This window comes from Aulonocara stuartgranti (genome assembly GCF_965226115.1).
Source record: "Aulonocara stuartgranti genome assembly, chromosome: 17".
In the NCBI taxonomy this organism is placed as follows: Eukaryota; Metazoa; Chordata; class Actinopteri; order Cichliformes; family Cichlidae; genus Aulonocara; species Aulonocara stuartgranti.
Genome location: NC_138953.1, coordinates 23,227,813 through 23,474,292, shown reverse-complemented (window position 1 = coordinate 23,474,292; position 246,480 = coordinate 23,227,813). Strand labels below are relative to the sequence as shown.

Genomic DNA, 246,480 nt, shown 5'->3' with positions numbered 1-246,480 from the left:
CACCACTGAACGACACAGGAAATCATTCCTGCCTGTGGCCATCTCCCTGTACAACGCATCCACTTAACACACTGTTTGCTGCTACAACTACACATGTTTCTTTTCCAAATATTTATTTATAAGTGACTTATGTATGTATGTATGTATATATATGTATATATTGTACTATTCTTAGTTAGCGTATTGTCTGTCTTGTCTTAATGTTGGTTTAAAATGGAGCACTGTAACAAAAAATAATTTCCCCCAGGGATCAATAAAGTATTCTGATTCTGATTCTGATTCTGAGAATGGTATATTTGCAGACTGGCCTTTATCAGGATCATCTCCTATTTATGTTGAATTATTATTAATGCAAATATGGAAATCAGCTGGGATAATTCTGGTTTATATACTGCTACACTGCAGGGGAGCTAGATTCACCGTGTTTTGTTTTTGACTCACTCTACCCCCAGCTTACAGGTTTCGAGAACCAAGAGGAATAAAAAGCAGTATGTATATCTACTTAAAGACTAAAATATCACAAAATAGATCATTGTATTTAGAACTATGGCATAAACACATAGTTTAACTCTAAGTTAATATTTTTTCAGAGGTGGAAACAAGCTTCCATAACCCAGAGCTCAATAAGATGAATATTTGTCACTATATGTTTGTAAAAGGTAATTTGTGTTTGAATTGTTAGTAATTCTTTTCTGGATAACATTTTTTATAGGGAGCGACCAACATGAATAGGGACAAAGGATGAAGATGAAGAGGAAAAGAGGAAGATTCAGAAAGGAGAGCGAGTGAGATGGAGGCAGTGGTAACCCCTACAGGGAGCAGCCGAAAAATAAAGGCCCTTAAAGCGGAATAGCGCTTTAACGACACGTGGAACGTCGGACTCTTGTTGGAGACGGACCGGAAGTAGCGTGAGGTTACAGAAGATTCTTGTGAAGTGTTGCACCTGGTAAGTTTATAAGCGGCTCTTTAGTGGCCACTGAGGAGCTCATTTTTGTACAGTTTTGTGACACGGGTTCGTCTCCAGGTGCTCCCCGCTGTAAATCCGCGCTTGGGGAGAAAATCGTTGATTACTGGGGGTTTGTTTCGAGTCTGCATCCTATGGCGGGAGAGCTCTCAAGCCTCGATGCTCCTCTGAGAACCCGGAGCTCTGACTCTGGTGGTCGGTGCTACATAAACTGGGCTAATTTCTCTGCTAGCTTAACTCTGAACTCTCTTTATTGCATATAAAATATGAACTTACTAGTAAAACTCTTTCTAAATCACCGAAACAAACTAGCATTATTAACAAACTAGCATTGAAGAGATGTGGGTTGTTATAAAAATTACTTATGTATTTGTTTCTTCAAAATAAAGTAATAGCAGTTTGCTTCTGAGTAGATCTTATTTATTTATTTATTTATTTTTTGACATTTTTGACTTCGAGCCTTGTAAAAGCAACCCTATAGCTATCTTGAAATGCACCAGGTCACGTTGAGCAGTTACTACAAAGCAAAGGTGTAAAACATAAGGCATGGTGTCTAAAATCGGCCCGGAAAACACAATCCGGCTAAACATTTTAGACTATTAACTGTATGTAAGTTTAGCTGTTTTTCTACTTTTAAAGACTTATGTCATGGCCAGTGGTACTACATTAAAGTAATTAAGTGAAAGCTACAAACTGTATTTGTGTAATATACCGAGTACACAGTGTTAATAAAAAAAATAAATAAACAGACAATATGAGGTAACAAAAACATTTATGTTCTACAATTACAGGACAGTCTGGAACTACCAGGACTTTTTTAGTTGTTGCTAACCTTACAGATTTTTCACAGTTTCACTGGTCTGGCTCACTTCAGAGGTATTATAGTTTTTTGTTTTCTAATTATTTCTCATTTTTATTTCCTTTTGGCTTTTTGTTTTTAATTCTGTTTATTTTGCTGGTTACTAGAGCTGATTTTCTCACTTCATTTTAGCTTTTAATGTTTAAAAATGTTTAGTTTTTTAGTATCAGTATTAGTTTTAGTCTTTTTAGTTATGACTCACAGTCTTGTAGACTTCCAGAGTCTCAATAAACACGTCCATTGAGCCAGAGAAAATTGGAGAAACACAGTAGTTTTTCTCATATTCACATATTGCCGTGACTTCGGTGTATAATATGTTTTAAATGTGCAGCTGCAATGAGTAAGCTTGGAGTTGTGATTTAAACACACTTCTTAATTGGAAACTCTTCTTCAGCTCCATATGAAGTTCCAAAATACACTTTACAGTTAAAGAGAATGCATGAAAATAAAACTAAACAGATAGCATGTAGTCAGCCACATTTAAACATCCTGTTTGTTGTTGCTGATTAAAATAGTTTCTCTCACTCGTGAACGAGTCAGTCAGCATTCCTGCCTTCACCAGCTGAGGACTGAAAGCGGAAGTTAGATGTACAAATGGATGAAATGAGCTTCGTCTGAAGGTTTGTGGGCTCAGAGTAGAGCTGTTGCTCCTCCACATCAAGATGAACCAGCTGAGGTGTTTCGGACAAGTCCAGGTGGTCCAGTTGGCTGCTTTGGGAACGCCTCAGTGTCGCACTAGAAGAAATGAAGAGGAATGTCTGAGCTTCTGCTTAGATCGCTGCCCTCACGACCCAGACATGAATAAGCAGCAGAAGATGGATGGATGGATGGAAGGAAATGCTACTTTGGGAGATATTTTAGTGCAATGATAACATATTTATGTTAACTATAATCTTTTTTTTCTTTCAAGCTTAAGGAAGATATTTGCAGCCCGCACATTATTTCTATTGTGTTTTTCAGATCTGCACTGTATCAGTCTCAGCTGCTGTGTTTGTCTTCAGTCAGAAGAAAGATGCTTAGAAGTGCATCAGCACAGGTGAGGAGGAAATGGTCGGCGCTGGACTATATAAACCGTACCAGATAAAATCAGTATTAGATTTATGATTTGTAGGTATTGTAATTAATAACAGATGGAATGGGGAAAAAAGTAGAAATTGTAAATATATATTTAAAAAAAAAATCTTGTTGCCAACATTTTGAAGTATTTTAACTATTTGGCTGTTCCTTCTCAGATCATCCGGCAGGCGGTGAGGTACAGGAGTACAGACGCCAGCCTCATCCTGGAGAGATGTAAGTGAATTTCTTCTCCAGCTTCTCTTCTCTCTGCTTTGAGGGGTTTCGAATCTTTTTACAGATGTTCAGATGGGTTGAGATCAGAACATCAGGTCGCTGCAGTGTTTTCTCATCATGGAGGACCGGGACTGCGTCTAGTTATTACACATTAATTCAAAGGGGATTTTCATAAACGCTGGGCTAACTGTAATAAATATGCTGTCTGTATCTGTTTCAGCGATAAACCGGGTGCAGCTGTTAGGTCGGGTCGGCCAAGACCCGGTGATGAGACAGGTGGAGGGCCGAAACCCGGTTACCATCTTCTCATTAGCGACCAATGAGATGTGGCGCTCTGGAGAGGGAGAAATGAGCTCATCAGGTAGGAGTGTATAATGTAGTCTTTAGACCCAACAAAAGATCTACTAAAAACTTACAATACACCGCCAACTGATGTTCATACTATTATTCTCATGTGTAAAGAATTAAGGCCAGAATTGGCCCAAGAAAGACTCCAATCAGACCCACTGCACATCTTAAGGAAATGTGAACCAGGGCGGTTACTACAGCAGCATTTATTTATCATGTAGAAAAACTAGAACATACTGTTGACACTGACCTATTTATCTTATATTGATATATCTCATGGATTAAATAGTTAAATTTGAGAGAGAAGGGCATTTTCACTTAAGATCAAAGTGGGCTGTGTGTGTCCCACATTGTAATATGACTTTGACATCTTTGATGTTGATGTGTTGGATTAGTGCTGTTTGTATGTTAGGATCTTTAGGGTAATCTTGGGATAGTGTAGTGATTTAGGTTAGTACATATGCATTTGGTGCATATTGCTTGTTGTTTGAGTCTGTACTTATAAGCTGTGGTTAGCTTAAGGGGAGTCCCGTTTTACAAACATAACAATTTTATATATTATCGTATTTTAATTGTGAATAAACTGAAACGTCCTCCTCTGAAATGTGACATTTCTCAGCTTGATCTTTCAGCTCAGATTTACTAAAGTAACCAACACCCCTCTTTTTATTCTGATTTGGTTCAGTCTGGTTTTACACATTGAAAGCACCAACATTCAACAGGGTTTGTGATGATTTGGTCAGCTTTGTTTCATTTTGCTGTTGCTCAGTCATATTTACGTACTGCACTGCATGATTTTGATCCGTATCTGCAGATCAACGTGAACTGATATTATCTGCTGTTTTTGCTGCTAGATGTTTTTCATATCATGCATTTTCTGCAGGGTGAGGGCTGTTTGCACTTCAAGGTCTCATTTTTCTTTGCCTGCGTCCCTGAATTAAACACGAGCATTTCAGTGTCGGTGTTTCTGTGTTAGTCACTGAGTAGCAGACGCATTCTCTGCATTCTAGCTTAAATTTTGAAGCTAGAGTGAAATAAAAGGTCAAGTGTTCTTTGAAAAGGTTTAAATGCTAAAATAAATATATGTTAAAAATGCACTGATAAAGCTGAGTGAGCTGATGAGAGGGTGCAAATAAAGGAGATATAATAAACTATCTGGATGATGTTTCGGTAACAAGAAGGAAGAAATTATTTAGGAAACTAATAGACTTTAACAAAATAAACGATTAACTGGAGCTTCTATTGAAGGTGGGATATTCATGTTGTTGTGACATCACTGTTTTATCAGTCAAAGTTGGATGCAACTGCTTGCATTTGCCACTAGAGGGCGTCGGCGAACGTTAACAGATTGTTATTCATTACTACTGCTGGATTTCAAGGTTTTGAGTCTAGACAGCTGCTCTTCATGTGCCTCTGCACTGGGCTCAGTCATCATCAGACACTCCAGCCTTTATGGTTCATTCATGATCGTCATTAGAAATCATAAATACAACTGATGAGACGCGTTTCATAGCTCACTGTGATAGAAAAGCTGTGCAGGCAGCCTTTAAAGTGTTTAAATATTAGAATGAATAACACTCCAAATAAGAGGATTGACTGTTTTTCTCATGTTCTCTTGGGCTTAGCTCGGTTTTTAAAGGTATTTCAAGCGCTCTTGTTTCTTTGGAGAGTCTGAATACCAATTAATCTGATTCGCCTGCTGCTGTTTTCTAATTCCAGGTGACATCAGCCAGAAGACGACGTGGCATCGTGTGTCTATATTCAAACCTGGTCTGAGAGACGTGGCGTACCAGTACGTCAAAAAAGGGTAGGACCTGCATGTTTCCTGTACAGGCAGAAGACTTAGCTGTGAATACATGTGTAGATTTACTGCTCTGCTGCAGATGGGAAAGGGGGAATAAAGCTGCATGACTATTTTTACCAGCTCTCTAAATGTTCCCAAACCCAAGCCAATCACAGAGTAATCAGAGTAATCCTATCTGTGTTTATCCACTGTCAGACATGAGTTGGCTTTCTTCTGATTGGCTGCCCCTCATAAACAGAAGGTTTGACCGGTATGTGAGTGGGAATTATGTGAGATGGCCATATGAAGAATACCCACTCCCAGTGACTTGTCTGGCATTGTAGATTTAGAGCTTGCAGTAGTTACTGTAAGAATCAGCATCCACCTTTGTGACAGAGTTAGAGATGGAGGCGAGGCTTAGATGGTTTGGACATGTGCAGAGGAGGGAGAGGGGCTATATCAAGTCAAAGATGCTGACGTTGGAGCTGCCAGGCAGGAACAGGTTGTTCTCACAGCCTCCGTGACAAGTAAACACAACCTGATGTAAAATCACTTGTAGTGCTTCTTTACCTTATAAAGACATGCAGCATTTTATTAGTATTGCAGAGTAAAAACACTCCTCGGTGGGGGGGGGGTCTTTGGTATTTTGAGTAAGAAGTAGTTACTCAGTGACTCCTACGACTTCTGTTTTCAGATATAAAAATATGCTTTTATGGTCTTTTAAAGCTCCAGAATCTCTTCATCACATTAGGAGTTTCAGAATAAAAGAACATTGTGCGAATGAACCATTGTCATTTTCAGGTCGAGGATTCTAGTAGAGGGGAAGCTGGACTACGGCGAATACGTGGACAAGAACCAAGTCAGACGTCAGGCCACCACCATCATCGCAGGTCAGGTCAAACACCCACACAAACACACTCGGGCCTGATTTAGACTTTGCCGGATACTCTTTGCGTCGGCACTGCCGGCATTTATTACTTGTTTTTTACTGTGTGGTGGTGTCTGTGTTTCATATGCAGTAGCAGCCAATAGAAAGACATAAAATGCTGGGACTTTTGCACAGGATTCAGGGTTTTTTTGTTTGTTTGTTAAAGCGTAGATTTCCAGCTGAAGCCTAAATCCAGTGACTCACATCTACTCTGTCAACATGTCACCCCGATGTTCTCCTCTCTGATTCTTTTTGATTCTCTGCAGACAACATCATTTTCCTGAGCGATAACGTGCGAGACAGAACCTGAAGGACCTTCCTCTCCGTCTTCGTCTCCACCAAACACCAAGGCGACTTCTTTTTGTATTTTCTTCTTTATACCAAAATAAGACTCAAGGATGTGAAGTAAAGGAACTGTTTTCACAAGAAGCCGGGAGGACGGACAGGATAAGCTATGATCATCTTTGGCTGCGGCACCACCTGCTGGTGCACATGAAGTCTTTGAGGCTTCAGGAGGAGCAGAAAGAGCTCAGCTGTAGTAAATGTACACCTACTGATTATGACTTAGACGTTACAGATAACTTTAATGTTGTTTAATCCATCCAAGTGTTCTAAACGCTTCTCCTGAATCATAACTCTGAGTTTGGGGACTCTTTGAAAAGTTGTAGCTCTGTTAAGAGCAGCTCTCACTCTGCTCTCACTTACTGTGACTTGTAATGTTATAGATTTTGTTTCCTTGTGCCAGTAAAGACATACTGTCTTTATAAGCTGAAGTTGTTTCATGGTGAGTAAGACAAATTTACCCTGTGAGCCAGTTTCACAGGGACGCCCACAAACCTGTTTCGAAATTTAAATTAAATTCTGCCTGCAAGTTATTTTCCCTCATCGCATCTCCGTCACGCTTTATGCTTGAAATCGTTGAGTTTTCTAGGAAAGATGCAGCAATAATCTTCATTTCAAGTAGCTGCTGCCGAGGTTAACTCACAGGTTAGGTCGTCTTGTATGGCCTAACGTGATCTCCTGCTTCTTAAATGCAGTAAAGCTTTCAGAAAGTCACTGGATTATGTGTAAAATGCATCACCACAAAACAGGTTTGTTTCTCCATGCGCGTGAAATGTTGATGTGTTGCAGATGGTCTTAAAATCAGATTTATGGCAGGTAATCGAATCTCTGTGCCTGTCTCTGAAACTAAACGGCTTCAAAGGGAGGTCTTTTTTTCTCGGAGTTTAATTAAACTGCTTCCTGTCTCTTCCTCAAGCAGAAAGCTGCTGTGTTGGAAGCAAAGTCATCTCAAGTGTTGCAATCTGCGTGCAGTTTGCACATTTTTGTCTTGCTACATGATCAGCCTCAGGAGTGGACGCTTCTGCAAAATAAGATACATCTCTGATGTGGTAGCAGTTTTGTCCCATTTGACCCCATGTTACCTTTTTTTTTCTTCCTTTAAAGAAAAAATTAAAGTATTGTCAGCATTTTTCTTCCAGCTCTGCTCCAGTGAAAAGCAGTTTCACTGGAGGTCAAGGTTCACATGTCTCGCAAATTTCGACTCCTTAAGACTGGTTTTAATTTCTGCTGTTTTCATTATTAACTGCATGAGTCATCTATAGCTATAACCACATTACTATGTGGGGAATTTGACAAATATTATCAGTTACATTTACTCTTGTTTTCTGCTCTGTCACTCTTTTGTCAGTTGCACTTATCTGTTTATCTTCATTTCCTTCCTGCACGGTGACTGAACTGTTCAGAAAGGACATACTAGACGTTTGTTTGTTTGTTTTAATACATATATGTTCCTAAAGATACAATAAACAACATTTGTTTAAAATATTTATTAAATGCACTTAAAATTTACTTTATATTGGGTAAATATACAAAACAAAATGAGAGAAAACGTTTGAAATAAGCTGAAAATGTAATTTTTATAGTTAAGGTATATATTTTTTTCAAATATTGTTTTAAAATGAACTCTTTAAACCCGTGTTTTTGTTTTAACCAGAATAATGTGATTGGCTGTTTCAGTAGCAGCCGGGGTGGGATTAAAACGAGAAGGTATTCTTGGCCTAAAGTAATTGGTCGCACGAGTTTTTGAAGTTCCTGATTGGCTGCGCAGGTTGTCATTGAAAGGCTCTGAGGAGCTTTAAATACAGAAGAGATGTGATTGGTCAGGCGGACGAATGTGGGCGGGCGGTTGAGTTACGGGAGAACCCTGTGGATTCAAGTCCAATCAACCACAGTGATACCGGAAGTAGCTTCGGGTTATTTAAAAAAATAAAAGGTTTTTTGAAAGACAGGATTGACTTTAGTTTGTAACTTTGCTTAGTTTCATTTTCCTTCATAACTCACGGACTAGAAATATACAATTGATATTTTTTCTTTTAATAAGAAAAACACTATAATATTCATTTTCATGCAAGAAGTTAGAAAAAAATATGCGTCATACTTAACCATTAGATCTCAAGCAGCACCAATCTTCAAAACAATCACACTACTCTAATTATTTCTAATATTGTAATTAAAACATTTTTTATTTTATTTTTGTTACATTTTTAAGAGATAGCCTAGGGATAAATTAATTTAAGTTTAAATTTACAATCATCTAAACATTGTGTAATATTTGCATGCTGGAATGACCACACTACATAAAAAACATTCAGAGTTAATAGTTTGTACAATGTTTAAAAAAATATACTGGATTAGAGGAGACACCCTTCACAATTGTAACAGCAACAATTGTGCAGCAGTAGTTTCAGATACATAAATATAATCTTTGAAAATGTTCCAATGAAATGTATGTGTGCAAAGAATTTCTTGATGCATGCTCAATTATCCAGGTAAGTAAATCCCCAAAACGTTCTCAGGAGAGAACGTTTCTCCCACTGAAAACACCGCGGCCTGATGAACAGAAACAACTTTTGGGAAACAGAATTTAACTAAAGTTTTTCCAAAACCCCGAAAGCCATTTGACGTTGTTAGTTTTATATTTAAATGTAAGAAAATTGCTAAGATAATCATGCAATCTTTAAATCTAAGCTGAAGACTTAACCTTTTTTGTTGTTGTGGTGGCGGCTGGATAAGTTGATTATAAAATGTAAAGGCTTTGATGCTATAATAATAGGTTTGTTTGTTGTTTTTTTTAAAGAAACTCTAAATAAGCTTTAGATAATAATTATACAAATGTCTAAACTTGACTATTATTATTATTAATTTATTATTATTATTGTTACAACATGGTACTAGTAGTAGTATTTTTTTTTACATCACAACTAACAAAAGCAAATATTTTTGTATGCAATTAATATCTTTGCATGTATTATCATTATTATCATTATTATTAAAACAATATTGTTGCTGTCGTTGTTGTTAAATTACTGACATTTTGTCTTTGCCAACAACCAGAAAAAAAGCTCTGCAATCACTATTAGGGTTTTTATTTTGAAATTAGAGACCGGAAGCTCCGCTTAGTTAACCTGACTATTTTCAAACTAGTGGCAAAAGTTAATGACGGAGCTTTTACATGTTCTGTTTTTAATATGTTGTGATGTTTGATGCTCTTTATCAGTCGTACTAAAGGCTGAGATTAAGACTTGAGTTTGCTTTGTGTTTTGTTTTTTGTTTTTTTTCCTCCGTCTCGCTGTCTGTGACTCCTCCCACACATTCCTGTGTCTGAGAGGAGGAGGTAAGAAAAGGAAGGGGAGCCTGGTGGAAACACTCTGTGGACCCTGATCCAGAGAGGAGAGATGATAAACAACAACAACAACAACAGCTCTCAGCTTGAATGCGTCTGCTTCAGCCCTCTCCCACATTTATCTCTCTGTATCTGAACCGACTGGACGTGTTTCGACTGTGTTTTTATTTCTTTGCCTTCACTCCAAAAAGTTGTGGAGAACTTTCCGGTGGAGTTTGAGGTTTCCAGCCTGACTGTCTGCACTGCAACAGAGCCCCGCTGTGTTTCTGCTGCTGGAGGAGGAGGGGAAAAAACAACAAGGCCACAGAGAGTCTGTGTGGAGGAAATCATGGAGATCCTGGACAGCAGTGAGCCGTTTCTTCACTGGGACAGGAACCTCAGCGAGCTGTCCGAGGCCGGAGAAATCGATTGTGTGCTCAGCACCACAGTAAGTGATCGATTAGCTGGGGTGTAAGTGATCGATCAGGGGTCTGGTTATAGGCTCTGCAGCTGCTCAGCGGGGGATGATCACCCTTATCTCACTTAGTAGAGAGGAGGGGGGAGGATGTGTGTGTCTGTGTGTGTGTGTGTATAGTACCCTGCTCTCCATTCAGATGTTGAGCCTTGGGGTCCAGGATGCTCCTCTGACTCATTTTTACATTTTTCAAACAAATCAGTCTGCAAGGTTTTACTCAGATGACTCACTAAGACACACATTTAAAGCACTCTACACAAGTATATTTACACTGCTGTGTACTTCTACTCTTTCATACTTCAGAGATGAATAATGTGGACCTCATTACAGGTATCTGGCGGTTTTATTTATAAGCTGCTTTCCTGAAAATCATTATTTATCAAATCAAAGCAATTGCTTTTAAAAAATATATATATATTTCCAGGTCCTCATTTATGTAGTATTTCTTTCTTTAGTATAGATGCACACGCAGATATTTTTAGTACTTTTCTCATTCAGACAACCACACTCGTACACCAGTGGCTTTGGAGCTACCAGTGCTATTCTCAAGAATCCTTCAGCATCTGGAGACTCCGAGCATCGAGCCACCATCCCTGCAACAAGTAGATTTAAATGAGTAATAACTTTAGTTTTAGTGCTTTACTAATGCTGGATTCTTTGGAGCTGGCTCTCTACCTAACAGTATCCTTTAAATATTTATAAAGTGTGTTAAAGTGAGCTGCTGCTTCATGTCCCGTAGATGATAAAACCTGGAGTCGGACCATGAACTCGTTATAGCTGCTGTTATTATATTGGTCAGGTATCTTATTTATAAAAGACATCCATGCAAAGTGGGGATATTTAAAGAATTTATTCACGCGCAGTCAACATTATATCGGCTTCAGTTCTACCACGTTATTTGCTTAAACACAAGCTTCTGCTTTTATGTGCCCACAGAAGGTGTTAGTCACAAACAATGGCGTTGCAGTGCAGAGAAAAGAGCAGCAGACTAAAGTAGAAAAAAGAGAGAAACATGAGTGCTGCGTCTGGCCTCAGTAAGATGAGGCCTGCAGTTATGTAACTTGAAGGGTGTCTCCCAGCTGTGTGACTTCTCGGGGAACACTGTGGGCCAAGAGGCGAGCGAGTGAGATGGAGAAAGCGAGACTGAGAGGTGTTTGTGTGTCAAATCTGCATATTTGTGTGTGTGGAGAAGGAAGGGGGAGCGTCGGCATTTGCAGGGAGAAATCCAGCTCACTTACAGGACGGGAATCAGACACCACAGGCGCCTAATGAGCCTGACTTTTGTTTCCATCCTTTCTAAGGACATTGCATTGACTTAATATTAACTTCTCTGAGCCCTTTCCCCCCCAGCTTTAAGCCACGTTACAAATCTGTAATTTAATCATTTGCATCATGCTGCCTTGCCCGCCCCCTCCCCCCCAAAAGTGAAAGAAGTGGTGTTCCTGCTCTATGTTGTGGCTGTGTGATGAGATTTGAGTGAGTAAAGCAGGCTCACACAAACACAGACAGCCTCCCGCAGACAGGTAAAGACTTGTGTTAAAGCTTCAGAGAGAATTCATGCTGTGAATGAAGGGCCTTTAAACACGACCCGAGGCTACAGTTCCTCTCATGTACCTGCAGACCCGAGAGCTGTAGCTGTGATCTTTGAAAAATGAAAATACAGGAAAATGCAGTAAATTATGCAACCGTTTGCATTTCTGTGAGCCTTCCGATCAAAAACATTTACCAAAAGAAGCAGTTGGTCAGGGGGAGGCCAAAAATGGAGCAAAAGTTGAGTGAAAGTCAGCGTTGGTAACAACCCACCACTGGATGTGTAAAAACAGCCATTGTTTTGCTGAATCATTCACCACCACGACTTCACGATGCGCTTGCAGCTTTTTCCCGCCGTTAGCGGCTTTGAGTATGAGCTAAATCTTTAGAGAAAGATGCATATCATTACCAACTTAATGGAAATATTGGTTCCATTCCATTTGCATGTAAGCATTTCTGATGTATTTCTATTTTGCATACGTTATATCTACTGATTTATATACTGCAGATCACTGGAAAATGCAGGCAATTTGTTCCAGAGGCAAGACCTGCCACTTGACAGCCATCTTGGCAACATGTCTGGGCAGTTATTTCTGCAGCCGCATGGAAATTTATTCAAACTTCATGTACATAATCAGTTAGATCTGATTATAAAGTGCTTTAAAAGTTTGTTAATAAGGTTCATACTTCTTCTACACAGCTCATTTCAGAGTGCCTTCGACAGGTGGTGTAAAATAAGTATTTTGCTAACATGACATCACCTAGCTAGCTGTTAAAGAAATCTTTTTCTTTTTTCCAACCTACGGCATTGCCCCCTGCTGGCCATAGGTCACATTGCGCTTACCTAAACTATATATACTATATATATAGAAGTACTGGGACACCTCCACATTACACCTCCAGGAGCTGCTCAGCCATGGGGGCCGTGAAGCTCCCAGCCTTCAGCTTCTGTGCTGATGTTAACGTCAGAGGAGGTTTGGAGCCCTGCAGTTACTGAGTCAGCAGAGCGTTGGTGACGACCGCACTCTGTGACTTTACGTGGTCTGACGCTTCGTGCTGGAGTTGCTGGTATTCCTGAAACCTTTGTAATAAAAACACCTGGAGTTGATCGTGGAATATCGAGGAACCTCCCAAACTGACGTGTTGCATAATTTTGATGTCGTACCTGTTCCGATGGGACTGAACACACCTGAATTCACAGATTATAAGGTGTGGCTAATTCTACTTTGTTTTGCTACAACAACAAGTACATAAACCAGCCACTGCATGGTGATATACTCGTGCAGCCCCCTTTTTTTGCACCATCGCCTGCTGATTGGCGGAAACTTTGTAATCTCCCACTTTGTGGCTAAAGTTGGTTGAACTTCTCAGACTGAAGACAGCTGAGCAAAAGTCTGAAACTTTTTTGATGTTCATTCAGACGACAAATCAGCGAAATGTGCTCCCTCCAAATCTCCTTAAACCTGTTTCTAAAATCTAGAATAAAAATTAAAAGAACAAATTTTTTATATTTTGTGACTTTTAGCAGAATCAGCCTTACAAATCGGTTAATCTTTAACACTAAACACACTTTTCACTTTAGTTTCTTTGCGGTGAAACTTCACCAACATACACACACAGCCCAGGTTGTGTTAAGAGGCAAGGTGCTCCTGTTAGGTCACTGGACACTATATTTAGTAAGGCATGAATAGCATGTGTGTGTGTGGCAGTGGGGGATGCATGATTGCAGAAACCAACAAGCCTGCAGTGTTTGAATCTCCGGCAGCTTGAGAAGCAGACTGGAGTCTTTGTTCCTCCGTTCAGGTCGTGGGTCGGGTCTCTCTCGCACTTTCTCCCTCCTCCACCCCTGGGGAGGGAGGTTTTTTGCCATTCGCTAGAATTCCTCTCGACGGTGTAAAGCTTCTCCGTCGGTAGCACGTGTCGTTTCCTCCCATGTCATCCCGTCGCTGTTTGAAAGCTTTTATCGTGTTCAGGTTTCTCAGGTTTTTGAACGATAACACCTGCTTGGTTTAAAGGTGGAGGCGCTACTTTTGTTTTTCCTGTTTCTTTTTAGCCTTTTATTTCCACTCACCCGTGAAATTCCTTTAGTGACACTGTAGTAGAGTAACAATACATATTTTAGGCTTGTCTGTCTGTCTGTTTCAAGAAGTTGTTCAAGTCTTGTGCAGTTTTCTGAAAAAACCAGTGTAAATTATTTAGTTATTGAAACATTTTAAAATCTTGTGTATTCATATTTTTACTCTTTAAAAATTGAGTTTTTGAAGAGACGGGTGACTTTTGTACCTGTGGTACCATTTTTTCGTCATGACAATCCACTTGACGCCTTTTACTGCCAGGTGTGGAAAAGAGATCTAGTTTTGCTTCACCTTTCAAATAGTCCAATAATTGTCCTTTTTTAGCTCAATTCTTGGTCACTACCAAATGTTTCTGGTTAGTTGCTAAATTCTGTCTGAACTTGTGTCTTTGTCTGTCTCCGTGGTATTAAGGGAAATTGTGGGTTTTCATTTACGTATTTATTTGTTGTTGAAAGAGACTCAAAGCAACACATGAATAACAAAACCTTATGATAAAAGAAGTTGGAAGTGTTTGCGTGCTTGAGTTAGATCTAGCTAAAACATATAGTTTGGAGTCATTTCACAGAGTATTTCACAGAATATTCAGTAGATTTACACCTGAAAGAGACGTTAGTGACGCTAATCTGTCCTGCTCTAACCTCCTTAATGGTCATTTAATGACTCTTGAGTGTTGTGGGATCATTACTTGTGTTAGACTTGTTTTCTGTCTCACTTTTATCTTATCTCTGCTCCTTTTTCTTGTGAAATACCAGATGTTTTTGTATGTGGAGACGTGAATGAATCACACACTGGGACTGCTGGGCCCAGGCCCAAGGGTCAGGGTGGCCTGGACTAGAGTGTGCGTCCCACGTGATGGTTTTCGTTTTTATTCAAAGGTCACTCCCAAAACAACCACGGTGGCCATTTTCACGCACGCACGCGGTCCTGCCTTGAAGTTGTCTAGACGCATGTCAGAATCAATCGGGTCAGACGTTAAATGCCCTTTGACCTGCCAGCTCTCTAATACAAAGATCCTGAAACATCTGATTAAGCTGATGTGTAAAAAGAGCAGGTAACAGTCTTGTGAGTTTAGGGACATTGTCTAGAGTTTGATGTGAAAGCAGCTACAAAATAATGCAAAGTATTTGTAGAGCATCAGCATGTTCACAGAATCAGAAACTCATGGGAGGAAAGCAGAAAGAAATGCACACTGACCACAGTAGTCAGATGGAACAACCACCAAGAGATAGAAAACCACTGCAAACACACACAAAAAAAAACCCAAGACAGCAAACAGAAACAGAAAAATGGATCCAAAGACTCACTTTGTGTGTGTTTGCCTGTGAGTGCTGCTTGTGTGCAGGAGTGATGGGGTCTGCTCTTTTATTTTCAGTTCTGTATTTTGTGTACGTGAGTATTTTTGCTTGATTCATGTTCACGAATAAGCATTTATCTTAGTGCCGCCACTGTCACACATCCATTTAAGCCAGTTTTCTTCTGATCGACTGCCGAGGTCATATTAGGGATATGCACTCTCACTGATATCATGCTAGAGTCAAGAGTGGACAAAAGAAGGCGTTTAGAGTGGTTTGAAGCCAAATCAACAGTACAAATATGACAGGAAATAAGGAAAAACACGTTAGACCCTCTTAAACAAAGAAGGGAAAACAAATCACTCTTCACACATACACCTGTAGCTAAGACCTGCAGCAAGTGGAGAAGAGACAGAAAGTGACGGTAAGATCATATGTTTGTCAGAGGCTTCAGGAAAAGGAGTCAGGAAGAAACCTCTGATTTAAATTCCATTTCAGAGTCTGGCAGGAAGCCGAGCACATGCTGAACTCGCTGCCCTTGCAGTGAGCACAAGAGACTGACATGCAGGGGGAAAGTGTGCGTTTGCTCCACATACGCGCTACAGCTTTCCTTACATAACACTCAACATACCTACAGATAATCTCTGGGCGCTATCCATGAGCGTAACTCCAGCTGTAACCCAGCACTTTTATGAACACATGTGATGGGCTGGTGGCGGCTCGGCACACTTTTGGGACAGAGGTGTTTTATTCCAGCAGAGGGGGAACAGCTTGACCCGTGTGCTCACACTGCAGAGCCTGTTCTCCGTCGGGGCAGGGCATCCTGCTCGCCGGTGGCCTCGCTCCGTCTCTCTCTGAATGGTCCGAGTGTGTGCTGTAACATGAGTGTCAGAGCGCGGAGAGAGATGCTCATTCAGGGCATAGGGACACACACAAATGCACAAACAAAAGTGCGCACACACACACACACATTCACAGCAGTATTTTATTCTTAGAATCACTGAAGCATAATTTTACAATACAAGGATTCAGATTTAAGCTCGAATTGTTCACGTTGCATGTCACAACCAGGCACGCCTCTTTAGATTTGTTCACCTGTAACTCAAGTCTGTGCTGAAGGAGCATACCTGAGTGTGAGAACAAAGCTCAAAGAAGCTGTTATTAGCGCAGGCGTGGTGCCGGATCTTCAGGTTGTTCGCAGAGGCGACTGTGACTTTCGCACAGGAACAAAATGATGACGCAAAGATCCTGTGACGCAGTCTGATTTATTTACAAACTGAAGCGTGTTTGACAATCCGGTTCCGGGTTATGAATGGAAGTCGTAAGTTTAGATAAATATGCAAACGAGTGCAATAAATTTAAACTGTAGATGCTTGACAGCGCAGAAAGTTTGTAATATCCTTTTGTTAATAGTTCATCTGCACAGGTTTTTAATAATCAATTAATTTCTTATCAAAGGAACCAGAGATGACCCTAGTTTTAAAAACCTGAACATATTCAGTTTACTGTCATTTAAGGAAAAGGAAAACAGCACATCGTCACATCAGAGAAGCTGAAACTGGAGCAACATTTTCACTGCTACTTAAAATGATTAAAACAATTCATCATTTCAGGTTCAGTTTTTACCGTCTGGTCCTGAATTCTGGTTACTGCCTAAACTTGTCTGCTATGCTGGTAATTTGGTAAACCCACACGCTTCCTTAGAGTCAGGTAAATCCCGACAATTAAATAAAATAGCAGATTGAAGGGGCCAAATTCTGTGTTTACTCTTAGTCTGAGTCTGACTTTGACTCTGAATACCTGAACTGGCCAATGACTTCGAGTACCACTGAGACACAGGTTGAGACAAGTAGGACTAATACTAGCAGGTAAACGGGGATGAAATGGATGTGTTTGAATTGGATTTCTGTAAATGTGTATTTGGAAGGCTGAATGTGGGTTTTATTGCTTCCCTCGACTTTGTTTTGAGTCTGTCGCACTTCCTGAATCTCCACAATAACATGATAAGTCAGATTTCACTCAGTGATTAGAAGAAACTGTCTGAATAAAGAACATTTTACTTTAGTGAGTTCATCTGAAAAATCAACTCTTTAGATTTTTCTGGCCCACGCTGCTGCTTATCCAGCTGTGTAGTTTTACTGTAAGTGTCCCAGTTTTGGAGATGGTTGCCTTCTCAATGGTCATGACCCTGTTAACGCCACATAGCCTCAGTTTCTTTTTGGATCTGTTCTCCTGCTACTGAAATACATCTAAGGCTCAGGACTGTCTGATAGGATGCAAATATTTATGGTATCCCTCTTCAGCTGACCTGCTGAAGAGGGATACTATAAAGACCTGCTTTGGGGGACAGTAGAGGGAGAGAAAAAGAGAAGCCACAGACCTGGATGTAAGCAGTTTCATTAAGGAAGTATTTTCTAAGCAACCAGGTCAAAATTCATGAAAAGGACCTTTTTTATTGGTTGTTTGAGCACCACAAGTCAAGCGGACCAATCGCACCAAAAGTATACAGACCAGGAGTGTCAAACCCACGTTAGTTCAAACCTCAGCCTACAAACCTATCATATTTATACAACTGATGAAAAGCAGCCTGAGATCTCTGTAATAAAGTATGTGCAATTTCAGCAATGCAATTATAAAGAAATGCTTTTGTGGTAAGTCAGTTAAGCCAGTCAGTGCAGCTCTTCAGGTTTAAATCCAAATCTAAACTCAGTCTTAACTTACTAAGTAAACTGGCCTTGTTACTGTGGACCTGCTGTAAAAACAGGAGAGTCTCTCATAATCATGAGTTCGTGTATTTATTGGGATACAAAGACAAAATAAACACTTATTTTCTGTTGTGTGGAGGACATTCAACATTTCTGGTCTGCGTTGCACTTTTTTTGCATTCAGTAGTAGTAGTCAGCAAGTGTTTGCAGACAAGTCGGCATCTTCCGTACCAGCTAAAGGTGACCACTAGGAGTGCAACGATACACAAAATTCACGGTTCGATATTTTTTCGATACAAAAAAATGTTCATGCTTTTTTAATTTGTCATTTATTAAAATTATAAATATATATTTTAACTCAAAAGTACAGTTTTTAAATTTAATGTTGCTGAAACAACAAAGTAATAAAAAAAATAAATCTATCTGATCGAGAAATCACTCATCTTTGGAAAAGAGAGTTTATTACAGAGAAATGTCTCTTTCCAAAATAAAAGCTATACTATACGCTTCTTCTGGGCTATATTCTCAGCAGCATATTAAACATATCAGGTCCCCATAAGGAGAATCATGTGCTAACGGCTGTCTAAATGACTCGGGTAAAGTTTGTAGCATGCGTGCTTGTTGTTTTTGTCTGCTTCCACTTGTCTTTGCACTAGGATGATGTAAATATGCAGTCATATTCGTTGTGTTCCCACTAGTGCTGTCAGCATTAATCTGAAATGACGTTAACGCCACAACACGGCAAATCTCCGTTAACGAGCTACCGCGAATCGCCCTGTGCGTGGGGCTGGACGGCGTCAACACGTTAACGAGCTAACTGCGCTAACGCAGTAGTTCCCACCGATGTAATTGACCATTGCGTGGCACATCCGACATACTGTTTTACTTTAGTCCATGACGCGCTTACCTTCAGGGTCATACCTCACATGAAGACCAAAATAGTTCCAAAGGCCAGATCTGAATGAGGGTGGGGGAGGTTCAATTTGTCATGTTGCAATGAGCTTAGCTTCTGTCTTGCTAGCTTGTGCTGCGCTCAGTGGATCTGCGCTCGACAGTGCAGCCTAGGCGGAGTAGTCGAACGCAGATCCACTGAGCTCTCAACACAGACAGCATCGTCAGAAGAAAAGTTGATAAAATAAATTTAAAAATTTGTATTGTTCGATACATATGCGTACCAAACCGAAAGCACTGTATCGAACGGTTCAATATCGATACGAATATCGTTGCACCCCTAGTGACCACGGCAGCCTGCAAGAAGTCTCACCTAGTCGCTACCCGACACCTCCAGCAGCCGGTCGAATACACAACTCTCCCCACGATTGGTGGTTGCCAGGAAGTTGCAGACTAGTCTAAAGGCCTTTGTGAGCAGGATGGTTAAAAAATCCAAAGTTTATTTGTTCCTTCTTTGCATTTTCCAAATCCATCCAGGGAGTAGGATTGAACCCTGGTGGGCCGATTCTTGTCCCTAGACCGTATGTTTGTCACCCCGAACTGACAGACAAGCATGGCTGCAGAGTGATTCAAAGTTTCCTGCTTTAAAACATTTAAATGCACATTTATTTCATGCCGAAGCTGGACTGCACTCACTGAAAAGTTTTTAAAGAATCCGACTGAACTTTTAGGTTTGAATGCTTCTACACTGAGAATAAACTCTCTGACTTTTCACTTTCCTGCATCTCGTTAATCATGTCACTGTTTTGGCCTTTAAAAGTGACAGTGGTCTGCAGATGGTGCACACACACACACACAGAGGATGAGCAACACTTTTTTTTTTCCTTTGTCAAATCTGATGCAACTTTTCTTTTGACTTTGAAAGTGGACTCAGACTTGAGCTTGCTGCAGGCGTGCAGCCATTTGAGAGCAAAGCGAAGGTAGTAATCAGCGTGGGGAGGGATCATTATGGAAAATCCACAGGAGCCTTCGTTCTTTGAGGCAAAGCTAAATTTATCCCTCTGTCTGTATTTCTGTCTCCTTCTACCTTTCTCTCTCTTTTTCTCGCTCCATCCTCTATCTCTCTGCCCCCTCTCCCCTCAGCTTTAGGCACCATAAAAGGTTTTAAATGGCAGTGTGTGGTTAGCAGGGTGTGGGTTCAATGTCCCTCTGAGTACTTTATACACCCAGCCCTTAAATGAGCCTTGAGGCGGTTTTACGTCGAAGCCGCTGTTGGTGAAATACAGATAACTGACCTCTTGTTCTTTACTCTTTAGAAGCATGTTTGGTTTTTTTAATTCTTTAAACGGAAGAGTTTCAGGCGAGTTTTCAGAGCTGCTCTACAGGATTTTGTCCATGTTAGAAACTTTAAATTCGCTGAATAAACAGAACTTCAGTGGCTTTAGCAGCTTGTAGTGAGACTTTGGGATTTTTGCATGAGCTCCACTATTTCATGTATTAAACATCAAAGCGTGTAAAGCCTGTAAACTGGGTATTAAACAGTGTGAGCACCAAGAAACGCTCAGCTTTGATGTTTTTGTTTTTTTAGTAGCTGGTAACCTGCCTTGTGACTCAACAAAAGTCCAATCCAGACCTGTTTAAGATGCTAATCTGTCCATCTGCTGTCGAGTTAGCATTTCACTCCTCTTTCTACCCATTATCCACCACCTTCCTCACCCCCCGTCACTCCTGCTAGACGAGTCAGCTCCTGTTGGAAATGCCAGAAACGTCTCTGCAGCTGTTCCTGACTCGTCTTTCTGTATGTAAAGTGACTTGATCAGTCTGATTTGTTTCCTAACCTTTCATTCTTTCACATATTAATGCATTTCCTCATAATTTTCCATGAATCCCCTCTAAATGGACTATTATGTTTAGCAGTATCGCTGTAATCTGTCTCAAGATGCAGATTCTTTTTCTGCAGAAGTTGTTGAACGCTTTGTTCAACACAAACTTCTGCAGAATTTCCACAGAAAAGCACTCTGCAACATGCCAAATCTGTCAGTCTTTGAGGTTTTCTTTTAGACATTATAAAGTATTACCAAACAAACAGTTGTCGGTTATACAACATGAGTCTGCAAAAGCAGAAAGATATTAAAACCTATCTGAGACTAATTCAAATGCATTTTAGCTTTTTCCACCTCTGAATTAAGTTTGTATTTTCTGTTGTAATCATTTCGAATCCCTAATTCTTTCAAATTGAATATATTCTACATTGCTGGATCTGATGTTTTATCCCATATTTCCCACATTTTTTGGCATTCCCACTCATTGACTCCCAGCCATAATGTAAACTACTGATGAGGACTGCTCCCCTACGACCTCCTGGTCACTTGGGAAAAATGGAGTATTCAATGACCAGTTACTGGGGAGCTGAAGCTGTTGAGGGTGCAGCACCAAAATCCTCATTGTGATCACTTTGGATACTAGCACGATGCTGTAGTTTACATTAAAGTCACCCACATAAACACTTGCTAACTGCTCGTCGAGCTGCACTGAAATTTGAAAACAGTTGTCACAAACTGGAAAGGGAGAGCTTTCACCTTCAAAGTAAAAGTTGTGGTACTTTACCAGCGTGTTTCAGAAGGTAAAACCTTTACTTTGAAGGCCCAAAGTTCTCTGTTTCTGATTTGTGTTGCACTCTTTTTGCTTTCACTACAGCTCGACAAAGGGTTGGTGAGTGTTTGCAGACAAGTTGGCATTTTTCATGCGAACTGCTTGTGACCGCAGCATCTTGCTAGTAACCAAAGCAATCACAAGAAGTTTTTAAGCAGCATCCTGTAACTCTTTGTAACCAGTTTCACTCTAGCAACACAATCCAACCACTTGCCACACACATTTTGCCCTAGCGACCTCTGGAGGGTCACTGACCGGTCTCCATCCCCGTGTTGTCTTTAGGCCTTAAACACACAATTTTTTTGGTTTTACTTCAGTCATTCTTGGTGAGCTTCAGCAGATGTTAGCGACACAGAAAGTTACTGCATGTGAGTGTGAAGTCGCCAGATGTGGCTTCACTTTAGGGTGTGTGCAAACTGCACCAAGCAGCCCGGTTTGTGCTCGTTTTGAAAGTGGAACATAAGCTAAACATTTAGTCCATTTTTAGTTTTAGCACATTACTCAGTGCAAGTGTGGAGAGACTGAGGAGAAAGTATCACAAACTACTGAAGATCCGTATATCTGTCGGGATCCACAGACTCCGTTTATGCATGACATTGAGAAAATTTCATCCTTGTTGTGTTTTCATTACCCAAATATTAGATTTTAGCATCCTCTTTAAACCAGATGTTCTGCTCTTCTGACAGAGCACACCTTTTTTATAACCTGAACCTTTCAATCACATGAGACGCTAACAGGCCCAGTCATCCATGCAGAGTTCACCACATGTGTGCAAGTGGCCTGCATGACTTTTCATTGAAGCATGCGTCTGCTTGGAAAGCATCCACCCCAGGAAAATTTTGCTAACAGGGGAATCAAGATCAGCAACGCCCCCAGGACGGCGCACTATAGGGTGCACAGCAAGACCAGCGCCGGCCCAGATTTTACCCCGAATCCAGCAACAAACCGGATAAACTGAGCTTTAGGAGAGATTATCTTCAAATGAATCCCTAAATCTTCGCACATCAACACAGTGTTGAAGAAGTTTGTGTTGTTGGGAGAAAATCAGAGGCTCGAGAGAGCTGGAAGAACTCAAAGTATGTGTGAGTAAGGGTGAAGGAGTTCAGATGGAGAGGTGTGAGTGTAATGGTCAGTGTTAGCAGTGCAGAGATGGAAAAAGTTAGGAGCGTGCTGACCCAGTTTTTAAGAAGGAAATGCACACAAGATGAGGGCCAGCTGTGCTTGTGTTTAACAGAAACGCTGCCTCCCTGCTGCGTCTGACTAGAGACAGACCACACAATGATTTTATTATCGTACCAATATTTTGACCTGTGGAAAAAAAAAAAAAAAAATATATATATATATATATATATATATATACATGTATTTTTTTGTTTGTTTTTTTTTCTCTTGGGGCTTGGTACCCATTGTCGGGTGGGGGTGATGATATCTCCCCCCCTGACCTGTCGTCCTGGTCAGGGGGACAAGCTGTGAGAGCAGTCCCTTCTTCCAAATGTTGGGACACTGAGCCACTTGTTGTTTCGCTGAGTTTTTAATTTTTGCAAATTTTTTTATAACTAACGTGGAAGCGAACAATGACAGCAAGCGATTGATCACTAAGACTTCGTTATAATGTACTTTTGCTAGCTAAACCTAAACACCGCTCTGAGGCGTAGCCACAACAGTGAAAGTCACAATTTTTGGTCCAGTACTTTAACGTTTAAACTCTGACTATCTCATGAGTCCAAAGTTGTTAGTACGCTGTATTATGGTTTAAAAATTTAAAGTACAGCTTGCTGCTAATCCGGTTGTTCAGTGATGACATGACGAATCCTACTTCCGGGCCTAAAGTAGCCTGTGTTTAATATGGCTTTTGTGTTGTTAACATGTTTAATGTTATGTATTTTCTTCTATTTGATCTCAAAAAGCTCCTAAAACAGTCAGTGATCACTGTTGACCTCCCTCGGCTTTTATTACCGCTAATCATTTATTTAAGCTCAGTTTTTAAAACCTTAGGATGTAACTACAGCCCAGCCCATGCAGCAGTATATGAATGACTAACCTCGTATTGTGGATGGATTATCTCAGTTGTTCTCCTGGCTGAAGTTTGGTCCTTTTACAGCATCCTGCCATGCGATTACATTTGTTCCTGACCACCGAGAACACTCACGTTAACTTTTATCGAGTGGAAAAAAAGTTAGCTTGTTTATATTATGCTAACATAGCTGTGTCGCTAGCGGTCACGTAGCACATCATTATATACCAGCTAGCCCAACTTCAGTAACCCTACAAACCTCACTGCTGTTTAGTTTTCTGTCTTCATTTATGCTGGAAGTGATAGCAGAGCTGTACGTTTTAATTTGTTTCCAAAACCCCGCAGTCAGGACATGCTATATTGTATTTAGATAGAAGCTAGCGAGCTAACTCCCTGCTAACTTCTAACTCCTTTAGATGTCATAAATTCCGTTTTCATGGATGCCTGGATGTTAAACTCAATTGTTACACCTGGTAGAGCAGAACGCTGATCATTTTATTAAAGATGAAAGACTTTAGACAGTTTTTCAACTCTCAGTAATGCCATAGTGATCGTTTGATATATGGACCTGCAGCGGAGTTTAGACCCAGACACGGCTAGTGACGTCAGACTGAACAACCGGATAGGTTTTTCCTCGAAAGCATCAGACCTTACAGTATTAACTGTTTTCACAAAAACAAAAAGTCTTGTATTTTTACTGCAGTTTGTCGCTGTTTTCTTGAAAAGCAATATATTTTTTATTATTAATAAGAAGCTTTTAGCAAAAAATAGTCTGCGTGGAAGATATAAAGCATTTGTCGGGGACTATTTTCAGCTGTGGATTAATACCTAGTGTTTGCTTCAGCAAAGACAGGGTTTTGGCCAACAGCAGAGCTTCATGACACAGAAGAATAAGATGCAGATTATCAGGCAGAATCGGTTCACTGTTGGTCTGTTTATGACATTTGTTCTTCTCATAGGTTCCACTGTAAAAACAGGCTAAATAAATACAGGCTGATATCATTGCCTGCTCTCCGGTGAGGTCATTGTGGAGGGTCGGTGGGGGAAGAGTGGGGGTTGCACAGATGATAGGTCAGTATGACAGGGAAAGAGTGGAAAGTGTGTGTCAGTCTGTGTTTGTGGGAGTTGAAGTTGGAACTTTTTGGGAAGCTGTTAGAGACAGGCAGAGGGGTTGGCGGGGGGAGGGGATGGGTTGGGTTTTACTCGTCAGGGGACCCTGAAACGGTTTTTCCATTTGTCTTCTTGTGGGTCTGTTTGTGCCGCCTCCGTGCTGCACACACGCATTTCCAGTACCATCACTGCATGCTTCAGAGAGCAGCTGACTCACAGCTCTGAACTTTGACTCGGGATGTTTTCCATTCCGGGACCTCAGAGATTCCCATTTTGAACACATTTCCTGTCGCGGCTCCATTTAACTGCTGACATTAAGGCTTTTTTTTTTAAATAATTCAGCTTGAAACATTAATGAGGTCTGAGGCCGCTGTGTTAGACAGGAAATGGATGTTAACCTCTGGAAACCTTTATTTTGAAATGGATCCGCTGCAACTTTTGCAAAGTTCAGATGTTTTTTGTCTTTGTGTTTGTTCATACGTGGGTGGAGGGTAAACAGCGTTGCTGGACTTAATGCCTGCTGTTATTCTCTCTCACATCCTGCTGTTTACATCCGTTAACCGTCTCTCCGCCCTACCATTATGTGTAAAAAGAACAAAGTCTGATATGTGATAATATCACTGCTGATGCTAATGCAGAATGTTTTGTATGCTGGAACAGTTTCTCTAATTTAGGGCACAGAGTCTTCCTTCAGATTCACCCACAGCATCTGATTAGTCTTTGTGACCTCTGAGCAAGTGTAGAGCATAAAATCTGCTTTAGGATTGCTCAAAAGCTGCATTTAATAAATCTTTTTACCAGAAATTACTCAGTCAACTATATCGTAAACCAATTGTTTGGTTATGTAGCCTGTAAAATGTTAAAAGTGCTCATCACACACGAAAATAGAATAAAAAGTAGAGTAAATCCTCTCTTTTCAGAAACTGTTAGTTATTTTTAGGTTGAAACAATTATTTGATCAGAAGAATTGCATGAGCATTTACCCCTTACTACACCTTGGTAGTACCAAGTCAGACCCCTTTTACCTTCAGAGCTGCTTTAATGATTTGTGGCAGGGATTCAACAATGTGCTGGAGACAATCCTCAGAGATTTTGGTCCATGTTGACATGAGAGCATCACACAGTCGCTGCACATCCATGATGTGAATCTCCCGTTCCGCCACATCCCAAAAGTGCTCTGAGATCTGGTGACTGTGGAGGCCATTTGAGTTCAGAGAACTTAGTGTTCAAGAAGCCAGTTTGAGATGGTCTGTGGTTCGTGTTGTGTTATCTTGCTGGAAGCAGCCACTGGAAGATCGATGCACTGTCATAAAGGGAAGGACCAATCTGGTCATTCTCCTCTGACCTCTGGCATTATTCACAGAGAACCGCTCACGGGATATTTTCTACTTTTTCGACCATTTTCAGGAATCCCTAGCGATGTTCATGTGGGAAAACCCCACTAGACCCTCCAGACCAGCCTGCCTGACAACAATTCCAAAACATTCAAAGTCACTGAGTTGCTCTCATGTGATTGGCTGATATTTTTTTTCTGTCCTCACTGCCTACTGGTTGTTTTTTAATCTGTTTCATATACTCTCAATAAGGGATTTCACTGTCAGTCCACCTCTTAGTGCTTTGTTTCACATTCTGCAAGGCCAATGTTAACTCTTTACCTCTTGAAAGCCTACGAGGAGTAATCCCTGAAGCTCATATTTCCAGCCTGCTTCCAAGACAGAGTGAGTGGGTTTGGATCAGTTAGCCAGGGGGATCTCTGCCCCCTCCTACCCTCGTAAAAACCCGGAAACTATTCTAATGGTCGACAAACCATGTCGTTATTGATTCATACTGAGCTGTCAAAACTTGTCATTAAGGGTAGAGTTGAGGTCGTCAGATGTTGTTTTTGTGGGGAGAATGGTTAAAAGCTTTTGTTTACATGCTTAAAAAATCCGGTACAGAGGCTTTTAAAAACTTGTGCTATCCTATAAATTACCATCATGTTTGGGACAGTCCTGCTTCAGAGGCTCAGCGTGTACCTAACCCAAGGCTGGAAGTAAAAAAGGCCCAAAAGCTTTAAGTGGCAGTTCCTGCAGTGCAGACATACAAAAAGTGCTTCTTTCAGCAGTCAGAAGAACTATAAAAAAAGCTGTGCTGCTCAGTGCTGGGCAGTTCGTCAGATTTTAAAAGCTTTGTAATTGATAACAGCCTCCTGTGAATGGAAATAAGCTGATTAGAGCAGTAAGGATGGAAACTGTGAGGTTAGAGGCCAAAAAACCCCAAATAATGAGCCAAAAGGTTTTGTGTTTGAGGGAGGATTAAATTGATAAAGTTTTAAAAATGATAACATCTAGTTCTTTGTTTTAAATGATAATAAATTTAATATTTTAGAGGTTTTGGCATCCTGTAACATTTCTTTCAGTTTTAAGTACCCATGACTGTTTAGAAAAGCTGAAAAAGTTTGAATTTGAATGAAAATAGTCATTATTTGTGCTTCTAATCATCCAGGCATCCTTGACAGCTGCTGGTTTTCTGCCTTCCTCTGTTATTATCCTCTCTTATCCCCTGGTGCACTCGCTGCACCTTTGATTACCAAAAGGGGGGGTGGTTAGCGAATCAAGCTGGGATCGAAGTCAGGAATCTGGGTCAGGGAGTGTCTCTATGTCCTTATCGGTGTGAGAACCGGATCGTGTTTCTCTTGGAATGAAGAGGTTTTTGTCAAACAAGGTCGTTCCTGGCTGAGCTTCACATCTCTTCAAATTCCCTCGTGGCTGTGGTGAGATGGCTGTGTGTTTGTGTGCCTGCGGATGAAGCTTAAACAGCTGGATCTCTGTGAACTTTATCGCTTGTTTTATGTCAAACAGTTTGTTAAAAGTGATGGAAGCTGCATCCTGTGAGTTCTTACGGCTGTCTGGACATGTGGGCTCAGTGCTGGGCTCACCTGCTACTGCCACCTCCCCCCTCAGATAAGATCCAGATAGCCAAACCTCTCCAAGGTCTGTGATTTGTCTTGTTGTGCTAACACAGACAGTATCAATGCCACAGCGCGGACAGATCAAGCCCAGTGCTGCAGAGACAGGTTTAACGTGGTTCCAGACTGATTTATGATCCTGCTAGCCATCACGTTTATCTAATTAAACTAATTTATCTGTTCTGAAAGACATTTGTGTTGGCCTGATCCAGTGCAGTTTGTTTTTGGTTTGATAATAGCATGCAGGGATTTGTCTCAGTCTTCAGGCATCTAGTTGTGTTTGGTGACTCACTAAAATGTAACTGCAGAGAATCATTCCCTGTCTCATTCCCTTTTTTAAATGAGATCTTTCCAGGCTTGTCAGGTGTGACTGCTGTGATTCACATTTTCAGTTGTTAATAGTTTATTTCACTGCAGATTAAACGGCCTTAACCAAACAAATTTGAGCTGATTGGCTCTGAAAGATTCATGATAAACTAATAGGACTCAGTAGTCTAGCCACAACTACCGTATTTACCGTAATCTCTCCAGCAGGAGAATGTAAGGTACCTTGATAATAATGCTGTTGTTTTGACTTTATGCAATACTTCCAGGTGATCTTATGTGCGTTTCAGTTTCCATAGCAAGCATAAAGAAAAAACTCCCTGTTAACAGGAAGAAACCTCCAGCTCTCCAGATCCTCTGAATCTTTTGATGATATTGTGTAATGTAGATAATGAAATAATTGAGGAGCATTATTTTGAAATTGTTCCACAGTTTGTAGACACAGTTTTTGCAGATTGGTGCACGTCTGCTCTTTATAGTACTTTTTGCATTTCTGGCCTTTTGTTCCCAAGTCTCAGCTTTTTTTGAGACATGTCTCTTGAAATTATAAATTTGTCCCAGTTTAATATGTTTTCTGTGTTTAACAGTGAATAATATTTGGGTTTATTAGGGCAGAAGATGATTTCTTTCTATTTTTATTTAAGTTTTAGGAAGTTTCCCACCTTTTTTGGAACTGGGGTTGTAGAAAAGTTTATAAGCTTAGTTTTTTTGGGTGATGAACGAGGGTTACCAGTGGTTACCATCCTTTACTCACTGGACATCGTAAGAGAAATGAAACACACACAATAAAGTTCATACTCATCAAAGGCTTGAACACATTCTACATTTGTCTTTGGTCAAACGTGTACATGAAAGGCAGATTACGAGTGTAAACTTTAAAACATAATAAGCCTTTTAAGCCAAAAAGTTTTCTTTAATAAAATGATGTAAAAAATAAAAGATTTGTAGGGGGCAGTTGGATTTTTTTAGATTAAAAATGGCAGGCGTGCACAAATATTATTCACATCATTATCAGTGTCATGTGTGACAGACTGCTTCTGAGGTCATCGATGAGTGTTTAAAGGTTGTACTTAGTGGAGAGCAATCTCTGCTCTTTGGCTGATAAATGCTGTGCACGTGTGCACACTTTAGCTAAGTGTTAAAACTGCTTGTACACATTGTTATCATTCCAGGGGGGAGTTTCACTCATTGCTAAAGTGCTGTTACCACAGCGGCTGAGGACCAAATATCCAAATATTCAAAGTGTTTTGGGAATTTCACCAGAGGGCCCACATTAGGAGAATCAAACTAGAGGGTGGGGGAACCGGATTTTAAGAGAATTTGAGAGCAAGTGGGGAAAGTGAAGTTAGAGGAGAAAGCTTCGCTTCTCTATCTCTTAAGACATAGCAGGACATGATAACAAAATGATGCGTTAGTCAGATAGAAGATTCCTGCAGATGAAAGTTCAGGTCTTCATTCAACCTTTCGCACTGGTTATCGGTTGATAATTGGACACGTGTTGGTTATTAGTGACAGTAAAGCGACCGGGACAGATAATCGGGATCCACATCAAACTATTGAGTCATTCAGTTGGTGCTGATACACAGACACGTTTACTTTATTAGGCTGTCATCAGCAAAAGTACACACAGCTGAGTCCAGGGCAAGGTACACACACAAACACACTCAGTCAGTCAGCTGGACACACACTAGAGGAGGGGGACGGTGGGGCCTGTGTGGTTTTAGTGTGATTTATAGTTTGTAGGCATCTGGTTTGGGCTTTAAGGGGAGGAGGGGACATCATCAAACTTTCCTCGAGCTTTAGGATCTGCTCATTAAGGGTTAAAACAGATGCACATCGTACTTTACAGAAGAATTACAGACAGGGAAGCACATTCCTCTCCTCCCTCTGTTAAATTAGCTGCTAACCGGTGATCAACACAGATGTCGAGGCTTACCGCTCGCTGTTCTGCCTGGCAACTGGCTAGTGTGCAGTGGACTGGATATTTCTTAAATCCCACTGGTTTTATTTTATTTTCTAACATTTAGATGTAGGGTTGCTGTGGCTCATTTTCAGTTGGTCTTGGAGTCATGTATCAGCCATTACTGGTACTCAGTATTAAATTAATAAGATATATTCCTCATTGTGATGAAGATGCTGGGATTATCGTTTTATGCTTGATTTAAACTTTCTTACGTTTCTAAAAAGCCAAACTGCTTTGCTGTTTAGCTTTCTTTGTGCTATGTTAGCTCTCATGCTAGCAGTTGCTACTGATGCTAGCAGTTGCTACTGAGGTGTAAAGTAGTAACTCAAACCAAAAGCACATAACTGAGCCAAATTTCATATGAGTGAATGCCTATTTAGTACATATTTAGTACATCAGGGAAAAATGTGCTTTTCCCTGATGGTTGGGAAATGGTTGCTGACAAAGATAGAGCTGGGTCAAAAACTTCCTTGTGATTGTTTTAGTCACCAACAAGCTACAATCTCCTGTAGTTTGCACTGAAGACGCCGATTTCTGTAAACACTCGCCAGCTATTTGCCAAATCTTGAAAAAGTGCAACTCAAGATGCAGAATCTCTGCCTTCAAAGTAAAAGTTGCGCCCTTTGAAAGATTCTGGTTGCAGCGGTAAGGCACAACTTTTATTTTGAAGGTGAACTTTTCTCAGTTTCATTCTGCAAGCAGTTGGTGACTGTTTTCAGACAAGTTGCCATCCTCCAAGCAAACTACTAGCAAAGCAATATCAGCAAATTCTACCAACATGTTGCCAAAGAGGAGTACACATTTTCCCTTAGCAACAGGTGGTTGCCAGAGGGTTCGCTGACTGGTCACTAGCCATATGTGAAGTAAACAGCTGTAAAGATATCAGTGTTATGGTCTGTCTCCACAGTGCTGTCTGCGTGCCACTTCTGGTGTAAAGTGAAGAAAGTCTTTAGCCTGTTGGCATTAATCTAACACAGTCACAGTCAATTTGAAACAGCTCAAACTCCAAAGTGTTTATCTAGCTCGTGTGTCCCAGTTTGGTGCTTTGTCTTCACCCCGTTTCCTTTGATGTGATCCTGATATATGAAAAATATTGTGCGGCTGCTGGCTGTGTTGTCTCTCTCTTTGGATGACAGGGAATTTCTGCGGACGGCACTGATGTCTCATCACAGCTCGAGACATTATCTGTCTTCATTTCCGCCTCCACTGACAGATTTCATCGCGACTTCAATTAAAAGATTGCGATCTGCGCCGTCAGCTGAGTCCTCTGCTTGTTTCTGCGTGTTACATTAGAAACATTATTATAAAAAATATGAGGGCAGCCTCTTTATTATCACCCCTGCTCCCTCAGATGAGTCAGTAACCTGCTGATTCTTGCTCTAGTTCTAGTGTAATCTCCCAATTTTCCCATTTTGGCTTCAGCTCTCGTGGTTGTTTCCCAGCTGGAGAGCGTCGGGTTACAGCCAGCCCTAAATTACACCTCTCTGTTGGGATGCAGGGGACAAAGAGGTTTCTGTTGTGCGTGATGAGCTACACCCGGCCAGTGACCTATGCTGCAGCCCAGTCTCACACACAACCATGACCACAAACTCCCACAGCAGAAATGACAGGGAGCTCATAAAGCCTCACTGTGTGCCTTTGGTGTGGTTCTGTTTTCAAGCAGGCGGAGTTGGACCTCTCCCATTTCCTGTTCTCCAGAAAGAGGAGGATATATTTGTTTCTGAGCCTCTATGTTTTTTTATTGATATTTTTTAAACTAAACTTAAGGCAATAAAAGCTGATTATTTATTTATTTATTTTATTTAGTTTGTTTCAGTGTCATTGTGATATTGGGGTGGTATCAGAGGTCCCATAAACCAGACCTTCTCTTGTAAACATGGATTTGCTCCGTATGTAATTACTCCTCCTCCCTGAAAGCTAAAAAAACACACCCACTGTTTTTTTAGGTTTTGTTTTTTTCGGTCCTTATTGTGATTTTAATGCTTTGTCACCCCCCTGTCTCACACAAACACACACACTTTTTTGTAGGAAGCAATATGCTGACATTATGCTAAAATAAACGCAGTCACATGGCTTAAGCTACTATGTTAGATGTGATTATGTTTAAGGTAATGAACCTCGTATCGTCAAAATTCTTAGTATGATAATCCTAAAATCTATACAAATCTAAAATTTGTGTAAAAGTACAAAAATACAGTTTAATTTCTATGTTTTAGGAATCTTGGTTCAGCAGATATAGCCTCACTACAGTTGCTGTGCATCTGCAAGCCACTTTTCAACCCACCTTCAACCCCAGATCTTTCTTTTCATGTTTTTCTGACTCTATCAAAGTCATGTATGTTGTCAGCGATGCCTGCTTTTACACTCTGACTCTCGCTGCTTGCTCGTGGTATACAAGGACAGGGAGGTCCCAGAACAAAGTCATACCGCCAAATATAAATCGCTGTAAATAGAAATGAGGATAGTCTTTGAACTGTAGCGTTATCATTATTATTTATATTTAAAATGACCATTATTACTGTAATTAACACCCAGATCTGTCAGTGTTTTATGTGTTTACTTGTTTAAAATGGTTTAAAGTAATAAGATGCCTCTTGGTAATGCTGCTGCTGCCAGGAGATGCTGGAATGAGGGTAAAGCTGTAAATGTTTGTCTACAGTGCGCACAGTTGTTCATGTTCTCTCTCTCTCTCTCTCTCTCTCTCTCTCTCTCTCACACACACACACACACACACACACACACACACACACACACACACACACAGTAATATATGTTGATATAATGGGTTGTTTCCACTTATATGCGCTGTTCTGGAGGTTAAAATAGAACCCACGGGTGTATAAATGTGTAAATATTTGTCTTCCCTCTTGAATAGATTCACGGTGTGCTGTCGCTGTTTGCATTGCACACACACACACACGCACACACACGCACACACACACGCACACACACAGTGAAATGACCTCTGTATGCTGCCCTATAAGGGCCGTCCTCAAGCCTCTGTGTTTGTGCATGTGGGAGAAAATGCTAGAAGTTAAGCTCTCTCTTTCTCAGACTGTAATCGAAGCCGCATGCTTGGCATTTGGTCGTCCACCTTCCTCCTCTTTCCTCGTTTCCTGCATCTTGATTTCACTCTCTCTTTATCCCTCTTCTCATTCATGTATACATCTTTTTTTGTTGTCTGTTTTGTTGTTTTATAACAGTTTGTCCAAACTATCGGTGTCGTAATAGGTTGTTTTCCTCGTCTTGCTCTTCACGTGTCTCTAATTTAAATGGTTTTCTTCTCTCACACTGGCCAAGTCCCATGTAGCTGAAACTGCAATTGGAAACCTGCTTCTTATTTTGTGTCCCAGCAGAACTTGAAGTTGCATCACAAATGTTTTTGAAGCAGCGAGTTCAAGCGAGGACAGGGCTGGAAAAATGTAGCTTTGAGTTTGAAATGTATGCGATCCCTGAGGGTAACTGTACATCATTTCTGTTTCTTAAAAGAATGATACAATGATATATAAGAGCGATAAAACATCTCAAATAGAAAGTGTAGCAGACAGTAACACCACAAGGAGATAAACATGTACGGAAGTTCATCAGTGACAAAACTGCAGGGGATTTAGGATTTAAAAGTAAGAAAAAGACGTGTTTGTCAAAATAAATCACATGTTTGTACATGCCTGTGTACTCCTAGTGCCAATTCCAGAAAAGAAAAGAGAAACAAGCGTTACCCACGGGAGGCAACACAAGAGGAAAAGAGTTACCCACCTACTCGGGTACTTATGTTTTTTGCCAGTTTCCCCCCCAAACTGAATATGACGAGTTAATAAATCAATCTAAAAAGGACGAAAAACTGCACACATGATAAAAGTAATGGCCTATATTTTTTCATAATCTTTGTAATCTTAATTTCCTCTTAGCAATTTTTATGCATTGAATAAGTGTTTTGCTAACATATATAAATCAGGCCTGCCTGCTTTCATAGCCCGGCTCGATAACTGTGACAGGGGATGGGAGACCTTAAAAAACACAAGATTATTTCCAGATTAAACTGCTTTAAATAGCTTTTATTTATGAGTGAGTGAGTAAGGGTAGAGCGTGGATGAATATCACTGTAAGTGTGCTGCAGAACTGAGGGGAGGAGGGAGCTTTTCCAGCCGAGCTCAGTGCGGAACAAAACAGAGGCACCAAGGGTAGACTATATTCAAACAGACTTACAGTAACTTTATTACCAGTTACTTTATTTTATATTGAATGAAAGTAATGCAGTTTTATCTTATTTCACAATTTAGTTTGGCTGAAACGATAACTGCCTCCATGCCGGCGACTGCTGTAGCAGGACGAATGATGTTTTCTGAATCCTGGCACCGACTCAGAAATGAACGACATTATAACGTTCTGCAAATGTTCTGCAAAAACACTTTAACTACATGGTATAATAACTTCAGAACAGAACATTGTGATTCTATTTCACTTTTGAATCGGTGATATCCACCTTTTAAAGTTTGTGGCTTCTTGGCATCGACGTCCATATTTGAACCCGTGTACACTTCCATTTCTGTTAAATTGCTTCAATTATCCCTTCATACATGTACATGTAGTGTTTCTGGACAGACCGGATATAAACTGGTTGGTGGTTTTTCTAGAAACATTATACAACATTTGTTGTATAATAGCGACTGCAAAGTGAGGACTTCATGGTTTTATCTACTGTTTATTGCTTTAAACTGAGTATGTTTGGGTTTATCTGATAGGATAAGACATCAATGTTCTGTTTTCCTTTGTCTTGGGGACCAAAACTGTTGAACTTGGAGGTCTAGTCTGCATGTTTTCTGCATGCTGAGAGGAGCAGAGGAAGGCCTAATCTCCAGCATACTTTGCTTTGGCTGCCTTTTGTTTATTAAAGTCATAACAGCCAATCACAGGGGGGAGATCTACACATGCTCACCTGCCTAAGAGATAAGGAATGTGATGATGGGGGATCAAAGGCTGGGAGGAAGAGGGCTTGTCTGCAAACTTCTGTATGTGTTTGGTAAATGTGTCACCACACTGAGAATCAAACACACACTGAAAGAGAAGCTGTGATTAGTGGGGGAGAGGTTTGAGTATTTGATTGGCTGCTTTAGTCTTCTCTGAGGGAGAGCTGAGGGAAACCTCAAGGCAAGGTGCCAATAAAGAGTTTAATAGTCTGTAATTACAGACTGACGGTCGTAGGCTCCCGACGATGTGGCTTTATGTAATTATCTGTCTGATTCCTCCTGCATGTCTGTGACAGGAGTTCAAATTAAACATCCTCTGAAAATTCATAGTGCTTTATTTCTCCTCCCTGCAGCACTTCTCCGAGCTGCTGGACGACCTCTCCCAGGATGCTTTGCTGGGTCAGCTGCTCAGCGACCCCTTCCTCTCCGGGGGGAGAGACTCGGTGGAGTCCATGGAGGAAGACGACGACGCCGACCTGTCCCCGTCTTCCCCTCTTCCGCCCCACATCACCGCTGAGCACAGCTACTCGCTGTGCGGTGACAGCCGACCCCAGTCACCCCTGTCACACCTGACCGGAGAGCACGGCAGCGAAGCAGGTGAGATGCCAACACAAAGATTGTGACTTTAAAGGACAACCAATCAAAAGCACCGGGGTGCTTGTCCTCAAGCTCACAGTGATTATTAATCACAGCTGTTGGTTTTAAAGACTTTTTATTTTTTGATACAAATCCTATCGCTGGGATTAAAAGTGTAGTTAAAATGAACTTCACTGGGAGAAAGTGGAGTCTCGCTGGTCTGGCCCACTTAAATTCAAAATATGTGGCTCGTGATGTAAAATCCCTGCTTTGATTCTCACGTCATCACACTGAGAATCAGACCAGAATCAGAAGAAGAAAGAATAAAAGACAGAAAACAGTCAAACAGCATCTTACCACTAAATCTGCTTTATCAAGGCTTTTATAGCTTTTATTGTGAAAGGACTTTAAACAAAAGTTAAAACTCAAAAGTTAAGATTGCTAATGAAGCATTAATGCTCTATAAACCAGTATTTGTTACCCGTTACCGTAATATTTATGGAGCTGCTCTGCTACTGTTGTTGGTAAGTGTTGGTATTATTGTGTGCAGTGGTAGATAAACCTTAATCTAATCTAATCTCATTGGTAAAGAGCACTAACAGGAGCACGCTTTGCCTCCTCTGCAGCTGAGTCCGATGGCGATTCAGCCGAGTGGCCTATGGAGCAGGAGGAAGCCATTGAGAGCCTCCTGTGTGAGACTCCCTCCCTGCTCCCCACGCTCTCCCTCTCTCTGGCCACCAGTGAGGGGTCCCAAACGTCCGAGGGTTCGGCCCTGGCCCCTGCTGCCACCTCGGTTCAGGTCACAGTGAACCAGAGCAAAGTCATCAAGGTGAGAAACGATGGTTAAATCAGATATTTGTGCTCTTTTCTTCTTCTTTTTAATGTTTGTAACATTTTAACACCTCCTGTTTGTCTTTTCCTCTGTTTGAAGATAAAGGAGGAGAAAATCAGCCCTAAAATTAAACTGGAGCCTCATGAAGTGGACCAGTTCCTCAATCTCTCACCAAAAGGTCAGTTCTTTCCTCTCCTCTCTTTCCACTTGCTGCACTTCTGTAATGGTGTGCTACGAGGACCCCTGCTGGTGATTTGTTTAAATACCTCACAGCTGAGTTTGAAAACCCCTGAGCATCAAAAATGGTTTCTAAATTTAAATTTTTATAATTTTTCTCTGTTTTCTCTGAGACTGAATGAATAGCTAACAATCCAGCCGCTGTGTTTTAGGTCTGGAGTCTCTACAGATGCCTCCCACTCCCCCGAGTTCCCACAGCAGTGACTCAGAGGGCAGCCAAAGCCCCGTTCACGCCCTGCCTGGCCTCTCCTGCCCCACATCCCCCACCAGCCCCCCTCCATCCCAGGCTGGCCTGAAGGTGTCACCACGAGGTGCTTCGTCCTCCCTCTCCAACTCGCCTCTGCTCACCGCTCCTCATGTAAGATTAAAGGAAATTTTAAAAGCCCATCAAACCTCAAAGAGAGCAGAATAGCAGAGTAACGTGTTTCCAGCTGATGTAATTAAAATAACTGGGTTTTTTTGCATAATTTTCCTGCTGTTTTTGCTCTGCAATCCATGAATATTACTGGACTTTCCACCTTTTCCACTCCTTTCACATCCCTTCTACAACCTAATGTATATGTGCAGACTATCGTGCCAAAAAAGAAGTTATAGTGTAAAATTCACAAGCATTTTTTAGACACCCTCCCTCTTTACAAAGTTGTAAACAATGTTTACGTTTATTTGTTGTTTCCTGTAGAAACTGCAGGGTTCTGGGCCGCTGATCCTGACCGAGGAAGAGCGCCGCACGCTGGTGGCCGAAGGTTACCCTGTTCCCAACAAACTCCCGCTCACCAAAGCTGAGGAGAAGGCACTTAAGAAGATCCGCAGGAAGATCAAGAACAAGGTGCCGATGTAGAGCACAGTTCGTATTTTGGATGATCTGAGCAAGCATCCGTGATCATCCGTAAAGAGTCTAAAAGACTAGGAATATGTTTACTGCAAGTTAGAACAAAATAGTTAACAAAAACAAGAAAATATTTGTCATGTCAGGCGAATTTCTGATTTTTCTACTTTTTCTGATTCTGTTTCCTTCACCATCTCTCAGATTTCAGCTCAAGAGAGTCGCAGGAAGAAGAAGGAGTACATGGATGCTCTGGAGAAGAAGTAAGTCCTTCTTTTTTCCTCTTTCATGTGAAAAACAATGTCAGGATCACTACAAATAGCAAACAGCTATTAATGCTGCATAAACTTTAGTGTCCCCTTTTAGAAAAAATGCTAGGTCATCTAAAGTATCCACATTCAAACATCATCAGGGTGAATCTCGGCATTACCGAGGTGTGCAGAGTGAAAGCAGCTGTTCTTAAACTACAAATAAATCACGCTAGAGTCAGAACAGGGAGAAAGTGGTGCTGATGAATGAACGGCGTTCAGTCACTGACCCTGCAGTACTGCTGTCTGACCACAGGGTGGAGACCTGCTCCAACGAAAACAGCGAGCTGCGCAGGAAAGTGGAGACTCTGGAGTGTACAAACAAGTAAGAGCAGCACACACGGACTCACAGTCTTAACCTCGTATAGGATTGATTTAATGCACAGTAACGGACCCATTTTAGATCCTTAACTTCTGAAACTACATAAAAATATAAAATTACCACATAGAAGTTAATTATTTCCTGCAAGATGCTTTTAAATTGCCCCTATTGGTCAAACATCAAATTCTCCCTCCTCTTTTGGCCTAAGGTAGGTAAGTAAACTGTCTTCACGAAGCACTTCCAGCAGTTCCAACGAGGAATTTTTCTGAATTAGAGAACGCGAGCACAAAAACAAAAGGATAACTGAGGTGGTAGTCCAGTTATTTGGGCTCTTTACAGATTCAGCCTCTGTCAGTGGCGACACAGATGAGTGAGCGACAGAGGCGATGACAAGTGTGTCATAAAGACTCTGGGATGGTGACAATCAAAACACCAGGAAAGTCATGAGGGAGGACGGGTTCACACCTAAAAATGTCCCTCCCTGGGCGCATGCTGGATTTAACACATCCTTGGGGATTTGGCTTTTTTTCCCTCTCCCTCTGTCTTTGTGAATCTCTAAAGGCATCTGTTTTTATATCACGCAGTGCAGCTGAGAAAAGCACGGAGAATGAGTGGGGAAACACTGACTCGCTTTTATTATTTGCAAATAGAGCTGAATCAAAAGCTCCCCGTGGATGTGTTCAGCTGCAATTTTGCATCCATGCATAATCATGAGGCTATTTTAATGTGAAATGCTCACCCTGCATCAGATAGACAGCGCTGTTTGCTCTCGTTATGCATGGATGAACCGTGCGTGCACCCACTGAGTGCACTGTGTTAAGTATAGCTGCCTGGAACACAGCTGTTCTGGGGCTTGTTTTGCACTCAGTGGTTAAAGTGGGCTTTGCTGTCAGTGTCAAAAACTTAATGAACCAGTTGCATGCGTGGTGTGTGTGTGTTTTTTATTCTGGGACACCTGGACAGCCAGCTTATGTTGTCGTTAAGCTCAGTTCCTTATTTAATGAAGCAAACGAGAAAGAAAAATTTCAGAAAAATGTTTGACTTGTGCAAAAATAAACAGCAGATTCTTCACTAAAGTGCAAATTCTGGATTTTACAATAAGGATGCTGATGTAATTTACTGCGATATCATTCACATTAACATGCAGAATGTGTGGGCGCACAATTCAATGAGTTTGCATAACTTTTATAGACTGTATATAAAAGATGGAAGCCACCATGAAGTCACCCAGTGGGTTTGTACTCTGTATTTTGAAGCTTGCCACCTTGTTGTTTTCAGTGCCATTAAGGCAATTCTTTCAAAAAAGCTCAAACAACACAAACAAAGAAGAGTGGTACAGTTAAGCAACTCCGATTAGCAAATATGAGGCCCGGTACACAACTACAGCTCCCCCTATCTGTCAATCACAGCAGCCAATATCTGGATAAATAATATTTATAAAATAAAAACACCACCATGCACTTATGGTGGGGGTAATGAATGGGGATGGGGGTGGGGGAGGGAGACTATCAATCGAACCCCAAATTGTAAAACATGCTTATTACTACTGTAAAATGGACATTTTAACATGTAAGTCTATGGGATCTGACTCACTTTGGAAGTCGGCCTCAAGTGGCCAGATGAGGAACTGCAGCTTTCTGATGCTTCCACAGTGGCTTCATTTTTCAGTCCTGGAGATGGCAGTACAGAAGAGTCTGCAAACCTGTTCAGATTACAACAATGTTTTTTTGTTTTTCTAAACAAAACAGAACAAATCAGCACACACATAACAACTAACAATGTCTTTGCATGTTAAAAAATTAATAAAGAAACAAAAGTTTAAAAAAAATATGGAGAAAGGTTGTTCAATGAATAGACATTGTGTGTCTGAAATGATAAGCTGATCCTTTCTCCCCTGAGAAATTAAATTTTAAGCTTTATTTTAAAAATATCTCATGGATCGTGTCATGTCAGTGCGTTCTAAGCTGTTTGCTTTCATTTCACACTTACATTCAGTTACACTTACACTGAGTGTAGAGACAGAAACAGCTGACAAAAAACATCAAGGTAGGAAATTTAAAAATAATCATAGAAAACCAACAGATTTAAAGGATCGAGGTTAACTGGGTTAGCCGTGTCAGGTATTATGTTGTGTGTTTTTAGCTCTATTGTTGGTTTCTGGTCACGAGTTCTAGCTTAGACACATTGTGTAGTTGTTTTTTTTGTTTTTTTTGTATAGCTAACCCTCTTAGCACTTTGTAAAGAGAGGCTTTAGAAACTGGGCTCATACTTTGGTGTCCCGTGGTGCGAACGCCGTTTCCAGCACTTTGACAAAACTGAGAAAATGTTCGAGGCAGTCTTCAGTGTTGACACACAGATCACAGACCCACAAACAACTCTAAGCCAGGAGTCGGTGTGTTTTGTGGTCACCGAGTTCAAAAATGAGTCGGAAGAAATGTAAAGTGAGGCAGGTGTTTTATTGTGCTAAGCTGTAATGGTTTGCACTGTCTTTACGCGATACATTAAATGCAGATTGTCTATATGGTGAAAAAAGCATGCACGATGCACTCAGGTGTGTGTGTGTAACCTCTGTGTGTGTGTGTGTGTTTCTCCACAGGTCTCTCCTGCAGCAGCTGCAGTCTCTCAAGGCAGCCGTGGCAGGAAAAGTTTCCAAGTCCTGCAGGATGGTTGGCACCCAGACATCATCATGCTTAATGGTACGTGTGTGTGTGTGTGTGTGTGTGTGTGTGTGTGTGTGTGTGTGTGTGTGTGTGTGTATTAACAGAGATTGTGCTGATGAAACATTGATTAAAATATTGAATTAGAAACATCTGCTCCCATCGTTCATTAGCAGCGTAGCATTATGTGTGATTCATAATTTATTTGCCTCTCCCTCCCCTCTCTCCACCCTTCTTCTTCTTCTTCTCTTTGTGTTTGTCTCTCTGTAGGTGGTTGTGTTGTGTTTCGCGCTGTTTTCGGGGAGTTTTTATCCCAGCAGCTTTACGCCACGCTCCACCATCACTGAAACGGGCCTCGCTTCCAAACAGCTGGATGTCAAAGAGTCCTACACAGCTACAGGTAGTCACACTCACCAACCCGCACTCTATACACATGTTTAATACACCTTACTCAGCGTAGTTACAGCGTGATTTAGCCTAATCACATGCCTAACGTAAATGCAAAAATATAGTATTGTTGGGACGGTTAAATATTAATGTAAATATGAGAGGAAAGTATGAATATATTGTACTTGACATAGTCGGGTTTTCTGCATGAAAACAAAATAAAACTGAACAAAACAGCAAAATATGAACACAAATAAATACCCCAGATGTTTTTCAAAGATGTTTGCTAAACAGCTTTTTGCTGGCAGGGCAGATAGATGACCTCAGATGAACTTTAGAAAAGTTGATGGCATTTTGTGTTCCTGACTTTTTCCTGCTTCCATCAAAAACATACAATTGTACATTTGTCCAACGGCTCTCAGAGGCAGAGTATCACCATGGTTACGCTGATACTTTGATTACACAGAAATGTTTGCATTTTCCGTATGAAGCCGTATATTCATGCGTGTGGAGCTGAGACGAGTGTGGACACACACCCACAGTTCGAGTCACCTTTCCTGGTCATTTCAGCTTAAGTGACCTGCCCTGCTGTTTCCATTGTAATGAATCATTAGTTCCCAGCTATTAAACTTTGGTGGTCCATTATAACATTGCTGCTAATCAGATGCCTCCTACAGCTACAGAGACTGATTAGTGGCGTTGACCTTTCACTGCATCCTCTCTGCTTCCTCCCACATGCACGCACTTTTTCTTTTGTAAGAGAAACCAGATATAATTTTCTTAACAATCAATTTCAGTTTCCTCTCCCATCCTGCCCACATGCACACACACTCACACACACAAACCCACAGGCTGCACAGTCTTTTCACCAGGCAGACAATAACATGTGGTGCTACACAGTTATAAAGTGTGTGTGGGCTGGTGTGTGAGTGAGTGTGGAACTAAAAATGATTTTCCTGACACCACACAGTCATACTTTCTCCTCACAAAAATTAGGCACTAATAAGCACTTATCCCCAACTTTTAGTTAAGTCGAGGAGTCTGTTATCGACTTTCGAAGACGAACAGCCGCACCTCCTCGGCCTGGGTGGTGAATATCCCGACCAATGGGAGGACACGCCAGCCGTCGTGATGGCAGCGTGGCGCCGCTCAGAGCAGCAGAAACTCGGGGTTGAGCCCACCAGGATGGAAACACACCCACCTTTCAGGAATAAAAGCAACGACACACAGACGTCAAAAAACCTGCTCCTTCACCTGCACAGGTAAACACACAGCACGATGAGGAGTACTCGGATGATGATGATGATGATGATGATGGTACTGGGAGTAAACAGAATACCTGAACTCGATCAAAAGAAAGAGTTCACCCACTTTAACTTTCTCGATAAGATTAAAACCTCACTTTTCTCACAGATTTACCATAGATACAATTTTAATTATGATGCTCGTGAAAACGCAGATAACCATGACCTGTAATAACTAACACTACCTCCTCTGAGCACACTGGGAGTCTTGTTTTAATCACAAATCTTACTCCTCTGCATTTAACCCATTCACCCAGTGAAGCAGTGGGCAGCCATAGCGCCCGAGGAGCAGTGTGTAGGGACGGTACCTTGCTCAGGGGTACCTCAGGGTAGCCGATCAGTGGAGTCGAAGCCCGACCTTCCGATCATGGGGCAACCACTCTACCTACTGAGCTATCCCTGCCCTAAGCACATTGAGTTTAGGTAGAATGAAAGTGCTATATAAGTTAAAATTAACATCAGCCTCTATATCCAGGCAGGTTAGCACAGCCAAACATCGATCCGCCCACCATTATTCAACAGTCTGACATAAAGCCAGGTCATTAGTCCTCAGCTGCTAACCCAGTTTTGGTTCATTAAATATATTTAGGTTGGGTTTTGGTTATTGTAGTTTTGTTTACTAATCTTAGTTTAGTGGAGAAGTCTGAATCCAGCGGCGCGGTTGTGTTGTGTGGCCTTCGTCTCCGCGCTGTTTATAACCCAGTCAGACACCTCAGGTCATCAGGTGCAGATCTTTTCAGTGTTCGTAGAATCAGACCCAAGTGTGCTGAGGGGGCCTTCAGTGACTGTGGTCCTGTTCTTTGGAACAAGCTGCCTGCTGACCTGAGATCAATCATCTGTGCTGACATTCAAAAACAGACTCGGAGCCTTTCTGCTCACAAAGACCTACACTGTATGTTTGGATGGTTAAGCGTTTGCTGAGGTGCAGCAGAGTTTTGGCGTCTTATATGTTGGCTTCCTTTGAGCCTGACACAGAGAAGACTTTATTGTAGTGAACTGAATCTCATCCAGTTGTTCTGTGTCTCTCAGGTCTCTGGAGCAGAGGACGAACGAGAGCAGAAGTAAAGTGATAGAGCTGGAGAGAACAGTCAACGAGACTTCCTGAGATTTAAATTCACACCAAAAAAAACCCCAATCCTTCCTCCTTTACTCCCCACGATGACCTTTGACCCCTCTCTGGAGCATGGTTCAGTGTCCTGGAGCAAACCTCATATAGAAGCTTCCACTGCTGATATTTTAAGGTCATTCTTTTTAATGCCATCTCTGCTTAATCAGATACACTGTAATGGTAGGAATAAAAAAAGAGTAGAGGGGCACTGGTTGCCTTAATTTCTGAACTAAAGTTGCACTGAATAGTTTTTCACGAGTCAACTTACCAGTTGTAGTTGTTTTAATTGATCCGGCTCGAGACACTGTGTTTAAAAATCACACTTAGAGAATTTCAAAGAGAGTGTGGCATTTATTCGAGGGGTAATTATATTAAAATATGACATGTGAGGCTTTTTACAGGACACTGATGAGAACCGTTTATATTTATAGACGCTTTTGTTGATGTTTTTTTTTTCAAAATTTATTGCTCTTTATTGCTATTAAATGTTTTTATTTCATTCCAGTAATGCGTACAGCCCATTTTTATACTTGTTTGTGTTCATACTGTGTTTTGTCTTTTTATTTTTATTGTACTCTTTTTATATATTCTTTTTTTTTTTTCTTTTCAAGGGCCTAGCTTGGGGTTCCTGCACTCGTGTAACATTTTTGACTGGGTTAAAACAATATATTCAATCTACACTCACATTCTTTCTATTTCCTCAAGGAAATACTGACTGAAATGTTCAAACCCAACCTGAAGTGGGTTATTCTCGTTCATATTTGGCACGTGGGGACCCCGTTAGCTGGTCTTCGGTTCTTTTTGTACGACAGTCACCGTGTGCCAGTCAGAAGCTGATATTTGAGACGTGGTTTCCTGCAAAATTATTTTATTTTTGTTCCTTTATAGGTCACGTTTGCCCATTTGACCTCAAAATGCAAAGAGCTAACTGAGATGATTGATACCACTGTCATACCTGCATGATTAATATTGAGCTTGAGCTAAGCTAACTGCTTCTTATTTACTGTTTAGACACTGCTGGCCTCATTCTGGCGCTGAGCATTGTCTAGTGAGGTTTTAGCATACTTCGAAAAGTTTAGCTCATCTGAAAGTGGCTATGAATGGTATCGATCTCATCAGACTCTTGGTGTAAAATCAGATTGGAATAGAAAAAAACAACAGCATGTGATTGGACATTTAAGTTGAAACCACGGATTCAGTTTCTGTATCATGTTTTTTTGTTTTTATCTTAAATCCTGCAACACTTTTGCCTTGCACACTTTAGCTGTCAGCTCCAGGAGTCTTTTACAGCTATTTTACAGCATTTGCCAAAAATATTTCTTTCGAGAAATGGGGAAAAAAAAGTTTATATTTTTGTAAATATGAGTTGTTAATAAATGAGAACGTCTAAATGTGTCTGGGATCTGTAGTTTGTGAACCAATCCATTATTCATTCTGACTCTATTTTGGGCTCTGTGCTGTTGATAAATTATGAACGTAAGACGTCTTAGCCGCAGGCTTTGTCCTGACTTTCTGTTTAGCTTAATTCCAGATCACAGTGACTTTAAAGTGTCTTAACTGTCCACCTCAAGTGTGTTACACATAGGTTTTAAATGTCTGAGCTTTGCTGCCGTCAGCTGTATGATACCAATCAGTAACAGAAGCTTTTTAAATTAAAGTTAACCCCAGAACCCGTGGTAATTTACAGCTCAGGATTAAAAACAACAGTTTTTGACCAAATCTACAGACTGTAAAGCCAAAATATGCATTTGAAGCTTTGTCAATATCAAGAAATGGATTTGTCAGCTTTCAATGACGCTCTTTACACATTTCTCACTGCCAGAACAGAAAGATCATCAGAGACTCGAGATGAGCACACTGCCCTTTTGTTACGCCAGAAAACTTTTTTCCAAATAAAATTGAATTTCCTCGCTGCTTCTGTGTAAAACCAGCCTTTCTGTCTTTATGCTTTCAAACAAATAAAGTATTTTCCTTAGTAAAAGCATAATATTCACGAGTTTGTGTGTTCATTTGTTCGTTCTTTTTCAGTCTCTCATGTCGACGGTGTCATTCCTTTAAGTCAAGAGTCATTGTGTTTTACCTCTCTTGCAGAAAGTGTGCTGTGATAAGTGTTTGCATGGTATAAATATTCTGTACCACCTCAACCAGTTTGATCACAGCCGTATTACCGAATCTAGAACCAGACTAACGTATTGGTTGACTGATGCTGATGCTAATTCTGGGCTATTGCCAGTAACTTACTCAGTATTTACTGTATGCTGTACAATATTTACTGATTTAATGAAGTTGACTTATAAAACACAAAGTAATGAATGGATGTGGTAATTAAGAAAAGGTATCATCACTTATTTAGCTCCATAGTGAGTTGCACAAAGATACAGTTTTAGTAAGTTTTTTCTGTCCACCACCAGGAATTTTCAATTAAATAATCAAGATTTGAATAAAGTGCAGACATTCCGTTTTAATTCAATCTGAACCAAATATTTTACATTCATTGTTTAGGAATGACAATTATTTTTATACACAGTCATATCAAACGCTGAAAAATAATTGAACAGTTGACTGTCAAGCAGTTTAATGACCAGGTGAGGCCTGTCCCCCTGTTATTTCATGACAAATGAAAGATTTGTTCCATTTGAAGCTATTTCAAAGTGTTGCATTTGCATTTTATGGCTTTTGATTGTTATATTTTAAACATGAGGTCCAACAAGATGTCAGTGCACATGAAGGAGCCTGAAGGAGTAGCCAAACAATCAAGCAGCAATCTGGTTCATTCAAAACAACTGGGCATCTCAGCAACAGCAAAAGACAACAGAAGAAAAGTGCACGATGCAAGAAATATTTATGGTTAAGGAAACTAACTTTACAAATCAATATAACCAAGTCAGAAACACGCTCAAGGAGGTAGGTGTGAGCGTTTACAACAAGGTGCAAACCACTGGTTAGACTCAAGAACAAGAAGGTCAGACTTTAAAAGAAACCATCTACAAGAGCTGGAAAAAACCCAATAAAAGCATCCTTTGAACAGATGAAGCTAAGATGAACGTGTAGCAGAATGATGGGTGGAGAAAAGCTCGTGATCTGAAGCACATCATCTGTCAAACATGGCGGAGTGTATATGGATGCCAGCGAAGATAGGTTGTTAGAGTTTATTGATGATGCGATAGCTGATAGCAGCAACATCTTGAACTGTGGGGTGTACAGGGCTGTACTCGCTGCTCAAATTCAGTCAAACCCTGCAAACCGATTGGCTGCAGTTTCACAGTGCAAATGGACAATGACCTGAAGCAAACTGCAAAAACAACCCAAGAGTTTCACGGGGCAAAGAAATGAGATATTCTTCAACTGACAAATTAGTGACCTGACCTCAAACCAGCAGAGCAGCTTTTCAGTTAGTGAAGATAAAACTGAAGGCTGATCGACCCACAAACAAGCAGCAGCTTGTCTGCGGGTCAATTTAGCCTTGTCCTAAAACCTCTGTAGCCGACTACATGAAGAATTCTGGCTTATGTACCAATATGGATATTTCACTCTCTAAAAGTCTCTAAAAGTCTCAAAAAGTCGAAATCAGTTTGGCACAATCTGGAAAAAAACCCCACAAATATTTTTAAAAAGTATAAATCCAGATATTTAAATGTATAAAATCAAGGGCTTTACTCTATTAAGTAAAGGTTATTCGTTTAAAATGAACTTGATCAACACAGATCCATGAAGGTCTGTGGGAAAAGACATTCATTTAATGCTAAAGCTTAAAACAGCCTTTAATTTTTAAATTTTAATTTTTATGTTTGCTAATTCCTGTGAATTATTTTCTCACTCAGTAAAGATGCAGTGCTAATAAAACCCAAACTGTCACAGCTATGACTGCACAAATGAGCTTTTGTTGTTTGTTTCCATTAATCTTTTGCGGTCATTTGTTTGTATTTAAAAAAAAAACAGCATAAACTGTAGGTTATGTAATATCAATATCTTTGCAAGCTCCTTTGACTACATTAAAGACATTAAAACTAAGCTGGTGACCATAATTTCTTGCTAATGTCAAAGCTTCAAAGTGTGTTTTGATTTACGTTAGACACAAACTCTATTAGGACACAAATGAGCCTCGTGGTTAACACGCTGGCCAATAGGGGAGATTTTATCTTCTCCATCATGACAAAGATCCTGAAATAGATTAGCGGCAGTGTCTCATAATGAGTAGTGCGAATTGCTCTGACAGTCCCAAGACAATACGCAGTCCCACAGCCTCATTCCATTCTAGTCTCACAGCAACGCAGCCACAATGAATCCCACTAAACACTCCACCAACGGTGAATCATGCTGCCATAAAACCAATATAAACATCAGAGCAGACTCAGAAATACGGTATCTGATGAAACGCTAGTGGCAGAGAGTTAGTGCAAACTACAAGGAGCTGCGGTCTGATTTCACACTTTGATTCAGTATTGCAGAAGTTTCCAGCCGCTCTACTCGTTAATTATGGATGAAAATCCTTTCATCGGGGCTCACAGAGAAAGCTGCTGCATTGTTTTTGCCTTCAAGTCCTGATGGGAGAACGCTCATCAAGTTTAAAAGTGAATTTCACTCCTGGAGTGTTGCGTGAAAGCCAAACCCTGCACAGAGGGGAAAACCCCCAAACAAGTGATCAACATTACAACCACTGACAATGATAGCAGCTCTCGGTAACACCGGTCATCTGTTGGGATACCTTAGGCCCTGACATTCATGCTGAGGTTAATTTTATACGTACCCACCCACCTTGGCATTGTTGCACACAAAGCACACCTATACATAGCAGCGGCATTCTCCCAGGAGGACAGTGCACTAAACCCCAAAACCTCTCAGGGCATTCATCTCGACTCAAACTCCCCAGATACCAATCCAACTGAGCATTCACAGGATGCAGTGGAACAAACTCCACGACCCGTCTGGCCCAAAGGATCTGTTGTTACTGTGCCTCAAGACACGCCCGGATTTCCGTGTCCAGGCCTTCACAATAATAGGCAGGTTCTTTTAATATGCAGATTAGTATGTCAAAACTCTGAGTCCTAATTATCAGGTACTATGTAAATCAGCATTTATTGATACCTTTGGTCATGTTTCTTTAAGTTCTGCTTTTTATTATTAAATTTATGGAGTTTTAGATGCCTGTTTGGGTGGTTTTCTATTCTAATGCTCGTTTCTTTGGCCTTTATTTAACTTCAGTTTCTATTTGAGTTTATTTCTTGTGTGTTCAGTTCCTTCAGTGTTTCCCTCTCTCTCATCTTTACTTGTCTCATACTTACCTCCTTGTCTCACAAGTGGCTGTGGCTCAGGTGGTAGAGTTATCATCAACAAATTAGAAGGTTCCTCGATTCCTGACTCCTCGGCCCATGTACTGAGACATCCTTCTGCTAGGTGACGAATCTGTATGACTGTTAGAAACCACTCAAGCATGGATAAAAGCACTGTGTGGAAATGAAACTTGAAGCAGAAAGGTGCTAGACCATTTACTGTTTCTTACTTCCTGTAAGGTATTAGGAACATGCATCTGTATCACGACTCCCTCGGTTAATTCTCATTTTACTTTGAAGGGTTTTTTTGTCTTGTCTTGGTAGCCGGGAATCGGTCTGCCAGGACCTCCGCTCTTGGCTGCCACCCGACTCACGATGCACCCGACCCCTACGGTGCCTCCTGTGGGTGCTGGGCCTGCAGGAAGATGGGCCCATGTCCCTTTTTCGGGCTGTGCCCGACGGTGGGGCGTTGGGAATGAGAATCAGCACCTCCAAATGTGAGGCCATGGTCCTCAGCCGGAAAAGGGTGGAGTGCCCATTCTGGGTCAGGGACGAGACGCTGCCCCAAGTGGAGGAGTTTAAGTATCTCGGGGTCTTGTTCACAAGTGATGGGAGAAGGGAGCGGGAGATCGACAGACGGATTGGTGCAGCGGCTGCAGTGATGCGGACGCTGTACTGGTCTGTTGTGGTGAAGAGGGAGCTGAGTGTAAAAAGGAAGCTCTCAATTTACCAGTCGATCTACGCCCCTACCCTTACCTATGGTCACGAGCTTTGGGTAGTGACTGAAAGAACGAGATCGCGGATACAAGCGGCAGAAATGGGTTTCCTCCGAAGGGTGGCTGGCCTCTCCCTTAGAGATAGGGTGAGAAGTTCAGCCATTCGGGATGGGCTCAGAGTAGAGCCGCTGCTCCTCCACATCGAAAGGAGCCAGTTGAGGTGGTTCGGGCATTTGATAAGGATGCCTCCTGGGCGCTTCCTGGGTGAGGTTTTCCGGGCATGTCCCACCGGGAGGAGGCCCCGGGGCAGACCCAGGACACACTGGAGAGATTATATCTCTCGGCTGGCCTGGGAACGCCTTGGTGTTCCCCTGGATAAACTGGAGGAGGTGGCTGGGGAGAGGGAGGTCTGGGCTTCTCTGCTTGGGCTGCTGCCCCCGCGACCCGGCCCCGGATAAGTGGAAGAAAATGGATGGATGGAGGTTTTGTTTGTTATTGTCATCACCTGTCTGATCAGGCCATTCATTTTAAGCAGCATGGTTTCAGAAGGTACAGGTATGGAGATGTTAGTGGATCAGTCCCAGGCTCTTCCATTATGCATCCAGGCACCAGAGTCATGTATAAAGTTTGTGTAACTAGATGAATGACGCTCACAGAATCAATTGAGTCAGTGCTATAGACTGTATGCAAAATGGAAATAGCTACTGTGACATCACTCATTGAATTTGAAACTAGCACTTTATTAGTTCCAGTGTAAATATTTTGAACTCAAGGTGGAGAGCATGGAATGCTAAGTTATTGGCTAAATCCTGCGAACTTTGTTAGCAAGCTTCATTCATAAACTGTACGTTTGCAACAGGCAGACAGACCTACATAATAATTGTTGCTTAGTAACAAGCACCAACACCACCATTATGCTACAGCTGCCCATGACACATGCCAATCAAACTCACCCACTGAACTGTTTTTATGGAGGAGATTGGGGATTGACTCACTTTAGGAGAACCTCATTTGAGGAGATGCAGTAATTGGTGCTTGTGCACAGGTCAAAATGTACAGTTACTGAATCACAGTGATGTCATGCATGTTAAAATGGTAAAAAGTATGTGAATATGCTGACTCGTGTTGTGATATAGTTTTGATGGAGGCAATTTTTGGCTCTAGAACTGCAGACTGACAGTTTCTGTTGCTGAAAACGAGACATCCCACAAACCTGACCGTCCTGACTGGATTTAGCAGGATTTAGCTTCTTCTGTTTTCTTTAAAGTTTAGTGCAGCACTGATTTATGCGTTTCACACAGCAGCATTCATTTCTAAGGATTTCCCTGGAAATCAGACAGACACAGTCCAGAGAAACAGACTCACTGCTGACTGAACTCGATCGGTAAACAAGCCACTTTTGTAGTTTCTCATTTATCAACTGAGGGTTTTGTTTGAAAGACATATCTGCAGCCAAAGAGCTGGAGGTACCGAGAACACCGCTCAAAGGTCTCGATACGAGTATTTAAAACTAGAAGTCTTACACATATATACTGGATTTGTGAGGTATATTTTCTTTTGTTATTAGTCTGCACTCTGGTATTGTAGACATTATAAAGACATTATAAAGTTTAAAAAAAATCTGCTCACACAGAGATTCTTCCATGAAATGAGATTTCTGGCCACCTCAGAAACCGGGTATTAGGGTAAAAGACTAACTGAACAAGTAATGGCTGGTTGAGTCGTGATAGCTGGCGCTCAAGTCTCGCTGTTTCATCCGATAAAGTGAATGGTTAGAAGTGATTTCAACCTGATCTCAAACTTGGTACTTTTGGTACTTGGTATCAAAGTTCAGGAGACCTTTTATCCAATATGACAGAGTCTGTGGAACTCTTTTTGACATTTTCTCTAGTGAATTCAGTTCATTAATTTTATTTCTGTCTGATCATAGCAAAACAAGCAGTATTTTCCAAAAACAATGAAAAATACTAATAGATAAATAAAATAAACAACTAAATAAAAAATAACCCCGTTATATTTCAGACAGAAAGGGTTCAGGGAAAAGCAATTGCTTATATGTTGCTGTTTTTTTTAAAAGAAAATATAAAATAGCTATTAAATGCAATTTGGCAGGTCAAAAATTATATATAAAAGATTGGATTTATAAAGCGCTTTAAATTACAATTCCACTATTCATTCACACACTGGTGGAGGCAGCTACAGTTGTAGCCACAGCTGGGGCAGACTGACAGAAGCGAGGCTGCCATATCGCGCCATCGGCCCCTCTGAAGTGTATTGCCCAAGGACACAACAACCAAGACAGACAGAGCTGGGGATCGAATCGGCAACCTTCTGGTCACAAGCTAAGCTCCCAACCCCCTGAACCATGATCACCCAAGATTTATATAAATCTTAACTAATACTAGTGTGTTTAAGTTTCAGCATAATTCAGTTTGCCCATTTGTGCCCATCACTGGTTATTTTTTGGGTTACCATTAAGCAGTTATTTGTTCTTTTTAATTTTTGTAAGGCTTTTTGGACAGTATGGCTGCAGTATTGTAGATAAAATTAGTAACTCTTATATGATTAGACTAATGTTAATGAAGCTTATTACCTGTAGTCATTAGTTTAGCTGTACAGTCATGTGGCTTGCATATCAATTACTGGTCCGTGCCACCTGTGGTTAATAGTGCTATTAGTTTTCGTGTAGTGTTCATTGGTCTTTCATCTTCTTGTCTCTTCCTTAGGTTGACAGCCTATTATGCACTAAGCGAACACTATAACAGTATGAACCGGAGAGATCAGGTTTATATACAGTGACAGATTTTTTTTTTCATGCACACATGAAAAAAAGGTTGTTTAAACTCAGCAGTAATTTCCCTGATGGTCCGGTGCAGTGGAGTGAAAAGGGACAGATGTGGCCTGATGTTTCACAGGGAGACTGACAGCAACGTGTAGGAAGCAAAGAAGCATGATGAAGAGGGAAGGGCAGCATGTTGACATCATGGAATGTGTGTATGTGTGTGACTAGACTGAGCATGAGATACTAGCAGTCTGAACGTGTTGATGCATGTATGCTTACGCTCTGGCCTACTTTCTCACTGATGATGCTGCAGAAAAGAGAGCAGCAGGAGGAGAGGGAGTATCCCACAATGCCACGCTGCTCACCCCATGATCCATGTGGATGGATAAAGGACGGATGGATGGATAGATGTCGGAGTCAGCCAAGATCTGCACACACTGAACGTGTTTACTGTCACCGCCCTCACATTAGCTCGCGCTTTTGCAGTTTTTAAACCTGTGTCATATCGCAAACAATAAAACACATAACTTCCGTGTGAGTATTTCGAAATAAATGTTTTGTTTTTTAAATTAATTGGTTAGTTGTGGCTATGAGGAACCTCGTGGAAGCCATTTAATACCAAATATGTACTTAACGTTTCAATGGATTTGATGTTAAAGAAGAAACTGTAAATAAATCACTAATATTAGTTATAATATAGTAGTTTTAAAGATTTTGAGCTTTAAAAACAATTATGTCATCTGAAATTTTAAATCTGCCTTTAACTTGTGGTAAAAAAATGCATGGGAATATGGAGCTTCTTAATGTGTAAAAAAGTATAAGTGCAGGGATTGATTCTAAATCATAATTATAATTTGTGCAAGAACTCACATTTAAAAAAAAAAAAAAATCAGAATATTTTTGTGTTTGTCATTTGTTGTAAAATGTACTTATTAGGTATTTTCGGGCTTATTTAAGGGGACACTGGTCCAAAATTAAAAAAGTAGGAGAAGAAAGCGAAAGGAAACCTAGTTTAAACCTCTAATTAAAAAAAAAGGCGGGCACAAAACTATAGTAAAAAAAAAAACAAACAAGCAAAAAACCTTACTGCTCTATGTATAAATAACTATTTTATGACATAAAAAGACGATGGTTAATTTTTTAATGAATTATTATAATATTATTTTTTAAAATATCAAATGTCACATAAAAATGTTTCGTTTAAAAAAAGTTTGGGGGCTTTTATTTTGAAGACAAGTTTTCCCACTTCCTACCTGGCGTGCGTAGCTTGACGTAGCTCACTGCCAGTTGGTCAGGGGGGCTCGTGAGTGCAGTTCGTTCTGCTGTCCAGGCGGCTGCGCGTGCTGCCGTGCTCGGCTGCAGTATATAAAGGCGGTCAGCGGTCAAAGCCCACACAGCCGCTCTCAGCGTTACGTTTTTTTTTTAAAATTTATTATCACGCCGGAGTAGTTAGACTCTCCTTTTCACCGCCGGCATCCGCGTCCTCTCAGTACCCGGAGGAGAGGGGGTCCAGCGCGGCGTGACACCGCGAGGAGCGACCAGCATGGACCCCCAAGCGAAGGATCGCACCAGCCCGGCGGCGGGGGGCTTAAGCGGGCGCCCGGCCTCTCTCGGAGCTGACGGGGGTGACTCGGAGTCCGGAGCCGGCTCGGAGGAGGCTGCCGTGGGCTGCTGCAGCGACACGTTCAGTAGCCTGCCTGACATGGAGCAAGAGACTCTGGAGGAGAAATTAAGGGGACTGGCGTTCAGAAAACAGACGTCGTATCGGTGAGTGGGATAGCTGGGAGGATGCTGGGGAAGGATACTGGTTCGAGAAGGATATGTTTGTGCATTTATTATGTCTTTGCGCCTATACTTCACTCTCCTCGTGCTTAAGTTACACGTTAAAGGCTAAAGCTGCTGCAAGAATTACACCCATGCTAGCTAAATCTTGTAAACATAAACACACACTGAGTGGTGCATACTTCAGCTCATAGCTGAAAAGCTAAATTCTCACATGTCATAGTTATGATAACCCTGCCTTGTCCCAGGCTGTGCTCACCATGCTGCTGTTGACAGCCCCAGCACTGATATGCGCACAAAAGCCAGGGCATTTTAGCCCCATCAGTGAGGGATAAAAACAATTTTACATACACAACAATGTGTGCATGTCCCTGTGGTGCTGGAACAGTGTGGAGGAGGGGGAGGGAGTGAAGCTGTATTGATTTGTGGTGTGTGTTTGCGTGCGTGTGTGCGTGCGTGCGTGCGTGAATGCCAGCAGCATCCTGACACCCCAGTGTGACTGGCAGCTGCAGTTGATAGTGAAAACTGGCCAGATCCCAAGTCCACACGTTCACACAGTCTATCTGTCTGTCTTTCTGTCTAGGCTTTGTGTTTATGTGTCTGCTGGAAATGATCTGTAGTTGGGGGTCAAATCAATCATTTCAGCTTGTTTGTGTTCGACTAACTTGTTTGTGTCTGATTTGGGGCAGTGTGATAAAGTGAAGTATAATTTTTACCATCAGCACTATTAAATCTTTGCTTGGGAAAATTGATAAGAAAGGGTCACGACCTCTAATCTGGTGACTCTGTGCTCGTATGTACTGATTTGTGTCATGAAATTAATATTTTTCACTTTCAGATGTCGATGGCGTTCACATTTTGAATGTGGGAGGGTTTGCAGGAGAGGTTGAGTGAGTCATTTTGCAACTTGCACTGTCGACCTCACTTTGACTCGTAGATTTTAATCATCAAGTAAAAATGACTCTGTTTAGGGATTAAAAACTACTTGGTTAGATTGAAGGTCACAAAACAGCTTGGTCAATAAAACCTACTTTGATCAGTTAAGGGAATAAAATCTACTCTGATTAGAAAAATATCATGTTTTTGGGTGAAAACACACCGATTGCCACTTCTTTTTCTTGGTTTCCATGGTGAGACATCCCCTCCTATTGAAATTCATTCATTTTAAAGTTGTAAATCACATTTGGTCTTCGTCAACACAAAGAATAAAAACTGTAAATTAAAAATTATGGCTGCATTTGATAAATTATTTCTTTTTAAACCTGGGTGGAGGGTGGGGTGGGGGTGCAGGATAATTACTGTAAGCCTTTTATTGCCCCAGTAATTAATGACCCAGTCAGATTAAATATTCCCCATGTAAACACATTACAGTTGAATAAACCATTCCTTTTTTTTTTTTTTGAGGAATGCAATTCATCTCATTTTAAAAAGTGCTGGTACATTATAATAATCCTATTACAATCCATTCGACAGATGATAATTACCCATTTTTTGTTGTTGTTGTTTGGAGTGTGCATGATCTTTTTAAACAGTGTAAGGCAAAGACAACAGAGACTCACAACTCCTTTGTGTTTATTGTGTCATCATTTACGGAGTCTCTGTTCCGAGGGGAAACCATCTTTGGTTAAGTGAGGTTTCCAGGAGATTGTGTTTCCTGGGGAGTGCCGCAGCTGGCTTGCCTTTTTCCAATTTTATGACTGCAGGAGTAGTTTGTTGTGATAAAAGTGTTGCCTCAGTAGAAAATGCAGCAGTAAACCGGAGCATTGATGGGTTTGGTACACTGAACATATCAAACCCTCGTCTGCTTTATGGACTCCGGAGGAAAGGATGACGTCATGTGAAGAATCGTGTTCAGCCAGCAGAAGTCTTAGTTGGCAGAAGTTGTGTTATTATTATGTGATAGTCAAGGAAGTGGTGGTGTTTGATTATTTGCTCGACATGGATCCATTTTATTGCACTTAACTGAGTCAAATATAGCGAGTCAAATGTTCATAAGTAGTACTTTTTTAAAAAAATGGTGTTTCTCCAGACATTTTGTGCCTGTGAGGAAGAGTCAGTATTTGAGATTTATTGTTCTGTAAAACAGTTCAGAGCTTGATCGGAACTATTTTAAGTCACACTTTTGGCTTCCAGTGATTATGAAAACAATTACCCCATGGTAACCAATGGTTGCGAGGGAAAGATTGGTTGGGGAGTGTTTGCGGGAGGTTGCTTGCTCTCGCTGGGTGAAAGTGGTGCACCCAAAACCTTCTTACGGTTGCTTTGGTTGCTCCTAGATAGCAGTGATTAACTTTTACTTTGAAGGTTTCCCTTTTTCGTCGCCGATTTTTTTTGGTTTCACTACTGCAGTTAGTGAGGGTTTACAGATGCAGTGGTGTCTTCTGTGGAAACTAAAGGTGAATGTGATAATCTGATTGCGACTAAAGAAAGCTCAGGGAGGTTTTTGATGTTATCACCATTTTTTTTGGACCAGTTTAACCTAGCAACAACTGGTCAGAGAATAAACGTTTCCCCTAGGGACCAGCAGTTTCTGACTCTTCTCTAGGCCCGTGTAATTGACCAACTTGCTCGCTGTTAGGTTCAGCTCTAGCTGAGATGACTTCGATAGGTAAAACCCAGCAGTTTCCATAGAAGAACCTGTGGAAGAACTACTACCGGTACTTGCTGCTTTTTGTCTCCAGATCTCTCAGGACCCATTGAACTGGCCTGCTTTAAGTGATGCACAGCAGCTGGCTGTTGTCTTGGCAAAGGTGATAAGATCCCAACAATTTAAATGTGAGACAGTTTAGTTTAGTAAATACACAATTTTCCATAGCCTGTGAGTAATTCTGATCATAATTTTTGCCAAAAATAAGGAGTTCCTACTCTCATTAAGTAATGACCTGTGGTCTGCCATACTACACCAAAATAAGGTGGTGTAGTCCAAGGAGCTGGCGATTGTTTAATTTAAAAATGCAACATTTTTTTACGTAAAAAGAAATGGGAACAATTTAACTGTGTTTTTATTAGGTTGTTAGGCATTAGTTACCCTGTTTTCATCTGGTTAATATACTAATACAGTTAGTTTATACAACAGGAACAACTGACGAGTACTTGTAAGGTTATCTTGTGTTTTATAAATGCCGATACCCTTAAAACCTGTCATTCATCAACAGATAGTTGTTGGTGTGAGATGAAATTTTGGCAAGTGTGATTGCTCTTTTATGATGATTATCAGACACTTGGCTCAAACTTGATTGAGTAATGCAACTAGAAACCAGAAGATTTACCCAAACTCTGGCCTAGATATTCTACATATATAGAAATGCAGATTTCTCTGTATAGAGATTAATATATACCGAGTATATTGGAATATTACACCGGAATTGAGAGTAAAAGTTCTGGGAGGAAAGTGGAATGACAAAAGATGAACCAAATAATGACCTTGTCCACCCTGTCCCTTTATAGCTGCTTCCAGTAGCTGTATTCAGTGCTCATAAACTGTAAATGGCCTCACTGGAATCCCTAGTTGGATTATTTTTGTTTGCAAAGCAGAGAATTTGGCTCATGTTACTCAGCCACTGTTTGCTACTGTGCACCGAGTATTTCAGAGAAGAAGAATGTGGAAATGAAATGCCAGATGGTTAGAAAACCTGCCATTTTTTTTCTTTTTCTTTTTCTTTTTTTTAGTTAATGAACAACTTATACTGTGTATATGGTACTCTTTGCTGGAATTTCACTTATTCCCTAGCATGATGTTCTTTTGTCACATCTGAAGTTAGAACAGTTTGTTTCTTTATTGTATTTCTAATCCACCGCAGTATGTCGGTCGTATGTTTGGACTGGAAGAATACAGTCTGGTATATTTAATTACACCAAATAAATCTGCCTTGTTCTATCAACACGACAAAGGCAGATTGGCACGGCGGTTAACGTGGCGTGTCTTGGGTTGTTCGGACCTTTGACCTTATTGGATGAGGCTATGATTAATCTGTGAATTTTCTGCTTCGTGGAATCAGCCATGATGTGCAGGAAATGGAATTAGCCGGTCAGGGGAGATGGTTTGTAAGAAGGTGGTTTACATAGCTTTGAAGTGGCCAATGCCAAGAAGTGAATTACCATATGTGGCAATATGAAAGAGCTGAGAAATTATGCTGTTGAACATCAAAGCCAGCGTGTGTGTGAGTGTATGTGAGGAGCTGTGGTATTGTGTGTTTATGGCAGCATGAGGCACGTGTAACTTATCTGCCAGACATTCGTCACACTTTGTCTGTGTGTGTGTGTGAGTGTGTGTGTGTGTTCCCAGAATGCTGTCCCTCCTTTTATCTATTCTTAGATGTCTCACCCATCTGCCTGCATGACAGCCCTTCCTCTGTCAAAAGACAGCGGCTTTGTGTGTGTCTGTGTAGTCAGCGCACCGGTTGGTTTGTAAGACATTACTTTAATTAGCTAGTCAGTCAGCCGGCTGGACACTCAATCTGTAAGTGAGTCAGTGACATGTTTCTCCAACCACTTCCTGGTTATCTGTGACAGGCAGTTGGTCAGCGTTGCATTTATAGATTTTTTGGATTATCTAGCTGTCAACACAGTTGGCATTAGAGCTCATAAAATTATATAAACCCGCTACAGTTCCCACAACCCATAAAGCAGAGCCTTAGCAGAGCGGCAGTTGTGCTCATAGCAGCAAAATGAGACTCTATCTCCTCTGTCCTGACCTCACAATGACCCCACTCCATCCCTGTGCACTCTTTCTGAAGTCCTAATGCACCCCAAAGCCCATATATACATGCCTACAATATTTGCAGTCTTCCTGGAACACTTTATTAATTATGCCACAACTGACTGATAGCCACATTGAGATTAGATATAAAATATTAATTGCAACTTAGAGCTGCATCATAGTTGAAATACGTAGTGGGAGATATGTATTGTAAGATGATGCCATTAGAGATGCTGGGGTTTTTCCCTGCACCATTAAAGAGGTGTTAGTCAGAGCCAAAGGACAGTAAGGGCAAAATGATTACTAGTTTTTTAATTATGCTTTTATTTATTCATATATAAACTATATATTTTTTCGAGTAGTCTACTCCCAAAGACTAATTCTCAGCCTGGAAAAATCCCTGGATATGTAACCCCTAATTATCCTCTAATGTTTCTGGCCAGCGGCATGTAAATGTTCTGTGTCTGAGGCTCACCAAAGAGCAAACAGAAAAGGCAAACCTGTATTATCTGCACAAGATAGCTATTATGTTATCTGGAATGACAGTTTTAATTTAATTTGTCCTTATTGTAACTTATGAGAACATTTGAGAGAGAACTCACTGATAAATCTGTGAAAAAAGAGCACTAAAGGATAAGATTTACAAATATGAATGGGGGAAAATTGCCTCCGTGTATGCAAACAGTCTCCAGTACAGAAGAACGTCTGTGGTTTTGAAGAGAGGGGGTAAAATGGTACATACACAGATACATTCTGATGCTAAATCAGTGTCTGTGTTCACAAAACAATCTGTGTTTACTTTATTCTGCTGAACTTACAAAGTATCTACGAATTTCGCTCGTCTTTTGGTGGTCTCTGCGTGTTGTTTTTATATTCTTTAAATGACTTTAAAATAAAGTTTAGTATAGATTTGAATTTGTTGAAACTGTACTGGCTGATCTGAAGAGTTTTCATAATATATATATATATATATATATATATATATATATATATATATATATATATTAGGGGTGCAACGATATTCGTATCGATATTGAACCGTTCGATACAGTGCTTTCGGTTCGGTACGCATATGTATCGAACAATACAACATTTGTAATTTATTTTATCAATTTTCCTTCTGACGATGCTGTCTGTGTTGAGCGCTCAGTGAATCTGTGTTCGACTACTCCGCCTAGGCTGCACTGTCGAGCGCAGATCCACTGAGCGCTCAACACAGACAGCATAGTCAGGAGGAAGAGCACAGGGCAAGCTAGCGAGACAGAAGTTAAGCTCTCAGCAACATGGACCTCCCCCACTCTCATTCAGATCTGGCGTTTGGAATTATTTTGGTTTTCATGTGACGTATGACCCTGAAGGTAAGCGAGTCATGCACTAAAGTAAAACAGTATGTTGGATGTGCCATGCAATGCTCAATTACATGGGTGTGAACTAGTGTGTTAGCGCAGTTAGCTCGTTAACGTGTTGGCCGTCTAGCCCCATGCACGGAGCGATCGGCGGTAGCTCGTTAACGGAGATTTGCCGTGTTGTGGCGTTAAGGTCATTTCAACGAGATTAACCTGAAAGCACTAGTGGGAACACAACGAATATGACTGCACATTTACGCCGACATCATCCTAGTGCAAAGACAAAAACAACAAGCATGCTACTAACTTTAGCCGAGTCATTTAGACAGCTGTTAGCACATGATTCTCCTTATGCTGCTGAGAATATAGCCCAGAAGAAGCGGATAGTATAGCTTTTATTTTGGAAAGAGCCATTTCTCTGTAATAAACTCTCTTTTCCAAAGATGAGTGATTCCTCAATCAGATACAGGGCTCGCAATATCGCTAGCCCGACGTCCCGGAGCTAGCGATTTTTTCAGTCGGGCTACCAAAATCTATCTCTTCCCTGCCCGTCGGGCTATTGTAGGAAAAATATATGTCAATGCTTTTGCATTCTTTCAGAAATGTAGCTGGGTAATTATGTCATTGGCATCGGTGAGCCACTGTCAATATGTGACATATTGAAGTCGCGTTTGAATTTGCGCTTGTTTTTTTGCTTTCACTTTGCAATCGTGCGAACTGTGTATAGAGAGCGACAGTACTGATCTGTGAGTGATGATAATTTGTGCACCAATTCCTCTGACATTGTCTTATTAATCGTTAGCTTACTATGCAAACATGACAAGTGAAATCTCCTGCAGCAAGCTTAAACATATGACAAGTGAAATCTCCTGCAGCAAGCTTAAACATGTGAGAGGTTGATCGCGCAGAGAATCGCTGAGCTTATGTGAGTGCGCGTGTAAAAGCAGCAGGAGAAGTTATGACAAATCAGACTATAAGGCAAAAAGAAAGTGCAGCTTTATGGTTTCATGGACAAAATAATTTCTGTGGCTGCGATATGATGAGCTAAATAACCAGGGCTGCACATAAGTGGTCCGCAGGTGCGCATTCGCTGTCAAAATAAAAAACACGCACAAGGGTTAGGGTTAAATTTAAAAACTGTACTTTTGAGTTAAAATATATATTTATAATTTTAATAAATGACAAATTAAAAAGGCATGAACATTTTTTTTGTATCGAAAAAATATCGAACCGTGACACCAAAGTATCGAACCGAACCGTGAATTTTGTGTATCGTTGCACCCCTAAAAAAAAAAAAATATATATATATATATATATATATATATATATATATATATATATATATATATATATATATATATATATATATATATATATATATATATAAAATAAAAGTCTGATGTGCCTGCCTTGTGCTGCATTTTTGGTATGATTATATTCAGCTGATTAAAGGAGTAGGCAGTTGAAAAATTCTATAAAAACAAGTCTTCAGGGTGCCACTGTAGCTCACCTGGTTGATTGGGGAACCCATGGGGGCAGGGGGCCCTGGGGTCGAGTCCACCCTGGACCATTTCCTGCATATCATTCCCTCGCACTCTCTTCCTGTGTTTCTGTCTGCTCTCTACCATTCTGTTAAAAAAAATCAAGGCTAAAAATACCCCCAGAATCTACTGTTTGTATCCCAGCTGTCAAATGCTTCCCCTGGCACCTTCTTTGACTCCAGGATGTCATCGCTAACAAGAAGCCGACAACGCTGAATCACACATTATTTGACAACCACCTAAGACTTCGAGTCTGTAGCTGATGAACCAGCTATCTGGCCGTGATCTCTGACTTTGCAGGCAAAGAAAATGCCAGCGTGACCTGTTTGCCCCGAAGCAAAAATACAAAGAAACAAACACTCTGTTTCATCACCCCAGCTTTACCGTGTGGTGAGATTTTTACCGCCGCCTTTGTGGGAATTGTTGCTGAAACAAACCGCCACAGGACAGGATGTTGCAACGCTATCCTTCCGCTATTTACGGCCCGCTTTACAAACGGCATATCACAATAAGTGCATGTCTGCAGTCCAGGATATACTCCGGGTTTCACGTCCACTGGCTGACTGCGAGGTGGTGTATGAGAGGGATGGAGAGAAAAGGCTGGCGAGGCACACACAAATGCAGGAGGAGAGAGGAAAAAAACATAAAAAGATACGAGTGTATCTCATGTTGCTACTGCTGTGTACCACCTGCGGGGGTAAACAGTGATCAAAGGCCTTTCATCATCTGATACTGCCAGAATATAAAACTCTATTCAGCCTTCAATTAGGACAGAATACAGAGGGGAGAGGGGGAAAGGAGGGGTAAAAAATGGCTATAGAGGGGAAGAGAAATGGGCAAATGTTTGATACAGAGTCAGAGGTATATATGAAAGAGGAGGAAGCAGGAAAAAGAGAGAATTAGTGGCAGTGGCATATTATAGGACAATTATTTTATTACCCAGTGGAGAAGTGACATTAGGCGGAGTAATAAAAGTTAACTCGCTCTTAAAATAAAACAAGCCCGGTGACTTGAATGAAGCTGTCTTCTGGTGTAAGAGTAAGGCATTTAAGGTCCCTGATATATTTATAACCAGCGGAGCTCCTGCTGCTGCTTATGTGCTGAAATCTTGGTTTCTTCCTTCAAGCTTTAAATTCTGTTATCATTAACCTGTCATTCTTTTTAAATTAAACTTAAAAAAAAGATGTGAGTTTGCAGTAGAAAAAGCATGTTTGATTTTCCAAATGTACTTACCCGGAGCTCCTGAAGGCACTCGTGAATTTTTAACTTTCTGATTTTTGTGTCTGCAGTTGTTTTCTATGGACGATGCACACGGTCAGCAGCCTGAAACGGCCTAAAGGAAAGAGATATTTATGAGTTAGAAACCTTTAATGTCATTCTACTTACAGTAATTGTAAAACAGAGCAATACATCCCAGTGCAGTTCAATAGCATTGGCTTTCTCTGGGGAAATTAAATGGGAAAGGCCAAAACAGAAGAAATACCTTGCATGCAGTAAGGGCGGCATTTAATAAGCTACAAAACACATGGGCACACATAATTTTTAATGACATTTTTACAATTTAATGCATTCAGGAAAAGGAAAACTGTTTTGTCAAATTTTGACAGGAATGTAGATGTTATTAATTTTGCTGTTATGTCCTTAATTTATCTACCTACAAGTCTCACTGAGAGACGATCAGACATCAAAAATTAATGTTTTGGTGACGCTTTAGTGTGTTACTCTGGAAAAATGTCGGCCTGTTTTGGCTGGTTTTTCACTTTAGTGTTGGTTTAGTAATGGTTCTCAAAATATGGCGTGTGGACAGTAAGAAGAAAAACTATAAAACTATAATTACTATACGTATCAAAACATCCAAAGGAGATGATGCTTTTGGGTTGACCTTCACTTTTAGATCAGTTTCTATTCTGAATGATTGCTAAAAATTCTGGAGTATGGTGCATGAACCATTTTTGTGCAGAAAATGAACTCGAAATTACTCTTACATGATCCGCACTGTATGAGTGCTTCTGACGTTAGTGAGCCTTTGACTCTCCTGAGGTTTCCATTTTTAGTTTTAGTGAAATGGTCTCAGCAAGTGCTATGTGGGTGTAACAGCAGAAGGACCTATTATTTTATATGTAATACAGTGGGGCAAAAAAGTATTTAGTCAGCCACCGATTGTGCAAGTTCCCCCACCTAAAATGATGACAGAGGTCAGTAATTTGCACCAGAGGTACACTTCAACTGTGAGAGACAGAATGTGAAAAAAAAATCCATGAATCCACATGGTAGGATTTTTAAAGAATTTATTCGTAAATTAGGGTGGAAAATAAGTATTTGGTCAATAACAAAAATACAACTCAATACTTTGTAACATAACCTTTGTTGGCAGTAACAGAGGTCAAACGTTTACTATAGGTCTTTACCAGGTTTGCACACACAGTAGCTGGTATTTTGGCCCATTCCTCCATGCAGATCTTCTCGAGAGCAGTGATGTTTTGGGGCTGTCGCCGAGCAACACGGACTTTCAACTCCCGCCACAGATTTTCTATGGGGTTGAGGTCTGGAGACTGGCTAGGCCACTCCAGGACTTTCAAATGCTTCTTACGGAGCCACTCCTTTGTTGCCCGGGCGGTGTGTTTTGGATCATTGTCATGTTGGAAGACCCAGCCTCGTTTCATCTTCAAAGTTCTCACTGATGGAAGGAGGTTTTGGCTCAAAATCTCACGATACATGGCCCCATTCATTCTGTCCTTAACACGGATCAGTCGTCCTGTCCCCTTGGCAGAAAAACAGCCCCATAGCATGATGTTTCCACCCCCATGCTTCACAGTAGGTATGGTGTTCTTGGGATGCAACTCAGTATTCTTCGTCCTCCAAACACGACGAGTTGAGTTTATACCAAAAAGTTCTACTTTGGTTTCATCTGACCACATGACATTCTCCCAATCCTCTGCTGTATCATCCATGTGCTCTCTGGCAAACTTCAGACGGGCCTGGACATGCACTGGCTTCAGCAGCGGAACACGTCTGGCACTGCGGGATTTGATTCCCTGCCGTTGTAGTGTGTTACTGATGGTGACCTTTGTTACTTTGGTCCCAGCTCTCTGCAGGTCATTCACCAGGTCCCCCCGTGTGGTTCTGGGATCTTTGCTCACCGTTCTCATGATCATTTTGACCCCACGGGATGAGATCTTGCGTGGAGCCCCAGATCGAGGGAGATTATCAGTGATCTTGTATGTCTTCCATTTTCTGATGATTGCTCCCACAGTTGATTTTTTCACACCAAGCTGCTTGCGTATTGTAGATTCACTCTTCCCAGTCTGGTGCAGGTCTGCAATACTTTTCCTGGTGTCCTTTGAAAGCTCTTTGGTCTTGGCCATGGCGGAGTTTGGAGTCTGACTGTTTGAGGCTGTGGACAGGTGTCTTTTATACAGATGAGTTCAAACAAGTGCCATTCATACAGGTAACGAGTGGGGGACAGAAAAAGCTTCTTACAGAAGACGTTACAGGTCTGTGAGAGCCAGAGATTTTCCTTGTTTGAGGTGACCAAATACTTATTTTCCACCCTAATTTACGAATAAATTCTTTACAAATCCTACCATGTGGATTCATGGATTTTTTTTTCACATTCTGTCTCTCACAGTTGAAGTGTACCTCTGGTGCAAATTACTGACCTCTGTCATCATTTTGAGTGGGGGAACTTGCACAATCGGTGGCTGACTAAATACTTTTTTGCCCCACTGTATATATGTCCGTGTTTGCTAATACAGCACACTTCTCCTTCTGCGTTACCTCTCATGGCTAAAGTGAATGACAGACAAGATCAATAAGAAATAAATAAAGAAATGTAAAACAACGGTAGCCACTGTGATGTCGCCTGCTTTTGAAGACATCTCCATTGTAACTTTTGGAAAGTAGACATCATCAGCGGGAGGTAGATCTGAGAAGCCAATGAACGCTGCATGCTTATTGGCTTGTAGCCCATTAGTCATCTCTGGTAAAGCATATTCCTGTTTATTGTCATTATGATCACAAGTGGTAACCTTGACCTACAAAGTAAACATTATGTTGCACTCAGTAAGACTTGGAACTGGTACTTGAAGACATAAAGTCAGCAGGAAAGTGTTTAGTAAAAGGTAGAGCTCAACTGAGGCAAATGCTGTTTTCCCATAGAAGGGTTGGTGTGACAGAAGAGGATGCTAGGGACAGCCTGAGATGGGAGTATAAATATCCAGGATCTGTATCCAAAGTTTGCCAGACTGATCTTGATCTGTGTGAAATAGTTTAGGATGAAACCAAATGAACACATCTATTTAACAAAAAAAAAAAAAAAAAAAAAATCAGGAAGGAGAACAGAGCTCATCTGATAGGCCTGTGTGGGTTAGCCTAACAATAAAGGTTTGGGATCACTGCTCTATAGCGTAAAGCAAGAAAGACCTGATCCCGAATGTTCTATACAACCAGTGTAGGAGCTGGTTTTGTAGTGCAGTATGTGTTAAATTCAGTGGAACGTTTGGCTCAGAGTCCAGGCAGCTTAAAGACACTCATGCATTTTTAAGCAGACGATCACAGCACCAATTGTTGATGAAATACAAGGCTCAGTGACACAATTTTCCCTCTCTCCTCTCATCCTCACAACGGATGAACAGATATACATGCATATTTATGATTTCTCCTCTTGTTAGGAAGCAGAGGAGGAGGGAGAGTAAGCTGTAAGGTAGACGAGATAATTCAAAAAAACAGAAGAACATATAGGATTTTTGTAAGATTAAACCAGTCTCAGTGCTATGAAGCTGCAGTTTTCTTTTAATCCACAGTCCTGATTTCTCAAAGTTGATTATATAATTCATTTGGGGGGTAAAAAGACATTTTATGGGACTGAACACTTCGAGTGTGAGGCATGAAGTGTTCAAGACATAGTTAAAGCTATTTGTATGTCCAAGGCACCTGAACCCAAAATTTTGAATGTAAGATTAAATACTGACGCCATTATGCCATTTCCAGGCATTATACTTTTTCAAACTCTTCCTGGGGATTTTAAGGGGTCAGCTTTGTATTTGGTCAGTGTAGATGGCACAGCTTCGTCATGCTAAATTTGGAGGCTTTTCAGTTTTTGTTGAAGGGCGTGTCTGTGGCCCAATGGGCAACAGCAAATGACATGTTGCACTTACAGCTTCAAGCTGGTTGACTGAAGCCATCTAAAAGTTGGTCAGGAAAGTCAAAAGGGAGTTGGTGTTACTTTATTTTGAAAACCGTGAGCTTTTACCAAATGTGTGACCATGGCGGCATGGAGAATTCGATGTTTTGCAATGGAAAACAAAATTGAACTCAAACACCCAAACTTCTCGTTTGATGAGAGCTACAGAGCAACACAAGCACAATAAGATAATTTTGTATACTGGTACTGGTATACTGGTAATGGTGTTAGCCTAACCTGTGGATGGACTACATCAAAGGTTAGGCTGTTCATACAGATTGAGCACAGAAGTCAAGGAAGAGTCAAAGGCACCTTCACAAGATAAAGGGGGGAGAGATAGGGAAATGCTTGTGAGACTATAATGATATCATTACATCAAGAATCCAAACTCAATAATATTATATAAAAAAACAAAAAAACCCTCATCGCCAGACTAACCACAAAGTCAAAATAGGAGCCAAAACTCAATAATATCAAGCAAGAACCCAAAAATATTCTTTCTTTTTTAGCCATCTCTCTCCTGATTGGCTGCTACTCGCAAACAGAAAGGTTGAACAGAAAGTGGGAGGGGCTAGAAGAGCGTAATTGGAGTATTTGAAGTAGAAATAGCCTGAAATAATTTATTTATTAATTTTTCTTAAGCACAAATTCTGTGCCGAAGGGATTCTGCTTCATTTTCCAGAATAATGAGTGTGTTTATGTTAGTGTATGTTATTCATCGTGATGTGTAGGGTTTCTCTGCTCACTGACTCAGTCTCCTTTTATTTCTATACATATTATAGACGGTGTTATTCGGAGGTGTTGGTACAACCTTCGCTACCTTCACTGAGTAATGCTGTTCTAGTTGTCTGGTGGTGTGTTTGTGTGTGCTTATGCATATCAATCATTTTCTTGCTAAGAGGAAGAAGAAGAGTGATGACATCTTTTTTTGGAACAGTGGGATTTCTGGCTTATCTCGCTCTCTTTTCCTAGCCTTTTCAGGAGTGTTTGAGAGTGACTGGGTGTCTCTATGTGTGTGTGTGTTGGGGGTTATTTTGCCCATAATGCAGTGTGCCGAGGCATTAAGGGGGATTGGCTGACAGGAGCCGCTCCTTATTAGTCGTCTGCCTGGCTGTAAGAGGCTTTTCCCACTTGGAAACGGGGCTGAAAAAAAGAGGGCAAAAGGCGAAACAGACGAAAAAAAGGGAAGTAGATCTTCTTAGTGTACTAGAGAAGAGAAACCATGACGTGTTGCAAGATTAGTCAATTAACTTCCTTCCCTCACTAGGTGATTGTGACAGGAGTTTTCTGCGACAGTTAGTGTGACGTGTGTAGCCTGTTGTGACCTGCTATTTGTTAAAAATGACTACCCACACTGATCATCAGAGAAGTAGTCTCTCATCTATCATGCCGCAAATGATGTAGTAGAAGAAATTGTGTCCTTTATGGCCACAGAAAGTGGCCTGATGATAATACAGTATAATGAGCAAAAAAGCAACAACATGGTAAGTAAATCAACAAAGGCAGGTCTGAAAACTGACTGGTGATGGCTGACCACATCAATGCAAGCAGAATGACTCCTAAATACACTGAATTCGCTGTAATGGAATGAAAGTCTGATGTGATTTAAAATAAAAGAAGAGGACAGCTTTCCCAACCTCTCTTCCGTGCCACTTTATGTAATTTATGTAGTGTAGCTGTCTGTTTACATTCCACAGATGTAGAGAGGCACAGCGTTGGACCTGCTTGTACATTTTGTCAAGAAATAACCACCATAAATTACACCTTCAGTTTCTGAAAATGTGTTTTGACATACTTAAACTTCCTTAGGTAGCTGTTAGTATAAGGTTTGAAACCCCTTTTCCATTAAGACTGCCTTAATACTTCATGGCATTGAATCAACAAGTTAATGGAAACTTTCCTAGCATTTGCTCCATATCGACATGATAGCATCGCAAAATTGCTGCAGATTTGCCCATGCACGTTTTGGATTGAGATCTGGTGATTGTGGTGGAAATTAGAGTAGAGTGAACTCATTGTCAGGTTCAAAAAATCAGTTTCAGATGATTTGAGCTTTGTGACATGATGTGCTATCCTGCTGGAAGGAGCCATTAGAAAATGGGCACACTGTGCTCATGAAGGAATGGATATGATCAGCAACAAATTTCAGGTACATTGTGGTTTTTAATGAATGCTTAGTTGGTAATAAGAGTCCCAAAGACTAGAAAATGTCCCCCACATCATTGGAGCGCCACAACCAGCCTGAACCACTGATACAAGGCAGGATGGATCCCTGCTTTCATGACATCATTTTCATTTTGGTAAGCCTGTAAGCATCCAGTGTAGCCCATCTGCTTCAAAGTTTGACATGTTATGCATTAAGACATGTGGGGTTGAAATGGTACTGAGGGGCCAGAAATGTGCAGAAACTGTCCCCCGCACCACTATACCACCACCAGCAGCAAGAACTGTTAATACAAGGCTAATCGATTCAACATTTGTCCAGTTTGGTAAACCCATGTGAAACCTTAGCCTCAACTTCCTGTTCTTAGCTCATAGGGGTGGTACTCTGGTGGCCTTCTGCTGCTGTAGCCCATCTACTTCAGTTTGACATATTGTGCATTCAGAGATGCTCTTCTGCATACCTTGGTTGTAGCGAGTGGTTGTTGTTGCCTTCCCATCAGCTTAAAGCACTCTAAACTTTTCAGACCTCTGGTACCAACAAGACATTTTCAAATATTTTCTCTTTTTTTAGACCATTATTTGTTGTTTATCTGTTTTACATGATCTGTCTATGGCTTTAATAGATTATTTTAAATACCTATAGGTAGATACCAGAAAGATGATTACATTCATCTGGATAAAGTACGTTCAGTGAGATACAAGCGGAATCAATTTTCTGTGATTACCTGGATGATTGAGCATGCATCAAGACTTATTGGTACATAGATATGCAGGTAATTACACCTAATGTCCACCTTCAAAAATAACTTGCAGTCTACACACTTATCTCACTTTTCTTAGATGAAATGCACACAATGATTAACATACTGTAGAGAAAAGCACTCAGAGTCCTTTATTTTTAAGTAAATTTGTGTGAATAAATTTCTCTTTCACTAATGTTGGATGGAAATAAAGAGAAAATCATTTTCATCACTCAACCCATTTTGTCATCAAAACACTTAACAGGCCATGACAGTTGTAGCTGCTGGGCTTTTATGTTTGTGACACTGATTGCTTTTGACTAGCTAATGAATTAATTATGACAGCCGAGGTCTTGCTTTGATCTATCAACTTATTACTAAATTTACACTAAAACTGGTTTGTTTGCACTGTTGGCATTCACCATTTAAAACAACCAAAGGTGCTCAGGATGGATCAGCATACATCTACATACCAACCATGTATGAATGTGGATAGACTGCTGGTTGAACGATTAGTTGCATAGACAGCTGACTGACTCGAATTACAAGCTGTTTAGCTGTTAGTGAGTGTTGTGAAATAGGCCGCACCTTATTAACCTTGATGCAGAAACCTTAATTTTGTCAGTAAAAGGTATTTTATGACCCAGGAGGTGAGCTGGAAGATTTCCGGTTGGCGTGTTTCTCAGCTTTCCTGTTTGCCTGGATATAAGTTTGATTGTCTTGATTTGTCATATCAAATTGCATATTACCACCTTGCAATCACTTGGCGATGATCAGTTTTTTGCTATTATGTTCATGTTCATGTTTTGTTTTTTTTAAGTTTTCCTTATAGTTTAGTTTTTTTCCTTCTTTTTCCTCAGTCGAAGTGCCAAGAGTGGTGAGCCTAAACTAAACATGCCATGAAAACTTTGCAAACCTCTAACTTGTCATAGAGAACTGTCATGTCTGCAGCATGATAAGTGCATGTGGGCCATCATACTTCTGCTTTTGTTTTTTTGTTCTTTTGGCCACCCACTTCAACCGCGACATACAGCTATATTACACCCAAAGAACACCATCTTTTGATAGCAGTGTCCCCATTTCTTTAATTGATTTATTTATTTTAAGCTGATGGGCGAACAGGTTTACGTGATAGTCCCCTGACAGTCGACTGAGATACCCTGCTACGTTGCAGTGTTTCTGTCAGTTGTCGAAACCGAGGTAGAAAAGTAAGCATTACCAAGAGTGAGTAAAGTCAATTTGAGTACTACAGTACATCAATACAGAGGGCTATCTATAGCCATGTTTCCCTGGTATGTAATTGTACTTTGAAAGTAGCACCTCCTCTCTCTCTTCCAACAAGCCCATCTGTCTTGATAATGAACCTGTGGAGTTCACTGCTGAGGTGACACAGACTCCATCACTGCAACTCCGGCCTTTCTTCCTCTGTGTCTCACTCCTGTCATATCACAATGAGCTTTATCACCTAATAGGTTTGCACATACACAAATTATTTATCTTGTTTTTTGTGAATGACAATGATAAACTTAGGAGAAAATAAAGTAAAATTACAACCCGTGAGAACCCAATGGAAAACCAAAACAATACAGAAACATCTATTATAAGAATATGATATAAAGTATATAAAGAATATATAAAAATGGTCTGTTTTTAAAACAAAGGAGGTGTAACATGCACTAATGTAACACATGCACAGCTGTGGTGACCTCAGCTCTGGCTGTATTAAAGGGTGTCATGATGCTAGTTTTGCTTCCCCTTGTCTCGTTGGTCTGATTGTGTTCAGCTGTCTTCCCTGGTGTTCCCCATCTCCCTGATTACGTGGTATGTACATAATGTCTGAATCTGCCTTTATTTTTTGTTGTGTTGTTCCTCAAGGTTGTTCCCTTCCTCACACTATTGTTTTTTTTCCTCCTACGTTGATTTGAAGGTTGCAGCTGAAAATTCCAGCTAGACTTTGTATTTTTAATATCCCTAATATAACATGGTTACACTTAGACCCGGTCAGTGGAGAGTTGGAATGACGGCATTCACAATTAATTTCCTTGTGCACAAGCTCCTCGCTCTTATTTTGAAAGTTTTGCTAGTCCCAGCCCTTCCTGCTTCATTTTACGCACTTACTGGCTTGCCCAGATTCACATTGGATTGAGTGGACTACTGGTGTCAGTAGTCCACTCAATCCAGAAGCCATCATTGGTGGAGAACTGGTTCATCTGTCGAGACATCAAGTAGAACCTGGACTATCTCTGCTATGTCTAAATCTGTGGAAACGCTGGGTTCCTTAAAATCAGTTTTGGAAGATTATCTAAGCGGCCTAAGTGGTCAATGAAGAAAACATTCAGTTGGCACATTTTTGTGTAGATACATGAATATAAGAATTGCAGTTTCTTCTAATACCATACTTTCATTAGTCTTTTTTTCCATACTATTTTTACTACTTTTTCCAAAAAGAAATTGGATGGTTTATATTTTCTGCATGGCTGTAAATCCTGGAATAGATTTCAGTATCTAGGGTTTACTCACAGGCATTTTCTGCCAGGTAGATTGCTCGGCTAAAGAACCGACAAAAGGGCATTTCATTTTTTTGATTTATTTTCATTGCTTTATTGTCTGGCCTAATCATCTTTCAGAGGTATCTCAGAGGTTTTGATGGATGAGAGAGATCTGCGGCTCTGCTGCCAAATGCCTGTGCTGACTAATTTGGTGAAGCCCACAGCCAGCTGCTCCATCAGGGGCCGATGCTCGGGAAGGGGATTTATGCTTTACTCTGTCTGGTTCACATGCCGCCAGGCGTGCTTTTCTTTTTGTAATTCTGGACCTTTAGGGTGTGCACACCGCTTCCTGTTACGCACTCTGCCATGACCGCAAACACGTACATCCTACATGGATTAAAAAACCTTTTGGAAGAGTCTTGTATTTGTGTTTTTGTGTGTGTGTGTGTGTGTGTGTGTGTGTGTGTGTGTGTGTGTGTGTGTGTGTGCAGGTAGGATTACCGAGCACTGATCATCTCCCAGCACTCAGAAAGAGGAGTCCTCATTTAAAGTCAAAGCTTGCTCTTGCTCACACACACACACACACACACACACGCACACACACACACACACACACGCACAGAAAACACGCACACACACACACACACACACGCACAGAAAACACACACACACACACACACACACGCACAGAAAACACACACACACACACACACACACGCACAGAAAACACACACACACAATACCCAGCAGACCTCAGCTGCACAGACACACTATAATTAGTGAGACAGCTTCTTTATCTCACTCTCTCGTTCTGTGTGTGTGTGTGTGTGTGTGTTTCCCTCTGTGTTTGTTAATTGCTCAGGTTAGATTAGAGTTATTAGTAAATGATTAATTTTATTAGGCAGATGTAGCCTGACATTACAGAGACAGTGCATCGACCTTTTTGTGAATCTCCCACTGTACTGTGAAGTGCAGCAGAAATGTTCCCAGTTTTCCCGTGTTTGTTCGTTCTTTTCTTCTTTGTTTCTTTCTCTGATTCTTGTACTCTTTGCCATCTTTCTCTGTGCGTGTCTATTCTAAGCGTTAAAGGTCAGATACAGATGCACAGTGTGAATCTGGTGCCACCCCCACATTACATGCTCGCTCTCACACACATGTAACACACAGGCACGCACATACAGGCTCACTGACAGACTGTGTAATTATGTAGGTGTCAGGGGAAGATGTGAGGGAGAGAGGGAGCCCGGGTGAGGAGAGGGTCGTATCACTCAGGTTCTGGCTCTTCATGACATTTATTAATTGATTGCAGAGTAGGATATACCTAGTGTCATCACTGCTGCTCAGATCTGTGTATGACTGGGTGCTGTTTGCAGAAATTATGTTAAAATATGTCTATAGATAAGATTTAACATTTTTCCAGTTTCATTATTAGTTTTGCTTCTTCTTCATCGACTTTGTTATTGATTCCTTATCAGTTTTCTGTGGGGGCCTGTGCAGATTATTGTTACAGAGTATTTAGGAGCTCCACCTCAGGTGAATCGGGTATCAGTTGTTAATTATTTTGCAATTTGCAAATGCCAAAAAACCCACCATTGTTGAAAGAATGTTGTTATATTGGAGGCATATGATTCCAGCAGAGTGGAAAATTGGCACCAAAATGTTGTTTCAAACATGACGTGACATAACAAACATGATTAGAATGTTTTTTGTTTGATATCATGTTGCTATTGAAATAAAACAATATGTTATTTATTTAGTTATTTTAATCTAGCCTAGAAAAAAAAAACATCCTTGAGGTTGCGTAGGAGTTTGTCCAAACACTCTACATGTCGTTTGGTAAACCTGGAGAGGGCATGCAGTCGTGTCCCATGGGGTTTCCATGTGGGGGTTGCTACAGGAGTATGGGGTAGCTGGCCAGTTGCAGTCTGTGTAATCGTAGTGATTACTTAGTTCACACTGCAAAAATGAGTCAGACTCACTCCTGGTGGGTCCTGCCCTTTGACATCGATTCTGTTTACAGCTTTTACAGGGACAATTTCTCAGCACAGCCAAGTAGCACAGGCTCTCTGCTTTGGCCTCGGGATGATTTGGATTGAGTTTTCACTTCCAAGTCTGAGAGCGTGCCTTGCCCATTCCCGGAGTTGCTGCTCTTCGGGTCTCGTTCATGAGTGGTGTGTGGAGCAGGAGATGGGATCTTTTCTTTTCTTCTCTTTTCTTTTTTTTTTTACACCCACATTTTTGCCTCATAATGTTACTTTATTTAACTTTACACAAAAGCAATTAAAAACAAATATAATTTTTACCTTACTCATGTATTTTGGTGTCCTATTATAGGCTGCTGAAAAAACAGAATTAAATACTCTTGTCTTCCAGTAAGTACACAAAGACATTTTTAGAAATCTTTTTTTTTGATTTGGGGTGATTTTTTTCTTTTACTTTACAATTGGTCATCAGTATGGTAATTTTAAACAAAACCACTCTTCACTTGTATGACTCAGTTATGTTGAGGTGCTTTCCCAGTTCGATATCCATCTAGTGCCGTGTGTGGTTGTTTGTGTTACAGTGCAGACAGACTGATTTAAAAAAAAAAAAAAAAAAATCCCAGTAAGGCCAGTTGTTCCTAGTTCTGCTGCTTTTTTCTTCCCTACTGCTCTGTTTAGAAAGCTGTGCTATTAACCTGAGCAGACATGGTTTTACTTATTTACATCAATTTGCATGTCCCATTGACTTTGTGTGCATGCGTCCTGTTTAAAGTTAGCTTTGCATTCAGTCTGAACACGCCTTTGGAAGAGCTGACGTTCTCCAAGTTTCTACAACTCCGTTTTTCGAACCTGCCCAAACATGCTGTCTCGTATAAAGCTGACTCTCAGCACTTTGCTTTAGAAATAGTTGGCATGATAAATGTGCAAACTGAGTGACAAGTGAGAAATCCAGTCATTGCCCTGTCATGGTGTTTTTAAAGAAGTGTGATCACTGTGTGATCTAATATGTGACAAAATTGTTCATTTTGTTTTTTGTTATATGAAATCAATATCATAGTTTATTTATTTCACCGCGTTCTCAGAAATTGGCAGTGAACGGCTTCACCTGCAGGGTGTTTATGTGGTATTGACTTCATGTATTGAGTACAGCATTCATACCCTGCCTTGTTTGGTACATAAGTGAAACAAATACAGCATGTCGCTCATTAAAAATGTGTTTTGTGGTTAATGTTGTTTCATAAGCCATGTTTGCAATCCACCTCAGTTCACTTTGTGTCACTCACAGAACAGACTTGGTGTGATTTGGACCACCTGCCTCTTGAAAGTACTCATAATTTCAGCGTATTTGTGGGTCTTTAGGGCATGAAGCTTTAACACTTTTGGAAGCCCTCGTGTGGTATGCCCTCTACATTTTTGACATTAATAAAATCCTATTTCCTCTTTCGCTCTTACTGGGAAATCCAGAAAATCTCTGCTTTTTCCAAGCCAATGAGTAAGAGACCACTCTCTGTATCTGTGTGTGTGTTTCAGCAGTATGTTGAGTTGACACTCCACCACTATGACTGTTAGTAGCTAGTTCACAGACAATAAGAAGTGCTCTCACTTTCTTTCTATCCTTCCCACTTATAGAAACAGAGTGGGTTTTCTGAGTGGGAGTTTTTGGAAAAGATACACTGCTGACTCTGCTGAACAAAGAGAGAGAGATGCTGCTGGCTGAAGCAGCTCAAAAATACCAGTAGTACAGTAAAAATTTACATTTTGTGCATTTTGATATTTCCTCTACTCAGATTTTAGAATAAAAATATTCTGGCTAGATATGTTACTTGGACCTCAGTCAAACAGGCCTGAAGACCAGTTGGAGAACCTCAAACAGCCTTTGAGGAACACACTCTCCTTGTTAGCCATCTTGTTTGAAAGGTCACCAAAGTGGGTGGTTCGATCTCCAGCTCCTGAAGTCCATTGGGTGAGATGGTTAAACGACCCCTCACCCCAACCGGTCACAGTATATGGTTGCCACTCTCTGAGCCTGGTTCTGCTGGAGATTTCTTCCTGTTAAATGGGAGTTTTTCCTTCCTGCTGTTGCCAAGTGCTTGTTCATAGGGGGTCATCTGATTGCTGGAGTGTTCTCTGTATTATTGTAGGGTCTATACCTTACAATATAAAGTGCCTTATGATGACTGTTGTTGTGATTTGGCAACAAATAAATAATCTTGAATTCACATTAAAAGCTTCTCTGGTGGTAATTAAAAATATTGTGTGGATGGATGAACGTGGCTTTCAGTATTCAGTTAGAGCAGAAAAGGTCTGTTAATGTACCAGCCCATTACCTGCTGTAGTCATCATAGGCGTTGTTAAAACCAATTCCAGCCCTGCCTGTGACTTCTTTGACACGGTGTCAGTTTGGAGTCCAGTAAATATAAATGCTAATTAAGCTTGCATTCACTATTTGGTTTTGGCTCCTGCTGCCAAAAGTCATAGATCAGTGTTGAGAGGTTAATGAAGCAGAGCTTTTCTCCTCATAAGAGTAACACTGGCAATTGTCCAACCAATGAGAATTCATTTAGATGCATATTTTCAAGAAACCATCAAAAAGATTGAATCTGATGTGCATTCAAAACAAAAAGTGCAAGTGATTTCACAAAATAAATAGGAGAGAGGATGGAGTAACGCCGTGCGCTGAGAGGTGGATGAGGTTGCGGTGGGGTAGGAGAGAGAGGTAATGTGTGAAGGAGAGATGTTGATCGTGAGGAGGAGGAGAGAAGCCAAGGCCTTTGGGCAAAGCCAAGACCGCCCACAGATGCTCTCTCCTTCACTCCTCTCTCTTCTCTCACACTTCATCCCTTTCACTTCTCTCTCCATGTGTCCTCTTGTCCTGTCTCTCATCTCCAGCCTCTCTCCACTTCACACTCACTTTCTCCTCCCTTTCCTCTCTAATCCGACTTGTCCTCCCTCTCACTCTCTCACACCCCCAGCGGAGAAATAATGTAGGCCAGCGTAAGGGTGAAGTGAAGGGAAAGCATGCGTAATCAGAACTTCACCTTTGCCAGAGAACATCACGTGTGTTCTGTCTTAAAGTCATTGGAAACTTTTTCATAATATTTCCCCAATTTGGTACTCTGCTTTTACAGATGTGCCAGGGAAGCAGATTAACACCAACCAGATTTTAGGCCATTTCTCAGACCATAAGAAAGAAATTGCATTATTGTAATAAAGTTGAACAGCCTTTTCCTCAGACCATTATAAAATAGTCTTTAAACCCTTGCGAGCACTTTGAAGCAGACTTTGTTTCATTTTTATCCCAGGAAGTCACCGGTGGATTGAGATCTATCAGCGTGGAGCGTAGTGGTTTCTGTATTCAGGGACGCAGAGGCTCAGGAACTCCAGGGAACAAAACATAACAAAACAAGACAATTATTCTGACTTTGGAGCTAAATTCTTTAGCTTGGCAGTGAAAGTTAATTGGCTTTCCAGTGTTGCAGTATGATAAGTGTTGATGAAAGCCTTGAAAGTGCAGGCTGGAAAAAATACACAAGTCATGTAGAATATGTGAATTGGTGCAAAGACAAAAGGATTGAAAAAGGGCACACATAATGGAGAGGGTAAAATTGACATGCGTGTCATTGTGAGAGAGGGAGAGAGAGGCGATGCTTATAAATAGAGGGAGGAAGGTCAGAGGGAAAAGAGTCAGGCTTCCTGTATCCAGCCTCATAACCGGACACAGACACGGACAAAACACACAATAAAAATGTGACGTCAGTGTTTTACATGACCTCAGCATCATCAGTTACATTTTATGATGATTTAATATCATAAATTATTTTTAAAAATATGCAACTATTGTCATCTTTTCCTCCCAGCTGGTCTTCTTTTATCTTCTGCTCATTTTTCAAGAATTAACCTTGAGCATTTAAAAAGTCGGGATGTACAAAAGTTTGGTTATCAGAGTTACATGTGATTAGATTTCTCCTTTCTCTTTACCAGTAGTACAAACCCATTTGAAGCCATATAAATACATAATTCCAGACTTGATAAACTTGATTAGATAAGACTTAATGAATCCTTTGTCTTTAAAGTACATATCTGTGCTCCCTAGCTAGCATGCTTGTGCTGTTTCAACATCTGCTTCTTCTATGAAACTGTTTGCTTTGCATGTAATTCTCACATGCAGTTTTTTTTGTAGCACGCCTCATTATCTGTGTGTGTGTGTGTGTGTGTGTGTGTGTGTGTGTGTGTGTGTGTATTTCTTGGTCCCCACACTGCTGTGGCGTTTACAAAACAGCGTTGTTGGCCAGAAGTGCCTGCTTGTTAACTTTGTGTGTTTTACTGTGTATGTGTGAAGACAGTGATCTAATAAGAGTTGATGGTGTACCCGACTGCAGCTGCTCTCACACACCCACTCCCTGTCAGAGACACACGGAGAAGAGAAAGTAGACTGCAATTAAATATATAATAGATATTCAAATAGATAAGAAATACCCCAGCTTCAATACATGAGTCAATACATGAACAGCTCATGAGGAGACATAGTAGTATGGCAAAAGTGCAGTACGGTGCTAAATTCACCTCTCAAAACTGGTGCAGTGATTTATTCAGACGTGCAATGAATCATGGGAATGCAGTTTATAAGGCAAAAACAGAGCTTTTACAGTTCCAACAGGTTCCACATTTTTGGTATGACCATGTTTATTCTTTAACATAGCAACTTTCTTAGCTCTTCTGTAATTTCTTTATTAAGTATTCTTCAGGAATAATTCTTCAGTCTTCTTGAAGATTCTGAGCTCTGGGGAGTGTGTTTTTCTATCCAGGTATGTTTTTACTGCATTGGCAGAGTGTTTGGTAGGGCTGCTCGATTATGGCAAAAATGATAATCACGATTATTTTCACTGAAATTGAGATCTCGATTATTTGACGATATTTATTTAACCCTTTAAGACCTACTATAGAACCAAGTCCGCCAGAGATTATATTATTTTTTTTACATGTTGTAGTGCCATTTGTTGGGAGCATTTCAAGTTGCTATACAACTGTTATAGCCCATATTTTAATAATATGTATGCATTAAGTCCATAGTAACTACATTAATTGCAAAAAAGTACAATAAACTACAAAAAAATAGAAAATCGTTTTTGTTTTTTTTACATATATTTCTACTTGGAGAAATTTAAGAGGTTTATCCCTCAAAACTTTAAATACAAAAAAGTTGCACAAAATAGTTTACAACAACAGGAAACTTATTTTGAGTGTCTTCATAGTTTTATTTTGGAGATACACCAATTTTTATACACTGCAGGAAAAACAAAAAAAACAATCCTATGACGCAAATTTGCAAAGAAAACAGCAGGTGCATCAAAATAAACTATTTCCAGCAGTGAAGTTTGAGTTCTAAGCATCCCAGCAACTATTCAGAAAAGTCAAACATGACCAGTATAGGCTTTTAAGGCCTACAAGTAAAAAACTACATTTCCGCGAAAATGACGTCACTTCCGGTTTCGGTCAGGAAATGGCGGACATGCGATAGTTCGCGCTGACGTCTGTTTCACTGTGGGAAGTGTTACGAACAGCTGATCAGATCGGCAAAGCGTGTTTCTGGAATATTATGTTTTTGTTCCTGCAAGCGCTTTTTATGCAATTTTTGCAAAGCTTTATGCGGAAGGAAACCGTGACCGAGGACAAGCTGATGGCATAAGATGTAAGTACAACTCCTCCGGTTTCATATGCAAAACAAATTATTGCGCTAGCTTACACGGTTCAGGTTCTACAGGGATTTAAAAATAGTTACACAACACGGAGCGTGCTGCTCTGACCGGCTTTAAAGGGTTAACAATGACTTTAAAATATAATATAAAATAGTGTGCAACACCACTGAAGTTTTTTTTACCTCTCTTTTCAACCAACGGCAGTCACTCTTCTCTCCAAATAACTTCTGCTTAGCTTTCCGAGCTTCCCTCGGGTCCTCTTAATCAGCGGTCTCCAACCTTTTTTGCGCCACGGACCGGTTTATGCCCGACAATATTTTCACGGACCGGCCTTTAAGGTGTCGCGGATAAATGAGGGAGGGGCTAATAATCGGCTCAGTCATTTTTAATGATCGTTGAAAGCCCAGATCGTAATCGTGATTAAAATTCGATTAATTGAGCAGCCCTAGTGTTTGGGATCATTGTCATGCTGAAAACTTAAGCTGTTTCCAATCTGATCCCTTCCAGATGGTTTTGCATGGTGAATCTGAATATGTTGCCACTTTTCTGCGTTTGTAATTCCACCAATTCTGAAAACCACCAACAGCACTGGGCGAACCACAATCCCCATCACCAAGCCTTCACCGTGTTTCACAGATGGCTGTAGACACTCTTATATCTCTCCCCTGATCTCCTCCGTACACAGTGATGACCAGAAACTTCAAGTTTTGATTCATCACTCAATCAGACCTGTTGCTACTGATTTTCAGCCCAGTTTTTCTGTAATCTGACATACCTCAGCCTTTTCATCCAGTTTCTCTTCCTTAAGAATGAACGCTTTAGTGAACAATAGACATATATTTATACATGGTGTTGTTATATAGTTTGTCCAGCACAGAGACCCCTTCAAGTTTTCCTTTCAGTATAGCTCAGATTTTCCTGTATTCCCCTAAATTATGCCCCCTAAATCCCATACTTGGTCACTTTAATTAAAACCACTAAACTCCTGAATTGTTTCAGTCAGGGTCACTTTGTTTGTATTTTGAAGGATGTGCATGACAGTTGTTCTGTTATGACAGCTAAATTTTCCATCTGTGGGTGTGTGAATCTCACCAAAGCAACTTTCTCATTAGCAAAATTCAGCATACAGTACTTGAGATGCAGCAACCTGCTATTAACTGTCTACATTCACAGGTTACTTTTTTTTTTTTTCATCTTATTTGTTACTATCTTACTTTTATTAGAGTCAGTCTGCCAACAGACAGGAAATGGTAATCAAAAAGGAGTTTCATTTCTTTTTTTTCTCCACTTTTTGAGCAGAACCAAGATCTTCAGTATAAAATAAAGTGTTCTGTGCAGATAAAGGTAAATGTAATTATTGGGTCAGATTAGGAATTAAAGTGTTAAAGGACCTGAGTAGGAATCAGGACTCTGGACTGCAAGTGCATCAATCTGAAATTTAATAATCACTTGTTGGGCACCTGTTTTACCCAACAGACCTGTGAGTTGTCACAGCAGGAAAATCACAGCTGAAACACATTTTCTGTTTCCAACAAATCTATGCCAGTGAGGCAGCTTGAACAATACTTTGACCTCGAAACCTTCTCGACAAAATAGCTCATTTTTTTTGTGTGTGCTTATAAATGATGATGACACATTTTACGGCAGAAAGTGACAGCTCTGCTGTAGCGTATTTTTGTATAACTTGTGGAAAGGGCCCAAAGACAAAGAACAGAGTTTTTTTTCAATAATAAGAACTATTCAATAATTTGATCTGGGATTGTGGTACCTCTACTTTAAGATGTTTTTTTTTTTTTAGTCACTACGTAACAATAAACATGTTTATATGGACACAAGTAACTGGGTTCAAAGCTTATTTATATGAAGCATATACTTTATAAAAATAAGGTCATCAAAAGATTCTTGCCAAATCACACTCATTCGATCAAAAGAGCAGGAGGAAAGTAAAATCTGTGGCAGCAAGGCAACGATTAAAAGACAGAAAACACAATTTGTTCTTCAGCGTCATGATCAGGTTACTTTGGTCCATTTAAACAGTGAACAGTTTAATCCAAGTTTTAATCAGACGAAAGATTTTTTCCCCCATGTAAACACAGACGATATCTTAATGAAAGCTTATGTAAGTTTGCCTTTATATTATATTATTTAATCTTAATATAATAATAAAGATCACACATTGCCCCCCCTGCTGAGTGACGTTTAAGCAGCGAGGCTTAAGAAGTGCAAAGTCGCGTTATGCCCTTGTTTAAAAATCACACCAGCATATCCTCCTGTTTTCTTTCCCTCTGAGATCATCATGGATCAGTGTAGCTGCTTCACAACCACACATTACTGTAAAAGACTCCAGAAGTCAGGGTGTGAACTCGTTGTTTTTCATGCACAGACATGTCCGTGCTGCAGTTGTCAGTTATCTGTGCAGATGTGGGGTAAAGCTATAGCTTTGGGTAAATCCCAAATCTGCACTGTTTATTCACTAAATGCTGCATTAATGCTGAGCAGCATTGGAGATGTTACCTACGAGCTACTTCTGCTAACACAGTAATGTGAAAAAGTCTACTGTAGTTTCTGCCGTCGCTAATTTCTCTTTATTAACGACACGACTTATGTGCGCCAAAGATTTCTCACCAGGCTAAATCTGATGAAAGTCACTCCAATTCTGAACCGTTTCCCTCAGTGTGTCCTTTTTAACTGCTTGCAACCTTCAGTTTTGCTTCAAGGGCATCTAAATGAGTGACACTGAAGTTATTTACGATTCTGTTCTGATGATCAAAGCACAAAGCTAGTTTTCTTTCACTCATTTCCTGTTTTTCTGCTACAAAAAATGTGCATGGCAACTTTAGGGACATAATTGTGACGCCCACTCTAAGCTGGTCTATAGAATCCAGTTGTTTTTAATGTTATTAGTTACACCTGTTATTTTCCTGTTGAAAAAATATCTGCCATGGAATATAGCTGCAGTACAAAAGGAGGGAAAACCCTGGTGTCTCGTTGTTTAAATGAACCAGTTGTGAATCTGTGACATCTCAAGAGGCCCTGATAGCAAAACTACCATGTCAGAATCTGTCTGGTTTGACTGGTCCAGGGCATGCTCTGTCACAATCCAGATCCCGAACATTGTGCAATCTGATCCTGGAATGAGTGTGCCATTCTGTGCCAACAGGGCTGATTCATGGCAATCACGGTCCACAGGTGCACCGTGCGTTTCATTCGGCAGATAATCAATGCAGCTCAGCGGGGCGGAGTGACAGCTGGGTGAAATCACTCAGTCTGGTGGCTCCTTTTCTTCCACTGCTTGGCGACTACACACTCGAGCAAGTTATCTGCAGCTACGTTTGCCTTTAGCGTTTCTCAGCTGCTGCCGAGTGCTGAAAGGGATTTGCGGGGAGCGATGTAACGCACGGTGGAGGCACAGACAAACGGACAGACGGAGAGGAAGGCAGACAGACACAGAGAGGAATGCTGCATGCTCGGATAAAACTGGGAAGGAAGTCTGAGTGGGGTTTCTATGACAACCACACACTTCACCCCGCTTTGCACACATGTACACACACACACACAGACACACCAGACCGGCTAAGGCATGGAGAGTAAAGGAAATGTTTGTGTGTGATTATTGTGGAGTGTGTGCAGAGAAGTAATTGTTGTGTGTTGTTTGACAGTAAGTAACCACACAAGTATATGCTACAGTGTTAATCTGACCGTGAGTGTATGTGTGTTTCTTGTGTGTTGATTTCTTCCTGCTATTGTCGGCTGGTGTATGTGTGCAGTCACGTTCCTGTGTGTTTTTGTGTGTATTTTTATGTGCAAAGGGTCAGACTGAGACTGAAATAAGAAGCTGCATATTGTTGTCGATTTTACATAGCTCGCTATCTGCTTCAGTTTTCCTGTTTTATGGTAGCTCAAGATTGAGTTGTGGGCTTTGGGGACACACCAATATAACTTTTTCAGTTCTAAACCTAATACCATTAGCTTGGCTTTGAGTATCTGCTGATACACAGCATCATTCCAGTGAAAGTATTAATTGAATAAGCTGTAATCCATCCACCCGTCCTTCCAAAGTCAGGTTGGGCTGTCAGCAGGCTAGAGCTGGGCGATATGAGATTTTTTCATATCACGATATGTTTTTTTCATTTCAGGCGATAACGATATATATCACGATATAAGCCAAATAACTATATTTGTAAGATTTAAATGTGCCGTTGCTCACAAGTAAAATGTGAAATAATCAGCAGCTTGTTTTGATTTAAATATTTATTTCCCATAATAAGTTCAACAGGGTAGATGTACTTAAGGAACATGAGACTTTTTCAGATAAATAAAGGCAAATATTGCAAACTACACAAAAGGCAGCCGCTAAAGCGTTTAAGTTTCAAAATAGAACAAACGAAACAGACTAAATTGTCAATTCCACTTAGAAACAAAATATTAATTCTAAAAATAAATCTTAGTTTGTTTTACAGAAGAACAGACAAAACTGACTAACTTTTGTCAATATCAAATAAACTGAGAACTAAAAGGAAATTCTCAATCTCTCCTTGTTGTATAGCTTAGCTTTTCAAACAGTTTTAACAGTTACTTTAGTCTGACAAAAGCCGAATGACGAATTAGCGCTTCCAGTCAGAGACTGAGGCTACGTCCACACGTACACGGGTATTTTTGAAAACGGAGATTTTCCGTTTTCGTTTAAAAAAATAATCCCGTCCACACATAAAGGCAGAAATGAAGGAAAACGCTGCTATGAACATGCCAAAGCAGCAGGTGGCGCTAGATTCCTAACCGTGCAGAAATGTTGGCCAATCAGAAGTCTAGAAGCCTTGGTGGGAAAAAGTAAACAAAGCTGGGGCATAGAAGCAGAACCGAGTCGTATGTGTGGACGGACAGTAACTGTGTGTATATGTAAGCATTTAAACACTGCAGAGAGTAGAATTAACAGTAACAGTATTGTAGAAATTCATTTCACCGAAACAATAACGTGGCGCACAGTGTGACGCATGCACCAGTTTATTGTATTTCCAGACTTGCTTTCGGCACAATTTACAGTGCACGCTACTCTGTTTTTTGTCAGACTTGAAATAGCCGAAATACCTTCACACTACGGAACTTCTTTGGCTCTTCCGTTCGACAATCTCTCCGGCATTGGAACCATCATCTGTTTTCTCTTCGGTCACGCTCGGTTGATTTTTCTAGTCGGCACACTCATTTCCTCCATTACGCGCTGGCTCCATTACCCGCTGGCTGCTTCCCAAACAAACACACGTGCGGCTTGGCACTTGTGCTGTACGTAACAAGTCACGCGACGTGACGCTGCGGCTGTGATTGGTTCGGCTCTGCGCTACTTAATTTGGATTGGCTGACCTTTTTTTTTTAAGAGGACAAGAGCGGCGAAGTCTATCGCGATAGTTTAATTTCTCTATCGAGTAAAAGTTATATCGCGATACATATCGTTATCGTTCTATCGCCCAGGTCTACTTTCCACTTCCTCCTGGGGCATCCCAAGGAGTTCCCAGCCCAGATGAGATATATAATTCCTCCAACATCTACCCCTGGGATCTCCTCTCATTAGGCATACCTAGAAAACCTCAAAAGAAAATTGCATCATGTTCAAATCCCTGAACAACCCGAAATGGCTTTACAGTCTAGATTATACTGTGTTGCAAACACGGACGGATGGAGACCTGACACCTGAGCAGTCATTCCTGTTACACTTCTTTGACATCCACTTGAAGTCCGCCGCCCGTGACTGCTTATATTTGCGATCTCCCTCTTTCACTCATCACGCACGGCTCATGACCATCAGTGAAGGTTGGACCATAAATTGAAAGCTTCACTTTCCAGCTCAGTTCTCTCAGCAGTCTTTTATAACATGTGCATAACTGCCAATTACTCTATGAGTTTGCTGGTCTACTGTGGGATCCACCTTTCCAGGAGAAGATCCTAAAATATCTGAACGCCCTCACATCGGGTAACTTCTCTCTCTTCTCCCAGCATAGTGAGAGCAATCCACTGTTTTCAGGCAGGGCCTTTAATGTAATCCTTCTTTTTTATTATTTCCAAGGCAAAATCATAGAGCATAGTAATGCCTCTGAAAGAACTAAAACAAAAACTATTAATAAAAAAACACATTTGTTATTCAGCAAATTTATTTGCACTTGTTTCATTTCAGCTCACTGTGCAAGTTTTTTTTATGCTTTGCTGCCATTGGTGGGCATTTTGGTTTCTCCTTTCTCTGTTCTTTGCTGTGTGAACATTTCCTCATATCAGTAATTGCAAACACGCCTTATGATACCATAAGTGTTAAACAGAACATGCCAGAGGCAGAGAAGCTGACATGGAAAGCTTCATTGACTGACCTTTTCAGCGGTGTCATCTTACTTCGCGTGCAGTTTTTTTTTTAAACTCAAAATCACCTGCAAACAACCAACCAGAACTGGCTGTGTGGGAAGCGTGAAATACAAACTGCTGAGCTTTGCTTTTAGCTTCTTCTGTGCTATGCTATCTCTCACTCTAATAACCTGTGCACTGCTGCTGATGCATGGCTGAGTAATATGGGCTCAAAATGTGGTCATAAATATTTTGTACTTGTAAAAAAGATTTGTATGTGTAAAAACGATTTGTGTGTGCGTAAAAAAGATTTGTGTGTGGACTTAGAAAAAAAAAAACCCTGCAAGTTACAAGTACGGATTTTGACCCTATTTTTCTTCCTTTCATCTGATTGATCAATGTCATGTCAATCACAAATGTAACAATCCAATCAGAGAACAGATGGGTTTGGCTGTCGGAGGGGCGCTTTTTTTGAACTGCAGGTTTTTGAAGGGAATAAATGCCCTTTTACATGCCAACCCAGCGTTTTCCTTCATCACCACGAAGGAAAACAGTCTGTGGTCGTCCGAGTTTGGTGATTTTTGTGTCACAGGTCTACGTGTTTAATATAGGGAATTCCACAGCCTTTTCAACAGCGCTGCGGACCGCGGGGTGGGGGCGGGCAGTGTTTTGGAAATGACAGTCTTCATTACAAAGCTTTCTTCGTTATGAATTAGCATAGATGTTTTTATTGAACATTTGAAGAACCAGCAAAAAAAACAAACTCTTGTAGAGGACATAAAGTCAGAGATAGAAAAGACAAGGAGCAGGTGCATCTAGTACAGGTAGAGCTGCTGCAAAAACCCACAGAGCCCAGCAGCCAGCGCAACAAATTCTGGATCCTTTGCTTTTAGTTAGCAGTTAGCATTAGCAGCACATCCTGCGTCCGATGTGAAAGGACTTTTAAGCTGCGCACTGTGACTCACAGCAATGGTCCTGGGTCAGCCCTGACTTTGTGTTAAACTAATCCTAAAGTAATAATGGTATTTCTAACCACTGATATACCACAACTTTTTCCTTTCAACAGCTACTTAAAGTTAGGGGACCTATAGCTGCTATCGGATATTTATATAGCGATCCTCCAGCTTCAAACTGTATCACCCTTCAAGGACCTGCAGTTCAAAAAAGCGCCCCTCCGACAGCCAAACCCATCTGTTCTCTGATTGGATTGTTACATTTGTGATTGACATGACATTGACCAATCAGATGAAAGGAAGAAAAATAGGGTCAAAATCCGTACTTGTAACTTGCAGGGTTTTTTTTTTCTAAGTCCACACACAAATTCTTTTTACACATACAAATCTTTTTTACGCACACACAAATCTTTTTTACACATACAAATCTTTTTTACACATACAAATCTTTTTTACAAGTACAAAATATTTATGACCACATTTTGAGCCCATAGAGTAACACAGAACAATATAGACTTGTTGAATGCTGTCATGCCACCCGGTCTAGCTTTCTGAGTCACTATTGTACCGATATCTGATGCAAATATGAGACTGGTGCGTTGGTAGCTTCTTCGATGCCACAACACTGCAGCGATTCAGGGGATTTTGAAGGAGTGATTTTTCAGCCACCTCAGTGACTGCAAAGCAAACTGTTATTTAGCAGGAACATGCCCTTACATGTATTTAATTGCTGTTTTAGTGCACAAATATTTTGCACTGAGTTTCTAATTGGATGACCCTGAGTTTTTCTTTTTGCTTGATCCCTCTGCTTCAGCACCTCTCGCTGTGCCAAGGCAGCAGCAACACTGAAATAAATGAGGAGGCTTTATGCCATTTTGTTGGTCTGAATACAGCTTTTCATCATGTCTGCACACATCAGAAGCAGCGCACAACCGAAGATGAAATGGCAGCTTCAGCCCTGGTGTCTATACACAATGTGTTGAGTGTTAGTTACATTGTCTGAGCTAGACCTATAAACCTGCCAGGATGATGGATCAGCTAATATTAGCTGAGAGTAACACCAGTATATTTTTAGTATTTCGGCTATTAGACATTGTAGTTCAGAAATGTCAGAGAGGTTTGAGGTAAATAATAGAGCTGCATTAGCATTAAGTTAGCACTGACAGGTAGATTTTTCAGCTTTACGGTGCATCATTATTCTGAAATCTGAGATATCTGAACATCCTTACACACAGGAAGAGACTGGAAGTGGTGTCGAGACCAGCGATCATTGAATATCGATGAAACTGTGGGACTTGTAGGGACTTCAGTGGAAATAACTTTTAGCTGTGCAGAGTGGGCGCTATCTGAGTTTAACTTTTCTTTTCTTTTTTTCTTTAACTTTACTTTGAGCAATTGAGTTGTGGGTAGAGCTGGGCGATAGAACGATAACGATATGTATCGCGATATAACTTTTACTCGATAGAGAAATTAAGCTATCGCGATAGACCTCGCCGCTCTTGTCCTCTTAAAAAAAAAAAAAAAAAAAAAAAAAAGGTCAGCCAATCCAAATTAAGTAGCGCAGAGCCGAACCAATCACAGCCGCAGCGTCACGTCGCGTGACTTGTTACGTACAGCACAAGTGCCAAGCCGCACGTGTGTTTGTTTGGGAAGCAGCCAGCGGGTAATGGAGCCAGCGCGTAATGGAGGAAATGAGTGTGCCGACTAGAAAAATCAACCGAGCGTGACCGAAGAGAAAACAGATGGTTCCAACGCCGGAGAGATTGTCGAACGGAAGAGCCATAGAAGTTCCGTAGTGTGAAGGTATTTCGGCTATTTCAAGTCTGACAAAAAACAGAGTAGCGTGCACTGTAAATTGTGCCGAAAGCAAGTCTGGAAATACAATAAACTGGTGTATGCGTCACACTGTGCGCCACGTTATTGTTTCGGTGAAATGAATTTCTACAATACTGTTACTGTTAATTCTACTCTCTGCAGTGTTTAAATGCTTACATATACACACAGTTACTGTCCGTCCACACATACGACTCGGTTCTGCTTCTGTGCCCCAGCTTTGTTTACTTTTTCCCACCGAGGCTTCTAGACTTCTGATTGGCCAACATTTCTGCACGGTTAGGAATCTAGCGCCACCTGCTGCTTTGGCATGTTCATAGCAGCGTTTTCCTTCATTTCTGCCTTTATGTGTGGACGGGATTATTTTTTTAAACGAAAACGGAAAATCTCCGTTTTCAAAAATACCCGTGTACGTGTGGACGTAGCCTCAGTCTCTGACTGGAAGCGCTAATTTGTCATTCGGCTTTTGTCAGACTAAAGTAACTGTTAAAACTGTTTGAAAAGCTCAGCTATACAACAAGGAGAGATTGAGAATTTCCTTTTAGTTCTCAGTTTATTTGATATTGACAAAAGTTAGTCAGTTTTGTCTGTTCTTCTGTAAAACAAACTAAGATTTATTTTTAGAATTAATATTTTGTTTCTAAGTGGAATTGACAATTTAGTCTGTTTCGTTTGTTCTATTTTGAAACTTAAACGCTTTAGCGGCTGCCTTTTGTGTAGTTTGCAATATTTGCCTTTATTTATCTGAAAAAGTCTCATGTTCCTTAAGTACATCTACCCTGTTGAACTTATTATGGGAAATAAATATTTAAATAAAAACAAGCTGCTGATTATTTCACATTTTACTTGTGAGCAACGGCACATTTAAATCTTACAAATATAGTTATTTGGCTTATATCGTGATAGATATCGTTATCGCCTGAAATGAAAAAAACATATCGTGATATGAAAAAATCTCATATCGCCCAGCTCTAGTTGTGGGTGATAGTAAACATGGTTACCTATGAAATCTTTTTTTTTTTTTTTTTTTTTTTGCGAGGACCTTTAATCTCATTTTTGAATGTGTATGATTTTCTTTTTTTAATTTTCTTTTTAATTTTATTGTAGCACAGAAATAGGGATGGGCGGTATAAACGGTATACGGTAGAAACGATGTAAATTTGGCCAACGGTAGAGATTTTGACTATAACCCTCTACTGCGATAGCGCATGTTGATGGTGTCATCAAGCTGCGCCTGTTTTGGTCGAAAGCATTGCAGCGGCTGCAAACAACATCATCTGCAAATTATGCCGGGCGACAGTCATAGCAAAGAGACGAAGCAGTTTTGGGATATGGGGAAAGCCAAAAACTGCGCTTCCTCCACTTCCGTACCATTGATTCATTAATGCTGAATTCTCTCGTAGCTGCTCTATTCCCATGTTGTTGCAGTATATTAATGACTAACCTCGTATTGTGGATGGATTATCTCAGTTGTTCTCCTGACTGAAGTTTGGTCCGTTTATAGCATCCTGCTATGCAATTGCATTTGTCCCTAACCACCAGAATCCCTCACGTTAACTTTTATTGAGTGGAAATAAGTTAGCGTTCATCCTCCAGCTTTACTGTGCTAATGTTATGCTAATGTAGCTGTTTGCTAGTGATCACATAGGACTAGGGCTGTTCAATATAACGATATATATCGGATGACGAAATAAAAACGTCTATTGTTTCATTTTACGCTATCGTTTGTTTTGTGGTGTCGCAAAATAAACTGTTTATGGCAATATTTTTTCATCGTTTTGATGGTCACTGTAGTGGCTATATTAAGTTCTCTCTTTCTCTTATATTTAATATAACCACACTGCGGACGGACAAGCGCCTGTTTTTATGCGTTGTGGTTAGCAACAACGACGGTAACACCATCGCGTGTCTGCTTGTTTATGTTCCACTTAAACCTTTCACAATAAAGCTCAAGATCCTGTTGAGACTTTTCAAAATAAACTGAATCACGTGAAAGAGCAGATTATTTACGGATGAGAAGTAAAAAAGAGCCACCAGGTGCTAAAAAATAAACCTTAGACTCAAATGTTAGAACAGGCTTTTCCCTGCAGCACGCTGTGTAACAAATACTCACAAAGAAAACGGCGGCCTTTACAACTTATGTCTAAAAATGTATAGTTTCATGCATCTGTTAAAACACTGGACTCCAGGTACATGACGCGCAGCTGGAAACACTTCCCGCAAGTCGAGCTGCCCGAGATTCACAGAATTTTCAGAAAATGTTACATTTTTGTGATTTATATCGTTATCGGACTATAGAATTCTTATATCGGGATATGAGATTTTGGTCATATCGCACAGCCCTACGTAGGAAATCATTATATACGAGCTAGTCCAACTTCTGTAACCCTACAAACGTCATTGCTGTTTAATTTTCTGTCTTCATTTATGTTGGAAGTGGTAGCAGAGCTGTACGTTTTTATTTTTTCAGAAATCTCTCAGTCAGAACATGCTATATCATGTTTAGGTGGAAACTAGCGAGCTAACTTCCTGCTAACTTCCTGCTAACTTCTAACTCTGTTGAATTTAATAAATTCTGTTTTCATGGATGCCTGGATGTTCAACTGAATTGTTACACCTGGTAAAGCAGCAACACTGATCATTTTATTAAAGATGAAAGAATTTAGACAGTTTGTAACTCTCAGTGATGCCGCAGTGTTTGTTTGACTTTGGGACCTAAAGCAGACGTTTTGGACCCAGATTACTCCGTGAGGCTCCTGGCTACGGCAGCCGTAATGCTCCGCCAATCCATCAAGCGGTGCGGCTTCATAGCTTACCAAAGTCTAAAACATTTTTTTGACAGATTTCTGCGTGCTGTGTATCACATAAAATTGTTTCGAGGTCAGTAAGCACAACCAGAATTCATACATAAGGAACATTGTTGATTTTTGAGAATATTAAAGGATTTTAAGTGTGCCTCATAGTGTGTAAAATATACAGAAGAAAAGAATATATCGCGATATATATCGTTACCGCACATGCTTCAAATTATACCGTGATATGGATTTTAGGCCATATCGCCCAGCCCTACACAGAAACCAAGACACTACACCAGATTACTCTAAGTAGTCAGACTTCTAGCTTAAAAAAAAATAAGAAAGTGCCAAATAATGCAGTTCCTCCAGTGGCCATTCAAGGCTGACTCCAAAAGACAGTCAACTTTTAGATTGCCCAACTTTATGGCAGAAAAAAACATGTTTACAGCCAGACACAAAACCGTTTTGGGTTTCTTTTTCCAGGAAGTACATTTTATATAATTACTCATTTAAGACATATTAAGACTTAAAGTTGTGTCTGATTAGGTGCTGTAACTGCTATGTGTGAGGAGTGAGTGCTTACACAGGTGACTCTAGGTCCTGACCGTGTGCTTGGCTCTATGTAAACAGTTTTGCATGGATGGGGCTTGTAATGTTAGTTTAACATTTTCAAAGTAAAATCCTAGCTTGCATTGGGGGTCAATTATACTACAATACCATCCAAAGAGTGCACTGATTTTTGGATTCAAATTCGTTGACTGTATTTAAAAAAATAGATGTAGCCACAGTAACATGACTCATGAGTGTGTTAGCAGCTGCCATGTTGTTTTTCTTGGTGTAGAAGTAGTCTTATTTGGATGAGAGCGCGGAGTGCTGAGTTATTGGCTAATGTGGGCTAGCTTGCTAGCACATGGCATTCATAAACTTTATGGGTTGCACTGGACGATCAGCTAATTGGCGCAAAGTAGCAGAAGGATAAAGGACATGAATTTAACTCTCCAAAACTAAAGAATAAACCTCCTGCACCACATAGCAAGTCCTTCAGAAAACGCCAACAGCACAAATACAGCAAAATAGATCCAGCTGAATGACTCCTCTTAGTGGAGGTGAAGCCTAGCAGACACCATTAGCCTGCAGCTATTGCTTATTACAGCTAAATTCACCTACTGTAGAGTTGTTATGGAGGCAGAAACCTTCCATAGAGTACCAGACAGGGTTGTTTTTTTGTTTTTCTTTTTTGTAATGGTCTAAATTGTTTGAATCCTCGAGTTCATCTTGCACGCTTGCATGTGGTGATCAACTTTAATCTGTCGGACGCCTTTACCTGAGGCCTGCATTTGTGTGTCTCTGTCACACATACGTGCACACGAGCTGGGCATGCTGTGTCACCAGAGGCAATGTACGAGCTTTTCACAGTGACCCACATAGAGGCAGAGAGTGGAGGAGAGAATAATGGGAGGAAAATTGGGATGAGATTGAAAGGAGAGAGATAAAGAAACAGAAGTGGAGCGACAGCAGAATAGAGCAGGCATTTGTTAGATAGTGAATGAAGGGCAGGCTGGCAGGATTGAGATGTCCTTAACTGTCAGTGTTTGAGCTCAGTTTAAATTATGTTTTTACATCCTTGTGTATTTGTGCGCACATTAAGCCTGTAACGCGAAGCATGTTCACACAGATCATTGTGTACCCGTTTGTGATGAGTTTCACCTCTTTGTTGGGGGTTTATAATAAAAACCAAGTGATGACAGTAAAAGTGATGAAGTTACTGTAAACACTGGCAGTTTGACAAGTTGCGAAAAGACACAATTGGTGTTTGCTTCATTGGCATTCTGCAGCGTCTCTGTGCCATACAGAATGCCACTTTTGCTCATTGTTACTCCACTGTTGAATATTTTGAACTTCATTGTGAAGAATTGTTTATGCATCACGCCATGTAAAAGGGTTAAAGTCTTTCTGATGGTAGGACACTCACTGATATTTCATGGAATGACCCAATGGTATTTCCAGAGTAGGACACTCATTTTTGCTATGCAGCTCTCAGGACTGAAGTTGCTCATAGTTGGATTTGTGTCAGGCCTCACTCAGTCTGCTGTGACACCTTATGCAAGTTTTTCCAAACAACTCAAGTCTCCTGGGCCTCTACACATCTTTGTCAGTACCTACAGGCATCCTGCAATGGAGGCTGTGGGCTTTCGGGGACCAGTGTTTGCCTTTTCAGTTCAGTTCAGCTCAGTTATATTGATATTGCACCAAATCAAAACAAAAGTTGGCTCAATGCACTTTATATTGTGAGGTAAAGACCCTACAAACCCCAACAATAAAACAACCCCATATGAGCAAGCACTTGGTGACAGTGGGAAGGAAAAACTCACTTTTAAACTCAGCCACCTAAGGAAAAGGTTTTGGAAGTGATCAGAATGGTCGCTGGAAGAAGGGAACTTGTTGGATCCAAACTTTTTCCTGATGGGATTGTTTCTGGAACAACATAATTATAGAAAAAATGACTGATCGCCAATCAATGGATAAGACAAGTGTTGCTAGCATTACCATTAGAATAAATAACCTGCAGGAGAGACTTTTCATATGGACACCCATCACCACTTACATCAAACATTTAGATATAGCAAGTTAAAAAAAACAGCTTCTCTTCTTTTCCTTTTTTGTTTTACGAAGCTGCAGTTATGAGCAGAAAAACATTGATTTCTTATTTTTTGCAGCTACAAAGAAAAGCTGTCGGCGTGGCAAATATGAAGCTGTTGGCTTCTTGCTAGCAGCCAGTTCATAGGATTGAATTAATAAATGGATCGGCTTGTTGTCACTAATGCCCGATCGAGCTGTCTGAGTCGAGATCCGAATGATATCTGATCCAATAATGCATTGATTGCGTCCCAATTTGTGAGATTAACACATATTAATCTCTGCTCAGTTCCCTACCTCATGTTTCCCACCACGTCCGCCTTGATTTATACATTTATTTAGCTGTTTTTACATTTTAATTCTAGTTCAAGGAAATTCACTGTAAATTCACAAAGCTTTCAGTAAGTACCTGACTCGATGGCAAAATTGTACTAAATGATGAGCAATACCCATCAGATTTGATTTGTGCAGTTGTGCAGATTTTGTGGAGCCAGACTTCAGTGTCTTTGTTTGGGGAGGTTTGGTTTTTGACATCACAGATAGTTTAGAAAAGCAGCTGTGATGCAATGTTAAACTTACAAAAGCCTGCTGCACACGCACAGAGTGAGAGTCGACCTTTCAGTGAAGCCTTTTTTTTTGGCATTTCAGTTTGGATATTTTGTGTTATATTGTTGCATAACATGGATTAATTTAATTAGCATTACTCGTATTTTTTTTATTGATCTTTTAAAGACGTTTCTGAACTTTTCTTTTTAACCTGCACTCTCAAGAGTTAAGTTCTGTCAGTATACAAATAAAGCAGGTTGGTCTTCTTGGCCTTTAAATCCCCACATCGGTCTAACTCTGAGCTGCACGAACACTCAGTTCAACTCTCCTTTCCTTATGAGAGTGATGTGTGTGTGTGTGCACGTGCATATCTAAGCATGAGCTCATGCATTTGTGTGTCTGCATGTGTTTCTCAAGTTGCCCTTGCCAGGTTACCTCTTATGTAATGTTCCAAAAATAGAGAAGATTCACCTGTGAGGGCAGTAAGGAGGGAAAGGAGACAGGCAGGAAAATAAGAGAAAAGAAAAGTGTTTAAACACCCTTCCAACAACTTTTTGCCTATATCGTTAAATGATATATTGGTTATTTTGAAATATTAGCAGTCCTGTGAAAAAAAACACTTATGCTGTCAGAATTACCGATTTTATCTGTTCTTTTTTTGTTTTGTTTTGTTTGCAGAAGTGGTGCAATGAATAAAAAAGGGAAACCTTGATTGCTTATCCTTAGAGCAGGCTTTACTGAAAAGATGATGAAGTAAAGTAAACTTTAGATGAGTTGTTTATTGTGATTGTGTGGCTTTAAAGTGAAGTACATGTAATAGAAAGACAGCAGCTACAGACATTTTGGTAGAAGGTCTGACTTTAAAGCTAGCTGCTCTTGTAAAATCTTAGACAGAATAGAGGTTTCTGGCACAACCTTTACTAATCCAAGGTGCACAGAGAGAAGGATAAAGTCTGAAAAAGTTTCTGCTTGTAGTATATAAGACCGGGGTTAGGTTTAAAGAAAGGCGATTACTCAAAAGAAATAAAAAGATACTAACTCAAAGTATTAAATGGTCTGAGTGGAGGTTGAGCGGAGAGCTGGAGCTGAACCCAGTCTCTCTGTTACACACAGTTACAAACTGGCTGGTCAGATTTGTTTTTTTCTTTTTCATTTGGCAGCAACCTTTGCACAGTGAATTTTCAGTTTCTTAAGGCTTTTAGTCCAGCAGCTACCGATCAGATAAACAAATCCTGGTTTTGTTATCTTCCATAATGCTGTGTGAATTCTTTATTTGCCTCTTCATTAGGTTGTATTATCCTTTTCTGTTGTCTGTGTTGTTGTCTGTGCATGTGAGGATGGATGACTCGCGTAATGCAAACCGCAAGTAAGCTGAACCTCATGAGTAAGTGTTTGGCGGTAGTGGGAAGGAAGCACTCAATTCTAACAGGAAGAGATCTGTTAAAACTCCATCTTAACAAACTTAGGGCGGGGCAGCCATCTGCTGTGACCAGCTGGGGGTTAGGGGACAGTGAGAAGATAAAGAGCATAAACAAGTCCAACAGAAAGGGGTAGAGAAAAATGTATGACGCGTAAATACTTTAATGTGATGCTTGACTGATTGGTTTGCTTTGAATTACTTTCTGAAGACACTCTGGTGCTGGTTATCCTCATCTATGTGCTTGAAAGTTTGTTGATGTAGAAAAAAGAGGCAGAGGCTAAAGGAGAGCAGAGGATCCAGTGTCATAGTTCATCGGATACCACTGCTCTCACACTCGCTGGTGCGTCTTTGTAAGAAATTTAAATTCACTACATTAATTTGCTTCATGAACTTTATCTCCTCTACTTTGGCTGTTTGTGGTTACATCATAACTTAATAGTAACTCGATCAAAACGCACACATCCTGCCTGTCACACACACACACACACACACACACACACACACACACACACACACGGTCATTGTCACATAGTACAGAGCTCAGATGTCTGGTGTCAGGTCTCTCTTACCCGTCACGTTGATTGGCATAATTACCCGAGCCGTGCTGTGAGTGTGTAAGGAAACAACTTCTGGGTGATTCAGTCTGCACTGGGATGTTTTTCTCTGTTATCTTGGAAAGCATTAGTTACAGAGTAAGTGAGAAAACCTTTCAGCATAATAATGATAAATATTGAAACCCACGCAAAGGCAGGAAGGAGAAGGAGGGGGGAAAAGTGCGCTGGTTCCATCGAATTTTTGGCTACAGGTGAGTGGAGCCACTGAGATGTTTGAAGTTCTGCCTGTAGCTTCATCTGAACAATGTGAACAGCTTTTCATTCTTTTAGCACTGTAATATAGCACTGCAGACATACAGGTAATTTTACAGTAGCTCACAGTGAATGTAGTTAGTGACTGGAGTTTAATGGCAAGTCAACTATAAAAATACCATAGTACCAGTCAAAAGTGTGGGCACACTCAGTCATAGTGGGGTATTTCTGTATTTTTTAACTGTAAATAGTCACAACAACAAAACATCAGCTGAATTCTTCAATGACCTACAGTAAAATGAGCTTTCTTTGTTTTTGTGGGCCTAACTTATATTGATGCTGAATAATAGTTTGGCATAAATCATGAACAGCCCAATGAGAGGAGAACTATAAAATCACTTACGCTCTTGTGAGTTTTACTTGTTCAGGACAAATTTTAATTGTTTAATTGTAATATCATTTTAAAATAATATAAATATATATATATATATTTAATTAAACTCCTGTTGGATAATGAGAAACGTTCAGTGTGGTAAGTATACAGGAAATCTTTGTGATACTGTACCTGTTGATTCTACACAAAAACTTCACGTTTATAGAGAAAACAACAATATAACAATAAACCACTCGCTCAAAGTATTATTATGTAAAGCTTATAAAATAAACAATGTGATTGTGTAGATTAACGTACACTGTAAAAGTAGGCTGTAAAATAACGGTTGAGAGCTGTTCATCTTTAACATTTCACTTGGAACTACATCTAAGCAACGACTCAAGTGTAATGTGTCTCGTTTCCACATATACAGTTAATGTTTTTAAGAAAATGTTTCAAGTTGTGAAATTAGTGGAAATAATTGGCTCCTCAGTTGTTTCTCAGTATTAACAATTTATTTGTCAGTTTCTGTCGGGTTTGTGTTTAAAATGCAGATCTTACTCATAAGTATGAAACTGTTCTTAAAAATAAACTTCTTGGTATTCATATATAACAGGAACAAAGCTGAAAATAATAACATTTCTTAAACCAACCACTGGCAACTCCTTTTTTGGAAATGGCATATTCATTGCTTCTCTTGAAACAAAAATAATGCCGGTTTCTTTTGGTTAAAATAAAAGACTGGACTGTGGTAGAAATGTTAAGCTGTGCAACTTACTACTAATATCAGTGTTATTATCATTAATTAAGCCTTTATATTGTTTCAGTCTAAGTAATACAGAAAGAATCTGCAGTAGCTGCTTGCAAAACTATATTCCAACATCAGTGGGAGTTGATTGAGTCAGACAAATCAATTTTGACATTGGTTATTTTGGTTTGGAAGTCCCTCTTTGTGTGCAGTGCCGTAAGGTAATTTTAAATCACTGTAAATCACAATAAAGGGACTTTCTGGTTAAATAAAAGTATTAACAAAAGTCCCTTTATTATAAAGGGAAACCTGGTCAGGGTAGCATCCATACAAAGTGTAAACCTTACAAAAATGCAAAGTAAACCTAAAATACATCATCTACATCGCGGGTGGGGGAACTCGAGGCCTCAAGGGTCAGTGTCCTGCAGCCATATAAATCAGCTGTGTTGCATCAAGGACACATCTAAAACCTGCAGGACACCGGCCCTTGAGGCCTTGAGTTCCCCCACCCCTGATCTATATAATAAACAATATATAAATATTCACCACAGAAGTGGCATCTCATAAAAATATTCACATCCCCTTTACAGGATTCAGTGTGATGATTTTAAAGTAAGCAATCAATATATAAGTAAGTTTAACTTTGGTCTTTCTGCAAGTTAATCCATGTCTGAGGTGCAAACTAACCTTGGATTATGGCCAGTACCTGTTTGTTATACAAAAACAATCTGTTATGTATTATATATTCACATCTAATCTAGACAGTGATGTGACATTTTCAGCTTCTGGCCTTTCACAAGATAACCCCTTACAGAACATCACTGTATAAAAGGCTTATGACATGACTGGAAAATCTTAACATTTAGGATTGGCACAATTAGTTAAATAAATGAAGCATATTTATTCATTTTTCTACACAATCTAATAAGTGGTTGCTCTCAGTAAAAGTAAACCTTTACATTTGGATTTCTCTCCAATTATACTCAGTCTGTGCAAAGAAACTGACTTCAGAGTAAACCCACACTAGTGCAGTTGTCTCTTTTGTTAACCAGCTTCTCCCACGTAATCACAACATCTTCTGGAGTCCGAAGATGTTAAGCCCGATTCCTCCCACTTGCAGCTGCCTTTTTATTTTTGTGCCTATTACTTTTGTTCTCACTTTAGCTTTGATCATGAGCAGTGTTGCACAGGCACGACTTGCCTCTGTGGCCACACAGTGATTTTCAGAAACTGGTTAAATGACTGCAGCTATGGAGGAAAATTAACCATTGTAGGCTTGTACATCATCCGTACCACCCACCTCGAGAATCATATCTTCTTCCCACCTTAATCACTGGAATAGTGAAAAAACTACATAAACAGTTCCTGCTGTAGTAACTGTTGATCCCTCGGTGGATGCAAAGGATCCGTATTTAGAAAACATTTGGCGAATTACATCATCCTCAGTGTGTGGGCTGTGTATTGAAGACGGTATATGTGTATGACTTTGTGTCCACATTCACACTGTCATCCCACATAGGGTGATGGGGTGTCTGTCTAATTAACTGCATTTACTGTAAAGTTGCTGAAACACGCTCCTCACACACACACACACACACACAACACGCAGATTCTCCACCAATACAATTACTGGATGAGCTGCCGATGCTCCCGCTGTGCCGTTGTCGTGGCAACGCCGACAACCCACCTCTACAGGAAGAGGAGGAGGAGGCTGGAAATAAGGAGATGAGACAAGAAGGGAGGATGAGAAATGAGGAGGAGGAGGGGGGCAGAGGATGACAGCAGCGTGAGGGAGAGGAGGAGCGAAGCAGTGGGAGGAGAATGGAGGAAGATTAGAGGGGGAGGTATGAGAGAAGTGAAGGTGATGTGCACAATGACAAAGCAGAGCGAGAGAGAGGAAGGAGGAGGAGGAGGACTGAAGAAGAGTGATGTGTTCAGAAAAAAGAGGAGAGATGGTGAAGGGGAAAAATGAGTGAAAAGGAAAGGAAGAAGAGAGGAAGAGTAGGTGGTGTTAGAACTGGAATGAGATTTTTCCAAGTTTTTAGAAGTGACGTCCAAAATTAAAGTTTGATATCTCCACTGGAAGCTACTAAGGACGGGCACTGGGCAAAAATATAATTTTATATTGACTGATAATTTTACAGCTTTTCTTCCTTTGTTAAACTTGCAAAGTCATGAGCATAAAAGATGTGCGTGCTTTAAACCTGCATTCTTATGCCCAAAAGCTTCTGTATTATAGAGGTGTGTGGGGAAAACAGCCTGTGTCCATGACATCAGCAACACTTTGCTGATGAGTTTATAGGTTCAGTCAAAATTTTAGGGTCACATTGAATAGGAAAGGTTTAAATGTTAGAAAGGAGGATTATTATTGTGATCGATAACTTATTGTTTGCATCAAGGCGTTTTGTGTTGTAAGGTAAAGACCCTTCAATAATACAGAGACAACTCCTCGTTCAGATATCATGACCCAGTATGAGAAAGCACTTGGCGAAAGTAGGAAGAAAATAATAAATAATAATAAAATTAAGTAGATTTCTTTGAGGTACTTTAAGTAGAATCATATCCATTATATTGGGACTTTCATGGTGTAGGTAGAGATGTTTTTAATTTGTCTACTGCTGGGTAGCTTTTGGTGTAATAATACAGGATCATTTTCTACTGGTGCTTCAAAGTGAAGAGGGTGAAAACCGTCCAAGTGCAATAAAACTATGTTAGAAGTTCTGCAGGTCAGGGTGAACCGTGCAGTGAATTGCTCTGTTGATTTTTGTCTTTACTTTAGACACTTCCTGTTTTTGGATTTGCAGTGTTGAGGAGTCGTTCCTGTTTATTTAACTGCTTTTGAGGAAGATTTATTTTCAGATTGATGGGCTTCTGCAGACTTTTTCTGGACAAATTTGCTTAAAATAACTCCAAGTCAGGCATGCCGTGTGTGTGTGTGTTTCAGAGACCACTTTCATTTTATGTTTAGATTTTTAGGAGCTAGCTATAATTCCTGTGATCCTGTCTGCTTTTAGTAGATTAGGACTCACTCAAATGTAATGGTGGCCCATGACCTCTGAATAAGAGAGTGATGCTAATGGGCCTTTTTTAAGGGTACTACTACTTCTGTCTGTCTGGCTACAAGCCCCCCCCCCCCCCCAAAAGGAGAAAACAAGACAACAAACCCCTCTCAGGTACACACTTTCATTTCAGGGTCATTTCATTATGAGTAAGAACTCCATGAACAACACACACACACACACACACACACACACACTACTCATAATCAGTTTACAATAATCCTCGGCAGTAAGCGGCAGGGTTAAATGTGTTTGTGTCTCTCTGAAGGATCTGATTTTCCTGGTTTTGGCTGTCATCTGTGATAGCGATACTCGCTAACGTCAGTAACAGCAGCATTTATTAAAGAAAGAGCTCATGGTGCTAGAGTGCTGTGTATTTGAGTTTTGGGTTCCTGTTTTAATGTATTTGCTGTTCTGGAAATTCTTTCAGGAATTTACTTTTCGAGCTTACTTTCATTTTTATCCTCGCTTCTGTTTTTTGGTGTTTCCCTCTGTCTTGTTTTTTTTTCTGTGTCATCTTGTTTAGTGCAGGTCTGTCTACATAAAAAGTATATGTGGCACATCCATCCCAGAAAATGGCTCAATTAAGTAGAAAATCATAGAGTAAAATTAGCAAACAGTACAAGTCTTCAATGTAATAACAGTCCGTTTAAGTACAAATTTGAATAAAATACAACACTTCATGTAAAAAGTTTTATATGAAGGAAGACATGTTAATAATTTTAGTAAAAAGTAACAAAGTTAATTTAAAAACTAAGGTGACATTATAATGGCTCAGTATGCACAGTTTAAAGTAGTGTACAGGGCTGAAATGTTAACTGATGGTCATTTGCTCTCAGATGATGCATTGCATTGCAGAAAGTTGTTGCATTGCTTAGGAAAGATTTCCTTTGTCTGTGTTTCTGGCTCAGAGAAATATGAACACAATTGTCCAAATGTGCAGGTGAACACTACTGTACAAAAGTCTTTATATTTAGTTTCCAAGGAGCCAGACCTTGCAATTTTGTAAAGTGGTCTTGAGGAATAGCACTTTACAGCAAGCAGTGACTGCTTTTTCACTGCTTTTCATTCCACTCCAACCATCTTTGAAAAATGCCAATGTTTGACAGGCATTAAATTATGTAAAATCTTAGTGTTTTGGCATAGTTAGCATAATATTTGTTTTCCCTACAGAGCATAGAAGAGTACTGTTAGATTTTGATGCAATACCATACAGTAAAAGCATACCTGGATAGAAAACCAGACAGTGGAACATAATCAGTCATGGACTGGCCTCCCCAGAACCCAGACCTCAACATTAATGAAGAAGTGTGGGATCATCAAACAGCAACCAACATCCAAATAAGAACTTTTCATTGTCCTTCAGGAAGAAGGACTATTGGAGAACTATTCCTGAAGACTACTTAAGGAAATTACAGGAAATCGGCCTCAGAGTTTCGGCTATGTTGAAGAATAAAGGTGGTTACACAAAATACTGACTTTAAAGTGATTGTACAAACAGTCTTTGCCTTCCGCTGTATTTCCATTCACGGTTGCACTACACCCATTTTCTTCACAAAACATTGAGAAATGAGGGGTGGTGAACACCAGCAATATGTCTGACTTCCAGTTTATTAGAAACCCTGTTTACTCATTTAATAGGTGCAGTAGGTCAAACATGAATCAGCAGAAAATGAAACATTTTTCGTTTTCATTTCTCGTTTCTTGTTGATTTTTAAAATTGGTTTCGGCAAGCATCAAACGCACCATTGTCCCTAAACAAATGTGTGTCCGACCTCAGCAGACAAAATGAAACACAAACTTGTTTAAACCTGATAAATGTTTGCATATTCGCTTTCTGCCTTTCGTTTCACTTCTGAATAAGCAGTTCCAGTAAAACTCTGGGTTTGCTCAGTCTCGCTGCATGTGCTACTTCCTCTAATGGACTTACTGTGTTGCAGTGCCCTCAGAGCTGAGTGGAGAACTTTGTGAGTAACGAGGAGTAAAAGTGTAAAAATGAGGCCTTAAATAACGAGGTCCTTTAATCAGTTAGACTTCGCTGGTATTTGTGTGTGGTCGCTGTTTTATGCGGCATATGTCCGGCCTCCATACGTCCTTTCATTTCCGGTCATCCACAGTGTGCTATTTTTATCTCAGGGGCTGTGAGCACGTGTGTGTGTGTGTGTGTGTGTGTGTGTGTGTGTGTGTGTGTGTGTGTGTGTGTGTGTCAGTCATCAGGTTACAGGGTGTGTAAGTGGACTCCTCTTTGTCCTGGCTGATAATTTTAGACAGAGGGCCACTGAAACTTTCAACAGGGGGTCAGATACTCCTTTTCCACTGACACACACACACACGCATGCACGCACGCATGCACACACCCACACACCTTTGGTAATGCCCATAATTACTAGTTACTATAAACATCTTGTTCATCGCCTCAACTCAGGATTTGTTTTAAATGTTCCTGATCTGCAATAGTTTGTATTCTACTGTAGTATATTTTAATATAATGAATAGTTATAAATAAATAGTTTAATCAGAAATCAAGCAGTGAGTTGTCAGTGTGTAACTTTTTTGCGTTTGAGCTACAAAGCTCTCTTTTTTTCTTTTCTTTTTGCCGTAGCGTTGGAGCACACCCTTTTCCTTTACAGCAGTACTCTTTTGCCCTTTCCTAAAAGCCCAGACTCATATGTGGTTTGGTTCAGGTTTAGCCACAGTGACAGTTCTCTCTCTTCTGTTAGCAGGTAACCACCTGCCAACTGGGTGGGAAATACACATTAAAGCATAAAGTTCAGTAACTACATCACTTTAAGTTAATCTTGTCAAACAAATTTTCTGGCATCTCCATCTCCTTTACTAAACTTCTTGTTCATGCCAAATGATTAACTTCTCTCATTTTTACCAACTTAGTGTGAATTTGAAAGCCCCGGTCATAACACTTTAAAGAGTCCCTTGGTGTGCCTATAAAAAGCCATGCCAAACAGCATTCTGTGGGTGTGGTTTGCAAATAAAGGTGACACTTTGTCTTTATCTTTAATAGACACGTTAAGGTATTCACTGTTGTTCAAACAGGCCGGTTGTCTCGTCTTTTAAAAAGACAAATCCACAGATTTAACTTGAAGGAGAGCACTCATTTCATATTTTCACTTTAATTAATTTATTTTTTTATTTATTTTTTGCTTTCTCTTGCATTGACTGAAGCCAGTGAGACTGCAGAGGTGTCTGCGTAGATCAGCAGTTAATAGATGTAGACAGATGGGCCCTCTCATGTGGGTGACTGTACTGTGTACTTGCAGAAGAAGATAGATGAGCTATGAGATGAAAGAGTCAGGGACAATTGAAGTGGATAAAGATGTACTCGAGTCAGTTTAAGAAAACTGCAACAGGAAGTATAATGGGGCGAGCGTCTGCGAGAGATGACTGCTGACTCATCCTCTGACATAACAGATCTGTCTGCGACTTCTCTCGTCACCCCAAAGTGGCTCTGGCAGTCTCTCCGCCAAGCTGTTCCTGGTTCACCTCAAATATCTCCAGCTGAGCCCGCTTGAAAGCAGCCTCCTAATATGAATAATGTACTAAATTATACTGAAAAGTCCGAGAACTATGAAGTATCTTGACAATGATAACCGTGTGTTTCCTTCCGTTTCTTAGGAAAGCGATTTCCCGCTCAGGCCTCCATTACCTCGGCCCACCTCAGCCCTCGCTTCCTCCTGCGTCCAACGGCCCCACCAAGGAACTACGTACCTGTGTGGACTGGACGGTCAGAAATGCACATGCACATTTATTTTATATAACTGTGAATCTGAACAATGATGACATTTTTTTCCTGGTCCCAGTCTGTGTTGTCCCTATTCTGTCTGGCTGATTCACTTGTCGACATTTGCATTTTTATGCCAACAGATTTGTTAGCAGACTGGTTTCAACAGCCATATGTTCATGTGGAAATGGAAAGCAGTAATTTGATTTTCCTTCCTTTTTTTAATTCCTTACAAGAAAAATGCCGTTCTATCTCAGCGTGGGAAAGAAACTTTTATGTGTCACGACTTTGTGACGCGGTTTATTATTCGACATTTAATAGGTTATATTTAAGAAACATGAATCACGACTCAAAAGCACCAGATTAAAAACACTTTGGGTTTTAAATGTAGTGCTAATGCTTAAGGAAATGTCAACATGAATTGGAAAGTATTGTCAAAAATGCTGTTAAAGAACCCAATAAATGTATTTTTAAAAAGTCCTGTCTTCCTGTCTCCAGTTGCGCCACTCCAAACCTGAGCTTGTGATCTGGTGAAAGCAGGTATTAAAACAATGAATCTGCAATATTCACCAGATTGTGCAGTGTGTGGCACGGCAAGTAAACAATCGTCAAAAACAGTCAAAGATGCATTAAAACAATGATAAAAATAATTGAAGCAGTTTTTTTGATGATACACCAGGATGACAATGTGAATTGAACCTAATCTGAAAGCAAAAAGACCAATGAGACAGTTTTGAATAGTATTACTGAAGCAGGCAGATAATTTTTTTATAATCATGAAATAATTTAAAATCTTTTCCATGTTGTTTTTCTTTCAAATTGTTTATCACCTTCTTTCTTTCAAATCTTCCATTGCCATTTAGTTTTATTTAATAAAATCAGATTACTCTGGGTCCAAGCTGTAAAATCATATGAACCATCTGAAGGTTTTTTTTTCTTTTTACTTACATAAACTCTTTTGTGCAAAAACTTTGCAGACTTGAAACAGATTTTTTTTCTTATGATTATGGTACAATAAAGCCATTCAAAAAAAAAAACATGACAAAGAAAAGAAAATAATAGAGCGTTTTCACACGAGCCTCCAAAATTCAAGAAAAAGACATCAAAGTGCTTCAAACTCAAGAAGAATATGTAAAGGTGAAAAGGTGCATTTCATAGAATTAGTCGTATCTATTGAAAATTTGCCAGCCACATAGAGGCTTTGTGAGGGTACTCTATGTTAATGGATGTCAAACTATGTATACTGAGGTGTCCAAACATGTCATTAAGGATACGGGGGAGGTCGTCATGTGTTGTTTTTATGGGGGAAAGAGTTAAATGGGGTGGACATCTGAAAAAGTTGTGTAAAAATATATTTAAAAAAAACCCCCACCCTCTGTCCTTTAGTGTTAGTACCACTACCTCCATTAGTTATTGGATTTTATTGTATTTTATGTATTTATATATTTGTACTGTGAACCTACTGTCAAAAACAAACTGGTTTATCTGCAGTGATACAAAACATTTCAAAAACACCTTAATTTCTTATGTAATTTCTTTTTTGTTTGTTTTTGTCCATCAAAAACGAACAACATTTACGACTTCCACTTTCCCCATTTTTCACAAAGCCATCCCGCGGGCCGGATCGAAACCTTTTGCGGGCCATTTCTGTCCCACGCTCCATTTGTTTGACAGCCGTGCTCTAAATGATTCATGCATCAATAATGAAAAGCAAATGCAATGTGCTTTATTATTAATAGGAAGGTGTAAGTAGATAAACAGTTGTGGGCTCACATCTGAGATTTCCCTTGGGCTCCGTCTGTAGGGACACTTCCAGCACGTCATTGCTGCCCTTTATCTCTCTGCACGGCTCTCATGCACTCACTCATATATTATCACTGTGCTCAGACACTCATTAATATACACTCAGGGGTCGATTCATTGAGACCTTTAAGGTCTGCTTTTAGGTGCTAATAAGTCCAAAAGGGTTTGTCCATATTCCCAGCAGGGCCAGAACACTGGTAGAAGATGTGTAACAGGAAGTGGAAATTTAAACAAATGTCCATTCAAATTGATTTTCTAGTTTGTCACTAATTATTGTGACTTTATGAAAAAAGTGCTGCACTATGACAATAAAACCCACATTAATTACTTCATAAAAGATGCAGAAACGTCAGAATGTCTGCTCCTCACAGTAAACCCTAGAAAGTTGGTTGAGGTTAAAAAAAATTTAAGTGACTGATTCTTTTTAATTAAATTGTTATTTCAAAGTGCTTTTAAAGATTTTGGGGCATTTGCAGGTAATCCAGTCTTTAAGTGCTGACGTGACGAATCCAAACTACCCTGCATTTAATAAGGCTTTTGTGTTTTTAACATGTTTTAATACTTTGTATCTTGTTCTATTTAATCTCAAAAAGCCCCTAAAAACAGTCAGTGATCACTGTCGGTTTTTCTTACCACTACTCATTTTAAAGCTCAGTTTTTAAAACGTTACCATGTAACTACAGCCCAGCCCATGCAGCAGTATATGAATGACTAACCTCATATTGTGCATGGATTATGTCAGTTGTTCTCCTGACTGAAGTTCGGTCCGTTTACAGCATCCTACCATGCAATTGCACTTGTCCCTGACTAGAGATGGCACGATACCACTTTTTTATGTCCGATACCGATACCGATATCATAAATTTGGATATCTGCCGATACCGATATGAATCCGATATAGTGTTTTTTAATCAACAAAACTGTTTTTTAAAATATCTTGCTGCATTTTGCAAGTCTGCAAGTTCATACTCAAATTTAAAACAACAACTACACTAAAGCTATTCTGTTATACCTGTATACAAAAAAAATATTTCATAGTTCAGCAATACTGATCAATCTAATAAACTTAGACCTACACCATCCTCCCTATTCTGGTATTTTAAAGAGTACTTAGCGTAAATATTAAGCAACCTAACTAACAGGGTTCCAACTCCCAGCAACAACAAAAATAAATAAATAAAGAATAGGGAACCACCCCTCACGCGCCACCTCATGATGCTTAATCGACGTAATCAACCTTAATTTGATGCAGTGTGAAAGAAAATGCACAGAAATCAATTATTTTTCAAGAAATATTAAATAGATTCAACATCTTTCTTCAACAAAATTGCAGACTGCACAGATGGTACCTTCCCAAAGTAAAAAGTACTATAGCTTACTAGGGTATATATATATTAGACTTTATAGTCACTATATACAGTAATTGACTTCTATTCATTTTACATCAAATTAAAACTTTGGGTGTCAGATAATTATTTATTAACAGCTCGACATTTTAAATGAGAATAAGAAAGAAAAGTATGTCTTTGTGCCCCCTTTTCCCAGTTAATGCCATATCGGCCCCCCTGGCTAAACTTTGCTAGATCCGCCCCTGCACAGTTACCAGCCGTCAGCTACGTAGAAAAAGATCCTGGTGTAGAAAGTAATATTAAATAAATTCTAACAACAGCTTATCAAGCTTAAACGTGCTGCTGTTGTTCAGCCGCTGGTTTCCTCTTTCTGGCGCAAAGTGGACCAAAAACAAACAAGAGAGACGGACTCGCGACAGAAAACCCGATCAGCTGATCAGTTTCACGATTGAAGTAGCAGCCGGAGAGCGAGAGGCAGTCGCTTGTTAAGCTTAACACAGGAATGCTTTACAAACATTCAGAGATGGACTTACACACTTGCTTTACTTCTCTCGGGGATAACTTTGTCGGAGATGAAATGCCAGGTTGCTAGCGAAGCTCCAAATGCTATCCAGACCACCGACAGGTCCCGCATGCCACAGCCGCTCTATCACGTGATGCATACTGCTCCGACGTGCTAACGTTCTGAGGTGAGTTACGGCGTGTTGCAAGTTTTGTGAGGTGCTTTCGTGATATTTAATGGATCGGATTACATTTTTTATTTTTCTCCGATATCCGATCCAGTAATTTAGGTCAGTATCGGACCGATACCGATACGTAATATCGGATAGGTCCATCTCTATCCCTGACCACCGGGAATCCTCACGTTAACTTTTATCGAGTGGAAAAAAGTTAGCGTTCATCCTCCAGCTTCACTGTGTTTATTATGCTAACATAGCTGTGTCGCTAGCGATCACGTAGCACATTGTTATATACCAGGTAGCCAAACTTCCTACAAACGTCACTGTTGTTTAGTTTTCTGTCTTCATTTATGTCGGAAGTGATAGCAGAGCTGTACATCTTAATTTGTTTCCGAAACCCCGCAGTCAGGACATGCTATATTGTATTTAGATGGAAGCTAGCGAGCTAACTCCCTGCTAACTTCTAATTCCGTTAAATGTCATAAATTCCGTTTTTATGGATGCCTGGATGTTCAACTGAATTGTTACACCTGGTAGAGCAGCCACACTGATCATGTTATTACAGATGAAGGAATTTAGACAGTTTTTCAACTCTCAGTGATCGCTTGACTTATGGACCTGCAGCGGAGTTTAGGCCCAGACACGGCTAATGACGTCAGACTTAAAGACCAGATATAACAGTTTTTATTGCCTGTTTACTTTCTTCAACTTTTTGCCAGTAACTCTTTATTATAAATAAAATATTGGAATAATAGAATAGAATAGAATAGAATTCAACTTTATTGTCATTGCACATGCACAGGTACAGGGCAACGAAATGCAGTTTGCATTGAATAACACATTACTCTTGATGTAGGACCTTGAAAGGTTAGTGTATGTAGGTCACTGTAAAGTTGTAAGGCTGCAAAATTATATTTTACAATGCGTGTTTATAAGTTTTAAAGAACCTATATTTTTGCCACATTACATTTTGTAGCTCGTTAAATGTACAGGAGACAAAGAGTTTAGATGCGTATTGTGGAAATCTTTCTTCAAGCCTTGCAGATTCTTTGCCCGATTGCTAAAGATATGCCTGCATTGGCTTGGGAAGGAACTGCACTTCCTGTTGGACCATGTTATGCTCTTCTGGCTGTTATGCACATTATTCATAAAATTGAACTTGGATTGAAGTAAATAAGACATAGTGATTTAAATTAAACCCATCTTGCCAGAATCTCTTAGATCCTAACAGAGTAAAAGTGGGACAAAGACTGTTTGTGTGGGCAAAGTGGGACATGTCATGTCTTGCCAGGGGTAGTCTGAAATGTTCACATTGAACTTAAAAATTTTTGATCCATATTTTACAGTTGTAGTGATTTTTATCCAATTATGACATGGATAATGTGTCACTTTACATATTTTGCCCCAGCATAAAAGTTTAAAATAACTCTTGCAAAATAGACAAAAGCAATTTCTCAGAGTATTCTGCTGCTTCATTTCCTTTGTGGTTTTTTCCGTCATATTCAACAAAATCTGCAAAGTTTGTTACTTTCCTTGATGAGTGCTGCATTCGAAAGGAATCTTCTGACTGTAATAAAAACTTTTCCTTCATATTCACTTAGTAAAAAAGTGCATGTCCCACAGTACCAGTCAAAATGTGGGACATTATCTCGAGACAAGGGATAAAAATGCCATGCAGTCCCACATGAAGAGGGATATCTGGTCACCCTAGTCAATCCCCAATGTTATGTTGACATGGAGGGACCCCACGGCAGAGATTTACCCTATTAATTATTATTTTTACTTCCCGGTTTTCTGGGCCAGCTTTTATATTCTCAAAGTCCTACTGAGCTGAGTCATCTTATTACCCTCCCATTTCAGCCAGGCGTTGTCCCAGATAGATATACACATACAAAGCCACATCCAGACCTATACATTATTAAATTCCATATATTTTATGTTTGAAACTAGTGTGAACCAGTAAAAAAAGTAATTATTTACTTTTACTTTGTAAGATAGTTGCCAAGCTGATAAATGAAGTTAAAGTTGTCATATACATACAACATACTGTTATTAGGAAATACAATCAGGGTTTTTCTTATGTTGCAAAAAAATCACAAAAGAGAGAGGAAAGTGCAAAATTAAGATAATTAAACAAATACAAGTTAATTATATAATTAGCAAATGAAACAAAAGGTCTTCCAATCCATTTTTCCATTACTGAATGAATGAGCAAGCAAAACTATTCACATCTGAGCTGAGGGAGCGTGATCACAGCTGTGCAGTAAACCCGGTGACACAATTTTACTCAAACATTCAGCCTGCATGCATTTACCTTGAATGTCTTTGTACGCATATACACTGACATGTATTACTCCATGTAGGAGTGTGTTTGCACATGAATCAGTAGTGTTTAAATTAACATGCACTGTGAAGTTACCCACCTACTCAGCAGTGGCTGTTATGTGCTTGACACACTTGTTGACCTCATTCGCTGCCATGTGCTCATGTCTATATGGTTGCAGTTAAATGTGAGTGAGACAATGTTGACTAATTTTATGATTATTCCCCGCTTATTTTCTCTCTCTTGTCTGCTTCTCCGTAGGAGAACGCAGTGAATGGGGATCACCTGTGGATGGAGACGAGCTGCTCAGGAGAGCTCTGTTATCTTGGAGAGGACACCTGCGTGCTAAAGACAGCTGTGAGTAATCTATAGTCCTTATACAAATCCTATGTTAGCATGTCAGATACAGTGAAAGACTTTTGTTTTTTCTAGAATATGTATATTTATTTCTTTTAAGTAATGGTCTTATGAACATTAAATAACTGGACTAAAAAGAATCCCAAAAAGATTTTGCTCCTTGTAATCAACTCGGTACCCAGATCCTCAAAAAAAGAGAAGCGAACTTCAGAAAAAAGACAATGCAACAAAACATGTATGGTTTAGAACAACTAACTAGTCTGACTGACTTATTGTTAGATTCAAATCCTCTAAAAAACTCCCGAAAGGTCCCGAAATCTTTTCAAGTACATCATCTTCAGGCTTTGGTATATATTTGTATTTTTAAAGGGAGGTTTCATATTTGTCTTATGCACTCATAAGCATTTGGTTTAGGCGTTATTCCCCCTAGACATTTAGCTTTTTGGTATGCAAAAACTGAGACTTATTAATGTTGCTCAGCTTTGTTATTTGTATTTATATTTGTGTCCTTCTGAATACAAACCAAGTAGAAGTAGTTTTGGGTCCCTCTTCGAAAATGATTTTCTCACACATTATTAAGAATTTTATCCTTTAGCAGCATCTGTGAATCATTCAGTGAAACTTTTTGAAACTGAAAATGAAAACTAATGCTAATTAATGCATTTTTAAAAAATCTTTTCAGTTTGAATTGATTTTTAAAAATGGATATAATGGCATCTTAAATTAATTTTATATCATGGCCCACATACAGCCCACTTTGGTCTTAAGTGGGCCAGACCAGAGAAACTCTCCTTTCTGTTATAGTGAAGACATTTAACTACACATTTAGTCCCTTTGATATCTTAATATAAGAAGTAACTTTTTTCTGCATAGTAAAGAAACACTGTGATCAGCGCAACTGTTTGGGTTTAAATTGTCAGAAATAAATGTGCAAAAAATACAGAAAAAGTTCTGGTAGCTCTTTACTCAGATTGTCCCTTAAAGTTTTAGAGTAGTTAATGAAAAAACAGGAAGTTGTCTGTTTATCAATTCATTACGGTTGTGTAGTATGATTAGCTATTGGGGAGGTCTTTATCGTCTACCAGCCGACTCAGTGGCCAGGTCAGTGTTGTGGCTGCTCTCGATATCATTCATCTGATTCACTTGCAAAGTTCAGATGACCTCCAACTCTGCCATCTGGGAGTGCAGCTGGTGACATTTATTGTTTTGGCCTCTGTCATGTTGGTGTTTTGGAGCCAGACGTTACCTTATATTGACCAAAGGTTGATGTGCCAATTTATCAGCTATTGCTAGTTGGCTTGGTTGTGGTCTTGTACACCCCATTTCCCCCCCCCCCCCCCCCACCCCACCCCCCTTAGACTCAACCCTGCGACAGAATGTAAGACGGCTGCCATCAACATTGTGCTAGACTAAGTCAGTAGTTTGTCTGCAAAAATAGACTTTTATTTGAACTTCTGTAGGTTTTCTGTAGGTTTCGCTGTGTACAACAAGCAACTGTCGATGCATGTGTGGAAATGTGACAATTGCAGAGTTAATCAGCCTGAACCAACCATGACCAGAGTCTCTTATATCAGCACCTAATAATGCTGCCCGAAACACATCTGATTCTTAAAAGCTTTTTCATGCAGCAGAGTTTTGTCTCTTTAGTGCAGCTGCAGAATAAAAAGGCCTGTTATTGCTGGTGCTATGTTAATGAGACAAAAACAAAAAGCAAAAACATGATGACTCTAAAATGTGGCATCAGGAGCAGGTAATACAAAATTTCCGTGTAGTACCAGGTTGTGATTTTTAGTGCCACACATGAAACACTCATTGAAACACATCATTTGTGCTTCATTTGCAGAGCAGGTGGTCCCAGTGTTCTGCAAAAGGAGCGTTTCGTATTCTGTTGTAAATGCTAAAACAAAGCATTATTTTAAACAGGATGCCACACTCTGATTCAGGTGAAACATGTCCACAAAGCAGAGAATTAATTACTCCAAAAACAGAGAAGGAAGTGTGTTCTGAAGTGTCGTTGACTACAAGCATGCAGGGCTGCAAAGAAAGAGTCTGAATGAGAGCTGTTGTTGACCTTTTGTCCATCTATTCAGCTCTTACAAGAAAAACAGCACCTGCTATACAGAGCTGAGAAACAGCCTTTAATTCACTACACTAATGTAATGACATCTTTGTACATTTCCACTGATGGAAGGTAATTATAGTGCACGTATAAAAACACATTAAGACGCTGTCAAGATTGAGCTGCAGCAAGAAATAATCTCTCTGTGGTGATTTGTGTTAGATAAATGTCCAAGAGGATATGCCGACCTCAGAGGAATCTGAGATCGCTTTGACAAGTCGTGGCTGACGTAAGTAAACACATTCCTACCTGTTTTCAGCGGGATCAGCTCGATTTAATCTCAGTCATGAAGGAACAACCAGGCTGTTGTGTAAGGCAAATGCTGCAGAAAATACCTCCTCTCTCCTATTACACGCTTAACAAAGAGTGTTTGAAAAGGAAGTAAAGACCTCCATGGCATGCTTCATAATCATGGATTACCATCCACCCATCCATAAATCTGTCCATCCACCCATTCTCCATTCAGTCCATTCAATCCTCTATACCCTGGTATGTTTCTATTGGAATATTCCAGATTGCTGGGAATTCTGAAAGAAAGAGAAATCTGATTACAAATTCTAAACACCTGATTACAGCTAAAAAAAAGTTATGTAAAGTCTCAGTTATAAGTTAGTTTTGATTTACAGATCACAAGTAGCTCTTTAAAATTATATTTGACCAATTAAGATTTGTACAGTTGCACATTTCATAATGTTATTCTCATCATCTCTTTTCTGTTTTGCCTCCTACTCTTCATCGGCCTCCTCCACCACTGCTCTGTCCTCCCTCATCTACACCTCATCCTCCTCTTGAACTCAAGTCGTGGCTCTAAAACAATAAAATGTGCATTAAAATGATGACTTATTCTCCATTTATTCTATTTATTTATCATTGTCAGTCATGCAACACTCCCATCTCCAGACAGCTGACAACAAGTCTGCTATAACCAAAACAGATTATGCCAGCTAAGGCTTGAGTGTCCTAAAATATGTTAAAATGTAGTGTGTACAAAACGGTTTTTATACACCAACAGTCGTAGCATCACGCCAGTTGGCCATGGCTGTTATGGGGTACAGATGGTTAAAGAAATTTTTTCGGAAATGATGGCAAACCTCTTTCTGGGACAAGAAGGGACTATTCCATCAGTGTTGTTTTGCCAATCTTCAAGCTTGGAAATGGTGTGAAAAGAATTTCCACCTTGCGTTACTCTTGTGAATGCATATTGTGTTGGAAAACGACAGATCGTTTTGGGAACCACCTCAGAAACCTCACCCCATCTCTGAGGCTGAGCCCAGACCTAGAAGCTTGTTTGCTGCTTGCATCTCACTCTTTAGTTCGGTACCCACAGCCTGTGGGCAGAGCTGAGGATCAATCAGACAGTAAATTCACATCTTCTCCTAAATGCTCAGCTCTCTATTCAGCAGAACAGACTGGTACAGTGTCCGCCTCACCTCAGACATGGTACTACTGTACTTAGACATGCCGGTTAGTAAACACTCATGAAGTCTTCTTAGTATCCTTCATGTTCTGGGGTTGTTTCTTTTTGATTAATTGGATTGATGTTTTTAGCATCATTTCAGTGAGGACCACCTTACTTAAAGGAATATTGTTATTTTTGTCTACTGAAATCTATATTTGATGGCATGGCTCGGCTCCTGCCTGGGACCTCCTCATTCTCGCTATATTATGATTATTGTCTTGATAGAGCGATGTGGTTGGAGGTGTGATACAAAGCCACAATCTGGCCCACCAACTGTATGCTGGCTGGCATTGAAATCAGCTGATCTACTGGGATTGTGGCTGAGTATGATTCCATTGATAACACATTTAAATGCCTCAGTCCCAATGCTTGTCTCTCTGCTCAGCCATACCTTAAATCCACTCATAGGTAAACTGAATGAGACTGCTGATCTGATTACAGCTCAGCGCTCTTCTGGAAACTTCCCTATCCTGGTCCTGAGTTCAGCAGTGTTAGGCAGGAGTATTTATTCAAGGCTTTAATGCTTTGCCCGACTGGTTTAAAATTTGTAGTGCTTTATAACTACTGGTTATTTGGTGATTGTAAAATGTGTAAAGTAAAATGATGTCATACTTTGTTTCCTTTTCTGTGAAAAACATGCTGTTAAAAGGCTACCGGACATTAATTGTTTTACACAGCTGTTTAAAGTTCCCTGACAATGACCATTAAAAATGTATTTTGTGTGTAATAAATAAAGTTCCTCTGTTTAGAACCTTCATTTTTCTTGGAGTTTTAACTCTTGTGGCATCTTGAAAAAGGATGTCTTGCTTGTCTCAGCATGATAGTTCATGTAAGAAGCTGATCTTGTGGCGGGGCTTTCCAAGCAGAACATTCAGAGCTACTAACCCATGAAAAATGAGGGTGAAACGTTGTTTTTGTTGTTGTTGTTTTTTGGGGGTTTTTTCTTTTCCTTTTGTGTGTGTGTGTGTTCGTGGGAGTAGCTCTGAGTATTGCTCAGTGTGACATTCAAGAGTGAACTCATTGACTGGAGATGAGACCACTCCATTATTAGTTGTCATATTATTACTCATAATGAGTAGTTTGTCTGTTGCAAGAGCAAGGGAAGCACGGCAGTGTTATTTATTGAAGGCAAATCGCACTTTGGCATCTTGAGTGTTTGCTTTTTTTTTTTGTCAGTCACTGTGTGATAAATTACTCTGCGCTTTTAATTCATTCTTTTACCTTAGAGATTTGTTTTTTGTGGGTTTTTGTGTGTGTGTTTGTGTGTTTTTCCCAGCCCCACAGCAGTAAAGATTATTTTCTGGGTCTGGAAATTGAAGCTGAAGCTAAATTACCTTAAACCTGCATTCATTTAAATGGCCAACAGGGGCGACTCTTGTGAAATAATTTTGTCTGTAATTATCTCACTGTAACCAGAACTTCAGTGCTGGTCTCGGTTAGGCCACCTGACCCTCGTAATGTCTTATTTCAAATAACCAGGATACCAAAATTAAGTTTTAAAACCCACGTCTACAAGCCAGTGGGTCTTCCTACGATGAATTCGTCCAAGCCTCATTTGTTTTTTTGTACATTCCTTTCACCATAAAAGTCTATAAACGTTATGCAGCATGTGACTGCTCTAGATAAAATGGCTTAAATGTACGTAAATCAGCTTAAAACAAATTATCTAAATTTCAATTTAGATTTTAGAAATTTCAATGCAGGATAAAATATTTAAATGATTAAATATATTATTACATTCACTGTACATAAACTGTTAAAAGGTAAGGACTGTGGTTGCTGATTTTTTTTTATGTAGTTTGTAATCCATGAATGAAAATGTTAAAAAAAAAACTGAATTAGTTATATAAAACTAATTCAGTTAAAAATATGCACAATTATTTATCAAATTGGTGAAAAATTATTTATTATTATTATTATTTTAGTGGTTCACAAAAAATCGTATGTATTTTATTAGTGATAATGTATATATTAACAACATATGGCTTTTATTCATGATTTTTATGTATTTTTGCATTTTTTTTTTTTAAAGAAAAAGAACATACACAACATTAGAATTTTTTTTTCTTTTAATAGAAAAAAAATTAGCCAATAATCTGAAGTTCTTTGTAGAACCAAGCAAAGATATCAAGGTTTTTTTTTTTGTTTTTTTTTTATGTTGATATTGACATGAAAGTAACATAAAAGACATTTTCTCTAAAGATTGGGTAGTGACACCTATATCTATAGAAGAGTCAGAAATATAAGCTAATGTTCTTAAAATCCTTATTTTTTCCATTTTGAATAATGGCTGGTGAAAAAAATAACAGAAACGGACTCCTCAAGCCTGGAGTGTCACTGTGCTGTTAGTGGTGCTAATAAAAGTCTGCCACTGCTTTTCAAACTGAACTGGAGTAAAGGTAAAATGTTGGGGGACCTTGAGCACATCTTGCCAGTGTGTAACAGCAGGTTGCTGTTAGTGTGTTCTTACACTGCTTGCGTTTGTTTCATTTGCTGTGTGCTGTGTGGATTTTGTGTGTCTTACTCTGCCCTTTGTACTCTCTTTTTAAGAAGTCGGCCCCCAGGAGGAAATGTGCAGCCTGTAAGATTGTTGTTCACACCGGCTGCATGGAGCAACTAGAAAAGGTAACACACACACACACACACACACACACACACACACACACACACACACACACACACACACACACACACACACACACACACAGTATGTGTATGGGTATAGAATAGCCTTTATTGTCATTGTACAGAGTACAACGAAATTGGAGTGCCACTCCCTTGGTGCAAGTTTCAATAATAAATATAAATGTAAAATATAAAAAGTACAAAAAAAACAATCGTAAGTACTCAAACAATAGTATCTACAACATATACAGGATAGCAGCATTAAAATGATGACAGTATGAATAGCAGCATAATATAATGAAAGTGACGGTATGGAATAGGTTCAGTTGTTTTTGTGCTTATTTACTACGGTGATAGCTCTGGGAAAGAAGCTATCCCTGAATCTGTTTGTCCTGGTTTTATGTGACCTGTACCGTCGGCCTGACGGTAATAGTTCAAACAGTTGGTTGCTGGGGTGAGAGTGGTCCTTGATGATATTGCCAGCTCTGCTGAGGTACCGAGAGTTTGCAGTGACCTCCAGGCTGGGCAGAGAGCAGCCAGTGATCTTCTGGGCTGTGTTGATGACCCTCTGCAGTACTTTCCTGTCTGCAGCTCAGCACCCTGCATACCATGTTGTTATGCCGTACGTTAGGATGCTCTCTATGGTGGCTCTGTAAAATGTCACCAGCAGCCTCTCCTCCAGGTTGTTCCTCCTGAGCACTCTCAGAAAGTGGAGACGCTGCTGGGCCTTTTTAACCACCGCTGTAGTATTTGCAGTCCAGGAGAGGTCATCAGATATCTGCACGCCCAGAAACCTCATGGAGCGTACCCTCTCCACACAGCTCCCGTGAATGTAAAGTGGGGCCGGGTCTGCTCTGCCCTTCCTGAAGTCCAAGATAAGTTCTTTAGTTTTCGTGGTGTTCAGTTGGAGGTTGTTAACTGAACACCACTCAGTCAGTCTGTTGACCTCATCTCTGTAGTCCGACTCATCCCCCCTTGAGATGAGTCCAACCACTGTGGTGTCATCCGCGAACTTTATGATGGTGTTTGAGAGATGGGTAGGGGAGCAGTCGGATGTGTAGAGCGTAAACAGGAGGGGACTCAAAACACATCCTTGTGGAGACCCAGTGCTGAGTCAGGTAACCCTGACCATGATTGTAACCCTGTCACTAAAACCACATTTTGAGTCTTAAAAATGCTTTCAGACTTGTAGGGATGGGTATTTTATCCACATAAGGGCTGTTGATCCCCACAAGTATTGCAAACTTCCAATTTTTCTTGTCCCCACAAAGATATGTAACCATAGTACACACACACACACACACACACACACACACACACACACACACACACACAGAGTTTATTGTTCATACTTCATTTTTGTCATAGTTCTCGATCCCTGGTTTATGCTCTTGGGTTCTGAGACTCAAATAAATATAATATTAAATAGCTGTTCCATTATTTCTAAGATCTTTAAATGCCTTTGATAAGATTTGTTATTTTCTTTCCCTATGTAAATTAAATGAAGCCGAGGCATGATAAGAAAACATATATTTTATTTATCCCAAAAGCTACAGCAGCCAAAACATTAAACATAAAAAGTAATAATTAAAGTAATAATTGGTAAAAATTTAAAATAAAATTGAAAAGTTATATAAGAAACTGAATATAGAATCAAAATACCTTACTAATTATTAGCACAAGCACACATGAGACTAAAAACAACTCCAGGTTATACACAGGGTTTAACAGGGTTGTAGTAACCAATGTGCTGCTTATCTTACAGGTATTACCTTCCAAAGGGTTATTGCATGAAGTACTCCATGAAATCGGAAATCTTTCTTGAAATGAGTCTTACACTTGACAAAGCCTCTGGGCAGTTACAAGCACATGAAGGTTGTTTTTAAATCAATGCCGTGAGAGCCGTAACTTAACTTCAGTGGTCACTGAGTCATGAAAAATGTCTGCAAAGTACCTGAGTAAAGTTTAATGACTGTGCCTGAACATTAGGTTAAAAAGCCTTTTCCCCTTCAAGCCATACTTCTACTGTGCATGTAGAAGTCTGACAACATTACTGCTTTATTAACAGATCAATTCAGAGTGGTGATATGTCTCTGCTCATTCTCCAGAGCACTGATTATATGAAATACTTGTCCATATTATGAATTAGTAAGAATGCTACTAGTACTAGCACTACCCCTGTACTTAGCAAGGCAGTATGCTCTCCACCACACAGTTTAAACTGTCATGGACCTCTGCTGTTTACTTGCAACATGACTGGCTAATAAGTTTCCCATTTTGGCTTTTGATTGGCTCTTACTAAATTCTCACATGAACCTTTACAAGAGATAAAACAATAATTCGCCACTGTTTAAAAGTATAAAACATTTAATTGATGCATAAGGTTCAGAAAAGCCTAAATGCAATGTTGAGATGTGAGAATTCGGGCTCTCAGGTGGTTAAAGATGCTCTGATGTAATAAAGTTTACTGTAGCTTACTAATAATTTTTGAAAGGTCTTTATGTCTGTGCATCAAAGTTTCACTGATCTTGGTTTTGTCCTGGCTTCCTCTCCCCACCCCAACCAGTCACAGCAGATGCCTGCACTTTCCTGAGCTTGGTTCTGCCGGATGGTTTTTCCTGTTTAAAGGGAGTTTTTCCTTCCCACTGTCACCAAGTGCTTGCTCACTGGGGTCTGATTGTTGAGGTTTTCTCTGTATTATTGTAGGGTCTTACAATTTAAAGCGCCTTGAGGCAAATGCTGTTGTGATTTGGCACAATAAAATTAAAATGAGTTTTAGCATGAATATATTCCAAACTCTTTCACCCCTAAGTTTAGCCATCTCAGTCAAATACCAAATCCTAACAGTAATTCTAACTAACCCTAAGTCTTAAGGCAGTTGGAAAAGATATATAATTTTTGTGATCATAAATAAAACAAATTCCCAACGGCAGCTACAGATGATTTATGTTAATTTTTAGTCTGAATGAGCGATTCTCGGGAAAACTAAAACCCTAATCTGCCAATTTTGTACAGGCATAATAACACACACACACACACACACACACACACACACACACATTCAGTGAGTGTATCATTATAATTATAGATGTCAGCTTTTCAAAATAGTAGCTTAACGATTGCCTGCATGTGATGCATTTATGGAGCATCTGTAAAAATGTAGCTGTGAAAAACAACCTCCCCAGATGGAAACTACAGCTTATCTCTTTTTTTAGATAAACTTCCGATGTAAGCCGACTTTCAGAGAGGGAGGATCCCGAACCCTGAGAGATGTAAGTGTGTAGCTGCATAAATGTGAGGGAGGAATCGGCTTTTTGTTTGAGGCGTTAAGTGAAAGAAATTGTGTTTCTGTGTTTGCCGGCAGAACATCCTCAGACACCACTGGGTTCACAGACGACGACAAGAGGGGAAATGTAGACAGTGTGGAAAGGTGAGTTTGCACTCAAAAACACATGCAGCTGCACACAGATGTTGTTCCTGTTCATGCAGACTGCCTCTTTGTTTCTGCAGAGTTTTCAGCAGAAGTTCTTCCACAGTAAAGAAATCATCGCCATCAGTTGTTCGTGGTGTAAACAGGCCGTAAGTCCGTTAATTCACGAGTAAATATGATATTTAACCCCACTAAGATGTTATTAGTGGGGAAATACAAGTTGTATTGTGCATTGAAGTGGATTAAATATAAACTTAAGCACTACAGGAAGTTTCTGTACCTATTTCCAAATATATATTAGAGTGACATCATTTGTTATTATTATTATTTCCACATTAACAAGGTCATGTAGACCCCACTCATGAATAGGCTGGTTGTACTGACACATCTGTAATCCCCCCAGTCTCTCATTTCCTGCTGTCTCTACAGCTGATTTTCTAATGTAGCCATACAGTAAAGTAAAGATAATCAATCATTTATGTACCCAATCTGTCTCGAGGCTGGAGGCGGAGAACTGCTAGTGTCACTGAAGGAAAGCACCTTAAAGAAAATGATGCATCACGTCCTTGTTTTTTGAAAATGTGGTTGCATTATTTAAAAATGTTACATGTGTCATGGGCTCAATAGAGTAACTGAACCTATTTAATATTTTTGTATATGGTTACATAAATTCAAAATGTTCCCAGAACAGGGAATATGTCATAGGTTCAGTACTGTAATTGCACCCATTTAATGTCTGTGGCTCCCTTTATTTCCTGCTGTCTCTACAGCTGATTTTCTAATACAGCCACAAAATAAAGCAAACGTTGGGTACATAAATGATCAATAACCCGCCTCAAGGCTGGAGCCAGAGGACTGGTAGTATCACTGAAGCAAAGCACCATTTAATGTCTGTCACACAGAGCAGGGATGTCAAACTCATTTTACATATTGGGCCACATATATCCCACTTTGACCTTATATGGGCCAGATCAGTGAAACTGTCCTTACTGTCAGTGTAAAGAAGTTTAACTACATATTGAATCCTTCACATATCTTAGTATAGGAAAATAGAAGTGCAATTTCAACAGTAGATGCTGTAGTTAATGGAAGAAATCTGTCAGCTATAATTATTATCTTTTTATTTATTCATTACTTACTGCAGATCCTCCATAAAAATATTGAAAATTCTATTGTAGCTAAAAAAAACCCCAAACCTAACCAAAAAAACCCAGGAAGTTCTGTTTTTAAATGTGTATCTATTTCTCAGATTCTCTGGTGTCGCATGAATGGCAATGTCAGTAGGAGATGCTGTAAAACTTCTGAAAATACAATTAAAAGTCCAAAATCGCTGCCTTCCTTCATACTTTCCAAAGCCATCCTTGGACCGAATTGGAGCCTTTGGTGGGCCAGTTCTTGCCCCCGACCCTTATGTTTGACACCACTGAGGTAGCATAAGAGAAGCAAATATTGGCACTCAGGGTGTTTTGTTTTTCTTATAAACAGCTGTGTTAGAGCACCACACACGGACAATAGAATAGAATAGCCTTTATTGTCATTGTACAGAGTACAACGAAATTGGAGTGCCACTCCCTTGGTGCAAGTTTCAATAATAAATATAAATGTAAAATATAAAAAGTACAAAAAAAACAATCGTAAGTACTCAAACAATAGTATGTACAATATATACAGGATAGCAGCATTGGCACAACATGTATGATAGTTTGGATTGCAAGTTTAGCGCATGACACGACCCTGAGGAGTGTTTTTTTGGGCTTTTTTTCCTTGCAGTTCCACAACAAGGTAACATGTTTCATGCTGCACCAGATAGAGGAGCCGTGTTCACTGGGGGCCCACGCCGGTGTCATAGTACCACCGTCCTGGATCATCAAAGTCAGGAAACCACAGGTATGCTCATACCCTCGCCGAGCACCCTCCTCGATCGCTCTGCTGGTTGATAAAGTTCACTGGGTGTCATCTTGTGACAGTAATGAGAAATGATTTTGTCGATCTAAGTTTAAGACTCAAAAAGAAGGCGTGTCACAAGCTCAGTGTGTGCTAATGTGTGTGTGATTTTTGGGGTATGATGAGATGCGAACTGACACGTGTCTGGTCTGTCTGAGGGAACTCTGGGATTGTGTCTCTGTTATCACACACAGACACGCACACACATACTGCATATCTCTGTCGCGTCACATGCTTCATTGCACTTTTAATTACCATCACAGGGGACGTGGTGACAGTGAACTAACCACTGAACTCTGTGTGTGTATCTGTACCTTAGAGCTCCCTAAAGAACTCTGCCAGAAGAAAAAAGCGGACATCTTTCAAACGAAGGACAAGCAAGAAGGGATTAGATGTAAGTGATATTATCAGTTACACTGTCATAATACATTTTTAGCTCATGTTTATCCTTCATGTGATCTCGACTCAAGTAAAAAAAAAACCATTAAACTAAATAAAAGTCGTTGCCGGCTGACTTCAAACTGTGTTTATAAAACATCGACTTCATTTAGGTATGAAATGAAAAATTCTTGCTTTAAATCTGCCTGGATTCTGATGGCCAGCAGGGGGCGACTGCTCTAACTGTGCAAAAAAATTAGATCGAGTAGAGGTATTTGGAGAAGTTACCTTATTTCTTTTCATTTTAAACACACTAAATGTTTTCTTAGTTATTTTTCTTTTATTAGTCTTCACTTGAGCATGATGAAAAAATATTTACAAAAAATATGGAGGAGGAAGTAGAATATAACTGAGGGCATGGCTAACCTGTGATTGACATGTCGGTATTGTATCTGTGCAGAGCTGTTTTTCAGTCATGTCCACACCTCGCTCTCATGCTTAGTTTAAAGAAGAAAAAAAGAACAACACCAAAATTGCCAAATCAAACCAAGCTCTAGGAAGCTATGTCCATCTTTGCTATACAGTCTATTATTGGATTATTAGGGTCATCTGATCTCAAATCATCGCGGGCTTCTGCTCCACCATCTGGAACTGGATCGACCGACTGATTTTCATAAAATACAAAAATTGATATATCAAGCTAAAATTTGTCAGCAGTCATCATATATGCCCAAACTTTGCACCATATTGAATGGATCATGATTTTAACATTTATGTTATGTGAACATTCTAATATTTTGATCTTATTGATCTCTTAGGAGTCTAAATGGCGTCCGTTCATGCTGAAGCCTCTCCCCTCTCCCCTCATGAAGCCCATCTTGGTTTTTGTGAATCCAAAGAGCGGCGGCAACCAGGTGAGCAAATGTCTTTAATCTTCTGTTTTCATCTGTTTGAGACGCCTTCTCTTCTCATTGTTGTTTGGAGATATTGTCGCTGCCTCACCTCGTCTGTCCTCAGCCTGTCTATAATTAATTTTCATTGTGAGGATGTCGGTTCAGACAAAAATTTGGTTTATCAGATGAACTGAGCTGAGCTGTTTTCACACATGAACTCCAAACATTATCGGGAGATTCGGGCGGAAACATCTTCAGAAGTTTCACAAATGTATCACACAACAGGAAACGGTTAGCTTCAGAAGTGTTGGCGCTGCAGGAAATACTCCGTTTTGTTTAGGCGAGCATGCAGGAGGTAGGACACAGCTGTGAATCCACCGGAAGATTACCTGCACAGCTCTCAGATATATGGACAACACGCAGATTTGTACTGGGGAGTTAAACAAGTTAAAGGCTCATTCAGCTGAGGCAGATGTTTGCATCTTACCTGCAACTCCGTCAGGTAAAAGTTCAGGGCTCCACTGCTTACTATAATCTTTTAGACTTCATCAGCAACATCTTCAGAACATAACACTGGGTTTAGTTTAAGATTTGGAGATTCATTTCTCAGATTTTCACAGATTTTTTTTTAATTTGCTTGCTGTTAGTGGCAGCTTTTTAAATATTGTAACATGAAGGAAGCTGAATTTTTTTTCTGCTTTTTCTGTAGGGTGCCAAAGTGTTACAGATGTTTATGTGGATCTTGAATCCTCGTCAAGTCTTCGACCTTTCGCAGGGTGGACTGCGCGAGGCGTGAGTAATCTTCCCTTGGGGAGAGTGCTGGTGTTTCATTACAGCCTACACAGTTAGGCTGAAATCACCCTGAGCTTGACAGTTAGTACCAATTACCTACTTTAAATCTTCATTTCACATCACCCTTATCTCAGTCCACCTCTGAGGGGGGAAAGCCATCTTTTCACTCCTCTTTTATTTAAATCCAAAGCTCACAGGTGAACAATTTTCATAAAATCTGGACCAATTACACCCACTCAACACTAATCAGCAGTCTTTTATTCTATAATATTACCTCTCTGCTTTGTTAGGTTGGAGTTGTATCGCAAAGTGCCAAATCTGAGGATCCTTGCCTGCGGAGGAGATGGCACGGTGACTATACATCTCTAATAGCCACTATTTTCTATTCTAAATTTCTACAACTTACACTTTGCCTTCATGTCTCGCTGTAGGTGGGTTGGATCCTGTCTGCTCTCGATGAGCTGCAGATGAATCCCCAGCCTCCGGTCGCTGTGCTTCCTCTGGGAACAGGAAATGACCTCGCCAGGACGCTCAACTGGGGTGGGGTGAGTTCCTAGCCTTGACTTCTGCTGCAGAGTTGATGGAGAGCAGCAGGGCGCAGCGGTGTGCCCTCTCTGAGTTTATGTGCAAATTTTTTGCACAACATGACTAAATAAATTAGATCTAACGAAGAAAAAGAAGAATAAGAGCAACAACAGCTCTTTCAGCATAAAAAACAAAAACATATTTAAGGGATTTAGAGAAGGGAACATTTGCGTTCTTCATGAGAGAGATGGAAATTTCCTTCTTCAGATTAAACATGACAGGTTTATAGCCATGTTGAGTATGCTCAAATATTAATATGCAGTAAAAATAAATTCTCTATTCCCCACCACCTCGGAGAGCTACAAAATGCCTCACCCACATTCCAGGATGTCTAAAAGAGCTCCCTTCCTCCATATAATCTCCCCCCCTGACCCTTAAGCCCGTTTGACCTCTTCAAAGCACAACTAAGATGACATGCTTGTTGGTGACATCACAGCAGCGTCCTGTAATTATGTTTCCTTTTTAATTTTAATTTTCTGCAGTTTTAAACAACTTTAAACACAACACAGAATCAACCCTCTGACAGCAAAACGGCTCGCTTAGCGCACCCCACCTCACTGGGAAACATCACAGCAGTGACACAGCTGCAGTGGGTGTTGTATTCAGAGCAGGTTTAAGTGTACAGAACAAACTGAGGTACAGAGTTTATAAATCCATAGGTCGAGTTGGCAGTTCACTCAGGGTTTTTCGTGCATAGGAAACAGAAAGGGTTTGGGTTTCCCTCAGGGGAAAATCACTTATACTGTAAGAAAAAACAAACCATTTCCATCATTTTTTTAAAGTAGGGTTTCATTTCCTCAAGCGTAAAATACACTGTTTGTTTTCACATTCCAGAAATAATAGAAAAAAACGCATGGATGTCTTTAAGTAAGGTATCCCAGACTCATCGTTTCAATTATATGTGGACCAGTTGTGCTCACTGAGACTCACACACCAAAATAATAAGCCGCAGTTCATTGCTGCAAATTTTCTGAAATCTCTTTGTTATTATATTGTTTATTGTCTCATAGGGGGTCCAAACAATCGTTTTTTCCCCAGTGAGCTGTAAAAGATCCTCGTCTATTGCACAACAAACACAAAGCAAATATCATGAAGACACAGCTGCTAAAAATGACAAAACAATTTCCAAACTTATACAAAGAAAGTTCTCTATTCATTAAGAAAAGCTTTACTCATTTCATTAAGAAAAACACAGGAAAAATATGACCAAGATTTGTTGAAAGTAAACCAGAAACCCCACCATTTTACTACTTTTAGAGATTTTGATTCCTCCGACTACCGCCCGGAGCACAGAAATGTGAATAAACGTGCTTATATATTTCCTGATATTGTTGCAAGTGCTGATTATCATCCAGCATTGACAGCTGAATTAAACAGTGGGCCACCAGCCCTACAAATAGCAAAAAAAATCCCAAAACAATAAAACCCCTCTGGGGTAAGAAAACGACTCAGTTGACCACAATCTGCAATCTACTGACATCTAGTGGTGAGATTTTACACACTGTAACTTTAAAGATGTCTAGAGGAAATAGTGCAATTAAGTACATTTTTCAGATGTACCTTTTTCACTCTTGAAAATTTACAGTTTACACAAGCTAAATTTATGGTAAAAGACTCGTATGGAGTCTCAAACATAAAGCATATTGTACTATTGTCAAGGTGGAACTTTTTCTAGAAATAGCCTTACAAAAGCTGGAAGTGTGGCATTTGTTGGATTATGAAAGGCGAGCCCTCCTCTGCTGGTTTTGACCTTCCTCTCCCCAAAACTTTCAGAAAGTCTGACAAAAATCTGCAACTTGTTCCTAAAACTCTGATGAAGCACTAAAGTTTGAAGAATCTGCCTCTTGACACACGTTTCAATAACAGCACTGCAGCAGATCTTTTACGAGCACCCACATTCTTCCATGAGACTTTTCATGAGATCAGCTATGTAGGCTTGTAGTGAGGATAATACATCAAATATTTCACGTATGAGTCAAAAGTTAGAGTGAAAAAAATTGATATGTCAGCAATTTTTCTTCACATTTTTCAGATAATTGGCATAAATGTATTAGTAAATTGATAAGAGGTCTTTACAAAAATCTATTTTCTGGCTGACATGCTGCAGTAAAATGACAGCATGCAGTACAGTGGGGCAAAAAAGTATTTAGTCAGCCACCGATTGTGCAAGTTCCCCCACCTAAAATGATGACAGAGGTCAGTAATTTGCACCAGAGGTACACTTCAACTGTGAGAGACAGAATGTGAAAAAAAAAATCCATGAATCCACATGGTAGAATTTGTAAAAAAATTATTTGTAAATCAGGGTGGAAAATAAGTATTTGGTCACCTCAAACAAGGAAAATCTCTGGCTCTCACAGACCTGTAACATCTTCTGTAAGAAGCTTTTCTGTCCCCCACTCGTTACCTGTATGAATGGCACCTGTTTGAACTCATCATCTGTATAAAAGACACCTGTCCACAGCCTCAAACAGTCAGACTCCAAACTCCGCCATGGCCAAGACCAAAGAGCTTTCGAAGGACACCAGGAAAAGTATTGTAGACCTGCACCAGACTGGGAAGAGTGAATCTACAATAGGCAAGCAGCTTGGTGTGAAAAAATCAACTGTGGGAGCAATCATCAGAAAATGGAAGACATACAAGATCACTGATAATCTCCCTCGATCTGGGGCTCCACGCAAGATCTCATCCCGTGGGGTCAAAATGATCATGAGAACGGTGAGCAAAGATCCCAGAACCACACGGGGGGACCTGGTGAATGACCTGCAGAGAGCTGGGACCAAAGTAACAAAGGTCACCATCAGTAACACACTACAACGGCAGGGAATCACATCCCGCAGTGCCAGACGTGTTCCGCTGCTGAAGCCAGTGCATGTCCAGGCCCGTCTGAAGTTTGCCAGAGAGCACATGGATGATACAGCAGAGGATTTGGAGAATGTCATGTGGTCAGATGAAACCAAAGTAGAACTTTTTGGTATAAACTCAACTCGTCGTGTTTGGAGGAAGAAGAATACTGAGTTGCATCCCAAGAACACCATACCTACTGTGAAGCATGGGGGTGGAAACATCATGCTATGGGGCTGTTTTTCTGCCAAGGGGACAGGACGACTGATCCGTGTTAAGGACAGAATAAATGGGGCCATGTATCGTGAGATTTTGAGCCAAAACCTCCTTCCATCAGTGAGAACTTTGAAGATGAAACGAGGCTGGGTCTTCCAACATGACAATGATCCAAAACACACCGCCCGGGCAACAAAGGAGTGGCTCCGTAAGAAGCATTTGAAAGTCCTGGAGTGGCCTAGCCAGTCTCCAGACCTCAACCCCATAGAAAATCTGTGGCGGGAGTTGAAAGTCCGTGTTGCTCGGCGACAGCCCCAAAACATCACTGCTCTCGAGAAGATCTGCATGGAGGAATGGGCCAAAATACCAGCTACTGTGTGTGCAAACCTGGTAAAGACCTATAGTAAACGTTTGACCTCTGTTACTGCCAACAAAGGTTATGTTACAAAGTATTGAGTTGTATTTTTGTTATTGACCAAATACTTATTTTCCACCCTGATTTACGAATAAATTCTTTACAAATCCTACCATGTGGATTCATGGATTTTTTTATTTCACATTCTGTCTCTCACAGTTGAAGTGTACCTCTGGTGCAAATTACTGACCTCTGTCATCATTTTAGGGGGGGGAACTTGCACAATCGGTGGCTGACTAAATACTTTTTTGCCCCACTGTATATGTGACAGTAAGGATGGACCTTGTAGTTCAGTATCACTGAGTGTAATGAACTGTGCCGTCTCAGCCCTGCACCGAGCTGAACGATGAAGCAAGGACACGCGAATGACTTCAGCAGCTCCGGATGGAGCAGCAGTGAAAGCAATGATAAAACATTCCCGATACGTACAGAGATACACGCTTGGAGCGAAGACGGCCCTGAGTGGAAATTCTTATCTGCCATGTGATTAATTAGTCTAATTGCTCTATCCTTTTTGTCCTCTATTTCATCAAGTATTTCTGACTGCAGGCATTTTATCCACTTTGTCTATTTCCATTTCCTCTCCATTCCTCTGAGTTCTCATTTCTTATCCTTTTTTTTAACTGTTGGTGCATCTCCTTTCCTTTCCTTTCCTTTCCTTTCCTTTCCTTTCCTTGCCCTCACTGCTCTTCTCCTTGCTCCATTCCTTGTTCTCACTCTTTCATCCTCTTTTCTTCCTTTGACTTTCCCTTTTGCGCTTTCTTTAGAGTTTTTTTTTTTTTCATTTCCTACCTTTCCTCTTTTTCCCAACTTTCTCCAACTTCTTTTGTTTTCATTTAATTTTTCTTTCATTTTCTGGACCTTCCTTCTTCATCCTGCTGTCTTTCCTTTACTGCTGTTCCCTCTCCTTCTTGCTCCTTTCTTTCTTCTCGCCTCTTTTTCTTTCAGTCTATATTGAAAGATAAATAAAATATATCTATTTCCTGTCCTCTATATTGTCCTTGTCTTTCCATTCTCTACTTTCCTCATATTTTCTTCCCTTTTCATTTATTTTTCCCCCCATTTGCTGGACCTTCCCTCATCATCTTGCTCTCTTCTCATTTAGTTTGCATTAGCTTTCTTTCCATTTCTTTCCACTTTTTTCTCTCCTCCTTCATTCTTCTCTTCTGTTTTGCTCATCTTTCCTCCTATCGCTTGTTTTTCCTTTCCTTTCCTTCCCTTCCCTTCCCTTTCTCTCTCACCCTTATTTCTCCCTCTTCCTGCTATTTTATATTGCTTATGTCTCTTTCCTTCTTCTGTCCTGATCTCTCTCTCATCTCTCTGACACTCAGTTGTGTTACTCACCGCCGTATCTGTTCCACCTCTCGCTGCGTGAGTGTGACTGTCCCTGTGACTTGCTGTTTGAGTGTGAGCTCTCCTGCTGAGTGTGTGTCCTTGTTAGTACTTACATTGCGGGGACATAAATGGTGCGGACTTGTTTTGGACACACAAACGATCGTTTCCTCCATGCAAATGACTTGATTTGAGTGTTAATAACCTGTTGGGTCAAAGGTTAGGTTTTAGATTGTGTAGGTTTTGGTTAAATTAAGTTAATGTAAGTTGAAACCTGACTGTGTGTGTGTCAGCAGCTAAGAGACCCTGCTGATGAGCGCTACTACCATCAGATTGTTTTCTCCTTATATGTGTGTGTGTTGTCTTTTGTCTTGTTTCCTTTATTTGTCCAAAAGGAGGGAGAAAATAAAAGCAAACGAAGACAGAAAACTGTACATGAGAGGGATCGACCTGCGGAGATTGTGAAATCCGTGGACGTGCATCATGTGGTTGTGTTTGATGCTGTTAAAGGTTATGGTTATAGTGGCAGTAATGAAACCTCAATCATCGCTCACTGAAATCCAATCATCGCATGCTGTTCCTGTCTGCTCCTCTCTTTTATTACTTAGTGTGTTTTCTTGCGCGTGGTGTTCTTGTTAGCAAGGAGATGAAAGAGGAATGGAGCGACAAGAAACAGCCTTAGCCTCTTCTTCAGTCTTCCACTGTCCACTTTCTCTCTCGTTCTTCTCTGCATCCCAGTCTGTTTTTAGCTGCTGTGCACATTCCTTAAATGTGATTCTCAAAATTTCTACTCCTTTTTTTTAATATATATATATTTTTTTTTTATTGCCTGAACTCAATGAGTAAAGCTGTGTGTATATCACAGCATTTAGACTGATTTACAAACAGCTAACAAATCCTCCAGAACTGGCAGTTCTTACAACATTCTTACAGTTCTTACAATTATTTGCTATTATTATTATTTATTTATTTTTTTACTAGAAGTTACTCTTACATGGTGTTAACCAAACTCTAGCAGAATTAATTTTTACTGCAATATTTGATTTAGTTTTAGTCATAATTTAGACATCTAAATACTTTTAGTTTTATTCGACTTGTAGTTTTATTATTAAGATTATAGGAGCCAAATTCAAAAGTTGATTCATTGACTAAAGTGAAAAGGTTTGTTATGTCTTTACAGAGCAGAGGTGCTCCACAAGGTTTACAAAGTCTTATTTTGAAATCCTTCCAAGTGTTGTCGTTTTCATGAGAAACAGGGGAGCTGGTTGTACGGATGCCATTTGTCAGGTCTAACCTTCATTCTGATTGGATCATTTCCTAAATCGTCCCGCCTTTCTGCACAACTTAATTAGTTCTGATTGGATCTTATCTCTCTGAATATTTTGTTTATAGTTGTTGATGAAAGTGTCGCTATGTTTCATCAGTTTTCGTCCGTTAGTTTTCGTTTAGTTATTCTCATGTTTTGTGAGGGGGGGAAAAAACTGCGATGAAAATTATTGGTCAGTGAAATTAAGACTGAACCCTAGATGGTTTACCAATGACCCAGTGGGTTTTAAACTATCATGTTTGTATAGGTTCTCAGTCATCCAAGTCATAGTCGTCTTGAGAGATATTTAACCCCTAGTGGGACTTCTCCCCTTTGTTTGTTGACCTGCTACTGATCATGAGAGTTGTCACATGAGCCAAAGTGTGAACAAAGACTAGGGTCTTAAATCATCACCAGGGATTAAGGGTAAACCACTATGTGAGACATTGTGACCTATTGAGGTAACATGAAGCGGGGTGTGAGTGGGGGTTGAAGCACATGGGGAGGGATCTCTAGACTGCATTGCAGGTAGCTGATACCTGGTGTCGTACTGTAAAGTTTTATTTTTAGCTAAATGATATAAAAAAAACCCACTTCCCTGAAAATGGCTCCACAATTTTTCATTCAGCACTGATGGGTCTTTACAGATGTGAAGGTCAACCCCTTCCATATGCTCTAATGCTCTCCCATATTGTCATGAATGCTGGATTCTGCCCTGTTATTAAAGAGGCTGGGCCTCTCTGATAGATCAAGCAGCTCTGAGGTCCTCTTTTTATACCCAGTTAAGTTTCCATTTAACCTAAAAGGTTATCAGATGCTTCACCGGGTCATTTTGTAGCAACCTACACAACCTTTACACAACCTTTCCAGCATTTTATTAATATTCATTGCTAGCATTCAGTTAAAAAGAAAATCTCACTTTATTAAACGTTTGCGTTACAACATGTCATCTTTGTCCTATTTTCACTTACTCAAATAGTTTAGATGTTCTGCAGTGTGTATTTATCCTCACTTTGCACAGATGCATATTAAATGTAACATTAAAACCCTTTTGCACGGATGACTGTGTAGATGTTGGGTAGTTAAATTTGCCTCTGTCTTGTGTTTGCTATCCTCCCTGCAGGGCTACACGGATGAACCAGTGTCCAAGGTTTTGTGTCATGTGGAGGACGGTTCGGTGGTGCAGCTGGACAGGTGGAACCTCTTAGTAGAAAAGAGCTCTGCCCAGCCAGAGGAGGGCACACAGAAGGTCAGTTTGTGCTGGAAGTTAGGATGTGTGCGTTCCATATTAGGTACACTGTTGGAATAAAGATAGGGCAGTTTTGGTGCTTTATTTTTCAGCCTCTGAGGTTTTTGCTTGTTAATATCTATACCGTGGGTTTAAAGAGTTGGGCTTTACCAAAAAGTGTGAATTTGGATGAGTATCAGTAGCTAAATGGTCAGAGTTTATGCTCAAAGAGGATGTGAGCTGTCTATGTGAATAAATTACATTATATTTATGCAAAGAGGCCCACTTCAGTGTTTTTCCTGCATCCTCAGCTGCCCTTGAATGTGTTCAACAACTACTTCAGCCTTGGCTTCGACGCGCACGTCACCCTGGAGTTCCACGAGTCCAGAGGTGTGTGAAAGCTATTTTAATATCAGTCTTTTTTTAAATTTTCACCTTGTGTCAACTCTATTCATGTTCCATTAGGTCCTCCTCTCCCTAGTTAATAGATCATTTTCTGCTTTTGTTAAAAAAAAAGAAGAGAAAGATGAGCAGAATGAAAAATTTACAAAGGATACTGAATCAGATTCACACATTCAGGCATGCACAAATGAGTCAGTCTCTCCGTGTTACTCTGCACCGCTCTGCGTGAGTTTTCACATTTGTAATCCCACGGTCTTTGTCGCATCTTTAATGTATTCTCCTTCTTTCTCTCTGCCTCTCTAATTGTGTCTTTCCAGAGGCCAACCCAGAAAAGTTTAACAGTCGCTTCCGCAACAAGATGTTCTATGCAGGAGTGAGTGTCCCCGATGACTTTCTTTCTGCTCACACATCCACAGACACACAAACCTTTGGAGCCGAAACTCTTCCTCCCAGTCACTGTCTGTCTGACACACAGACACATGTTAGGATGAGCAGGAAGAAGTCTGGTTTAAATAAGCGAGAATGAGGTGCTGCAAAAAAATCACTCAGAGTAAATACACATGGAGGCAAAGAGAATATCTCAGCTGTTTTTCAAAAGAAAGTAAAAGCTACAGAATGTAAAGAAACATCTGCTTTGACTTTATATCCCAAGCCTCTGTACACTGAGCAGATTTCAGGTGAAGTTGAACGAGGACCAGGCTGTACTTTTGAGCAGTACCAGGTTGTGCCACCTGACGGTGCAGGGAGTCAGTCTAGCGTTCACTCTGAGGGCCTTTACACACCAGCACGTAAAATCTGTGCAAATGTTTCATGAATTAAAACATTTTTCAGACTTATCTATTTTTAATGCAGCCATTCACATCGACCGCATACCTTTGCCAGATGATTTTTGGGTAATTTTCCTGTAATCCAGTAATTTTACTGATCTGTAGTGAGCCGAGGTCATAGCACGCTGTTTTGATCTTTGATCTATTGTTAATTAATCCAGCATTTTTCCAACTTCGTGCAGCTCTAGCTTCTGAACCTCCCCGATTGAAATAAAAATTCTTAAACAAGAATTTTTAAATTTGGAGCTATTTGGAATGAGCAAATTCTCTGTGAAGGATGTGAGTTGGAAGGGAGAAGTGATGGGTGGGAGTTGGAGCGGAAGCGTGTCACGGAGTTATCTCTTTTTAATGAGGGAAATGTAATGAACTGTAATTCTGTTTGATTGGGCCCCATTCTCTCTCTCTGTGTGTGTGTGTGTGTGTGTGTGTGTGTGTGTGTGTGTGTGTGTGTGTGTGTGTGTGTGTGTGTGTGTGTGTGTGTGTGTGTGTGTGTGTGTGCAGGCTGCGTTCTCAGATTTCCTCCAGAGGAGCTCCAGGGATTTGTCCAAGCACGTCAGAGTGGTGGTGAGTGTTAACACACTCTCTCCGTCTTCTCTCTCGCTCTCCGCCTGTATCGTTTTCTGTGTCGACATGTTTGGGCAGCAGGTCGGTGATTAAAATCCCGCCCTCTGCTTCTCTTTTAACGGCCGCCGTGCTGAAGTGTCCTTCATTAAAGTCTTACAAGAACCACTGCGCTGCTCATTCACTGACCCTGAACACTGACATCTACCCCAGGGTTAGAGCACCAACAGTTTTTTATTAACATTTCTAATGACGATTTCATTGGTTAATTGAAAAATTCCTTAAAAAAAGAAAAATGCCCAGAGATAAAATGAGCATATTTAAAGGGACAGTTCACCCCATCTCAGGGGTGATCCAGTATGTGGTGCAGAGCAGATTTCTGGTTTGTTGTCTCTCTCTTCATGTTAGCCCTGTGATGGACTGGTGACCTGTCCAGAGTGCGCTGCGCCCTCTGCTCTGTGCTAACTGGAGCAGGCTTGGACGATATCAGCTGTAGGTTCAAGTCAACATTAACATCTACAGAGGAATGCAGGAGAGGGGTACAACAGTATCTACAGCTATCTGTAAAGCATGGCAGAGGCTGTGTCTTGGTTGGGGGCTGTATTTCAGGCAGTAGTGTTGGATATCTTGGAAAATCTTATGGAATTAGGAATGCAGATAAGTACTATCAGATTTTGATCCAGCATGTAATGTCCACCCTGGACAGGCTGGCTTAATTTTTTTAGGTATGACATTGATCCCAAATACAATGTCAATGCAGTAAAATCATTCCTGGATGAAACACACAGTCATGGATTGGCCTCCCCGGAGCTCGGACCTCAACGTTACTGAAGCAGTGTGGGATCATCTACAGGCAGAAAAAACATCCAAAGACGAGCTTTGAATGTCTTTCAAGAAGTCCGGAGAACTATTCCTCAAGACTACTTAAAGAAAGTACAAGAAAGCAGCCCCAGAAAGTTCAGGCTGTGTTGAAGAATAAAGTTGCTTATATGAAATATTGATTTTCGATTGACCTTATATTAGTAATTTGTCAATATTAGCTATTGATATATAGGTATTGTCTCTTGTGATGGCTGATTAACCATAACTAAAAAAGTAAAAAAGAAATGAAAGAAACACCCTTCAGCCTTGTTATGAGTGTTGATGTTGCAAAGTTTGTCCACCAGAGGGCGCCCTGCAAATTTCCTGTTGGGAACTCATATGTGTGAAATAGCACATCTGATTGATTTGACTTGATTTGGTGGTGAACGGTCCCTTTGATTTTTTTTCCCAGTTAACAAACCCTGTAACTATCTTGGACTGAGTAGAACATAACTAAATTACAGGATTGTTTACTGTGTCTTCAGTGTCAGTGATGCCCCGAGAGCAGCATCTGTTGAAATTTCATGCCAGAGCAGCAAAACACAAACAGTTTTTTGATCGTCTCGGAACATTTTCCGACTTCCCTACTCTGATGCTGACTCTCATCCTCAAGCTTCTTGTTTCCTGCTGCTTTGGATAATAAATATATCCCGTCATTCAAAGAAAGAAAGAAAAAAAGACTCAATCGTTTCCTTAAAACAATCTTGGCGCTGCAGTTTTGAACAAATATTAGTAACACAGGAGGAAAAACTGTTTGTTTGGGATTGTTTTCAGCTGCTAATTTGTTGTTGCTGTGAGTATTTATAGCAGCATCAGCAGATTTACAGTGCCCTCGTTCATTGTAATGCAGGAACTTGTTAGAGGTGTTAACGCTGATGTGTTTTATATAGTTTCTGTGAGAATAATGGAGCTGTGTGGCACAGAGGAATGAGCTCAAGCTTCGGATGCGCAGCGCTGAGGCTTTCTGTTGGTTTTGGTCTTTTCCTTGGATTTATTTATAGAAGCATATTGAATTTGACTGGACTTATCCTTTAATTATGCTTTGATTTAGAAACTTTCCTGGTGGAAAATAGATAATTGAATATGAAAAATCTGACCCAGAAATGGTTTGTACATTTAGAAAATGGCACATCTTACGTGGTTGCAGCAATAAATCATTAACGGCATCCTGCAGGGAGCTGAGTGTGGCGTGACCCTTGACCTGATTAATCAGAACGTGGGGGCGGGTTCGACCGAGAGTGAGGACAGTGAAACTGAGAGTAAAAGCTGAGAACGGCGAGCGACGCTTGAAATGACATTTAAAAGCAAAACAAACGTTCTGAGAGTGAAAATAAGTTGTTATACTGCAAATATGTGGCGCACATTCTGTGAAACGTTGGCTCAATGTTTCTCTTTCCATGTGTTTCACAGTGTGATGGCACAGATCTCACTCCCAAGATCCAGGAGCTGAAGTTCCAGTGCATAGTGTTTCTAAACATTCCCAGGTAGGTGATCATGGAGTGGCCACGATGGCGCAAATCGATGGTTCCCAGGAATTTCTTGACCTGAACTTAGTCAGGCACTGTCTAGGTTTCTGAATATTATTGATTAGCTTCATAGCTTCAAATTCAAATTCAAATTCAAATTTTATTTGTCACGTACACAGTCATACACAGTACGATATGTAGTGAAATGCTTGGACAACTGCTCGTGACCTAAAGAAAACAAAAAAGGAAAAGGCTATGAATAAGATAGGAAATAAATATGAAAAATTAAAAAGGGTAAATTTAACTAGGAAGGAATAAAATATAAATTAAGGTTAAAAATGAAATAACTGTACAACACAAATTAGAATGAAGGGTAAATGGCTTCAACACAAAGGGGTGGGGGTGTAATGGTGTGGAGGATTTTTTCCATTCTTTGTGACCCTTATTAGCCTACCCAAGTCTTGTTGCTGACCACGCTGATTCCTACTCATCCTCCGATGGTTGCTTCCAGCAGGATGACACATGGTGTCAAACTGGTTTATTGAACCTGCACACAGATGGACTCCACAGTCCCATCTCAGTCCAACAGAGCACCTTTAGTAGTGGTGGAACAGGAAATTCTCATCATGGATGTGCAGTCCACAAATGTGGAGCAACTGTGTGATGCTATCATGCCAACATGGATGTTTCCAGGACGTTGTTGAGTCTGTGGCATGAAGAATTAAGGCAGCTAAAGCTGTGACATAGATGTGTTGTGTCTTTGAACATCTGTGAGGGGGCGGTACTTATTTTACCGTCACTCAGTGCTGCTGCAGTGTCAGTTCTGTCTCGATGCCTTTTGTGAACCAGACAGATTTGAGAGCTTTTCCTTCCCAGCAGAGGTCTGGCTATTTTCTTTTTTTCGAAGAAATTCACGGCGGACAGACTCCGAGCGTCATCAGTCAGTCATTGGTGAATTTAGTAGCAGTTTTGTGATCTGTGGCTCAGTCAGTCTTTTTGAAAACAGTGTTGCTGTGTTGCTTCTTTGTGAATTTCTTGGTATTTGCTCTGCTAAGAATAAATAAAAACCAAAGAAAAAAAGTTCACTGTTATTGAAAAACGTGTAAATAATGGGGCATCTGTAAGTTTTAATTTCTGTCTAACAATTCAGTGTGTGACAAAGCATGTTAAATAGCATCTAGAAAACTGTGAGACACCACAACTCTCTTGTGACTACCTGACTAATTAAATTCTTGAAGTGGGCTGAAGGTAGAGGCAGGAGGTGTAATTCAGGTTTTATGCTCGCTGAAGCTGTTGACTTCAGTCCTCCCACGCAGCCTGGAGTTAAAATACTCCTCAGTCAATAAAAACAAATTTCATACCTGTTCGGTCAGAGGAAAGTCTGCGCCGTCACTGGAGAAAGATGAATCAGCCAGAAAAGCACCTGATTTGATATTTGAGTTTAACCTTTGCTAAAAAACATCAGCAGTGAGCGTGTCATCAACAGGACGCCACAGGGGGAGCCCAAATGACATTTAAGGTGTTTTTGAGACTCTGTTGTTGCATGATTGTGTTAACACGTGTGCAGATACTGTGCCGGCACCATGCCATGGGGAAACACGGGAGACCATCGAGACTTTGAACCTCAGCGGCATGACGACGGCTGCATCGAGGTTATCGGCTTCACCATGGCCTCGCTGGTAAGAATTTCAAAAAAGAAGCAGCGCAACGAAGAGAAAACCACATCTGAAAACGTCTCTGTTGTCCACTAGGCAGCGCTGCAGGTTGGAGGTCACGGAGAGAGACTTCACCAGTGCAGAGAGGTCATCCTCACTACCTACAAGACTGTACCTGTTCAGGTAATATTAGAGTGACAGTGTAATATAACAACCTCATACCTGCAGGATTCAAAGCAAGAGCAGCTAGAGAATAATCAGAGTATAAGAAAACAACAAACACGTAGAATTCCTCAGAATAAACACAAACTGTTGTAGTAAATGTACAGTTTTATTTAGGAGTGTCTAACATAAGGCCCGGGGGCCAGAATCGACCCAGCAAATACTCCAATCTGGCCCACTGGACAGCTTTGGAAAATGTGAAGAAGTTTTACGGCTTTTCCTTTTGATAAAGACCCTTCACCACCAAAACTGTTTATGCTGCATTAAAGTAATTAAGTAATAGATAAACAATTAAATTTAATATACCTAGTTTAGCTTGTATTAAAAACATTAATTAATAAAAACTTTGAAATTGAAATGGTACGTGACAGCAAACTTTAGGTCCGTGCTTCTAAGACTTCCTCTGGTACAAAAACCTGGATAAAGTTCCCACTTCCCCATCTCACATGTTTAATTGATCAGTAACAATTAAAAACAATTGACTTCAGGTGAAATTAATTTCAGCACAGTCAGTCCTGTTTCCCAGCATGAAGATCAACCTTTTTAAATTCCGTATGTTTCTGGTGATGCACCTCACAGTTTGACAAACCTTTGAGATGACTGACTGATTTTTAATTTTTCTCTCTTAAATATTTGATTCAATTCTTCGTTTAGCTCTGAGTAACTCTGCAGGGGACAATATTTCATTATTCATTCTTTATTTCATTATTATTTAATCATATCTATTAATGATATTTAAAACGTAACTATAGTGCTGGCTGTAATATAAACAGAGAAGCAACAACGTTGAGAAACAAGAAAAGGGTTAAACAGTTTTTCTCAGATGGGTACATGAGAACCTCTCGGGGTAGTGTAGAGTACTGCATTGTTTAAAGTAACAGTCATGCAGAAATGATGAAGTCATTCAGCTGCAGTAAATGCAATGAGAAGTGCGAGTGTATTAAAATTGGCTATATATTTAATTTTATTTGTGATATTTAATGACAAACAGACAAAAGTGAGCCAGATGTTTGTGTGCGGCCTCTTTTCTGCAGTGACTCTGATCAAAAGCTCAGATAGGAGACAGAGATGAGAGCTGTTAAAACCCTCTGTTTGTGATGAGCAGGGGCTCAGTGTGAGATAAAGAAGGATTATTTTGAGCTGAATCGTGCAATGCCGCTCTAGTAGAGTCCGCTATACTGTGCTGCGGTTTGTGAGATTTATTTAACCTGACATTTCTTTTTATCAGGCCAGGTCAAATAAACATTACACAAGCTATTACTAAATTGAAGACGGCTCAAAACATCTCCAAGAGCCCAACCAAACCTTCAAACAATCTGTTTTGGGTAAAATGACCCCAATAATGACCATTTAAAAAAAGAAAAAGAAGGTTGAGCTCATATAAAGTCATCAGGGAAGTGTTTACTGAGGTCACAGAGCAAGTGAGTTGAGGGCCGTTTTCATTTTATAGAAGTGGAGGTCTCTTTCCAAACAAGAGTCACCCTCTGCTGGTCCTTAGAAAGAATGCAGGTTTAAGACGTCCGTCTTTTAAACTGTTTGTGAGTGCAAGTAGCTTCTTGGCTGATTTTCGGATTTATATGCTGCTGATGTAAGCCTAAAAGAAGCAAATACTATGAAGTCATTGGTTTGACTTTTAAAACATGACCTCAGCGTGTCTTTCTGTTCAGGTGGACGGCGAGCCATGCCGACTGGCTCCATCCACTCTCCGCATCTCTCTTCGAAATCAGGCCAACATGGTCCAGAAGAGCAAGAGACGCACCTCTGTGCCCCTGCTCAACGAGTGAGTCACACACACACGTGCGCGCTCGTACAGATGGAGGATCTAGGCCAGCAGCGTTGTAAAAAATCTGAATGAGTCACACAGTCTGTTTAGCAGGAGCTGACATTCACTCGTCAGTCTCCCACATCTCCGTACAGCACGCCAGACCAAGTCAAAGGAGGGACGTGTAATCAAATTAATCCAAACAAGAGCATGGGTGACACGTGACACGTGACACTGGCAGTTTCCTGTGAACAGGAGATGCTTATTGATCTGTTTCAGGAGTGGCAGTGCTGCCTTGTGATTTCCTCCTGCACAAAGAGAATCACGAGACTACTAACCCTCCTCCATCCCCGTAGCACTAATATCTCTTCATGTATATCTCTGTCTTTATCTGTGTGTATTTTAAACCGTGTCAGCTACAGTAACTGTGTGCATGTGAGAGCAGGAAGAATAGAGGGTGATGACTTTCTGTAGCAGAACTTATCGACTGTCTGTACTGCTACTGTGCTATCAATGTTTGTCCACTTACCTCTGGGCTTTTCTCCGTCTGTTCCTCCTGTTCTTCTTCTTCTTCTTCTTCTTCTTCTTTTGTCTTCCTTCATATTCACTTCTTCATTCCTCCAACACACACGCCGGTGTGATCTTTAATTATTTCTTTTCTTTTCTTTACCTTGTCTCCTTCCCCTCCTCTTTTTTTCATTTCCTTTCCCCTCCTCGTCATTTTCTCTTTTTCCACCCCTCATCTCCCCCCGTCATACGTTCCTCCTCTCTTCTGTGTGTGTGTGTGTGTGTGTGTGTGTGTGTGTGTGTGTGTGTGCGTGCGCGTGTGTACGGCCGTAGTATTCAGAAGGTGTGTGCAGCTGATCTGCGCCGCCTCTCTGCTCCCCCCGACTCCTTCTCTGTGTAAGTACCTGAGCCCTCTGTGACCGGATGGATGGATGTTTGTGTCCGTGTGAGTAAATGTGTTGACAGCGTTGTGTCTTTATTGATCCATCAGGCTTTGACCAATATTTGACATGACAAAATCAGCAGTTGGCATCTTCCCAGCTTTTTGTGGTCAGTTATGATGATTTTAATGATAGCAAATTATAAAATATTTGACTTTATTTGTTCATTTAACAGTTTTTATTTGTAGTATTGGAGGTGGTGCTCAGTCAAAGCTTTGGCTACTGAACAAAAGGATGAAGCAGAAAAGCTGCGACCCATTTTAAAATGAGAAAATCCCACGGGCCCCACCCAATCTTAAGTCCTCACCCTAATCATGATACAAGAGAAAGTGATATTTCCTTGAAAGTTGTGTTTAAAAAAAGCCTTAATAGCAATCGCACTGATGAAGAAACGTAAATGTCCAACCAGGCCTTTCAAACATGACACGCTCTTTAACCTGCAAACACTTTAGTACAAACTCACGGGTAATGACCGGTACATTCACCACGAGTGAGCCTCCTGCATGCTGAACTCAGGCAGTACCCTCACCTGAACCAAGCAGAGTATTTCCAGGAGCGAGGAAGAGTCTGACGTGGGCTGTCTCCTGCTGCATGTTTAATGCGAGGAAGGGCAAATCAGGACAAAGTCCCAACATTGAAAGAGGTTCTGCATTAGGATTCCCAACTCATTTAAAGTGGCGCTTTTTGGGTTTTTAGGTGCAGGCACCTCATAGAGAGGAGACGGTTATCCAAGGACACCCTGACTAATGTTCCTCTGTGCTCGTTAGCAGCGGTGGCTAATCAGAAAGACAGCAACCTGTGAGACGTAACAGACAGGAGTCGTAATGTCCTTATTTTATAAGCCTAGATTTTTCCTGTTGGACGTGTTGGCTGTGAGGGTCCATGAACCCCATTTTGAGAACCCCAGATTTGAAATGCTCAAATAGCTGTATTGGTCAAACCCTGCTGTGTCGTGCTGGCTGTTGGTGTTTGTGTTACACAGGCTGGAAGAGAGCGGCAGAGAGAGAAAGAGCGCGTGGCAGCATGCAGATAAAAGCCTGTCCACTCCTCAGTGTGCTTCTGTCTTTTGTCTTAATGTTTCCCTCGCTGTAGTCCCTTTACCTTTACCTGAACCGAGCCTCTCGCTTGACGTCCAGACCCTGTAAAGTGTCTTAATGTTGTGCTCTGAGTAACAAGAGTCATGTAACTGTTGTAATTTCAAACGCTTTCTGTCCCTTTGCAGGTAAGATTATTGAGTTAGAGCTTTTGAGGCTCTGTGGACGTATGATTCTCAAACACCTGTGCAGATGTCTTTTATATGTCAGAGCTCATAGATCTGTTTTCACATGAACGAAAGAAGACAGAGGAGGAATTAAATATCAGGTAAAAGCAGCTGAGCTGAACTCCACTGTGCTGCTTACTGCTGAAATATTTATTCAATTCCAGTGTTTTGGTCTGTCCAGCCTTCGTCAGGTACGTGGGCAGCATCTCAGCATGAGATCACTTTCACTGAAAGTCAGACGGACCAAAACATCGTCAATAATGAAGTGCAGGAGTTCAGCTCAGTTGTTTGTTTGTTTTTACGTAGTTTTCTCCGCTGATCGAGCTGCCACTCATTCAGGTGTGCAGACACTCAGTTATATTTATATTTAAATAAAAGCTCAGATCTGTTTTGCGTTGTGTCCAGTTGTGTCTGTGCGTGCATGTATGCATCTGTATGCCTTTCTCATTGTCTGCTCGGGCATGTCTGATCTGTGCGTGTGTGCATGTACATGCACGTGTGTGTGTGTGCTTTTTCCAGTCCTCACGCAGTTCCAGATCGTCTGCGTCTTCGAGTGAACCGGATCAGCCTCCAGGAGTACGACAGGCTGCAGTATGACAAGGAGCGGCTACGAGACATATGTAAGGCTCTCTGTGTCTCTTAAATTAAAAAAGAAATCAGCTTTAATCTGACTTTTTGTATAAATTGTGGGTCACCAGCTGCAGAATTTTGTAGCTCATTTGTTTTTAGCCAAACCAACTTTATGACACACATATAGCTAGCAGATACCTGCTAACCTGTTTGTTATTGCTAAGAATTCCACTAAGGCTGAATTACATCTTAAGACTAAATTAGCGTAAGTACTGTAAGTCACACTGTTTGTCAAATAAACCATTAAAAATAAATTCCAAAAGGCAGCAACAGGATACACGAAACATAACTTTAAGCTTTACAACGAGCAAATGGATGAGTTTTGGTTATGAAGGAGGAAACTTTCCATACAGGCTGGTTTTGTACCATGACACATGACAAAAAACACATGACAAAAAAAAAATGTTTTAGTGGTTTATAAAGTAACAAACCTTTGACTCATGTGACAGACAAATAAAACTAGTATTTTGGACCCGACTGTGTCCAACATTTACGTTTCTGCAGCCTGGCACCACGTTTTCATATTTAAACATATTTCTGAAGATTTCTAGTGCAGAAAAAAAATTTTCTTAGTGTAGGTGATCAGCTGTGGATACCATGTGTTGATAAATCTTTACTATAATTACCCTAAAGCTCTAACATGTGTCTGTGTTTTGTTTTGTTTTTTCTCAGCCATCCCTGTTGGCATAGTGGTGGTGAGGGGGGACTGTGACCTGGAGACCTGCAGACTTTATATTGACAGATTACAAGAGGCAAGTCTCTAGCTTTACCACCATCATCATTATCACTTTAATTGCCTCCCTTGTTCTCCTTTTCTCCTGTTTCCTCCTCTTCATCATTATTTCATGATCCACGCAGCAGCGTCGCTGCTCCTTTCTCAGTTATTTATAGATGGATGAATGACCGGCACTGCCAGGAACGCAGAGGTGCTCTTTAGCTGTCTGTCTCATGTGACTGAATGTAAAATGTGTAGAAGCTGTTGATGTTTTTTGTGTAAATGCTTCTGGCTCTTTGTTAACCTTGAAACCTGTCTGCTGTGTGCTTGCTAGGATTTACACCAGGCACCATCTACTGGCCACAGAGTGCACTACCAGGTATATGACTTTGGGGTGTCTTTCTGTGAGGGTTGAGAAACACTGAAACATTTGGACAGTCATCTAAGAGTTTAACATTTTTAGGTGGCTGGCAGCCCATAAGCATTTGGCTAAATAATAGCTAAATAATATAAACTAACTTTATCTGTTACAGGCTGGCACCCACTCTCAAATCCTTGTAGTAACCCTTAGAGTGGTAAAATCCCTAAAAACAACAAAAGATATGCACTACATGCTGTCTTATTGTCTTGCTCATCTCTGCCACGCTACAAAACACTCGTAAACAGCACTTTTGTCTTTCTCACGTGTTCTGTCTTTTGCTTCGTCCTTACTCTGATTAATCTCCTGATTGAACCCTGTTACATTCAGTTCATTGTTCAATAAAAAATGGCGACGATCACAACATTTGTCTCTTTGCCTCCAGGATGAAAGCAGAGGTGTCCCCCGGACCAGTTCAACCAGCAGACTGTCTCCCAACTGGAGCTTCTTGGATTGTGAGTGACTGAAACACCTTAAACTGGATCAGAGTCCTTCTAGAAGGATCTCGGTAACATCTTCATGCACCTGTTGTGGCAGTTAATTAAATTAAGTTTAATTTTAGTGGTCCCCAAAACACAAAAACTGCATGTATAGGGTCACCAGCTTGCAGACTTTGACTCAAAGCATTTTAAAACCTTACTTTTTCTTCCCTCCTTGAGAGTTAAATTTCTACTAAGATGCTGTTACAGAATTATTTATGTCTGTAAACCGTACACATAGCTTCTTAAAGCCTTCAACTAGTCACCAAACTAGTCAGTTATCCATCACATCCTTTAGTAAAGTGTCAAACACAGTAATGTATTCAGACTCCAGTCCTGAAAGTAGGGTAAAGTTTATTTATTTTGTGCTTTTTAAGAACAAAGGTCACAAATTCCTTCAAAAGCTGCTTGTATTGGCTCACTTGACACAAGGGGGCGCCACAGCAGGTGATACAACAATTAAGATTATGAGCTCTAAGAGCCGTGCTTAGAGAGTGCTTTGTAGTGAATCAGAAGAGTCGACTCCCATTGAGCGAGAGCCGGTTCCTCACTTAATTTCCTTTCGCTGCTCAGCTCTCACACAGTGGCTCAGCTATGGTCCAATCCCTCCATAATGCGGCCAATCACATGCAAGGATGTAGCATAACATCATTATGTGAAAACAGAGAGGGTGAGAGACGCGACAGTGAAGTGGAGCGTGTGTCTGTCCTCTCAGTAAGTGAGTGAGACAGTAGACAGCGGGGAGGTGGGCTGTGTGAGTGCATCGCAAAAACACATAAATGTGCCTGACACCCGTAAACGAAGCAGCATCTGGCTGCAGTTTAAAGACTTTTTAGTCTCCGTCTCAACTTTGTCTTGGTCTCCACCTGGTCTGTCTTGGTATTATCTTGGTCTTGGTTTAGGCGGTCTTGACTACAAGTCTAGTATTAGTTGATCCCAGGCTGAATGTGTAATGTTTGCTAACTTGCAAAGAATTCCCACAGGGGGGCGTCAAAAGTTTCAAGTTTCAAAAGCCACAAGTAGCACAAAAAAGGTTGATTATTATTGTCTTGGACTTGAGTTATAAACTAAATTTATAACTCGATAAAAATGAAAGTCGTTGAAGCTTTTTCTAAAATCATAAAAGATTATTTGGGTATCATAAAACCCTGCAGAGATTTTGATGAATGCAGCTTTACAGACGTTTTATGTCGCGTAACTGCGTGTTCCTTCTCTGCAGCCACGTCAGCCGACCGCTTCTATCGCATCGACAAGGCTCAGGTATTTTTGACTCTCCTGCTGCTTCAGAATTCACAAAGCTTGTTTCCAGGTGCATTTTCTTCCTCACGTTCCTTCTTTCTTTCCTGGTTCTCTGGGGGTTTGGGGGTTTTGTTTTAGGAGCATCTGCATTTCGTGACAGAAATCTGTCAGGATGAAGTGTTCATCCTGGACCACGAAGCTCCAGTGGTGAGCCAGGGCTCGTCCGCGGGGATGCCTGATCTGGTGGTGGAGCCCACTGCCGGGTAAGTCAGCAGATAGAGGTGACTCACTGAGGTCAGGAGCCTCTTCTGTACGGTGGTCATTCATGCACCTCAATTAAATAAATATATGAATGACATGAACAATTATTAAGCAATGTTTGCATGCGTTTTTACACCTGGTGTGATCAGAAAAACGTAGCAGGTGAGAATTATGTCATATTTTCCCAGATACATATTGAATTAAAAAAAGGAAATTTAGGAGACACCATCTGTTTGTTTGTTTTTTGTTTGTTTGTTTGTTTGTTGTTTGAAGATATCTGAACCAGAAAACTCCATGCACGCACTTTGTGGAGAAGTTTTCTCCCTCCCAAGTGTTTTGGAGTGCAGTGCTCGAGCCTCTAGGATCATCTTCTGTCTTGGTCTTCAGAGCTGTTCAGTCAGTGAGCAGCTGAATGCAGGCAGAGTTTAGCATCTATTCTCTGACCTGCTAATAGAAAAATGGGCAGTGAAGAGTGACTATCCCTTGGAGGTGGATGCTGAGGTGGATGGGTTCAAACGGCAGAACTGACATTGCGTGATGCGAGTGAATCGTGTCATTGTATATGATGCAGCCGGCACGGCCCTGTGCATTTTATCTGCTCCCCTCACCTCTGGACAGAGTAGACAAAAGAAGGATTACAGAGAAAACTATCTCTGAGAAGTTCACGCTCCACATGAACGTTTCGTTTTACCTACTGTGTGATCACCTTTCTTATCCTGGGTATCAAATAGTTTCCATACCTAAAATGCAAATGAGAAAACGTTTATTCATAATGAAGCAGCGAGCGATTTGGGAGAAGCAACGTCTTTCTGCTCCCAGGCGAGGCAGATCCCCCTGATGCATCTGAAAGAGGGCAAGTGACATCACACGTAGCCACCGCAGCGTCACCCCTGCGTTTTAGCTGCCGCCACACTGTTTTCTGTGGAGCCAGAAGTGACCATGTTTAGGTGAAAGGATGGAGCGCATTCATAACTCTTCACAGACACACATCTTTGAATTATTGCTTAGAGGAAGAAGCCCGCTCAGATGGGACATCAAAACTAAAGCAAACGTGTGTTTGAGGCTGAACATCAGATCATTTCTCTTCAACATTTATAATTAACAGATGTGGCCATAACTTTGCACTTGCATCTGCTCAAAGATCACTTCTATCTGATAAGAATATGAAGGTTTCCACGGTTACGTGATACTAACATTGTGTAAGCACTGGAAAAGTGTTATCTACATATCCTATTAACGCTGTCTTTGTTTTCTGTTTGCAGCGCTCCGTTGACATCAGACGAACAAGGTATCACACGCACGCACAGACACACAGTCAGTGTCACAATATTAAAGTTTAACTTTTTAAGGAGCCTGAAAGTAAGAGATTTCTCCAAAAACACAACAGGCAAGGTTAAACTTTGTTGTATAAATTCATTTCTAGTTATTTATATATAACAAAAATACAATAAAAATTTCCTTAAAGTGCTTTATGGAGAGTAAAGTCCAGCAATCAGATGGCAGGCGACTGTGGGAAGGAAAAACTCCCTGGTAACTGGTGTATATTGATGTTTTTTGTTTTGTTTTTTAAACAGAAGCAACGTCTAAGCCAGGCTCATCTTCCTGCTTTGATTCCTTCTGTAATTTTGTCATATTTTAAGGAGTTTTCCAGCCCTCTAATTACTCTCCTGTACTTACCTGGTACAAAAGGGCACATTAAATGTAAAGTGTTTGGCGTGCCTGTAAGTTGTAATATTCAGAGTATGAGGGTAAATATTTGCCTGATTTGATTAAATGTAATGCGGTGAATGTAAACCGTAAACATCAGCTGGTTGTGAGTTGTCAGGTGGAAGTCACGGGTTGACCTTTGATATGACTCATAGATTAGTGCGTGTCTCAACTTTAGAAACTAAAAGTGAAACGCTTCTCGGACAGATACAGTTTCCTCATTTGCTTTTGTTTTCTTTCTGAAAAATAAGACTGAGCAAACTTTTTCCATTTTCATATGGAGATGGGCAGTTTAGGACTTTTCTTTACAGGTTTCTGTCTTTGGTAAATTGATTTGCTTTCTTCAGTGTGTTCACACTTCTGAACACACTGTGGAACGGTGTTTGCGAGGCCTATTTATAGAGTCACATCATCAGTCCATATTCCCGGGACTCCCCAGTTCTCCCAGAGAACCGGTTGTTCCTTGTGCTTCCAGTTCTGCTGCTTTTTTTCTACTTGTGCCAATTTATGATTTTAGAAGCGCCTTGCTTGGACCGAAATGTATTGCTTTTAACACATTTATTTAATTATTTTCCTAAAAGCAGCTCCGACGGTCAGTCGCTGACTATGAAATCCTCATCCGTAAATGCTCCAGACACACATTAAGTGCTGGAGTTTTAGTTTCCGTGAGATTAATGCTGTCATTAAGTGTTTCTAGTTTCTAGTTGGGCTGTTCAGAGCAGCACGATGCCTCGAGACAAGAGGAATATTTCTCCTGTGTGGAAAAAACACCTCAGCCTTCACCTTTGTAAGAAAGTGGAGCAAAGTTAAAATAGAGCCCTGTGGAAAGACTCAGGCTGATGCTCCCTTCAAACAATAGGTCACCTTAATTATCTGTTACTGAGAAAAAGATCCCTGCATTGTTTTTCTGCTGTAAACAGTGTTTGAGCACAGAGACAGCTGCAGAAAAGATGAAGAAAGTGACTGCTTTGTGTTTGTGTGTTCACAGCTCTGCTGACAGCTGCAAGTTCTGGGGACCTCTCCACGGTAATTCACATCTACTCTGTCACGGCCTGAGGATGACCTGTTACTAGCCTGTGTGTTAGCCACTGCAGAATTAGTTTTTGTGGTTTAATGTTGCACAACAGTAAAATTCCCTTTGCCCAGCCGATCAACAAAGACTCAGCAGTTTCTTAAGTCATGAAAAGGTTAAATTATCCATCACTCCAAACACCACAGGATCCTTTTTTTTTAATTACATGCATGCTGTGACTCATACTACAGGCATTCTTACAAAGTTCCCTGTCAGCCATGACAGTAACACCTAATAAAGGGAGGAAATCCCACAGTTTCTTGTTTCTGTCATGTGTACATGTGACGGTTTTTCCCTCTCTTGGTTCTGTATCAGACCAGACATCCTTCATGGGGCAATGAAACTTTGCAAGAAAATGTTTTAAACTGGTTGTGGCCTGGCTCATAGTCCAGGACAGAAATGGAAGGGGCACTATAGCAGATGGTTAATGAGAGGACTTATTCGGATACAGTAAATGAAAGAAAACTAAAAGTGATAGCAGTGGAATGCCCACATCTATGGGTGTATTTTGGCCTTTTATGTCAACAAAAACAGGGGGGAAGAGTTCTGATTTTTGTGGACCAACAACAAATCTGTGTCTTTATTTTTTGTCACCTGTTATTGCTTGCGTCTCACGTCTCCTGTGATTAAGATGTGGGGTGTTGTGACAGATAAACAAAACTAAAAGAAAGACACGCGGGTCCACCGGGATAGGAGCGAGACAGTTGTTAGCTGAAGCTGCTTTACCCTGATTCCCAGACAGTAGGATCATTAACCACTCTTGCGTTACACAGAGAAGGCGTCCTCTCAAGGTAGCAAGTTTAAAAATTATCCTTAGGCACTTTGTCACAAAAAACCCACTTAATTTAATTTCTCTTGAAGAATACCAAAGCTAACATCTTAGTAATCACCTTGTTGTTCTTTGACAAACAACAACAAGGTGATTACCAAAGAGCTGTTAGCTGAATGTGTTTTTGGAAAGTGGAGGATGAAAAAAGAATTGGGGTCTAAAAAGATAAATGAAATAACATATAGAAATAGATTTTCAGTGCTTTTATCAAGAAAGAACAATCAGGTTTTTCTATCAAGAAAGATTTGCTCTTTCTTTGTTCCTGTTTTTAAGAATCCTGGTTGATGTTGAAAATCTTGAAATCGTGTCTTCCTGTCGGCCTCTGCAGCTCTCACAGTGTGTGGATCGAGGCGTCAATTTGTTGGTCCGAGACTCTGGGGGTTGTTCGGCGTTGCATTTAGCTGCTCAGAGCGGACACGCAGACCTGGTCCGCTACATACTGCAGCAAGGTGAGAAAGTGCATGTTAAATAAATATCTGTGTTACTGTAAACGAAAGTCTCCAACAGCCTCCTGGATCTACTTTCAGTCAGTCACAAAACTGAAAGACTCAGGTTGTTTAGGGTTAAAATCCCACAGCTGTGTACAACTCAGTGTCACAACAGCAGTTCTGGATATTCACAATATCCAATGTTCATACTGACACGTTTTAGTATTTCATGAAAACTCTTGTCTTACTTTGAATTTAATTGCAGCAAAATGTCTCCAACAAGTTGGGAAGAGGGCAAAAAAAAGCTGAAAAAGAAACAAGTGGAGGAACATTAACAATGTGATGATTGGGTATAAAAAGAGCTTCTCAGAGAGTAATGAGGTGCAGATTGGTGAACCTGTGCACAAGACCTGCATGTAGAAATTGTGGAACAATTTGAAAAACATGTTCTTGAATGTAAAATTACAAAGATGTCGAATATCGCATCATCTACAGTACAAGATATCATCAGAAGACTGAAAAAAATTGGACAAATCTCTGTGTGCAAAGGCCAAAAATAAATACTGGATGTGAAATGATCCAGAAACACTGAGGCAAAGTGGAAGACTGTTCTGAGGGCAGGAAAACATGGACTAAAGAGGATTTGGACCTTCTGGCTTGTTTAACAGCATTTGTACGTTCAGATCACTGCTCACGCTTCCTGTTTCTCCCTCCTCAGGCTCCAAGGTTCTTCTGGATTTAACAGACACAGAGAAGTACTTTCTGTTTCGTTTTCTCTGAAGGGAAATGTATCATTCATGTGTATTTTATATTTGTTTAAAATTCACACGTAGTGATTGTGTGAGAACCTGAGTGCAGACAACTCAATCCTGTAGTGTAGTGTGGTATAGAACAGTCTGACCACAGTGACGTTACTGCTTTATCTATGATCTTTAGCTTTATATATGAGTTGTATCTGATCACCAGAATGTGTGTGTGTGTGCGTGTGTGTGTGCGCGTCTAGAGGTGACACTGCATTGCACAAAGCAGCATCAGGGAAGCAGCACGCAGTGTGTCGACTACTGGTCGAGGGCGGGGCGTCACTAGAGAAGACCAACTTCCAGGTAAACAGATGTTTAAATGGTAAATGGACTGGTTCTTATATAGCGCTTTTCTACACAACTTTAAACAGCTGCACATACAATTCCCGTAAGTCCCGATGAATCACGCAAATGATTTACAGTGAAAGGTTTTGTGGCTTCCAGGGTGTGTCACTCTCACTGTGAAAAAGGAATCGGCCAGCAGCTGATACCAAAAGCTTAAAGAACAGGAAGTATGGCAATAAAAAAACAGGCTTTACCAAACAGATCAGTGCATCACATCTTTGTCCTGAGGGGAAGTGTGTGATTGTCATTTATATTTTCAGGCAAAGAAGAGGTAAGTCAGTCGATACTGGCTGCAATAAAAGAGGCAAAGTTCCCCAGGACAGTTGTGACCTGAAAACATGTTTAAAGATTAAAAGCTTCTTTAGTTTCTCGCGTTCACTGACTTTCTTTAGGTTTTAGAGGCTTTAAGGGGCATTTTACACCACAGTTATTTTGTTTAAAGCACCAAAAATACCTTAAAAAATCCTTACAAGCAAAAACTTGTTGCAGAATTACTAAAAATGACTTTCGTCAGACTGGGTTAAACAATAAAATGTGGAAAGTCATCTTCTCAGAACCTTGGTAAGACATGTAGTTGCATCTAAACATGCGTCCTCCATGGTTCCATTTAAAGACGGTGATTTATTCTTTAGGCCAGATTAGCCCTCCATTATGCTAACTAGATTAGAGATCTCGCTGTGGGACACCTTCCTCCCTTACCTTCCATTTTTAATCCATCCCTCGGATTCATGCTGCCGCTTTTGTACGTTCCTTTTGGATGAGAGGCACGCTCCAATCTAATCGTCTCTTTCCTTCAGGGGAAGACGCCGGCAGACCAAGCCGATGGAGACGCTGAGCTCGCCGCCTACCTGAGCTCATCGTCTGCAAGCCACGAAGACCTGGAGACGGCCGTGTGATCGCGAACACGCTCGCGCACTCTGTGTCGCTCTGGACTCTGCGCGCTCGACGTGGAGAGGAAAACGTTTGGATTCGACTCTTCGGGCGGAGAAGTTGGAGACGAGCCAGAAGAGATGAACTGCTTCAGCTCGCAGCAGCACTGCAGAGGAGATTTTACTGGTCTACTATTTATTTGTATTTATTTATTCATATTCTATTTATTGGTTGTGCCGATTGAGTGAATGACTGATCGTAGGACTATCAGGATGCAAGTGCAATTGGACCAGCCGTCACACGTCGTGAGTTCACCTGTTTCTCATCTTATAAGGGATTCATGCATATTTTACTCCCTGAGACTTCTGCAGTGGTTTAAAGTGTATAAAGTGTCATTTCAGCGCTCGTAGGAACAGTAAAAGTTTTTGTTTGTCCCTTAAAACTTGTGCCAAAGACATTGCACTAGCGTAATGTCACATCTCGTCCCAAATTTCAGTCATTTTCCCATCATCTGTCACATAGTTTGATTTCCACGCCTTCCCTAAACTTTCTTACTCCCATGTCATTAAATATGCAACGCTAGCGTTTGCAATCACGTGCTGCCCGCTAAGTCACACATCACAAAATAAAACAAACAAAACGAACATATCCTCCCCGGGTGCGCTCGTCCTGAAGTGCTTGTAATGTTTTCCGCTTTCGGCTTCTTGCGAGTCCCGACTCAACGCCACTTCTTATCCTATCAGAGTCGTTGCTTCGCCGTGACTCATAAAAATGACAAAACGCTTGTCAGCTTTCTGACTCTTTCAAGCAGCTGATTACTTCCAGGAACACTCAGTGGACTAAATGTGTCACATTTTCTACAGACAAAACCATGATTCAGAGCTACGTGTACAGATGAGTTTTTAAAAGGTTTTTTAAAATGAGGATCTGCTCTTGCCCACTTTTAACATTTATTTTCATTTTATGTCTGCGTCACTGCATCATTTCTCCAACGTCTTGGCATGTGCTGGAGTCTGAGAGGTTCACAAAGAGATCTTTAAACTAAAGCTGCGATTGAGTTATTCGCATGTTTAAAAATTTATTGTGGCAAACATGATGGAGGGACTTTATGTTCTCCACGGTAGCCACACACACAAAAATACACAAGCTGATATTAGACGAGTGTAAATGTGATAAAGCCAGACAAAGAGCAAAATATCAGTGTTTCTCAGTGGTAGAAGCTACAAGTATTTAGCTCTATTTGCACTGTCAGTAAACCACAACAATTCAAAACATGGACACAGTTTGGCATAGAAAAAAATCAAACCTGCATGAACTGTGAAAGCTTTGAACTTTTCTCACAAACTTCTTTTAACTGCAGCTTTTTCTCCAAGTACAAACAACACACGGAACAAGTGACCGAGTGGGATCATTTATGACTCCAGTCATATCTGTGTATGTGCTGCTGTGACATTTTTATAACCAATTATGACTCGGATTGTATAACATTTAATAGAATTTTAATTAAATATGTCTGTTTTTTAGCATTATAAGCTTTGATTTTACTGGAAATGACCATTTCTAATCACTACATTGTAGAAAGGCATGTACGCTATATGGACCAAACATAAGCTGCTCAGCCATGCAGCTGAAAAACTCTGTTATATTGGGACATTATAGACATAAAAAAACATTATGAAATCAAAAGTGATCCCACCTGGTTTCAGTAGCTAAAATCTCTTGTAGATAACAAAAAGCAGCATTTTTTGGCTCTTTCTGGGATCCCAGAGAGTACAAAAATAACGGAATAATCACAACACGTTTCAGGAACCATGAGCTCATTAGCTGATGGAAAATAAATCACATTTGTGTCATAGAAATGCCTAAAATGTGCCGATCTCTGTCACATTTGTGGATATGTGCTTGTTTTCTTTGTCATATTTCTAATATTTTGCTTGTCTTGGTGAGATAAAGGTGATAAATGTTTTGCTCTGGGAGCCGTTTTGTGAAATTTCTTAGGCGAAACAAAAAAAACCCAAAAAACCCTCATATTTCAGAACAACACGGGACTCCAACTCTTTTTGTGGACAAAATTAGCGCTGAGCCATCAAACCAGTGACCGTACCAAGTGATAGTGAGAGGGGTCCAGTATTAGCCCAGTATGGAAGGAATGACGCTAACCCAAGGTTCCCGTCGTTTGCGTTTGAATTCATTTTTGGACGTTAGACCAGAGTCTGTTTAAAAAATGGGAGATTTAAAGTATTTTCGTTGCAATGTTTCTTTCAAACTAAGATTTTAACTTTTCACAGTTCGATAGTGTGTATCTGGTACTCCAGGTGTGTGCGTGTGTGTGTGTGTGTGTGTGTGTGTGTTTGCAGCATTTGTCTAAGAATAAATTAAAATCTGAGCCATGTTCAATGCAATATGAATAGATTATATCTTCTTGTTTTTGCATTTCTATGTTACTCATTTACATTACATTAATGTTTGTAACACGGTCGAGCATTTAGCACCGAGGAGTATTGAATGTGCGGTTTTGCTTCAGTGCTGGTTAGGAAAATGATTCTTGTTTCGTTCGTTCTTTTCTTTTGAGAGCACATATGTCAGTGGACTGAAATGACCCTGTGAGCTCTGCAGTAACCTGTGCTGATATTTGCAGGACATGATGCTTTCCCAATTATTTAAGGGGACATTGTAAAGAGTCGTGATCAGCCATCATAGAAGTCTGGCTCCCAAAGTCCCAGCTTACGTTTACTGCAGTGGCTTTTCTCCCTTTCCCTCAAAATTCAAACTATTAGTCGCCAACTTGTGTCCTCAGGTCTGCCCTCAGGAGGTTGGTTTGATAGAAGGTTTCCGGTACATCACAGATTGGCTCTGGAGTCCCTTTAGCGTCATAGAAAGCAGATATCCTAATATGGTTATCTCAGGGATGCGTAAATATGTACTGACAGGGTGTTGGTGCTTTGCAAGCACAACTATTCCTGTGCAAAGACAATCCCGCAGAGGCACCTATTTGTAAAATATATGGAAAATTTAAGAGCGGTAAAAACATTTGCAGTAGGAATACAGCTTGGGTCTATTTTCACTGCACTCTTATCAGCCAATCAGATGGATCAGATCTCTCTGCCCTGTTTTACCAAGGGTTAAAACGTATGATGAGTAAAGACTCGTTTATTCCAGAGCTGTGTTGTTTAAACCCTTCGAATGTTCTTAGAATTTCTTGACTGAATCCACACTTTAAACATCCAGAGCCGATGTCTCGCTCTCTTTCTCTGCAGAGGTTTCTTGTTGTAAGATGGCTTCCACAAGCCAGATATCAAACTCGGTGGCCTTCCTCCGAGTTTCAGCAGTTTACACGGACAAAATGTGTGTAAAATAAAACCACAAACTGATCATTTCCAGAAAGTGACTGTGCTCATGTAAGCTACGTTCGTTCTGAGCAGCACACACACACACACACACACACACACACACACACACACACACACACACACTCAAACACACACACAGGCTTATTATCACTCTTTCTATTTAGTAGAAACATGACTTTGAATTAAACTGTGTCTATCATCAGCGTTGGTTATGCATGTCCTTTATTTTCTTACCTCCCTGGGATTCTGTTCTGGTAACGGCATAAAAAAATGGCATTATTGATGTTTAAACTGTTCAATTGTTATCATTTTAAATGATTTATACTAAAGTTTCTTGTAAGGCTGGGCACGTGGTTTTGTTTTGTTTTTTTTTGCTTTTGTATTTTATTTTTCTGCTACTGATGATGATGATGATGGGATTACTTGAAGTTTGTTGTTTTTATTTTGTCATTTGGTAAAAGAAGATGTGACGCTGTTGTCTTGGTGTCTGACCTCATTTCCTGTTTGAGCGGTTGCCGGGGAAATCCCCTCAACACCAGCTGTTACTTGTCAAAACAAGCTGCTTAAATCTCTGACGTAACTACTCTAATGACAAGACCATAAAAGCTATAAAAAGTCTAATCTGTAATGTCAACTGGTCGTCCTGAGGGTGCACCTGGCCTCCTTATCATTGTGTCGCAAAGGGCAGAATTAAATATCAGTGTTTGTGGGATGGAGACTCGTGGAAGGTGATGGGAAGTTGGAAGCAGGAATGTCCTTCACCTGCTGTGTAATTTACTGGCAGGGTAAAATGGTGAATGGACTGATTCCTATACAGCGCTTTTCTACTCTCCTGGAGTACTCAAAGCATTCACCCATACACACCCATTCACATACGCAGTATTATCTATACTTTGAGTGCTTTCTAACTATCATTCATACGCCGATGGATGCATCGGAGAGCAAGTCGGGGTTAGTATCATGCCCAAGGATATTTGGCATGCAAACTGCTGGAGCCAACCTTTCGATCAGCAGCTGACCTGCTCTTCCTCCTGAGCTACAGCCACCCCAATCTGGTTCACCAGATAAACCAGGCAGATGGTGGTTTTGAGGGTAAAACAAATTTATTAAGGAAACAAGCTCTCTGAACTCTCTGGAAGGAGTGTCTATCCCCACTTGTACATCTTAAGCTCCTCCTACCGTGACACCGTGCTTGCTGTTTTATCATTTAACTCATTTCATAAAAAAGAAATCCAATGACCATTTCTAGCACAGTCTCACAGAAACATCCACAACTGTCTGCTGACAACATTCTCCCCTCTGTTTTCCATCTATCTGATATTCTGCAAAACTCTACCATAAACAGTCAAACAGGAAAAAAAATCCCGTTTGATGGTCTGCTCTTCTTTCGCCTGCTTCCTCCAACCCTCTGCGTGGCATTCGCTATATCCAAGAATCTTCTCTAAGGTCTTCCTCTTTTCCTCCTGCCTGGCAGCTCCACCTTCATCCACAGCCTCTCCTCTGCACCATCCCAGCCTTACTTCTCTAACCTTCTCTCCAACCTTATGCCTTCCTGGTGTGTTAATCCTTTCCCTCCTGGACTTTCTCGATAAAAATCTTCAGCTCTTCCATGCAGCATAATGATAACAACTGTGCAATCTAAAGTCTTCAGAGGTCAGGGGTTACCACCGTGACAAGCCTCTTTGATAAAGGAGTCACAGAGAAGCCTGGAGCCTGAGCCTCTGTTTGGATATTAAAAACCAGCCATGTTTAATATGATCATGAAGTTTAAAAGTGACACAGAATAAGAAAAAGCATAAAAAATCCAATTTAAATGGTAAATGGTAAATGGCCTGTATTTATATAGCGCTTTACTAGTCCCTAAGGACCCCAAAGCGCTTTACATATCCAGTCATCCACCCATTCACGCACAACATTAAGCCAACATTAGTCTGTTTGGAGCACCAGGCAGGTGGATTTAAGTGCATCATGATTATATATGAAATAATTTTATTCATCATGATTTTATTTTTGCACCTTTGTGGATACAAAAGTGTCTTTGAAGCACTCTGACTGTTTCACATTCATAACCCAGGATTCAACAAGCAGCCACTTGAAGAAATTCTGCCCCGCCTTTCTTTACTGTTTGATATCTGAGTCATAAACTTGTTTGAACCTTCACCCATATTACAGTTTAATAAAGAAGAAAGAAAATCCCCAATGACACATGGATGAGACATTCCACATGTAGATATCCCCGATTCACACCTGGGAACGAATGTGGAGAACTTCTCTGAGCGAAAAACTGAGTATTTTCTGAGCAGTTTAAGGCCTTCTTTTAAGAACTGAGATTGATTTGATTGATTAAACTTTAAAAACCTCCAGATTTGGTTGCATACTTTGTGAAATACTTCCTCTTTTTAATTTAACCCAAATCACAATGAACATCAGTCAGAGCCAGCTCACGATCATGTAGACTTACTCTCTTCAGTGTGAAATGCTCATGCAGAAATCGATTCTTTTACTTCCCTACATCAAGAATCCATCCAAATTCCACGGACCCCAGTCAGTCACAGCGAGACAGACATGCCCACAGTAGGCACAGAGTCACTCACTGACCCAACGCAGATTTCTTTGTCTTCCTCGTGTTGTTTTAATTGCTTTTATGGGCCTAAGATCACCTAAACATGATTTGGTAACTGAAAGGAAAGTTAGATGATTATGAAGAATCCTGCAGACACTTCAAACTGTCAAAGTCTTAAGCAATTACTAATTTTTCAGGCTTTATTTATCCCAGTGGGATTGTTTTTTTTCTTCATATGGTGTACAATCACCACACCCCACTTCCTTTGTCCTCCACTTGTCTGCTTTCAAACTTTGTAAAGGACACACTGCATGCCATGCTGAGATATGCCAAGTTATCAGATACAACTTACCAATGTTTGTTTGGTAAGGTGTCTGTTATCTGACTAAGTGTTATTTGGTTTTACAAAAGGAAATTCTTCTGAACTCAGTGAGGCACGTAAAGTCCCCAAACAATGAAAATGAAAGAAGCCCTCTGTGCACAAAGAAAAACTTTAAAGATGGTCTCCTGGAGAGCTCAGCAGCAATTTGAAAAAAAATGAGAAGCACATCTGGATCCTAGGAAACAAAAAAAAAAAAAGGAAAGTACTGTTGGGACACCTGCTGTCTAAACAATGGCGTGTGACACACAGAAACCCCCAGTGGAAACAAGCGTGAAATTCTTTGCTCCTTATAAATAAAACTGGTTTCTTGGCAATGTTATACTCAAGCTCTCCTTGCAGTGACGTGCAGGAGCTTGGGGATTTTTTCCTGCCTTACCTGCTGATTGTGGAGCTTGATGACCGTCTGGTAAGGGCATGCCTATGGAGCTCCTGGAATGTGGACACAACTACTTTTAGTCTGAGCTTTCATTTCTGCTCAGATCAATGTTTCTATGCACAGTGGTGTCACTCTCACCTTTATGTTGCAGCAGTTAAGCAAGCATGAAGGCAGATTTAGAGGTTAGCAGGGTAACCTGTTGCTGTAATAACAGGATGTTTAAAAAAAAATGAACAAGAAAACTTCCAGTTTATGATTCCAAACATTGGATAGACAATTATGGACGCTTGTTTCTTCCACTAATTGTACATCAAATTTCAGGTTAAATATCTCAAAATTTTAACTCAGTATTTCAAAATTGAGGTTACGATTGAGGTTAGTGTTCCTCTGAGACTAACTTGAAGTGCTGGAAAAATAAACTTGAAATTTTGTGCTATGTGAATGTGCATGTGAAGTTTATGGGAATTTAAAGCAGTTCAACTTTTGTTCTTCTTTTTCTGCCTAATTAAAAGGTGTAATATTAGCAACGAATCTGTGCACTGGGGACCATGGAGGCCCAGGGGGGAATTGTATCTGCAGAAATAAAGTCAAGGCCTCCCTTGGCCTGTGTTTGTTTGACTATTTTTATTTTTAATCGTTAATATAAGCTTCTTAAGATCTTCCCCTGATAAAGACCCTCCATATTATAACACCTACTGAAACCATCTAGTCAGTATTCGTCCATTTAATTTAATTTTTTTTATAAACGAATTAAAACTAAACTTTCTTTCTATGAGAAACTAAACTGCAAGCTCTGGAAACTGACTGAAATCCACTCAACTAAAAACAAAAACTTGGAATTACCCAAGATTCAATTTTGGGTTTTTTTTTGAAAAAAAAAAGCAGCAAGTTTAGTTGGAATTATTAAGCGATTAATCACGGAGGATAGTTGTTGTGAAATGCACACTGACATTGTCAAAAGATGAAAGTGATGCAAGTGTACAAACGTGCGTAGAGGATTGGGGGGTTTATTTTGTCGTGCATTAAATACGTTTTTTGTTCATTAAATGTACAACAGAGAAAAATGTGCAGATGATCTGTCAAAAAAAAGTGCTCAGGAATGTGATCACCCACTTTTATCCAGAAATCTAGAAGCTGCGCTTTGCAGTTTCTGGCAAAGTGATTTATAGATACGGACTTGAAAAACATTTTCAAGGAAAATTTGGCCGAGAGGACAGCAAAATGTGCAACAAATACAAGATAACACAGGCAGCGTCGAACACAGGGTTGCTGAGTCATAATACCTACGAAGCACGTCGTCTTATTTATTCCATATAATTGATTATCTTTGATCAACTGTGCTAACTACTGCCTGTTTGCGGAAATCACCGTTTTCTGACATTTACAGACCACTTCTGTCTGTGCGAGAGAAAATCAGGTAAGAATATACCCTAACCACATGCATTTAAAAATGTTTGTGTATTTTTTATGTAATTACTTGTAATCGAAAATTACGCCCCGCTGGAAAATAAATTAATTCCCCCTCCAAAAAGGTCTTACGAGATATGTAATCCGAAGAAAAGTTTGTTCGGTTTGTCTCGTCGTAGCTGGAGCTACGTCATAGCACGTCAGCGCGTGACAAAGTCGCCATACTTAAACAGGCTCGTGGACTCCGACCGGCGCATAGTTCACTCAGTGACTATACGAGTTGGTGTGGCAAGTGTTTTTCCTTCGTTTAGCGTCTGTTTGACCGCTCGGACCGTAAGTATATCTGTTTTTGTGTATTCTAGAACTACTTGAAGTATTTAAAAGTGCTTCCGTGTAGCTGACAGGTCGTTTTTACTCACATAAAGTACACATTAAGTTTAACTTTCTAACTCTTCTTCTTCTTTTTATCGTGTTGTTAAACTCAGGGGCAGTCTCGGTTGGGTTGTTGTTGTCTAACATTTACAGCCACTTAAGCTCAGTCAAACAATGGCGGCTCGAGTTTACAGCTACTTTTACACAACTTCACCGGCTAAAGTTTCAAAGTCAAAAGATATACAATAAAGTTTTTCTTTCATGGCTAACGTAGAGTAGCTAGCTAGCTAGGTCGTCTTAACACGGATTTCTGACGGCTTTGACCCAGAGAAACACGGCGCATCACGGTTAGTTGTGGCTTCAGGAGTTCCCGGTGTATTTCATTGAGTTTGGTGAAACTATCAGCTGTTTGCCGAGACACGCCTCGACAAAGTCCTGAAGTCAAGAGGAGGAGCCACACAACAACACTTTAACATTAAGCTGACTTTAATTACAGGAATATTACAGATGTTCACAGTTTGGACATGAGGATTTAACAGGTACCAGTTAGACTACATTTAAACACGTCAGGGTGATTTATCCAGTCAAGTGTGTCAGTGTTCTCATTTTAAAATTTAAACCTTTTTTATTGTATATTTTTGTAGTCACATGTATTTTTTTATGTTTAACTAAAGCTAAAAACTAAACTATGAGTTAAAGTCGTTTTTAGCAACTAAAGTAGAAATACTTTTTTAGGTCATGGTTCAGTTTGGTCAAATTGCCGGATGACTCTTTGGCGTGTATTATTTATTTATTTATTTCAGAGTGCGGATGACGACTGAGTCACCTGTCTTCACAAAGTGAAACCAGGTGTTTGTCTATTTTAAATTGTAATATCTAATCTAAACTTCTTAAATTCTTCCCCTGACAAAGACCCTTCATGTTATAATACTTACTGAAACAATCGAGTCAGAATTCGTTTATTTAAATATATTTTATAAACTAACAAAAACGAAACTGAAACGAAACTTTTCTTATCCAAATCTAAACTGAAAGCTCTGGAGACTGACTCAAATCAGCTAAGCTAAAAACAGAAACTGGAAATAGGCAAGATTAAAACTTTTTAGACTAAACTACAGCAACCTTAATTGGAGAGATTAATCACTGAGGATGTAAATTTGACCACATCTGACATTTTAAAATATGAAATTGATGCAAGTGAACAAAGAAAGTATGATTAAAGGATTCGGGGTTTATTTTAGTCGAGCACAAAATATATTTTTGTTCATTAAATGGATGAAAGTAACAGGAAAATGAACAGATTTCAGTTTAATCTGTGTTACACAGTCATTACCTTAAATATTAAAGACACTTCATGTGCCAGAAACACTGAGCACACTTATTAATTATACAGCCGGCAGGTTGTACAAAATAACACGAACAAGCGGAGTCATGCATTTGTCACAAATAACATGATGTATGCTTAAAGGAAGAATTTTCCTTGCTCAAAATGGGATGTGATTTCTCAGGAAAGCATCATTGTCTTGCTAATACTTGAGACAAGTCTTTGTTGCCTCACTTAAAAGAAACCAGTGCATTTTCTTTCATTTCTGCCTTTAGACAGTAAAACCATGCTTAGAAAATAGTTCAGATATCTCTTTAGCTATTTGGGTAATTTTTCCAGGAAACCCCCACTTCCATGAAGAAAATTACCTCTCACATGATGGCTGGGTCTCAGTTTGACTCTTCTTTTTTCGTAACAGTAAGCCAAGATGACAAACGGACACATCGAAATCTACGACCCCATTCCCCGCCCTGCTGGCCGCTCCACTGGTACATACCACGACCCCGAGTCTACCCCAAACGTGGCGAACATGGAGGACACAGTGGAGTTCAGAGTCCTAATGGCCTACGTGACGAGGAGACGACCAAACACACAGAGGAGCCCGGTCAGGGAAAGTGGTGGGGATGACTCAGATGGACATGTCAAAACTCCACTAAAGACACCAACACAGACTGAGAACAAGCTCACAGAAAAGAAAAACAGAAAGAAGGGGAGGAGATTGAAACGCATGTTGAGCATTTTCAGCTGCACCAGGCCTCAGACGAAGAATGAAGAAGACGAGGAGGAGGAGGAGCAGCAGCAGAAACCAATGGAGCCTGCTGATGAAGTCTCATTCAGATGTTTCCCTGCTACAGGTGAGGAGAATAAAGGTGTAGCCTTAGATAACACGACAATTAGCCTCGCTGATTAATGTGCACCATAGTTTTGTTTATAAAATATTAGTTCACTATCATAACATGCAAATAAAATCGTTCACTGTGAAACTGATGCCTGAAATACACTAGAAGACTGACATCCGGCACTGTCTCACCGATAAAGACTCCAGGTTACACGTTTTAGTCTTAAATCAGCAGAGTGATAAAAACCCGAGGTAATCTTAAACATGTTGGATTTTTATTGAAACAGTAAGGCAGGAAAAGTACCAGCTCCAACTGGAACTTAATCATTGACAACTTTATCAACACTGTCATGATTTTTATTGTAGTGAGGGGCATTGACATTGGTGTAAGGTTCACAGGAAAAATCTGACAACGTTATAAGTTTTTATGGAAACTGGAAGAAAGTTTTTGTGCTGTAGAGGCGGGTAAAATGAAGAAGATCCTCTTGTTTTGTTTAGAAATGGGTGAAAGTCAATACCAGGTCGAAGATGTCACACTAAGAGTCCTAAACTCTCAAAAAGTGTTCTTTTATAAGTGCGAGAGGACAAAAACACCAGAAAATATTTACTTGTTGCAGAACTTTTTGTCTTAAAAAATGTCTGAGTCGACTGTCAACAGCATGCCATAAAAATATTACAAAGGTAATTTTGTGGACCTCAGCCCTTTTTATTTCTTTTTAGTGCGACGGGTGAACATCCTGCTGGTTTCACGCTTAAACTGGTTTGAGTCCAGTTTGAATTCTGCAAAGTCAGGTGACCTGAAGACAGGTTTTAGTTTCTCATAAACGCTCATAATTACAGATAAGACCAACTCGAGGTTCTCGAAATGTAAAAGCATGGACGACCAGAAAGTGAAACTATGCTAAGTGTATGCAAAGTGCTGCCCAATACTTTAATGCTCTACTTTATTTCAGTTCAACTTGCTTTTTTTGTTTTTGATAGACAGATTTTTCTGCCGGAGCCAAAAAGTTAGACAGAGCTTATGAAATAATTTTAACATGTTTTTGTTAGTCAGGTTTTCTTGTGGCAAAGCAATGAACAAAATCAGTTTATGAATGGGACATTTTAACCCCAGTAAATGTGCTTGTATATTCCACCCAGTTAAATAAGGTCAGTCAACTATTTGAGTCATCGCAGTTCCCTAAAAGGTTTTGAGCTTCTTTGTAAAGTCACTGGGATATGCCAGAAAACATTTGAGGACCACTGGGCTGAATCACTCACTTAACCATAAGACTTATTGGTTTCTTGCGTTTTTCCTGTTTCACAAGCGTATACAGGCGTATATTTTACCCGGCCGATCAGCCACCGCTTACTGTGACACCGTCCTTTTAGGGTCTGATTTGATATGTTTGTTCCATTTTTCCAGATGAGCCTGAAAAGGAGGAGGAGGACGAGAAGGCGAGTGAGGTAGCGAGCAGACTGATGGAGCTTGCTGATGAAATCCAATTAATTCCTCCAAATATAGAGTCGGATTCCCCAGAAAATGGTGAGTTTCTTCTTTTAAGATTCATTTGTATCTCTTAAAAGGATTAAAACTAACCTGATGAGTGACACAGAATACACATGTGAACGCTCTCACAGGAAAAACCAAAGAATTACCCAGGAATAGTAAAACATTTGAGGCGGTGCCTGTTAGAGAGCCAACAGAAACATGGTATGCAGCCTTAGGAGAAGGAAGTTAAATTCTTCTGTGAACTCGGTCAAGACGGGCAGCGCTAACCCAGCAGGTTCTCTGGTAACAGAACAAACAGGAGTTCCTGGAGGAAACAAATCAAGCACAGGGGGAACATGCAGCACAAAACAAAAGGGCCCCGTCTGGGTTCAGATGGCTGACTGCTGGGTCACTTTATGCATCTAGGGCAGATCAGATGTTCCCTGAGTAATGCATGTGTAATGTTTGCACATCACATTGTAGTTTGCCCAGTTTAGCTGAAGTTAAGTCAATATTTGGGTAATTGGATGACTTAAAGATGGTGTTTTAATAAGGCGTCCATTTCCACCTTAATTTGGTAGAAAAGTAAAATCTGAAAAGCGTTTTCTAGCTTGTAGAAACTGATTACCCACTGAGAACAATCGGTTCTAAATGAATGCTGTAATAGTTTAGTTTAAGATCCCCAACAGCAGCAGATTCTCCAGGTTCAGTAAAAAAAATGTGCCCACCAGTAATACCCCTTCATGTTTTCATAGCCGAGACGCCACCAAACAAGTTTTACTAGTTTTACACGACAGACATTTATAGAAGGCACTGCGAAGTTCTGGGTCTAGATTCAGCGTTGTTTACATGCCCAACACATTTTTTTTCCGTCTTTGTAATCATGGCAGCTGAAGTTGGTGCCTTATTAAAGCAATCAGCAATTGCAATATGTTTTTTCATATATATATAGATAAAAGTGTGCGCCTTTAATCCCTTAAATGTTGTCTGTCTTGTGTTGTTGCTGCTGATAATCGGGTCTTCTGTTCCTTTTAAGATGAGGTGGAGAAGATAATTGGTCTGCTGCTGAGAGAAACTGGAGACAAATATGACGGCAAGGTACAAAAACAACTTTGATCTGATGTGAAAAACAACAGAATATCTTCCTTTAGGAAGTAGTTTACCACCAGTTTGTGTCATGTGATCGCGCTTCTGCTGAGTGGTTTTGGTTTTTCACGCATCCTCACGTGCAGGTCACAGATATTTCCGTTATTTGTGAACATATAATTAAAAAAATTATATGTTCACATTCCTCCAAATCAGAAACTTCATTATTACTTAGTTGGTGTTTTGTTTGTTTTTTCATCTTTAGTGACTGAACTTTATTTGTTTTTTGTTCTTTGTTTTGTGTGTGTGTGTGTGTGTGTGTGTGTGTGTGTGTGTGTGTGTGTGTGTGTGTGTGTGCGCGCGCGCGCGCGCGTGCGCCTTGTCAGGTGTTGAAAGATGCCAACATAGCAGCAGAGCTCTTCTGGAATTACGATTTCTTTAAGAAGTTAATAAACACCTTCCTGATACGAGTGGGCCTCAGGAGCCCCTCGCCCAACTCTCCAGGGCCGCAGGCGTCTCAAAAAACCCAGATGGCTGTGATGTGTGAGGTAAGAGCGGCTTAAGCTATCAGTGAAACTATGAATCTTAGTGAGACTAACGCTGGAGGAGTTACCAGAGTAGGAAACTCTAAGGGGCCTTTATGCTTTCCATGTCGCTGGTGTGACGAGGCGGCTGGACATGCACGTCTTGATTTGGCCACCGCAGCTGGGTTAAAGGTGCAAGTGTATGATCCTGTCAGTTTTTACTGCCATTTTAATGACATTGCAGTACAGATGCTCAGGTATGCAGATATATAGAGGGAGATGTTGGAACTGTTCGAAGACTTCTCCTATATCAGCGCTTACGTGGAGATATTGTCTCCACAGCAGCTTCCTGTGCCTTAACGGCGGGCATAAATAAGAGTGGCTGTGAGCTGCAGGAGCTGTGGTCAGGTAGCACAAATTGCTGTAGTTTCAATAACAATCACATATCGTTTATCGGTATCCTTGACTACGAACAAGTGATATACGCCCTGAAAAATCAACAGGTCAGTTCCTAGTTAGCAGTAAGTAAACCTAGGAGCAAGAAGACTATTCACTTATAAATCAGGTTCACTCCAGGATAAAAACCGTTTAAAACCCCCCCAAAAACAAACAAACAAAAAAAAAACTTGAAATGAGTCTGTGTATACTCGGGCAGGTGTGGCAGTGTGAGGGACACCTGTTTGCTGAGTTTTGGGAGTCATGTACAGGTCTGCTGACTCATTTTCACATGACTGTCTTGGCTAACCTCTGAAGACATCTGTTTTTCTTGTTTCAGGTCACCACTCGTCTGTCAGCTGTGGAAACGTTGCCCACAAACCGCCTGCTGAACCATGGCGCTCGATACATACAGAATAACTTTTCATCCTGGGTGCAGGACCAAGGAGGATATGTACGTTTAAAACAAAAGCCTTCTTAATTAAACCATTAGCTTGACCTGTTGAAGTTTTAAAAACACTCAAGTATCTGCTTATTTTGCAGGATGCAGCGTTTGATGAGACTGAGGAAGTCGACTGAAAGCAGAAGGGACGTGGTTTACAAGCTCCACAGCTCCCCCTGTTGGCCAAAACCTGCACGGACTGTAGCTTCAGGAGCTACTAACATTAACAATGAACTCTAACAGCACAACAGGACATCTTGGAACTGTACAGAGAATAAAAATGAGTTTACAGACTGCAAAACATCAGAGCCAATTTCTCACAGATCATGTAATAGTTCTTATATTTAAGTTTCAGTGAGATTTAAATAAGATATTTCTTGTTTTTTTTACATGTCTGAAATTTTGTATAAATGCATTACATGTTTTGCAAACTTATGCACTGATTTTTTTCTTTTTTTTTTTTTTTCTTGTGATCTGATGGACCATCACATTGAATTAAAAAAGTTGAATAATGAAGCACTTGCACTTTTCCCTTAAAAAAAAAAAGCCCCCAAAAAAGCCCCCAAACAAATTGAACAGCAGTGACAAAGCATTCATGTGTTTCTAATGTTGTTTACTATTGTTTCTAATATTTGCACACAAAAAAAGAACTCAGGAGGAGACACGGATCCCTGTGGCGTTTTCGTATGGAAGTAAATATCTGTTAAACATGTGAAGAAAGGCCCCTGCTTATCCGGGGGAAAAGCAGCAGCCAAAGAAAGTTTGTTTCTGTGCCCTGTAACAGATTTTCAGTATGTAAAGGGAATATGACTATGGAGGGGGGGGAAAAAAAAGCTCAGGTTAATTAAAAGCAGTCTTTGTTTGTATTAAGTGCTTCCTGGTCACTTTAATGTGCATATTTATAGTTCACCAAAACCCAAATGACCATAAATTTAAAAAAGCCTTTTATTAATATTCATGTCAAAAGCCATGACCTCAAAATAAAAAGGCATATCAAGATTTCTACTTCTCAAATATGAGATAAGGAACTTGAAACAGGCTTGTGGACAGTCGAAGCAAGCTTCCATAAATTGGACGCTTTACTAAAGTCTGGCTTTTGCTCACTGGGTGTGAAGAAAAAAAAATTAAACTACTACAAAGAAATTCAGTTAAAAGTGTCCTTGGGCAAGACACTTCACCTACCGCCTACTGGTGTTGGCCAGAAGGGCCGATGGCGCGATATGGCAGCCTCGCTTCTGTCAGTCTGCCCCAGGGCAGCTAGTTTTAATAAAGCTTAGCAAAAAAATTGCTAAAGAAAGAAAACATGTTTGCAGTTCAAGAGTTACATGCACAAGTTGTGTGATTATTTTTTAAAGCTAGAATATATGAAAATGTTATGGTTGTTGGGATTCAGCCACTCAGTGTGTAGTAAAGAAGTCCAGGACATGTTTTATGTATTCAGTTAAACAAAAAACAAAATCCAGATGTCTGGCCTTTGATATGACCCTATCTTACCAATGTTCCGCTGCCAATAAACATTTTCTTTGTCCTCTACCTGCGGACACCTGATCTTTGTTCACTGAGTGGAATGGCACCATCCTGTGGTCAAAAGAGGGACTACAGAGTGATGCAGCAGCAGTTTGACACACATATTGATTTGTTTATATTTCCCCCGATTTTAAATGGTTACGCTCAGAGTACTTGCAGACATATTTGGTTTGCATTGTGGAGAAAATTATCTGACAGAGGAGGCAACAGGCAGTTCAAAAACAAGTTTTATCAGGTACGAATTAAAGGGCCAACCGGAGAAACTGGATAAGTTGTTTAGGTCTTGCTTGGGAGGGAGATGTGTGATGATAACGAGAAAGAAAGCTTAAATTTGCATGTCTGTAAACGAAGTCTGGGACGCAGTCCTTCCTGGAGCGCCTGTGTTTCATGTCTCCCAGTGAAATGAGATCCAACCCGTTCTCCAGCACACCTCCGACCGCCTCAACCTGCTCTCCGACTGCGAGCACGTTATCGACGGTGTCATCGTCAGACATAACAAGACATCACCTGTGTGACTCTGGCGAATACACTTCCACGCAGCGGCGGACTATGAAAAGTGTGCGTAATGATTAAACATCACGCTCGGAAATACGCCCCCCCGCGCTCATCGGTCACAGATGACTGTCCGCTGGCCCTGCAGGCTGTCCATGTCAGCAAACACCACGACACGCTGAACGAGGGAACGTGGCCGCAGACGGGCGCCAAGATGCGGATCTCCAAGGCCAACAAGGGCGCGGCGGTGGTGAGGGCTGTCCGGCGGCAGGCGTCTCCTCAGCCGTCCAGTCTGGAGAGGATGTGGAGCGACAGAAAGCTGTCGAACTGTGGACCTGAGGGGAGAGACGGGGCAGAAGCTTCTGGGAACGGGATGGAGGGACACGAAGGGGGGCCACCCCGTGGGAGGAAGAAGGCATCCAAACCACATGTGAAGACCATTTTCTCCCCCGAGGACAAGGACCCCAGGGTGAAGGAGGAGACCGGAGAGGGACACGCCTTCGAACCCGGAGGGGAGAGCAACTGGTGTGATTTGTGCTTCGAGTACATCTTCGAGAATGGTCTCACCTGTGCAGGTGAGGGTGCATGTGATTAAGTCAGGGGTGTGGGGGAGCCCACAAGATAAGGGGTCTAAATAGAAGGTGGAGGAATCCCAGAAGATATGGAGATTTTAATCTAAGCGGCTTGAAGCATTTAATGCAAAAGATCTCCCAAATATCCAGTGTTTTCCTTTTGCTGAGCTTCACACAAACTCCACCACAAGTCTATGATCCATCTACATATGCTTTGGGAAATACTGTCAGTTATTTTGCTGACCAAAGAGGTAAAACAGTTGCAACAGTCCTACATGATATTTATGTGGATAAATGAAAGAAACATGCAGGTTTTCAGCACTATAGGTACAAATTTGCCGTTTTGGGGTTGGGTTATTTTTTGGCTTGTGTTTTGGATTTTTTATTTTTTTTTTTAGAGAACAATGAACCAGTTGTTCATCAGGTCTTTTAGGGAAGTTTAACTGATTTGAATGAACAGGTACACTCTATCAGTGACATCAGCATTTTCAGGTAGCGCCATCTGATATGTTGTAATCGCTCCTTGTTTCTGTGCTGGTGATGACTTAAATAGGCAGGGCTACGAAAGAAGCCCAGCGCTGGAATGCATGTTGGCATCCAGAAGGACCGGTTCAGGTGTAAATGAAAACTGGGTGACTCCTCAAGGGCAAACTCTGGACCTCCCTGTGTGTCCACTTCTGTCGAGCAAACAATAGAAATAGGAACCTTAGAAACAATTTCTTCTTCCCTAATGTGTAGAGCTCCAAACATGGTTGCAGTAGTATTTGTTTTTCGATGGAAATTAGATGGAAGTTTTGAATATTTGAATATCTGCTTCAAATACATTAACCCTTTGTACTGCATAACTACATAATCGTCCTTGTAGAAATTCCTAACTTATTTTATAAAATGATAAAACGTGTCATGACTAAGATTTTCTGTCAGATCTTCAGTTTCTGTTTCAACCTCAGTTGTGTTGTGGAATTCAAACAATGCTCAGTTGTTATGAAGGAATAAGGTATCTCCCCTACATTATAACACTACCAACAGCTCGAACTAAAAGGCAGGATCCATGCTTTCATGTTGTTTACAGCAAATCCTGACTATAACATCTGAATGCCGCAACAGAAATCGGGCCCATCAGAAGGATTTTTCCACTCTGATGTTGTGCAATTTTGGTGATTTTGTGTTAGTTGTAGCTTCAGTTTCCTTTCCTGAAGTGGCACCCTGTGTGGTCTTCTGCTGCTGTAGCTCATCTGCTTCAAAGTTTCAGACTTTGTGATAAGTGGTTAGGCTATTTCAGTTACTCTTACCTTCCTATCAGCTCAAAGTAGTCAAGCCAGTTACCCTCTGATCTCTGAGATCAACAAGGCATTTTTGCCCAGAGAACTGCTGTTCACTGGATTTTATCTTTTTCAGACATTTTCTGTTTGAACTCTATTTCAACAGCTTCTCAAATACTCAGTCCAGCCCGTTTGGCACCAACAGACACGACATCTTCAAAGTCACTTAAATCATCTTTCTTCTCCTTTCTAAAGCCTGGTTTGAGCATCAGCAGGTAGCAGTTGCCTTAGTGCATTGTGTTGCTACTATGTGATTGGCCGATTAGATAGCTGATTAAAGAGAAGCTGAACAGGTGAACTAATAACCCTTTCAGGAGTTTGAGACTCAAATGGTTCTGATTTTTTGAAAGGTTTCCAATTTTAAACCACAATTCACCTTGTTCTCACTGTACTCATTTACTTCATCTTATAAGGATGGATCAATTTAAATGTGAAGATATTTGAAATATACTCATTTGCCCATCTATATATGTATCAATGTTAGAGACAGAAAAAAGTTTAGTCAAATAAACACTTTTTATTTTATAAAATATACCATCCTCAATTGCGTATCATCATTCTTTTCACATGTTTCCTCTCCTATAGTAGACTGGCTAGATATTAGCTAAAGTATGCTAATGTTAGCTAGGATTAACAAATTCAAGATCTATTTATCCCGGTTAGCTGAAAACGTCTCACGTAGAAAACCTTTAATATCCAACATTTTCCGTTTTATTCCTTCATGCACTATGTTTTCAATTTTTCTTCTACTTAATGCTAGAAAAAATATTATCAAAGAAGGACATTAGCTAGCTTTAGCTATAAAACTATTGACCTGCTAATTCTGATTAGCTAAAAATACTCACTCAGATTTTATTAAGAAAATATGTGCTACTTTAAATAGTAGCATTCATAACTTTGGGACAGCCACAAACAATTCTGATAAGCAAATAAAACAATAAATAAAATAAAACAACTAAATATGAAAAGAAAAGAAAACATTATATTTGATTTGTTAGCTTCATAAAATTGAAGTTGGTGTTAAAACACTAACTGCAGCAATAAATACGCTTTGCAAATCTCCAAAACTCCCTCAATAGGCCTGATTTTGATATCAATATGCATTTAATCTTCTGTAATATTATACTTAAACCACATATTGTACTGCATAAAAATCTGAGAAACCCAACAGATACAACACAAACTGTTTTACTACTCTATCTCTCTCCCTTTAGCTATTTAACTTCATTAGCCTACATTTAATGGATAATGAGTTTGCAATGTGCACTATGGCTTCCTGTCACTTTAATCAGCCATGCTGATGGAGTTTGTGTTTGTGCCTATGGCTTTTCTCTATTAGCAGCCACTCACAGAGTCTGTTACAGACCCATGATTTCACCTAAATTTTAACAAAAAACCCAACCCCCCAACATTATTATGCCTTGCAGTTGTCCTGCAATCCTCTACAGAGCACTGTTAATATCCGTATCTGTCACTCGCTCACTTATTAACACACAGAAACAGTGACTTATAAGGCATCCAAGCCTTGCAAGAGCATGGTTCAGTTATTTCTTTCAAAGGTTAATTTTTCAGCTGAATGTTGAAATTAAAGTTTTCGCACAACACAGTGTTCGGTAAAAAGACTTAATGGAAATATTATAGCTTTTACTGGGGAATACATGCTCATGGTTTTGCCAGAGTAAATCAGCAACATAAGAGAGAACTGAAGATCATTGTGATGATAATGATTGCTGAAAGGTAATATAACAGGAATCACTGTTCGCATGTTTTCCATTACACCCATAACTGGTACCAATAGAGTAATTTCCAGGAAACTTCCAAGAAAATTATTAAACCATGACAAGCCTGTAAATGAAACAATGCCAAGTCCTTGCTGGGGGTTTTTCTTTGCTGAGGAAGAGGTTGGTATTTTAAAGAGTATTTATAGACTTCATGTCACCTTTAAGCTGTAGCTTCCTGATTGCAATGTTATGGGTCCATTTGTTATTGCTATAAAAACTAATCTAAATAATAAAGTAAGTAAAAAGAATAAGATTTAGAAATGTGAAACTGTAATATAATAAAAAACAAAGTTTTTTTTAATATAAAAAGAGTTTAAATAGCTCAATATTTTTACCTAATCTAAATTTAAATATTTAGAGTTTCTCTGACATTTTTTTACCTGTTTAAGTTAAAAGTAAACTGGTTATCTTTGATTAACTTGACCAGTTTTGCAGATTAAGAAACCAGTATTTAAAAATAAACTTCACTGTACTGATTTCTATTGTTTCTCTGTTTCTGTTGTTGGGTGAGGATTCATGGAAAAGAGTCAATATTAGCTTAAAAGTTAGCTAAAATGCTTGACATCATACAGCACTCAAAGTTTTGTCCATAGTTGTTCTGTGTCTGTTAAAATGTTTGAGTTTCCAGTGTACTCTAATATTTTATGCAGAGGTGTGGACTCGAGTCACATGACTTGGACTCGAGTCAGACTCGAGTCATTAATTTTATGACTTTAGACTTGACTTGAAAAAATGTTCTAAGACTTGTGACTTGACTTGGACTTTTACACCAATGACTTGGGACTTGAATTGGACTTGAACCGGTTTACTTGAAAAGACTTGATATTTTACCCCAAATATAAAATTTAACATGCATATTATATAGAGATTGAAAATGTGACGTCATTCACGGGTAGAACCGCAAAGGATTCTGGGAACTCGTGGCAAGCGGCAGAGGTGGGACCAAGTCATTGTTTTGCAAGTCTCAAGTAAGTCTCAAGTCTTTATCCTCAAGTCTCAAGTCAAGTCTCAAGTAATGTCAGGCAAGTCAGAGTTGAGTCTCAAGTCACTGGTGTAAAAGTCCGAGTCAAGTCACAAGTCTGAAATTTTGAATTTCAAGTCCTTTCGAGTCTTTAAAAAAAAACGAAAAAAGCATGTTGCAGTTATGCTAAATGTAAATATTAGACCATGTAATTTTAAAATCTGTGTTTTTCTCAACACATGACAAAATAGTGAACTTAGAAAATATACACAAATTGTGAAATTGCACCTCTTTAAAATGCAGCTCAATTAAACCTAGCTCCAAGAATAATTTTCACGACAGTTCTGAGATAAGCTGCATGTTATTCTTGGATGCGGTTGTAGGACCAGCTTTAAAATCGCATGACAAAAATATCATACACATTAAAAAAAACTGTATCACCAACGTAGCCTGGACAACATTTGCTAGTTAGATGAAGTCAGCTATCTCATCGTAGCATATTTATATGCATATTTATAATCATACGGTTCTTGGAGTGAGTGCACACACTCATGAAGTTTAGTAACTTCAGGTCACTGCAACAAGCCCAGGTACAGTTTACCGACGGATGGGTGCAGGACCTTGAAATGCACCGTGTAGAACGAAAGACCATCGTACGTATCATAAGTTTACCAGTCTCACAAATTGTCGTCATAAATACACATTCCTTAACCGTTTATTAATAGGACCTTTGAGCTCAACGGTAATTAATTAGTAGTGGAAATAATTTCTGGTAGCGTTACAGAAATGTAGCAGTGACAACAATATTGTATGCTGTAATCACCGCGCGGATAGGAGGCGGCTGGCTTGACCGCGGCTCACAAATGACGGCTCACTTTACCGCAGTCTGTAATCGCACTGGGCAATTAGTGATACAAAAAACCTGTTTTATCCTGTGAATAAAAGTATATGTTTTTGTCAATGTACCATAATAACAGAAGCGAAACGCAATATTGTGTCAGGACAATTCACTATTTATGCACAATAAATAAAGGAGCATAGCGCGACAATTTCTGTTCAGCGCCAGACTTGCTTGTAACCTATATTAATAATACAACGGCTTCTTGACATTTTTGTGTTTCTTTTTATCGCTGTTTAACTGATTTTAATTGAAAGCCTGCGTGCACTAGTACCGCTTGCCACGAGTTCCCAGAATCCTTTGCGGTTCTACCCGTGAATGACCTCACATTTTCAATCTCTATATAATATGCATGTTAAATTTTATATTTGGGGTAAAATATCAAGTCTTTTCAAGTAAACCGGTTCAAGTCCAATTCAAGTCCCAAGTCATTGGTGTAAAAGTCCAAGTCAAGTCACAAGTCTTAGAACATTTTTTCAAGTCAAGTCTAAAGTCATAAAATTAATGACTCGAGTCTGACTCGAGTCCAAGTCATGTGACTCGAGTCCACACCTCTGGCAAGCGGTACTAGCGCACGCAGGCTTTCAATTAAAATCAGTTAAACAGCGATAAAAAGAAACACAAAAATGTCAAGAAGCCGTTGTATTATTAACTGCAATAGCCGGTCGCATGACAGCCACGAGAAGCTGACGGGTAAAGAGATCGGTTGTTATCGGATTACGTCGTTGAAGAGAAATTGTTCAAGCCATGTTTCCGAAGTAACAAAGACTCGACGGATGGCCTGGATCGCAGCCATTCAAAGACCAAATATAACGTCCCAGAACCCTCCAGCTCACAGGTTAGTCTGCTCCAAGCATTTACACGAAGGTCAGTGTTTTTTAGTAGTTAATACGTCATTTTCATAACATAATTGGTGATATAGGTTACAAGCAAGTCTGGCGCTGAACAGAAATTGTCGCGCTATGCTCCTTTATTTATTGTGCATAAATAGTGAATTGTCCTGACACAATATTGCGTTTCGCTTCTGTTATTATGGTACATTGACAAAAACATATACTTTTATTCACAGGATAAAACAGGTTTTTTGTATCACTAATTGCCCAGTACGATTACAGCATACAATATTGTTGTCACTGCTACATTTCTGTAACGCTACCAGAAATTATTTCCACTACTAATTAATTACCGTTGAGCTCAAAGGTCCTATTAATAAACGGTTAACGAATGTGTATTTATGACGACAATTTGTGAGACTGGTAAACTTATGATACGTACGATGGTCTTTCGTTCTCCACGGTGCATTTCAAGGTCCTGCACCCATCCGTCGGTAAACTGTACCTGGGCTTGTTGCAGTGACCTGAAGTTACTAAACTTCATGAGTGTGTGCACTCACTCCAAGAACCGTATGATTATAAATATGCATATAAATATGCTACGATGAGATAGCTGACTTCATCTAACTAGCAAATGTTGTCCAGGCTACGTTGGTGATACAGTTTTTTTTAATGTGTATGATATTTTTGTCATGCGATTTTAAAGCCGGTCCTACAACCGCATCCAAGAATAACATGCAGCTTATCTCAGAACTGTCGGTGAAAATTATTCTTGGAGCTAGGTTTAATTGAGCTGCATTTTAAAGAGGTGCAATTTCACAATTTGTGTATATTTTCTAAGTTCACTATTTTGTCATGTGTTGAGAAAAACACAGATTTTAAAATTACATGGTCTAATATTTACATTTAGCATAACTGCAACATTATTTTTTCGTTTTTTTTTTTTAAAGACTCGAAAGGACTTGAAATTCAAAGTTTCAGACTTGTGACTTGACTCGGACTTTTACACCAGTGACTTGAGACTCGACTCTGACTTGCCTGACATTACTTGAGACTTGACTTGAGACTTGAGGATAAAGACTTGAGACTTACTTGAGACTTGCAAAACAATGACTTGGTCCCACCTCTGATTTTATGCTTTTTAAACAATAACTGGTTCAGTTGGGAAAAGTGAAATGAGCTACAGAAAGGTAACGTGTTGTCCTTGGTTCAACTTCTGTATGAAAGCGGTTTAGCTCACGCTCTCTCTCTCTTCCTGTGGGTCTGTCATCCTATGGCTCTTTCTCCGAAGTAACAGGAACCACCGAAGAGAGCCGGGGATCTTTGTCTGATTGGGTTTAATGTTGCATTAGTGTGTGTATTCATTAGTCGGCTCTGTAGAAGGGATTTCTGTAGGCGGCTGCAGCTTGTTTCCAGTCAGTTTGCTCTCTATTTTTGATGTGACAGAATAGAAATAGCAGCACTTTGTCCTCCCTCAGTGTGATTCTTCTTCTTCTTTAAATGGCTCTTTATTGTTAAGCTTCTGCATCCTTCAGTTCAAGCTTGTCCTCTACATTTAAATATGGCTTAACCCACTGTTCTTCCTATTTTTGTCTACTTGTTCAGATCTAGAGCTCCTTTTAAAGAAGCCAAGTGCTTCTATAGCTTACTTAGCATTAGCCAATAGATGAAGCACTCAGGCTAACGGCTGCTGACATCCGTACTCCATATGAAGCCACAAGAGCTGTCAGAATACCAACAAATTAAAATATCCCATTAATTGTTTATTGTTGTTTACACGGTCCCATTTTCACAAGCTCAAAAGGAAACACACAAGTTTCTTAGCCGAGTGCAGGTTTTTTATTTCATGACTAATCAAGAAGATAAAAGACTCATTTAACAAAGTGATGACTTTGTTAATGGAAACTTTCAACATATGTCACACAATAGTGCCACCTTATTGTGTATACATACATAATATATTAGAAACAGATATATATTTGTACTTTGTAGCTCTTATTTATGGTTATTACATAAAAAAAAACAATGTTTCCAGTTAATAAGCAGTAGCAGCAAATGATAATGACATTACCTTTAAACAAAGGAGAGATTTTAGGAAATGGGGTAGGATTAATTTCTTCATTGTAGTATAGTGTTATAACTAGTGAAAACATTAATCTATATTAGTGTTTTATTATAAGGTAATAATACAATCACATTGTTGCTATATTAAGAATGTTTATTTCCAAATACTACACAGAAATGATGATTTTTATTGCTCACACTGTTTCTGCCTGATGGTATTGCTACATTTTTTCACATTATCACTCCTAGTTATTATCACATTATGTAAGTTTCAGTCCAATATTACTCAGCTAAAAACTACAGTTGATACTAAGCTATTACTTACTTATAATTTGATATCTAGCAGCTACTTCCTTTTTATTTCCACATCATTTCCTCATGTTACTACTGGGCTGTGCCATAAGAATAACAACATGCAAGTATGATCAAAATGATTTAAAAAGTAGCAAAAAAGTTGACATTTAGTCATTAATACCTAGATGGAGGTTTGTTAAAGAGGCGAGGATAAAAATCAACAGATCGGCGTCTGAGCCGGAGACAGTGGAGAGGTTTCATAGTTCAGAGAGTCATTTAGAAGCACTGTGAGAAATACCAAAGCTCATTGTTCAAACCTCTTCAGTGTAGTCTGCCTTCACCGTGTGTGTGTGTGTGTGTGTGTGTGTGTGTGTGTGTGTGTGTGTGTGTGTGTGTGTGTGAGAGAGAGAGTCAGCTGCTGTCCTGTTGTTTGTTCAGTCACTGTGACAGTTTGGCTCCACAAGACACTTTTAGCCTGTGGCTAATGACACACACACACACACACACACACACACACACACACACACACACACACACACACACACACACACACTACAAACACAAATGGGTGACGGTGTCTCTGGGAGGAGGGACCAGAGTAGAGCAGTTACTGCAGACAGAGACGCATCATGGATGGGAGTGAAGGATGACTATTTTGTGGAATTATATCAAGTTATGTTTGGATATGAATCACCACCTGAAGCCTGCAGGAACCCAGAAAACCTCAAAACAGTGTTTGTGTGTGTGTGGGGGAGACAGAGTGTGTGTGTGCAATGGGGTTTACCAAAAACTTTGGGAAACCTCTGAGGAGAATGTCCAGATTTTTCTATCGCTTTCCAAAAGTGATGCGACGTTCTGGACGCCTGGAAGTCAGTCTGCTGTGGAGAAGCTCTGGTGAGTTATGAGCGATGAACAGGACAGACCATTTAGGTGGCCAGTATTCACCACGGTCAACTTCTCTTATGCAGTTTCTTTCCATTCTCCTCGTCTGTTAGTGGAAACGTATCCTATAGTTTACAGTAAACTGAACTGTTCTCTGGTAAGAAGAAACCTAAAATATCATGCTGTGGAAACAAAAATTAAAATAACTTGTTAACCTGTTAACTTGTTAAACAAACACACCTCAAATGTCAGTGCCCTGCTTCATTTCTGCTGCTATTAGTGTGTGTGTGAATGTGCTGAGGTAATGTCAAACCTCTTCAGTCTTTATTTTTCTCTTATACTTTTATCCTTTTTATACGCTGACTGGCTCAAGGTTTGATTACATACGCCCAAGCGCGTGTCCAGACATGTTGACAGGAACAAAAGAGACAAGACTAGAAAGATAATGAGGGGATAGCAGATGGCTGCTGTATTCAGCCCACACCTGTCCTCATTCACGCACCTGTCTTTGTCTTCTAACTTGTGTACAAGTATTTGCAGTTAGTGGACACAATATGTAGTCCTACCTACATATTTCACGCCGGATACTTAACCCTTTCTGCAGGAACTGCATTGTCTGATTTTACATTCCTTGTTAATGCTTTCTCTTTAACTCCTAATGCACCAAAGTCACTTCTATTATCCATCCATTTATCCATGGATGTGGAGCAGTAGCAACTACCTCCCAGTCTACTAGTCCCCAGTTGTGTTAAAAAGGTTCTGTTTTTTTCGGTTTTGAGAAGTGGAGATACACAAGGACATTGCTTTTATTTTTATTACACAAAGGAGCACGATGGTAAAGGGGAAGCTGCATCCAGGACAGAAACAGCCGCATTTTACTGCATTTTTCAGGTCCTTTAAGCACCTGCACAGACAGCATCCTAATGCTAAGCTAGCCAGGAGCACAGAGTCATGACAAAGCTGAGTGAATGCCAACCCCATCCCAGCAGCTAGACTCTGAACTTCAACAGGTAAAAAAAGAAGCGATGAGCAGTCAGGCTGCATTCCCATCACTCCCATCCTGAGGCCGCCAAAGTGGAAGCCTTTCGGCAGTTGGATGAAGTGGAAATTCTGTCCATAAAAATTATGAACACAATCTGTGGTAAACACTTTACCCAGGTAAAGTCCAACACTCACTGGGAACAATCTGACCTACTGCTGCTAATGCAGGCCAAGCTCTCACTGCATTTGTAAGGGACCGAATGGCTTGTAGCAACTGACCAGATGCCCTTTATGCCCACGTTTACTTGAGAAAAATGTTTACTTATGGCATAAGTAAACATTTTTCTCATTAGTTTATAGTCCCAGACTTGATTTAAGTCTTAATAAAAATTGAAGATTATTTTATAAATAATGACCCTGTTAGAATCACAAAGTAAGGCATCCCATATGGAAAAGATATATATAAATCTTATAAAGTTTGTATCTGTCTTGTGTGAAACTTGTATGAAAAGCATACAAGAGTGAAAACACATATAAGATCCCTTGAAAAATTATATAATGAAACTTGTATGTTTTGGATACTTAACAATATATGAAAGTAATGAGAAAGTGGCCACTTTCATGAGTAAATCATAAAATTCTTTACTATTTCTTTTCCATATGGGACGTTTTAAGCTAGCCCAACTTTATGATTGACATGTCTGTGCTGTGTGTGTGTGTGTGTGTGTGTGTGTGTGTGTGTGTGTGTGTGTGTGTGTGTGTGTGTTTGTTTCAGCACATGAGTGCTAAAGGAGCCGGAGCCTCATGGTCCCTCTCGCTGCACACACAGAACAAATTATAGAACTCGTGCTAAAAAAACATTTCACTTTTCACACACGGGTGAAAAATCCATAGTGTCTAGCCAGTTTTGGATTTCTGACCTTTGACCTCTGATGTGAGACCCTGCTGAGTTTTAATGTAAGATGCTAAAAGCCAAACTGAAATGGTAGTTTTGGCTGCAGTCAGTCAAGTTTCAGATTGTCCAGACTCATCAAAGCATTTTATTATATTTTGGACAAAATAAAGAGAAAAGTAGCGTTAAATACAACAAATGTAATTCTAATTTTTGATAAAACGTTCCTCAATCTGACCTTCCTAAATCAAGATTTTCATATTTGAGAGAATTTTTTCTATTATGTTTTGCATTTGCTGTGTTAACCAACTGAATCAGAACTAAATTCAGAAGAATACAACGAGACAAATACTTTTAATATACAGCTCACTTATTAAAATCTCAACAAAAGTTGTACATTTTTCGCTCTATTAAAAAATTGTGTCGTGTTTATCTTTTTAAAGTAGTTTCTATGTATCTTTAATTCAGTCACTTATTATATATTAATACAGTGACAACTCACTGTAAATGAGCCCTTTCTCAAAATGTGTTTTCACATGTTTATAGGCTTAAAGTTAGGTGTAAAAACTTTACCATTCACGCTGCATCTGCACTGAAAAAAAGAAAAGGTTACAGAGTTTATGTGTGTGTGTTTGAGACGTTCCTCCAGCGGGCTGATTGAGTCTGATCGATTTGTGGAGTCTGGGAAATGCTTTTATCCCTGAGACAGCAGATGAGGCAAATGGAGAGGAAGATGATGAAAAAGGAGGAAGAAAAAAAACGCAAAAAACTGAGATATGATGGAGATCACTGGAACAGCCCTAACAATTCCTTACTGAAGATGAATGTTTACCTTTTTTGTCAGTTATATTGCAAATGCAAGGACATTTTTTGGTATTCCTGTACACAAATTTCCATTCATCCATCTGTTCCATTTTCCAAAGCCAGTATCAGTATCGAGTGATACATAACAACTGAAGACTCCTGAGAACATTTCACTTTGTTGAAGTGGTTTAAAAGTCATGAACACAAACTAATAGGTGCTTTTCACTATTAGACTACAGGCTGCTATTAGACAGTGTGAACATGCCATTAATTATTTCAGAATAAAATATGAATGTAGCCTTCACCCATTGGTTAGTTAAGACGATGACGACGAGCGGATGATGGCATCATTGGCTAATGATCTATGAGTTGCGTATAGCAAACAAAATACCCTTGATAATCCTCCTTTCTGACACTAATTATTTTGCCATAATTTACTAAATTAATTGTAACAGAAGTGAGCTGTTTCTGTTTCACAGCATCTTCCAGACTAAAAAAAGATGCAACACTTCTCACCCAGCATTAACAGCTGAGTCCTGGACAAATGTGAACACGCCACATGGCCGCGGCCTCGTGGACAATCTAAATTTTATTTTTTTGATCTCTCATGCCTGACTAAAACATGTTTGTCCTATAGCAGACACCGTAGCTAGGGTGATGCACCTGAACTGGAAGGGGTAAGACAACAGAACCCAGTTGACTGCAATCTACTAACATTTAGTGGTGAAAAATGTCACACACTGTAACGTTTAATTTTAGAATCAGAAAGACTATTTATCCCCAAGGGGCAATTAGGACTTAGAAGCTAGATCCATCTTTTTTCTGGGGGTTTTCGTTTCAATTAAAAGTAGAAAATGCAACTTTATGGCGGAACCAAAATCTTTATCATGGTTTAAAGTGCTACACTGACTTTTTTGTGGTTTGGTTTGACGCAGCACCTGCTATGTGTTGATATCTTCTTCATGTCCAAAAATAACCCTGCATGCTGCATAATGGTATTGATGGATGGATGTACAAGGCTCTTTATGACTTCCTCTGTGGATCAGGTTCATTGTCAGAAGGGATTGAGGTGGATGATTGGACAGGCGGATGACTGGATGGGCAGGAAACTGGATAGGCCGACCCAACTGTAGTCATAACAAGCTACGAAAGAGAGCAAAGGAGAGAGGGGAGGAGAGAGTGACTGCAGATGGCTGAGTCAGCAGTCCTACGTCCATCCATCCATCCACCACTGCCACCCCTCCTCCTCCACCTCTCCTGTCTGTGTGCCCATCTCACTGTGGCCTCCATTTGACTGTTAAATCACCCACTCAGCACAACAACAGAGAGAGAGAGGCAGACGGGGAAACGGGGGAGAATGGCACATCAGCATCTGAAGCACGGCCGAGAAACACCGCAAAGGGAAAGAGGAGAGAGTGTTGGCATGTGTGGTTCCATTCAGCGCGAGTGTGTGTGTGCAGGAGGATGTCATGTTGAGGCTCGTAGACAGGATTTCAGTGAGTGTATGAGTTGAAGATGGGAGATGGGAGCAGCCATGTGCAAACTGTCGGATAAAGTTGGACAGCACGTGAGAAAGAAGTCGACAGGTAGGAGGCTCGTGTAGGGTTGTGTTGGGGTGAATAATGTTTGTTTGATTACAAGAAGTGACTATGAACAACCCTCCTCCTCGGTTCTATTTGTTTTAATGGTGCATTTGGGTTGTAGCCAGTTGTAGCTAGCTCGGTGTGTGTGTGTGTGTGTGTGTGTGTGTGTGTGTGTGCCACTTAATTTAAAGTTATAACAAAAGTTGGGCACCACAGGGAAGAAGATATGACTTCAGTGGCTACATTTAGTCTGCAGCTAACTTGTTTTCATGTTGATTTAGCCTTAAATATTTTTTATATATTCCTGTGTCATGAGAACAAAGCTGTAAACATTGCTTAATAAGCTCTGTTGTGAGGCTAAGACTGTTTTTAAAATGGGTTTTTATGTCCAATCACAAAAGTTGAAATCCCTAAAATGATTGACTTAGTGATCAAAAAGATGAGGAAATCTATATTTTCGTTGTTGGAACAAAATTTTCATGTTTTCTTTGATAAATGGATAAAAAGATGATTCTTACTAATTGCTTAATTTCTATCAAATGACTGGAGTTTTAAAGCTGTAGCAAACAGTTTGTCTGAATTAAATATGTTTTTAGTTGCTTTGGTGATTGATGTGTTAGAATCTGTAAGCTGTCTACAATTAGATAACTGCATTAATGAGATCATGTTTATTCCTTAAAATATAAGAATGGTACATGAACACTGGAGGATCAGATGAGCTCATTCAGCCAAGCTGAAGCTTCAAAGCTGCTGCTCAGTGTTTTTGTCCCATGATTCTCAAACTTTTTCAGTTCATGGAAACATTTTTGTTTCTAAAGCTTCTCACGTTGTGGCGATAGGACCATCCTGTAGGATAGGCTCCAGCCTGCCACGCTGAATGTGATGAGTGGAAGAACATGGATAAGTGGATGGCTGTTTGATTTTAAGCCAAACTTATTTCTCTAATTAAGAAAAAGCACTTCTATAATCAAAGAAATGATGCTGTATTTGTGAGCCACCACTAGTTTGCAAAGAAGATGAATTTGACTCAATCAGTATCATCCAGAAAATGTCATTTTAAAATTTTCCTACAGGCTTTGCTCATCTGAAGTATCCTTGAATGTGGAGCCCGAATCTTGCTCACTGACTTTTTGTTTTTATTTAATGGTAATTTGGAAAAGAAATTGTCATATTTAATTCCTCTTTATTTGCATTTCAATGTTAAAACATAGTTTAATCTCACCGGATTTTATTCTGAAACCTCTCCCTCCTCCATGTCATCATTTGCATGTTGTTGTTTTCCATTTGCAGAAGAAGAACCTTAACCGACACGCTGCCCTTATCAAAAGAGCATTTGCATATACGTTACAGAAACTTTTTTCCGTATGCATATCTGCTCCTTACTGCTAACCCTATCATTTATACTTTTATTACCAGTGAATGAATCTATAATCAGGTCATTTCTCTGCAGGTTGCAAGTACGCGTGCCACACTGCATGTCGGGACAAAGTGGCACTGGACTGCCATCCTCCAGTGTTGCCCGTCAGCCAGGACCAGCTCAACAACAACAACACGCCGCTCCATGTGAGTACACAAAACACTCTGACTGGGATTTCTCGCTTTTGTTTTCCAGTCAGCTCAGTCTAATCCAACTCACGAGAATCTCTTTGTGTGTAACTGTGGTCCAATTATCCACAAATATGTACTACAGTGTGGTTTAAAAAAAAAAAAAAAAGATTATTTAGTGTTATGTGATGGTGAAATAGTGTTTAAGGGGAACCACACACTTCAGTGACCTCCCCTCTGTGCTGTCTGATGATTAGAGATTAGTGTTTTATTGTTAGCCAGTAACAGCAGTTAGTTTTATTCTTATTATGTAAACTGTTATTCTCTCCGAAATCTTCTTTGTCTGTGGAAACAAAAACTACATACATTTATTTGTTATACTAGAGGAGTCTAAAAAGTCTCCTGCGTTGTAAAACCCAGGTTATTTTAAATTTCGGTTTATTTGTCACTGTAATGCTGTTGATCACCTCTGGATTGTGCTGTAGGCTCATTTTTTAGCTGGTGCAGTTTGCCGTTTACCACTTTTGAGCTATCCACACACACACAGTACAAGAGAAAAGAGGAAGCTAACAGTTTATTTCATTATCTTTTGTCGAATGGTGTTAATGCAGTGCTGTGCCTCGTTACCTGGCAGTACAGGCAGAGTAAGACACGCAGATTACAGGCATGACGGGAAAGTATTTACTCTTTCATCCTTTGGTAGAGATACCCTCTACCGAAGGATAACAACCAAATATTAGTTTGAAAAACATTTATTTAAAACTAAAATGGGCACAAATATATATTTTCAAAATGTCACCGTAGTTACCAAAGTTAGGATATTATTGCTTCAGCAGCCAAAACTTTAAGCACAACCTGTAACAAATTATCTTAAAAGTAGAAATAAACTTAAAATGACAAAAAAAGACAAACACTGACTGTACGACTTCATAAATCCCTAAAATAAAGTAGATCAATTATGTTATAGTTTTTCAGTCACTGATCAGACAAAACAAACGTTCTGACATAAATATAGGTTTTAAGAAACTTTGTTTTGTAAGTGCTTTGCTACTTGTTCTCTAATGTGTGCCGTTCTCCTATTTTTGTATATCGCTCTCTTGGTTTTATTTCTGTTTCTCCTGTCTGCTGTCTGTTTATATTTTATTCCAGCACAGTTGGTGTGGAGCACCCACAATTTCGTTGTACATCTACAATAACAATAAAGGGCTATTCTATTCTATTCTAGTCTAGTCTAGTCTAGTCTAGTCTATTCTATTCTATTCTATTCTAGTCTAGTCTAGTCTATTCCTAAAGTGCATTTTAGAGACCCAGTTCATGAAGTGATTAGTTAATTAGCTGATAATGTGATGGATGTGGTATAAAATGATATTTATCTGAGCTGGAAAACATGTTGGAGTCTGTTTTTGATTGTTTTTGACACTCGCACACACCCATCGTGCATCACTCACCAAGAATTGTGTGTGTGTGTGTGTGTGTGTGCGTGTGCGTGCGTGCTTGTGTGTAATTCCTAGAAGACAGCTGGGTGTGCAGGAGGCCTGGTTCATGTAAAGTGTTTTTGCAGACCACATGAGGCTGTAGTGCAACACCATACAACTGTATCTCTGTAGGCTTTCAATAACTTTAAGTGTGTGTGTGTGTGTGTGTGTGTGTGTGTGTGTGTGTGTTAGCACAGCCAGCTAGAGTTATTTCCTTCATAGGAAACCGTTACAGGATGTGTGACACTGGCAAAAAGAGAGAGATCAGCGTGCAAACACTCACATGTTCGAATCACAACACTTCTATTAAAATAAATAAACCACTCGTCTTTCTCCGGTCAACAGTCACATTCCATTTTATACAAGTTAAAACCCTCCCATTATTGTATTCATGCACTAATCCACATTTTAGTGGATAAATATTTATATATGCACAGATAAGTTAATGATGAGTCAGCAAATGAACAGAACACAGAGGAGCTGTGATATAACAGCACTAAAAGTTAGTTTTTAAATGTGTTTTAAGTGTAATAATCAATGAAATATTCTTCCTGAATCCATAAAAAGGGGTCCTATTGGGCTTTTTCTTCTTTTGTGATATAATATATCTAATGAAGATGTACAAGTAATCCCTGTGAACAAACAGCTCGGACTTTAGATTGGTCTAAATGTTCAGATTCAGATATTTTTCTCTATGTTTGGCTACTGTGTGAATCATGCAAAGCTGCTCTAGGATAGTCCAAAAATAGAAGTATGGCTGTCTCTAAGTCCCACCCTGATAAAAGATGGCTGGGAATTAAATGGAAGTAATGTGATGCTTCTGGATTTTGAGTTTTTCTCTTGTTGAGTTTTTGATCCGTCTATCCCTCCGTACATACAACCATTCCCAAGCCAGTCAAGAGGCTTAATCTCTCTATCTTGTCATGGCTGTTTTCCTGGCATCTTCCCAGTAGGAAATGCTCACTGGTATCCACGATTGAGTTCTTTTGGAATGGGAACCTTTCCGTAAAGTGACCATCGCCGTCAAACTTGGCTCTCTCTTCACCACAACGGATTGGTGTGTCTACATCACTGCTGATGCCACACTGATCCATCGATCCATCACTCACCTGCTCCAGTCTCCCTTCACTGGTGAACAAGAGCGTGAGATACTTAAACTCGTCCACTGATCCCAGCAAACATTTAGACGTGGAATGACCAATCTGCTGCTGGTGTTAGTTTCAAAATAAAAGTTGCGCTGATGTCGGAGACAGAACCTCAACATTGTTTCGAGCTGCTTATTGACAGTAGCACACAGACCTTTGTTAGGCCTTTTAGCAGGAAAGCGGACACTGCAAAGATACCTCAGACTCCGCCCTCTCACTCTAGGGCCTATTTCTGATCCCACTGATTACACGGTCAATCCAGCACATCACAAGGCTGCTGACATCAGGGATGATAGATAAGACAAAGTATAAGATAATATACTCCATTATATCCTCTTTAGATTCCCATCATGTTCTTGATCAAACCAACGTCACACCTCACTGCTTACATCCCATCTGGCAGTGACATTGTTGTAAACTCCACTGAGTTTCAAAGAGTGGTTTTGGCTCTCGTGTTCATCAACACTGGTGTGGGTTTATTCTTCGAGGAGGAGGAGGATTAGCTCAGCATAATTTCAAACCAATGCTGAGCACATTTGCTTTCTAATAGTGCTGAGTAATGCTGAGTAAAGAGCTTTTGTGGGCTTTTAGGTGTCAGTTATTAAAAATACATTTCTGGTGTGGTTGTGATGTGTGGCCACAGATGTGTAGCAGACATGCATGTGTTTTCAGTTAAACGGGTTGTATGTGTGCTGAGTCACTGATTGATAATGAGCATGTACTTTTCTTTTAATAATACATTTAAAATCCCCCTTTTTTTGTTGTTTTTGAAAACGTGTCAAAAATGCAATGTTGCCTGTAAGGTTTTTTTAAGACAGCTGAATCATGTGAGAGAGCGACTGTCTGTCTGAGGTCTGTGGCGGAGACGTCGGCTACAAACCGAATGCCTGAGATAACGGCGTGATATGCCGCCGTAAGGCAGTCGTGAGTGCTCGTGTTTTAGAGAAAGTAGTGAAGTCTGAGTGTGTCTTTGTGTATGTGATCAAGTCAGTTGTGGATTGTGAACCTGCAGTCATTTCTCCATCGTTTCAGGTCCATCCATGTATTTTCCTAACCACAAACAGCCATTCACAGGCACACTACAGCCAATTTAGACTCACCAATTCCTCAAGTCCAAAGACTGTACGAGGAAGCCACAGAGAACTCACACAGACACACTGAGAGACTGCAAGCTACACACAGAAGTCTGATTTCAAGCCCTATTTTCTAAATTTTCGCCTTTTTAAGTGTCAGAAAGAAGTATTAGCTTATCCAGGTTAAACTCATTGGCTAATGGCTTTCAAGGCAGTTTTCTTTATATAGTGCCAATCACGATCCAATAACAGAGAGAAAACCCAACAAGCAAGCACTTGGTGACAGTAGGAAGGAAAAACTCCCAGGAAATCTGCATTATGGATGAACTGGAGGCAGTTAGCTTTTAGAACACAATGACAAAAATGAATTATAGAAGTCCAGCCTAGAAGTAATAAATGTATTAACTAATTTTACAGCATCATTCTGAGACAGGATATATCTAATTTCTGAGATATTTCTCAAATGACAGAAAGCAGACCTTCATATTTGTTTAATATGCACGTTGAAGGACACATCCGGGTCAGAAAGAATTCCAAGATTTCTCACAGTCTTACTGAAGGACAAGGTAAAGCCGCAAGGCGTAAGCATCCGGTTAGACTCCATGTTTCTAAGATTTTAGGTCTGACTACAATAACCTCCGTTTTATCTAAATGTAAAAGCAGGAAATTAGAGGCCATTCAAGTATTTATGCCTTTAAGAAATGCCTGCAGTTTAACTAATTGGTGTGTGTCATCTGGCTTCATGGATAGATAACGCTGGGTATCATCTGCATAGCAGTGAAAATCTTTATCTTATCTCACTGTCACTTGTTATCCATCATTTAGAGCTGGTTTGTAACATCCTGGACAGCTGAATGCAAACATAGTTACAGGTACAGAAAAACAGCCACCTACCTGTATGTACGTATGCTATACCTTTTGCGTTGTACTACCACACAGCTGCAGTTGTCGTGAATCATGTCTGTTAGAGCTGCTGATTGGCTCTTTGGGGGCAGGAATAAAACAGCCCTCCCATATTAGATTTCTATTCCGGGTTCTCGCTCTTGTAATGTTTATTGGAGTTGGAAGTGTAGATGTGGATGCCTGTCAGCAATAGCTGAGCTACACACACAAACCCACATACACACACCTGTGTTAGTTATCACAGTGACAGTGATCTCACACAGCAGCCAGCCAGTGTTTGGAGGCATTTACTCAAGAGTGTAATACTAGCGTCCCGTGAGAACAGCGTATCAAGAAGTAGGTCAGCAGGCATCAAAAACAGTGCAAACACCGCACGCGAAACTCAAACAGCTTGAGAGGAAACACTCGAAATTTTAATGTTAAACTACTGAGTGTTTAATTAGGTAAACGGTCAATTCAATAAGCTAATTCTTCTAGTGTGTTTTACTCTTTGTAGTATACTTTGTACATAGTACAATTTACTCTTTACTCATTGATTTCTTTTCTTATTGAGTTTTCTTATCAATTTCTTTTTGTTGTATCTTATTTTTATGTCTTTTTATTTTCTATTTTTATTGTTTTTGATAATATCTCTAATTTAGTTTTACTGATTCACTTTATAATCCTTGTACTGCTGTAACAAGGAAATCTCCTAAGTATAGGATTAATAAAGCTAATATCTATAAACGATAGAAGTAAAAACTGTCACTATGTGCTTTTTTTTTTCTGTACAGTAGATTAACGTATGTCCTAAATTACCTCTAGTCCTAACAGAACTCTTAACAGACAATAAATATTGACCAACCACAACAAGTTTTTTTTTCCCCCTTGAGGCCTAAAAATGGTTCTTCTTTCTTTTTTTATGTATCTTTAGTTATTCTTGGACCTCTTTCCTTTATCACACTTTCCAATACAAATGTCATTTTTTTGAAAATTATTACTTATATTCTCCTGCATTTGATCTTTATTCAGTAAAACTTTTGCAGAAACATCTGCGGGTTTGCGTTCCAGTCAACTGCAGGGGCGTCAAAACTTTAGTTATTTTTGAAACTGACAAAAGATACAAGCCCGTTATTGCTTTGAACTTTAGTAACCGGAGATAACATTTACACAACCTCCTCTGGAGAGGCCGTACAATATGTGTACCAGTTATAGTCCTGCCATGTGATAGGTTTAGCTGAAGGGGGAGACAGTTAATGAGTGATGGGGAGAAAGAGGGAATCAGGTCTATTTCCTCTGTGCTGGGAAAGACAAACATGGGCAGACGAGAGGAAACCAAGACGGCACAGGGAAGGCGACTGATCTTTGGCTCTAATGGAGCCTCTTTAACACCACCCAGTCAGTGGAGGATGATTTATTGGGGCCTGATGTCACATTAACTGCCACGTTGGGTTTTCAGGAAAATAGCCGGAGTTACTGTAAAGACCATTAATGATAGGGAACACTAATTTCTTATCATTACCTTCAGCTTTTCCTCCAGTGCTGCTGTCCCTGATCATTACTGGTGACTCCCACTGACTTAATAAAATAACCACAAACAAAGCAGAAAGAAAAATGATTGCTAAATTTCATAGTATACTGTACAATTAGCAGATGCGTAGTGGCTCAGACACAATATGGCACTGTATGGAAAAACAGATTTTCTGGCCCTGAAGTGAGTCCCAGCAGTTAACAGCTGTTTACAGATCATGAAGCCGACATTTAGAGGAGCTGGAAACCGTGGGAAATATTTCTGCACACAGGAGGACTTCCAGAGTTAAGTGAAAGTTGCATCAGGGCCAGGGGTGTCAAACTCCTTTTAGTGTCTGAGCCACATGAAGCTCAATTCAATCTCAAGTGTGCCAGAAAAGTAGAACCACCTACCCAAGTCTACCGAAAACTCTCAGCAAAAGAAGGTATTTTTTTTTTGTTTTGCTTAATTAATTGTATAAAAAGCCTAAATCCTCAAGGTGCTTCATATTATAAGGTAACAAGAGAACCTCCCAAAACACTGCAAAGATCATTTAGCAGGCTGCATGTTAGACACCATGTCTGGTCTCTAGGGGTGTGAAATAGTATGAGGCGATTAGCATTGCTGCAGATGACTTCTTGCCCAATTTACAAAATTGTTTTATTTCATCCACACAGAAAAGTTTTCCAGCATGAACAATCTCTTTAAGGTCACGCCAGCACATCTCAGTAGGATTTTAGTCCATTCTAAATCCTTAATTTTGCTGTTTTTGAACCACTCCGAAGTGGACTTGCTGGTGTGTTTTGGATCCTTGTCCTGCTGGACTAGCTGAGGGTGCTTGAGCTTCAGGGCATGAACTGATGGTGAGAGATTTTCCTCCAGGATTTTCTGTTAGAGAGCAGAATTCATGGTTTCATGACCATCACACTACCACCACCATGGTTCACTGGAGTATTTGCAACCCTTCCCAGACTCATGGATGTCAGTGACTTTCAGCTTTTTCAGCTGTTTCTTTAGATCATGGCTTCATGTGTTGGTCTGCTTCACTTTGTCACACGGGTTCTATTTAAGTGATTTTTGGATTCAACAGTGTAGTTTGTATTTACTCGGCCTGTCTTTGCCTAATATTAAAATTAGTTTGATGATCTGAAACAAGTGTGACAAATATGCAAAAACAAAGAAAACAGGAAGGGGCAAACACTTTCACAGCACTGTAGTCCTCGCCACAACGTCACAAAGTCAGAGTTAACAGTGAGAAACAGCATGAATCTCAGTGTGCAAATATTTATTTGAAAGGGTTTTATATTGTAACTCAGTAGGAAGGAGAGCGGGAACAAAACTCAAGGTAATGGTTTTAAAGTTAGGAAGGCAACTTTAAAAAGGAAAAGAAGGAATTTTAATGGGTTTTCCCTCTGAGTTTTATGGTTGCTCATTAACAGCTATATGCTAGAGCCGGGGTGAGGTCACATTAAAGTAAATACACACAAACACACACACACACAAGCCAAACCAGTGGAGAGCAGCTGTAAAATCAGCATGGGAAAAGGTTTCTGCTCTTTTTTTCTACATTGTTCCTCCCAGAGTTTATTCTGCTGCTTAATTTGGGGCTTTATTCTGTTTCTCTGTCTGTCTTTTGTCAGTTGAGATTTATTCTGAAACACAGCAGTGTTTGAAATCCTATTTTATGCTTTGACCTTACTTTACTACTGTCTTGGTGTATTGGCACATTTTGTGAACATTATCCTGCCTGTAGTCAGGACAAAACTAAACTATAGTTCACTGTTGCCGACTTCAGATACTAGTTGGAGCGAGATTCACAGAAATTGGTTAACAGCTTAATACTTTTAAAGGATGAAATGTGTAGCAGGTGAGACCTGTAGATCCTGACCATTCCTGTGTCTGTGTCAGGGATAATTAAGGATCCTGCAGATCTGCAGATGTAAAGCTCCTCTGGCAGAGTCCAAAAATAAAATATAAATATATAGATCTGGAAATGAGCAGTTCTCTTTTCAGTAACACAGCCTTCCTGACTGGTTGATGAGTCCCCAACCTGTTGGTGCGCAGTTGCTTGAGGTTGCTGTCATTCGCTAGGAGAAATTGGTTCAAAAGAGGTATATGGTACTGCCCTAAAAAACTTTGATTGCCCTAGTTACCCGTAGTTTTGTGAAAAACACTGGCTTTTCTGCAAAAAGTAGCTGATCAGTAGTGAAACTGTAAAAACTACAAACAGTCATTGTTTGGTTGTGCGCTAATGCAAAACTTTTACACAAGAATTTTCTGTTTCTGCACTCCAAATGTCATGTAGACTACAGGCAAGTCTAGCAGTGCTAACAAACAAAAGCAATTTCAGGGAGGTTATTGATGCAGCCTCCTTTCTGTGACTTATTCTAGTGACAGCCTCCAGCGACCACCTGTCAGCCACTTGGTGATACACATTTTCCCCAGTAACCAGTGGTTACCATAATCATTTAGAAGAAAGACTTCCACAAACAGCTGTAAACAAAAACAAAAAAAAATTTCAGGTAACATATTTTGGATACTTGAATTATAAAACACTCTCTGCATTAATCTAAATTGCAAAAGTGTTTGTCTTCAACTTGTAGAGCGAAGTAAATGAGATAAAACTATATGAAATATAATTTGACAGAAGTGTAAGTATTCACGTATCTGCTGATTGAAGGATTCTGTGATGCAAGTGAACTTTTTCTGGCTATCGTACTAAAGACACTTTGTTATATTTTAGTCCAAACCAATAGACAAATGTTGGTACTGTTTTGCAGATATGGAAGAGTATATGTGACACGATCTTCAAAAATCCTAATATGCAATTCAATTCAACATTTGTAGTATGAGCAGAGGATTTAAACTTGCAGCATTTCCAAACTGTTTTATGACTTTTGTCATAAAAAGCTGAGTATGTCGACTGTGGAGACGTTTTCATTAACAGACAGTGCCAAACAATTTTATGTAGACAGCAGACGACTGAGAAATTGTAACCATTTTTCATTTGAAGTGTGTGTTTGTGTGTTTCTGGACATAAATAAACAGTTGCTCAACAGTTTTGATGTTTCTTGGTATGGAAAATGTTAAACTGACATATTCACTGTGGCACCAAAATGTGGAAACTCAGCAGAAGCTGCTGGGGTGGGACACACACAAACACATGTGGATAAAGCTCATAACTACAACAACTAAATCATCTGAGACAGAAAAAAAAGAAGTTATTCAGAGTTATTCTAGACGTTTCACCTCCACACAACCTTTCAGCAGAGCTAAAACAGCACACACACACCTTTTTTTACTGCAGTATCATCACTTAAGATAAAGGTCAGAGTACGCAGACTTCATTCTTTTTTTTAAGAAAATAAAATACCACTAAAACTGTTACATTTTAATAGCTACTTCATTTTATGTTGTTGACTCACTGTTGAACAAGGAGTTCAAAACATGGGCGGAGCACGCTTTAGTGTGTGGTGCCCATGGCCCCCAGTCTGGACACCTCACACAATCACAGACAGCGTAAATACGGACGTAGCAACCATGACGTCAATCGCTGGTGAGCAAAGTCGTGTTGTGAAGCCTCAAGATGAGAGTTTTCATCATCGCCATCTTTTGGAACTGGGCATGACAATCACTGGGAACAAATTGCCAGTCAAAAAACGTTAGCTGCCGAGCATAAATGATGATCGTCTTTACGGACACTTAGAATACCTCAATTTACAGAATGGATTTAATGCCCTGTGTTAAAAATGGAGAAATGATAACTTTAGCAACTGTTTAAGATTTTTATTTTTTTTTTCAATCATCTGAAGGTTAAAACAAAACTTAGATGAGTCTTTATGTGGTGGAAAAATCAGTTTCAAAATCAGAAAGCTAGAAATGGCTAAAGCCCAGTTACCGCTATAAAATGTGCACTTGTCTACAAAAAGTTTAAGCACTTTTGGACATTTGTGTAGATTCTCTATACACAGGCTTTTCTGCCAGTGCCACCCCTTTGTATCTAATGCGGCCAACACAAACAACAGGGAAGGAAGCACACTGAACTACGGTTCACGTTCATGTTCAAAGTAAAACAGGAAGTAAACTCAGAGAGACGAAGACAAACACTAAGCTAAACGTGATGGCAGAGACACAAAGCAAGAGAAACTAGAAAAACAACGATAAACCGGCACAAAAATATAAAGAATAATATAAATAAAACACGTGTGAGGTCTTCACTCGCATGCTCGCTCCCTAAATCTGCACTCAGATATCAGGAATATAAGAAGCTCATTTCTCCAATGACATTTTGTTTCATGCTTGAATCGGGATTTACTGTGTAAATCAGACAGGATTAAGAGTTGGATTGTTGCACGGAGGCAAGCTGCTTTACCCTGTTTGTAGTCTTAGACTAGACTAAGCCGACTGTCTCCCTGGCTGCAGATTCACAGTTAGCGTACGGATACCAGGGAACTATCACAGCTGTCTTCTAAATCACTGAAAAAGGAGGAATAAACATCCAAAACTTGTTTACTGTTACATTAAACCTCTGAAACGGTATTTTAAACCTTGTTGGGGTATCGTGGTAGTCCAGATGAAGCCAAATCATTTAAGTGCAGCATTGAAACAAAACGTCAAAAAAGTATTTTCATCTTGCAAAGCTGAAAATTTCCTCCTTTTTTTTTTCTTGTAAGCAGTTGTTCAATCAGTTAAAAACATAGCTGTTTCAGTGTTTCTTCTCCAGGCCAATGAAAGACTTGAATTTCAGGATATCCCTCAGCCACCCCGTCCTTATCTCACATCTGGATTCATGCAGTTGTCCCTGTAAACAAACATCATCACAATCCGTCTTATCATCCCACTCTTCCTCTTCGTGTATCTTTCCTAATCTTCCCTTTTCTCGGCTCCTCTCCTCTAATCAGACAACTATTGTGTTAAAGAAAACACAGACGGATCTGAAGGCTTACCTGGAAACAGATTGAGACAAGGAGATGGAGGCAGAGCCTGAGAAAAGGTCAAACCTGTTGAGATAAAATATGTTTGCATAATAAGCAACTGCCATTTCAGCTGGAAGAATGAGGCAGGCAGGGAGATGCAGGCAAGCGTGAAGACGTTAATCAAAGTCGAAAAACTTCAAAGAATCATACATTTGAACAACTGTAGGACTTAAAAATAAAATGACAGATACTGCAAACCTGTGTCGGGTGAAGAATCCAAAGATTCGACAAACCAATCCTTTGAATCACATCATCTCATTCTGAATCACATTTGACAAATTATACATTGTTTGGAAGCACAAACCCTTCAGATTCAAACAATATAAACATTTTAATGATGCTAATCCTGCAGGGACAATTGTCCCTTAATTTGTAATGGAAGTGCGTACACAGCAAAATGGCAGCTTCCTTCAGTTTCTGTCTTCTATTGGGGTCACACAGGTCCTGAATCGCTGAGCTCTGGATACCATTTTCATTATCCTACAAACACAAAACAAATTATAATGGTGGTTTGTGAAATACTCAGGACATTTAATATTTCTATACACATATTTTACATTTTTTAAATTTTTCTGAGCACAAATTTTCATCAGTACTGATTTCTGTCCAAGTGAACCTTTAACGCGTGACAAAGACATCGGGAGGCTGGAGGAGTCTGTGGTGGCATGAATCAAGTTGTTGCTTTTCCACTTATCCGATTGGGGAGCTTGGAGCAGACTGGGCGTTATTCCAACTATCATAGGCGAGGTAAACTGTGGACAGGTCATCCATAACAGCGGTATTGCTGCTCATATTAAATATCAGTAACAACTGCGCTGTGATTGGTCTGGTTTAGCTGTAAGGGAAGGTGTCAGTTAAGTGTAGGGTGCAAATCTGTTAGCGATCAAAGTGATTGAAAGGAGGTTTTGTGTAGTATTTAGAAAGAAATCACTTAGAGACAGGCAGCAACCTCCAGCAAGCACCACCAACCAGTTGGGGAATATTCACTAACCGGTCTCTAGGCCTCTGTTACTGAGGCCTGTGGATGAAATAAAGCTAATAGCTCATTTTTCTTGGAAGTCAGTGATAACATGATAACACGTGTAGACTGTTGATTATTTTTTTTAAATTCACAATTCTTAACTAACAAGTTTACAGAAAACCATCTCTCACTTATTTTTTGTAAGAATTGCTCTAATTGTTTTACATTTAAGGATAAGGGGTTTATTTTTAATGGTTGCTACTAATATTTTATTTTACCTTTTTTTTTTTTTTTCAGCCAAAGGTGATGCAAAGAAAATCAGTCTAAAAACGATGATGAGGGTTTTAGATCAATAAACACAGAGACAAAGAAACTCAGGGACAGTATGGAGGCAGTGGGGGGTGAACTGTAGCAGCCAACGTCGCTCTGTAATCTTTGTGGATTGTGCAGGATTAACTCCACAGTCGGATACTGGTCTGACAGACAAAGCTCCCCCATCATCAGCTGCCTGTTGCAGAAACAGGACACCAGTCGACAGCTTAGAGACCCAACAACAGACGAGTCCCAGAGATTTCATTCATATTTGCCTCCCAGCGTGTCCTGACATGGCCAACTGTGCAGCTCATGCATTTTAGACCAAGTTAAAGAGAACACCAGCTGAGCCCCGCGCTGCTCTGTGGGGACTGTTTCTGGTAATGCATCTCAGAGAGCTTTTAAAAGATGCGCAAAGGTGGCAAATTACAAATAACATGCTTTTCTTATAAATAAAAATCTCTGCTTTTAGTGGTTTCAACCCTTATGCAAGTGATCTTTTCAAAGTGATTTCCATCCATGAAAAAGCCCAAACTGCCCAACCCTAACATATAAACTGCTTTTTTATTTATACTGTTGCCTGGCCACTCTGATCTAATTCCAAGGGTGTCAAATATTGCTGTTTTATCCAAGCTGCAGGCATCACAGTCTGTCCTTTGGCGTTGGTGTCATCAAGTTTAAATGCACAGGCTAAGCTCATCTTTCAGTGTGCAGGGTGTGTGCTGTTCTGATCCAAACCATTATCTGTTTCTATACCGAACCAGGTCATGAAAATCTAACCCACAGCAAGAGAAAATAAAAATGAAAACGTGACGGGACATTAACCACAACCCATTCAAACTCTGTTATTGACACAGCCACCAAAGGATGCTGCTTGTGGTTTGCTTTTTCTCTTATCCTGCAGGTAAAACTTGTTTTGACAGTGAATCCATCCTCTTGTTACCCCGTGTTATGTTTGCGACTAACAGAGCACTGACCTTTTTTCCCTTTTCAAGCTATTATTTGAATACAAAGCAAGAGCTCAGCGTGCCTCTCTATGTGCTGCTTCTGCTTATGTGTTTAATGTCAGTTTTGGGATTCTTTCTTTTGTCGGGCATCCAAGCAGACAAGTACACAAGACGGGTAAAGAAGAAAGTGAAGGCAGGGTGGAGACGAGCATCATGGGTGATTGGTGCCAGAATAATAAGAATCACTTTATTTGTATGACACTTTTCAAAACACACAGTTACCTGCTTCACAGTTTGAATACAAGTCATGGGTTAAAAATAAGTGTACATGCTCGAGCATACACACACATTCATCTACACAGACACGCACACAAATGCACGAAAATCTATCTTAACCTAAGTTCTGCTCACGTTTGTTAACCTATGAACCGTGACTTGTAGTGAGCCCGATGAGCTAACGTGTCACTGGTGTTGTGATTATTGCTTCATTCAGTGTTTGGCTGCATCTTCCTGTGTGTCTCAGTGTCTCAGTCCTCTGTTTGTCCCTCAGTCTGCCTGCAGTGTATAAATAGGTCATCTTCTTCCTTATCACTCCTTCTTGTGTATGTTCGTGTCCCTCTTTACAGCCTCCCTTTGCTCCTGTGTTTTTGTGGGTGATTCTCAGCCTTTTTTCTATGTCTGGATTTCTGTTTTACCAAATAATTTAGATCTAATGATAAATATACTCATCATGTTTTGGGTTTCATGCTTTTGAACACAGTCTTTAAATCAGCCATTAAATGTCTCACTTTTCTTATTCTTTTCTCTAAACTTCGAACCATTGGGTCCTCTCTGCATTACCAACTGTACTCTGTGACCACTTTACGTGGCTGTAGACTTTGACCTTTTATCCTCATCTCTTCTCTCTACAGCACTCTCTTTAACTCACCTGTGTATTTAGAAATTACATTAAAGTGGTTCCCACTGGTTTATAAGTTTGAGCCTGCAGCTTTTAATACGGTGCCAGGATGTTTTAACTCGGGAACAAGGTTGTTAGAATTGGAAGTGTCCAAAAAGTCGGCTTCCCAGCAGATTTCTTTATCTTCTCTTGAAGATGAAGCTGATGTTTTAATGTTCATCCAGTGGAGAGGTACAAAAAAACTACAGAATTACCAACGTTTGATAGTGTCAGCCTAGAATGAACCCAACCCAACCCAAGCCCAACACTCTATTAAGAGAGGCCTGCAGCTATTTTATCACAAAATAAACCCCAGTTTTATCTTGTGCGTGTGCGCAGAAGTAAGTGGCAGAGCATCAAGGGATAAACCGAAGCCCATTGGAAGTAATTTTTCTGCTCAGTTTGTGGGCGTTTCAAAGGAAAACACAGATCTGCATCAGGGTGGAACTCAACGTCAGACTCCTGAGTGTGTTGGTGTGTGTTTGTTTGCGCTTATCTGTCCTTATCCAGGCGGACGATCTCAAACCAAGATACCAACGGGCCGAGAGGAGAGTGCACTGTAAATGACCCACATTCAGCATTCATAGAGGCCACACAGAGCAGCGGCACGGTGACCCTCCTGCCAGCAAAAAGGAAGATATGCTGTTAATCGACCAAACTCAGATTAAAACAACAGACAGAGAAAAAGAGAAAAAGGCATTTAAAGTAAACAGAAGCGTCGTTGTTAGTGTGATCATTTAAAAAAAACCCTGAATATAGACAAATTCTAAAACTAAACAATGAATGCAAGATTATATTCGTTCATTTATTTATATGAAAAGTCTGAGTGGAGGTTATTATTTTAATCTGAGTGCCTGCTGACGTCTGTGGGAAGGAGGGATGGTGAAAAAGCAGGAGAAACATTGTGTTGGCAAAGTCAGAACTTCTTATCGTACCGATGAATCTCCTCCTATTGAATTAAACTGTGTGTGTGTGCGTGTTGGACTTGTGACTCTCACAGATCTCTTATTATGCTGCTGCTGCTGCTGAAAAGCGGCTTCTTTCCGAAGTCTGGCTTTTAGACCTTCTGTTTTTCCTTATCGTGTTAGATGTGAAGTAATTAAATTTAATATCCAGCTCAAAAATATTATTTTTTATGAAAGCTCTGTTTCCTGTGATTGAACCAATGCTATTACAGCTGCCAGCAGCATGAAAATGTTGTGATTTGTGCTGTATTAATGCTCACTTAGTGCTTACGTGTAAGGAAGAGTTCATATCGTCAGAGAGCAGCTGTGTGGTTTTTAAGCTATTGCACAGTTCACATGCACAGACTGTATAAAAAGATGGATGTTGTTACGCGCAGTCCATGTTCTTTCTCAGATAATTCAATTAATAATACCTCCAGAAAATGCAAAAATAGTCAACAGGTCCAGTCACCCACCATCCAGCTGTAATGAAGGTGGCAACAACTATTGGTCTTTAATTGAACTGAAAAGTTAGACTAAGCTTGTGATTTTACTGAAGGTGCCTGAAGCTGATGGGAATGTCATTTTTGCAGATATTTGATGAAAACTGAGTAATTAACTGGATGAAAGATGGCACTACTTGACAGCTCTGAGGAGATTTCCTTGAAAAATACATGTCATATTTGCTGGAGTCAGTACAATGAGATGTGTATTTGAATACCATGGTACTCAATACCACGTAGAGTACCATAGAACACTGTTTAGCTACAACTAGCATAGCCTGAACTTGAAGCAAATAAGCAAAAGTGTCTCCGTTTTTAGTGTCTTCCCTTCATGTCCCTTCCCAGCCTGACCTGCGTTAACCTTGCTGTGTGGTTCGGATCATCCAGCTGCAGTGTAATCTACACAGCTGCTGTGTTTCAGTTTAAGCCTGCATCCCTCCTCTCGCTGTGTGTCAGTGATTATGTGATACACCGAGAGTCTCGTGATCCTCCAGCAGCATTCCTCTGCTCTTTGATCACGAGACTCTCGGTGTTTTGTCTGTCAGGATGAAGAGCTGTGGCTGCAGGGGAAAACACACACGCATGCACACAGAAGAGGCTGGGAAACACTGAAATCCACACAAAAATATACTCAGTCTTCTCATATGTATATGCTCTATGGATGATAGTCGTGAAGTGTGCCTTACACTAAAGCTTTCATACATTTGTGAATTAGTTTCACAGTCCCTGAGGCAGCACTGAGTTTGGCTGGATATTTAACACCTTTTGACACCAAAGCAAAAAGTACCGGGAAGGCCTCACGCTATGCCACATTAATGTTAACTGTCCTGCACCCTTAAGCTGTGAATCTTCTTCCTTTCCTTCCTTTTATGTAAGACGTTTGCACCTTGAGGCTTTGGCTTGATTATATCCTGTATTTTACCAGTTTGAGCGCTCCCAGACCACAGTGGAAAACCTTTAACACAAACCCTTCCTTCTTCGGGATACTGAAGTGCACTTTTGACTCACTGCAGATCTGAGCTACTTTTCTACCTGCATGTGGGGCTTTTCTCATCATCGTGGCACATAGAGTTGCAATTAGATTCACAAAATCTTTAAAATGCTCGGCCTGCCCTTTGGTCTCATGACCACTTAACTTTTATTCTTTTGGATTTATCCCTTTCATAAGTCTCAATGTGCTCCTGGGCAACTCCTAGGTGAGGTATTTCAGGCATGTGCAACTGAGTGGAGGCCCGGGGCCGGACCCAGGACACCCCGTAGAGATCACTGGAAGGATAATTTATAGGATTAATAACCCTAAACTTTAAAATCTCAGATGGGTTTCAGCACGATTTCTGTCACGTTAAAACAAAACCTGCACATTCTCCTTAAAGAGGCTTTTTAAAATTAAAATAAGAATTTATGTAAATACTTAATTTACATAAAAATATGAGGCTTTTGTGTCACTCCTGCCTTTTAAATTTTGGGGATATAAATTAAACGTGTTAGTCTTTGATCTAGCAGTGATTTTGCCCTTTTACAGAAGTTCTCTAGTTTTACAGCAGACACGCCCACCCCCTTTAAAACTCACAGTGCCTTTAAATTAGGAAACAGCTACACACCCACCACCTGCCCAAAAATAACCAATAAGCACACACCTGGACGTTTGTGCAAATAACACAAGGTGACGACATCTTCACTCAATGAGGTCATGGGAACTTTTAACACTCCTCTCTCTTCATTTGTCTTTGTCTCTTTCCACCTTGGTTTTCTAAATATGACATACTCTTCACAGTTTGACCTATCACCTTCATCTACCTGCTGGTGCCCTGATTTCTAGCCTATGTACCAACGATCGTGCACCCTGTGAAGTCAACATTAGCAGTCAGTACCCATGCTATATTGTTCTGTGCATTAGACGTAAAGGAATCCTTACTTTCCCCAGGCTCCCATGGCTATGCACATTCAATATCCAGTTTTCTGGAAGTTTTTTTTCCGGTTCAGGAAGTTGTGCTGATCTGCTTCCAAATTCCTGTCAATAGCCGTTAACTTACACTTCCACAGTATTTTATAGTGCTGCTTACTGGCAATGGAATCAATGCAGTTAAAGTTGTTGAACAGTTTTTGTTTTGTTTTCAGCAGCGAACCCGTGTGCCTCAAGGCTAACGCAGAGGCCCATGTTCAAGGCTAACCCCAAGGCAATTCACTGTGAGTTTTTCTGGTCTATGAGGCTAAAAATCCTAAAGAATTTAACATAAGAATATATATAATATTATGTAATATAATATAATATACCATTTAAAAAAAAAACAAAAAAAAACGTAGCATTTTGTTGACCCGTCCATCCTCTCCAACCTCCTCCCTAAGGCTTGGATTGTACTCAGGTGTAGATGCCATGAAACCACTAGAAGGCGCTATCATTTCAACGTAAATGTGCTGTTTGTGGTATAAGCTGCTTGCCAAAACTCAGAGTTTATACCACCGTCATCTGGCATTGTGATTTTAACTGTCAAGGGATCAAGTGACAGCTACTCAAATGTACAAGCAAACCTTTGCTATTTAGATGAAAAGCCTTCAGTTCACCTTTGATCTTCTGGTGCTGCTTTCTATCTCAGCACCCAGGATACATGTGGGATGTGGGTACTGGGTGAAGCAGGGGTCTGCAAGAGCCTGCTCCTACTTTGGAACTGGATTAATGTTTAACTTGACATTCAGCTGCACAACAGACTTTCTCATCTTATCTTTGGAGTCATGGAGTTTAAAAAAAAAAAAGCAGGTTTCTGTATGAAACATGCAAATACAAAAGCCAAGCCTCTGCTCCAGTTACATGCTATCAACTACAGTAACAGCTTGATAAAATGGGTAATTAACCTTTTGCTGTAGATGTTTCTGGTCTAGTTCAAAAAAGAAAAGTAAAAACATCTAGAAGAGAAAACTGCACCTAAAAACATAAAATCAAGACTTTAAACTGTGTTTTAAACCAGATTTAAAGGAAATATGTGATTCTGCAACATAAGCAGCACTTCCTTAACCAGTTATTATTAAGTTAATATTTATCTATACGTTTTTAAAAAGCTTTACATGCTTTGCATTCAGACTCAAAGTCATGTGAATACATGAAAACAGAAAAAGGTAGCAGTGTTAAATGAATGTAACATGTGGAATTTGGTTGCATGGAAAGAATATTGAAGTTAATTCATCAAAGCACATGCATGAAAGAAACTTCAGAGTAGATTTAGACTTTGAGCAACATATAAAGAAGAGCTGTCCATCCCAGATTCTTCCAAATAAGATCTAAAGTGAAATGGATGCTCTGAAGAACCAACCTGGAGAAAGTAATTCATGCTTTTATTTACTCTAGACACATCTCTAGTAGGTACATCTCACCTATCCTGGCTTTTCTTCATTGGCTCCCTATGTGAACTGACCCAGTTGATCTGAAGATTTTCATACTTTTAAAGAAGTCTATGTCTGGCCACAAGCCATGCAGAGGCTTAGATCCTCAGGTGGGGTCCTGCTATTCAAAAGGATAAAATTTTAAATCTGAGGATGACAGATTTATTAATTATGTTGGAAATATGCATATTTTGTTCTCTTTTTTTTAAAAAACTTTCTTTGACATTATTCTGTTATATATTTGGCCCTAATATGTAACTGTCTGTCAAAGCATTTCATAAACGCTGGTTTTAATATAAATGTAATTATTACTGTTGCTTACTTTTGAATTAATGCAGAGACAGTGAATACCTCAAATACTTCCTGACTAGTTCTGTAGGCTGTATGTAATGTAGTGTAACTACGCCTGCAGTGCTGCAGATCATCCATCTCACAGACCAGCTGATAGCACTCCTCCACCAAAACCTCTCTGCTTTATCTTGTCCATGATTATATAACTGTAACCTTTCATTCACGTCATGTATGAACATAGAAACCAGTTTAACAGACCACTGTGCACACGCAACAAATTATATTTCTCTTTCTCTCATTAATTTTTCAACACTTACATGAACTAAACATTAAATTGCTGAGAGGATGCATTTCTTTATGAAGGGTTTAGCATGGATTTAACTTGACGGCCAGAAAGGAGTACATAATCCTCTAACTTATCTAGTAATTGGTTTGACCCAGTAGTAGAGGCAGTATTATGCATGCTGCATAATAACAGCTGAATTCCCAGTTTGACTCCCAATCTGTTGAATTTTTACCGCATGCCACTTCCTCATTTCCTGTCAATGCGCACTGCGCAATCTAAACAAAATTGCCAAAAATATATTATAAACGTATCGGGAAATCTAATATATGGACAGTTTCATGTTACTGTCATTTGCTGATATTTAAGTATATTTAAGGTATTTGAGTCCTGGAGAAATTTGTGTCTTGCGTTTTTATTCAGATTGAGTGCCGTGCCCGTTTTGGTGCTGTGGGAAAGCTTTAATCTCCTAATCGCTCCACACAGTTACAGTACAGTGACTGTATGTTAGGTAGAAGCTGCCCCTACTCCTGGAATGTCAGTAATGTGTAACCAGACTGGCTCCAGGCCAAAGTGACTGGACAGCAGATTAATACCATTCACCACACGCACACATGCACATAAACAGAGCTCTGTGAGTGTTTGTCCTGGGTGTGGCTTTCAGTTCAACTCTCGTTGTTTTATTCTATTTGTATTATAGTCAACTTTTTGCAAAGTTTTTTTATTGTATTCTTTTTACTTTGTTAATCTTTATTTATACATTTTTAAAACTTATTTTTCTGTCTAAATAATATAATTTACCCTATTGTACTATTTATTTAATTGTGTTTTTGGGTTGGCAAGTGGTTTCTGGCCGTTGCTAGGTGTAATTAGATGCAAAGAGGAGTACATTGGTGCTTTACAAACCTCTTTGTGCATTCTGAAGAAAGAAAAAAGGACTTTGATACTTGATCTTTTTCTTAAAATGTTGTTTTTTTTATCTACTTGCCAGAACAAACCACGTTCTGATAGGGTTAAGGATTAAAGGACTTATCACTGATGGTGTTTTAGACCTCACAGGTTTTACCAAATCTCAACGCCTCAGTCTCTTTAGTTTGTTTTTTGCTGGGTAGCATATATGCATTTATTAACATATATGACTCAGTATGGAAATTGCACACCTGCTGTATGATAGTAAAACACTAAATCATCGTATGAGGAAAGAAGTGCGATAAACAATGACATGTAACAAAAATCCTTGAAATTAAATCCCTGAACCTCTAGACCGGCTCGACTAGGCTAAAACACAAGGCCGTTTGATTTGATTCATAAAGGATTAGAACACAAGTTGATCTAAAGTATGTTTTTCTTTATTTACACTCGTTCTGCACCAATACACTGAAGTAAATGGCAGCATGGTGGCAAATCTGCTTATCTGTGTGTATTTGTGTGTGTTTTGGATGATCTCTACAGAATTTGAAAGGTATTTTTGGTTTGGCTGCTCCAGATGTGCCATATTTATTTTTGGTCTCTTCTCTAACTCCGCTGGTTTTAAATTAGAGCCTGTATGTCTAAAAAATCTCCCAGCTGTCCACTGGTTTTTCCCATGTGTGAGCGGGTTAGGCTTGATTTAGTGCAGATGTACTGTAGATTTCAATCTGATGCTTAACCTGCTTTGCTGATGTTTTGCACCTTTATTGCAGCTGGGTGGGCTACAAATGTACAGCATGAAGTTAATCTTTAACTTCAATCTTTAACTCTGCATGCAGCAGAGTTAAAGTACCCAGGAGGTACTCCCCAAAACAGAAGGTACATAGCCCATTAATTGCCCCGCTGCTCCATAATACTTTCCAGTTGTAGGGTGATGAAAGCAGCTTTAACACCACCCGCTCAAAACATGAGTGAAACTCCATCCATTTAACAAGCACATAAACTCAGCTGTCGGTCAGCTTTCCTTTGAGCGGAACATAATGTATAAAACGATTTTACTCTCTGACATGTTTTATGACGCTGAATGACGGCAGCATACAGGCTGTAGCTTCATTTCTGGTGAAACTCATATTTAATTAAAAACACACAGCCAAAAAGGATGCTATAAATAGCTATACCTTAATATTGCTTGCAGGTTATAGCTGTAGAATAAACATGTTCCTACATGTGAACATGGAGAAGTTGTAGGAAAGAGGAAAGAGTTTTTTGGTGTAGGGAGCCTGTTGGTTTATAATTTACTTGTGGTCAAGCAAGCAAGCAAAACACTGGTAATCATGTGATGACCGTTCAGTAGATTCCATCCATCCATCCATCCATCCATCCTTTGTCTTCTGCTTATCCAATTCAGGGTCACAAAAGGGAGGGTGGAGCCTAACCTGTACAGGCTGCCAGTTTATTACCGGGCAAAAGACAGACAGACAACCATTCACACTCACTTTATACTTAAAATTACAAATTAATCTTTGGACTGTGGGAGAAATGCCAGGAGAGAACCCATGCAGTCACAAAAGGAACATACAGCCTCCACACAGAAAGGCCGGGCTGGATTTGAACCCAGGACCTTCATACAGTGTGGAGGTGCTGAACACTGGACCACAGCATGTTGCAACTTCAGATTTATCTGAATTCATAAAAAAGGAAGCCACCAAATATTGATAACTGTTGATAACTGCCTGTGGAATAAACCTACGCTATAGGTATGGTACAACCACAAATCCTTCTAAAATCCTGAGACCATGGAGTAGCTTATAACAATATAAAGTAGAAAAGTCTTTGGTGCGCTGTAATTGGACCTTTGTTAGGTTCTGGCTCCAGAAACGAACCTTCAACACTGATTGAACACAGGAACTTTTTTGCTACTTTTATTTTTCAGTGACATTTCAATCCACTCTTTTTGTGAAAGATTAAATGTCTGGCTCCATCTCTCCACCAAAGACCAAGTCTTATGGTAATACCAAGACACACCCACAGAGCCTTCTCATTTGGGTTTGGCGGATTTTATTCTGAGCCTCTCATTGTCTGGGGCAAACTTTTTCCTGACCCCAAATCACATCTTGCCTCAACAGATTTATACAATTTACATATTACAGTTATTAGTAGAGATAATACTAGAGCAACTTAGTTAGTTAGGATTCTGCCATCATAGTTGTATTTCAAGGAATTTGAAGTGAGAGTAATTGCAATGGAAAACTTAACTGATGTTGAACTGGGTTTAAAAGCTGTCAGGCAGCATCTTCTCGCCTGCAGCCTTATTTCAAGTGAATTAGAAAAAGAGCAGAAGGGATAAATGTCCTTTTAACTAGGATACCTACCCCCTGAGTTTCTAGAACATTCATCACAAGAAAAATCATCTCTGGATAATCAGTTAACCCTCTCAAGGCAGGCGTTGCAGATTTGCAACAAGTAAAAGCTAACAACCTGATTACCTCACATACATATTTTATGTATGTTTTTTTTACTCAGAAGTACCACTGTAGATATTCTTTTGTGCATTAGCAACAAAAACTTAATTTGAGCCTGAGAGGGTTAAAAGGCTGAAAAGACTGGTTCCACCCAATGACGACTGGCCTTTTATTTCTCCTGCATTTAGATACTAGCTGGTACATGAGAAGCATGCTTAGAAAGCTATTGTTAATTTTCTACCTGTTGATTGAGGTAAGACACAGGGTTTTTCTTATTTATTTTTAGTGTTTAGGTAGATTAACGAGGAAAGGAAAATGTAAAAGCTCCAGCTGCAGATCAGTGCTCCATAACTGACTGACCTCTGACTTTTTTTGTGTTCTTTAGGAATGCAGGTAACTTTATTCTTCTCTGTAAAGGGTTTTTAAGACTTTTTTTTTTGCATAGTCTGTGGGTTCACAATGACAGTTTTCCTAGGTGACATTTTCAGGAACAAATGAGAGACTGTAAAAAGGCTCTCTATCTTTGCCTTTGGGTATTTTGAATATCAGCAGGTAGTGAAGAGGCTAAAAAAATGCAAATTGGAATCTGCTCTCTGTGTTGAAGTATTTTTAGAAATATGCAGCATCCTTTCACAGATTAACTTACAACTGTCAAAAAAGGAAAATAAAATTAAAAAAAATTACCAAGTGTAGAACAAATATGCTTGTTTTGAAATACAAGAGAGAGGATATATATATATATATATATATATATATATATATATATATATATATATATATATATATATATATATATATATATATATATATAATTTTTTTTTTTTTTTTTTTTTTTTTTTTTTTGGCCAAATTCTTTGATCCGCGCCACTCAAACTGGGCATCGGAGCGCTGATTGGCCAACCTGTTGTATTGGGCGAGGTTTTATTAACTGTCAGGCAGGGGATTGGCTGGCTGGAGTTATTGCACCTAATGGGAGTGGTCTTACTGTAGCCTCGCCTCGCTGTCACACAGACTCATGCATTTAACAGACGGCGTGTGAGTGGAACTTGTGGGATTTCTTCATTAGCACTTTCGAAATTGGTCTATTAGTTATAGTTGCTGACATTTCTGCTTCGTAGCAGCTACTAGCTTCATTTTCTGTTTATAAATGGAGAGGTTTGATTGAGTTGTTTTGACTATGCCGGTGGAGTAAAGCGAGGAGGAGAAGAGGAAGGGAAGAACGGGAGAGAGTTGAGCGGATTTGAAAGAGGAAATCATTCATTGCTGGTCGAACAGCGAAGCCTGCGGACAGAAACAGAGGGAGGTTTGGCCATTTACTGAGGCTGGAGTTTGTTTAGAGCTGATATTTGTTTTCTTTTGGGTGGTTTTTTGATGTGGCCGGTTCTCAGTGGAGAAGTTTTTCCCGCAAATGACGTGGAATAGCACGATGAGCAGTGGCTACAGTAGCTTGGAGGAGGACTCCGAAGAGTACTTTTTCACGGCCAGGACCTCTTTCTTCAAAAAACCCTCCGGAAAAATCACAGAGAAAAAGGTAAAGATTAAGAATACACACACACTCTCTGTCTACACAAACTCCCTGTACGCTGCTTTTCCTTATAAATAAGTTGTTCTGTGTTAGAGAAGCTTTAAAGTCCAGCTGTCTCATTCAGATATGGGCGTCGTTCCGTACTGCATTAAAAAAAATCTCTCAAACCTACATTTCCCTTATTTCTAAGAGATGCTCATATGAAGAAGAAAATAAACAAACAGATTTTTCACTTACGTAGCTTTACTTAAATCCGGCATATAGCCAAAGTAAAACTAAGTAGCCCTTCAAAGTTTATCCACCACTTTTATATTTTATTCACCTGTTGTGTCCCTTTAGCTTAAAGGAGCAGAGACACTTTCAAACCCTGCAATCCTGTGAATTGTTCTTTATGCTGAATTTGTTAGCGGGAGCAAGTTTCCACTTTATATTTTACCATGTTGAGCTGTCCCTGTAGTGTCCCTTTAGCTCGAGCTATGAAGTTGAAAACATAAAATCATCAGAATTGTTAATGGGGTTTTGTCAGTGTACAAGCAAGTTTTCGGGATATTTGCATAACAACCTCCCATTTGTGGCTTAATCCCTTTTTGACAGTTTTAGCAGCAGGTTTAACCTACATTAGATTTCATAACAGGTGTCCTTTGTTGGTTATTATATTACAGGAGGTCATTAAAATGAAAATACATGTATAATTTCAAGGATTGTATCCATTTTAATCACTGCATATGGGAGATTATTTCAGCAAAACAACTCTTAAAATACATAAGTGTGGGACTGTAATCAGCATAGTGGTGATTAGATGGTGTCAGATGAGACCACCACACCCCCAAGTCAAGTCTTTTCCCTGCAGATTGTATAAATTAGGGCTGGGCTGAGCTCAGGATTGAAGTACAACCATAAACATTCAGCTTTATCATGTCTGGAACTTAATAAACAAGGTCGCTTTTCAGATCTTTGACTTACTGCACTCCTAAAGTCACACACAGTATCACAGACAGTCCTGCAGACACAGCTGGTTTGTTCCACACTCAGCATACTGTAACATAATAGAGCTATTCTTCTTGTCTGCCCACTTAAAGTGTGTGTGTGAGAGATGAGGAGCTTGCACATTCTCCAGCAATGCATGACCCTTCACGTTTCCATAACAGGCCTTTAACACAAGCCCTCATTCCTCATGGAAGTGTGTGTGGAGTGAGAAGAGGATGCACAATGTGGCCCACAGACCGCTGCGAGAGAGTTTGGGACCTGTGGTGTCTTAAACTGGACTCGAAAAGGGGGCGCTGGCTGCTGTGTGGCGGTTTCCCACATGCCAACAGTAATTACAACTACAGCGGGGACGTGTCCCCTGAGGAAAATGTTTGCGACCTCTGTATAAAATTGCTGGTTGTGTATCGGAGAATAGATGGTTATTGAGAGAAGATGTGTATTTGTGTTCACCGCTGAGCTGTGTGGAGGTAGTAATTGATTACTTTAAATACTGGCGATGGTTACAGCTAAAGAATCTGGGGAATGTGCTCACTGCAGTAAAGACGGTAGTGTATGAAACTGGGGTTATGTCAGTATACCCAGGGGAAGCCTGTGTGTCTGAGGTAGACCTAAAGACACTCACATAATGAAAAAAATTAAACTATGCTGGTAAATATGTCGTCAAATTAAACGTGGCTGCCACCCTCTTCTAAGTTGTGGCAACTCCCTGCAAGTCCTGTTCTACAAATGCATTTATTTTGGGGAGGATGCCTAAGGCAGGGATCTTCCTCAGCCTCAGACGCAAGCGGCAGGTCATTCCTGTTAGACCTCCCTTAAGTCTGCTAGGAGGGTTCATGTGTAGTTGGTGTATTTTGCACAGTCACCTCTGATGACAAAAGCTGCTACAGCGGAGTGCCAAATTTCATTACACCGCATCTCAGGTCCTTTACTCCAAATGTTCTCCCTCAAATGCCTCAGGACAGTACTGTGATACTTGGCCCAGACCTGCACGACCTTGTAAGTGTTGCACCCGTGACTCATCATGCCTTACTTCTGTCCTGGAGGCTGCTGTTTGCTCCTAGGTTTTATTCGTAGAGCCAGCTCAAATCACCATCTAAGATGTCGTTACTTTCTGGAGACAAAATATATGAAATAATGAAAGGCTTAAAGACATAAAGTGGCCCATAAAATTGGTATCTTGGCCAAAATGATGCACAAGTATAGCTCCAATTGAGCCTAAATCTGGTTTGTTATGTTGAAAATGTTATTTATGTGTAAAAAGTACTTCTTTTGCTGGTAGCAGCAATAGAACCAATTCTGCTTTTCCTATGTTTTCTATGCCTTTTCATTTTAAAATCTGCTGTATAGCAGCTGAAATGAATGCCACATTTATGTGTGTTTGTATGAATTAGAAAACGAGGAAGTCCAGTTTGAGTGCAGTTCTATCTTCAGCTCCACCACCAAGTGTGATACTTACAGTAACAGTACAAACAGTAGCAGCACTACATAGCCTCCCCATTGATAGTGATCAATCAAGAGTGGCGTTTTTCATTTGGTTTACGACAAAGTGAAGTTTAATAAGCTTGAGTTTAAACGGAGAGGAGGACGACAAATAAAGAGTGATGGACCGATTCTGGACGGCCAACCAGGGAAATGAGATGTAGCAGTCAGGCCGGAGGAAGCTTTATCTCTACACCCACGCCTGCACACATCCACCTTTTCAGTGTGTGAATGGCGTTTCTGTCGGGAAAATGTCATGCTGACCAGTGGTTCTGTGTGTCTCATTCAAAAAACACACAAGGCTAATCCCACCCCAGCCCCCAGGACGCTGACACTGGACAGCTAAAGCAGCTCATCTTTAATTCAAATCATGCTTTCAGACTGTAGGCTCACTGTGCGCTGTTTTCCGGCAGTTTCTGACTCTTCCATAATTAGTCCGATTATGAGCTGCCGTCAAATGTTTTGTAAAACCTTTACATCACTGCAGGAATATCACTTGATTTATTGAACGTCATGTCCCTTTGAGACTGGAAATAAATACACTATGGAGCTGCAAAAAAGGTGAAAATGTGAAGAAGGGCTCCCAGTTCTTGTTGGGTGAATGGTTTTGTCATTTAGATAACTGGATTATGCGTGCTTCTGTTAGGCTGTCATATTTATTTGGAACATCTTTGGGTTTGTCTTGATGGTACGGATGATCTAATACACTTTGCTCTGACAGTGGTAGCGTTGTGCTTGAGTAATGCATGGATGGATGTCAGCAGTTGGGTCTTCACTTACCCGTTTCAGCTGACCATGAATAAGTTAATATCCTGTGGGGTCAGGTATCAGTAGGCGCTCCCACATGGAAGTTCCACATTTTTAAGAATTGGGGGGTAATTCAGAGATATGATATTTGACTAGATCAGTTATTCCCGAACTGGAAAAGGCCGGGATCCAAATGGTTTTCTGAAAATCTGCATCCATCTGAAATCTTAAAAAAACAAAGAAGGAAGTAGGTACTTGTTTTTTCACTGATTCATTTTGTTGCAGTTGATTCAGATTTCCTTTGCGTCTTTCTGCCCGATTTTTTTTAAACTTTTATTTTATCAAATGAATTTTCCATCCTCTACATGATATGAACACACAACAGCTTACCCAATGTGAGCAAAAGAAATCTCTAGAATCCAAGTTCAAACCTTTTTATTAAATTTTTAGACTCATTATCTGTAGTTTTTAAATCATTTCATTTAGCAGGAGCCTATTATGCTTTACCTTGTTTTCTGTGGTTTATGTATACTGGTATAATAGGTTAAACATGGCCAGAGTTTCAAATAATGAATAACTAATCATAAACAAGCAGGATGAGACAACTTTTTATACTCTTGGATCTATATGATGTCACTGAAACTGCATATCCTTGTATGGTCATGAGCACAGAAGCCCCGCCCACCCCTGAGGCTGCTCAGTTATGGCAAAAATCTTAATTACAGTTGTCTCATTCAATATTGCCCTGATTATTTAGCATGATAACTGTGTGATTAATTTAATAACATTTTAAAATATGTATTATAACTGGGGATTTCCTTGATTATTAAATGTTTATTTAAATAGAAAACAAACACAACAACATACAAACATTAATAATCTCTCCACAGATTACCCCAATCAAACTTTGTGATGGTTTATCTAGATCCTAATTACTGCTGGCTAGGGCTGCCACAAACGATTATTTTGATAGTCGACTAGTCACCGATTATTTTTGCGATTAGTCGACTAATCAGATCATCATCCATTGGACATACAGCTTATTGCACCAGCAGCATCTGCTCTATAACTATCATTAGCTTACAGCTTTAAGTGTTTAAGGTATGTGCTAACTAAAAATAAAGACAAGATGATAGTTTATTAAATTTTAATGAAATCTGCAGATTGTTGTGGTTTAATAAACTCCTTGCTATCTAAAATATAACAGGACACCGGAGTAAATTCTTGAGCATCTCACACTTCTGATAATCAGCTGTCTGCTTGACGTTTATTCAGCTGTGTAAAAACTTTAATCTCAGCCAAACCGATTTACTCAGGAACAAATAAAATACTAAAAAAAGCCAAACAATAACATTTTGAAGTTATCTAAGTGACTTATATATATATTTAACCTGAGTAGCGAAAGACGGTGGTCGGTTTGAAAACGATTTGCCGGGAGTCCGGTCTTCTCACGGCTCTAGTTAGCCTAGCCTAGCCTCCGGCTAGCTATCGAGCTAGTGGGTAACAGACGTCTCTGAAAACGTCGGAGCACTTTTGAAAATATGTGGTGTCTTGATAAACTGAGCAGATATTTGAGGTTTACACAGCTACATTCTCGCCTAAAAATATGTTAAACATTTATTTTGTGACCCAGAAAGAATAATAAGAGTAAAACCAACTAGCTGCCACCATTGTTGGAAACTGAGCTGGGCCGCGCTATGAATTCTGGGACACAGCTTCTTCTTCTTCGGGGTTTAACGGCAGTTGGCATCCTTGTACATGCAGTGCTGCCATCTTCTGTTTCAGTCTGTTATTACACTCTTAAATCCTGCTACTTATTCCTGCGTCTTTCAGGATCTTACAAAGCTTCAAACGACACGTCGACTATTAAATCAGTCGTTGACGATTTTGATAGTCGACGTAATCGTGACTAGTCGACTAATCGTGGCAGCCCTACTGCTGGCTCCCTGTTAGTTCAGTTAATGAACAGTGAAGGAGGATGGTTAACCATCTACTGCTGTAAAAGAAACCAAAATGGCAAATAAAGACCTTATTTTGTTCTAATAATCATTGGAACCCAGCTCTGCCCACCTGCTATTTAAACCTTTTGTTTAAGAGAGGCAGCCAATCAGCACAAGCCTGGCTTACAGAAAATTATTTGAAGCTCAGTTTTCTTGTGTAATAAAGGGGGGGGGGACTTTTTGGTTTTGTAAATGTTGCACTTAAAAAAAACCTTAAAAAAGATATGAGGTATACCTTAGAGAATTAACCTCATTACTTACTCATCACCACTCCTAATGCCTGAATTCCCAGCCTATAAATCATGAGTACTACATGACAACTGCAGTGTTAGACTCAGACTCATGAGAGGAACTTGAATCTTTGAATGTGCCAGTCAGAAGCAGGAAGTTGCTATTGCTCAGCTCGTGTTGATAAATATGACACTGTTGAAGGAGGTAAAGACAACAGTGCTCAGCAGTATGAGCTACATCCAGCCTGTGTCAGCGTGTTCGCCCATCAGATGAGCCTGACGTGACTTTGTATAGCACGGTGTGAGAGAATAGTATTTGTTTGTGGATCCTCCCCCTACTGTTGATCATTCACTTCCCCTGCTGATAGATTTATGGTCCAGTATATTTTCCCGGACCGCACCCTGTAGCCTTCTCCAGGTGTTTTGTTTTTTTCCCCCTCTATCTTCTTTAGAATGGCAGGTATAGTAACAATTGCTTCATATGTCTGGTTAGACCAGTATTTGTCCTGCTGGATTTATCTTCTAATCAGATGTGATTTTTATGGGAATTTCTTCAGGAATCCGAGTAAACATTAAAGTAAGGCCATTTTCTGCTATTGAGCTTAGATTTTAACCACCTTATCTCGTGTGTGCGTGTGTGTGTGTGTGGGGGGGGGGGGTTGAATCTCATGGTTTTTGTCTTCAAGGGTACCTGATAGACAGACAGACTGACTGACTGTTGTAGAGGTTTACAGATAAGGATTTTATCTTTCCTGTTCGTTCTCTCTCTTACTTGCTGTGAACTCCTGCTTCATATGTCTGGTTAGACCAGTATTCCTGCTGCCACAGCCCAAATTGCAAATTATTCCCACTTTATTTTGTAGACTTCTTACATTCTTTTACCTGCAAACTGAACTTCCTTTCCTCTATTGGAGAACATTTGTGTTTTTGTTATGTCTAATAGCAGGGGTTCCTAGCATTTTTTTACTTCACCGGGCCAAATATAACTAAAATGCAGTTATGACTGGTCAAATAATTACATAGATGGAAAATTAGAATATCTGTTCAGGGATAATGGGGTTCAAAGTAGAGATGTTGCTCTCACATCTGAATGAGACATTTATATTGGTTTTAGGCCTCTGAAGCGAGATATTCTAGGCATGTCTGACAGGAAGTAGACCCCGGGGCACACCCAGGGCAAGGTGGAGAGATTTTATCTCGCAGCTGTATTGAAAACCCTTCGGTGTCCCATGGAAGAGCTGAAGGAGGTGGCTGCCTCAGATCCACATCACCCACATTTTTTGGACTGCTGGCCTTAAAGAATAGTCTCCTTTAAGATTTCAGCTTATGAGTACCTTATACATTAAACAAAGAATAATAAGATACGTTTTGTCTTAGTTAACTTTAAATATAATTTGTTATCTCTTCTAAAATCTTCCCATCAGATGAGGACGGGCAGATATACATGCATACATGCTACAGTTGCTGTCATTTGGTTTTACATGGTCTCATGTGGGATTTGAACCCAGCTTCTCCAGATGGAATTTCACAAATCAGCCCATTATATCTTACTTGTTTGGATTCAACAGATGTGGTCTTAACACTTCTGATTGGCCAAAGATCCCAGATCTCAGGTGCAGGAGTATAGTTCCTCTTTCAGACTTCTTAAATATAGTTATATACAGAGAGGTTATTATAAACTACTGTTACACACGCATTGTTTGCCTGAATTTTCATAGAATGAAAAATGACAAACAAATGTCCAACAGACTCAAGTTTAATCACATTAAACGGTCTTTAGCCAGCCTCCTTTGTAGTATAAGATCCATGTGATGTGAGATTGTGCCGAATTGCCCAGTTTGAGAATAGTGCAGGTAACATTCAGTTGTCATCAACCCAAGGAGAACTTTCACTTAAATTAAAAAAGAGAGAAGAAAGCTAAAGTGAACTGAAGTGGAAACTTCGGCCAATCTCCTGGCCTTATCGCTATAAAATGACTATTTCTTTCCAGTTATGCCAAAAACCTTTGCCTACTCCAGCTTTTAACATACTGATAATTAAACATGAGCATGTCTGAAATGTAGCGTCCTGTATTCCCTTGTTTGGATTTTCACAGTCAGTTGATTTGACTTTAGGGAAGAAAGTAATTCTTTGGAAATTGTTTGTTTACTTTGAAACCTGACTTGATGACCGATGGCATGTCATCCAGAAAGACTTGACGTTTGTGGTTAGAGTCAGCTGGAGCGACCAGAAGAGAGGAAGTGATTATATCATAGCCGTACTTCTCTTTCAGCGTAAAAAGTCTGAATTGTTTGCACTAATTTCAGTTTAAAGTCTTTTCACTGTGTAACCAGTGGATTTTTATAAAAACGTGTATACAGAGTCAGTGATTTCTGCTGTGGATGGCCAGCGCTGATTTATTTTTAAAACGCCACCTTTGTTTTAATCCTGTGTTGTCTTTCCTGTCTGTGTGAATCCAATCCATCTTTTCTCTCATTCCCCCTCTCTAGATTTCCTTCCTCTGTCTGTCCAACATGTTCTCACCTCCTCCAACCATTACCCCTTCCTCCATCATTGTTGTATGTCACCGTGGTCTGTTCTCAACTCTATATCCTGTTCTTTCTATAACAAGGCCACCCAAGTTTTGTTGGAGTTCACTAACTGTAGCCATATTGCAGATTTAGTCTTGACTTGTTCTGTTTGTGTCAGTCTTTCTCTCTTGACGCTGCTCCAGGATTGTTTTAAATTCTTTTCATTGGCATTGCTGTCTTGTCCACCTCTCACAAGAGTTGGTGGCATGCTGCATCATAAATAATTGTAATGTCAAATTGTTTTTTCTAGCAGAAGTCATTCTACCATCAGCAAATCCTTCTTCCTTTTTTTCTGCTGCTGTCACATTTGGTTTTGAAACAGTTGTCACAGTCCAGACAGTTGCTTGTACTAGTTCTTGGTTTTGTAGTACGAGTACCCAGTTTAAGCTTCTTGTCCAATATCATGACCATTAAGTCCTAAAGGTTTTAGTTTGAATTAGAGCTGGTTTGTCCTTGGCTGTCTTTGAACCGTGCCAAAGACTACTGGGCCACATCCATAGATGCAGATTAAACTCATGGTTAGTGTTTCCCACACAGACTTTACTTTGGCGTGCTGCCTGGCTATACATATTAAATGCTGGCCAACTGTTTTTCAAGTCATTTTGCATTTCGTAGTTTTTATTTTTCATCTCTTCAAAAGAACAAGACAACCATATTACTAGTGAGCAATCCCCTTGCTCTTATTTTGAAACTTTAGTCATTGCTAACGATCTATTGGTGGCCGTTTCCACCCCCACCTACCAGCAGACCTCAATGTCCTGCATGTCATTAGGCTTTCTCAGAAAGTCCTTCATCCGTGGTTGTGAAAACACCAAATTATGCTCAAGTTAACACAATCTTAACTATGGAGACCAATAATGATTATGTTTACCCCACAAACAGGCAGGAATAACTCTGGATAGCAATGAGGCTGCCATTATTTTTTTTTATCATTTATTATTTCTGTGCAAGCTGCAAAAATTATTGATTTTTTCTGATCACTAATCAATATTCAGGGCTGGGGAAATACAGTAATAAAGCAAAGCAGTGCCCTGTCCATCCTTTTATTAAAAAAAGAAAAAAAAAGAAAAGACAAACAAGGACTTCAGGCGTGTCTTTCGTCAGTCTGTGATTATAACTTCCTCAGCTGCCACAGTGAGAGACCTCAGGTTGGTCATCTGGCAGATCAAGCATCATGTGATTGTGTGTGAATTGCAGTTGTGTTTAAAGTCCTCTCAGTTAACCTTTAGTGTGTTTAGACTCACAGCTTTGCCATGCCAACTGTAAACACTGAGGTGGTGTTAACAGAAGGTCTCCTTTCAGTTTTGTAAATGCTGACATTGAAGGCCTCAAAGCTTTCATACAACTTGAAAAACCAGGTGCTGAAAGTTGTTTCTAAACTGCAAATTGTGTTTCTATCTCAGTGAACTAAATCTTTTGGTAAATGAAGGCTCAACATGCCCAAGAAGAATGTCATCACCTTGATGTTTAACTTTTCAAGGCTGCTTCATGAGATCAGAATATTATTTGTGATACTTTGACAGATATTAAGATTATCACTGTAGCTGATTGTCGTAAAGTTCACAGTGAATCCTTTATATGATGTAGTTGCAGGGTAGGAAGTACCTCAATAACTTATTAGATTGCCTGGAATAATATTTTGTACAGAAATTACAAAATTACAAAATCGTGTTCCCCAGAGGATTGATCATTCTCACATTCATGATCCCCTGACCTTGTCTTTCAAGGCTATAATAATGGAAATATTCATGGTTTTGAGTGCAGTATTTTAACAGCTATTACATGGATTGCAATGCAGTTTTGTACAGGCAGTCATGTTCCCCAGAGGATTGATTCTTCTGACTTTCAGGATCTACAGACTTTGCCTTTCAGGGCATTATTGGTTTAAATTGTACAGTTTTGATTTAAACGTCCCACCAGATATTGCATTGAGTGCCATGAATTAACATGTACAGGGTTCATGTTCCCCAGAGGGTTTATCATTAGGACTTTTATGATTTCCCTCAGGACCACAGCAGGTTAATCTTTACTGTTGTGAAGCTGCAAGCTGAGCCGGGGCTTGCTGAAACTAGACGTAAAGAGCATAAAAATTCACCTTGGTGTTCTATTCAATATGACTTGAAGCAACAGATTGAGCGCATACATTTGTGTGGAAAGTGTTTGCAGAGATTATAAAGTGAGGGCAGGTTTCCCATACTTTATGGAAGCTTAGACCTGGAATCCATGTCCTTCGTTTACATGGTGAACCCTTTGAGACCTGCTAGCTATGCTATTAAACCTGTCTTCACCATGCTTCGCATTTGTCTGACTTTCTTTTTTATGTTTAAATGGCCCCTCAGGGTGAATTCTTAGCTTCAGATGCTTTTAAACACTGACAGAAATAAATTGACAAGGCCCTTCTGTATACTTTACTGCAGGAGGGCCTTGTAATTATTTTAGAGTAGTTTCAAAATTGAACACATCGACTGCTTCAACTCTAAAAACTGCCCTTTAAGATATCACTAGTTGTAGTGTTGCAGCTCATTGTTCTTTGAGATCAATCTCTGTTGATTGCCTCCAGGTTATATAAAGCTTTTTATGAGACTCTTGCCTTTGCCCTCTCTTATGTTCTGCTTTTCCAAATGAAACATAAGTGATATTGTTCTCAGCCGCATGGCCCTCGCTATCTCTTCAAACAGAACCAGAGTGCTTTTATTCCTGGAAGCACACACACTTATATACACAGACACATGCACACACAGGTCCTCTGCACAGCAGTGTTGTATAATAAGATAAATCTGCCTTTGAATCAAACCACCTGCGTCATGGAGAATATGAGGTGTTTGTCAGGATTGCGTGCATGCTGGAGACAAAGTGGAAGAGGAAAAGGATCAGAAAAAGGTCTTCATGACTTTATATATATTTAGCATATTGGAGAGTGCAATAAAGCACATTATTTATTGCCATCTGCACTATGCAATAAAAAAAACTTCTCCCATTGTTGTCCCTCAGATGTTGTAGGGGGCATAAAGTGTCCCTTAACAAAACCGGTGTTACTGAGGTTACCATTTATCAAGCATTAATGCATCCTCTCAAATGAGGACTTTCCTCTATTCTCTATATTTAGTGCATCAGTAACTAAAATAGATGAGTCCTCTGAATTTGAAGATATGTTTTTTTTTTCAATACAAAAATAATCATTAGCTGCTGCAGCTGCACAATAACTCTTTCACCCTGCTCTTTACTTGTGAGCCTGCTCATGGCTAATGATGAATCACACAACCAGCTGCCTGAAACAGACACGTTGCTGCACGGCTATCATCCAAACTCACCGAACAGGTGGTCAAGAGGATCACAAACTATCACCGCCACCACTAATTTATCATACCTCTCTGCGAAGAGACTGGCCACCTGTAGCATCACATTACAGGGTCAAAGGGCACCAGATGGAACGTGGATCTTACAATGTAAAGGTGTATTTTTTATTTTTTTTTCAAAAGCATTTCTTAACTCAGGGGATTGGTATGCGAGCGCTTCCCCCTGAACTTAAACCTGATCCCAAAGTGTACAATCAATGTAACACGATGCAAAAGCAACAGGACAATATGTCGTTATTTATACTTGTTTGTGAGAAAGTGAGCAGTGGGCTTTCGTGCCCTGTCTGCTCTGTGTTTATATGACCAGTAATGAAGCATGCGTCGGCTGGTCCCTGCTGTTACCACCGTCTCAGATAGCACCCCTCAGTCACACAAGCTCATCTGGGAGTAGTTACGCCGGCTGCGATCTCCGGGGCACCATTATCAGCAAACCACAGCACACTTTGAGGTGGTCTGGAGCCCTCTTTGATGTGCAGAAGGAGAAAGTGAGACTCAAGTAATGATAAATTGTATCAGGTCTTCAGAGAATGTGTGCTGATGTGATGAAGATGGCCTTCTCTTGCAGGTTTTGAAGGTTCTCTTGTCGACAAGGATTTATTTATTTTTTATTGTTTGCACATGTTGTGGTAAATTAACGGTTACAGTTTTGGTAAGAAGAAGCTGCTTTTGGAAAGGCGGGTAATGAATAAGGACAGGATGAGTGAGCAGTGTTGTTTCTTATATAACAGAAATAAAGGCAGCATTTTAGTTGGTTGTGATTTCAGATCAAGTGTTGTGTATAAAGCTTTGAAGTTGCTAAAGGCAAGAAATCTTTTTTTGTATTGGATTTTATTGAATTTCTCTTTGAGCCAAGCTCTGCACAGCATGGAAACAGTCCCCTGCACAAAGGAGAGTAATTACACAAAGATGTCCCTTTCAGACCAACATCATGCTCGACTTTTTAGCCAGTGAACCTACCTGACCAACTCTCCCTAATAATGACCATAATGTATAAGGTGAACTTGTTGTTTTTATTCAGTGTGTGATAAGAAACTGGCAATTGAACCCATAAGGCCATCAGAAACATTTTGTGCAACATAAAAATGATTATGAATCATGGCTGCCTCAGAGACATTTTAGATATTGAGACAGCTGAAGCTTAGAGTGGTTTACAACTAGCTGTACTTCCTAATACGAACATGTTGTGTTGTACAACTGAAACTCACCCCCAACCTGTTGCAGCAAATGGCTGAACCTCCCTGAGCCTGATGCTGTTAAAAGGCAGTTTTTCCTTCCCACTGTCACCAAGTGCTTGGTCATAGAGGGCCATCTGAAAGGGTTTTCTCTGTATTATTGTAGGGTGTTTACTTCATAGTATAAAGCATATTGAATTTTGAATTCCATGTAAAAGTCTGGGTTTCTATTTATTATGCTGCACTGTAACATTGTTTGCATACGGTGTCTTGATTCTCTGTAATTTGCTCGTTATCATCAGAGTGAAATGCAAGACATTCATGCACAACTGTCCTTATTTTCATTTCTTTTTCCAAAACAACAGACCTGCGGCATCTGCATCTGCTGCCCTTGGTACAATAGAAAAACAAGTTCTCCTCTTGCTGCCGTTAAAGTATTGAAGTAAATTAACGCTGTACTACTTCATCACTGATCCTTGGCAGACGAGCTACCTCACCTAAGTAATCCGTTCATTAAAAAAGACGTGTTATTGGTGTGTCTGTCAGTAAATTTCCATATGCCCCACTCATCGCTCCATAACATGCATAACGTTAGGTTTAGCCCTGATGACAGTATGAAGACTCACAGACTTGTGTGTGAAGTAACCCTTCATCCTGTGTGTCATTTGAAATAGAGTAATCTTGGATCTGTCACACTGAAAACCTCCACGGTCTGTGTTTTTTTTTTTTTTTTGTTTTTTTGTTTTTTTTTAAATGGTCTGGTGATCATTATCTTGGTGTGTGTGGTTTCAACATTTGGGTTTTTGCTGATTATAACCGAACCTGTGTTCTAGCTGATTTAACGTTGGTGTACGCTTGTATGGAGGTGGAGAGTTATTCAGACTCTTAAAAAGGATTTTCCACCATAGTGTAATTGGTGTAGGGCTGGTCTAACTATAGGGCAACATTACACTCTTCATCATAACATCCACTTGGAGTTGCATATCTCACAGGTATTGTTTGCTTTCACTATAATGCCCATCCAGACCCAGCTCATTGTTTCCATTGTATTGCCACAACAATTGTTAGCACTACTTTATGTAATTTAAGACTGTTATAATAAAACAAACTATGAATCAGTTTAATGACTATGACTATGAGTAAATGATATGATTGCAACAAGCTCCTGACCTAGGTTGTGTAACTGGTTTAAACTGGAATTATAGTGATATGCTTTTCCTTATTTTCCTTCAGATATGCACTTTTGTTGGACGCTCGTATAACATGGCCAGACTTGAATGATCAGGTCAGTGTCAGGGCAGCAAATCGCTGTGATTTCCTAAACTTTTCTAAACTGTTCGCAGGTTTGGATTGTTAGGTTTGAACCAATTTTCAGCAAAGTTGTAGTGGTGCCAAAATTGTCCAAAACTCAGCTATTCGTTGGAAATCAAATCAAACCTTTTGAAGCGTTAAAGATGGATGTAGCCTCTGCCATGGCACCTATTGGCTTAGGATGTTTTACAGTTGAAGACCCAAGCTGAGTGTTGGATGTGACCAGGGAGAGGTGAGCTTGAACGACTTGTGGTTGACATGTCTGCCAATGAGCCATTGGACATCATCATAAAATGTTTAGTAGGGTCACAGTGAAGCGAAGGTGAATGACATTTTCCTATCGATTTCTATACTATTGGAAGTCTTTGTGTAACCAGGTGAGTCACTGTGTGCTGGTATTTAAATAAATAAATAAATAAATAAAATAAATATATAATATATGCACAGCCATTATGGATATAGTTTAGCCTTAAGCACTAAGGATTTCAGTGGGGGTTTTATTTTTAATGTTTTGCTAGCTTTATTAGCCTGTTTTTAACCATTGTTTACAAGACTGTATACTTTTACCCTTTCACTGGCAACTATTCAACTACTCAACTACTCCTTGTTCTCATATGAGCTTAGCTGTTAGTGTTATCTGGTGGAGTCTGCCCTGGACCTTGTTATTGTTTATTATCTGAAGTAGCTCCATCGAAGACTTGCCTCGTTTCTGTCTCTAATCTAATTTCACCACAACTCGCATGTTTGATTGGCTTAATATCTGCTAGTTAGCGTCACATTTGACTTTTGTGCCATTTTAATCAAAGTCAAGGTCAGGTTTATTTATACGGCACATTTCTAACAGCTCATGCTGCACAAAGTGCTTTACAAACGAAAATGCAACTAAAATAAGTAAAATGCACAACAATGATGGAATAAAATATAAAAGAGAAGGAATAATACCATAAGAAAATAAAAACAACTAAAACAATAGCATCGTCCCAACACTGTGTCCAACATGATCAGGTTGTAGCATGCTTTCCCTGTTCCCCACCAACTCTGTTTATATTCCTGTATTTATGGTGGTCTCCAGCACACTTGCAGCACTAAAATTGAATCCAGCGAACCTACACTCTGGCTTGTGTCACTGCTTAAAAATCTCACTGTTTATTCAGCACAGCATTACTGAAAAGGCTGCTGGATCTTTATTTAACATGCTTCATTTTCACTTTAATCCATCTTATCAACAGTACAACACAAAGCTAACCACAGTTGTGGTGATGGGAATGTACCTGGTCACATGGTGCTCGTGGTGGGCGTATAAATTAGACTGACGCCTACAGTATCTTCAGAAAGTCATAAACATGTGTGCTTACACACCCAACAGGGGCTCAATATAACTTTCCTGGAGGAGGAGTGTTAGACTGCCTGAGGCTGATTTAGTGTTCATGTTTTCAGATATGACTGACTCGCTGTCCTGTTGCTTCATGTGTGACTCGACTGAGGCTGCTGTGGGGGGTTTGCCAGCAGCGAACCTTGTTCCACAAACCTTCATTGCCAGCGTTGTGTTCGTTTGCTTTTGCTTTCTTTGGCCGTGTTTGTCTAAATTATGACTGTGGCTCTCAGAGAGGTTGTAACATCTCATTAGAGGATTTAATGAGGCTGGTTTGTTTGTTTTGTTTGTTTCTTTTGCATGAGAGTTGGCGATGTAGGACTCTGGAAAACTGGTTTGGGGTTCCTGTAGTCTTCCAGCTCCTCAATAAACTTTAAACTTTTAAGTCTTATTGGTGTCTGGGTTTTTAACTGTAACTGTTGATTCAAATCAAGGATAAGCAATGTGACAGGAGATTATATTAGTTTAACCAAAACTATCAGCTATTAAGGTCTTTCCAACCCTGGGAAAATGTGAGAGAGCCCTGAAAAAGCGCTCCGTTTGTGTTCAACATCACAAATTGTCCTCTGGTTGTTGTTTTTCGTTGTAATCAGCGTGACTTTGAAACTAATTTATTTACACAGGCAGCATATTTTGTAACTGCAGCATGGATCCAACCCTTATGCTTCATTTCTAGCACTGCAGTGTAGGACGCAAGTTTACATTTATGGGACATTTGTGGTTGGGCTGTTGATGTCGATGCGATGGTGCACATCAGGTTTAACCCACAGCGTAGGAGTACAAGTCCCCTGGAACCCTATGAAAAAGGTGATAACCATTGCATTTGAACATTTTTGAAAAAATAATTTGTTGTTTTTTTATCACCTAAACCTACCCAATTAATTTACAGTTAAAAACTCCACTAAAAAAACTGTAGCAGTGAGACCATTCACACCACTGCCAACCCTTCAGCTTCCAAATGTGGATGTTTTTTTTTTTGGGGGGGGGGGGGGTGTTTGTTTTGTTTTGTTTTTTTTCCCATTTTGCTTTTTTTTTTTTTTTTTTTTTTTTTTTTTTATGTCCTAAAACATGAAAAGTGTCCAGACGTACTAATCAATAGATGACTATTTCACAAAGTTCTGTCAGATTGGGCATTTCAGTGAATGTCTTGGCCAATAGATGACAAAAAAATAATAAAATAATCAGTAATCAGAAGTACATTTTAACAAATCAGTGAAAAAAGGACAAAAAAACCCTCCATATTGATCAGGTTCATGGGTCAGGCGATAAATGATTTATTCAGTCATCAATAATAACTGAAAATGATATTGAAAGTAATCTGCAGTTTGTTTTCAGTGGAATAAAAGTCTCGAGGGGATCTCTCCATTATCTTTGGCTCGAACACACCTCGTTTGTTTCACTGCCTTCCTCCAAGGTCAGAACTATGAAGTTTCAAAATCTCAGCCCACACATGCTTACTCACTCCCTCCCCCCAACACACACACATGAACACACCTCTTTGGGTCTGTTGCTCAATTCTTCTTGTGCAAAGCCTCGACTTCAGCCAGTGTTCCTGGGAATCGTTACGGTCTTAAAATCAAGAATAATAAGTTCCTAAAAATATATTTTATTTGTGCTGTCATGTGTGGCAAGACCAGAATAGACCAAATTATAATGCATTATTCCAACATCAGTCTTAATTTGTATCGATCGAGGGTTTGTTATAGACACGATTGCTTGTGTGAGTCTTTCCCCAGCAGTTTTCCCCTGTATGTAGCTGTGTTAATGAAAGCCATTTTCAGGCTAATGAGAACATTTCTCAGCAGGCACTTAGCAGTTTGGGCTGATGACCCAAACGGTTAGACAGCAGCGGCGTCATGCTTTCAATGTTGTATTAATCTCCAACGCAACTGTGTCAACAGCCTGAGTGTTAGCGGAGCCTGAGAAGAAAAGCGATTCGGCTTTATTAAACGTGGCGTCAGAATATGACAGCTGCTAACGACAGAAACGGTTTTGATTTATTTCATTTTTTTCTCTACTTTTTCTTTTCCTCACTCCCTGCTTTTTCTTCTAACCCTGTTCCTCCTCCATCTTCTGCACGTCTTTGTCGGTGTTGGGAGCAGAGCGCTCTCCCATCTCTGGGTGGCCTGGTGGTCTCCTCACAGGCTGCTGATTGAGCTGAGGCTTAACTGTGTGTCCTGAACATGTTTTCATGGTGTACTTCCCTGACCGCACTCAGAACGCATTGTCAGCGGTCCAGTTTGGTTCACATCATTGTGCTGAAGTGATGTCTCTGTGTGGTCCTGCTGATTTAGTCTGCAGGTTTTTACCTCTTGGCATGCAGACAATAACATCATTTTCTCTTCTTTCTGACTTATTTCATATTTTGCCTGTTTTTAAACTTTATATTTGAGGTTAAAGCTGAATATTTTACTTATTATCAACTTGATTTTGGTCTATAAATAAGTGTTTGGATTGTATTTAATGATATTCTGACTCTCCTCTCTTTTGATGAGGTTTTGTAATTATCTTTACATTCATTTTAATGCAGATTATTTTTGAGCACGTTTGAATCTTCAAGAAAAAGGCAATAATATCTTTAATGATATCAGAAGAACAACAAAAAGCTAATGTTGCTCAGGTTAGTTTGAGAGTCAAAGTGATACACGTTTAATCACCTGGCAAGCATTTTTAAAGTAACTTTATTTTTTCAGTTTTGTTTCTTTTGTTTTTGTTTATTTAAGCTGAAATTGCTAAAGTTTGCTGGGGGTAGCTGTGTTATTTGCAGCTTCTCCCCCTCCCCTTTATAAATCATGTACATAATATCTTAGCTTTGGGCTGTGTTGAGGAGTAACACTGGATATTTTCACTCTTTTTTTTGAAGAGTTAACAAAGCTTAAAATAACAGCTCAGAGACTGCATCTAGCAGCTTTGTCAGCCTCGAGGCTCTGGAAATCATCCAAAGTGTGAATGAATGATAGCTAGTGGTTATAGAAAATGGATAATTGTGGTTTACAGCTACTCTGCTGGAGCAGCTTTGCAAGTTTCAGTGTTCAAAGTAATCCTTATTTGTCTTATACGTAGCCTTGATGCAGCTTCTCAAATCTTCATCATCTCAGCTCTTAAACGGATGATTTGAACAGCAGGTAGGCGGGGATATCCCCTCACTCTATGACATCATATAAAAACAAGAGTAGAAAAAAACTGTTTAGAGCAGTCTGAATCTCCCCAACCCTTACTGGGATTACTTCTGCATACGTCTGACCTTGAAGCTTTGGTCATGTTTAATATAAGTATCTGACAATGTAATATTACATAGACATGACAGAAATAAAGAAAAGAAAAATACCTCAACATGTATAGATGCACGAGTAACTCTGGAACGTGTGCGTACGACCTGTCTGTTACAGAAGAACAGTATGAGGACGTCTGTGGGACATTTAAGTGATGTTGCACATGCATGTGCACGTGCATTACTGTAGGAATGCTGAGAGGAAAGGTGTGGCTGGGCTCGACTTCCCCCCATGGATCGGCAGGAAGTAACAGAGAGGGAGGCTGTGGAGGGGGGAAATTAATAAAAGGTGCTTTGTTTTGTTTTGTTATCCTAGTAGAAAGTAGCCTCAGCTTTAAAAGAGAGATTGGGAATAAATTTCAGTAGTTGCTGCTAGTTTCTCTTTCTTTTTGTGTGTGCAAAGTTATTGCCAAGTATAGTTGATATAAACGTGTTCACCGTGTGGACTTTTGGTTAATTATTTCAGTTTAGTGGGAAACTAACATGATTTGTAGTCATCGAGTCAGTACAGAAATGTGAAGCTGGCCTCGAAGCAGGCAGAATTAATTTTAAAATACACCGTTTACAGTAAGAAATGAAGGCTCGTTGTTCATTTTTATAACATAAAACCGAATTTCAAACAATCTATGATTAAGCTTCTCCAGAGTGACGCTTGGCGCTTTCTTTAGTCTCATGATGATTTTCAGATGATAATGAAATCTTTAAAGATGTCCCATCAGACTTTAAAAGCTTGTAATGAACATTTATTGCTTTTTTTTTTTTCATTTAAGTTTTAAGAATTTGTTTAGGAAAACACAGGTGACATTAAAACTAGACCACAGATACTGGAGAATCTTCTAGAATCTGGAAAAAGTCAAGAGCTTTCCATGAAAGCGCCAGCACCACTGAAGATAAAGGAGGGATAGAGTTGAGAGAACGATGTAATATATTGCACCTATAGAGGAGTGTCCCGGTGTTAACTCCTGTCAATGTTTTGCTAAACGGACTTGCCTTTAATTATCCCAAACATACAGATCTGAGTCAAAGACAAGGGCAGAAAACTACCCAGCTGTACTCGAAGTGTCTTTGTTGTCCTTTAAAATATAGGTTCAGTTTAGGTGAATGACTGTGTTTAGTCTGCCTGTAGCACCTTTAACACACAAGTGCACAGTGTTAGTCTGAGCTAAGCGTGTTTTATCTACACATGCACACAGTGATGTCATGTGTTTACAGACAGGCGATGCAGACGAGCGTGACGGTGCTAAACAGAGACAAATGGTGTGTGCGCGATAAGATCCAGAGAAAACAAAAGACCAGTTTTCCTTCAGATTACTTCAACATAAAGCCTGATATGACTCTCCCCTTTGAGGGTTTCCTCTGTTCGCGCTTCGTTTTCTGTCTCCTCACTTTTATACAGCCTTTCTCTTCCTTTTCCCTGCTGACTCAGTTCTGTTTTTACACTTGGTCTGATGCACTGATTATTCTTCAAATATAAATACTGCCACTTTGTACTTGGAAAGCATTTTAATAGCCTGTCGTGAATGAAATACGTCACCTGTCTTGATACAATAAACTTAAAAGAACCACAACTTTTCGGTGGTTTAACTGAGCATATTATTGCCTTTATCACCTTCCACCACTCAAACCTCATTTATGCTCCATTAGCAGCATGTTTCTATATAGCTTTTGTCTTTTTCAACCTGTGGACAGAATACACTGTCTTGCATACTCACAGTATTAATAAGACATATCATGTTGATATACAAACTTAATAATATATATTGGTGCCCTGTCTGTTTAAACAAGTAATGCAGGATCTTGGACTTTAGGATTCACTCGTCTGAAAAAAATTCCAACAAATTTGGCCACAAAGCTGGAAAATATTCAGCTTTTAGTGCAAATCAATACTTCTAAAGAAGCAGTTCAGCACTTCTTTAAAACTTCTGTCTTCTGAATTGACGCAGAATCAAGACTTCCCTAGAAAACACTGAAATCACTTCCCACACATACCAACTGTAGACTTCAGTGAAGTGATAAAGGTGGAGCCTGATGTTTAAAGGCCTTTTTGTCCTTCTTTGACTCATTGTGATTAATAATGTCATGGCAGACCTCTTTTTAAAAACCTTCTTTCTGTTCTCCTCTGTCCCTTCAGTGCAGCGTTGCTCTTCCAGCTTTGGTGGGAGTGTTCGCTGCACGCTTAAATTGGACCATGACCTCATTGTGTTGCAGCTCCGCTGTGCTCTGCTTGTCCTGTTTGTTTGGATTGTGGTCACCGTCTCCCTCCCAGTTACCTTTAACCCCGTCTACCCTGCTCAAAGTGGAGAAGCTGACACGCCCACATTCACACACACGCCTGCTTCGTACTAATGTCACTTTAATCCTGCTGTTTCTCTGCTTAAACTGGTTAATTAGGACTTTTATCGGGAAACACATTAGAGGGAAGGTGTGTGGAAGCATTGAATTGACTATTTAAGATGAGGTAAGGACAGCTGATGTAGATCAGCAGGGTTATCTACTGACCTACACGATCTCCCACAAACGAACACAAACTCTGCAGAGTCATGGAAGGAAGGATTCCCCTTGAGGGAGTATTTCTTATCATATCCCCACTCACATCTTACCTTCTCTTTCATTTTTATCCTCTCCGTGTGCACATTGAGATGGCACATAATCTGCTTATCTGTCACTTCCTGCTAATAAGCTTTGACTCGTCTAACCTAGCAACCACTTAAAGGTGAGACCGATGGTGGAAAAACCCCAGCAGGTCAAAATCAACGTCACGACACTCAGGTAGACACAGGTATTACCAAGTAGATGAAAGCATCTGTGAAACAGGGACTCGAACTGTTGTGACTTTGTTTCTGTGCCTGTGTGACTGATCAGATCTGCTTTAATCCCAATGAGTCAGTGTCTGGACTTATTACACAGACAGATTACGATCAACAGGGTGTCAGGAGGTGACTTCAGAGGCGTGTACTGTAAAGTTCAACATAACCAGGCTTTCTTGACAAAACCTAAAACAGGTTTTGTCAAGTCTCTCACAGCACAAAAGGAGTTGTTGACTGAGGTGGAAAACTGAGTATTTGGAGCTTTCAGCAAAAATACCAAATTGAAAGATCAGGTTGGGCAAAGAAATAAAAATAAATAAATAAAGGTTTATTTTATGTGTCACAGATTTAAGAATAAAAACTAATTATTATTATTAAGGATTGTGTTGATCATAGTGTACTAATTAATGAAGGATTATAGCAGTACCACAGTGCTAAAACTGTACATACTTAGGTGTCACTATAGAGGCTGAATAATAGCTCAGTAAACATGCATGCATGATCATTTTTATTATCTTGTTTTGTTGTTTGCAGTGATTTCAAATTGCTTATTTTTATGCAACAACTTGAAACCCCAGAAACCCTCAAAAGGTAAAACAGTAATTTCTTACTTTTGAGAACTCAAACAAATGAAGCTAAAAAACAAGCTAAATTTTCTTTTAATCCATTTAGTGACCTACTTCAACTCATAAACCATCAATAAATGCACGGGATTCATAATTTCAGGCAGTGACCGCCAAGTTCCCCCTGAAAAGATCCCCATATTTTCTTTTGTAATCAGGTAAGCATGCATTAGAAGAGTAAAGTAAATGTAGCTGCAGAGAAGTAAATCTGTCAGATTAGTGTTATCCTTAAACATAAAGCACTTTAGCGCGGACCTAAACTGGCGTTGCTGTTTTTTCTCAGAGCCATAAACCTCAGTGTTTGCACATGCTGTATTGGCACCTTGTCTTTACTTTGAGCACTGTGTGCGTGTGTTATCCATATAAGGGTGTATGTGCCTTCAAAGCCTGCCTAGATTCTGCTGTGCGTGCGTGCGTGTGTGTGTGCGTGTGTGTGTGTGTATGTGGTTTTTAATAGATGCTGCGGAGAGCTGCACTATGCCCATGTAAGCTCAGACTGCTGGGGAATTAAAGTCTGTCTAGAGCATCTGCACTGGCACTCTCATATATAAACAGAAAATAATAGAAATCAGGTTTAAATTCTGCTTTGAACATCTGGAATCCACTGCTTTGAGACTTAAAGTTGTAGCTTTAAAAAATTATGTGACTTGGAGTAAAAAAACAACATCTGTGGAGAGGAGCTGATTATTTACTCCGTTGTTCTATAATCTGCTGATAATTTTTTGACATTAAAATTTGAAGATGTCAAGTTCTCGGCCACACAATTAATTGGTTTTATTATAGGAAGACAATGTTTGGCTTTTTAAAGAGTTTAGATGAGCTGCAGTGAGCTTTCGATAAGTCAAAGCGGTTAGACCACAAAGGCCAGGCAGAACATCCATAGGATTTACCCCCTTATAGTTCTTATAAAGGAGGATGCTGCTCTTAGAGGATAAGATGATTTTTGTTTTACATGTTAAAATATTTTTGCCATTTTAAGATGGGAGTCTTTGGATATTGATTCACTTTAGAGTTATCCTAAAGTGGCAACTAGAGGAACTGCAGTCTATAGCCCTTATATGTAAGTTGTTGCTTGGGTACTTCCCCTGAGCCCCAATTGTAACACATGGAGGCTTTCCTGAAAGGTTTAAGGAAACATTTAAACCTTCCTCGTGGTCATTTATAACTCCAAAACATCAGTATTCAGGTTTAAAGTGGGTAACAGCTGTTATTTGAGCTACATATGAATCACTTTCTTACCTCTGAAAAGCGGCCATGTGTCTTCAGAGGCTTCTAGAAACCATTTTATTTGGCTCTGAGGTCAACATCCCTGACTTTACAACCCATTATGTAACGTATTTGTTTCATGTGACCTGAATTACAGTTTTACGCACGTAGCCTGCAGTTACATATAATGCATTCTCATTTAGGATTCATTAAAAGGGTTTGGATGTGTATGTTTGTGTTCTCATATTGGTTCTTTTTGTCTTTATTGTGAACATTTCCTATCAGCTGACCTAAGTTTGGACCTTCCCCACCCTCTGGCCTCCCCCTATCTTCTAGGGTTATTTATAAAACCACAGTGCTGATGTGTGATCTGCGACTCTCACAGTGAGGTCTGTTGTGTGGCTGACTTGTCAAACATACATGCCACACACATCACAGGCTGTTTGAATCGGTTATGCATGCTCTTCAAGTCCACGTGGCCTCCGGTCAGTCAGACGAGACGTCTCTCTCCTTAAAAACACTTTTTTTTCTCTTTTTTTTTTTGTGCTGTTTTGTTATATTTTCAAATGCAATTCTCATGAAGTGTTAGCTCTTTCCTCCAGGATGTTTTAGTCTAAAATTAGGAGTCAGTCGCTTATCATGAGACCTACACTGATGTAAAAAGGTGTTTTTGTCATGTACTCGCCCTCCAGTCAGAGCTGTTAGTTTAAAAATAAATAAAAAAGCAGACGCTTGACACCTGTTCCTGTTTATATTCACAGGAAGGTATATTTTGACAAAATATATTCATGACAAATATAAGTGGGGATTACATTTTGTCTGTTGCAGAGCACTTATATCAACAAACATGATCTTAACAAGTTTACTCTTCTCAAGCTGATATGTAATAAAAAAAAAAAGCTGGCTTGTTGCACGTATAAAACTGGGCTAAATATGATTGGGTTTAATACTATTAAATAGCTTTATTTATTCATTTATCCATCCATTTTCTGCCTGGGAACACCGGATAACCAGATTATATCATCAAAATTTAATAAGCATAGTATAAAAATCAGATGATAGAGGTTAAAAAAATGCTTGATTTGATTTATGTTAGCATGACTTATTTGTTCGAATCCTTTTTTTTTTTTAATTTTTTTGCATGATGAGAAAAATATGAAACTCTACACATTTCGAGCTGTCGGGGTGCTCGTTGCTTTCCTTAATGAACTTAAACAGAAACGAGGATTGTGCAGAAGCAGAGCTTCTTCTTGGCAGCTCTACACTCACCCTGAGCACCTTGGAGCTCTGGTTATCTGTTTTAAGGCTTGTTTATAAAGAGATCTTTTTGGTTTTAAAGTTGTCTCACCCACTTGAAACCAACAAGAGATACAGTACATTATGTCAGAGTAATGTGCACAGCTTTGTAGTATTGCCGTGTATCATCCTGTAAAATCAGAAAATAAAACGCTGGTTCTTGATTTGGATTAGAAAGAATTATTCCCTCCCTCGTTTTTGTGTCCCACTGCTGTTGTCTAAACAGAGGATGTATTGTTTTAATAGTCCTGGCTGGTTTGTGACTTATCATGTCGCGTTTCCTTTCCTTCTTTGTCCCTTTTCTTCTAAGGATGTGGAGAAGGAGAGAGAGTTGCGGACAGAGTTCAGCAAAGAGGAAATCTGGCAGAGAATCGAGCAGTACAACTTGCTAACCAAAGACCACCTTAAAATGACGCTGGTGAGTATAATATGCACACACGCACACACACTCACGCAAACACACCTTTTTAAAAAACAAAACCCATCAACCAGGGCTGTCTTAATGGTTCCACGCTCCAGACTCCTGCAGAGCTGTGCAGGCTCTAAATCTCAGATTTTGAAGTTTATAATGTTGCTGTGTTACTTCTGCCTCCCTCCTGCTCCCAGCATTCCTCAGTGCTCGCATCAGAGTGATGTGATGTTATTCCTGCTATTGTTCTCGCCCCGCAGTGTTTTCATTGGCAGCGTGACAGGTGTCTGAAGTTGTCTCTCTCCACTTCAACTCAGAGTGAATTTCAGTAGAAATGAGAGATGTCAGGTGAAACTGGGGTTTTCTGGCCGTTAAAGCACCACATGAAAGAATGCAAGCATTTTTGAAGGAGCGGCAGGTTACAGAGGATGTTTCCTGAGGTTTTTTTCCCTTAGTCATGGAAAATCATCTATTTTCAGACAAGGAGTTAAGCTGACCGCACTCTTAACAGATGGGAAACGGCACATCTAAAGGCCAGTAGATTCTAGTCTGACACTCAGAGGGGAGCCCAGACATAATAACTGAGTCTGTCCACTAAAAATCACATTTTAACTGGCCAATAAAAAGTTTACATTCATTTATACATTTGAATATATGAGTTTTTAGAATATAAAGACAATAAATGGACAAAAAAGCTGCATAGACACATAATATCAGCTTATATTGGTCACTCATGCCCAAATCAGCATGTATGTAATGAGATCAAATGCCATACTACTAGAGCATTATATAAAGATTAAAACAAAGTGTTGTCTAAGGCTAATCTGTGCAATTTTCCAGTTGATAATAAAGTCTGTTGGGAACTTGAGCTACCTTTAAACACTCCATTGTTAATTACTTGTCATTGTTTTGCTTTTTTATAACTGAGAAAAAAGACAAACTCACTGATTAAGGAAATAATGATGATACTTTCCAAAATATTTTATGCTGAAATGAGTCATAACTCAAAGTGGGTGTATTCACAAGATGCTCATCGTGAAACTTTAACTTTCACAGTCAGTTTGTTCCACAGTCATTATAATAATGTCTGTAAATGGGTTTCAGAGCTCACATTCAATCCTTTAAAAAAAAAAAAGTCTAAATGTTTATTTTCATTTATATTTTTAAAAAAACTGAGAATATTTGTTACTTTTGCAGTTAATAGATCATCAGGACAGTTTAGAGCCGATTGCTCTGCATATTTTAAGTAGTGAGTGGATGAATGGGTAGTTTCACTATGAGAAGCCTGCATGTTTCTGTTTCAGCACACCTTTTCTGTCCAATTTCCGTCTTCATTCTTTAGGATTTGTCTTTCTTGTTCATCCCGTTTTTGTCTTTTTATCATTCCATCTTTGACGTCTACTTGTTTTTTTACTTCTCTTCATTCTTGGCCTCTTTGTCTACTCGTGACCTTCACACACACTCCTCCCAGCCCCATATGGAGTAATGAGATTAAGATAGTCTTCCTCCATCTGGGGCCATCTGTCCTGCAGGTCACACTGGGCTTATTGGGTGAACTGGGCTCACTTAGAGAGATCATGTAGCAGCTACCATAGTGGCCACATTAAAACATTAACTCTGTCTCTGTCAGGGTGCGGGCGGTGTGTACACGGGTTTCATCAAGGTCCAGATGGATTTGCGGAGGCCAATGACGGTGCAGGGAAGTCAGACAAGAGCTGGGGAGGCCTTCTATCTGCCCCAAGGAGTCTCCAACACCCTTCATGTCAGCTCTAAAACCACAGTCAAAGAGGTTGTTAATACACACGCAAACACACATGTGAACACACTGCAGCCTGCTTAATAGGTTAATTAAGATTTGATGACAGACCGGTTGAAGTCGAGAGACAGACAGGGCTAAGTTCATTGATTTCACTCAGTTTTGTATGTTCTTTATCCTTTTAAGCAATAAATTAACGACAAAGCAACACAAAAATCTTCTAGAAGAGCTGTCAAAGTAATATTGACGGGTGTTTTTCTTTCTCGCGTGTCTTCAGGTGATCGTCGGCTTGCTGAGCAAATTCACAGTTGCAGACAACCCGGCTAAATATGCCCTGTACAAGAGATACCGGCGGGAGGAGCAGGGTAAGACTGGGTGTGAGAGACGGGGTTTCATGCCACTATTGCCACGCTCGGTATGAGGTGTGTGTGTGTGTGTGTGGGCCTCACCCTCATGTTGGATGCCAGAGGCTCTCCCTACTATAACAGCTCACCAGGGATACCCACACATGCAGATATAAATACAGCGCACATCCATGCTGTGAATGAGCAGCTGTTACAGGCTGTTGGGTGTCACACGATGTCTTTCAGTGAGGAGAAGACAGTTTATTAACCTTATGCATTGATTTAAAACTATAAACACAACCTGCAGATGCTTGTTTGAAGCTTGTGAGTCATTTCAACTCAAATTTTTATAGATTTAGAGTGTTTTTGTGTGTTTTCTCCCCCTTCTTTAAACGCTCCTGTTCTGGTTTGCATTCATGACTGGAGACGTATAGCTAATAAAAGACAGAGTCTAGACAGACGCCTGACTGCAGACACTTGAGGACTTTTAATGAACTTGTCTGGTGTTTCAGGAGAAAAGTTAAGTGTCTGAGATTTAACTGCGGTCTGGAAATGTAGAAACATCTTCGACTTTGTTTCAAATTGAGACGAGACGACTCACGATGTGGTCGAGGAGAACTTGGATATGTAAAGAAGAGAATCATTTGAACCAAAGCTTGTAGGGATGTACAGGGTGCAGAAACATCTCCTTCAATTGTTTTGCTTCTGCTCACTGTTTTTTCTTTAGCTCTTTGCTTTTATTTTAATCCCTTCTGAAAGTTAGAAATCCTTAAATTGTAAATCTTCTAAACCAATAAATGATGGTCAACATACAAATATGCAGAATTTGTTAGGAAGAGACAAAAGATGCAATTGTAAGCGACACACAGAGTCAGACTGTTTTCATCGCTGTCGGTTAGTACTGCTTTGTCAGAAAACCGGTCTTTGTTGTGTGTGCTGTGGCATGCATTAAGGCAGAAGTGATGCTGATTGGTCACTCCTTTGAGATTTTGTTAACGAGCAGGGTTACTGGTATGCCAGTGAGGGTTTTAACCCAAACTGCAATCTTTTCCTAACCCTAACTAAGTAGTTCTAAAACACAAAGTGCTCAAAAGGAGTAGAAACCAGAGTCTTCTGGCTGTTAACCCAAGAAACGATGCCCCCAGCACTCTCCAACCTCCTTACAAGGACTTTGCATCTTTGTTAAACATGAGCAATACTTTTGGGGCCAGAGGGCTAAAGGGCACCTTGCAGAAGGAACATCACAAAGTGTCACTGGGCTGAGAACACACTGATGAAGCAGGAGGTCTGTAAACGAATATACACACTACCCTGACATCCTAATTACACCGTAAGCCCTGAAAAATCGGCTTTTGTCCTCGGTTGCTGTCAGCAGACAAACCGATGAGTTTTCAGATTGAGGTTTGGAAATATGTGAATGTCAGAATAATCAAGCCTCTAGCACCTTCTACATCTTTTGCAGATGTAAATACATTGCTGGCAATAACAGAATCTGTCCCTCACTGTCTGTTCCTGTAAACTACCGCATGGTAATATGGCGCTCCCATCCTTTCATCCTTTGCCAAATCCATTTATATGTGCACAGAGGAACAGCTGCCTGTGGTTGCATGCAGCGTGCATACTGTACAGACTAATTAAATCTGTTTGTGTGTGTGTGTGTGTGTGTGTTTTGCAGTTTATACATGCAAATTGGCGGATGCCGAGAAGCCGTTGTTTCTTCGCCTGGTGGCGGGACCCGACCCAGACCTGCTCAGCTTTGTCCTGAAAGAACAGCAGACGGGAGAAGTCATGGTAACACTGATTATCACCACATTTCAGCTTTATTGACATCTTCCTGGCCTCTGTGCTCTTTCGTCTCCGAGTTCAGCCATTCCCAAACGAGACGCTGCTGTGGCCCATTTCAAAACTTTAAACTCTAATGCACAATTCTTTTGTGTTTTCATTTGATTTAGATCTTCTGAGGATTTACTTATTGAGGCTGACCTGCCATAAACTGTTTGATCTCAAGTATCTCCCAGCATTTGCTCTTAACAAACCTATGAGTTTATGATTTTTTTTTTTAAAAAGACAGAAAATGAACAAGTACCTTTTTTTTTTTTTTTTAATATCCCCATGACTTAAATATTCAATCGCAATTTTTAAGCAAAAATGACAAAAACTGGCAAAGAAAGTGACTGTAAATTAATTCTGTAGTACCTTTACAGCCCAACAGGGGGCCACAGTGTTTGGCAATCACCATCCTAGTCTTTTTTCCCCGTTCCTTTTAAATCTTTTACTTTAAGTTATCATTGTACATTATTGTTATCATTCTATATTCAAACCTAGCAGCTGACTATTTAAAAAAAAAAAAGAATTGTTTTCCTAGTGAAACTTCTACGACAAACTTTTTAAAAAACGTGTTTTTAAAAAGTAGTAAAGGTGCCATTGTTGTTATCCCAAGATGGATGCTACGCATAAAAAGAGAAATAACCACTCCTACTGTACTATCAAGCATCATCCATAGACATATACTTTATCAATTAAAAAGGAAAAAACAGAACTGAGCGAAGTTTTCTTGCTTTTCTCCTCAGTGGGATGCCTTCTCCATCCCTGAGCTGAAAAACTTCCTGCGGATCCTTGAAAAGGAGGAACAGGAGCAGAAGGACGCAGTAATTCGTCGCTATGAAACCTACCGGCAGAGACTGCAGGAGGCACTGCTGGAGGTCAGGGGGCCTTCTTAAGAGGATATAACCTCCTTGAAAAAGGACTACTGCCCCCTAGAGGGACGAAGGGGATGTTTTGTTTTGTTTTTCATTTTTAATCTCCTGGTGTACATTTTGATGGAGGGAGGGATGTGAACACAGAATCGGGAGAGAGGATCCAGCACCTGGAAGAAGGGATAATAAAGGATGACAAGAGGACAGAAAAAAGAGACTGCAAATAAAAAAGACGAACAGACAGAATTTTGGTTGCTGGATTCAAGATTTCAAACTGCTTCCCGCTCGGCTCCGTCTGCCTGCAAACACCAAAGATTCACTCACTGTGCCATATCCGTTCATCCTCTTCCCTGTTCGCCGTCCATCCCTCTCTTCTTCTTCTTCTCTCACTCTGTCCTGCTGTCACATAATTTATGCAGTTCATCCTTTTTGTTTCCCTCACCTTTTTATCCTTTGAACTTGTGAAAGACTCAAGGCCATATGTTGAATTATTTTTATTTAACTTGTGTGTTTTAAAGGTCTGTACATTTTTTTTTTTTTAATTTATATGGGTGAAGCTTTTTATTGCTTTTTGTTTTTCTTTTTAAAACAAAGTCTTATTTTTGTTTTATTGTAGAGGCGGAGCAACAATCTGCTTGTTGACACAGATGCTGAGAATAGTTTTTTCAGACTTCAGCAGGACACAGAAAATCCAAACATCAGAGCATGACAGACCATTTTAAAAAAAGTTATTATCATAAAATGGAGTTATTTTAACTCACAGTAGTTGTAAAAGTAAATACTGATTCCAATAATAATAGCTCTAATTACAAAGAATGAAAATGGATTGGAGTTCTTCTGGATTTATCCGTTCCAAAAACATGTCCAATCAAAATATATGAATCTGAGAAGAAATTCTTATTATATTCGTTATCCATTTATATGGAATTTAATTATCTGTTCATATTTTTTGGCACATTTAGGACTCCATAAAAGCCAGCCTGAGATTGTTTGCATGAAAGAAAGGAGAAATGAAAGGTGATGTAACGGAAAACAGATGCAGGAACTCTAGAGAGATTTTTAATAGGAAGAGTAAAAGAACGATAAGATGAGTCTTAACTGGAACTTAACAGGAAGTAGTTTAGTTTTGGTTGCAGTTTGTAAAAAACTAAAAAAAAAACGCTGTTTGTTTTTTCATGTGGAGTGAAGATGAACTGGTGGGATCTGAAGCCTTTGTGTTTTTTCCACCACCAGCAGAGTTTCGTGAACCATGAGCTGAATAGACTAAAGCAAACTGCTTGAACTTTGACCCCCCCCCCACCATGTGGTCAGTGTGGAGATTTGACAGGTTTCTGGAAGTTGACTGAGCGGTTCAGAGGAAGTAGAAAAGAAACATTAGATGCAGGAAAGACAAAAACTAGGGGAAGATAAATGGCACGAGGAGCTAATACATGGGAAAGACTGTCATACAAGCAATGTGACCGTGGCCTTGAGGACCGTGACGGGGGTTTCCTCCAACCGCAAGTCACTTTGATTAACTGCTTGTTCACTTTTTGCATCACGTGAGCTCCTCGAATCAATGAGTGCAAGAAAAGGAGGTCTGTGAGTGCTGATAGCTGCTGAGACCAGAGAGGAAAAACAGCGGCATTGTGTGCGTTTCAACCCGTCTGTCAGCAGGCATTCATTTAAAACGCAACTTTTTGATACACTTATCTTGAACTAAAATGTGCAGCCTTGACCTCATAAACCTCTCTTAAGGATAAAATAAGAGTGGGACACAAATCAAGGCACGCAGGACTGTAGTAAACATGAGGGTTTAAAGGCAGAAAAACTAAAGAAATGCATCAGAGTGCAAAAGAAGGCTCAACGAGAAAAGGGTTTTCTTAAGAAAAGGCCTTAAAAATCTGTGATATATATATGCAATATTTTTTGTGACAATGTAATCTATCAGTTAAAAGTCAAAGAGGCTTTTTCTTGTTTGCGTGGAATTTTTTTATTTATTTTTTTTTGGGGGGGGGGGGGGGTAATTTTAAAGAAAACAGTCAATAATCTGGACAAACAAGTCAAAACATTAATGTTCATTGCATTTTATCTTTATGTTGCAAAATGCTGTTTGCTGTTTGAGCTGCAGGTACTAAATGATGTCAAACTGAAGGTGCTGCAGGGCGTTTCTGTAGGAGACTGTCGCCATCTAGTGGTCAAACACGCCAACTGTTCTCTTGCTTCTGTGTCAAACTTGATTTATCTTATAGAGTTATTTTGTTTTTATTTTTGTTATAACCAAAGATATTTTTTTGTGTTGTTGCCTGGAGCAAAACATCTATTAGGGGCCTCATCCCACCAGAGGGAAAAACATACAGTATATATAGTTTAGAGGTTTTATTTAAAGGGGTTTTAACCCCAGTTTCTTCTATTATTAAACACTGGGTTAATATTATGGAAGCAAAAAAGGGCCTTTAGAATTTAAATTAATTAATTTTATATATAATCTCTGGGTTATCATGGGCAAAAGTCCAGCATTATAAACTTTAACACGCAAGGTTTAAAAGAGAAGGCGGCCAACTGGAATATGTTAGAAAATGTTGGATTATGGGAAATGTAGTATCTATTGATTTGGAGCATTTCTTGGTAAAAGTTGAAACACCCTGACCCTTTCCTTCTCAGAATATCAGCATTTTTTTTTAAATTCCTTTTTCAGTGTCTTGTAGAAATTCCCAACTTTTATGTAATTTCCAAAGACAAAACTCATTTAATAACTTAATGGTTACATGTAAATACAAGAAATTAAAATTTGGAGGTCTTTTTAAATATTAATTAATTAATATTAATTAATTTTTAGTATGTCATTTGAAAACTTTGAGTATATAATTTTAATTATTGGTGGTTTTACTTTTTCAAGGTTAACAAATTCAGAAAACAAAATACAATTATTTTGGCCCTCTTTTGCTTCCATACTTTATAGTTGAAAGTGATGCGAAAGTCTGAATGGAAACAGTAACTGAATCTTGAAGCCATGTTGTTGCTTTTTGTGTATCTCATAAACAACTTTAGCTGTTAAAACACATCATCCCCGACTATTTGCATGAAATTTAATTTTTGGGGCACTTTAACTTTGAATTCAGGGAAAACGGGTTTTTAAAATTTAATTTTTTCTCCTGTGTACCGTGATCACATGCTCTACTTTATCTTAACATCTAACACACTATAATCTTATTATTCTTTTTCTGTTTTAACTGATGAAAGTATAGTGTGGCAGAAGTCGACGATTGTGAGGTCATTTAATAAGTTTTGGTCTCAGTGAGCTTCCGTAGGATTTCGCTCAGAGTTGGCTGTGAAATATTTTGCTTACTGTAAACAATCCTGGGCTGTTCAACATTAAAAGCATGCGTTATTTTAGATAAAACAGCAGTCGGACAGCGTCTGGAAAATAGTTTTCAGATGCCGTGTACCTGCTGCTGATAGAAATTAGGATTTCTGAGGAATTATGTCATGGAAAGCTTTTTGGGCCAGTAGTGTTCATGTATGAAGATCAGATATAATACCTTGTATGTATTCAGAGATGTTGTTTTTAAGGCTGTTCAAACATACCTAGAGTCTGATAGCGTGCAAACCATTGGCTCCTTAGTCTTAATTGAAATATTCTTATACTTTCTGTCATTTTACACTATTTAAACCTGTTTTCCTTGTTAGCATATGTTTTATTTCTTTAGATGTTGCTGAAATTTGACTATTGTTCTGATTGTTAGGCTAATTTGGATTAATTCTTTATAAAAACATCACAAAATCATCAAGCCTGTTGAATGTTAATATTTTTACGCTTCATGCGTATTTAAGAGCTTTCAGCCTTCCCTTTGCTTTTCTTTGAAACTAGCTTCACATTTTCACTTTTAGTATTTTTTTGTCCCCAAACTGGATATAAATTTATATAGGATAATATAGTGTAAAATGACAGCTCAGAAAACATTCACGAACTTTACATGTAAGAATATGTATTACTTCATTGTTTTAAATCTTTAAATCTTGTTCTTTAAAGACAAACGAAAAAACCCAAACAAACTAAACTAAATTTGTTCACAAGCTTAATTTTCTGAGCAGTTTTGAAGCTTCTCTTCTCAGATTTGTGCGCTTGGGTCTGAGGTTTGAACATCCACAAACTGTTGTGTTAAATGCCAAAGACCTGTGTTGTTGAAGCTCTTCCTGATTTTTCCCAGTGATGCTGTTTTTGTTGTTGTTGTTGTTCACCCAGACTCACTATAGAGAAGCGATACACCTTTTCAGGTTTATGACGAGCTTGAAAACACAACGCTAACTCTGTTGTTCTACACTTGAGTTAAAAAAAAAAAAATCTAAAGGGTTTTCTGGGTAAAGGTTTCAGATCTGAGCTGCAGTTGGAGCTCGGTCTGAAATGTCCCGATCTCTGTGCCTTTGTACAGTTCAACAGCTGCGGGCAAACCTGAAGGAGAGGCTGAAGGTCTCATCGTGTTCTCTCTCCGTAGGCTGAGGCGGGTTTATTTTTGTAGGTGATTTCAATCGTTACCAAATGTGGCCTTTCCTCACGGCAAGGCGGGCTTCATCTATTAAAGGTGAAATTATAAAAGAAACTTAAAGGGTTGTGTGATTTTTGTCTTCTGTTTCAGTTGTTTACTCATTATTTTACTCAGTTTTACTAAGAATGTGACCCCATTCCTTTTGAATTATCTGAGCGTACCTACTTGTTCTTCAAATGGTCTCACTTCAGACTTTTTATTTACAAATAAGCCATGTTGTTCAGGGCTGTGGACAAGTATTTGTCCACTTCCTGATTTCTTTGGGGTTTTTTGTGTGTATTTGTCACACTTAAATGTTTTAGATCAGGGGTGTCAAACTCAATTGCACAGGGGGCCAAACCTCAAGGCACACTTTAGGTCGTGGCCCAGTTAAGAAAAACATTCATTGAACACACTAAAACAATGTTTTTCTTTAAAACATAAATATGAATAAAAACACTGGAATATAATTCAAGAATAAATAAACTTTAACTTTAAATATTTTGCTCTCCATAAAAATATATCCTGTCAAAATTATGCAAGTTTGAAATATGAACATGCTGCCAAAACCCCAGAAAAAATAAATGAAAACATATACAAGGTTCGAGCCGCATGCAGACAGAGCTGGGGCATTGCTTCAGGAATAGAACTAATAAACTCTGAAGACCATTCAGTGTCGTGCTTTCCCTTGAGTGTCCCATTAGAATGCAGCTCCATCTGAATCTGCACAGGTGCAGTTTCCACGTCAACTGTAAATGGATTGTGAAGCAGCTCGAAATTCTCATTTTGTGCTTCAAAGTCACCAAAGCGCCACGCGAACTCAGTGCGCTCCGTTTATCAGCAAAGTGCGCATTTGTGAACACTGTTGCGCTGACTTGGTTCAACATTACTTGGCAACAGGGAAAGTGAGGCAGGTTGCACTGGTGCATTTGTGATAGCTTCACTTGAAATGCCTTCATCGCATCATGCCATGCCCATGAACTGACAGATTTCCTTGCTGAGTTCAAAAACCCTATTGAGAATTTTTCCCCAACTCAGCCAACGGACCTCTGTATGATGGCATGTCGGCAAACTCTGAATCTATTTCCCACACAAAAGACTGAAATTGACGGTGATTTAAACCTTGATCTCAGATAAAATTTACGGTTTGCGTCACGGTGATCATTACATGTTCCATTTTTAGGACTTTACCACACAGCGTTTCCTACCGCGGTAAAGTGAGCCGCGGTCAAGCCAGCCGCCTCTTACGGTGTGTTCACACCGAACGCGATGGACGCGAATAGAGCGTCAGGTTTACATGTAAAGTCAATGGAAAGGCGCGATGACGCGCGATTGCGGGTCCCGCGAAAATTCGGAAGCAGATTTGCGTCGCGAAAACGCGTGAAACGCGCGAATAAAACCACGCGCGTCAGTTTTTGTGTTGCATTTTGTGCATACGCGCGTTCCGCCGCATAAATTTCCTTGCGCTTTTACACCAGTCTTTACGGTAGTGCCTTTTCGCTTTATATCCTGATTGAATCCGATAGAAAGCCTAGACCCGCGCACGCGTGCACAGTCACACGCACGCGCGCACCTCAGGTCAAAGTATCTCACGCTCTAATGTATCTGTTTTTCTTTTCTGTGCTTTAACTTTCTACAAAGTGAAAATAACTTAAAGAGTTGGTGCCTGAGATGCCAAATTCCAACATCCTCATTCCCGCCATTGAGATAACACTCTCACACAGGCCCAGAGAGCAGATGTTGCTGCATTGCAGATGTGTTATACCCCCTGCCCAGCCGAGTGACTCTCAAAAAGAAAATTTTGCAGAAAATCAGTGTGATCGCTTGGCTCACTGGAATTATCATCTCGATATCTCTTGTCCTTCTTTCATTTTAGACGTCTTGAAAACAAGTTTTAACAAAGTCCTGGAGAAGTACCCAATGCTGGAGGACCTCCTGGCTCAGATAAACTCCTCTCTGACACAAACACACATGCATACTGAATTCACATCTTGCCATACAAATGTGATACAGTAACCAACTTTCTTTCTTTCAGAAAAAAAGAAAATTGGGAGATTCAAAATTTTCCTCACAGTAATGTTTGCATCAGTCTATCAGATGAATCCCCTCCAAGTCCAATATTTACATCAGTTACAGTGATAATGCTTGGTGTCTACTTTCAGCCACCGCAGTATGCCAGGAATGAATCTCATTGAAATTGTAGTTGCATTTGCTATTTAGTTTAATTGTCATGGATGATACACAGACAACCCAACAGCAAACAGAGGAAAACAATGGGCTTAAATACACAGAGGGATAAATGAGGGAATAAGACACAGGATGAGAGCACAGCTGCGAGAAATCACAAACAACAAGAACATGGGGAAGGAAAACTGAAAACACTAACATAGTCTAAGGAGCTTAGAAAGAAAACGTCTGGACTTCTTTAAGTTGCTTGAAGATGTTCAAGCAAAGTTTAAGTTCTTTTCATCCGAGAAGGTGAAACATCTTCAAGCAACTTCAAGTCCAGACGCTTTCTTTCCAAACTCCTTAGACTACGATGACCTAGATGACTGAGAACCTTCACAGACATGACACTAACATAGCACACATGACTATCAAAGTAAAACAGCAAACAAGAGACTTTTACAAAGACACAGAGTTGACACAGAGACATAACTGACTGGGGAGAAATTGGGGAACATGGAAACAAGAGTGACTAGACATGACATGTGGGACACAGGGGCAAGGCAAAGTAACAGAAACCTAAAGCCTAAGAATATAACACAAGAAGAAAACGATAAAGAGAACCAAAATCATACATAAGAATAATCAATGAATATAAATGAACAAACACAAAACACTGGGTCACAGACTCCGTACCATGACAGTTAAATGTACATAATAAATACTTTAAATCAGATGACAATGTAGCTGACACCGTGTTTACAGGGAGTGCAGAATTATTAGGCAAATGAGTATTTTGTCCACATCATCCTCTTCATGCATGTTGTCTTACTCCAAGCTGTATAGGCTCGAAAGCCTACTACCAATTAAGCATATTAGGT

The 246,480-nt window shown here is 39.9% G+C and overlaps 5 protein-coding genes across 6 annotated transcripts; all 5 read left to right on the top strand.

Annotated features, from left to right (window-relative positions):
- Positions 1 to 836: 836 nt before the first annotated feature.
- ssbp1 (single-stranded DNA binding protein 1) lies at positions 837 to 7,999 on the top strand. Its single transcript, XM_082509567.1, has 7 exons — positions 837 to 946; positions 2,784 to 2,859; positions 3,056 to 3,113; positions 3,334 to 3,474; positions 5,181 to 5,268; positions 6,046 to 6,134; positions 6,439 to 7,999. Exons 2-7 carry the CDS (start codon positions 2,836 to 2,838, stop codon positions 6,480 to 6,482), a joined length of 444 nt encoding a protein of 147 aa, XP_082365693.1. The 5' UTR covers positions 837 to 946; positions 2,784 to 2,835; the 3' UTR covers positions 6,483 to 7,999.
- A 1,653-nt stretch (positions 8,000 to 9,652) lies between these two features.
- creb3l2 (cAMP responsive element binding protein 3-like 2) lies at positions 9,653 to 45,322 on the top strand. Its single transcript, XM_082510612.1, has 12 exons — positions 9,653 to 10,284; positions 35,135 to 35,378; positions 35,984 to 36,186; positions 36,289 to 36,367; positions 36,579 to 36,784; positions 37,106 to 37,252; positions 37,454 to 37,512; positions 37,814 to 37,882; positions 40,476 to 40,575; positions 40,807 to 40,936; positions 41,951 to 42,185; positions 43,257 to 45,322. Exons 1-12 carry the CDS (start codon positions 10,186 to 10,188, stop codon positions 43,330 to 43,332), a joined length of 1,647 nt encoding a protein of 548 aa, XP_082366738.1. The 5' UTR covers positions 9,653 to 10,185; the 3' UTR covers positions 43,333 to 45,322.
- An 8,052-nt stretch (positions 45,323 to 53,374) lies between these two features.
- Positions 53,375 to 156,614, top strand: dgki (diacylglycerol kinase, iota). 2 transcript variants are annotated; one of them, XM_082510603.1, is made up of 34 exons: positions 53,375 to 53,870; positions 104,845 to 104,953; positions 111,367 to 111,462; positions 117,591 to 117,665; positions 120,881 to 120,937; positions 121,030 to 121,095; positions 121,176 to 121,244; positions 122,866 to 122,982; positions 123,359 to 123,433; positions 124,236 to 124,331; positions 125,020 to 125,102; positions 125,393 to 125,453; positions 125,534 to 125,647; positions 132,924 to 133,049; positions 133,340 to 133,418; positions 133,748 to 133,803; positions 134,759 to 134,821; positions 137,090 to 137,163; positions 138,713 to 138,824; positions 138,897 to 138,983; positions 140,690 to 140,802; positions 141,625 to 141,687; positions 143,512 to 143,612; positions 144,295 to 144,374; positions 144,672 to 144,716; positions 145,141 to 145,210; positions 146,454 to 146,494; positions 146,612 to 146,736; positions 147,997 to 148,022; positions 149,430 to 149,467; positions 150,671 to 150,791; positions 151,489 to 151,525; positions 151,774 to 151,873; positions 152,713 to 156,614. In XM_082510603.1, the coding sequence occupies exons 1-34, from the start codon at positions 53,647 to 53,649 to the stop codon at positions 152,809 to 152,811; spliced, it is 2,898 nt and encodes a 965-aa protein (XP_082366729.1). In that variant the 5' UTR covers positions 53,375 to 53,646; the 3' UTR covers positions 152,812 to 156,614. The 2 variants fall into 2 exon arrangements, with proteins under 2 accessions (XP_082366729.1, XP_082366730.1); XM_082510604.1 differs by lacking the exon at positions 141,625 to 141,687.
- Positions 156,615 to 161,061: 4,447 nt separating this feature from the next.
- Positions 161,062 to 168,221, top strand: LOC309692279 (uncharacterized protein). Its single transcript, XM_082510618.1, has 7 exons — positions 161,062 to 161,196; positions 162,978 to 163,413; positions 164,803 to 164,922; positions 165,905 to 165,966; positions 166,341 to 166,502; positions 167,254 to 167,367; positions 167,457 to 168,221. The coding sequence occupies exons 2-7, from the start codon at positions 162,987 to 162,989 to the stop codon at positions 167,490 to 167,492; spliced, it is 921 nt and encodes a 306-aa protein (XP_082366744.1). The 5' UTR covers positions 161,062 to 161,196; positions 162,978 to 162,986; the 3' UTR covers positions 167,493 to 168,221.
- Positions 168,222 to 169,077: 856 nt separating this feature from the next.
- rassf3 (Ras association domain family member 3) lies at positions 169,078 to 243,508 on the top strand. The gene is made up of 7 exons (XM_082510706.1): positions 169,078 to 169,949; positions 184,692 to 184,804; positions 234,034 to 234,141; positions 235,763 to 235,921; positions 236,166 to 236,253; positions 237,908 to 238,023; positions 238,803 to 243,508. The coding sequence occupies exons 1-7, from the start codon at positions 169,448 to 169,450 to the stop codon at positions 238,950 to 238,952; spliced, it is 1,236 nt and encodes a 411-aa protein (XP_082366832.1). The 5' UTR covers positions 169,078 to 169,447; the 3' UTR covers positions 238,953 to 243,508.
- Positions 243,509 to 246,480: the final 2,972 nt, after the last annotated feature.

Excerpts from the sequence above, each read along its gene's own strand:
- dgki (XM_082510603.1), top strand. The coding sequence starts at position 53,647 with ATGGACCCCCAAGCGAAGGATCGCACCAGCCCGGCGGCGGGGGGCTTA. Across the intron at positions 124,332-125,019 it reads CAAAGAGCGGCGGCAACCAG|GGTGCCAAAGTGTTACAGAT; the intron begins GTGAGCAAATGT and ends CTTTTTCTGTAG. Across the intron at positions 133,050-133,339 it reads CAGAGGAGGGCACACAGAAG|CTGCCCTTGAATGTGTTCAA; the intron begins GTCAGTTTGTGC and ends CTGCATCCTCAG.
- LOC309692279 (XM_082510618.1), top strand. The coding sequence starts at position 162,987 with ATGACAAACGGACACATCGAAATCTACGACCCCATTCCCCGCCCTGCT. Across the intron at positions 163,414-164,802 it reads CAGATGTTTCCCTGCTACAG|ATGAGCCTGAAAAGGAGGAG; the intron begins GTGAGGAGAATA and ends CCATTTTTCCAG. Across the intron at positions 167,368-167,456 it reads TGCAGGACCAAGGAGGATAT|GATGCAGCGTTTGATGAGAC; the intron begins GTACGTTTAAAA and ends CTTATTTTGCAG.
- rassf3 (XM_082510706.1), top strand. The coding sequence starts at position 169,448 with ATGATTAAACATCACGCTCGGAAATACGCCCCCCCGCGCTCATCGGTC. Across the intron at positions 234,142-235,762 it reads ACCACCTTAAAATGACGCTG|GGTGCGGGCGGTGTGTACAC; the intron begins GTGAGTATAATA and ends TGTCTCTGTCAG. Across the intron at positions 236,254-237,907 it reads ATACCGGCGGGAGGAGCAGG|TTTATACATGCAAATTGGCG; the intron begins GTAAGACTGGGT and ends TGTGTTTTGCAG.
- creb3l2 (XM_082510612.1), top strand. The coding sequence starts at position 10,186 with ATGGAGATCCTGGACAGCAGTGAGCCGTTTCTTCACTGGGACAGGAAC. Across the intron at positions 36,368-36,578 it reads CCTCAATCTCTCACCAAAAG|GTCTGGAGTCTCTACAGATG; the intron begins GTCAGTTCTTTC and ends GCTGTGTTTTAG. Across the intron at positions 42,186-43,256 it reads CTGCTCCTTCACCTGCACAG|GTCTCTGGAGCAGAGGACGA; the intron begins GTAAACACACAG and ends TGTGTCTCTCAG.
- ssbp1 (XM_082509567.1), top strand. The coding sequence starts at position 2,836 with ATGCTTAGAAGTGCATCAGCACAG. Across the intron at positions 5,269-6,045 it reads TACCAGTACGTCAAAAAAGG|GTCGAGGATTCTAGTAGAGG; the intron begins GTAGGACCTGCA and ends TGTCATTTTCAG. Across the intron at positions 6,135-6,438 it reads GGCCACCACCATCATCGCAG|ACAACATCATTTTCCTGAGC; the intron begins GTCAGGTCAAAC and ends GATTCTCTGCAG.